The sequence below is a fragment of the Pleurodeles waltl genome, chromosome 12, assembly GCF_031143425.1.
Source record: "Pleurodeles waltl isolate 20211129_DDA chromosome 12, aPleWal1.hap1.20221129, whole genome shotgun sequence".
Classification (NCBI taxonomy): domain Eukaryota; kingdom Metazoa; phylum Chordata; class Amphibia; order Caudata; family Salamandridae; genus Pleurodeles; species Pleurodeles waltl.
In genome coordinates, this window is record NC_090451.1 from 344,809,153 (window position 1) to 345,097,510 (window position 288,358).

Sequence of the window (288,358 nt, forward strand, 5' to 3'; positions counted from 1 at the left end):
CTGAACAGGGGCCCGCCGTGACAAGAACCGCTCCGCTGTGCCCTTCCTGTCAAGCACCGCTCCGCTGGGCCCTTCCTGTCAAGCACCGCTCCGCTGGGCCATTCATCTCAAGCACCGCTCCGCTGGGCCCTTCCTGTCAAGCACCGCTCCGCTGGGCCCTTCATCTCAAGCACCGCTCCGCTGGGCCCTTCCTGTCAAGCACCGCTCCGCTGGGCCCTTCATCTCAAGCACCGCTCCGCTGGGCCCTTCCTGTCAAGCACCGCTCCGCTGGGCCCTTCATCTCAAGCACCGCTCCGCTGGGCCCTTCCTGTCAAGCACCGCTCCGCTGGGCCCTTCATCTCAAGCACCGCTCCGCTGGGCCCTTCATCTCAAGCACCGCTCCGCTCGGCCCTTCATCTCAAGCACCGCTCTGCTGGGCCCTTCCTGTCAAGCACCGCTCCGCTGGGCCCTTCATCTCAAGCACCGCTCCGCTGGGCCCTTCATCTTAAGCACCGCTCCGCTGGGCCCTTCATCTCAAGCACCGCTCCACTGGCCACCGCCGTCTCAAGCACCGCTCCGCTGGGCCCTTCCTGTCAAGCACCGCTCCGCTGGGCCCTTCATCTCAAGCACCGCTCCGCTGGGCCCTGCCTGTCAAGCACCGCTCCGCTGGGCCCTTCCTGTCAAGCACCGCTCCGCTGGGCCCTTCATCTCAAGCACCGCTCCGCTGGGCCCTTCCTGTCAAGCACCGCTCTGCTGGGCCCTTCATCTCAAGCACCGCTCCGCTGGGCCCTTCCTGTCAAGCACCGCTCCGCTGGGCCCTTCATCTCAAGCACCGCTCCGCTGGGCCCTTCATCTCAAGCACCGCTCCGCTGGGCCCTTCCTGTCAAGCACCGCTCCGCTGGGCAACGCCGTCTCAAGCACCGCTGGCCCATTGACAGTGCCGGTTCTGTGTCGAGCAGGGCTTCACGAAGCACTCTGGGCACCATGCTTCCTCCATTAACAGTGGAGTTGGTAATCCATCTGATGGACTGTGGCTTGCCACTTCCCAGGATGGAACAGTGGGCAAGCCACCCACTGGAGAGACTTGAGAGACTGTGGCTTTGCACTCCCCAGGATGGCACAGTGGGCAAGCCACCCACTGTAGAGACTTGAGAGACTGTGGCTTTACACTCCCCAGGATGGCACAGTGGGAAAGCCACCCACTGTAGGGACTTGTGAGACTGTGGCTTTGCACTCCCTAGGATCGCAGAGTGGGCAAGCCACCCACTGTAGAGACTTGTGAGACTGTGGCTTTGCACTCCCCAGGATGGGACAGTGGGCATGGAGGCCCCTCGTGGATCTGGCGTCGTGGACTCATGTGGCTGAGGTGCCCCCCCTTCCCTTCCCCCTGAGGTGCCTGTAGTTTTATCATCTGATGCCCCAGCAGTGTTCTCTCCAATGGTATCTGGTCTCCTGTGTGGGCTTTGCGCATGTGTTTGTGCACATTGGCCCACGGACTATGGAACTTTGACAGAATGGGCAGGACTTATTGCCTATGTATATATTTTTAACTATGTTCATTCCTTATTTTATATCTTTCATATTGCATATTTCCCATAACTTCAATGGAGCTATATTATACATATATTTTAAAGCTCATTTTAATTGTGTCTTTGCATTATTCCGATGGGTTTGGGGGGTGTCACTCTGACTTGTTGCTCTGCATTGGGGTGTAGGTATTTGGGGTGGGGGGGTGGGTGTATAGCTTATGTGTGTGCCCGTAAGCTTTCCTCCTCCCCCCTCCCCTGTGTCGTAGGTGCAGTACTCACCGTTGTCGTCTGCGCCGGCGTTCGTACTCCTGGTAGATGAGCAGGTAGACAATAGCTGGTAGGATGTTTATTTCGGGTTCCATGCTGTCCAGATTCCTCGTGGAGTGTGTAGAGGTGAGCGTTTTCCCGTTCGTAGTCTGTTTCTGCCGTGTTTTTATCGGCGGGGCTCCCGCCCCGGAAAAGGTGGCGGATTGGTGAGTTGTGATAGGGTGGGCGGTACATTGTCTGCCGCCTGCCTGTTGGCGGTGACCGCAGCGCTGTTTGTCTGTCCCGCCGTGGCGGTCGGAGTGTTAAAGTGGCAGCCTGTGTTGGCGGTTCCCGCCAGGGTCAGAATTCCATTTTTTTGACCGCCTGCCTGTTGGCGGGTTGGCCGCCGCTTTAACACCGACCGCCAGGGTTGGAATGACCCCCAGAGTGTTTGGTGCAGCACAGACCCTGGGAAAAGCCAGTCTGCAGACTCTTCAACAACTCAGTTTTTCTCTACTCATTGCATTTCTGTTTCTACCACTGCTTTCATCTTGGTGTTCACATTAGCAACAGTAGGGGTAAAGAGAAGCAGGAGTTGGATCTGCATTGTAAGGATACCTTCTCTATTTATGGGTACGTAGCTCTAGTCAAGGCACATGTACAGTGTGTTGGGGGTGTGAGGAAGATACCTCATATTTTTTCATGTTTGAGTTGTCGAGAAGGATGAACTCATTGAGGAGGGTCTTGTGGGCATGTTGAATGGACAGGGTGGTGAGGAAGTGTAAGAATAAATAAAGTGCTTGTTCTGTCTGGGAGGCCTGTATGTGAGGTTGAAATTGAGAGACACAATTAGGAAGATGGGATGAAGCATGTCAGGGATATGGTACCAGAATATTGTGCTCTAAATATTGTCTGACAAAAATAGTATGTTCTAAATATCGTTTACAGCACATCGCCACATTTGACTTCATTATAGAAAATCTACAACCTATGAAATTATATTTTTGTAAATCATATCTTTGTCATGATATGTATGTCAAACACCTTTGGTATAGATATTCTGACATACAACCATGTGAGGAATCCGTTTATGTGGAGTGCCACGTACATACCAGCAAGACTTGGAGGACTTATGAATGACAGCATGGTTTCCCTCTTTCTTTTGTGTGTGGTTCCCACGTTAGATTCTGTATGCTGTGAGACAGGAATGTCTTGGATGTACGAGGATGGGGGGGTAAGCCACAACTCTGCAATGATGAGTGGTCCAAGTTTACGATGATGAGGTCCATGCTGTCCTGAGCATAAAGTACAGATAAGCATAAATTAATGAACATGGGTTGGAGTGTGTGTCAAGTAGTTTCAGGATTTTTGGTGATTAATGGGATGTGAATAAGGTTGATTCATGTGTTGTAAAAATGTGGTGTTCGTGTTTGTGTGTTCTAGGTTTGGTTCTGACTTTACAGATGGATAGTGAGGGGTTCTAGACCTTGCACATAGTTAAATCTCACTAAATGGGTGCTTGTTGAGTTTGCACTGAAGCAGAGCTTCAGGCCCAATGCCCTATCTGGGCCTGAATGGCCCAAATATTGTCTTTGTCTGTCCAAAAGGTATGCACTGTTTGGCCTGATTGGGTAATGTCCTTCTTTGTGTCGACCTCGAATACAGGACATACAGGCTGTGGAAAACCCTGAAGAGTTGACTGAAGTAGGTAAAGAGGGAACAGGTTTTGAGTAGGAATGAGTGATGCTTCTTCTTGGAAAAAGATGCTGGAAAATGCAGCAATGTCACATTTTGTAGAGATGAATGCTGTGAAGTGATATTGCATTGACAAAGATTTTGGCTTGTTAGTATCAGTATAACACCTGAATGCAACAATCAGAAGCTGAAAGTTGACCAGTTAACATTTTCAGCAGAGTGCCTGCCACTTTCTTGTGCATCTAGTGGTAGGTTTTAAGTAACCTATGAACCATTTAAGCTAGAAGCATATTTTGTATTAGCTTAACTCTGAACTTTATGTGGAAAATGATGTAATATATGTCAAGTACACTAGGCTCATAATAATGGAGAAAATGCCACTCCATCATAATGATGAATTTTCAGTCACACTCCTCATAGGTTAGTCGTTTTTACAATACAGTTGCAAGTCAGAATAATGGTGCCAAAACTATAAACCTAGAAAAAAATCGACTGCAGAATATTAAATAGAACCATATTGTCAGAGAGCATATACAGACATGTAAATGTGTACTATTCTTGTCTCTGTATCTACATAGCTTGACGCTACATGTATTGTCATGGTACATAGATCTGGAGTTACAAATAGGGGACATATTTACAAAGAGTTCAATCTACGCAGCACAGCAAGTAAAGTGGCTCCACTCCATTGTGTGTAAAGGAGAAAGCAGAACTTCACCATATTTCCTTAGAAGTGGTGCAGTTCTAATCTCCCCTTCCACCCAGCACACTTGTGGCTGCCATTTACGAAGGCAGGCACCCATACTCTACAGTGCAAAGGTGCCAAGAATGTACTCAGCATAGTTATGTGCAAGAAGGGGTCCTTCCTGCACAGAAACAATGCTTTAATGCATTTTCCTGTTTGTAGGTATGGTGCTGGATACAGCACACATGCATAGATGAAGCAACAAGGAGAACTGAAATAATTTCTCCTCATTTTAAAAGTATAATATTCTAAGTTAAAAGTTTTATTTTGAACTGGATTCAAAATGTTTTATTTTATTTTTTTATAAACCCCACAACAACCCCTCCCACCCCTGTTTGCATATACATCACAGACAACAACGTGCCCCCCACCCTTTGTACCTAGCAGAGTTGCTATCATCTTGTGCCACCCAGTCCTGGATCCTGAGGTGCAACAATCCTGGCACTGAGGGTCCAGGATCCAGTTGAAGAGTGCATCCTGTGCCAAGGCACAGGCTTGTTGGGGTAGGTTCTGTGAGAGGGATGCTGTGGGCCACCAGAGTGAGGCCACTGGTGCCACTCACAACAAGGATACCATCAGCCAAGTCTTAGGGGTCAATCAGGAGTCCAAAGGCGTGATGGGCCATGTGCTGACCAAACTCTGAGAAAGCAAGCAGCTGCAGGGGGACATAAACCAAAATATTAAGGACAATAATTTTAACATGGCCACCCTAGCAGGGGTGCTGAGGGACAGCTTTATAACCCTGAGCAGGACCTTTCCCCCAATCTACTCCTTCCTGTGGGCAAACTATATCATGCCCAAGTATGTCTGAGGCAGAGACAGGAAGGGAGACCCTGCCAGAGGACCAACCACCCTCAGACACCCCTGCCTCTATAGCAGCTGAATCCCCCCCACCTTCACAAGCTTGGAAGTCCATGTAAAAATCCAGGAGGTGCGCATGGCAAGATGCCCACCTCTGCCAGCAAGAAACCTCATCCTAAATGTCCTCCTTTGTGTGTCACATATTCTCTAAGTGGACTGATTCTGAACCCCATTCCACATCTGATGGACTTCCGATGGTTTGGCATCTACTCCTATGATTTCATTTACCATGACTGACCCCTTCACTTTTCATTTATGTTACTTTTTGCCACACCTTTGTTTTCACCCTTAGCACTGTAATAAATCCACCAGTCACAAACTCACAGTCTGCTGTCTTAAATTTCACATTTAGCAATGCAGAGCACAGACATTGGAAATGTACAGATTTGACAAGCAGACAACCTGCACGTTGTTCGAATGGAAGTGCTTCCTGTTGCAATAGACTTGTTAGCTGGCATGCAGTGGCACCAATGCAAAATGGGTGCCATCAATGGCTCCTATAACATGTAGGAGGCACCCAAATCCATACAAGTCAACTTTCACAGTGACTAAATCCTCACTTCTGGGGAACCTGATGTAGATGTCCATGTGTTTCATCACTGCTGATAGCACGTCTTTAAAAACACCACTGAACATAGATTGTGACATACCACCTGATATAGCCACTGTATATTGAAATGACCCCGTGACCTGGAGTTTAATGCTGTCATGAGTTTTACAATGGGTGGCACACAGTTTGGATTATTGTTTTGAGGCATGAGATCTGGCTCCAACTGACATAGATCTTGGATTGTTTGCCTATTCAGATGGAACTGCTTTATTATGTCACGGTCTTCCAAGGTCCGAAGGTCTGGAAATGGATAGCAGACTGGAGGTTGTCTCATCCTCCCTCTCCCAGGGACCGGCTCCACCTCATCGTCTTCTCAGTCGACCTCCAATGGACACTCCTAGTGGTAGTGGATCACTCTGGGCCTACACCTGCTCCATCATTATCCACCATTCCGAGTTCCATCTCCACCCTTCCTGTTGCTCCCTACCCAGTTGGCTGGGCCTGCACCACAAGAGGGTAGCCATCTCCTTTGCGCCTGGTACCTCACCCTCTGTCCCTGTTACCTTTGCTGACCTGAGTGAGGAGGCTATTGACCTCCTGAGGAGCATCTCTGTGGGTAAGACTGCCATTCTGAATGCCATCCAGGTACACGGCACCTAGCTACAACAGATAGTTGCGTACCTGGAAGGCATTCACAGTGTTATGTTTGGCCTACTCAGATATTTTCAGATTCTGGCCTTCCCTCTCATGGCAGACTTCCAACCCCCACAGCCCTCCCCCACCACCTTCCTCTTCTCCATCCAATTTCCTTGTTCCCATACTTGTCAAAAGCATACTCACACATACGCATGCAGGCACACACCTCAAAAGCCATAAGCAGCACACATAAACAAAAATACCACAACACACACAAGCACTCAACAGTCACTCATCCCACTCACAACGACCACCACTTCCACCATATCCCCTGATATCACCCCAGCACCCACAGACACAGCCACCACATCCACCATACTCCCAGACACCATCTCATCACCCACAGACACAGACACCACTCACACCATGCCTCCAAAAACCACCCCCACCCACACAGACACATCCACCACTCCCACCTTACCCATCACATCCACATCACAGCCCACCAAGAGATACAAACACCCACACTCTCACATGCAGCAGACACCCAGAAAACACTAGCATACTTCAGACACACACACCAGCACCAACAGCACCCAAATCTACAGCTGACACAAGCACGTCATCAACCTCCTAACCCCTAATCCCTCATGTTCATCCTTCCTATTTTCCCAAAGAAACTTTCCTATTTGGCCCTGCCCTTACCCCTGTGAAATCCCTCCCAAAGAAAAAAGGACCCCACCCACACCCCAACCTGTCCTTTCCATGTCCAAGTCCACCCCTGTGACACCGGCCTTCCCCGGACCAAACCATACCCCACCCAAACCCAAAAAGAAGCCCACCCCACCTAAAGTGAAGCCACCCCTCCCAAAATCAAACCCACCCACTCAAAACCCATTCCCACCCCACCCATGGGTGATCATTGAGATGCCTGGAATGCCCACTACATGCCCCTTCCTGTGGAGGTTCCTGTGTCAGTGATTTGTGAGGCAACACTTTTTGCCAAAGACTGGCCATTGGCCTTTACTCCATTTTTGGAGAGTTGTAAATAAATGTTTAGTTGTTGGCTTTGGTACACATTGGTCCTGCCGTTACCTTTCTACATTTTAGCAGTTCATGAATAATTTCTGATGTGTGACTACAGTTGAGTTTTTTTCACCCTGATTGACAAGCCATTTGATGTGGCTACTACGATCTGCCTTTGGAACCAATGCTGGAGTCACCCAGGACATAGGGAAATGCTTGATGGATGGATGGATGGGATATATTCCAATTAAGTTGGTATTGCATTGGGAGTTGTTTCATATGGTAAGTATTTCTTATTTTCTTGGCAAATTTCAACAAATACTGGGATACATTCTTCCCCCTGATGTAGATTGAACATGTGTTTAATGTATGCAAGCTTGAGGTTCGTTTGTCCAAACATGGGGGTGTTAAATTGTGTTATCATCACATACATTTGAATGGGCATGTGCCCATTTTAATGTGTGTACATCACACCTACTTTTTCTAAATGTGTGACCCGTGCTGTTTCTGGTGTATTTGCTTTCTAGATTTGCAACTATGCATTTGCTACATGTGCATGGCAAGAAACAATTGACATGCCTCTGCTAGAAGGGAGACAGCTGCATAACAGCCAATGTCACACACCTTATTGTCTGATCCTACACAAAAAAAGCTCAGCAGTGCTACCAATACCCTTTTTCAGTTTGGGGAGGCCAACTCTTAGCGTTCATCTTGTCAAGCTTTAAAATGGGCGATCCAAAGTGGATCCCACTGGGTTCACATTCACACACTTGCATTCAACAAGGATTCTCATGACCCATCACCATATATACTACTTCTGCACCAACCACTTACTCAGTTATGTCAGTGTAAGCCTGGCCTGACTACTAATCCAGAAAATGGTATGCTGCCACTACCTCTCCAGGATTATGTCCCAGGACATAAATAGCAGTGTCCTAGGAAGGCATTCTTGCATGCTCCACCAGAGACCACAGACTCGCACATTGGGTTGGAAAAACTTTCACATGGCTTGGGCCGCTGCACATGTGCATGATTGTTGCACCTATTGGACAGAATAAAATCAGTATACCTGTAAAAAGTACAGTTGAGTAACTCAGGGCAGGGGGTGCACATCTTTAAAAGCATGCAGGTACATTAACTTTTTAACAATGTCACATCGAAGAGCACTGTAGTATTGAGAACAGCACATTGGAGTCATGAACAGCAATGAAAAGATCTGTCCATAAATTCCTCCAAACTGCATCCCCCACAGTCTACATGGACATCATTTATGAGGCAGGGGGAACGGGATGCACTAAACGTGACTATATACAACCTTAAGTCTTGCAGCATTATACCTCTACCTCATACCCTTTACCCCATAACCTGGGACCAGACTAGTGGAAACAAAGTCAAAATATTAAAGTGCAGTAGTTGCAAGTGTGAGCGCTGAAATTATTACTAATAAAATATTTCATGTATTATGCATCTTCAATTTGCATAGAAAATGAATTAACATAGAAAATAATGTGGAGCTCTCAAATGTGCCCACTTGAATGGCCGTCACTTACTATGTAATGTTTAGTTAAAAGCATATTAATCTTTATTGAGGACTTATACGAATGTGAAATCTGCAGTATTAGGCTATACTTATGATTAAATTATATGTATTTGCTTAAATTAACTGTAGGCCTCAGGTGGCGCGGTCTAGGCCTTAGTATTACACAGCATCATATTGAAAAATGCAATCTCAGAATAAAATATGATCTCATGCTTGCTGAATAATAAGGATGCATTGTTCTAAAATTGTTTTCTCGTGAGGAAATATGTGTAGAACCTGAATGTTCTAAACTGTTACAAATGTTAACTCTAAATGTGTGAGAAAGCAATGCTCCCAGGGACTAACAATGGATGCACTGAGGGAAGGATGGAAGAATATTAAAATTGCTTCTCGACGAGTCAAACAATGTGCGCAGACGTAGAGGAGCCAATCAACAACGTGTGAAAGACTGTTTAGTTATATCTTAGATCTGAAATAATAATATTATTGGTCTAATGGCTATCGCATGATTCTTTGACCAATGACAATGTGGGACAATTTTAACTTAAACGCCCTGCACTAAAAGTTCTTGTCTCAGTCAGCAGAGATCCTCTCTACTACTTGCTTCATTTCTTTCGTGCTGCATGTGTAAATGCTGGTGCTTACTTTTGCACTCAATGCTCAGACCTTGTAGCGCTTTTGCTGCCCATGCAAGACATTCCTTTCTAATGGTTTGGAGAGCTTAGAGTCCTCAATTCTGAACAATTACCCCTTTTCATGTCCCGTTGCTGATGCTGCTTGAACTGATTTCTGCCTGACGAAGATTATCGCAGCTTGCTGATCCATAAGGAAAGGTATACAAAATTGCTAATGTCTTTACTGTTGATTTGTCTTTTGTTTCTAGGTAGCAACTGCTGCTTTTTTGATAGAGCCATAGTTAGATGTTTTCCAAATTTATGTTGACTAAATTCATTTGCATGAAGCCCAACCTGCTGATGCAAATCTGAAGTTAGAGAGATTTCCTATCTCCACTCAAGTAAATTGTTATTTGATGTTACTCAATTGCTGAATTCAAATGTATGTTATTTCCATTGCACAATTACTCTTATTGTTGATGTGTACCTTGGCTTTAGAAAGGATTAGTTATTAACGCATTAATTAAGTTGAGATTCTTTAGAAGATTTGGTCAACGAGTGTTGTTTTTATATCATGTGGTTTTGACACAAATTTACGTGACACTAGCATTGTTAATCTAGGGAAATACATTTTCTAACTGTTACTAAAGGTGTGGTTATTTGTGACCTGATGGGTCACGGTATGTGAAAATTACTGACTTCAAAGAATTCTTATTGGTTGTTTTTCATGATATTTATGATATGTAGGGACTAAGGGTGTGAACATCTTAAACAAGTCAAAAGGTTCATCAACCCTTGAACACGTCCCCTTATCAACTAACATAAATAAATCAATAAGGTTAGACGCGCTCACACTGGTAGTGGAGAAACCTACTGATCCTTCATGAAAAGTATGTCCAATGACACCTGGTAACAGTGACCCCCTTTGTTGTTTTTAATGAATGTATATGTTCATGATCATTAGAATGATGGCTATAAGAATATTAGTTGTAAATATCAGAGCAAATGTTTGTCTACAAGTGTTGATGATCATGTCAGGCTCACTCATTGTTAGGGCTGCCCATATCTATTGGTGAACGTTTTTGTGTACATATTGAATGTAAGAGGATGAATGGATATGGCTCAACCAAAAATAACAAGGCAGTCTATGAGTGAGCCCCCCTTTTTTTCTCCGAGATTGTCGGGTGGGAAACACAGTTCACTATCAAACCATCATAAGTGTTGGACTAGGCCCTCTCTGCAGGTCATCCAACCCTTTTTGCCTTCACTTTCCAGTTTTCTGAATATGTTTCTGTTGGCCTTTAGGACTCTATGCACTTTACTACTACCAACTAGTGCTAAAGTGCTTGTGCTCTCTCTTCTAAACATGGTGAAAGTAGCATATACCCAATTGGCATATTTAATTTACTTGTAAGCCGCTAGTAAAGAGGTAATACATGTACATAGGGCCTGTAAATTAAATTCTGCTAGTGGGCTTTCAGAATTAATTGTACAACTTTAAACATGTCTGAGGCCTATCATTGCAGTCTGGGTGTGTGGATTTAAGCTGCTGTTTTGGACTGGCAAAATAAACTTTTTACTAGGCGTAAATCTTCCTTTTTAATACATATACATCACCCTTTCTATAGGCCCTAATTAGCCCACAAGGATGTGTGCAATGAGGCACACTTGAGGGCCAGCTTAATTTTTTTGACGCTCAGGAGGCCTTTTCACCGCACCATATTTACAAAGTGGCACAATGCATGCATTGCACCACTTTGTAACCCTTTGGTTCACATTATGCCTGTGCCATGCATAATGTATGCAAGGGGGCGTTCTGGCGCTAGAAGGCCAACAAAAATGGCGCATTGAAATTTAACCTATAGGCCTCCTTGCACTTTGCTACACTAGTGTCAGGATTTCTGACGCTAGTGTAACGAAGCGCCACAATAGCATAAAAAATGTTGACACTATTGTGCTAACGACTGCCATAGTGTGCCATATCATAAATACAGCGCAACCATGGTGCTGTTAGGTGCGGGTAGGGGTGCGCAGAAGAAGTGGCGCATCAGCTGTGATGCAACACATTTTTCATAAATATGGGACAATGTATTTAAAAAGTAAGACATGTACTTTTAAGTTATACAGGTCCTGACAGTGAACAACTCTTAAAATCATTTCTCACTACCTCTCCCATAGGATAACATTGGGGTTTACCTTAATACATTTAATAAGAGTTACTTCCAATTAATAGCAGATCGACAGGTCAAGTTTGGTGTATACAGAATTGTAATTAAAAGCCCTCTCTAATGGTGAAGTAAGATTTTTAATCACAATTCTGACAATGCCACTTTAAAAATGTTAGCATTTTCTTGTCCTTACTATTTGGTGCTTGCAGCCTGATCCTGGGTCACATGACTAGGTGTAGCTGGCAGTTGGTCTATGTGTATTGCTCCTAGACAGTGAGACAAAGGGAACATATGTGTTGCCAGGATGGGTCAATCTGAGTTAATAAGGACGAGGAGCTGTCACCTACCACATCTGCAGATTAAGGCATTGCCTGGTCACTCTCACAAAAGGGATTTGTCACTAGTCTTGTGTGACCCCAGAGAAGCTGGGGCCAGGAGAAGGAGGAAACGGATGCTTGACACCTCAAGGGGGAGGAAATCTCTAGAAGCTTCCTCAAATTCAAAGTAGGCATCAGGTATAAATATTGGACCTCAGATACACATTCTTCAGAAGACTTCTCGACCTGTGGAAGACTCTGCCTAGGAAGAAGGACTGCTGTGCTTCTGAAAGTTCTGCAGGACTGCTGCCCTCACGTACTGCTGCACTGCTGTGCTGACCTGCTATCTGTCTGCCCCCTTGACTGGGTGAGAAGAACTGGACCTGCAACCAGCACCCAGGACCACCAGAGTGACTTCAAAGACTAGTCCCTTGTAACCAGCACCTGGACTCTGCAACTGTGAGTCCTACCCTGCCAAGTGGTGTCACCATAGTCCTGAATGCGTGGAAGTGGGCATGAAGGTGCCTTGCCAGCTCATCTGTAGACCCAGCAATACCAATGCATCTCCTCTGCTGTGCAACGCAACCCAGAGTAGGACTGACACATCGCCTCTGCTGTGAGGGCTTTCCCAGAGCAAGGACTTCACATCGCCCTTACAGTCCCATCAGAACAGCCACTGGGTGACACATACCTGACACAGACCCTTGCATTGCAATCCCTTTATTGATTGCATCCTTGGTGAAAATGCAGGACTTTCCACTGCAAGCCCTGCAGCCTCTTCGGAGCCAGCTGATGTGCGATGTATCCTTGATGCAGGACTTAACAGAGCACATGCCTTGACCAAGATGCAGGACCTCGCATCGCAGCCGCACAGCTCCCAGGAACCCATGCTGTGTCAAACATCTCCGATCAGGAACTTGCAGTTTTGGCCACTCCGGGCTACTCATGTAACGTGGACTTTTGGGTAAATTCGGCCTGATCCCCATGTGGCGGTATTTGTTCCCACTTGCGTCTCGCCAACTGTAAGTTGGTGAGTAAGAATTGCTATCAGCTAGTGTGATTTTTGGGCGCTAGGAGAGCACCCGGTGAGATTTTCCCAAAGCGAGTAGTGGGTGGCTGCAACCATTTGCATTAAGAAAGCTGCAGCTTCAGTAGAAAATCGACTCGAGCAGAAGCAAATCCAACTTGAGCAGCAGTGCGCTCTGGCACATCACTTGGTGTCATTTGCACTGATTTTTCAGCACAGAACAAGCTCCTGGCACTAAAAATATCAGTGCAGGCACCACTATGTGTCTATTTCTGCCCACTCGTAGAACTCCATGGAATCGCACAGAGTTTACATGTAACCATGGAATTTCGTGGAGTAAAACTCCATGATTTCCATCTACCCCTTCTCGCAATACTCTGCAACAACGACTTAAGGCACTCTTGTCCTGAAGGCCTAACTGCGTCCCTGTAGCAGGCTGATGCTCCATCTCGGTTGGCCTGAATTTATGACTTTGTCTTGGTTCGGTGCAACCAGAAACCACACTTGGCGCTTTATGCCTTCCACCAATATATTCAATGAAATCTTTTAAATTGCATTTCTTAGTTTCTATTGATTGGATTTTTGTCATTTTGGTGTTTTATTTATAAAACTTACTATATTTTTCTAATTTGTTATGGCATTCTTCTTGTGTTGTATCTTCACTTTATTACTGTTTGAAGTACCTCATAGATACTTTACACATTGCCTCTAAGATAAGCCTGATTGCTCCTTGCCAAGCTACCAGAGGGTTAACCACAGGTTAATTTGGGGTTTGCTTGTAACTTCATCTGGACAGGGATTGAGGTTACTGCTTGAGGAGGGTTATACTTCCTACTTCCCTTAACCAATAACCCAATTTCTTACAATAGTCATTGGGTTATCCTTTGTGTGGGGCAAATTTCCAAAAATGCAAGACATGGATGCTGACAGCTGAATAAGTCTACATACATTTGCCCAGCAGAACCTGCACCATCTAGGAAACTCAAAACCTTCTGTCAGACTGGCCAGGGTTTGACTATAATACCGTAGTCATAATGGGCAGTGAGCTGCTTCCCAAGTATCATTAACTGGATATATCAACTGGGTCCATACTGTAGTCTGTTCAAGAGCTGCATAATCACACATTTCCCAGGACCCTGTTGAGTTCCTTCCTGAACAAGAGAGCTGAGGAATGTTTTATGTTTCAAACCCAGGTCTATTTCTGAACAATGGTATTTTTTGTTGTTGTGTCCTGCTGCTTCTTTACCTAAATTGAGACCATACTCTGCATAGAATCAGTAGATAGTAGACCAGGGCACCTAGAACTACTTGTTGCCACTTGCTAAAGCTGGTAGGAGGACTGGCACATAAGACAACCTGCAATATGTTTTAGTCTCCTGGAGCAGTGTCCTGCTTAGCTAACACCACTGCTGCATCACCATTGCTTCAGTTTTCAACCTTAAACCTCAGTCATGCATTTAGTGAGCAGAAGCCCATCACCAACATCTTGTCTGGAGTGCTGTAGAAAGGCCAGCATGCCAAACCTGAGCATTGTCTGACCCTCCTATGCAGAGGACCTGCTCTTCACTGACTTGCTTTTTTTTTCAATAACATGACCACATATCCCTTTCTTTCTGCATAGTCAGATTTTCGTTTTTGATTTGCTGATTAAACTTTAGTTAATCAATATCCTTTAATGTTAGTTCTACAAACAGACCTATTTATTACCTCGTTGTTGGCTTGGGCAGTACTTTGATTTATTTTTCTAAACATTTAGACCAGCTCTAAAATGTAGAATACCTTGTTATTTCATAGTAAGTTTATTTGTTTCTCCAATATACGTGCATTGTTCTAAATCATTTAAAATAGTCATAGTTTACCAGTCCCTATTATTAACTTTGTTGCATACTCTATCATATTTTAAAACACCTCTGTATTCCTCTTTACATTTGTCTTAGTTTTCTGCTACTTTGTTTAACATCATCTTTCTCACAAATCTCTGAAGGTTACTTTTTATTCTGCTTTGTCACTTTTTGTGGATGAGCAGAAGTTTAAGCCTTTCTTTAGTATACTCTCTCCCAGTGCCAGTGACCGAAGGCCTGCTCAGAAGCCAGCGGCTGGTGAAATTAAATATTGGTGCACCGAACACAAAGGATGGTAGTCTTAAATGTATCTCATGCCTCTCTAATACTCTACCAGACACTCCCTGTCCTTTTATCCATCTTTTTTGGGTTCCTGCCTTCTCCCTTTTTGACAGAGTTCTTCCTCTTCCTCCGTCTTTCCAATCTGTGTATTTTGTCCTCTGTTGACTTCAGTAAATGTCTGATTTAGGAAAATAAGTATTGATCCCTAAAACTAGGTTCTGATGCCCCTGACTAGAAACCACTGGCTCATAGTTAACACTGCTCTCCCATACTTTAGGCAGTTCTCCACTGCCTCCTCATCCACCAACGAGCACTCTTAAAACTCCTCACGCACACATACGAAGCCTTACACAACATTGGCCCCACATATGCCAACAACCTCATAAACTTCCACAAACCTACCAGACACCTCTGCTCAGCCAGACACCCATGTGCACACTTTACTGCATACACTGAGACTGATCTGTCTGTCATACCTTCTCCTACCTCACTTCTACGGACTAGAACATCCCACCCCTGTGCATCAGAACTCCCCCTAAGTTCAGCTCAATTCTGCAAGAAACTGAAGACCCCCTTATTTTTCCCTTTTTGTCAAATTTTTCTCTTCCTTGACATTGTTCAGTCTATTTTGGGGTTTTCTCGGTCTTCTCATCAGTTTCTATGCAATGTAGAGGAGACCCATTTTCTTTAAAAACATAACGTTTCCACTTTTCTCTGGGTGTCCTTCCTCTGCTGAGTCAATTTCAGAACTACTTTTTGATTCCAGAATAATTTGCAGTTTATGAAAGTTACCCCTTCATTTCATTGTATTAAATCATTTTGCAAACGTTTATATTCTCTCATAAGTATAATCATTTTAGTCCCTTATGAATTTTTGTTACTTCTTTTCAATGGCTGATTGTTCATATTTCTCTAGTCTCACTTCCATATATTTTACGTGCACGTCGTCTTACTCATGACCTTTATTTTACCCTCAATTTCCAGTATTTTATTTTTCGTGTCTTCCAGGTGTAGTTTGGTATATTTAAGAATGAACTTCAGTTTCCTTTCTGAGCAGAGAATGTCATCCTCCCTCACCTCTTGAAGCATAGCAGTTGATGTCCCATAATCAACATTAAAAATATGTGAAGTCTCCTAGGTACCCTTTCTACTTCAATATATGTTTATGGAGAGGTAATGTTTCACCATTATTCATTTACTTTTTCCTTAATCTTTCCAGTTAGCTGATTCAATATTTTACATTTACATTTTCTTCTGTGGCATATTTTCGGCTTGTAATGTTGAGTACATATCTTACATTGATTCTTTAAATGTTCCCTCTGCTGCTTTATCATTTCTCTTTTTGCGTGCCTCCTTTGAATTTTAACATTTGCTTTTTACTACTTCTTTTCCTGCCATAATTATATCGAGCAAGTCAGTTTTGCTGACAATCACCATTAATATAAACATCTATCTATCTATCTATCTATCTATCTATCTATCTATCTATCTATCTATCTATCTATCTATCTATCTATCCACTGAAAAAACAAAGATTACAGGTATGTTAAAATAAGGCTCACATTTTAAATGTATAAAACGATAGAAATTCATCAGTTATAGTCAGAGTTATTTAAAGCAACTTTAACTCATGCCCTAAGGTAACCATACCTCATGTACAGTTATCTCATCAATAATTTCACTCCAAATGTTAGACTGATATTATCAATGATGTTATAGTAGATGTAATATCAGATGCGCGGGTTATAGTTACCTTAGGGCACAGAATGGTTTATGTTCTTAGCCCCAGGGAGGTGGCAGTCCCCTGGGCCCAAGGGTGTCTGCAAGAACCCTTCCTATATTTATTTAGTAGCTTGCCCAAGGGAGGTGGTGGTCCCCAGGGAGTAGGGGGGCCACGTGGCCCACCCAAATAATTTATCTACTTAGCCCTGTGGAGGTGGCATCCCTGAGGCTTTAGTAAACCCTAGAAGGGGGGGTCTCATGTGCCCCCTTCTTTAATATGATTTAAATAATATATCCATGGGACCTGGGGCAAAAATAAAAGCAAGTGCAGGAGACTGGGCTTGCTTCTTTTAAATAAGGGCAAAAATTATGACTATTTGCAATTTTTGCTGTGAATTTTTAAAGAAAATGCTTTTCAGCCCTGGGGTACCCCTGGACAAAGGATAGGTGTTTAGGGCAATGGTACCTTGCCCCCTCTTTCTTTAGAGTCTCAAAATGACTGCCAACACTTCCTGGTTATAGTGTTCGCAGTCAATCGGATTTCTGCATGAGATCTGCAGTATTCGCGAATTTGTTGCAATGCTATATAGAGAAATTTGAATTTCCTTTCATTTATCCTAAACTACTGAACAGATTTACACCAAATTAAAAAAGGGCCATCTGCAGACAAAAAGCTACCTATCTGACAAATTTGGTGTAATTCCATCCAAAGCGCCAGCTGCAGGCATGTCTAAAAACACACTTGTTTGACCTTCCCTTTTTTTCGGCCCCCGCTTGATGAATCATCCCAAAACTTTCCATGCATAACATGGTCCTAGAGAACACTTTTTTGAAAAATGTTGTGAAGCTTCGTCAAACGTTGCCAAGACAAGACAAAAAACACTTTTTCTATGGCAACTAGGTCCTAATTAGGAATAGGTCCTAATTATAAATAATTAGTAATAACAAATATTACCTACTGCCAATAGGTTATATATATTTCCACATCTTCAAGGCCAAAGCCGATGCCTACAGCCACTCCACAGTATTCACCTTCTGCACTCCACAACACAAAATGCTCTGACACAGCTGGGAAGGAATGCACAACTTTTACTGAAAACAAGCCCTAAAATTACAAGGCATGGCCAACGCATTTTGGCTTTCACCTTCAACTGGGCGAAACATTTTGTGAAGATTCGTCAAGTGGAGCAGTGGAGCAACCCTTGCCTAAGGGGTCACCCCCATATATAAAATAATAACGTAAACAAAAAAACATATATATATATTCCTGGTGTCCAGGGGTTTCTGACCCCTGTGGTAAATAATTTAAAATACCTCTGAATTTGCCTTGTAAGTTAAATAAATAATTAAAAAAAAGGAAAGAGACGGGGTCCGAGATGTAGAGAATAATCGGGATTTATTTAATAACTCGAGTTAAGGGAGAGCTCCTTCACCAAGCGGGTTAGGGAGTAGTCTGTCTTACTTCGCGCAGCATAGAGCTTTTATACATTTTTCTACTACATGCAAACAAATGGCAGAGGTTCAATCATTTTCCACTAGTTAGGTATAAAAACATTTGTATGCCTCAGGGGAGAGGAGTGGGAGATTGCTTACAAACAAAAATGTGCAAACAGCTGAAGCGTATAATAGTGTGTAGTAAATGGCAGGTATGACCTTGTTCCAATTGCAGGTTATTCCGTGGAAATTAGTTTTTCTCAAAATTGGCTTAACCACAGGTATGTGGCCATTCTGGTATTCAGCCTTAGGCATATTGCACGATGTAGCTGCTTTCAAGCTGCATCTTTATCTGCCTATTTCCTCTGCGACGGGGTGTTTAAAACACTCACAAAATGAATGCCATATTCAATATGGTTGTCCTGATATCAAATGAACAGTGGTTGCACGAAGGGTGAGAAACTATTTTTCCACATTCCCTCCTTGCACCAGAGTGCAACCATTGTCCTTTATTTCGATGGCCATAAGATCATCAATATGATCTTGGAGCATAATCTTAACATTTTCTTTTTTTTGGATGTGTGGTTTAGGAATGCACATGGTAGCACACAATCCACAGAGTGGCGGGCCGCACTGGATGCATAGGCAGCATCCCATTAATGTAAACAATGCTATGCCAATAGCAGAAATCAATTTCCAGCCCCATGTGGAGACTAGTCCCCAACACCATCCTGACCAGGTCCAGTTGCCAGGATCCTGGTGTAAGCTGGACGCAATTTTGTGCAATCTAGAAATAGCCTCATAGACAGAGGGGCCATTATCAGGTATGAAAACCCAGCAGCTCGACCCAATAATTTTACATGCTCCGCCCCTCTCTGCTAGTATGACATCAAGAACAAGACGATTTTGAAGCGCTACCATTCTGATAGCGGATTGTTCCTGTGTCAAATTTCCCAGAGCAGCTATAGTCTGATTTACAACTGCTTCTACTGTTCGAGTAAGCCTACGGATAAGCTTACTATTCTGAATTGGTCCAATAAAAAAGAAGAAACCTCTATTGAAGTCTGTCTACTGTTCCAGGGTAGTCTCTGTTTGATCTATCCCCGAAGTATCTATATATCTCTTATGCCTCTCATTAGGGAGTAGGCGATCCTTATGATACATCGGCGGGGCAAGGAAAACGGGAGGCAATAGGAAAGATATAAAGCATCTTCCTCCCCATCCGAGGGGAAGACTTATATAGGCTATCTCTCCACAGATAAAATATGTATGTCTAGACGCTGGAAACGTTGATTGGCCTTTGTCCTCGAAACTCACAGTAATATTACATTCACTGTGTCCTACCTGGATTATACCAGTCTTCTGGACACACAGCTGTCCTTTCATTTTGGAAACAGATATGGAGGTTGGTCCGCCTTTCTTTTTAGGCTTGGTATTTACTAATTTGGAAGACCAATACTCCTGTTTATACTTTTCACTTTCGAATATAGTCCCCTTAGCCTGTGGTATTCCATTATCGTCGGGATAACAGACTTGATTAAGGACGGTATTCATATCTCCCCATGGCCACCCATTCTTACATATCCGAACATCTCCTTCAGGGCATGCGGAATTGGAGGTATTGTACGCTGTTATTAAGGCAAACCAAGCCTCACAGGTACCATTATATGAAAATGGAAAAGGTACCAGTGGCATCCCTCCGTCATTCTGATGAGGGGGAATCTGTCCGCATATCCAGCAATCAGTAGTATTGGCAACCTGGTGAGTATAGTGCAACATCCGTACAAAGGAGTTATTTTGCTTAGCTAATCTGTGGGCCCGTTCATGAGGTGTAAGATCATAATAGGTATGTTCTTGTGTGCTGTTGGGTGAGAATATAGGGAATTGGCTAGATGGAAAAATTAAATGTAAAACCCAACCTAAACACATTGCTGCTGCCAAAAACAACATTAACATCATTATACAAAAATGTCTTTTCGCACACATTTTCTTTCTGGATTTGTCTCTCAACATCTTCTGCTTCACTGTCTCCGTCGTCATTTTTGTCAGGTATACTTCTCAGAGCGGATAATTGACACAAAAAGGTACACTGTTCCTAACTCTAGGGGGACAATTAAAGTTTCAGGAGCAAGAGCCCTCACACACTCAAATGAGTGTCATGCTTCATCATCGGGAAGCTCCTCGTCAGACCGGCTGGTGCAATATCTGACGGGCTCCCCTTTCGGGGGCTCTTTGCCGGAGATCTTTTTAAATGTCACAGGTGGCTGCCGTTAAGTTCACAGAGGTCAGACACTCATTATGGCAGGAGAGTGAAAGAATTTAAGATTGATTAGAAACCCCTAAACAAATCTTAGTTTACTGGTTAAACGAAAAAGGGGTAACGATCAAGATTAAAAATATACAAAAGTGGAAATGTGTTTATTTTTTTTCCTTTACCCAATCGACAGGCCCTGCTCAATGCTATCAACTCGGCAGCTTGTGCTGAGAGAATAGGTATCTGTTTGCTTTCTAAAATTTGAGTATTTGTGGTAACAGCATAGGCAGCCCTTATCTCCCCCTTTTCTGTTCTTTTACAAGAACCATCCACGTAAATATTTCCTTCTGCATCTGGTAATCTGTTTGTGGTTTTGTCACTTGTTCAATCACTTCCATACAATCATGTACCTCATCTATGTTCTCGTGAATGGGTAAAAGTGTGGCAGGGTTCAGGGTATTGCATCTTAAGATCTGTATGTGAGGTTGAAAAAGTGTCAGTTCATACCCTGACAGTCTTGCTATTGTTAGATGTTGTGTCTGTGTTCTGTTAAGTAATAGTTCTACTGCATGGGGAACTCGTACTATCAAAGGGTGTCCCAATACTATAGCATCGCTTTGTCTAATAGCTTGAGCTGTTGCTGCTACAGCCTTCAGGCATGCGGGAAGAGCTTGTGCTACTGGATCTAAGGTGGATGAAAAATATCCACATGGTCTTTGTTTTCCAGCTTGCTCTTGTGTCAGAACCGATAGAGCGGTCCCATTCTTTTCAGTGACGAATAGTGTAAAATCTTTATGATAATCAGGGGTGGCCAACACCGGGGCCTGACACATCGCCTCTTTCAATGTTTTGAAAGCGAGCGTGTGTTCCTCTGTCCAGAGAAGCTGGGGAGACATGCTGGCTTCTAATGTCGTCAATTTTACAAGTGGTTTTGATATTAGTGCAAATTGGGGTATCCATTGTCTGCAGTAGGATGTTAGTCCTATGAATTCGCGTACCTGTCTCTGTGTTTTTGGCTGTGGTATATTTTGTATCAATTGTATTCTCTCCTTTGTTAGCTGCCTTCCCTCCTTTGACAGTAAGTGCCCTAAGTAGGTCACTTGCTGTTGACAGAACTGCAATTTCTTTGGTGACACTTTGTGGCCATTTTCAGCCAAGAATGTTAATACCAATAATGAAGCTTCGACACATGACTGTTCAGATCTGGCCGTAATGAGTATATCATCGACATACTGCAGAAGGGCTGTCTGATCAGGCATTTGTATGGTGTCTAGCTGTCTTTTTAGTGCTTGGCTATAGATGCTCGGGCTGTCAGTAAATCCTTGAGGAGCTCGGGTAAACCGGAAACTCCTTCCGGACAATGAGAACCCAAACAAATATTGACTGTCTTCATGTATTGGTACACTGAAAAACGCGTTTTTGAGATCGATAACGGTAAAATGTGTGGCTTCACAATCAATTGTTGTTAAAAGAGTAGATATGTCTGGTACGACAGGATGTTGTGCCACAACACATTTATTTAATTCCCGTAAGTCTACCACAAGTCTATAGTTGGTATTTTCTCCTTGTTGTACTTTCTTTGCCACAGGTAATACGGGTGAATTCACGGTATTTGATGGTACTTCGATCACCACTCCACTAGTGATGAGGTCCTCTATAATGGAAATAAGGTCTTTCTCAGCTTGTGGAGGCATTTTATATTGACGGAGTCTTGGTAGTATGGCTCCCTCCTTTAAAATGATCTTGTGGGGCGTAATGACCATCCGCCCGACCGATGTGGGACTGGTGGCCCACAACTCGGCTGGGAGGTGGGCCAATCGAATATCTAAATCTCTGACTGTATAATGGCCCTTGAAGTCTCGAAGGAACAGACGCACATCCTGGGGGGAGCACACTATTATGGCTCCTAATTCTTTCAATTGTTTTATTCCTAATAGATTCTCGGGGCAAGCATCAGTCAAGAGAAGATCTGTCGTAGTGGTAAGGGGGCCAATTTGTAAGGGTAGTGGCTCTGATGTATTACTTGTAATGGGTTGACCAGAGAAACCCAGTGAAATATTTTTATTCCCAGAGAGTGGAGCTTGCGGGAGCACGTTATGATCTATCGTTGTCTTACTTGCCCCTGTATCCAATAGGAATTTCTTGTCTTGTCCCAGGAGGTGAACGTCTACATATGGACCAGTTTGGTCCACAGGTATAGGAATAAGGGGAAATTTATCCTCAACCCCCCCTGGGCAGCCTCTTAAAAAACTGGGAAAATCAGCATATCCAGTATTTTCATCAGATATCTACATTTGCGTTGTGTTTGGTATTCCCTGATTCTGTTCTTGGAGCGTTCCTTCTTGAGGTCTGTACTGATCTCGAGGAACATGTATTCTGGGTGCAGTTTTCCCAGTGGCCACATTATGTTTTAGAACTGGGCACGTAACGTTCCCTTGTAAATCTTTAACATAATGTCCTGGTTTTTTACAATAGTTACAAACACCTTTAGAATTATTACCCTTTCTTTGTACCTGAGGTTGTGGCCCTGATTTGGGCATCACTGTTTGTGCCACTAGTGCTCTTAACTTAGTCTCCTTTACCCTAACCTTTTCGCTTTCTTCTTCCCCCCTTATCCTGTTTTGGTGGTATTGTAATATTCGTAGGACTTGGGAGGGACTTTGTGCTTGCCAGGAGCTTTCTACCTTCTGAACTCTTTCCCTTAACTTCGGGAGGCTGTTTTCCACCAATTTGGATACAAAAAGATGTGCATATGAATCACTTTCTAATTTAAGACCACTATTGGCAGTGAAACATTTCTCTAATCTCGTATAATAATCCCCTATATCTTCACCTGGCTTTTGTTTACAGGCGGAGATAGCATCCCAATCCTCTTTCCTTGTGGTAAGAAGTTGGGGCAACACTTTAAGAATGAGGGTCGGTGCTAATTTCACATCATCTGGTATGTCGGCTCCAGCTGCCCTGGCGTTGTCATTTGTCTCTAAGGCGGCCCAATTCAAATTAGCGTTCTCCACTAACCAGTCTTGTCCCCTTAATTTCTCATATATACCTGGGGGCAGCAAATTTTTTAGTATAATTGTTAGATCTGTTAAGGTATATATTCCCATAGTAAGGACGTCTGTGAACCCAACAGGATCCTTAGAATGCGGTGGTACCATTTCTTTCATTTTCATTATTTCTAATTTAGTAAGAGGTGTATACACAAAAACTAACTGCAATTCATTTGCGGCGTTTACTCTAGGATGGACCTCTCTGAGAGGGTATTGTCGATACATTTCTTTCTCCCCATAATCAGTACGGTGGGCCCGAAGGAGTGTCCTAGCCACTTTATCATGATATTCCTGTTGTGCATCTAAAAATATGTTAAGGAAGTGTGCAGGATCTTGCAAGAAGGCCAAGGAGGTACATTTGGATAACAAGTTTTCAAGGGCTGATTGATGGGATCTGAAAACTCTATTCAGTGTCATCAAGTGTTGTGTCATGTACAGACTTGCTAACCTACGCTGGGTGAGGGGTAAACTAGAATATAACTGGGCTATAATGTCCGAATTATAAATCTTCGGTTGTGAAGTCCATAGGGTAGCAGTACGGACCAGTTCTTGTTCCTCGGCTGTCAATGGCGGTTCTTGTTCAAAGAACCAGTCTAGAGCTTCCTCAGTTTCCTCATATAATTCTTCGCTACTGGGAGGTTCTGGGAACGCGAGTAGGGGAGCAAACCTATCCCCTAGGGGTGGTACGCATCGTACAGGGTGCTGTTTACTGATTTTCCTCTCGGGAGTTACCATTCCTTCTTTAAATTTATGTCTATGTTCCCTCATGAGATCTAATAATTTGTTTAATTTGGAATCCACTCCTTCTCCCTTATCCCCCCCTTCCTCTTCCTCTGCCACCTCCTCAATTAAATCTTCTAATTTCGCCGGATTTCTTAATCTCTTAAATTGGAAGTATCGAGCAAATAGATATAACATGAAGGTATATATATACATTTGTTGTTTTCTGTTTCTTCCTTTCAGAACATCTTGATAGGGAGTAGAGTCGCCCCCTCTTAACATGAATTCTAGCATACCATTGATATTATTTTGTACAGCGGGGATCTTTTCTATTTTTTTCCAAATGGCAACTAATCTTTTCCCCTCTTCCCCTAAAGCGGGGTATATCGTGGATGAGGGATAGTGTGGACACTGTCCTTCTGGTTCTCCCCCCCCCGCTTCGTCCTTCTTATCCTTTTCTGCTATAGAGAGAAATCTCGCGGCTTCGGAGAGATCCTCAACAGTTTCAGGAGAAACCGATGGTGGTAGATTATGTACAGGTAAGAGTGGTCGTGTATTGGTAGAATATGGGGGTGGCACATCTAATAAGTCTATAAGCGCCGAATCATCAGGGTTTTAGGTGCACTGGGAAGGAGAGGATTCTTTTTTGATTTATCGGGGCAGGAATTTTCACAACTTGGCAGTACGGGGTATAAACCTGTAATATTTCCTTGACTTTCTCTTATCATCCGCTCGAGAACTACCTCTTTTCCTTTCTCTTGTAGTTCCTCCTGTCTATTTTTTCCTGACATTCTCTGGGCTTTCTCAACTTTTCCTTGCGCTTTCTCTTGCCTCCGTTGGGCTTCTTTCCTCCACCATTCTATGGCCTCTAACTGGCCCTGTCTTGCTTTTCTCCTGAACAACTGTTCCTCTACTTTGAGGACATTTTCTATATCAAAAGTCCCCATACTCGGCCATTTGAATCGTTCCGCTAATTGACTAGTATATTCTACCCATAGGTCCAAAAATACAATGGCGGGCATACCATGTTTGTTATACATGAACCTGGCTGGAGTGTCCTTGGGTGGGAGTGCAATCGCCCTCTCTAACAATTTTTTCTCTTTTGCCCGATACTTGAATTTAGTAAATAATGACATTCTTAATGTATATCTGTACCGTTTCTGTTTAAACAGAAAACGTCTTGATACTTTTCAGCAGTACTCACCGAGAAGCAAACTCTTTATTCTTCGATCGAATCCAGACGCTGCGCGTTTTGAGGGGTCTCGGACGTCTCGGACTCCTCTTCTCCTCACTGTTGCACTTGGGTATGGACTTTCCGCGTCTCTCACCGCCTCATGTGTATGCCGGGCGCTGGTCCGCCCCCAGGTCTCCGAGGGAGTTCGGCGGGAAATCCCCACCGGGTGCACCTAAAGTCCGTCGCGAGAGAGTAGGGGAAAAACCCGCAACCGGCAAAACCGGCGTGTGCAGAGAAGGGAAAGTCCCTGTTCGGGCGCCAAAATGTGGTAAATAATTTAAAATACCTCTGAATTTGCCTTGTAAGTTAAATAAATAATAAAAAAAAAGGAAAGAGACGGGGTCCGAGATGTAGAGAATAATCGGGATTTATTCAATAACTCGAGTTAAGGGAGAGCTCCTTCACCAAGCGGGTTAGGGAGTAGTCTGTCTTACTTCGCGCAGCATAGAGCTTTTATACATTTTTCTACTACATGCAAACAAATGGCAGAGGTTCAATCATTTTCCACTAGTTAGGTATAAAAACATTTGTATGCCTCAGGGGAGAGGAGTGGGAGATTGCTTACAAACAAAAATGTGCAAACAGCTGAAGCGTATAATAGTGTGTAGTAAATGGCAGGTATGACCTTGTTCCAATTGCAGGTTATTCAGTGGAAATTAGTTTTTCTCAAAATTGGCTTAACCACAGGTATGTGGCCAGTCTGGTATTCAGCCTTAGGCATATTGCACGATGTAGCTGCTTTCAAGCTGCATCTTTTTCTGCCTATTTCCTCTGCAACGGGGTGTTTAAAACACTCACAAAATGGATGCCATATTCAAAATGGTTGTCCTGATATCAAATGAACAGTGGTTGCACGAAGGGTGAGAAACTATTTTTCCACACCCCCCTGGGGGCAGATCGGTCTAATTACAATAGGCCGATCTGCCCCCAAGGGGGGCAGAAATGGCCTACAACAAATTCCACCCCCACGGAGAGCGACCCTTGCCTAAGGGGTCGCTCCCCTTACGTGAAACTTACAAAAAGAAAACCCTGGTGTCTAGTGGTTTCTACCCCCTTGGGGCAGATTGGCCTAATAAAAATAGGTTGATCTTCCCCCAAGGGGGGCAGAAATGGCCTAAAAACAATTTGCCCCAGGGGAGCGACCCTTGCCTAAGGAGTTGCTCCCCTCCTGCAAAAGAAAATAATAGATAATCCCTGGCGTCTAGAGGTTTCTGCCCCACCTGGGGGCAGATCGGCCTAATAACAATAGGCTGCCCAGGGTGGGCAGAAAAGTCCTTAAAAATAATTGACCTCTAGGGAGCGACCCTTGCCCAAGGGCCGCTCCCCTTACTGAAATATCATCAGACGCCCCTTCAAGGTGGAAGGGGAAACGATTCCCCTTCCATCTCATCCCTGGGGGGGTGGGTGGGAGGCTCATGGGGGAGCCCTAGTGCTCCCCCCGTGGGCCCAGTGCTGGAAGGGCTGGTCTCGTCCCTGTCACACAGGAACCATGTGCGAAGACGAGACCAGCTTGTACCGGGCACCGTACGGGTTAAGAAGGAAATCAAGAAGGAAATCCTAGGCTAGTGCTATTATCACTAAACTGAAAGATGGACAAGGCATGACCCATGTTGACACTGATTCCATCACGCACTTTCTTGACGTTCTATACAAACCTGTACCAATCAAAGACAAACCGAGATCCTGCTTCGATAAGAGGCTTATTGGATTCTGTCCTGCTTCTGTGGTTGGATAACTGCCACTGGTAATACCATGATATCCCTATCTCACTAGACAAGAGCGTACAGGTCATTCAGAGCACGCTGGGTGATAGAGTTCCCAGGTTAGAAGGCCAAATTTGTACTACTCCACTCATTGAACCCTGTGGTGAGAGCTTCTGTTCTCTTCCTTGACGCTAATAAAGCATTTTGTTCTCTGGAGTGGAAGTATCTATTCATGTTGCTGTGGCAGATAGGCTTCAGTACTCAGTTTATTTTTTGAATTCTATTGCTATACACAACCTTTCTAACACACTTGTGTATCAATGGCATTGTGACACTTCTATGTCCAATTGCTAGAGACACCAGGCAGGAATGCTGAAAATTTCTCCTGAACTGTTTACCATGGCTGTGGAGCAAATGTACACCAGACTACAGCAGCACTATTCAATCTTAGCTTAAAGTATACTACCTATAAGCTTTTTATATTGATGTATGCAAACAATATGATGTTAAACATTAGTGACCCTGATCACCAGTAATTGGATCAAAATCTATCATATTCCCGCTCACCCCTTCTACAAGTGAATGCATTATGGCGTTCCAGCTGAAGTGGTCCAAGGAGGCTATTGAGTACTTGAATATCTGGATCAGCCGGGATGGGAAAAAATCTGGCAAGAGATCTATGACAGGGTGATTGATTGGCTGGAGGAGAGGGTACTGGCATGGGAGTAGTTCCCTATATCAATGTTGGGAATAATTGCTACTGCCAAGATGATAATTCTGGCTAAAAGTATATACTGTTTTGTTATTTTACTGCTTCTGTTGACCAGATGCTCCTTTAATCTACTTAGAAGCAAACTTAGTGATCCGGCCTGGGTGCATGTGCAGCCGATGGTGGCACTGGAGATCCTCACACTACAAATGGAGCAGGATGGGATCTGTGCTCCAAAGCTAGATCTGTACTATTACTGCACACAGATCCATTTTGTGCATTATTGGCACCACCCCACACTATTCCAACCACACACTGCTGTTGAGACCTATAACACCACACCTTGGGCTCTAGACACTGCTTCCAGACCTGCCTCTCACGGCTTATGTCTTTATCTTATTCATATGCATCTGCTCCCTTTTAGAGACTTATACCCTGACAGCCAGGTTTTGCCTTTGTGTGCCATTAATAGGGATGCCTTGCGTACACCTCTGGACATTTCCCTCTATTATCACCTTCAAGAGCAGTGTTGAGAGATAAACTGCACCTTTCTGTCTGCCCCCCTTTATCGCATGCTCTTGATGGGATGTTTCACCTTCTTCCTCCTGCAAGCTTATTTCTCAACTGTATCTTACCATGCAACATATATCTCCTGTATGTTTCCCACATGCGGTGTCCTGCTGGAAGACTTGACCTGGACTCCTTCCTTACCGCGGATCAATGGAGCCACTGGTGCTCCCAATTGGGAGTGCTATCCTCTAACTTTTGTTTTTGACTGTTTCATGTTGTGTGTACGCCTGTTTCCTTACACAGAATGGGCATAGTTAGCTGCCTTAATTGCATGTGCAGTGGTGACCAAAATGTAGACTTTTTAGATATGGTTTGGGGATGTCCTTCTTTTACCAGATTCTAGTTATCTGTTTTTGACACCATTGATTCTGCCATTGATTTCTTCCCGCTGCATGGGTCACCGCTAGTGGCCTTGCTAGGTTCAATGAAGGATGTCCCTTTCTTGGGTCAGAGGTCTCACAGCTTTCCAGCTTCTACTGGCCAAGTGGAGGGTGGCAATGAATCAGGCCGGTGTCCCTCTCCTGTACCTCGTTGTTGGCTTCTGGATGTCATTTATTGTGAAAAACAACAGGCGAGGTAGTTATATTATGCCATAAAGATATTTTGGGCCCACTCATAGTTTATTTAGCACTTTTGACAAACTTGGGTCCACAGATCCTGGATCGAAAGTTTGGAGATCACGATCCTCTAGCCACACCTGGACTATCAGGAATGTAACACAATAACTTAGTTGATAATTTGTACAGTCCATGCTGGTGTACCATGAGCATTCCTACCATAGGTCACTGCAGTACGTGTTTGTTCGCACTATTGCATAACCTATCTCAGTAAAAGTCCATGATACTTTGGATATATGTGCACTTGGACCGTTATGTGCTACATTGCTGCCTTGTGTACTGTTTATTTGTTTATTACAGCGAGTATTCGCTCAGTGTGTACTGTGAATTGTTAGCTTTTGTGTGCAAAACTATAGTAAATAACGATAAAATGATAGGAAAGATGCTTACAGTTTTAATCAATAAGATCTCCGCTTTCTTTAAAGGTTTTCAAGCACAGCTGGAAGTCCGCATGCTTCGAATAAGAAGGTCCACATCTGCCTATGTTGCTCCTGAGTGGGACTTGCTATTGAAGGCTGTGGGCGTCCTGTCACTAAAACCTGTGAGTGTCCTGACACTGACGCCTGTGAGCGTCCTGTCACTAGCCCACAATATTGAAACTTAACCAATAAAAATATGAGTAAACTACAAATGAGCTGTGTAATTTTCAATAAAACTCCTGAGTCATGCACTGAGCCCAACCCTTCTTGGGTGACTTACCCACTCAGAGAAGGAGTACATAAGAAGTCACCTCATTTACACATAAAAAATGTAAAATATCGAGGAAGAAGGTAAAGAAAGGTAATGCAAATGGCATTGACACCAACAAAGGGGAACATCTAACAAAGATATTGAAGGAGTAATAGAAAAGGAGCAAATGATTTGCTTCTGTTTACCTGGTTGCCAATTGCACAATAGAGCAATTTCACAGGGAGTATTTGAAGGGTGCTTTATTTTAACGTCTCCAACCATAGGAGCGGTACTTTCCGTATCATAGTGCAGTTTGCTTGCTTCATGGGTGTTTCCAGTTTTTGTTCCTCTAAAAACGTGTCCATTATGTATTTTTCTGCTTCTAGATATCCAGACTCACCTTCTACAAAATGTCAACATTTCATGTGATTCATCTACGCTAGATGCAAATAGGTAACATTTCGTTTTTGTTGATCACTGCAAGCCTCTGTTGCCCAAGAAGGAGGTAAAGCATCTTGGTTATTTCTGCAATAATAGTTCCACAATAAAGCCATAAAAAATGTATTAGAGACATAAAATGAAAGCCTTCCAAATTATCTGAGACCTAGATGTGCAGCAAAGAGTCTGGAGAGCAGGTTGATCATCGTCCTCCATCCAGCATAAAATCTTGCAGGGAAATAGTCAAATTGTGATTAGTGGCTTTGAACCTTCAACCGCAGTATAATTATCAGGGGGGGTCTTGATAGAATCTCCATAAGACAGATGAGCTATTGCCTTTCGAAAATGTTTTTAAAACACTAGTTAAGGATAAATGATGAGTTTGCTATAGGGATATCGATTCCAAAACGGTCTTAAATTCGACAGAGTGCTGCCCCAGACTTGCTACTGATAGTAAACACAAGGAAATTAAACTGGTGCTGCCAGGTTTTAGGCTGCCAATTGCTACTGACAATAAATGAATTGTGAATCCGATAGCTTTCAGACTTTATTGTGTATTATAGCTGTGAGCTTGGAGGCCATTTTAGTAGACTTGGGTTTTCACGAAAATGTCTTTAGACAGTCGTTGAATTCAAAGACGACTCCGATATGTTACATTTGGACAGAGACCCTACTTAAAGATGCATTACATGCCAGACCAGCTGAGAATTAAACCCACTCTAATGACCCTACACTTCAAAACAATTGCGGCGCTTGAAATTTGAAGATCCCGATGCATTTATTTAACTGTGATAACCTCAGAACCTTCAAAAAAAAATCTGCTTCTTAATATGGAACTACCTTCTGTGCAGATAATCGTGGAATTCAGAAATCAGAAGCGAATCATGTATTGTTCATTTAGCCTTCTGGGTTTGATTTCAGTCTTGCAATCCCAGGTCCAAAACAAATATTGTTTTTATTAATGCCCTTCAGTAAATTTCACTTTTTATTCGTCTTGTTCAGATTGGAATCAAGCACGACCTTCGTAAAGACATAAATGTTGCTGAGCTCCTTCATTTTACTTTTCAACCCATTATGTTATGTTCTGATCTTTTCAATGCTGACATTTTTAAGTCTCAGCTACAGAACTTTGTGGGTATAATTTTAGCATTCTGCAAAGGATGAAAAAAGTCATTCTCTCTCTCCCCTCAACTCTCTATCCTATTCCATAAATAAATGAAGGCAGTCAGTGTACACTCATGATTGGCACCATGTTCACAAGTATTTTGGGGTAGAATGGCACATGTACCTTTTGAAACAGCTCTCAAAAGAGTCGCTTGTGGTCTAGTGGATTAAGTCTTCCAGTCTGACGCTACAGGCTGTTTTCTGATGTCTAATTTGCTGTATGTCTACTCGAATGCCTAGTTCAGTTCGAAAAATCAAGGAATTTAGTAACAGGTTACATTAATCTTTATTGATGGGCAAATATCATTATTGTCACTGTATCTGAAAATATCTGCTTTTAAGTATAACATGCCCCAAAGTTTGAAAACGTTTCATTCTCTCTCTCTCTCTCCTCCTCCTCTCCACCCAAATCTTTAATTAGTCACTGTGCACTCACGTATTACACCATACTGACGTGTATTTTCGGATCGAATGTCATAGTTATGTTTTAATCCAAGCTAGCAACACTTACTTACAGCCTAGTGGTTAAATACGTAACTTCTTAATCGGAAGGTTAACGGATTGATAAATGCATGTATCATCTCCCTTACAAAGAGTCCGGGAGTTAATTAAATTGAAGATAAAGCACATATTTATTCATTGGCGAATATTATTATTCTTTGCATTCTGAATGAAAATATCTTTTTTAAGTATCACATTGGCCGAATATTGAACAAATGTCTTTCTTTCTTTCTCTCCCCACCTTCTGTCCTCAACTTCTCCGTCTATTCTACTCTGAAAATGATACAGCTATGAGAGTACACCCACCTACTGCACCATATTATCTTATATTTTGTGGTGAATATCATAATTATTATATTTTGGTTGAACATAGCAAAAAGTAACCTGTGGCCTAATGGTTTTGGACTTACACTGTACATCCAAAGCTTAAAAGTTTGACCCCTGGTTTATTCATGTGTCTATACTAAGATCTGGTCCATTACAAAGAGTTCCAATGTCCACAGAATAAAGCGAAAAGGTCATATTTGTTTTCATTGATGTGAAAAAAATATTCTTGCCCTCTGCTGAAAATACCGCCTTTTGGTTGACAACAAATTCATTTTCTCTTTTTACCCTCTTCTCTCCATCATATTCTACAGATGATGGCAGTCAATGTACACTCAACTCTTTCAACATATTGACTTTTATTTTAGTCGTATGTCATAGTTATGTTTTGATCCAACATAGCAAATAATTGATTGTGACCGAGTCACTGAGATCTTAAATTCTTAAGCTAAAAGTTAAGGGTTATTTTCATGGTGTCTGCAGGGTCATGTGTGTTGTGAGAAACTGGGGCTGATTGCAGAGGCCCCCTAACTTTTTGCCCCCATTTTCCACTTTATGCTGGTGTTTTCCTGACTCTGCTGGTGCCCTGGGTACTGCTAACCAGTCCCAGGGCCTGTGCTCTGTGTAAAATGGATATGCAAATTAGGCTAATTATAATTGGCTAAGTTAACCTACCTATAAGTCCCTAGTATATGGTAGGGCATGTAGGTTTAGGGACCACAGCATAGGTGGTGCACACCTAGGTGCATTGCTGAGGTGCCCAGTGTCATTTTAAAAGCAAGCCTGCCTTGCTGGCTGCTTTTAAATTAAAGTTATATGCAAATTCGACTTTGGAATTAAAGGTACTTCCAAAGTTTTAAACTACCTTATTTTTACATATAAGTCACCCCTAAGGTGTGCCCTATGTGCCCCTAGGGCTGGGTGCCATGTAACTATAAGCAGGGACTTTATAAAAATAGATTTATAAGCCCTGGTGAGGTAAAAACAGCCAAATTCGTTTTTCCCTCATTGAAGTAAATGGCCTTCATAGGCTAGAATGGGCAGACTTTATTTAAAATTTTAAAGTCTCCTTAAATGTTACATACCAAGAATTTGGTATCAAATTGATTGTTATAATAAATCCCACAACTTCCAGTTGTTGGATTTAATATAACTAGTGCAGGTAAAAAGTTTAGACTTTACCTAAAAAGTTGCCAATTTCAGCTCTGCATTGTTTTTGCTGCTGTGCTCTGATTGGCCAGCCTGCAGCAGCTTCTGCCAGGCTACTTTAATGAGGTGTGAAGTGGCCTGACTTCACACAAAGGAATGTGCTTGGGGGAGAGAATCTCCCCTCAGCAGATGGGGAAGCAGGAAGGGGAGGGCTGCCAAACTGGTCTTCAAAGGCAGAGAAGGACATCTGGAGCACCCAGCAACACCCCCACATCCTGCAACCCCAGACAGCTAGGTGCCCCCTTGATTAGATTAGGAGAGGGCAGGAGAGGGGTGTGTTTATGATTTTTAGCCACACCAGTGGGTGGGCTCAGCCAGATCTCTCCTCTAAAAATCAGATTCATCCATTTTGGATTTTTAGAGACTGTTGCCTTCTGGGATGGATTTTTGCCACACTTCCCAGGAAGTGGTCATCACAGGGGGACGACCCTGTCCCTGATTGGAGGACCAGGGCCCCCCTGCTTTTCACCCAGGAGCAAGGATAAAACTGGCAGACCTGCACCCACGCCTCAGATCCCCACCAAATTTCAAGAAGAAAGAACTACAAGGAGAAGAAGGACTGCCCTGCTGGACCCCTGGCCTGCACCTGGACCCTGCACTCAGAAAGACTGCACCAGCTGCACACTTGGGCTTCACCACAAGAAGGACTTTGCCTGGCTTCCACTGGTTCAAGGAGGGACTCCCTGTTTGCTACAGGTGAAAAATTGCTAACCAGAGTCCCCTGCACCAACTCCTGAAAAAGTGACCAGCTGACCACTGCCCAGTGGCCAAAAAGGAGTTTGCGCCAGGTGCACTCTGGGAGTTGAAGTCCGCACTTCCCAAGGACCATCACAGAACTTCTGGACCCTTGGGGTGAGCTGTGGACCCCAAAAGAACCTTAAAAGAACATCTGGGTGAAGCCCCAGAAGTTTGGAAAAGATTGGAGAAATTTTAGAAAAAAGCTCCATAAAGTGACCGACTCGACGCGGAAATTCTAGCCGGCTTGCCTCAACCGCGACCCGGCCTGACTTCGTGGTTCGTCCCGGTCAAGAAAAACATCCGAAAAAAAGACTAAGTCCGAACGTAAAAAGTTGACCGGGACCTTCCAGCCATCGTATCCGAGAAGGGCTCCACGGACGTCGGATCAAGATCCAGGTTTACCCCGGTCGAAGGATTTTCATCTCGAAAAAACGACTAAGTCCGAAGGTAGAAATCACCACCGAGGAAACCGACTTCGCGTATCCGGACAAGGGCTCCAGGAGGTCGGATCCAACTGGCAGGTTCGTCCCGGTGAAGAAAAACATCGAAAAAGAGACTAAGTCAGAAGGTAACTTTTTAACCGAGGCCTCCCGCGACCTGTAGCCGAGCAGGGCTCCATCGCGGTCGGCCTGAAAGTTTGACTTTGTCCCGGTCCTGGTGCAACCAGATGACCCGATTGGCGCTTTTCGTTTCTGGGCGCTAGAAAATAATAATACTTTAAAAATTCATATCTCCGGTTCCCCTGAACCGATTTTAATCGTTTTTGTGTCATTTTAAAGATAAAAATATAAGCTATTTTTATAAATTGGTTTTGGATTTTTAAACTGTTTCCTGTGTTTTATTTAATTACTGTTTTGTGATATTTGAATGCTTTACACTTTGTCTCCTAAGTTAAGCCTTGACGCTCGATGCCAAGCTACCAAGGGTAGAGCTGGGATTAATTTACTGAGACCTAACTGTACTTTTGTGGAGGTTTGTGGCTTGTTGCTAGGTGTAGGTACCTACCTGCCCTACCAATAACCCATTTTCCAACATGTGTGCTTTGACGTCTATTACTAAGAGTAACAATTGTCAAGGAATAAAGTAAATGGTGCCACAACATAAATTCCTATGGTCTGACTCCATCTTATGTAGGCCCCACCTCCATCTTTGTTCATGGAGACCGCCATCTTTCCTTACCTAAACATTAGAAGTCATCATATTCCTTGATTTATGCAGAATCATTGTCATGCCTGCATTTTAATGCAGATGTTGACAGGCCTTATCTTCCTAGTAACTGTGATATGCCAAGTTCTTCGATCAACAACATTGATACAACATCTAAGGCAACATTCGTCTGTACTAAATGGTCTCCTCCTCACCATTTCAAGGCTAGAAAGAATACAAACAGACATATAATCAGAGTAATGTTGTCTGAATTTACATCCTTTTGCCTTATATGTTCATCTGATATGCATACCTTGATACCATAAACTGTGTCAAAGATTACCAAACTTATGATAACATTTAAAATATGATACTGACGCTTGACAACTTGTCAAGAGAGGTCCTTTGCCCAGATTATCACCCAAAATTCTGCTGGAGATGCTCTCATCTGCTGCCAGCACACTTCACACTGTGCAGATGATGCATCACACCCAAAGACCGAAGCTGATAAAGCCATGTCCCGGAGGAAAACCAATTGACTGCTACTGCAGTGGGTGCTTTCCCATTTATTGAGAACACTGTCTTCACACCTTCGCTGGTAAAGACAGCCTTTGCTGTCAACACGGTCTGCAGTGCGTCCCTTCTCCCTAAGAAACTTTAGAATGCAAGTGGCTCTTTGTTAGAAATGGGGTTTCTAGTTGGCTATGGTAGGCACCAGTGACTTAACAAAGGCACATGCAGCCCCCACGGTGTTGGAGGCCCCCGCGCTCCAGGGGGCCCCCTCAGAACAGTACACTATTCATGGACGGCATGTCCCTGTGTGGGTTCAGGGGAAGGGGGCCCCCTAGAGGTACTTTTTAGGGGCCCCCCTTAAGTTTCATTACACCACTGGTAGGCATTTAAGCCCGCTGAACCCATCACTCTAGTCAAAGTGAGGGAGCTAAACACCCAAGTAGAGCCCTGCTCACCCCCTTGGTACCTTGGCCAGAGCAGTCAGGCTTATCACATAGGCAATGTGTAAAGCATTTTTGCAACACACACACATCAGTGACACAATAAATACACCATGAAAGTGACTCCACACATTATTATTATATGTAACTAAACTGCATTACATATATATTCCATGAACCAATAATTACTTTGCCAACTAGGCAATTGTCTAAGCATCATAGTGCAAAATAAAATAAATATTTCCACATTGCACATGCCAATATACACCCTCACAATGCATACAAGGCAGGTAATGAGATACATTTGTTATCCTGACAGAATAAAAACAACATATAACATCAGGTCATGAAAAGCAGTATAAACACTAAGGGCAGAAAACATCATGGTGAAATATGGAACATCAAGCAATCATCCCACAACACCTTCTGCCCGAAGGTCACATCACATCTGCATGTTATTTATAGGTTATAGGAGAAATCACAACTCACCAGGCCCGGCCCGGCCTAGGAGCTCCGACCACCGTAATTGCAGTAATGAAAAGTTCAGAAGGATAGGGACCTCCGTTGAGAAAGCCTTCCTGTCTTTCAAGCCATGTCAGAGGATGCTCCACCCAACAGGTATGTCACCAGTATGAGCGGAGGACACACACATCTCCCTCGTTGGTGGGGAGACCTCACTAGGTCCCCCAAGTGCATTTCATCAAAGGTAGCCACCTGCATCCGTGCGGTATAGCTGTCAACTTCCACAGCCTCCCCACAAGCCGCCCTTTAAAAGCAGCACATCCAGACCCCTATGCCCATTGCTCTGGCCACCACAGGGCTGTCTTCCTGCAGTGCAGGGAGCAGAGGTGAATCTCCAGGATGCCTGAAGGCAGACCTCTTCACAACAGGCACTGTTGTGGAATTTAGACATGATGGGCAGTCGCCCATGAACACTCGTTGTAGCTGGTGCTATGCTTCTTCTCTCAATGCATTTGTCTCAGCACCACAGCACTTCAGGGCCAAAGTGACAGGCACTTCTGGCTGTGGCTGATGGCTAAGTGCTAAAGCCTGGAAAGCATGGAGCGACCTCTCCATCGAGCCCAGAGCACGCCTACTGTATACCAGGATGTGAAGCTCCTTACAACTCCTACCATGCACTGATTGACTGATTGAGCTTAAGACAAGGGGGGAGATCAACGCTTCCCCGCCCCACACTTCGGGCACAGCACCTCACATGTCCTGGTGTTGCTGAAAACAGAAAGGGGGACACACCAAGAAGCCCTTAGAGAACAACTGGTGGGCACAGAGCTGCAGGAAACTAGCAGCTGGCCAACTCATCAGGGTCCTTGGGCAGAGTGGCAATCCATCGAGTAGCCTAGTGGGCCACAGGTCAACACAACAAGCAAGTAATTCCAATGACTGTTCCTCTTGGCAGCATAATAGTTATTTTTGGCAGTGTGCAGTCTGTAGAACCAGCAGCGTCTGGCTACAAGTCCACATAGTGTCTAAAAACATGGGATGCAACCCCCGTACTTACACTCAAAAGGTTTTTGATCTAGGGGGCACTTTAAAAGAACTTTAAAAATACACAACACACTCTTTCAATCCCAACCCTGGCTCCAGACATCCGTAGTGGGTAACATCCCCTTTGTGTGAGGGCAGGACACAGTCTATACAAACGTAAGTGCACCCCGCCTCCCTCTCTTCCAGCCCAGGAAGACCATTCAGTTTGCAGATGTAATCCTGTTACACCTCCACTGTCCCTGTTTGATGGCTGTCTGGAAAGTATGCACAAAGCCCAGGTGTCACTCTAACCTAGATGTGGATTGGAGTCAGGCTGCAAAGCACAAGAGTCATAAACACAGTGAAATGCTCACTTTCTAAAAGTGGCATATCTGAAATAGTATTGTAAAATCTACCTATACCAATCAGTAAGCAAGATTTCTCACTACCATTCCAAACATACCAAACATGCCAACGCTACTCCTCACAGATCAGAAATGACCACTTAGACATATGTAAGGGAATTCCAAATGCAAACCTAAGTTTGTCACTGCTAGGAAATGTAGCACATAAAAATGTATGCCCCACCTTTTACATACACAGCACCTTGCCCATAGGGCTATCTAGGTCCTACCTTTGGGGTGACTTAGGTGTAGTAAAGAGGGAGTTTAGGCATTGTAAGTAGTTTGACTTGCCAAATCAGCGTTACATTAAACTGCCTGAGAAAGGTTTGAAAGGCTACTTCTGTGGATGGCACAGTCAGCGCTGCCGGCACACTAGTAGCATTTAATTTACATGCCCTGGGTATATGGTATACCACTTTACAAGGGACTTACAGGTAAAAAAAAAAAAGCTAAACATGTGTATACCAATCATACCAAATTTTAGAGGAGAGAAAGCACATGCACTTAAGCACTGAATCGAAGTGGTAAAGGGCCCAGAGTCTGAAAGCCAACAAAAAAGAGGATCAGAAAAATAGGAGGAGGAAGGCAAAATGTTTAGGCATAACCCTGCAAAAAGGGCCAGGTTCAACAATCTTTGTTAGGTTATATAATAATATAATGTTAAATAGGAAGCACTGGCCTTTTCTTGTCGTACCCAGTGGGAGCGATGCTTTGAGAAGTAATCCGCCAATGCCCAACTGTACTATCCCTGGTGAGTATTCAAACAACCCACCAAGAGGAATCCCCAAGGGGAAAAGGGGGAAGAAAACATGGTAAGTAGGTGAAGAGAAACTGCTCAAGTTTCTGTTCTGATCTGACTGTGTCTGCCCCCAATGTGTCTTTTTCCTAGGAAACACCATGTCATTCCCAGGTGTGTGGACTGGCATTCTGGAGTCACTGGATTCCTAGAAAAGTCAATATTGGTTTAATCTGCTCCTAGTTATGCTTGCAATAAGGATTCTTACTAATGGTTCTAAGTACCTGGTGCTGTGAAACAATTGCTGTGTACAGTGCTATGTTCTTGAGATTCATGGAGTACAAGGGCAGAGTATTGTGGACCAACCAACTCAATTGGTGGGATATGGATAGGTAGTGGTTGGAAGCTCTTACTTCAGAGCTGAAAGTCTGGGTTCATTAATGTTTCTCATTCACACCTCATTCACTCTATGGGCAATCTCATTCACATTAGTCACTTATAGATGGATGCTGAGGCCCACCACAGTCAAACTGATACACTCAGTATTGCGTGGCTTGGGCTTGGATTATACCCTCATGCCTTAGAGGGAACAACCCTTGTAAACAGCCTTGTTGCCAGTATTCAAATGGCCCCAAAATGGGCTGTAATTACAATTCCATCAAGTTCTATATTTAGGCTTGTAGTTTCGCATCTGTGCCAAGTAGCAATGCCTGCAGTCTTTATCTGTGCCAAGTAGCAATGCTTGCAGTCCTTTATCTGTGCCTTTTCACTTTCCTCTCTACATTCTTCGATTACCTAAACTTGCATGGACGTGCTTGTTTAATTTGCGCATAGCTCCCTCTTCTTTCTCCTTTTAGAGTAATCGCTTTGTTGTGTAGCCATTTTAGTTATAGCTCCATGCACGTTATCTAAGTACACTAGGCCTGCCACTGTGCACTCTAACCTAGATATATTTTATCAAAGATTAATTTTATTATTCTTACAATAGCCACTTTTTGCAGTCTTGTTTTATTTCTCTCTATCTAGCTGTTTTTGCTTAGGCCTGCACTATGTTCTCAAACAAGACATTCTTGCTCACTCTGTGCTTCTTTCAAGGCTGCAGTAAGATAGGTTGCCGGTGAACGTGGTTCAAGTTTTGTCTCTGACATTCACAGAAAAACACACATCCTTACGTTGGGACATTTTCTTAGAACATCAGCTGTTTTATTATAAAAACACTGTCCTGTCCCTTACACGTTAGAGGGAGATTCCAGCCAGAGAACCACGACTATGCTGACTGCTGAATGCTTCGCTACAGCTGCCTATGCAGACTTCAGGCCTTCGCTCAGTTATGGGGGATGATGTCTTCCAAGGGGAACCTGAAGGGCAGAATTAGAGCTTAACACGCTGTGCTCTATTATAGCCTAGGTAGGAATTAGTCTATTGACTCTAGTGACAATATCGCAGCGTTATTTCTATGCTTTACTCTCCTTGTCACAATCTAAATCTTGTCATGCTGTATCGTCCTTGTTATTGTAGCACATGCTTTGCTATCTAAGATGAAGTTGCTTCATTAAAATCTTATTGAAACATAAAGTGCCTCTGTTTGTCATTGTGTATGTGAGACTAATGTACCTGAGAGAAACGGATGGGACCTGAGTGAGCACGGTTTCCCTGAGAAATCAATTATGTCACGCGCTCGGCTGCCCAATGATCCCTGCCCTTGGGTAGAGATGAGGCACTGCTAGTTAGCCGGAGTAAAACCTGTATTGGGCCGACAGTTGCCACCTGTAGTGGGTAAGACTCAGTCTCCCACACCACAAGCGATTCTGCCGCTCAAAATCCAGTAGTCTCATTAGAATAATTGGAGCCTAAGCAACAGCTTCAGGGTCCCGAGGTTACCATTGCTGGAACTGGAGGAGTGATTCCGGTGGTCCGCAGGACCTGGATTGCCGAAGCAGGTAAGTCAGGAGACTGTGGAGGTCTTGCTGCTGCGGAGCTGGGTAGCCAAGCAGGGCATGGTCCAAGCTCTGGCCCTATGGCCTCGCCATCCAAGATGGCTGCCAATACGCCCAAACCTCACATGACTTTTAAACCATCTATCGGGTGGCTCCTACTCAGGGACTTGGAGGGGTGAAAGCATGAGACCGTAGTGTGAGTGGGCCTGTCTGCAGTGTGTGTGGACATGTCTGCAATGTGAGTGGGCATGCTGCAATGTGAGTGGGAATTTCTGGGGTGTGATTAGATGAGTTTGGGCTGTGCATGTTTCTGGGCATGTTTGTATTCGGGTGCAAATGTAATGAATGTGTGTTTTTGAGCATGTATAATGAATGTGTGTTTCTCCCTCCTGGCCCCTACCAATCTGGTCCATAGTAGGCCATAGATGACAGAATTCACTACAGGGGCCTGGTGGGTCCTGACTCTCTGCCTTTCATGCTCTCATAGTAAAGAGCATAGAAGTAGGCATCATGATGTTAGGCTTTAGAACAGATTACATTTTAAATGGCATTTTATTAACGCTGCAAATGTTCATTTTGTTCTCATTATTTTAAACATGTTTCTTGCCATTTTTATCAAATTCTGTGTAGTTGTCTTAAATGTATTGAGAAACAGTTTATTCCTGTAGTAATACATATTATTATCCTAAAAGTGTTCATTCTTCTTAGTACGGTGTGTGTGATACTGTGAATAACGAAATAAGATTGGTTAATGTTTCCACGGTGACCCTTAATCCATTTGTGGGATTGTTAGTAAACCAAAAGCAACACTTCAATGTCAATTATGGAGTAATTTGCTAAATAAAATGTGTATACGCACTATATATACATTGTATCAATTCATGGGAACCTGCCTTTTGGATAAAGACAGCAGTTGTACAATTATGAGTGGGTGGTTTTAATGGCAGAACAATTTGTTGTATAGTCTGTTTACTATGTTCATGGCCTGACCACATTTCGTAAGGGGAAATGGGAGTGTGTTCACTGTTATGCTTTGGTTATGAAAAAGACGGAAGTTGAAACGTATCAGCCATTTGAATAAAAACCTTTTGAATCTTCATACCTGGGAGTGTGTGCTTTGCTATGTGGATTAAAGACACAGGGGGTTATTCTAACTGTGGAGGAGTGTTAATCCGTCCCAAAAGTGACGGTAAAGTGACGGATATACCACCAGCCGTATTACGAGTTCCATAGGATATAATGGACTTGTAATACGGCTGGTGGTAAATCCGTCACTTTTCCGTCACTTTTGGGACGGATTAACACCTCCTCCAAAGTTAGAATAACCCCCACAGTGTCTGTTGCCAAATAGTTGAGTGGGTCTTGCCCCCACTGCTCTGCACACACCCCAACAGGTGGATGCCATTGGAGTCTTGCAGGAACAGTAGTTTAATTTATGTCAATTACATATTGAAGTGTCTTGCGGGGCTACAATAACTTGTCCTTCACAGTAATCTCTAATGCATTAAACCAATTTTGCCCATGTAACCCATAGGTGGGAAAGCACAGCTTGTAGAGTTACTCCAAAGTCATAACTTAATGCAACACACCCATATTGATTTATTGACTAATAGCACTTCTGGCACTCTTTCCAAAAATGTCTGTTTTTAAGAACATCGCATTCCAAAGATTCCTTATTCCATCCTGTTCTGTAAATTATGTAGCTATCATTGTACACTCATCTAGTTCACCATATTGACTTTTATTTGCAGGGCAAATGTCATAGATATATTTTGATCGAACACAGGAAAAAGTCACGGGTGGCCTAGTTGTTTATGTCTTAGGGCATGATTGAGAGTCTTGAGACTGCCAAACTCGAGGTAGCGGACAGACCACTGTACTCTTGGTGGTCTGAACTCCAGATTATAATCCTGGCAGCATGACCATGAGGAGACCACCGCCATTGCCAGGATCAGGGATCCCGACAAGTTAGTGGCAGTCAAAGTCATGGTCAGCCATGGTGGCACCAAGTACAGAACCACTGTGTTGATCACGACTGTGCTTTCTGCCATGAATTTCATGGTGGGTCCTAGTTTGAAGGCAACCGCTTCCCCGCGGCTTTGGCGGTCTCATGGTCGGACTGCCAAAGTCGTAATCAGGTCCCATGACTGTCAATGTGAAGGCTAAATGCTTGACTCTTGTTGTCTTCATGGTCATGTATTTCATCCATTGCAAAGAATTCCAATGCTCAATGAATTAAGTAAAAGATGATGCTCTTTTTTTATTGATGGGCAATTATTCTTGTCCCTCTCTCTGAAAATATCTCTTTTTAAATGTACCATGCCCCAAATGTTGAAACCTACCTAATTCTCTCTCCCTTTCTCCTTTCAGACCATTCTATAAATGATGGCAGCCAGTATAAACATACCTATGGCACTATTCAACTTATATTTTTTGGGCTGAATGTCAGGAAAAAGTATATTTTGCCCTAGTTGTTAAAGTCATTGATTCTCTATTTAAAAGGTATGTGTTTGGCCATTGGTATTTACATTCTCTTGTGTCTAGTCCATTAAAAGAGTTCCAATGTTCAATCAATAAAGTAAAATGTGTCTGTCATTTTTATTGTTTGACAAATACTACTCTTGGTACCCTGTCTGAACATAAAGATATTGCAGGAAGTATACAGTCACACAACACACCATATTGATGTGATATTTTTAGGTTAAGTGCCATAAATACATTTTGGCCCAGATTATTAAGAATTACTTGTCTCTTAGTAGTTAATGTTTCAGGCTCTTAAGGTTTGATACACAAAAGCAAACATACACATTTGTGTAAGTTTACTATTTGTGTCATAGTCACAGAGTCTGAATAAATAGTAAGTTTATGACTGCAGAGGCTTTGCAGTCGGGGGAGAGAATTCAGCACATAAAAAGATAGGATGGTTCTCTCTTTTTATGTGCAGAGTTCTCCGCCCTGACTACAGAGTCTCCACAGTCATAAACCTACTTTCAACTCGGAGCTGATGAATATGAAGACATAGTAAATTTACACAAACGTGTATGTTTACCTTTATGAATCAGGCCCTAACTCTTAGGGTAAATAATTTGATTCTTGGTGTCTACTGGTCAAGTGTTTGCTGTAAGGTCTAGTTCATTACACAGGGCTCATGAGTTTAATGAATAAAGTAAAAGGTAAAGGCACTTATTTTTATTGATGGGAAAATATTTTTCTTAGTAAATAGCTATGTGTGGGCTAGTGGATAAGGTCTTAGAATTTCAATTTGAAGGCTACGGATTTGACTCTTGCATACAATGTCATGTGTATCCTCTTCAGTCTGGTCCACTATAAAGCATTTCAGCCGTCAGTGCAAAAAAGTATTGTGGGGCCTGTGTGTGCAGTTTTACACTGCCATGTCAATCAGGCCAAATAACCCTTTTGCCAGGCTCAAACCTTCCCACACCTTCCCTTTTCATGCATATTAGTCACCCTTAAGGTATGTCCGGACAACCCAGAGGGCATGGTGTAGTGCATTTAAAAGGCAGGACATGCACTTTTAAGTTTTACATGTACAGATAAGAAATAACTTCCAAAGTTGTTTTTCACTACAGCAAGGCCTGTCTCACCCAAAGGATAACATTGGGATTACCTTATTACATCTTCTAAGTGTAATTCACAATCTGAAAGAGATAAGGTTGTCGAGTTAGGTGTCTCTGGCCTCGCACTTTAAAATCACAATTTTTGATAAAGTCAGATTATAAATTGCAGTTCTGAAAATACAACTTTTAGAAAGTTGGTATTGTCTTACTTCAGCCAATTGATGTCTACTGCCTGTCTCCAATAAACCCTTAGGGTTGGTTGACAGCTGGGCTTTTGCATTCCCTCTGGTCAACCACACACAAAGGGAGCTTAGGTGTGTCTGATGGGCCAGTCATAGCCTGATGGGCCATTCTAGGCAGGATTGGAGGGAGAGGCTGGCACTCATACCTGAATAGGCACTGTACTGTCCCCCCACACAAGGCTGCATGTCCCCCCCCTGTAATATGTTTAGAGCCATGGCAGGAAGGGATGACATCTGTGCACTTCAAAGACATTTCTTTGAAGTCTCCCCAACTTCAAAGGCACAACTGGGTATAAGTACTGGACCTCTGACACCACCAAGTCAGTACACTTCTGGACCTGTGGATACTCTGTCAAAAGATGGAGTGCTGTGCTGCTACAAGGACCTCCATTCTCTGAGCTGCTACTCTGCTGCTTTGTTGTGCTGACCTGCTGACAGCTGCCCTCTTTTTCCAAGAGTGAAAAGGCCTGGCCTGCCTCTCTACAACCAAGAACCCAGAGTGACTCCAAGGGCCAGCTGACAGCTGACTGGTGTCCTATTTTCTGAAATATGAGGGACACAGAAGTCTTCAGCCCACCCTGCTAGAGCACCTGGACCTGGCTTGCCGCATGTCTTGCTGTGATAAGTGATGCTAAGCCAGTCCTGGGCCCTTCTGTGGTGTTTTCACAGTTTTACTGCTTTAATTGTTGCACTAATAGTTCACACATTGCCTCCTTAGTTAAGCCTGTCCGCTCAGTGCCAAGCTGCCAGATGGTGAGCACATGTTAATTAATGGTGTGTATCTGACTTACCCTGACTAGGGTTGTGGTTTCTACTTGGACAGGGTGCATACCTATGGCAACTAGAGACCCAATTGCTAACACACACACACACACACACACATGCACACACATATATATATACACACATATATATACACACATATATTTGTATATATATATATATGTATATACAGTATATGTATATTGTATATATATATATATATATATATATATATATATATATATATATATATATATATATAGTGCACTAAGGCCTTCTAATCAGACTCCTGTGCCAGTGCTCTCTCCCTTTAATTGTAACTGTGATTGGTAAACCCAATTAGCAAGGACTTTACCACCCCTGTAAGGCCTTAGTAAATGATACCAGTGGTATCCACGGCAGGGATGGTAAAGGGGTCACCAGCGCTGCAGCACTGATTCTGCCACCCTGAGTGACCCAAGTAAAAATAAAGCCTGCAGGGTTGCCATGTCAGCCTGCACAAGCAGCTTGACAGCTCAAGTTTGACTCTGCCCACATTGGGTGCAGGAAGAGTCCCCTCACAGTTAGTCATCTCTAAGGTAGACCCTCTATAGCCCAGGATGCATTGTGTTGTAAGTGTAGACATATATGTGTAAGCACATATGGCCCTGTGGTGGCAATTAAACCTTATTGCTACAGCAAGGATCGTGTCCATAGAATGACATGTGCTGGAACCCGGGATGATCCCAGATGTCCAGCTCCATGATGAACCGACCAAATTCCTTCATGGTTGGTGCTTTGTACCCCAGAAATAATTCTCATGCCCAAGTTTACCTAGCATGTACCCAGCTGGTGTCCTCAGAGGATGACTACCAAGTTCTGAGATTGGCCTGCCTTGGCAGGCTTTCCTGAGTGTTTGCCACCAAGACAGAGTTCTGACCACATGCTGTGAAGTGTGCGCCACTCCCAGAGGTCAGGACACACCTCTGCCTTGCCAGGATAGTTGGTGATTAGACCCATCACGGCGGTGAGCTTCAAAGGCTACACCACCCACTTGAGGACAAAGCCTATCTTTTCCCCAGGCTACTTTTGAGTCAGGTAAGTGGGAAAATTAGCTAGTCAGGAGGTGGACACTCCCCTAAGGCTGACCACACCTCTAGGGTGGGGCAGCTGGAGTGTCCCGTGGCAGGCGGCCTGTTCCATCTTGCAAAGGCTTAGGAACAGTGGGTTCTGGGTAGTTTAGTGGCCCACTCCCACCAGATGTGGTCACTTCACAGGTGGATTAGCTACAGGACTAGATGCCCATTGGCCACTGGTCCCCACACCCCTTAACACCCCTAAGTCTGAGATTTGAGGGACACCCCTGACAGCAGAACCTCAAATCTGCTGTGAAACAAGAAGCGACCCGACAAGCAGGCAGGATTCCACAAAGAAGAGGTGCACTATCTGTACCTGTAGTAGCCACTCTGCACGCCGCTGGACTTCAACTCACCCTGGACCAGAGATTGGTTCCAAATGGAAGGTGAACCCATCTTCAACCAGACCCCTGCACCAGAACTCCCTAGGAATAGAGGGACTAGTCCCCTGATGATGGAAGGACCAGACCGCTTTTCCCCTCACATCGAAGGACTGTTCACTGGGTCTCAAAGTAACAAGTCAGGATCCTTCAGAGAACTGAAGACCAGACCCTTACTGAGGCTCATCTTTCTGCATTGTTCCCCTGTTCCTCTGAAAGAAGATTACTCAAACCACTGTGTTTGTCAGCACCAAGGCTTTTTACTGGTCAGCTCAACTGCTACCTGTTTTACTCGACGCTCTAGGCCCAAGGAGCCTTTATCACTGTGCAACAACCCACCTCAATGGCTCTGTTGCCCAGTCTTTGCATCTCCTTTCAGCCTGCATTTGCATGCCTGGTAAAGTCAGCACCTGTGGATCCTGTTCAACACTATGGACAGCCAGGAGCACCGCTGCACCTAAGTGTTGATGAGCAGTTCTGACAGGTGATTCCTGGTCTTAGGCAAGTCCCAACTAAGAACCAAGGACTTTGCTGAACTGGACCTGCAAAGTACCCTTTGCTAAGACGCCCACTCCAAGACTGTGAGTCCAACTCAACACCAAGGACTGCCAGCACCACTCTGCATCCTGGCCTCTCGAGCCAGGTAAAATTGCACTGATTGTTGTTGCTTGGTCTGTGGGCCCACAAGACCTTAAACCCCAGGTGTGTTCCACGTAATGCGCCCCATAAGTGGCTGACTGCATACTGTTTTTTCTCTCATTGACTGCAATGATAGAGTTTGACAACTCTGCAAAGTAATGATTTGTTTAATGCTCTAAAAGGGATAACTCTGGTTATCTGCAAAACATCATTTTGGTATCTAAATTAATATTAAAATGTGCTTTATTTGTATAAATTAGTGTTGGATTTCTTTTGATACCTGTCAATTACTTATTGTCCATGTTGGTGTTGTGAAAAGCTTAACACGTGTTCCTCTAAGTAGCCTGGCTACTCTTTCCACCTCTACCAGGAGAGAGCTAAATTTTACTGGTGTGAATCCAAGGTCCAATTTTGGGTTATTGTATTAGTATTTTATGGTGAAACCCCCCCAGTCACACCACCTGATACTGCCACCTTGCTACAAATCCTATATGTTGTTTGTGACATATATGTACACATAATTTTTAGTGATATTGTAACTTATTTTTAAAAAAATTACATGTCTGATATTTTCTAAAGCATAAAACATTTTAAATATATTATTTACACATTATTTTTTATTTATTTTAAATTCTATAGTATAAAATAAACTGTGTCACTATCAAATATAAACACAGTAATGGAATACATTATACTGTGTCAAATTTATCCAAAAACAGTACTGTGCCCATTGTGCATTGGTAAACAAACTAGCCACCATTTTGAGTGGTAGTGACACAATTAACATTCAAAAATATACTGGTTCCTATCCTAAAATGGTGGCTGCCTAATGTTGCCGTTGCTGTCAAAACATTTGGAATCTGACAGCCATCAGCGGAAGTTGACTGCTTAGTAGGTGTAACACTCCACCACGGGCACAGCCATAGGCTAACTTGTGTGATGGAAACACATAAAAGCCAATGCCTATGTCCGTCTCCATTGACAAGCACGTACATGTATTCTGTGTTACAAAAAAAAAGCTCTCTTCCCTCCTAACACTGCAACCAACAACACCTCCTCCACTTTTGCTGCTGTTATTGACCTCTGGGAACCACAGCGCTGGGCAAAGCATGTGACAGGGCCTCCTAATTTTTCAGCTGAGGAACTACAATTGCTGACCACAAGGTCCTGTCCCTATACAGCCTGCTGTATGGGAACCCAGTGGAACAGGTACATGTTTGAATGGAGAATGTATTTCGAAGTAACATTTTTTTTTAACCACAGGCCAATTCAACCCTTTGAGTTCCTGAGTGAAGTGTTGAGATTGGAATTTAATAAACTCAATAATATGGCTGGGAACAAAATGATGCTTAACAATGTTTTTAAATGTCTGTAAATTGAAAGGTGAAGCCACTTGAATGAATAAGGTGACTTTTCATTTTAGTTTACTCACAAATCCAGATTTTCCATTTACAAACTGCAAGCCCCTTACTTCCTATGGCCAGTGCAATCTAACATAAGTTTAAGTGAAAAATACAGCCATGTGTCAAAATGAGAAAAATGCAAATTGCAAGAAAACAACTTTGAAGTAATCGTCTTTTCTGAATATTTTTTTATCACTTTAAAAGTATCTTGTTTTCTGACAAATCAGTATCTGTATGTATTATCCATGTGATGGTGTCAAATATGGGGAAAGGTATATCCTGTGCTGAAAGTACATATGACATGGGCTTTCAATCACCCATACAAATATGTCACATTCCTACACACATTTGTTCATACATCACCACAAATGTGCTCTCATTGACACACATGGCAGCCTTTCCATACTGCCCTTAATAATTGTATGTGGTTCAATCCGTAGTATCTGGCTTTCAAAAAATTAGGCATTGAGGTAATGAAGCTGTGAGCTAGAGTGTGTGTAAGAATATACAAGTTGTTTAGCCTTTGGTATCTCACAATGATTTGTACTGATCAGAAGTAGCTCTCACTATAGGAAATGTTTCAGACCCCTGGCCTAGATGATGCTTGTCACCTGAATTTAAAAATGAGGTCATTTAAAGTGATGAGGGTACTTAACAGGTCACTACAATGTTGTGTTTGCTAGGGGAAAAAGGTAAATAATCTGTACTTCATTTTTATAAATGGTTGTGAGAGATTTTCCAAATTGTGTCATGGAAATACAGACAAACAAAACCTCACAAAACATAGTTTTCTTTCCATTTTCTTATCCATACAGGTCAACGCCTATTAAAAGAAGGCCATGTGGAAGGCCATTGCCAAGAATATGCAGACCATGGGGGTCTACAAGTGGTGCAGTATACGTTGCCGAAAAAGGTGGATGGACCTACTACGCTGGACTAGAAAGTCATCTGAAGTCCTACTCGGCCAGTCCTCCCAACGTTGGAAGCATGTGCGCCACACACTGATCCCCCTAATGACCCACATGCATGTGGTGGCCTATCTGGTCCTTGGTGAAAAGTTGAGAGCCCAGCAGCAGCATCAAGGGAGTAAGTTAGTGTTTTGAGTTCCTATTGTTAGTCAACTATTTTTTGTTACATCAATGATTTATGGCATCAACATAAAGATTGACACAAATCCAAAGCAGAGGATTTCTGGAAGGTGTACATGTTGCACAATGTGTTCGACGATGTGTTTGTGTGTGTGTGTGTTAAATGTTGTCACTAGATTCCTTATCACAACCCAAGAACTGTTATGAGCAAACACATGCTTGCTTAAGAAAAAAGGTACCTGGATTTTGTCTATTTTATGAGTGGCATTTGTACCAAACGGGTCCCAGTTGAGGATTCTGTCTGGTGTGATGCTCCATCACAATGTAAGGAGGTAATGTTTGCCCTAATACAGGTGAGATAGCACTCAATACACTTATGATACAGTGGATGTTTCTGACTTAACATGGGTGAGTTTGCATAATAACCAAACAATATTGAGAACCTGGTTCAAAATGACTAGGAACATAAGTACAATGGCAACACTTCATAGCAAAAACATTTGATAAGTATCTTTTCACTGCAAGATTCAAGTCAGTTCATGTTGACAGTAGCAGATTGGCATGAAACCTTACTTCTTCACAAGTGTGCATGTAAACCAGTCTGTTTCAACAAATATGAATGTAGTAGGCAACCTTTATTAATTGAAACAGATGGGAATATGTACACATAGGTGACAGAGTTACACATATCCCAAACAACATTTTTTTGTATCCTTTGTTACATTCAGATGATAAATCAATGTTGAAGCACAGGAGTAATTGAAAGTCCCCAGTGGTGGCGGACCCAATAGGACCTCTTCCATCTGCATCCTTAGCCACCTCCCAGATTCCCATCTCCACCCTCCCTCTTGCCTCCCCCAGTTGGCCAAACCTGCCCCCCCTAAAAGGGCTGGTGTCTTCTTTGCTGCAGGCCCCACCTCCTGCCTCCCAGCTGCACTCAGTCAAGAGGCTATTGACCTCTTATGCAGCATCTCTGTAAGCCAGACAGTGATTGTGAATGGCACTTAGGGGCATAGTTGGCAAATGCAACAGATGGTAGCATTCCTGGATTCCATTCATTGTTCAATGCATGGCATGCAGAGATTGCTTGCGAATATAGTCTCTGCACTGACTGCAGCCTTCCAACCAGCCCAACCTTGTGTCCCCACTCTTGTCCTTTCCTCATCCCAAATCCCACCCCAAACCTAAGTACACTCACTTCCTTGAATGCACCCATTCCAACAGACAAAAGCAGCACATCACACCCACACATAAACACAAATACACCAAGAGACACAAACATACACCCATTCAACAGACACACTACTGACACTACACCCACAGGCACCACAACAACCGCCACAACCACCACACTCACCACCACAACCCACAACCAAGACCACCACATCCACAACAACAACATCCACTGCCACTGATGCATGCACCACCACACCCACAAACACCACAACCATAACATCCACCTCAACATCACACTCATCTAAGCACACATAGCCACACACACACCCCTTCATGTAAAACAACACCCATCAAACCAATATGCCCACAATCACCTGAATCCAAAACACCTACAAAAGCACTCTCATTCAAACAGATGCACCTTCAAAGAAACACATACACAAAAATACAGCGCATACAGCAGACCTACATGCACTTGCAAAACAAACACACACACAAAATCCACTTCAGTTCCCTCTACCTCCCAAACCCCATTATCTCCCACCTCTTCTACCCCTTCTGCCCCACCCGCTTTTACTCCCTACCTGTTTCTGACTCCTAAGAAACCTAATCCCACCCTCCCAAGAAACATCATTGAGGTGCCTACTCTGCCCAATAAATGCCCTTTACTGAGGAGGTTGTCCTTGGCAGTGTAATTAAGAGGCGAGTTCTTGGCCTGAAGTCCAATTATGGACTTTCACCTGGAGAACCCACAAGACCACGACTCCTCCTCCCTCCTAGACAACCTAGCCAACCTAGGACTTAAACAACTGGTCACATCACCCACCCACTCAGCAAGACACCCACTTGACGCAATTTTTACCTCAAGCCAACACATAACCTACACCCACACCTCCGAATTCCACTGGACGGACCACCACTGCGTCCACTTCTCCTTCACCAAACCCCCCACTCACCACCACCAACACACCACATCATGTTGCATGTGGGACAAGATCCCCGCAGAACACCTGAACTCCCAACTGTCGCACGACCCCCCACCACACCGACGACCCCAACACCGCGGCCGACAACCTCTCAAAATGGATCACTACCTGTGCAGACACACTAGCCACCTCAGAAAAAACATCACCGCCCACAACATCAAGAACGCCCCATAGTTCACCACTGAACTCCGATCGCAAATGCCGCCAAGCGGAGAAAGCCTGGCGACAAGAACCCTCATCAACCAACTTCTCCACCCTCAAAAAATCCATTCGCACCCACCACCAACTCATACGCACTGCCAAACGAGCACACTATAAGGAACGCTTTAACAACAACTCCCAAAACAGCAAAGAACTCTTCACCATCATTAAAGAGCTATCCAAACCCAAAGCCAGCAACATAGACCCCACACAAACCCTCTGTGACTCCCTCTCCAACCATTTCCACCACAAAATCCTGGACATACACAACAGCTTCACACCACACACGCCTCTCACCCACCCAACTCTGACCCCCCTCATTCCCCCCAAACCTACTCACCACCTGGGCCCCAACCACTGACGAAGAAACTGAAAAAAACAGGAACTCCATCCACTCTGGATCCCCCTCTGCCCCCTGCCCCCGTTGCATCTTCAACAAAGCCAGCCCTACCATCACCCCCAAGCTTCGCGGCATAATCAACACCTCATTCGACACCGCCACCTTTCCAGACCCCTGGAAGCACGCAGAAATCACCACTCTCCTCAAAAAGCCCAAAGCCGACCCGGACAACCGTTCCAACTACCGCCCCATCTATCTCCTCCCTTTCCCCCGCCAATGTTGCAAAGAAAATAGTCAACACCTGCCTATCCCACTTCCTTGAAGAAAATAACTCACTGGACCCCTCACAATCTGGTTTCCGCAAAAACCACAGCACGGAAACCGCCCTCATTGCATGTACCGATGACATCAGAACCAGAGTCGACAAGGGCGAGACCGTCACACTCATCCTCCTTGACCTCTCCGCGGCCTTTGACACTGTCTGCCACCACACACTTCGCACATGCATCCACAACACAGGAATTTGACACAAAGCCCTAGACTGGCTCACCTCATTCCTCACCGATGGAACCCAAAAAGTCCGCCTCCCTCCCTTTCACTCCTCAGCTACCAAAATCATCTGCGGAGTCCCCCAAGGGTCCTCCCACTCTCTTCAACATTTACCTGACCCCTCTCACCAACATCCTCCGCCCACACAGAAGCACCATCCTCTCCTATGCAGATGACACCCAACTCATCATCTCCCTCACCCGCAACCCACCACCGCCAAAACCAACCTCCACCCTGCTCTCCTTGACACTGCCACCTGGATGACGACAAACCACCTCAAGCTCAACTCCAGCAAAACAGAAATCATCACCTTCAGCCCCAACAAAACCATATGGGATGACTCCTGGTGGCCCACCGCCCTAGACCCCGCCCCACCCCCGCAAACCACGCACGCAACCTCGGCATCATCCTAGACCCCTTCCTCTCCATGACCCAGCAAATCAACGCAGTCACCTCATCCTGTTTCCACACACTCTGCACGCTGAAAAAAACCTTCAAATGGATTCCCACAGAGACCAGGAAGACCGTCACACACGCACTCATCATCAGCAAGCTAGACTACGGTAACGCCCTCTACGCCGGCACCACACTCAAACTCAAATGCAAACTCCAAAGAATCCAGAACACAGCTGCACGCCTCATCCTGGACCTCCCCCGCCACGAACACATCACACCACACCTCAAATCCCTTCACTGGCTCCCCATAGACAAAAGGATCACCTTCAAGATCCTCATCCACGCACACAAAGCCCTCCACAACACCGGCCCAACCTACCTCGATGAAAGAGTGAACTTCCACACTCCCACACGCCACCTCCGATCTGCCAACCTCGCTCTAGCCACAATCTTCTGCATCCAACGCATCACCTCTGGAGGCAAGTCTTTCTCCTACCTCGCCCCCAAAACCTGGAACTCCCTCCCCACCAACCTCTGCAAAACCCATGACCTCCTGCTTTTCAGAAAAAACCTCAAGACATGGCTGTTCGAACAGTAACCGCCCCCTACCCCCCACCTTATCCCCCCCCAGTGCCTTGAGACCCTCACGGGTAAGTAGCGCACACTATACTTTTTTGATTGATTGATTGATTGATTGATGGATTGGAAACAAATCTATGAACAATTATTATTTTTTTATTTAAAAATCTGATCCTGAGAGAAGTATCTCATTTTTTGAATAAATTGTCATTTATTTTAAAAAGTTTGTCCTGGCATTATTGTTACATTAATAGTAATTGATTGACGACAATGCTAACAATGCAAATCTGAGTAACATGAAGTTTATTTCATTTATGACAGTAACAAACACAGGTTTTACTTTTTCCATATTTCTATAATGCATACGTTTGTGATGAACATTTGTGACAGACTTGTTAATTTTGGTGCAAGCATTCATCATGATACTGGACACTTACACCAAAATTAAGCATGCTCATAATTTTGTAACTTGTAAATGCAGGTATGCAGTGTTGATAATAAACACATGTGTATTACACATGAATAAAACACTTTTGAGTTAAATAAAAACTAATGATTTAAGGAAAATGCACAAGATGAGGAAATGTGATGTTAATATATAAAGCCATGTTTTAAGTTTAGAGATGACATTGACTGTACATTTCTTGTTGATCCCACTTGTTGCATGTGTAGTGCAATTAGTACATTTTAATAGGTTTATATGGTCACAGTAATGAATAATGTGCATGTATCTGATTTGGTAGTTCAGAGAAAATGTTTGTGCACACCTATATGGACCTATTTTGACTTGGGGATGAATGTGACTTTTTGTGTAAGTGTCCATTACCATAAAGGCAGTTTGGACCAAATTGGTTAATGTAAATAGAATATAGAAATGTGTTTCTTTAAATTTCCAAAACTACCACATTACACACATATGCATTGGACATTATTGTACTATTGCTTGCAAGTATTTGTTTTTAAAAAGCAGGAGTCCAGTGCTAATGTACACAGACAATTCCAATTGTCACAGGTAAAGCAGTCACTTACCTTCGGTTCTGGCTATGCTGGGGCTGATTTTCATTGTGGTGAGGATACAGCAGCAACAGTAGGACTTGTACAATCGGATTCATGGTGCCAAGGAAAGAGAAAAGTAGAAAAAAGTCAAGTTTTGACCTTATATGCCTTCGATTCTGCTAACTCAGTTGTAGAAATTTAGCTGCCACAGTTACATTGGCAGGAAGGCACATAGTAATTGGTCCAGGGGTAAAAACTAGCAGTTGTCCCTCTGCCAGCTGCTTTTGCCTATGGTGCCATCGACATGGGTGGAAAATTCTGGTGGTGACAGCGGTTCTCCAATGGACTTTCATCTATGGGCCTGCAGCATCTAATTAGAGAGGGCCCACCAACTAGTCGGCGGATGGATTATCTGACGGACAAAAAGACAGTAGAACTAAATCTACCAAGATTTAAATCAAGCTCTAAGTTTAGTATGGAGGGAAAGATAGGAATTGGTAGCTGCACTTTGCACTCTGTCTGGAAATAGCTGTTTTTAAATATATCATGCCACAAAGAAAAAAAATACGAATACTCTCCTTCAGTTTGTAACTCTGTCTTTCTCTCATCCACTCCCCCTATTTTGTAAAACACATAGCAAGGTAAAAACATTTTTCCTGTTTCTTGTAACACTGCTGGAAAATATCCAACACAACACACCAAATAAAAAAAAATCTCTCTCTAGTTCTCTTTCTGTGCTGTTCCTTCTCTCTGTGTCTCTCCCTCTCTTTCTCTCTCTCCTTCTCTGTCTGTCTGTGTCTATTGATCTATCTAAAGTAGGTAGGTAGTTATAGTTAGGACCATGTTTCCATAGAAAAAGCAGTTTTTGACTTTCCTATATTTTTAGCACCATTTAACAAATCTTCACAAAATGTTCAGAAAATGTGTAGTGGTGATTCTTGTTGTGCATGACAAGTTTCAGGTTGATCCGTGAAGTGGGGGCAGAGAAACATGGGGGTGGGAGGGTGAAAAAAGTTGTGTTTCACATGTTAATTCACATAGGATCTTTAGACACGTCTACAGCCCGAACCACTGGAAGGAATTACAACAAATTTGGTATGCAGATTGATCATTTGCTTATTTGGTGTAAATCTGTTTAGTAGTTTGGGAGACATTTAAGGGCAAATACATTTTTATACTTCTGGTTGCAAATAATTTGTGAAATTTATGAATTTTCGTGAATACATGTGTGAAAAAGTAGTGTTGCAATTGGCTGACAGCAACATGACTAGAAAGTTACGACTGCCATTTTATTTTAAGGGACAAGGTCCCTGGGGGGGTGAAAATTCAAATTGAAAGTGATATAAGGGGTCAAGATGAAGATACCCTGACCCCTGAGGTGTGATATGGGGTGTTTTAGGGGCAAATTATAGTTTTAATATAATTTTGCATTGCAGCGCGCAATATTCATGAAAATTCACAATTTTTTCAAATTACTATGAATTATTCACAAAATATTTGTGATTATTTAAAATTTCAAAGAAACACCACAGATTCCTTCATACACTAATTAATTTACTCATATATGTACTCAGATGCTCAGGCGCCCACTCACACACCCACTCAGACACTCATGCTCCCACTCAGACATCCTCTGACAGAGACAGGTCCTGTGGCCATCCTGCGCTGCACATGGCTAAAGACCATGTGTGCCGTGGGATTGGGTGGTTATAAGGGATTGGCTGCAAGGCCTGTATGCAAGGCTAGGCCTTGCGACCAACCTCCGCCATGCATGGCCTTTGGCTGTGCATGGTGGGGGTTGGAGTAAAGTATAGTAGTTAAAATTACTTTATGTTACAAAAACATAGAAATTCACTGGAAAAAAAACAAAGGTTACAGGGACGTTACAGTTAGGTTCTGAATTTACACGTACAAAACCATAGAAATTCAGAAGTTATAGTTAGAGTTCTTTCAAGTTACTATAACTTGCACACTCAGGTAACCATAACTCGCGCCTTCGCCATGCACAGCTGATTACTCCACATATTATGTCATTGAAGAGATCTTATATGCCATTTACAATAATATTATTGATAAGAAAACTGTGCATGGCCAGGGACTGGTATGAGTTCATAATGTCTTGTAGGGATTGTAAACCTGATGTGTGCTGTGGCCTCTAGAGAATTTATGCTTGTCTCAGCTGCTGTGTAATTCTGGTGTAATTTTATGCTTAAATTATACCGCCCATGTGTACTTTTCATGGGGACAGCCAGCAAAGTGATGTTGGGTAAAAGCAGAATTTTCACAAAATGTATGCACATCAAGTGAGGAAAACATTTTGACATTTTCCTAATTTTACTTTCTATCACTCTTCTAGTCTTTGGTGCTGGAGTCACTGCTTGTCTTCCTTTGTGTGGACACGAACAAACACAACTTTATAGCATTGCTAGCTCAAAGGTTTGAGGAAGTAGTTTGTATAAATTATGAAAACAATGGATGTAACATTAATAATGGGCAGTATTTGGAATTAACATGTAGGCCTCATAAGAAAAGCAAGTGCTTTAAGCTGCAAAAGAGAAAATCTGACACAAAACAGCCACAGTTCATGTATTTCGTTTGAATACATGAAGCAGCATTTTTATTTTTTACTGACAAATGACCTAGTTCAAGCATGTGAAATGTAATGGTTCCTCACATTCACAAAGGCATATGTTTCAATAAAATGTATTAACTTGAGTAAGTTGCTGACATGGAACCTTGCAAACATTTCTAAACAATAAATATTGTACACTCTTGAATAAGTATAATATTAGTGAGACTATGTAGAAGCTTAAATATGAAATGCAATCTCCTGAAGCAAATTAATAGTGAGAACTAGATGCAAAGGTTTGCAGTGTATTGGAAAAAAAGGTGCACCTTCCTAACAGACAATAACTGATGTTGATAAAATGAGCAAGAGTAGATTAGATGTGAGTGTTCTCATAGGCAAAATTGATTTTCTGAATAAAAGATGAATCATGCAACATGAAAAAGAAGATAATAAGAGATGACTGAGGTAGCTTAGTGTTTCCATTTGTGGTATTGTATCCTGGAGAAGAGATGAAGGAGTGTTGCATTCTCAAGAAAACCTGTAAGCTGATTAGATAACTGAAGACTGAAGAAGAAATATGTTGAAAAAGCATAAGACTGTGCTTTGTGTTTCAAAGTTGGTTATTGGTAAGGGCAGGTAGGTACCTACAAATAGAAATAGGCCACAGTCCCCCACTAGGTCCAGTCAAGGTCTCAGCAAATTAATCTTTGCTCAACCCTCGGTAGCTTGGCCCAGGAGCAGTTAGGCTTTACTTAGGAGACAGGTGTGTAAAGCATGCAATATCAACAAAACAGTAAAGAAGTAAAACACAATACACAAAAGGACATATTTTTGTCTTTAAAATGATACCAAAATGACAAAAATCCAAAGCAGGGAACCAGAGATATGATTTTTTAAAGATTAAATATAAAAAAATGTTTTCTAGTGCCTAAGAACCATAAGTGCCGACCCGAGACATCTTGCTGTGCTTGACCAGGGCAAAGTTAAAAGATGAGGCTGACCCTGATGGAGCCCGGCTGGGGTACACTGAGTGGAGGCTCCAATCAAAATTTTACATTACGACTTGGTCACTTTTTTTGAGCTTTTTCTCTCATCGTTGGGCGAGGCTTCTCTTCAGGTTGGGTTGCAATACGATGGTGGCGACTTGACTAAGCGTGAGGTCCCAGTCAACTCCTGGAAGTCTCGTTGATGTGGAAAAGCTTCAGCAGGATGAACCTGAAATTCAGGCTGAGTTGCAGTACGACATCGCTGGCTTGACTCTCATCGATGAGTTGGTCACCTTATGGAGCTCTTTTTCAAAGCGGCTCCAAACTTCTCCGAACTTCTGGATCTTCTTCCAGAAGCACTTATTTAGTCCTTGAAGTGTCCACAAATTTGATCCAAGATTCCAGAAGCTCTGAGTTGCTCCTTGGAAGTTGGGACTACAGTTCCCAGAATGCACCTACTCAGAATCCTCAAATGGCCACTTGACGCTACTCAACTGGGGAACCTCTGGCCAATAGAGTACAGGGACTCACCCTATGGGGTGACACTTCCTGGGAAGTGTGGCAAAAATCAATCCCAGAAAGCAACATTCCTTAAAAATCATGGAGAAATTATCTCCTTGGATGTTACACCTGGCTGAGCCCACCCAATGGTGTGGTCAAGTTTCCCCAGCACACCTAATTAGTGAGACTCCCTTTTTAATGGGTAACAGGAAATGGGGGATGTCCAGTTTCTGTTCCAGGTGGCTTTCCCTCTTTTGAAAAACAGTTTGGCACCCTTTGTTTCAGCCCAGTTCACTTCCCACCTCATTAAGGCAGCTTGGCTCAGGCTGCCTGAGGCTGTCCAATCAGGAAAGGGCACCACAGGGCTGAGTTTGGTAACTTTCAGAAAGAGTTCTGAAACTGTTTCTCTGTACCAGTTATAATACATCTAACCTTGGCAAGTTATTGGATTTATTATAACTTGCAATTTGATACCAAACTTGATTGTTGTAGCTCTTTTTTAGGGAAAATGAGACTTTATTAATTTTACATAAAGTCTCCCCATGTTAGATTATGGGGCCGATTCACTACAATGTGGAAAATGACTTTGGCTGTTTTCCCTCACCTGGGCTTATAAAACATTTTTATAAAGTCCCTGCATATATTTACACTGCACCCAACCCAACCCTTGGAGAACTTAGGACAGACCCTAGTGGTGACTTATATGTACAATAAGGTAGTTTAAGACTTTGGAACTACTTTTAATTCCAAAGTCGAATTTGCATGTAACTATAAAAGCAGCCATCAAGGCAGGCCCGCCTTTAAAATGACCCTGGGCTCCTCAGCAGTGCACCTATGGGTACATTACCTATGCTGGGGTCCCTAAACCTACATGCCCTACCATATACTAGGGATTTATAGGTAGGTTGTCAGAGCCAATTATAATAAGGCCTAACTTATATACTCACATTATACAGAACACAGGCCCTAGGACTGGATAGCAGTACTCAGAGCACCATCAGAGTCAGGAAAACACTAGCAAAAAGTGAAAAATGGGGGCAAAAGGTTAGGGGGCATCTGCAATCAGCCCTGTTTTCTCAACTGTGTTAAAAAGCAGTAACTGTACAGATGAGGCTAAAAATGCAAAAACAGTTTTGGGGTTGCTTATGCACTAATAAACAGATGGAGTTCACTCAGCATTTTGGGCTGGTGTGTCACTATTTGGGAAGGGCCCAGAGTGATTTGGATGTTTTCTGTCACTATTTGTAGTGGCACATTGAGCCAAAACGTAATGGCCTGTAACGCAGGCCAGAGACATTACTAGGCATCTTAACAGATGCAGAAACCAAAAACTTTGCTTAGGCCTTGGATAATGTAGGAGGAGGTAATGGAAAGATCTCGAACTGATGACTGGAAGAGACCTTCTGTCCTGGGACTGGAACAGATCTTCTGTCCTGGAGCTGTTGTTGTCCCATGGCACAGGCAGATCCTTGCAGTTTAACTGGGCTATGAAGTTCACTGACAGACTGGCACTTCTCAGGAAAACAGAGTTCACTGTCTTCTCCTCAGGCATCAATATCTCCTTTCACAGGCAATCACAGCAGTGGTTCCTCATGACCCTTTTGGTGTTTTAGCCTTGAAATGTAGTATTCTCTGCTACCTCTGTGGTGCAGCTCTACCTTGGATGTCAAGAAATGCCTGAGACAACATACTGGTGAAGGGACTCCATATTTATGGTCAGGCAGAGGAATGAGCTCTCAAGCTACCTTTGAATTCTGTGGGGCTTTTCCAGTCCATGAGGGCATGGGCACAGCACAGTCACACAATCAGTGCATGCAGGGTTATGAACAATTATTGTTTCTACATGTCCAGTTTTAACTGATCCAGGTAGAAAGCATATCAGTGCCAGAAAACAGACTGAATGGTTCAGGTATTCAGATCAGGATTGGGACAGGATCACAAGCTGAAGCAGGACCATGAAGCTCTCTGGCAGAGGCACTGCAGGTACTTCACAGGGTTCGGTTGGCCAACACTCCCACCAAAGGAACCATTCTATTAGAGAGTCAGTGGAGGGAGGTCTTGAACAGGAACTTATTGGCTCACAGGACAGTGGTAGACCCATGGTCGCCTTTCTTAAAGCTAACCACCATGTTCAATATGACAAACAACAGACTCCACTCAGTCAGAGATGCAGACCAAACTTACAGTCATGCACAGAAATGTTCATTGAGCCTTAATGCATACATTGCACAATATGGTAGTGATGGATCCCAATTAAGGGAGACTGGATGGGCCATTCACACAGTGGTAGCCAGTAGTGATCTTCTAACAGAATTTTGCAGGTAGAAAAACCTGTCTCTTCACTACCTATATATTCTCAGCATCACTGAGTCTCTCAGAGCCCTAAAAGAGAGGGCAGCAGCCATTCTCTGAAAATAAATAGGGACTTTTCTTTCCTCTTGGAACTCAGAGCATACCCCTAGGATCACAAGAGAGTTTACTGCGCGAACCCATAGTGGACTTAAATTAGTATTGAGCTCATGGAGGGAAAATCCTGAAGCAAAGGGAAATTACAGAAGGCAAAGGGAGTACATTTCTAGAAAGCCACAGAAACACAGTCCAAACACAGAAATTGCATTATCCCATTTATTTCATGGCTGAAATTAGCGTCAAATCTCAGCTGAAATCTTTCAGTGTACTCTTGTGGTTTTTTTGTGTCATTTTGCCAAATAAACCTTAAAATGTGACTGTTGTAACATAGACTGAGGGAACCAGTGCATTTGAATTGTCATCAGGTATCCTTATCCTACCTGCCTATGGCCCCCACTCATCTTCTTCCCCGGGTCTGTTCTTCAGTTCCAGTAAGCTGTACTTACAGAGTATCTGACTAAGAAATGGAATTCACCAGTAGTCAACACAGTCCCTCCTGCAATCACTGGCATGCTCATGCATTAACATCTCATTTTCATTGGTTTCTAATTTGCTCCTTGATTTCCCGGATCTCACTAAATAGTATTTTCCATTCACATACATTTAATGCAAGGGTGTAATCATTTCACACTTCACAAATTGCACTCCAGCCCACACTCATTAAACTAATTTAATGTATTTTGTGCTGAATGTAACTTTCTACTTAGCTGTCATTCTCCACCATCATGCACCTGCTGTAAAGGAGGTAATGACTGAAGTAATTAAAACAGGGTAGTGTAGGATATACTACATTGGTCACCTGAAAAGAATGAGGAGTAAAGAAGACCGATTTGAAGTGTTTGATACCCCACTTGAGTGACTACTGGGGAGAATGTGAGGTTGTTAGGAAGTTTCTGGCTAGAAGTATTCTTGATTCAAAACTGTAACTTGTGATGATGCAAGGCAATTAAAAAAATGAAAGGGCCCCCATTTTGGAATCACACTCTTAGATGAGAAGTGAGCTTGCCTGTATGAAGTGAGTATAATGTGAGTTATCACTGCTGTAACAGTGGTGCTATCAACATGAAAACAAATTTCTTCTGTGACAGAACATCTATAACTACTTGATATTGAAAATTCTGAAAACATTGTGGGCATGTTGAGCCTAGTATGGAAGACTTGAAAATTGGGCCCAATGTTTGAGTTATTATCACAAGTAGAGTCTAAATCTACTTTATTAGGAATTTTCGTTCGCACAAGATTTGTCAGGATCTGGAGTTTTCAAATTTGGAGTTCTGAGATGCAGTTGTCTATAATGCCGTAGGTGAAGTGGCACAGTGGCCGAAGGGCGTGAGAGACTAAGGAGACCCCAGGTGGTCTTTAGATACCTAACTAGAGGGAGGAGGGCATTTTTCTTGCCTGCAATCAGGTCAATTGCACTCTTGGTATGCCACTGTGGTTGCTTCGTGCAGTTGGCTCTACAAGGTTCTCAGATGTTGTTTCTTTTTAACATCTGTGGTTAATAAGCCACAAAGCCACAGTTGACAGTCAGGGCATTTGAGATGGTTCTAAGTGTTTTGCTTACACCACTAGTCTGTTTTTTTTAAAAATCGGCAGTGGTTACAGGTTGACCATCAAACACCCTTAGAAGGAAATGAAAGAACACACATGAAGCAGGGTACAAGAATATCCGAAAGGCAGTTTTGCTTTTACACAAACCATTCTGTCAATTACATGGATTTTAGTCAATTTATATCCACTGCTACCTTAAAAAATAAGTCCACAATGTTAACTACAACCAATCCACACAAAGCATGATGCAAGCTCCGACCAGAAGCATGGAGAAAACTCCAGGAACAATAATTTGCAATAAACTTACGAACAATGTTGGAAGCAACCATGGCCAGACTGGCTACAGATGTTTTGTTTAAAAACCTGCAGCAGTTATCTCAAATCAAGATGCAGAGCAAAATTGTGCACATACCACATTCTTAGCAGCATTGGTTGTATCAGAATCTCCACCATTCCAGTACCAGTATTTACAAGTCAGTGAACTTCCAAACGAACAACAGAAATTAGACTCAGCTTTTAAAATGATTAAGGCCCTCATTATGAACTCAGCAGGAAATCCCGCAGAGTTCGGTGGTGGTGGTCGAAACAACGACCACCAGCACGTTGAAGACCCCACCGCTCCAATTAACAACATTCTGCTGGGCTGGCGGGCAGAAACAGTGTTTCCGCCAGCTGCCCACCACAATGCTGGGCCTGTACGTTGCCAACGGCTCCACATGGAGCCATCGACAATGTAGCTGTGCGGCGGGTGCAGCAGCACCGGTCGGGCATATCACTGCCCGTAAATCAGGCAGTGACATGCACGACGGGGCTGTGCACGGGATCCCCTGCACTGCCCATGCCAAGTGAATGTGCAGTGCGTGGGCCCCCAGGGGGGCCCCGGGTCACACATTCCACCAGCCTTTCCCTGGCAGACTAAACTGCCAGGGAAAGGCTGGGGGAAAACAGGTTCATTATCCGGCGGGCAGCGCTGCTTACAGCGCTGCCCTGTCGGATAAGGAACTCCACCATCTCCAGGCTGCCTGGGTTGGAAGCCTGGCATTGATGGAGTTCCGCCTGTGGTGGTCTCCCCATGTGTATTATATGGTGGTCCAGAACGCCATGCTGGTGACAGTAATTTCCGCCACCGCCGGCATGGCGGTCCGGACTGCCATGTTCATAATAAGGGCCTAAGACCCAGGCCATTACTTTTTCACTATAACAAATGGAGCCCAGAATGCACAAGTCCACTGGGTTAATCTTAATCTATTTTAGGAGAGTGCCTGATTGCAGCATTGCTCAAACAAACAAATGGGAGCTTACCTAATAAACAAACTGTGTAACTATACTATTAGTGCATGCCTCTGCAACTCAGCAACAATCCAGACTCCCAGTCAACATTTTCTCCTGCTACCAACACAAAGCTCAAAATAATGCCTTCACTATAGTTGTAACGGTTCATCACCAAAGTTTAACAGATGAAATGAATGTTTCCAATCAAAACATCAATATTTCAGAGTAGATGAAGTTTCCTATAGCTTTTAAACACAGGCCACTTGTATTCCCAGCTGCCATGGACTGTGATACTCCAATATGTTTAGGTCTTGCAAACCAAGAATTGATTTATTTATCCCATCTTTCAATGCCAGAAATTCAGTTGCTTCTGTCACCCTTGGTATCCCACCAAAAAACTAGAGCAAGTGGGGCCGCAAGCAAATCTGTTGTGATGGCACTTCCTAAGAATATTCTAACAGAAGAACAATGCTTAAATGTTTCACAGGAAAACTTAGTGAATGCATTAGATCAAAAGATGGAAAGTCTGGATCGTAATCTAGAAAATATGGACTAGACATTAGGATCTTTATCAAATAATTTGTGTTAACTGCAGCAGCGAATTTCATATGTAACAGACTGAACTGTGTGAATTAATGTTCAACTTGTACCATGTTCCTGAGACCTGTTGGCAATCAAAGACATACAAGAACATCTTGAGAACTGGTCAAGATGGGAATACTAGAGCATAACGAGGAAAGAGAGGACAACTGTAATGTCATTATCAAGTACAAATATTGATTTCTGGTCATGTTCTGGTGGGTCCTATTTGGCACTAATGAACTTCTGGATGCCCATTACCTGGCCACATCTGGACTATTAATTCTTTCTATGCACTTCCAGGAAATACAGCTAAAACTTACCTTTTCTCCCATTTGGATTCTAACAACCATCTGGCCTACAAGTTTAGCCTTGAAAAAGTCACTGTGTGACGAAACACGTGTTGGCTGTCTCACTTCACTGTGCCGATTGACCCACAGACGTTTGACACAAATAAACATCCCTCTGAAAAACGAAGAGGATTACTGTACCATCAATCGACCGTGCTCTTCACTCACCAAAGTTGTTTACTTTTATTCTATTACTTTTTATGCTTATTGTGTGCTGTGGTCATATCCTTCTATGTTCTTGTGGGTTTAAAGTTGATTTAAACATCACACAACCAAACAGAGTGCCTGCCTCTGAGGCCTCCGATGTCTAATTCCTAGTTCTGAATAATTTTAGGTAACTTTTCTGATTTTAGTTTAGAAGAAAATGTTCTTTCTGTGGCAATGGAAAAAAGTGCTTGAAATTGAAAATGAAGTGAATTTTGAGACTTTCAAGATATGATGGGAATTAAATCAACCTATTCCAGAGCTTAAATCACTTAGGCCCTCATTACGAATTTGGCAGAAGGCAGAGGTTGCCCACCAAACTCGTACTGCCATCAGGCTGCCTGTCCAGCCAGAACACCGCTGGCCCTGTTAGGAGTTCACTGCGGGCCTTAACATTGACGCCAGCTTGTAATCAAACCAGCACCAACGTGGCAGTATGGCGGGTGCAGCAGCACCCATCATGCTTTCCATTGACCGTAATTCGGGCAGTGGAAAGTGAGACGGGGCTGACCATGGGGGCCCCTGCACTGCCCATGCCAAGTGCATGGCAGTGCAGGGGCCCCCAGGGGGGGCCCCTGCCCCTTTCTGCCAGCCTTCGCATGGCGGGTCTACCGCCATGCAAAGGCTGGCAGAAAGGGGACTCATTGCTGCACTGATGGATTACAACCGCCGAAACCGCCAGACTGCTGACTGGCAGCAACCTAGTGGTTCAGGCAGTCCAAATGTGGCTCTTTTGCCACGGTCGTAATATTGCGGTCAGACTGCCACTTTGGCGGCAGGCCGACTGCGACCCTGACCCTGGCAGACTGGTGACCGCCAGGGTCATAATGAGGCCCTTAGGGTTTAAGCCAAGCTTATTGAACAGGCAAGCTCAAGGTTCTTCATTGAAGGAGAGGCCACATATTTGGTGATTCACCAGACACAATCGAATTCCTGCAAGGAATTAAATATGATTTTAGAACTACCTTATATTAAAATAGGTAGGAGAAGCAGGTTGGTATATGTAATTGGGACCTAAGTTGTTACATTATCACAATAAGAAAAAAAATATCAAAACAGAAATGTGTAGGATCTACCAATGCTTGGCTGATGATATTTTAATAAAGTTACATCATTCTGTAAATGAGCTTTTCCTCATCCCTGTGAATGAGACAGCATGCCTCGTCCTCTCTAGGTGAAATTATACCTCAGAATTTGTGTTGAGATTAGTCAGGGACTGCCTTGAATCAAGGGAGGTGTTTTCCAATGGGTGAAAACACAAAGGAGGGATTGAGAAGTTACCATGCTTTTTTAAGTTAGAGGCACACAAACATTTAGGGGTTTTAGAATCCAGGGCTTCGTCATTTAAAAATTATTAGATTTAATGTGAATGGGTTCGTATGTCAGAAGGAACATAAGGCAGTGATAGTATATTTAAAATCTATAGGTCGTTTTGTAAGCTTTGTGCAGGAAACACATCTTCAAATAGAAAAAAACATTTCATGAAATGTAACTAGATTAGGGAAAAGGTTTTTCTCTTCTGCTTTCACCTTTCAGTAAGAAGAGGCAATTATATTCAACTGTGCTTTTCACGGCTAAAAGATCAAATAAGTTCAACAATTTAAGGAAGTCTTCTGGGTGCTGTTGAACTGTTGCACTTGATCTACATGTTTGCTGCTAATTGGCTATTATGGTCCAATTGATGATGATGTAATGGCTTGTCAGTACCTTTCTAAGCACATCTCCAATAGCTCAATAGATTTTTACAAGATGTCAGCTTAGACTCATCTGAAAACAAACATACTGGAAATAAATCTTGTATCACATAAATCATTAAAAGTATTCCATGAAGAGTTAGGGATCTTGGAGTGTTGGCACCGCCATTGTCAATAAGATGGTATACTTGTATCTCTGCAAATTATAAATGTGCATGTCACCTTGGTTATTTCTTAATCACTCACAGTTGACATGGGTGTATCAATATTCATTGATTCGTTGTTGTCAGGTAAGTTGTCAACTATTCTGTTGGTTTAGGTGTATGCATGAAAAAGATCAATATGTAAACTGAGAATTAGACTTTTTTTTATTCAAACAGAATTTTGTAATCAGTTCTATGTTGTAAAATGTCGATTATCCCTGCTTTTAGTTATTCTTTTGTTCAGGCTCTGGATTTTTTACCCTTAGATTTTTTTTTTTGAAAAGTTGGAATGGACTTGTCAGTTTTTTTTTGAGAGCTAATTCACTGTGGTTGAGTCCAAGAGGGCAAAAACAAATGCCTACTTCGGAGAGAAGTCTTTCAGGGGTGGCTTCTCCACAACGGCGGAGAAGCGTTGCCCTCACCAGCAGTAGCAGCTGCAAACCTTTCACTATAAAACAACAATAAACTATTTTATTATTGTTTTATAGTGAAAGGGGTGGGGCCATGGAGCTGTGATGGGAGCAGCACTCCCCCTCAGTGCTCATGTATGTTTGATCGGCAGCCTCAGGCCAGCCAAACACACATGCGCACTGGACCCTTTCCAACCCAGCAACACAGGCACTGCATTGCAGGATTGGGGACAACACCCAGCCACAGAGCACCCTGGCTGGATGATCCCTCCAATCCTAACACTGCTTTCATGCTGCCAGCAGCATGATAGCAGACCTAGGATTGGATGCAGGGCAGGTTGGGAGCCTGTGCCTGCAGTCCAGTCTAGGAGAGGATGGGAGTGGCAAGGTGCAGAGCAAAAAGGTACGTTTTTTTCCCGAAATATATATTTCTTTATGTTGTCCTCCCACCCACCCCGCCCTTCTCGCCACACGCCGCCCCAACCCTTTTTCCTCCCATGAGCTGCTACTGCTCTCCTTTAGTATAGTTTGCACATTGTGAAACTTATGAAGTTGTTCTCTGTATCCCTGAAACCAAAATCATTTCTATTTAAACATTTTGTGAATAGAGTGAAAGAGTGCATTTGTTTACATTATAGTATTTCCATAATGCATGCAGAATCTGTTTGAAGACTGTGTGACTTTTAACAATTTTGGTATAGCATCTCTTAATATATGGAAAGCAATTGACTAATAAATTAGGCAAACTCTTTGGTTTAAATCATTTGTTATCTTTTGCTCATGTGTAGACCATAGCAAACGTAGGTTCAATATGGTACCTGTTCTCCTTTTGCCAATTAAGAGATGCATTGCAATCTTTGTCGCCTCTGTAATCTAGGCCTCTATTTATGTGGTTACATTTCTGTTTAGAAGTGAGTCAAAAGTGCTAGGTCTGGGAGACTTGTATTCCTGGAATAGGATCAAACTTTGCTGGCAGAATTGTCTGAATAAGTGTTCCAATGAATGTGGCCGTCAGATTTCTTTTGTAATTGGCGGAGATTACGTAGTTTCAATAACACAAGCATCCGTGTTTGAAGTTTGTGCAGGATGTCATTGTATACTACGAGGATGCTTATACTTTATCACACCCACGTATTTTCAAATGAAGTCAATCCTTGTGTACGCAATTCATGTCCTAGTTGTGCGACACTCAAGCTGGAAATGGGATTTTTATGTTTTGGTCTTGCAGTCAGTTATTGAGTTATTGGAAAATCTTTCTCACTGTATTCACCTTTTTATTCCAGAGGATTATGCAGCCTTTTCACCTAAAATCCCAATTTTATATATTAAAGGAGGAGCTCAGGGCTTTTGCATCAACTGGAGTACAAGGGTTTGTGGTTATTGGAACGTTGCTAATGTGAACCGTCATAACCACAAATTGAATGTCAAATTAACCACCAGAATTGCTAGCGTAGCAAAGAAAATAAGAAAGAATGGGGTTCCTAGAAATTAGGTGTGTGTGAAATTTGAATTACTTTGGCATAATTTGTGCACTTCTCGAAATTAATCCATTGCAATAATTTACATAATTCCACGCCACTCACAATAAAAATGTATGGTAAATAGTGTGCGCACAACATGCAACTTGCCCCCTTCCAGAAAAGATTTATGACAACTTAAAGTATGTTGATTGCCCATGCATAGTACTTTAATTCCAGTAATACATATTAAAACATCATATAGCATATGACACTTGTAATCAATCAACCTAAAGACCCCCACAAGGGACAGCAAAATTCAACAGACAAATACTTAAGGCATTAAATATATGAAAGAAATAGCTTCAAGCATTTTCAAATTGTTCACAAGGACAGCAACCAGCTGATTGGTTACAGGGCACCTGGAGACAGTCTCTTGCTACTAGGGTCACAGTGCTCACTGTGCCAGCAGGCCCCAACACCCTCCACCACCCGGGCTTTTAAGTCAGGCAGCAGAGGACATTACCATAATGACATTGGCACAACAATTTTTGCATCCCTCCAATCCAGAAGGGTGCTTCAGCAAATCCCAGGGCACGCATAGCATGGGATAGTACATCAGCACTGCTGGGGAACCTGAACACAGGCGTAACCCCCAAAGTTCCAACTAGGCATTCAGGGCAGGGCAAGATAGTCCAGGGCCATCGGCAGGACAGCCCCCTCCCCTTTACAGCCCAGTACCCACACAATCACACCCTGCTCAGGGGTCAGTTCAGACAGGAGTCCATATTCGGAGGATTCCCTGCTATTTCCAGCCCTGGCCCCTTCCCCCAACAGAATGAGGAGCTACCTGGCGAACTTGCCCTCCCCCCAACAGGACCAGGCAAGACCGACTATGGTCCCCAAAATGGTATGAATGAACATCTCTTGGCCCCTGATGGACAACTGCACCCCCTCCAGTGAAATAACTCAGGCCTGACTACCTTGATCAAGTTGTGCCGCACCGGGCCCACAGATGAACCTGTCATGATTTTTTCAATCGAATGGTTCAACTTCCTCACTGAGTCATTAATTGCCCTGGTGGTCACCTCTCCAGACCACTCCAATCATGGGATAATATCTGACCACAGCAAGGCTATTTTGGTATCTGATTCCGCACTTTAGATAGGGTGGAGAAGAGATCCTCCCTAAAACCCCACTTACCTAGGAACACCATGTTGTTGCCCCCCGCATGGATGACAATGATGTCAGGGGGAGGGACCACACCTTTGTTCCAAAGCCTTTGCAAGATGCTGAAATAAATCTCTTAGCTTGAGGCCTCCGATACCCAACCAATGATGCTGGAAACCTGCATACTGCTGGGCCCACTCCAGGCCAGAGTCAGTAAAATATTGAGCCATTCTTCGAATGAAGGAGTGTCCACACCAACAAACATGAATTGTACTGCACCCAGCAACTGGAGCAGAGGGAAAAGGAATCAAGGTCATAGACAGATAAGCCTAAACCAAATGTGGGCACACATAGCGTTCATAGCATTTCGATTTCCACCTACCAAGCTTCCTGATGGCATCCCCAAATAGGCCCGGAAGGGCCACTGTAGAGGATACGCCAATGCGAAAAGAGTGGGAAGTAAGCCCGGAAGCCTCCTCACCCATAGGAGCCAAGGTGTGTTTACATACCTGTGTAAATTGGAAGTGGGTGAGCGGGTGTGAGGGGACCCATCCTTGTGTATCAACAACTTGGAACAACCACCCTCAGGTCGCACCCAGAGGAACTCCCTGGCCAGAGACAATAGGGGGCCCCAGGGGCCGGACTTGGACACACCCTTGCACCTTTTCCCAATGGGTCCATCTTCGATCTCCGTGCCTTCACCCGAAGACAACTATTGGTCAGGTTTATGTCCGCTCCCTCAATCCCAGACCTGTGCCCACCCTTGGAGGATGCTACCAGCTCAAAGATCCTGAATGCACCAAAAAGGCAAGTGATTAGGTGACATGGAACAGACTGTTCATAGGCAGATCGGCATATCCTTTGAAATACCTCCACAGTGAATGCTAGCTTTGCTGTGTTGATGGGCCTCCTGGTGTCTTCCTTAGGGAGGTCATGCTTTCCCAACTCGTGATAGCCATCCTCACCTTTTAGCCCAGCGAAGAAGGAAATTGCTGAAAGCTGCCTCCATATTAGGTGCAAGGACTTGCCTCCCTCTCTTTGTTTCCCCAGGAACTTTAAGACACCAGTGGTAAGAAAGCGCTCTGCCCTGACAGAGGTGTCAAAAGAAGGCATGGTATTTCTGCCAAGCCAATTCATACATATGTTTGGTCTTAGGCACCAAGGATGCGGCAATCAGGTCAGGCGCAATGGGGCACCAGATTCCATAACTCCTGAGGGAAGGCTGACAGCCACAGTGCACTGAACTCTGTCAACTTGGAATGAGACATGGCGCCTGTCACTGCATTATAAGCCCCCGGGACATGCTTTACAGAGAAGAACACGCTATGTGCTAATCAACTGCGAACAAGGACCTTAAGCAAGCGTAGCATAAATGGGCACTTCACACCCTGATTATTTATTGCCATGACTGCTGACATGCTGTCTGACCAGAACACTATACAGCTGATGGGCAAGGTGTCTCCCCAGATCTGCAGCGCTACAATAATGGGGAACATCTCTAAGAAGATAATGTTTCAGGTGAGCCCAGAGGTCACCCATTTTTCTGGCCAATGCTGTATGCACCATCTACTGCCAAAGATTGCCCCAAAACCCAGCGTCTGTGAATAGAGCAAGCTCAGTGCTGGACCGTGGCAGCTATTGCCATAAGAGAGTGCCATTGAAGTTATCCAAAAAACCCTTCCAGGTCATCAAGTCCTCCCTGACCTCAGAGGACAGTCTGGTGTGGTGATGCTTGGCCTGAAGGCCCGCTATAGCCCTGGCATTATTCCATGAAAGGCCCTCCCCATAGGAATCACCCATAAAGCAAAATGTAACTGCCCAACCAACACTTGCAACTGACACAATGTGACCTTCCTGCCCGCCAGCCAAATCTCAATGGCTGCCTTGAACATCATAGCCTTATCCTCAGGGAGCCTGCACACACTGGCCACAGAGACAATACCCAGGAATGTTATCCATGTAGAAGGGCCATCTGTCTTGTCAGCTGCCAATGGCACCCCCAGGGCTCGGGCCAACTGTTGGAAGTCCAGCATTCCCTTCACGCAGTCTGTGGAGCCTGAGGGTCCCATAAATAGGAAATGATCCACATAATGAACTACCCCATCTGTTGCTATCACATCTTTCACTGCTCCTTCTAGGAACCTGCTAAAAGTCTAAAAAAACAAGCATGCAATGGAGCACCCTATGCACATGCAAAGATCTGTGAAAAACTGCCCTTCAAATGTAAACCCCAATAGGCGAGTGTCTTCCAAACGCACTGGTAGAAGACAGAAAGCAGATTCAATGTCCTTCTGCCAAATTTCAGCAATTATTTTCAGGGCCTCATCAAAAAAAGTGTACCGTACTTTGCAAAGGTCTTGGGCTAAATCATCATTGACCGATGCGCTTGCTGGGAAGGAAAGATACTGGATTGAGCAAAATTTACCTGCCACTCTCTTTGGGACCTGACAAAGTGGAGTACAGAAAAAGTCCCCGGAGGGAGGTGACGGAAAGGGACCAGCCACCCTCCCTGCCTGCATTTCCTTCATGATCTTTTCATATTCCATCTTTGGTTGTCACAGGACTGACAGCTGAATCATAGGTGGGACTTGGGTAGGGGAGGCACTAGAAGGTATGTGGAATCCGTTTCTAAACCCATGGTATAGGACATGGGCGTCTTTAGCATTATTGTACCTACCAAGAAGATGAGCCATAACATGGAGACTTATGGGCGTAGGAAGCTTGTTGGGATGTTTGTTATTACCTGCTTTTGGTGGGCTGAAACTCTCTTGGTTTTCCATGCTTCTTGAAGCACTTGCTTTCAGGGTGTCCTTGAGTCCCATATATTTGCAGGCGGGCCCGGTACTGCATTCCTTTTTGGTATATTACCAGCAGGTGAGTTTTTTGTTCCCAGAGTTTTTATCAGACCGAAAGAGTTGCCCAGCTTTGGACCCATAGGGGGACATGATGAATTCAGAGTGCCATACGTTAATCTCCCTATGACCCCATGCCATTTCTAGTCCGACCGCCTTCATCTGTCTAAACCTAACATTGTATTGGAGCGAAGTAGGGCCCAAGCAGAGCCCTGAAACTCTGAAGCCACTCTATGAATTAGAGAGAAGTATGCGAACAGCTGGGGGGGCCAACACTGGAAGTTTTTCTGTCATGATTGCTGCATAATTTGAAAATCCTGTCATCCAATTCTTCAGGGACTACTCCACCCAAACCTTCTGTGGCCTGACTTCCCCTCTTTCCATGGTCTGGGCTTCCCCGAGACCACAACTGCGTTAATCAAATCAAACACATCATCATATTCTCCCCTATAAATCTTTTCTTTGGTCTCTGCCAGTATGTGCCAGGCAATTGCCCCAGGAGGAGCCAGGGTGGGTGCTGTGGAGACAAAGAACAATGGACTGGTCGATTGTGGGGCTTGCACTGGGATGGTTGGGATAGGGGGAGGTACCGCCGGTGGCTGCGCCCATACTTGTGCTGCAATGCCAGCTTGGCCAGCCACGTAATTTGTCTGTGTAGTGGCCTGTCCATTTCCCACTTTCTCAACCATCTGCACCAGGGATGGCCTGGAGGAAACCACAGGTGCAGTCTGAGCCGCTGGAGGGATGTGATCAGAATCTGGCCTCCCCTGGGGTTGTGCTGACATGGGAGCCAAACCCACTGCAGAAGCAGCATCATTCTGGGGCCAGGGAGAATGGAAATTTATCTGACACTTTGCCCCCAAGCTGGTGTCACCCACTGGGCCACCTGGGGGCTGACCTCAGGGGGCATATGAATGAGACTGCACCATAGACTCACCCTGAACAACCTCTGCAGCCATTGGTTGCATGCTAGTTGTACCTCTAAGGCCTGGGGAGAAATCCCTATAGTGTGCTGGGTTCGTCCTCTGCCGCTTCAGTAGTGGGGCAGCTGCCACCAGTTGAGGATTTATTTCTGGACCTTTTGTCAGCTTCTGGAGGGCCCAGTCTTTACCATGGGTCTTGGTGATATTCCAGAGCTCGATGACGGAACAAAAGTCTGCCTGCGACATGGGGGCATTCTATGTCGTTCATACGCAATTGGGGGCCATGATGAACGGAACTTGGAGCAAAGCAGCAACTTAACTATCCCGCTCAAAAGTGCCTTATCTATGCTAAAATGAGAAAAAGGATTCATTAGACACGCATAAATAAACAACCAAATACCCATACTCCTCTATCCACAGGACATCAGTGACTTGTTCTAAGGCTCCTGAAGAGTTTAACGGTTTTCTAACCTATTCACTCTGACTTAATGCATGTGAAATTGCGCAAAAGGGTTAGCTGCCACAAGAATCACGTCCATACATACATTACACCAGTAAAGGTGATGAATGAGACAAATAAGCAGGACCCATAATACTTCCTTCAGGTTTGCTGAACCACACAGTTAATGAGAAGAAAGAAAATTCATAACTCAATATGATTCTTTAAAGACGTCAGCTTCATTGCTATGATTTGCCAAGATTTACAGTTCAGAAATGAAACACAGTAGCCAACGTTGAAAGGACGAACACTACCACTTTGCTACGTTAGTTGTTGCTGTCAGGGCACCAAAACGAGGTTGGTATTGTGTCTCTTAGACTCTAAAGAGTGAACCCAACAACATGAGCTACGCCCAGGTGCCCCCTTTTCCCCATACCCGCCACCTTGACTCCACACCAACCTGGTCCATGCAGAATGAAGACTCCGTTGTCATGAAGAATTCTGACGTCTGTTTTGGTGGGCACAAGGATGACCATTACACTTCTGTCGATCAGGGGGCAAGGAGGCCAAGGCGAGGGTCGAGACCGTTTAAGTATCTTCCCTGCTCCGGGTCCCACTGTGCCTCTTGATGACTCACTTCCTGTCCAATGCTGTCCTTTCATCGCTCCCGGTGCCTCCAACCAGACCTGACCTGGGGGGAAGGGTTCCTGCCCGTGGTGCAACTAAGGACGCCCCCTTCCACAGGCACTGGGGGGGGCACCTAGGTATATTTGCTGTGAATGCGTGGGAACAACCTAATGTGAATGGCGGTTGTTCTTTGTGCTTTTGTTTAAAAGTGTCCTTGTGGAAATATCACACAAGGACACATTTCACAATAATATATAGGACAAAATGACAAGTTTGCATTTCGTGTAACTATGTGCAATTTTGCATAATTTTGCAGCAATTTACATGAAAAAAATTACTTGAAATTTGCACAAATCTTTTCTTATGAGTGTAGTCTTTGAGCTAAGTGCATCACAAAAAATTGTTACAAATAATTCTCGATTTAACTTGTAGGGGTTTTGCAATTTGTGTTACATTTGAAGATTAAATTATTTGTATATTGGCTTTAAAAATATAAATGCCCAGAAGGGACATGGAAAACATGAACGTGTTTAATGGGGCATTAATTGACAAGCATTTCACCAATAAAAAAATGTAACAAATTGAGGTTTAGTTGAAAGAATCTTTTTCCTCCTGCAGCCGAAACAATCATGTAGATGGTCTTTCAAATGAAAGCAGTGGATCCATGTTGCATACCAAGTAGGACAAGCCGTCACTGGGATAACCGATCAACTGCATTTACTGCAATCTTTGTAAGAAGCATAGGTAATGCCAATCAGTCTCACTTCATGATGGAGTTTAGTGGGGTGGATGGGAGTGAAGAGAAGTGTTATGAAGTAGCTGAAAGTGTTGTGAAATGTTGTGGAGGGAGTATAGTATTGTAGAGTGGAGTATAGTATTAGAATTTAGTATAGTGCAGTGGGGTGGCATGTTTTATAGTGTTGTAAAGTAGAGTAGTAGTGTAGAGGCTGTTGTGTACAGTGTTGTAGACTGCAGTGGTGTAAAGCAGATTATATTGTTATAGATTATAGGAGTATAGTGTTATAGAGTATACTTGAGTAAAGTGGTATATAGTGTGTAGATAGAGTTGCAAAGAGTGTTGTATAGTGGATTAGAGCGGAGAAGTGTTGTAGAATGGTAGTGAAGTATAGTGCTGTAGAGTAGAGTGGAGTGGTATATAGTGGATTAGAGTGTTACTGGAGTATAGTTTAATGAAGAATTGTATTATGGAGTTTAGAATTGTAGAGTGTAGTGTTGTGTAGTGTAATGTAGTAGAGCCTAGCAGTCTTACTTAGAATTAAGTGGCTTAAAGTACACTGGTGCAAAGTCCATTGGCATAGAGTGTAGTGCTGTAGAGAGCATTTATTTTGAGTAAAGTGGTGAAGAGTGTATTGTTGTTTTGTGTAGAGAGATAGAATAGTATAGAGTGCTGGGGTATTGAATATAGTGGTGTAGACGCGCTGACTGGAGCAAGGCGGCAGGGGCGGGACACGAGCCCCCTTTAAAACCGGACTCGTGCCCGCTTCCGCGGGATGCGCTGCCTGGAGCACAGCGGTAGGGGCGGGACAGGAGCCCCCTTTATAACCGAACACGCGCCCGCTTCCACGGGACGCGCGCGGGTCGCGCCCGGGCAGAGCCCGGACCAAGGGCGAGCCATCCTGCGCCCGTCCTGCGCCTGTCAGCGACTGGAGGAGGCCGGGCTGGGCCATACCTCTTTATTTCTTCATCTTTGTGCCCTGCATCGCTAACCTTGACTGACAATAGCGGGGTCTGAGGAGTTTTAAGTTCACTCCAGGTGAGGGGTTCCATTGTAGTGTGCCAGTAGGGCCACAGCCGGTGGGATTATAGGGGCCAACCGCATTTTTACCAAGTGTCTGAGTGAGGAGTTTGTAGAAAAGTATGTAGTTGGTCTGAAATAAGAGGAAAAGCTGGGCAGACGGAAGGGGGCGGGAGCTCAAGAAAATCATGGGAACAACAAAACCCTAGATGGATTTCTTCAAAAGGCCGTTGGAGCACTAGAAAAAGAGATAGAAATGGTCCAGCGTTGCGTATCTGCCCCCACACCCTCAGCCCCTAGCTGTCAAGCCCTACAGCCACTTCAGTCATCAAATTCACAGTCTGCACTGACCACCGCTCCCACTATACCCTTCAGAAACCTTCAGGAGCACCCAGTTGAAACTCCGGATGACTTCACTCCTCTTTCTGTATCGATCCTGCCAATCCGGGGCCCTTCTAAAGGTGGGTCCCAAATTATTGTCGATTCCAATAACAAAGGGAAAAGGAAACAAAGGGAGTCTATTATAAGGAATAAACGAAGCCGTATTTCAAGCTCCCCTAATCCGGGCCTGGTTTCTGGTAATGATGATATTATAATTCCCCAAGAAAGTGTTAATGGACGACCGGAAATCGATTATATAATGGAATCCATAAAAGAAGAGTTTACCAAGATGCTTCACCCTATAGTAGCCCGTCTCCAAGCGATTGAGGAGAAATTGGAAGGGCTTATTAAGACCCAGTTGCCGGCAACTCCTCCACCTGCAGAATTTCAATTTTAATCTCACCCCTCCCACTTGAGTCAACCTTGCGTCAGTGATGGCAGACTTTCTGCATTAACGAGCAAGGGTCTTATCCTTTCCAAGAACCACGAGGAGGACTTACTTGACAGAGCGGTTATCATCTCAAAGGATAAGCATCCTAAGGTCTCCGCCCCGCTTTCAAAAGGAATTGGAGGACCTGCTTTTTGTAACGACACAGCAACAAATGTTTGTGCAGCTAATTCCATTTATGAGCATTTTCAATCAGGTCCCTCGAAGACGGTGCAGATTAACAGCGGGATTAGATCAAGAGCCTTATATCTTCCACCGGATTCATGCCCATAGGTTCTTGTTATCACTAATGTCCCTGAACTCAAAACCAACACCCCGGAATCTTTCACCGAACTGAAAAACAAGGTCATACATTGGCTACATGTAAATGCTAGGTTTGCATTTCATATGATACCTTCGATACTGATGGTGAGGAGGGTGGGGTGGGTGTGATCGTTGGAGAAGCTCGGCATAGGGGACTGTATTGTTATTAATTTTAATTCACCCGCTCTTGTCCAGCAGCTCTCTTTAAATGTCCACAGACCCTATCCTTCAGCAGGGGAAGTTTCCCTGTGTAGACTGCAAGTATTCTATCCCCCAGCAGTCACAGCTGCTAATAGTGAGCCGCTAATGGCGCACAGAGTCTACCCCGGCACCCAGCCACAGTCTGCCCCTGAGTTAGGTCGTAGACCTTCCTCAGCTTCTCTCTCCGAGGTAGATTGACTCAGTGATGGACTACAGGGAGCAGGAACGAGTTGCTATGAGATTGAGCATATTGTCTACCCAGTTCCTAGTGGACTTTCTTCATTCATACCATCTACTCTGACAGATCCCTGTAATCCGGGAATTAGTGAGAATATCGTCTTTGGAGCTAGTGAGGAGGGGGATCCTTCGCGACAAGCACACCCTGCAATCCTGGGTTTATTTCTCCTGTCAAGTTATTGGACATGAATATGATTGGCTCTGTACCTAGCGGGGTGAGTAATCTATAGGGTAAGAAAGAAAAGGGTCATGTTATGATCATGGGGGACACCAAGCTTTCTAGCTGTATTTCCCCTATCAGACAGCAATTCCCAGGTGAAGCTTGGCAAGGAAAAACAGACGCATTTGATACTGTTCTTAGTTGGAACATAGCAGGGCTGGAGAGCAAAATGCAAATTCCAGGGTGGGGCCAATTTATAGACGAACATCAGATATGTCTATTGCAAGAAACATGGGCATTGGGGCCCAAATATAGATCAGGCTTTAAAAGCTACTGGGTTGCAGCGCGTAAGGCGTCTTCTGGGAGACCATTGGACGGGCTACTTATATGGCTAAGCTGTTCTCTCAAGTGTCAGGTTGAAGTTGTAGATATGGGCTGCCCTTATTTACAGGCCTTGCTAGTATCGACCCTCAAGGAGAGACCTTTACTAATAATCAATATCTATAACAGGAGTGTGGGCAGTAATTATGATTCTGACGCTCTGACCATACTGGACAGCTTCCTTCATAGCAACATTTCATCCTATTTCATCTTAATTGTAGGGGACTTTAACATTACGTTCGAGCCCTACCCTCTGGTCCAAGAGTTATATAATGAAGAGGATGCCTATTGGGGCATCCCCCAGTTAGTGTCAAGTAAAAGACCCAGAATGAATAGAATAGCGCACCAAGTTGCTGTCATTACACTAACACATGGTCTCCGAGCTTGCAATGGTCGCTCCCGTTCAGATGCCAACTCTCACTTCACTTTTAGGCGTGGAGCTCATAGGAGTAAGATCGATTATATTTTACTTGACATCCAACTGTGGGGCCATATGTCTGACATGAGGGTACAAGAACATGAAGAGAGTGACCTCGATCCACTGATCTTATCGACGAGGGGTCTGCTGCCTTCGCTTGAAGTTCCCCACCCTAAGGCATATGCACAACAGCTCGCTCTGACAAATAATAGACGTAATGTCAAATGGGAGTCTGTTAATACCTCCTCTGGTTCCCTTTCATCAACATACAATTTATTAGCAGACCAAATGGAGCACATGCTTTTGCACCTAGAGGACGGTGATGGGCTTTTAGCAGCTCACACTGAACTGTTCAACTCTTTAAAGTACCTTCTCACAAAAGAGATCATTAGTAAACCTAGGAAAAAGTGCAGTGCAAGGTGGTTTAGCAACACATGCAGGGAAGCCCAGCATAAGCTATTGAGAACACTGAAAGGGGGTCATGTAGGGTATATAAGACAAGCAAGGAAGGACTACAAACAGGACTGTCGTAGGGCGCGCAGGAGCTGGGAGGAGGCCAGATGGGTAGCTATCCTGGAGAATGCAAAAGTAAACGATATTTCCAGGTTCTGGAAATTGATAGCAGATGACAGTAGAGATTCATCCCCCCGCCTGGTACCTCAATCCTCTCCGCAGTGTGAGCTGAGCATTTTGGTCGACTATATAAAGGGTCATCCGAAGCTACCTTTAGGAACCTTGACGATAGCTCGACTTCCGTGGCCACCCCGTTCAAATTCACTCTAGCTGAAATCAGAGCTGCAATAATTTCACTGAATTGGGGAAAGGCCCAGGGTCCTGATAAGATCCCTGGCGACCTATATAAGACAAGACCTGATATATGGGCCCCTTACTTAAATTTAGTCTGTAATGCAGTTGCGGCAGGAGCACCCGTCCCACCCTCTTGGAAAGGGGCTGAGATAGTTCCCATCTTCATAAGAGGCAGTCCCAGTGATACTGCCAACTACCGTCCGATATGTCTACTTGACAACTCCCAAAACATTTTTGCGAAGCTAGTTTTGTTCCATCTTGACGAATGGATTTCAGAGTCCAAAGATATATCTGATCTACAGGCAGGGTTCAGACCCGCAGTTAGCACCATAGATCAAGCCCTGAGGTTCCTGGCAATCAAATGGAAGAATGTGGACCCGGGGGGGGAATCTGTATGTGGTTTTCATTGACCTCAGAGCTGCATTTGATTTGGTCCCCAGGAACTTGTTATGGCTGACACTATCCAACATGGGTGTTCCAAAAGGCCTCCTGAAACTCATTGTTCAATTGCACGAGAATACCTACGCACAAATTAGGTGTGGTAAGGACAGCGAACTGACAGACCCTGTAGCTATCAAAAGAGGAGTCAGACAAGGTTGTGTTCTAGCCCCTACCCTCTTTCTCCTATGCACAAATAATTGTATTCAATATTTAGAGAATTGCACCAACGATTTGCCCAAGCTGGCTGGGAAGAAAATACCGTGGCTGCTATATGTGGACGACACTCTCCTGCTAGCCAAATCACTGATGGGAATTCAAAATTTGGTTAATCAATTTTGTGTCTTCTGTAGAGACTACGGGCTGGATGTTAATGTTAAGAAAACAAAACGTCTGATATGTAGTGCCTCAAGAAAAAGAATACGTGCAAGAATAGTAATGAATTCAATTCCGCTGGAAAGAGTTTCAGAGTTCGATTATTTGGGCATTAGGCTAACGGACTCTGCTATTGGTAAAGAGGCACTCATTATAAGCCAAAGAGGTGGGGCATTAGTACGCAAGGCTAGAACTGCAGTGAGGACCCCCTTGAATCCAATCTCTGAAATTTATATCCGTGCTGCGGCCCTGTACGGAGTGGAACCCTTGGGTTCCCACAGAAAATTTGATATTTTACAAACCAAAGAAAATCACTTCCTTAGACACGTATTCAGGTTAGGGAAGGGAACACCAATGACCCCTCTCAGACTCGATTTAGGATTAAACAGCATCAAAGCCACAGCGGGTCTGAGACCGCTTTTATACTGTATCCGTTTATGGAAAACAGACGAACTTGAACCATTTAGGGTGGCGATAAGAGAACTTATAATATCCTCACAAGGATGGGAAAAAATCCTTTGGCTGAAGGAGATGAAATCTGCCTGGGATAAGCTAGGTTTCCCTCACAATTGGAAGTACCCCGAGTTGATCCCTACTAACGCTAGACAACTTGTCAAAGGGAGATATTGGGAGAAAACCAACGAAGAGCTTTTCCACAGTAATGGGGTGGGCTGGTTCACAGCAGACTTTTTGCAAGTCAAACAAGAACCCCGGCCTGAGAATCTCATGGACCTCCCTATACCTGCACGTGCCCGCGTGTTATTTCTCCAGCTAAGATACGGCACTTTACCCGTTAATAGCTTTACGCCCGTTGGTCGACAAGTAATCCCACGACTAACAGATGTATATTTTGTCACCAATGCAAGGAAACAACTGAGCATGTGCTGTTCTTCTGTCCCCTATACAAGAGCCCCAGAGGGAGGTGGATCATTCCTCTGTGTAAAGTCTTACTACTGCAGGACCGAGGTAATGCTTTTAGAATATGCAAATATGATACATCCACACTGGTAGTAAGCTCAGTTACCAAATATCTGTCTGTAGCTTGGTCCATTCGCCATAGGTTCACCTTAGCCCTGCGGCTCCAAGCCGGCTAGGTATTCTTTTGTCTATGGATGGGGACTTTAATTAGATATATTTATTTTCTCTTTTTAACACTTAGATGTGTCATGTATCTTAACTCTGAATTTCACTTAATCATTGTGTGGATTTTAGAAGTTTTCGGATCACTAGGTCTCTTTTGTGAGAAGTTAAGGTCTTATTAGTCCATATAGATTAATTTTTAGTCCAATTGGCATGGCATCTTATAAATTATATTGATATGATAAGAAATGTACCAGTCCACATATCGATCATATTACCGGTTTCAGTTTCATGGAACGTATTAACTGTATTTACTTGAACGATGGACACAAGTTTTCACTATTGCCATGTATGATTGTTTTAGTGTATCCACAAATTGATTAAGTTACCGGTTTTAGTTTCAAGGAACGCACTAACGGTATTTATTTGAATGTTGGCCACAAGTTTTTATCATTGCTATGTATGATTGTCTTATTGTATTTTAATGGTCTAAATTTCAGACCGAATAAATAAAATAAATAGTGGTGTACAGTATATTGCAGCTCTATATAGTGGAATGGTGTAGAGTGGACTGTGGTAGAGTGGAGTATAGTTTTATGGAGTGGAATGGTGCAGGGTACAGTGGAGTAGGGTAGGGCTGAATGTAGTGGCATGGAGTGTAGTGCCATGGAGTGCAGTGAAGTGGAGAGTTGTTGAGTGCAGTAATATAGAATGTAATGGTATAAAGTGTACTTACGTAGAATAGAGCATTAGAGTGCAGGTTTGTATAGTGTTGTGTTGTAGAGTTGTGTAAAGTATAGTGGTGCAGAGAGAAGTGAGGTAGAGTACTGTAGCGCGGAGTAGAATATAGTGGTAAGTAGTGCAGTTTTTTCAATGTAGTGATATATAGTGTAATGGTGTAGAGTGATGTAGAAAGCAGTGGTGTAGAGTGCTGTGGTATAGAGTAGAATGTAATTGTTATAGTTGTATAAAATGCAGTGGGGCAAAGTAGTTGCTGTAGGTGTAGTGACATGGGGTATATTCCTTTTGAATAAAGTGGTGTTAAGTGTATTGGTATAGAATGCAGTTTTAGACTACAGTGGCATAGCGTAGTCTGCAGTGGTGTAGAGAGACATTGCATATAGCAAAGTGGTATAGAGTTGTATTTTATGTAGTGGTACAGAGTGTAGTAATGTATAGTAGATTGTTTTAGAGTATAGTGAAGTGGTGTAGGGTATATTGATGTAGAGTGCTTTGCTGTATAGTGATGTAGGTTGCAGTAGCATATAGAAGAATGTTATGTATGTTAGTGTTAGTGTAGTATGGCAAAGTAGTTGGCATACCTATAGTGGGACAGAGTCCATTTGTGTTGAGTAAAGTAGTGTAGAGCGAAGTGTTGTTGAGTTTAGTGGTTTTGAGTAGAGTGGCATAACATAGATCGCACTGGTGTAGAGTGGAGTCTTGTAGAGTAGAGGAGAGTGGTATAGAGTGTAGAGGTGTATAATGTGTGGTGTGGAGTGGTGGTGAGTACAGTAGTTTATAGTGTTGCAATGTTAGAGTGCAGTTGTATACAATGGAGTGGGTAATAGTGAAATGGCATTTAGGGGGTCATTCTGACCCTGGCGGTCGGTGATAAAGCGGCGGCCAACCCGCAAACAGGCCGGCGGTCAAAAAAATGGAATTCTAACCCTGGCGGGAACCGCCAACACAGGCCGTCACTTTAACACTCTGACCGCCACGGCGGGACCGACAAACAGCGTGGCGGTCACCGCCAACAGGCAGGCGGCAGACAATGTACCGCCCACCCTATCACAACTCACCAATCCGCCACCTTTTCCGGGGCGGGAGCCCCGCCGATAAAAACACGGCGGAAACAGACTACGAACGGGAAAACGCTCACCTATACACACTCCACGAGGAAGGAGGACAGCATGGAGCCCGAATTACACATCCTACCAGCTATTGTCTACCTGCTCATCTACCAGGAGTACGAACGCCGGCGCAGACGACAACGGTGAGTACTGCACCTACGACACAGGCGAGGGGGAAGGAGGAAAGCTTACGGGCACACACATGCGCCATACACCCACCCCCCCACCACAAATACCTATACCCCAATGCCGAGCAACAAGTCAGAGTGACACCACACAAACCCCCCGGAATAATGCAAAGACACAATTTAAATGATCTATAAAATATATGTATAAATAGCTCCATTGAAGGAATGACAAATATGCCATATAAAAGATACAAAAATAAGGAATGAACATAGTCAACAATATATCCATAGGCAAAAAGTCCTGCACATTCCGTCAAAGTTCCATAGTCCGTGGGCCAATGTGCACAAACACATGGGCAAAGCCCACACAGGAGACCAGATACCATTGTAGAGAACACTGCAGGGGCATCAGATGATAAAACTACAGGCACCTCAGGGGGAAGGGAAGGGGGGGCACCTCAGCCACATGAGTCCACGACGCCAGATCTACGAGGGGCCTCCATGCCCACTGTCCCATCCTGGGGAGTGCAAAGCCACAGTCTCACAAGTCCCTACAGTGGGTGGCTTGCCCACTGTACCATCCTGGGGAGTGCAAAGCCACAGTCTCTCAAGTCTCTACAGTGGGTGGCTTGCCCACAGGACCATCCTGGGAAGTGCCAAGCCACAGTCCATCAGATGGATTACCGACTCCACTGTTATTGGAGGAGGCATGGTGACCAGAGTGCTTCCTGAAGCCCTGCTCGACACAGAACCGGCACTGACAATGGGCCAGCGGTGCTTGAGATGAAGGGCCCAGCGGAGCGGTGCTTGAGATGAAGGGCCCAGCGGAGCGGTGCTTGAGACGGCGGGGCCCAGCGGAGCGGTGCTTGAGATGAAGGGCCCAGCGGTGCGGTGCTTGAGATGAAGGGCCCAGCGGAGCGGTGCTTGACAGGAAGGGCCCAGCGGAGCGGTGCTTGAGACGGCGGGGCCCAGCGGAGCGGTGATTGAGATGAAAGGCCTAGCGGTGCAGTGCTTGAGATGAAGGGCCCAGCGGAGCGGTGCTTGAGACGGCGGGGCCCAGCGGAGCGGTGCTTGAGATGAAGGGCCCAGCGGTGTGGTGCTTGAGATGAAGGGCTCAGCGGAGCGGTGCTTGACACGGCGGGGCCCAGTGGAGCGGTGCTTGAGATGAAGGGCCCAGCGGAGCGGTGCTTGACAGGAAGGGCCCAGCGGAGCAGTGCTTGAGACGGCGGGGCCCAGCAGAGCGGTGCTTGAGATGAAGGGCCCAGCGGAGCGGTGCTTGACAGGAAGGGCCCAGCGGAGCGGTGCTTGAGACGGCGGGGCCCAGCGGAGCGGTGCTTGAGATGAAGGGCCCAGCGGAGCGATGCTTGAGATGAAGGGCCCAGCGGAGCGGTGCTTGAGACGGCGGGGCCCAGCGGAGCGGTGCTTGAGATGAAGGGCCCAGCGGTGAGGTGCTTGAGATGAAGGGCCCAGCGGAGCGGTGCTTGAGATGAAGGGCCCAGCGGTGCGGTGCTTGAGATGAAGGGCCCAGCGGAGCGGTGCTTGAGACGGCGGGGCCCAGCGGAGCGGTGCTTGAGATGAAGGGCCCAGCGGAGCGGTGCTTGACAGGAAGGGCCCAGCGGAGCGGTGCTTGACACGGCGGGGCCCAGCGGAGCGGTGCTTGAGATGAAGGGCCCAGCGGAGCGGTGCTTGACAGGAAGGGCCCAGCGGAGCGGTGCTTGAGACGGCGGGGCCCAGCGGAACGGTGCTTAAGATGAAGGGCCCAGCGGAGCGGTGCTTGAGATGAAGGGCCCAGCGGAGCGGTTCTTGTCCCGGTGGGGCTCTGTTCAGCGGTTCTTGTCCCGGCGGGGCCCTGTTCAGCGGTGCTCCTCCCGGCGGGGCCCGTTCAGCGGTTCTTGTCCCGGCTGGGCCCTGTTCAGCGGTTCTTGTCCCGGCGGGGCCCTGTTCAGCGGTGCTCCTCCCGGCGGGGCCCGTTCAGCGGTTCTTGTCCCGGCGGGGCCTTGTTCAGCGGTTCTTGTCCCGGCGGGACCCTGTTCAGAGGTGCTCCTCCCGGCGGGGCCCGTTCAGCGGTTCTTGTCCCGGCGGGGCCCTGTTCAGCAGTTCTTGTCCCGGCGGGACCCTGTTCAGCGGTGCTCCTCCCGGCGGAGCCCTGTTCAGCGGTGCTCCTCCCGGCGGGGCCCTGTTCAGCGGTGCTCCTCCCGGCGGGGCCCTGTTCAGCGGTTCTTGTACCGGCGGGGCCCTGTTCAGCGGTGCTTGTCCTGTGTGTCTAGGGAGCCAGACCTGGGCAAGACTTCCCGCTCATTCACCATCCGAACTTGCGGTCGCGGCGCCCTCCTGTGATGGAGTCCTGGGCCCGTGGGTGTCGTCCGTCACACCTGGAATGGGGCTGGTGGGGCCCTCCTGGGCAGCTCGCCTGCTGCCTGACTTCTCCGCCCTGCTGCCCTTGCCCTCCTTCGCTGAAGCTCTGTGGCCCTTGCCTCCCTTGGATGATGTGGCAGGTGACGGGGCAAGGCTACTGTCCTTGGTGGCAGCCGTCTCAGGCTTGTCGCGCCGGGCCTTTTTCTTTTTTGTCCTCTTCCCAGGGGGGGGGCTGGCTGTCCCCTTTCTGCTGGCCGATGTTCCTGCCCTAGGATCTGGTGGACTCCAATAGCCCTGCACTATGGTCGCAGTAGATGCAGGGCTGGTGGTGGCTGAGGTGCTTTTTTTACTCTTACCAGATGGAGGGGGTGGGTCAGTGATTGGAATGATCTCAAGGTTGGAAAGGAAAAGGACTTTGGAAGGACAGGGACGGGTAGGTGTAGTGGGTTTGGGAGTGGAGGAAGAGGATGTGGTTGTAGGAGAGTCAAGTGTGCTGTCTTTGGGTGCAGGTGCTTGTGACGGAGGCTGTCGTGAGGTGGATGGCTGTTGGGTGGGTGGCTGCCTGCGTTTGTGTGCTTTGGAAGAGGGGGTGACAGACACACTGGGAGAGGACACAGGGGACGTGTAAATGGCAGTGGGGGTGGTGACTGCACGTGTGCGGACTGTAATGGAGGGTGTGCTGGTGATGGAAGTACTGGCTGATGGTGGTGTGCATGCAGGTGTGAGTGGAGACGTCACAGGGAGGGAGGAGGGAGATGAGGAGGTGGGGGACACAGAGGTGGTAGTGACTGTTGGCATGTCTGCATCTGGATGTTGCTTGGGTGAATGCTTGTGGGATCTGTGGTGCTTATGTCTGGATGAGCTGCCCTTGGGTGTAGAGGTGTGTGCAGGCTGGTCTGATGGTGTGGATGGGATAGGCAGAGGAACAGGAGACTGGGACTGGGTGGAGGGAGTCAGAAGAGGGAGGCTGGAGACAGGGACAATGGCTGCCGTCAGTGCTGAGGCCAGAGCGTTGAACGATCGCTGATGGGCAGTCTGACCCGAATGAATGCCCTCCAGGTATGCATTGCTCCGATGCACCTCCCTTTCTACACCCTGGATGGCATTCAAAAGGGTAGACTGCCCAACAATGAGTGTCCTGAGGATGTCAATGACCTCCTCACTGAGGGCAGCAGGGGTAACTGGGGCAGGGCCTGAGGTGCCTGGGGCGAAGGAGATGCCCGCCTTCCTGGGCGAGCGGGGACGGAGCGAAGGCTGAGGGGCTGCTGGGAGGGCGGGGCTGGTGCGCTGGGTGGCGGCTGTACCTGTTGTGGCGGTGGGCACGGATGTTGCCGCCACCGCTAGGGAGCTCCCTTCCGAGGACGTGTCGGTGTCGCTGACGTCTCCACGGGTCCCCGTTGTGGAGCTCCACTCGCCCTCCGTCTCACTGGTGTACTCGGAGTCTGTTGTATGGCCCTCCGGGGCCATGTGAGATGCAGCTCCCTCGTGCGCCAATGCCACTTCTCCTCTGCCTGATGATGCTAATGCACACATGAACAGGAAGACAAAGAAAATGGGGGGGGGGAGAAATGAAGACAGGTTGAGTGCATGCATTGGCAACACCGTTGTCGGAGAGGACAGACACAGAAGCCCCCTGAACTAGGCCGCGCAATGGGGGTACACTACTCAGTTATTGTGACTAGGCCTACGGGTCTATGGACGACAAATGCACACATGGGTGAGGCCGGACCATGGATAGCTGTACTTGGCATCCTACAGAGGTGGGTGGCGGGGGCACAGGGCCGTGTCTAACGGAGGGGCCTAGCCTACAGAATGCGCCCTGGCCTGGAGATAGCCACAGCCCTCCTCGCCCACCCAGACACCTTCACTGCGCGCAAAGATAGCAGAATGTGCTGATACTCACCCCCTTGTGTCTGCTGTGATGTCCTCACGCGCCCATCCAAATCGGGCTAGGCCACCGCCAGGATCCGGGACATCAGGGGGGTCAATTGGCGGCTGGCACCCCTCCTACGTTGGGAGGCCATCCCCAGCAGAGACTCGGCGGTCTTTCTGGTCCCGCGGCGGATGTCCTCCCACCTCTTTCGGCAGTGGGTGCCCCGTCTGTTGTGGACCCCCAGGGCCCGGACGTCCTTGGCGATGGCTCACCAAATGTCGATCTTCTGATGGCCGCTGACCTATGTGACATGTACAGGGTGGTAAAGGAAATCGCATCAGTTTTCTGCCTGGACAATGTGAGTGCCCCCCCCCTCCCCAACCTTGCCATGTGGCACATGCTCTCATCTTTCGTGCGTGGCACTCCTCATTCGCTCCCCTCCCCACCATCTTACATACACCCCACTCAACACAGGCATAGCCCATTCAACGTGCACCCTGTGTACTAACCTGTTGGTCTGGAGGACCGTAGAGTAGCGCATACTGGGGGAGGACCCCATCAACAAGTTTCTCCAATTCTTCGGCAGTGAAGGCAGGGGCCCTTTCCCCAGTCGCAGCAGCCATTGTATCTCCCAGACCGAGGTCACAGCAGCACTTGCAGTATAGGTCCTCTCCTGTGGATGTTCAGGTCTCGAGTGATTAATCAGATAGAAAATGGCGGCCACGCCCGCGCGGTGCGTACCACGACCGCAGGCGCACATTGTCATTGGCTCCTGAGACCCATAGGGTTCAATGTTAACCAATGCTGCTTTGCGCCGCGGTCTTCGACCGCCTACCGCCACGGTGTGCCACACCAGCGCAGTGACCTCACATCCCACTGTCACACTTCACAGGTCAGGCAGCTGCCATTTCAAGGGCCCACATGGAATGATTTCTACTGCGTCACACAGGCCTAGGCCTTGCATTGCCACTCATACATGCCATTCAATGCATAGCGAATCGTGTACTGTGCAAGCTGTGGTTACGTGCCTGTGGGTTGCTTGACTCTGTGCTCCATGTTGTCCTTCCTAGGCACCGTCCGCTGGGACTTGCGAGGAGAAGGATGAATCCTCCCGTGTACCGACCGCTGGTGGACCTGTCGACAATGGAAGAACGACATATCATACTTACATACCGGCTTGACAGAGCAACTATACATGAACTATGTGCCCAGCTGGAGCCAGACCTGATGTCCCCCATCCGCCAACCCACAGGGATTCCCCCTCTGGTGCAGGTTCTGTCAGTACTCCATTTTTTGGCAAGTGGGTCTTTTCAGACAACAGTGGCCATATCATCTGGGATGTCTCAGCCTATGTTTTCTAAGGTTTTGTCCAGAGTGTTGTCTGCCCTGATGAAATACATGCGGAGCTACATTATTTTCCCTGAGGTGGGCGAATTGGCTACAGTGAAGGGTGATTTCTATGCCCTTGGACATATCCCCAACATCATTGGTGCCATTGATGGGACCAATGTGGCTTTGGTTCCCCCCAAAGAAAGTGAGCAGGTGTACAGAAACAGAAAAAGTTATAATTCGATGAATGTCCAGGTGGTCTGTTTGGCTGACCAGTACATCTCCCATGTAAATGCCAAGTTCCCTGGGTCAGTGCATGACGCATATGTCATGCGAAATAGCAGCATCCCTTATGTGATGGAACAGCTACAGAGACACCGTGTGTGGCTAATTGGTGACTCTGGTTACCCCAACCTGTCGTGGCTACTGACCCCAGTGAGGAATCCCCGGACCAGGGCAGAGGAACGGTACAATGAGGCCCATGGGCGATCTAGGAGGATCATAGAAAGGACCTTCGGGGTCCTGAAGGCCAGGTTTAGGTGCCTGCATATGACAGGGGGATCCCTCATGTACTCACCAAAGAAGGTGTGCCAGATCATCGTGGCCTGCTGTATGCTTCACAATCTTGCATTGCGACGTCAGGTGCCTTTTCTGCAGGAGGATGGTCCAGATGGTGGTGTTGTTGCAGCTGTGGAGCCTGTGGAGAGTGAAGAGGAGGAAGACGACGGGGACGACACGGACAACAGGGATACAGTCATACAACAATACTTTCAGTAGCACACAGGTAAGAAACAGCCACCCCAATTTACATTTACTTAAGGCCTCATGCGTCTCCACTGTCTGTGTTTCCCCCCAGTTCCTGTTAACTGATTTGTGACTTTCCCTTCCCTTTTCAGAGCTGTATGACCCACTGCCTGACTTCAGCTTTATTTGCCCATGGACTAAAGCTTATTGAAATTGGTATGTTGTCATCACAAAGTAACTGGACATTATTGCACCGTTATGTGTAATACATTTGTTAAGAATACAAGCAGACTCCTGTTTTTTTAAGTGGAATAAGTGATTTATTTTAAGTGCTACATGTAAATGATTGGGAAGCGGGGATGGGTGGGGGTGGAGTAATGTCCATGGCAGAGTCCAGTTCTCAGTCGCACAGGTGCATTGTCCATATGCCTGGGGAAGGATGGAGCAGGGGCAGTTCAAGGTTGGACAGGGTGACAATGTGGGACAGTGGGATGACATCAGGGGGTATCTTGGGCTGGCGGTGGTCTTGCAATCCTACTCTGTCTTCTTGTGAGATCTCAGGTTCCGCTTGCGGGGTGGTTCTTCTTCTGCAGGAGGTGGGGTTCTGGTGGCCTGTCGTTGTGTGGGGGCCTCCTGTCCACTAGCGCCGGCGGAGGTGGTAGGCTGTTCCTGGCCTGGGCTAGTGACAGGGGCCCTTTGGGGTGCCACATGGTCCCGCAATGTGGTGACGATCTGGGTAAGGGCCAGGACGATGATCCCCATTGCGGAACCGATGTTCCTCAGTTCCTCCCTGAACCCCATGTACCGTTCCTCCTGCAGTTCCTGGATCTCCTGGAACCGGGCCAGTACCGTCGCCATCGTCTCCTGGGAGCGGTGGTATGCTCCCATGATGGAGGAGAGGGCCTCTTGGAGAGTCGGTTCCCCGGGCCTGTCCCCCCCCCTGTCGCACAGCAGCCCTCCCAGTTCCCCTGTGTTCCTGGGCCTCTGTCCCCTGGACGGTGTGCCCACTACCACTGCCCCCAGGTCCCTGTTGTTGTTGGGGTGGTGGGTCAACCTGGGTGCCCTGTAGTGGTGGACACACCGCTGATTTACGTGTCCTGGAGACAGAGGCATGGGCCCGCTGGGTGGGAGCTGTGCTGGTGTTCCCAGAGGGGGTTGGGTCTGGTGTAGCCTGTGGCTGTCTGTGGGGAACCGACTGTCCAGAGGTCCCCGATGGGCCGGGCTGGTCGTCTGGCTCCAGGGAGACAGAGCTGCTGTCATCGCTGGGGGCCTCTTCTGGGGGTGGGATGGACATCTCTGGACCCTCTGTGGCGGTGTGGTGACGTTCGGGTCCTACAGGGGTATAAAGGTATGGTTATTGCTTCTGTGTGTGGCATTTCGTGTGATGGGTGGGTGTCCGTGTACCCATGTGCAGGCATTTCCTTGTGGGGGCATTTGTGAGGGTGGCTTGTGGGGGTGATGTGTGTGTGCAGTGGGCATGCTTTGGTGATGGGTGTCCATGCTTTGTGGTCGCATGCAGGGCTTGGTGTTGGGATGGGTGGGTTGTGATGGTGGGCCTTTTGCTAGGGGTTGGTGTGATGGGGGAGGGGGTGAGGGTGGGGGTATGATTTGGCATGCAGGTGGGGTGGGGGTGGGAAGCAGTAGTGAAGATTTGCCTTACCAGAGTCCATTCCTCCGCCTACTCCTGCGAGGCCCTCAGGATGCAGGATGTGCAAGACTTCCTCCTCCCACGCGGTAAATTCTGGGGGAGTAGGTGGGGGTCCGCCGCCAGTCTTCTGCACCGCAATGTTGTGCCTTGATACCATGGAACGCACCTTCCCCCGTAGGTCGTTCCATCTCTTCCTGATGTCCTCCAGATTGCGTGGATGCTGTCCCACCGCGTTAACCCTGTCCACTATCCTTTGCCATAGCTCCATCTTCCTGGCAATTGTGGTGTGCTGCACCTGTGCCCCGAAGAGCTGGGGCTCTACACGGACTATTTCCTCCACCATGACCCTGAGTTCGGCGTCACTGAACCTGGGGTGTCTTTGGGGTGCCATGGGGTGGTGTGGTTGAGGTGTGGGGTGGCGTTTGTGGTGATGTGTGTGGTGCGTGTGGTGGTGTGTGGTGTTTGGTGCGTGGATTCTGTGTGGGTGATGGTGTTGTGTGCCTCTGTGTTGTGGGATTGTCTATTCTGTGCTCTCTCTCTAGCCTTCGTCAATGATTTCGGGTCGTAGGGGCTTGTGGGTGATGTGGGTGTGTGTTTTATATTGTGTTGGGTGTGTGGGAGTGGTGTTAGTATGTGTATCAGGTGTGTGTATTTCGAACTGACCAATGTGGCTGAGTTTTCTATGTGTGTGTGTATTTTGACAGCGGCGGTGTGTACCGCCAATGGAATACCGCGTTTGAAAGACCACCGCGTGGATTTGTGGGTCGGAATGGTATGGGTGTATTTCTGTTGGCGTGACGGTGGAGGTTTGGTCATCGCCAATTTTTCGCTGACCTTTGGTGTGGCGGATTTTTGTGGATGTCGGGTTTTTGGCGGTTTGCCAGTTGCGGGTCAGAATGACCGTGGCGGTTTACCGCGGCCGCGGCGGTGTTATGGCGGCCTTCTGGCCGGCGGTAAGCGACTTTTACCGCCGAGGTCAGAATGACCCCCTTAGTGTTGAGTGGTACATAATAAAGTAGCGGTGTGCGAAGTGTTAAAGTTAAGTATAAAAGTGCAGTGGCGATTGTAGATTTGAGTGCTATAAGTATATTGGAACATAGTGGCATAGAGTTTTTATATAGTAGAGTGAAGTGGCCCAAAGTATAGTGGCATAGAGCAGTTTTGTATATATTCTATTGACATGTAGTAGTGCTGTGCACTGTTTACTGGTCTCTTTTGGGGCACTTTCACTTCACTGCTTTCTTTCACTGTGTAGAGAGTATGACCTTTAGGCCCTGAATAATGTTACTGTAATGTACTTCTAAGTGATCGGAAATGTTGGGGCAGCACATCTTGTATAGAAAGAGGGACCAGGAAGAGCACTTAAGACAAGTGGGCAGAATTTTCCAACTAGTCAACAAATCTCCACAAACTATTGGCACACCTAAACTGCACAAAAATATAAACATCCACACACAGCTGTGGAACAGGACACTTAGATCGCCTCGAAGCTATATTGTAACTTATTGTTTAACTGAATGTAGGAGGCTGGTCTGGTTGGTAGTGGGTACCTATGGTACTTACACCTTATACCAGGTCCAGTTATCCCTTATTAGTGAAATGTAGTCAGTGTCTAGAAGCTGGGCTGACTAGAGGTAGCTGCGGATGAGCAGCCAAGGGTTATCTAAGAGACATGCAAAGCTCAGCAATGCCACTGTGGTCACACGTGCTCACACACATGAAAGAAAATACTCAGTGATACTAAAGTTAAAAGGAACTTTATTTTGGTGACACAAATACCAAAAATACCATAGAAACTATACTTCCTGAGGAGGTAAATAATACACAAATTATACACACTAGTATGCAGAAATAGGCATAAAAACAGTTGGAAACAGTGCAATTAGTAAAAATCACAATAGTTAGAAATGGGCCTAGAGGGAGCACAAACATATACTTAGAAAATGGAATGCGAAGGTTGGTCTCCCACCTAGGCAAGTGTATTGTGTAGAGGGGAGCTGGGAGTACTAAAAAAGCCCAAAGGTAAGTACTAGAACCCACCCCAGTGACCAGGAAAGCAGGATTAAAGCACAGTAACTTTCCCAGAACACACACAGAAATGACAAGAAGAATTATGCAAGACCCAGAAGAGACTGCAAGACTCCAACAGTGTATTCCTAGACAAGAAGACCTGTGGAAGTAGGGGACCAAGTCCAAGAAGCACAGAAGAGTCCAAGAAGAACAGGAGCCCCTGCTAACCCAGATGAAGGTGCAAATGAAGAACTACTGGTGAAGAAGATAAATTCAGTATTGCACCCAAGAAGACAAAGTTGGGTTCCAGGTTGGTGCAAGTGATGTCCGATGCCAGATGGAGGATTGCAGTCTGGTTTTCGTTGCTGGAGTCTACCAACAAGCCTTGGCACACGCAAAGCTCGCGGTTAGCAGAAAATGGGGCTGCCTGGGACCAGAAAGGACCAGGTGGACTCTACCCAGGAGGGGGAGTTGGAGGGGGCTCTCAGTTGTTTGACAGCTCTCTCTTGCAGAAACCAGACTTTGTTTGCTTTTGCTCGGTGGGAGCTATCAGCTTCCTGGGACATAGCAGGTGCTAGTCCTGAGAAGTAGCAGTCCACTGGGCTATCAGTGGCTCCTCGTGGGGGGCAATGTGGTCCCCTCCCACGAAAACAGCCCAGGGAGGTGGTGGTCACCGGGGCTGTGGGGGTCTGAAACGGATCCCCTTTCTATTTTGTAACATTTTCCCTGGGGAGGTGGTAGTCCCTACAGCTGCAGGGGGGCACACGGCACCCTGTGCACAATTTCCTAAGTGTCCCAGGGAGGTGGTGGTCCCCTGGGCTGTGGGGAAGCCGTGCAGCCCCAGCATACAATTAGACAAATACCCCGGGGAGGTGGTGGTCCCCAGGGCTGCGGGGAAGGGGTTGGGTAGCCCCCGCACTCCAATTACAATTGTGCCTAAGGGAGGTGGTGGTCCTCAGGGCTGCGGAGGGCTGGGTGGCCCCTGCACACATAGGGGGTCATTCCGACCCTGGTGGTAAAACCCGCCAGGGCCGTGAACGACGGAAAGCACCGCCAACAGGCTGGCGGTGCTTTCCTGCCCATTCTAACCGCGGCGGTAAAGCCGCGGTCAGAAAAGGGGATCCGGTGGTTTCCCGCCGGATTTCCCCTGGCTGGGCTGAACCTCCATGGCGGCGCTGCAAGCAGCGCCGCCATGGGGATTCCGACCCCCTTCCCGCCAGCCTGTTTCTGGCGGTTTTTACCGCCAGGAATAGGATGGCGGGAACGGGTGTCGTGGGGCCCCTGGGGACCCCTGCGCTGCCCATGCCACTGGCATGGGCAGTGCAGGGGCCCCCTAACAGGGCCCCAGCATGATTTTCACTGTCTGCATAGCAGACAGTGAAAACCGCGACGGGTGCAACTGCACCCGTCGCACCCCTGCAACACCGCCGGCTCCATTCGGAGCCGGCTTCTGTGTTGCAGGGCCTTTCCCGCTGGGCCGGCGGGCGCTCCCTTGGCGGGCACCCGCCGGCCCAGCGGGAAAGTCTGAATGGCCCCTGCGGTATTTTGACTGCGGAGCGGCCAAGTGGCAGCGTAAGTTTGGCGGGCGGCAACCGCCGCCCGCCAAACTTGGAATGACCACCCTAATGTTTTTAGCCTCTGGGAGATCGTGGTCTTTGGGGCCTTAGGTATAAGAAGCATGGGAGCCTGCACTTTATTTTTTCTTTATTTTTGCCACGGATTCATGACCCTGTCATAAATTTGTGGCAAAAACATTTTTAAAAAGTGCTTTTTAGCCCAGGGGGGGTTCCTCAAGGACCCCATCACCAGAGCTAAAGGGTCAGTGTGTCACTAACCTGGCCCCTTTTTTTCTTTTTTACCTTCTTTATGGGACTCAGGTGAAGCTGAGTCCCAGCACGGCTGCCAACACCTACTTGTTGAAGCGTAGGCAGTCAATCAGATCTCAGCACGAATTTGGAATTTCTTTAATTTCTTTAAAACTACTGAACAGATATACATTAAATCACAAAAAGATCGCTTTCTAGACCAGGACCTAGATTTCTGCCAAATCTGTGTAATTCCGTCCAGTGGTTTTAGAGCTAGTGCTGTTCAAAATAAAATCCCTATGAAAAAATGAATGGGAAAAAGTGTTTTGGGACCCCTCTTTTTCTCACCCCCTGCTTGACGGTTCACCCTGAAACTTTCCAGACAGCAGCTCACATGAGCGTCAATTTTTTTGGGAAAATTCCATGAAGATTCGTCAACCAGCGCTAAAGATATAGGCACATACAAAATGCTGTTCTATAGAAACTAGGTCCTAAGTCTATCTATTTATCTATCTATCTATCTATCTATCTATCTATCTATCTATCTATCTATCTATCTATCTATCTATCTATCTATATATATAGAGAGAAAGGATCTACTTACCATAGGAAAGGCATTTTTTTGTTTTGCCTATATCTTTGGCTCTATTTGAACAATCTTCACAGAATTTTCAAAACTAGTTTTCCACTCACATCAGCTGTGTCTTGAAAGTTTTGGGATGATTCGTCAAGTGGGGCCAAGGAAAAGAGGGATCCCAAAATGCATTTTCCGAATGCAATTTCCCATAGGGATTTTTAATACAACTACAGGCTGAACTGCTGAATGGAATTCCACCAAATATTTCAGAAAGCCAGATCTTGGCCCAGAAAGAGTGCCTTTTGTAATATGGTGTAAATCCTTTCAGTAGTTTTGAAATTAATAAGGAAAAAAGATTTATAAATTTATATATAGGGACGCAGATGGTCCACGAATCCAGCACATCTCATGGAGAGATGTGATTGGGTTAAAGAGAAAAAAAATCTCACTTGACTTGTATTCCTTCCATGTTACATGCTGTTTTTTTATATGCCTATTGGTGTACAGACAGTTTATAAATAATGATATTATAAATCAATAAAATTATGAAAAAAAGTATTTCTGCTATTTATACTTTTGGATAAAATAATTGAGTGAATAAATTAATTTTCGTTAATTGATTGGTTTAACATATTTGTGCTTAAGGGGGGGATCAGAACCAATAGCAATTTTTGAAACATAGTGGAAGTTATACAGGTGAAGTGGGACTTTTTTCCCTTTCAGTGCTTGTTTTTTTCCCCTTGGTCCCATACCTATATTCATTAAAGGGAAGGGAGGTCTTAGCTCATATGTGAGATTTGTTGGCTGTCAGAACTTCAACCAGGAAGTACTGGCAGCCATCTTGGGACTCAGGCTTCAGCCTGAGTCCCAAAAAATGCAAAAAAAGGAGGGGACAGGGTAGTAATACCCTGAAACCCTACGCTTGGTGCTTGAGTCCCACATGGACCCCACGGGCTAATTTTTTTATTTTTCAATAGTCCCTTAAATTTGCAGAGGATCTGTGGGAAAATTTGAAAAAAACAACACACAGGTTTCCCATGTTTTATGGTTTATGTTATTAGCCCCCTGGGTGGGCCACGCCTTGGGGGAAATTGTTTTTAATTTTAATTGGGGGGGCTCACATTCCCCTCCCCGGACACTTTCAGCCCCAGGAACTGTCATCCAAGGGACATGGTAAAAGGGACGGAATTAAAAGGTGGGGGGGGGTCATGCAACTTCCCTTCCTGGGCCAAATCCAGCCCTGGGAGCACAACCCCCAGGGTCCAGCCTGTGGTAATATTGGGAGGGGGCCTGCAGCACCCCCCCTCATGGGCTTATTTTGGCTCTGGGGAACTCCACCTCCCAGGGCCCAGCCAAAACAATGATGGGGAGGAGGCATGCTGCCACCCTCCTGGATGGATTTTGGCCCTAGGGTCCTGGCCATGAAGTGGAAGAAGGGCCATGAAACCCACTCTCTGGGCAGTATTTTGGCCCCAGGGATAAAAACGCCTAAGGCTCAACCATGCAAACAAATGGGAGGGGGTGTGCGGCCCTCCTCCCGTAGCCAATATTGGCCTTGGGGACCCCAGCCCCCGCATCTGGCTCCAGCTATGTCTCCGGGTTCCCACCCCAGGACATAGCAATTTACCTGGCCCAAAGGGCCAAATTAGAGGGGGTGCATGCGGGGATTTAGGTGCAGGGCCTGGCTGCAGGCCTAATCCTGAGGCCAACCCCCTGCCATACACTGCCAAGCATGGCAGTGGCTGGATTACCGTATGTAATAAGTATTACTTTATGGTAAAAAAAGAAAAACTTTGAAGTTTACTAAAGAAACCAAACATTACAGAAACATATTTAGGTTCACATTTTACACACACAAAACCAGAGAAATTCAGCAGTTATAGTTACACTTGTAGTTATACTTATGTGAAGAAATTCATAGTGTAAAGACATTTTAGGCCACAAGTTATAGTTTCGTAACATAAGTGTAACTATAATTGCTGAATTTCTATGGTTTTGTATGTGTAAAATGTAAACCTAACTATAACAATCCCATATTTATATATTAGAAGAAAAAAAAAAATACACACATATATATATATATATATATATATATATATATATATATATATATATATATACATACATATATATATCTTAGTATTTATATGTATACATGCATATATGTGTGTGTCTCTGGATATATGTGTGTGTGTGTTTACGGCATGTATTCTTTGAAGGTGGTATCGTCTGTAGTGAGTGGGAAACAGTGGATCCATATAATTTTGCATTGCCAGTCCACCGAGGGGAGGAGCCATCAAGGTTCATGTCAGATAGCCAGGCATGGATTTACGTTTCTTTAAAGCTGCTGGTAAAAAGGTGGATTTTCATATTAGTAGATTTCAATTTTGAGGTAGAGTTGTGTTGTTGGCATATTGTGGATTGTGACATTGTTATTGCTTCATAAAGTTCAAGGGGCATATTTACTAATGTCTCACGCAATGCAGGGTAGCAAGCAAAGTTGCTGCGCTGTGTGACATGAAAGGAGAAGAGAAATTTACCATATCTACTAAGGTGTGGTTCGCTTCTGCTCCCTCCAGGAACTGGTGCAAACAAATGCATCATTGTGCATGCGTGCCTCCCTTCCGGGCAGGATTGTTGTTGTGTAGGAAGGAATATCTTCTTGCATAAAACAATCCAAAGAGTCATTTTCCTCTTTCTTTGAGTGAAACAGAATGCATCACATATAGAAAAAGGAAATAACGAGGGGAAAAAAATATTTTTCTGCACGTTACTCCATCCTCTGGGAGGAGTACTGATCTGATGCAAAACCAGCGTACAAACATTTGTAAATCTAGAATTGCATCACATCCATGGGTGGATACATATGAATGCTCAAGCTCCACCGATGGAACACCTCCCATCTTGAAATGTAATGCAGCGCAAGCTTCTGCGTTACCTTACATTTCTTCACAAAGCCACTCAAGGTGGTGCAAATCGGCCCTTGAATGGCTTTGTTAAGCTTACTGAAGCCTATGTGTTGTCCTCATGTCACCATGCGCAACTCAAGGACAACACAAAAGCTTAGCAAGCTTAGTAAAGGTTTAATAAGTAGGCTTAGTAAAGGTTTAGTAAGTCTGAGCCCAAGTGCTTCCACATATGTTGAAATTAAATAAGATGGGAGAGAGGATAGATCCCCTTGGGACTCTATAGGAGCCAGAATGTTTGAGGTCCTTGTGATCCTGTCCAAGCTTTCGCTGTTGATGAGGTAGGAGGCACACCATTGTTAAACTCTGTGAGAGACACCTGTGCATAATTCTGAGGTGTGCTATGTCAAGGGAAACCAAAGTTGTGAGCAAAATGAAGAGTTTGGGGTTGTTTCTGCTGCTGGTGATGAAACCATTGTTGATTACCTCAAGGTACAGCACATATGTGGAGTAGTAGAGATATATATATAGAAATATATTTACCTTCACGATATCCTGTTGTTGATATTCTGATCACAATATTTTTTCAATTCAATATTTTAAACTTGATATTTTGAGGGATATATATCTGCTATGGTGAGTACGGATTTCCTTACTCAGTATTTAATCTGGTTTAAAGAGGGTGGGGGTTGGAGATAAATAAAGTATGACAGTCCACCCTTACGTTTGACTGAGATATAGTGTTGCTGTAGGGCAGACAGACATTTAGTACCAAATGCTAGCTTTATGCTAGTGTGTGCAGATGGAAACACCAACACGGCAGGAAGCAAATAACCCTAATAAGAAAGGAGTCCAATGCATTGTACTCACTGTTATGTACTCTTACCATTGGTTTTACCCGGTACTTCTTTGCCTCTTTTCTTTTATGAAAACAGAATGGAGTAATTTCTGTAGAAAAAAATCATTGGGACACCACACAATTGTTATTGTGAAGTTTAAGATGAGATAATACAAGTGTTAAATGCTAGATAGATATATTTCAGAACTGGGAATTACCCCTACTAGGGGACTCCAAGTGAAGATCTCAAGAACTTGTCCGGGCTGAAAATGCAAAAAAATAAGGAGTATGTGAAGGGTTACTTGGGAGGCAATAATTATGTCTCTATATAATATAGCCTCTGCCTATTTTACTTTGAATAGACTCTCATTCGTCATACTTGTTGAGCGACATAAGGTTGTAGCGAAATCAATATGATCTTCAGAGTAACATTGACTCTTTACATTTCATATCTTACAATAGTGATCTATAATTTCAATCTTTGTAGTGATGATGATGGAGGTATGCCATAGAGTAAATCTGGAAATCTATTTGATGAATAGGGTACATTCGAGATTCCTCGTAAAAGTGTTAGCGTTGTCTTCCTCATGTTCACAGGAGGTATGTGACATCTGCCTAGTCTAAGGTATGAGCATGGCTGACCCTCTTAGGCCTTTCTACATATTGTAAAAACTGTGTTGATCAAATTTATATGAGAACAGTTATTTTCATGTTTTTAATCCGATTATCCAGGGGTGGGACCTACCACTAATATCTCTGTTTACACTGCTTACCCAAAAATCGTGAGCATCGTGTTTCCCTTCTGTTAGCTTCGGTTGACATCTCTTGATACACTTTAATATCGAAGGTGTCTATGGGTGTAAACGTCGCCTTTCTAAACAATCTATACCCATATTTAGCGTTCGCATAGTTTTGAACGTTTTTTTCCCCAGTCATATTCAAATAATTTAGGTTTGCTTCAATTGCACTGAACATTTTTTATACTAACCTTAATTGTACATGAAAGCACATGAGTAGCAAAGTTCCAGAACAATATCCTTGAGTTGAAAGTTACCGTACGTTCTGAACTGGCCAATGTCTGACCGTAAGAGGTACCTAAATATTTACCTGCACATAGTTATCCACATTCACGTAACTGATACATTATGAAGTGTTGAGAAGACTAGGCTGCACCAGTAGAGCTGTGTCCTACTATGTTTGATATATATTTAATTAGCAATGCGATTTCTCTCAACTGGATTACTTACGTCACGTTTATTCGTTTCCATCTTTATATTTTGTTATTCTCTGTTAAATTAAATTATCTTCAATTAAATGTGCACTTTTTTGTAAATAAAAACGTGCATTGCCTTAGGGTCGATATCTTGCGTTGGCCAGACACAGAGCTGCATCTTTAGAAGAGAAGGTGATATTATCTGTAAGAAATAGAGCAATGTGCGTCACTTATTGTCTGCTGTTACGATATAATTGTTAAAAATCTGTGTGAGGTATTGAACCATAATGAGAGTTAATGTTGCCATTTACTAAAATTGTGGTGTGCTGTTGATATAAAAAGGCGTTCAGTGTCCAAAGACAATTGCTAATATAACTGAGACAGAACATCATTTAGTACTTACTTGTGCTGATGAATTATAAACAGTCTGATGATTAATACACCAGCCCAACACTTAGGGTAGACTGGTGCACACAATTCATTATACTGGTGAAGCGTTCCTCATATATTATATATGAATGCTTGGTTCAACCTGCACAATATTGCATGTTATTATGCTTCCACGTTAATGGATTCTGCTCTTGCAAACCAATGGAAAATGTCAGTACATTTCTTCTACTTTCAGACAAATTCCACTAAGAATAATGATCGGCCTTTATTATAATATTTGCACCTGTTTAAATTAAGCAGTAACAAATAAATCAGAGACAGATATTAAAAAACAAAGCTGCTGTTTTGCAAGATTCTCCAATGAACCTCTTTACTGCATTACTAAGCAATTCTCCACAATGAGACCAATTGTGCAAGTCGCTGCACTTCCAGTCATAAGAGATTGCACTATGGTCTATCTGTTCATTTTTAGCTGTGTAGGCCCCCTCTTTCTATTTGGGAACCCCCCAGAAACTGACAAAATGCTCATACAAACCCCCACATCGCTTTCCTCTTCTGCCTGACCATGTCTCACCTCAAATTATTCATTTATGGTTGTGTGCACCTTTATTCTGTTGTTACTCAGTGTAACGCGGTAATTGTTATTCTAGCTGATACCAGGGCCACTTAAAGTACTGTTAAAATCATTAACATTCCTTTTTCATTCGTTTTATGCTAAAGATAAGACTGGCATATGGTTAATGTGTTGGCATTTCTAGTTACAATTTGCTATTGATGTGATGTGTCATCGCAGCACTGTCATTTTGATGCATCCCATGATAAATTTGTTCTTGAACCATTGCAATGTATGAATAGTTTAACATTGTGTTGTCAGAATCACATTAATGGGGCATGGATATATTCTGTATTTCATACTCCCGAATTTCTTATTTTTTTCAGTATTCAATGAGTTTTACATAGTGGATTATGTTACGCACACATTCGGTAGTCTGTCTTCTATGTTCACTGAGTGATCACACTGATCTCGGGGTCTCACTCATAAACAACGTGGCTCATTTAAAAGGCAGTTGTCACTACTACTACATTTATGGTGCACATCCTAGGTGGCACCTTTGAGTGTGAACATTGTTTCATTGAGAAAGGTAATCCTTCGACTCATCACCTCGCATTTCACAGGGCAGCAAATTTGAATTTGCTTGGTATTTAGCGCAACTTTCCTTGTTTTTAGATCCAAACCGCACTTGCGGTAGTGCAGCAGTTTTTAGAACTCTAACATTCCGGGAACACATGTTGTTTACAGCACTTCAGAGCACTGGGCAAGGGGGCACAGAAACATGACACCGCTGCTGAGTGTGGAAAAGGCCGCTTTATTGGAAACAGGTGCACTTACAAATAACAAACCTTGGCCTTCGCCTTACAAAACTAAAACCTCACTAAATATTAACATCACCTATCCAAAGTCCTCCCCCCTCCCCTACCCTGCCCTTCCCCCACTCCCCTTTCCTTTTCTCCTTGCCCAGATGTATTTGTCCGTTCCTGCTTTATTTGTCAAACCTGTTTGTTGACCTTATCCATTTTTTAATGCAACCTGACAATCGTCCCTGCCCAGTGTCATAACTGTTAATGTCAGCCTACCTTCCTGCCCGTCTAGTCCGTCTGTTGTCCCCCCTTTCAATAACTCAATGTGAGAGAACAGGGCTGATTGCTGAGGCCCCCTAACTTTTTTGCCCCCATTTTCCACTTTTTGCTGGTGTTTTCCTGACTCTGATGGTGCCCTGGGTACTGCTAACCAGTCCCAGGGCCTGTGCTCTGTGTAAAATCAGTATGCAAATTAGGCTAATTATAATTGGATAAGTCAACCTACCTATAAGTCCCTAGTATATGTTGGGCATGGAGGTTTGGGCACCCCAGCATAGGTAGTGCCCCCATAGGTGCACTGCCGAGGTGCCCAGTGTAATTTTAAAGGCAGGCCTGCCTTCCTGACTGCTTTTAAGTTAAAGTTACATGCAAATTCGACTTTGGAATTTAAAGTAGTTCCAAAGTCTTAAACTACCTTATTTTTACATATAAGTCACCCCTAAGGTGTTCCCTATGTGCCACTAGGGCTGGGTGCCATGTAACTATAAGCAGGGACCTTATAAAATAGTTTTATAAGCCCTGGTGAGGTAAAAACACCCACATTTGGTTTTCCCTCATTGTAGTGAATGGCTTCCATAGGCTAGAATGGGGAGACTATATTTTAATTTTAAAAGTTCCCTTAAGTAACAGATACCAGAAGTTTGGTATCGAATTAATTGTTATAATAAATCCCAAAACTTCCAGTTGTTGGATTTAATATAACTTGTTCAGGTAAAGAGTTTTAAACTTTACCTGAAAAGTTGCCAACTTCAGCCCTGCAGTGTTTTTGCTGCTTTTCTCTGATTGGCCACCCTCTGGCAGCCTCATCAAAAACGCCTTGATGAGGTGTGAAGTGGCCTGGCTCCACACAAAGAGATGTGCCTGGGGGAGGAGATCTCCCCTCAGCAGATGGTGAAGCAGGAAGGGGGAGGGCTGCCAAACTGGTCTTCAAAGGCAGAGAAGGACATTTGGAGAACCCAGCAACACCCTCACATCCTGCAAACCCAGACAATTAAGTGCCCCTTAATTAGATTAGGAGTGGGCAGGAGAGGGGTGTGTTTAGGATTTTTAGCCACACCAGTGGGTGGGCTCAGCCAGATGTAACCTCCAAAAATCACTTTCAGCCATGATGGATTTTTGAGGAATGTTGCTCCCTGGGATTGATTTTTGCCACACTTCCCAGGAAGTGGTCATCACAGGGGGAAGGACCCTGCACCTGATTGGAGAACCAGGACCCCCCTGTTTTTCATCCAGGAGCAGGGATAAAACTGGCAGACCTGCACCCACACCTCAGATCCCTATCAGATTACAACAAGGAAGTACTACAGGAGAAGAAGGACTGCCCTGCTGGACCCCTGACCTGCACCTGGACACTGCACTCTGGAGGACTGCACCAGCTGCACACTTGGGCTTCACAACTAAAAGTACTTTACCTGTCTTCCACTGCTTTAAGAAGGGACTCCCTGTTTGCTACAGGTAGAAAGGAGCTGCCCAGAGTCCCCTGCATCATGTCCTGCAAGTAGAGCCCAGCTGACCAGCGTCCCATGGCCATTTGTGGATTCTGACCAGGTGCATTCTGGGAATTGTAGTCCCAACTCCCAAGGAGCAACTCAGAGCTTCTGGAACCTTGGATCAAGTTGTGGACACTTCAAGGACACAAAAAGGACCTCTGGAAGAAGATCCAGAAGTTTGGAGACAGTTGGAGCAACTCCATAAGTTGAAGAGGTGCATTGTGGGAGTTATAGTCCCAAACCCCAAGAGGCACACCAGAGCGTCTGAACCCTTGGCTGGTGCTGTGGACCACTTTCCTTAATCAAACACTTCTGAAAGTAAGTGTGACAGTGTTACCTCGTGGGTGGCCTGAACTCTGGACTTTGTTCCTTTCCAGTGTGACCTTTTTTATCCCTTTGAGCGCCAGTTGCTTTTATGCGCTAGAAAGCATTAATTCTTTGAAAATTCATATCTCCAGTTCCCCTTATCCGATTTTATTAGTTTTGGTGTCATTTTAAAGATAAAAATATAATCTATTTTTTATAAATTGGTTTTGAATTTTTAAACTGTTTCCTGTGTTTTATTTAATTACTGTTTTGTGATATTTGAATGCTTTACGCTTTGTCTCCTAAGTTAAGCCTTGTCGCTCGTTGCCAAGCTACCAAGTGTTGAGCTGGGTTTAACTTACTGAGACCTAACTGGACCTAAGTGGAGGTTAGTGGCCTATTGCTAAGTGTAGGTACTTACCTGCCCTTACCAATGACCCATTTTCCAACACTCAATAACTGCTAGGGTCCTGTCAGATTCGCCATCCGTACGTATTTCATTTTGTCATGTAAGACTCACTGCCGCCACCAGAAAAGCCAGCTAGCCTGGCTTTTCAGCCCCCCCCGAGCGCCTCATTAAATTTCACAAAGCATCGTTTTCAACGTCTCCTTTATATGCAGTAAGTAAAGTTCATCCCCACGAAAGACATATGCACTCTGTCACCCCTGAAGAATTCTACGTCCTCGAACCGTAAATCTTTGTGCTCCATGAAAGTGATACCCCAATCCGCACAGAAACTCCTCGTCTCTTTATTGAACTTTCTCCTTGACCTCTCAATGGCACTGGTCTTCTTAACCCCCGCCACACCCGACGCAGTACGAAACCTGTAAGAACCACATGGCACCCCGCCACCTACCACAAATCTCCTCTAAGTCCCTCTTCATGCTTTTTATTAAATCCAGTCCCATTGTTTCAACCAAATTGTTCCCCGTCCTGTCCCAACATGGCTAAACCCTTCCTCATAGCTGCTAAAAGCTAGTATGCTGTGACTACCTTGCCATCGTCATGGTGAAAAACTGCTCCTTCCCGGAACGTAGTGTGTTGACGCCACTGCTTAACCAGTGCTCAAGGGCAAATGGCAGCCACTGGGTACCAACGCAACCTGACATCTAGTCCTCTCCCTACTTGATCTGTTTTGGAAGACTGCAACCTAATCGTGACATCTGCCTTATTTAAGGAAACATTCCCCCATGAAAAGCCAGCTTTCTGACCCATACCCAGCAATTCAGAAACACGAAGGGCCCCAAAGAACATCCATGACATGAGTGTCTTAAACAACGAAGACTCCCGCTCGCGCACACCACACTCATGCTCCTCAACAAACCCTTCAACAAACTAACCGACAGAGGCTGTCTAACTCTCTCTCTCTTACCTCCCTCTCTTGCCCAACTTTCAAGAATTCTCTTCCCCGATTCCCCCGCCGATTGGTGATATCCCCAGAAGAGCTTACCCATAAACCCCAGCGCCGCCAGCTTACAGGCTATAGTCACCCTGGACTGTCCCCGAGCAATTAAATCCATTATGAACTGAACCACATCCTCCACCCTGTCAGCATGCACAACCCTCCTCCGAGCTCCCGATCTCAAAAACAACTGCCATGCGCCCATGTATATACGTTGCGTGGATGGCGCTAATGAATTCAGCACCAATCAAAGCATCCTGTCGTTCCTATGCTCCACATCCTGTCCAGCATTGTTGTTCGGTTCAGGGACATGCCCAAGACTAACCCATGGAATCTCTCCCACTGTGAACAAGACAAAGCGTCCGCAATGTCATTGTCCACACCAGGTACATGTCGCTCCCTAAACAGAATATCCTGTTGCAAACACTGCAAAACAAACACTCGAAGCAGCTGTAAAACCTGAACTTCCCTGGCCGAATGCCTGTTAACCATCTGCGCCACTGCTAGATTATCCACCCGAAACAGTACCCATTTGTGCTGTAGCAGATCCCCCCACAAACATACTGCCACCACCAGCGGAAACAACTCGAGAAACGCTATACTGCGCCCTTCATTCATCCAAGCTGCTGGCCAATTTTACGCTCACCAAAGTTCTTGCCAATACAGTCCAAAGCCAGTACCAAGAGAATCATCAACAAGGAGGGTGGCGGTTGACTTATAATGCCTCTGGAAGTCTTTGCAGTATTTGACATGGAAAAAACACTTTTTACGAGGGAAGCAGCCTAGAACACCATTCAAACTTCATTAAGACCAGGGAAGACAAAACTAATAATTAATGGCAAACACTTCAACACTAAGTACATGCTTATTTTCAAATTGTTTCTCACTTTGTCTCAACCTCAAGAATGATAATAACAAAAAACAACCACTTGGCCTGCTTTTACTTCAACCAACTGCACACATTGATTGTTTTCTCCATCAGTACAACCCAGCCCCACAATTAAGGGCTTCCTTCCACTACACATTAAAAGGGCCATACCCAGGTACTACACTATCCCACTAGTCCAGTTAAGAAAGTACTAAATGTTACAGCCACCTTTATCAAAAGATGTACCAGAGTTATTACCCAACTATAAGCAACCACTGTAATTCTCACACACAGCTTGCATCTATTATAGAACCTGCTGTGTTATCTACAAGTCTGTTGACTCAAATAGGCTGTATTATCAAGCAAATTAACTACATATCTTGGAAGGAAGCCATGCAATGCTCAGCACCACCAAAGCATAGACCTTAAATTAAAAAGAGACCCATAAAGAACTGTTAGAAATCGGGTCACTAGTAGGCAGAGGTATATACCCTTGTCCAAGTAGGGACCACAATCCTAGTAAGGGCAAGTCACAACACATCTAAATTATCCTGTGCCCACCCTCTGGTAGCTTGGCACTGAGCAGTCAGGCTTAACCTAGAAGGCAATGTGTAAAGTATTTGTTCAATAACACATTCAGTAACACAGTGAAAACACCACAAAAATACACCACACAGGTTTAGAAAAATAGCTGATATTTATCTGAATGAAATAAGGTCAAGACAACATAGATCCAATACACACAAGTTGAAATATCACTTTTAAAATGTTTAAAGAGTCTCAATCCTTAGTAATCAATAGTTGTTTCTTTGTAACACACAGTACCTGGGATGAGTCAAAAATAACGACGCACAGAGACCGCAGAGGAGGAGATGCATGAAAACATAAGGTGTTGCATCGGATTTTGCAGTGCAGGACAGACGATGCATTGTTTCTTTCCACGCTGCAAGGGTTGCATTGTTTTTCAGGTGCACAGTCTTGGTTCCTTACTGCGATGCGGGGATATTTTGACACAGAGGGACGATGTGTTGAAAATCCTTGATGAGCTGGTAGAACGAGCATGTGCTGCGTCAATCCGGTAGGCGATGCGTTGAATTTTCCATTGCAAGGAAGGCACGTCATCAAATTTTCCGTTGGGAAGTCGATGCTGTGTCGTTCCGGTCGGCGGTGTGGCGATTTCTCAGCCGCCTTGCAGGCTCTGCATCAGTTTCTGCAGGCGTTCCAACTATTTTTGATGCACAAGGATTTTCTTGAAAAGGTGAAGTCTGTGTTGGCCCTGAAACTTCAGAAACATGAGGAAAGCTCAATCCAAGCCCTTGAAGAGCTCTTCCGGTGTAAGGCAGAGTCCTTCCAGCAAAGTAAAAGCCCAGCAAGACAGCAGGACAACAAGTTGGGCAGCAGTCCTTCTCAGCAAAGCAGTCAAGATGAGTCATTTGGGCAACCAGGCAGTTTCTCTGACAGAGTGCAGGTGTAGGTCCATAAGTGTCTGATTTGGTGGGGTCAGAGACCCAGTTTATATACCAAAAATGCCTTTAAAGTGGGGGAAACTTCAAAGAGTGGTTTTGAAGTGCACAAGTTCCCCTTTCAGCCCAGTCATGTCTGCCGGGGTCTCTGTGGGGGGTTATTAGTCCTTTGTGTGAGGGCAGGCCACTGGCCTTTGAAATGTAAGTGTGAGCCCTTTCACCCTACCTACCCAGGAAGACCCATTCAGTATGCAGATGAATGCAGATGTGACAGAGTGTCCTGTGTTTGTCTAGGTGGAATGCACAAGGGGACTTGTCAACCAGCATAGACCAGGCGATGATTGGAGACAGGCTGAAAGGCACAGATGCAGTAAGTGCAGAGAAATGCCCACTTTCTAAAGGTGGCATTTCTACAATAGTAATATTAAATCCAACTTCACCAGTAAGCAGGACTTTGTTTTACCATTCTGGCAATACTAAATATGACAGGGCTACTCCTGCCAGATCAGAACCTACGACTTAAAGGTAGGTGAGGGCAGTTCTAATGCTAGTCTATGAGAGGAGCAGGCCTCACAGTAGTGGAAAATGAATTGATGAGTTTTTCACTAACAGGACATGTATAACACATAAGTACACGTCCTGCCTTTACCTATATAGCATCCTGCCCTATGGGTTACCTAGGGCCTACTTTAGGGGTGACTTATGTGTAGAAAGGGTGAGTTTAACGGCTGGCAAGTAATTTTAAATGCCAAGTTGAAGTTCGAAGTGGCAGTGAAACTGTACACAAAGGCCTTGCAATGGCAGGTCTGAGACATGGTCAAAGGGCTACTTGTGTGGGTAGCACAATCAGTGCTGCAGGCCCATCAGTAGCATTTATTTTACAGGCCCTGGGTACATGTAGTGCACTTTACTAGGGACATACAGGTAAATGAAATATGCCAATTGGGTAGGAACCAATGTTACCATGTTTAGGGAGAGAGCATATGCACTTTAGCACCGGACGGCAGGGGTAAAGTGCGCAGAGTCCTAAAACCAGCCAAAACAGGGTCAGAAAAATAGAGGAAGGCAGGCAAAAAGTTGGGGGATGACCACCCTAAGGCTTTCAGGTCGAACAAGAAAATATTGTAAACAGGCATTCTTATTAGGTGTCCCAACACTTTTCCGTTTGAACAATCACATAAGACTTGCTCCAGCCTTACAGTGCTCCAGGAAGGATCTCACAACTCACCTCTTTACAGTCCCCCATAAGCCATAGAACTGATCACCCTTTTGTTTTCTTGACCTTCTCAGCATTGTCTCTCTTATTCGATGGCATCACTTTGTATATTTTCCCACATGCTGCTGTTATCATGCATGTGAAACACACATTTTCTTTTACTATATACAATGCATTGCTGCATTCTATGGGCTAGGATGTGCTTTTATAAATATTTACAATAAAAAATCATCATTAGTGCACTAAAATGCAGACAACACCCAAGTGAATATCATTAAGCAATATTAGCTCATCTCTGTATGACAGAGACAACATCCGAAATCTCAGGATTTTGCAAACAGTTTTGATCAGGGATTGCTCAAGGCACATATTACCATTTAAAAAAAAGGCTTGCTGCCTGTAAACAATGAAAGTCATGTAGATATAGGGCAAGATTCATCAATATTTCACGGAACACAGCACAGCAAGACAATGTGCTGTGCTATGTTCTGTGAAAGTAAGAGAGCAGAAAGGTACCATATTCACCGATATATTGCACATTACTTCTCTTTGCCTGCACTGGCACAAAATCTGCTGCTTTGCACCAACACAGGCACCCTTGCACCATGGTGCAAGGGTGCCTGTGTTGCAGGCAGGATTGTTTTCCACTCTGGCACAAAAAAAGAGTGCAGCAAATTTGGAAATAGGAAAAAGAAGAAATTAAGATATTTCTCCTTATTTGCCTCCCTGGGAAAGCAAAGCATTTTAATGCACTCCCAGGTTCACCAGTGTTTTTAATTCTAAGAATATGGGAATGAGATAAAATCCATGGGTGGATGCATGGGAACACTCACCCTCTACCCATGCAGAGCCTTTCCATATTATGAGTACTGCAGGGTGGCCTTGCATTGCTTGGTAAATGTGACATGTATTGTGTTGCCTTTGTGACACTGTGCATGAGACATGGGCAAGGCAATACAGTGATACATCTGACCTATAATGTCTATTACATTCAGAAGGAAGGATTTGCTGTTTGTGAATAAGGACCTAATGTCTGTCAAGGGGGAAGTACATGTAGACAGCATGCAGATTTACTTTATTCGAATGAGTGACATCCCCTCTGTTCTGAAATGTATACTGACTAGTGTTAAAAAACAGATATTAGTTGAGTTTAATTACAAAAAATATATAATTGCTCTGACATTTTGTTTAATATGCTGTCTGTATTGGTACATTTCTGTCTTTTACACACCAGTAATAACATCTGTTGTACCTGATGATGTTCTGGGCTCATATTCCTGCTTCTCTTCTTCCGAAATACCTTTTTTTTGGGATACTAGAGGGGTGAAGGGGAGTTGAACAAACCCTTTGAATCAATTAACAATGTAACCTATTTGGTCACACATTAATTCCAAGCCAAACTGATGTAAATGAATCACAAAAACATTCTATATAAGTACAACATCTTCAGAGGGGAAATAAACAATCAAATGAGGTTAAATCGTTTAAGCATAAGGCATATGGGAATTTCAGTTGAAGCAATGCAAAACATGAAAAACAGAATTTGATGATCTGTATATAAGTTGCAACATTCTTGTTTCATCATTGGAGAATCTAATTTAATTTAAGTGCCTAAACTAAGCTAAAAGGAAAACCTCATTAAGTCTCGGGATTATAGGATAATTTAGCATAGCAGGAACCTCATTAGACATTCTGATAGAAAGGTGGTGTATTGCATAAAGCCACACAAAGGAATAGTGAGTAGAGAGGTTTGTACCCCTCCAAGCCTCAAGGGAATTTGTCCTCTTCTAACTAGGTGAATACCAATAAAACCTACAAAGCCTTTGAGAAAGTAATGTCAACCATGTCAGCAGTTTTCCACCTTCCATGCACAGTTGAAACTGACAACTTCCATCAAACCTCACATCCCACGAATTGAACATCAGGACAGCCTTGAATGTCTCTTGGTGTCTGGTACACAAAAAGGAGTCTTTTCTTCTCAATTCATTAGCACTCCTTCGTCCTTGTCAAAGTAGACTCCTGTACCCCACTATCTTCAATATACACAACATGCCTTTCATTAGCTGTAGACCTCACAAACACACCTGCAAAGTAAGACTATTGCACCACAAGTAAAACTCCATGTTGAAGGTTAGACATAAAAAATCAAATGTTTTAGGCCTTTGGTTATGCTTACTAAATAAGGCATTAATGCACATTCAAAATACATGGTTATAAGTACATCTTGCATTTTTAAAATGGAAAACAAGAGCTATAAATAAAACATGATTATATGCAGTTTCACCATAATACCATAATCACAGGGCACGGTTATATGCCTGGATAAGCACTACATTCAGCATGGTAAAATCAAACATTAGAACACACATTTATGTGAATTTCTAATTGTCTGTTGTGAATGTAACTTCAATATTACACTTTAGAGGCTCCACTTTACATTACAAATGTTAAGACACACAATATATGCATTGTCAATAACATTATTATGTCACTCTGTAACACATAATGATGCAGCCAAAAGTATGCGTTCCCACCCCTTGCAATAGCAGATGTTGGCCGCGGCCTTAAAGGTATTCATTGGGCTAATATGTTTTTGTGCCTTTGAACAGTATATAGGGACGGAACTTTATTTAGGAAATATATATCAAGCCAGTAGCATAACAAATTAAACTACTAAACCATCTTCAGATATCTGTGTTTAAGCTAAAAGTCAGTAATCTAAATTATGACAATTTGACACACCTTATCATACAAGATTGGTGAATAAAAACTACAAAGTATGCTGATTGGCATTCATTATGTCACAAACATTTTGAGCACACTGGCTCACTTCTTTACGTATTTAAAAAGACAATTTCCCTTTAATTCACTAATAAACTTTCCACTGATAATCTATGGAACGCAGGAATTCAACTGTTCATAAAATGTGGTCCTCTAAAACGACTTGTACATGTTTCAACTTTATTGCCACAAACCATCACAACCACTTCTACTTCTTCCTTACTATTAGTATACATCATAACTTGTGATCATCCACTCACTGATGGCACCTTATCCTCCATCAGCTGTCCCACCAGTCATGTTTGCCTAGCTCTTTTTTAATCTCCTAATAATCCAGTAACCCAGCAAAGATTACCTCTTTCATAACTCCATCAATCGTCAGCAAGTTTGACGACTCCAAACTCTGCCCTTTAACTCCTATCCCCTGTCAACGCACACATGCTGCAACATCCTCCGATCCCCTCGTCCCCTTCTTACTTTTTTTTCAGAACTAAGCACCCTGGTTCTCAATTTGAGAAAGAACCCTTTTGAAATTCTTAACTAGAGTGGTGTTCTCCATGAATAACTTGTCTTCACTCACTACACTTCCAGTGGCGACTTTTGAAAGTGGTGGGGTGTGAATGTTGTTGATGAGGGTGAAGGACAAGTGAGTGCAGCATGTAAGGGTAACTGCAAATACATGGTTCAGATGGGCTTAACCAGAGAAAAATTGAAACACATAGAACAAAATGCTGCACTTTACAGCAGATTTTGTCAATACAATGGATTTTTATGAAACATGCTGAAAAGCAAATCTGAATGGAAAATCTTTAAATATTTTAAAACTTGAAACAGCAGTGACAGGGTAGGTGTAAATAGAAAACATCAAAGATATTGTAAGGTCATCATCTTGTAAAAATACACCCAACAAAGGATGCTGATTGCACAGTTTTAAAATCAAGATATGGTGAGTGCTCATATCTCTGCTCGAAGGAAAGTAACGTGAAGCAAACTCAACAGAGCTGCTTGTACCTTATTCCATAATGTAATGCCATTCGATACTGGTAATGATTAAAAACACACAATCATCCATGTGGTCAGCTGGCATTTTGATGAGGCAGCAGATTGAGCACAGTGCAGACTGTTGTGCCAGGCAATTAAAGTGTTCTCTGCCAGTGAGACTGTCACGGAAACCAGGCACATCACAGTGTGGCTGTAAAATAAAGCTTCACAGTGATTGGCTGTGTTTTATTCCTCCTGTGCCCGGGATGTGTGATCCAAAATAGCCACAAATACATGTAATACTTGCCACTGATGCTGAAAATAATTCTGAGCAACTTCAATAAAAACTTTTAGTGGGATTTAAAAGCACCTTTTTTACCTTGGAGACAGAGCTACCCAGCCAGCAGACATTGAGAGGCCTTGCATGCCCGCCATGTCTTGTCCTGCTGCACTTTCCATGGCAGAGATAAGGTACAATGTGATATCTAGGAGTTGGTAGGACTGTGTCAGTGAATGCCAGAAAGCCTAAAGGGGGCACATTTCAAAAACAATTCTTTCGCTCAGATGCGCAGAGATGCTACTATCCTCTGCCATGTCCAATATCACACGTTTGAAACATTGTGTCTTTCGCCTCCTTTGAATGACATAGTGCTTCAACTAATCTAAACCTCCACAATATGGTTCTCACTGGCTAGTTACAACTAGAGAACTGAGGTGAAAGACAACTGTTAGTGCCGGATGAAGGTGAAAGAAGCATCCCAGCATGACTCTGTGTAGTAGTTGTATATGAAAGCAGCTTGACTTCGTCTGCTAATAGACCTTCCAAAATTAATCTGAAAATGACTGGGACCGCTATGAAACATGTAGCTGATTCTGCATTCACTGCCACAGAACGATCAGGTTACCAGAAGCAGAGATTGGCATTCTGGGGGGTCTCGGAGACGCTTGTCCAGGTGCTGCCCGAGGGGTGTTTGCACTGCGCACCCTGTTACACAGAGGGACCACCTGCTCCTTTAGTTCTCAGGGGCATGCTCTTGATTACATTGACCCTTGTTCCTGAGGGGCCGGAGGGCAGAATGGTTTATTCTGTCATTCATGAGTCACAAGGATGGTTCTGAGGATGAAGTCACGGGACCTACTAACTTAACCAATTCAAACACTGCATTCATGCTGTTTATAGTAGTAATCAACATGAAAGCAGCGCCAGGATTGGTTGGAGCAGGCTAAACCAATGCTCCATAGGAAACTGGGAGCCTGTGTGTGCCTTTCTTCCGGTTGTCCAACATGGCACATTTGAAGGAGCCTAAAGTGTGCATGTCAGGCTCGCCAGTGAAAGAAAGCTGTCCATTCTGACATGAGCACTTCAAACTTTTAGCCATTCTCGTCACTACTGCCAGTCACTAAGGATGGCCCTGCCCTCAAAGACACTCGGGCTGGATGTACACCGCATGGGATTTTATTAAAGTTTACTTAATTCATTTTTAAGTTGTACGTGGTGGCTCACCTCAGGGGAGCGACACTCTTATGCCCTAATAGAGGAACTTTCTCTGTACACTTCGCAAGTCATCTCTCTTTACACAATCGTACTCTCTTCTACTTTTCAACCACAAGACCCCATGACAATCACCACTCCAGTTTTTATCATCCTCAGTGTTGCCATCTCTTCACTAGTTTTCGCTCAGACTTATCTAAGAGCAATTAATGAACAGCTTTGAACTATACCTGGATAATAACTGTTCTGACCCTTATTACTTGCAGCCTGTTAAGTCTTATGACCCTGATAAATGGAGTAATCAGCCCCACCCTAAATGTAGGTTTAGCAGGAGATCTGTAGGTGCGAGTCATTCTACCAGCAAATTTCACCATGTTGCAAGCATCCACAGCTTCTGCATGTGATACCAGGAAGAATATGGCGTAATCACAAAAGTACATCAGTAATTGTTTGTTCCCACATCCTATTCTCCAATAATATATAAGCCCTGTTATCCCCCACCCCTAAAAATTACCTGGCAACTGGTAATGTTAATTAGGGGCGGGGGAGTTGCTAGGAGTATAATGGGGCACTTGTACTGATGTAGTCTGAAGAGAAATTCCCGTTATCACTTACTGCACTACCTTTGAACCACTCTCAATTCCACACTTCTACCATATACCCCATGCACCCAAGACGTAAGTGTTATACAGTACTGTGTTGTTACTTCATCATGTCCCATTCATTTTCAACACGTTCTGAGTACTATTCTGAATATTGTACTATGTGCCCATATGATGTTATATATCATAACGTAGAGCCGTACTGCATTAAGTAAGATATTTTTATGGAGAAATCCTTATAAACCATCATTTAATTACAAATGAATTGAAGTTAGAAGCACTTAATATAGCAATTGCAGTGTTGAGAAATGTTGCCATGTGCTCATTGTATTTCTTTTGAATATCGATACTGGCTTACACCAAAACAGTTAAAATGTTACATTTAGCTTATCGCGGAGATCATGTGTGTGCTGTAGCTCTTGGAACATTTTCACCAGTTCTGGATCATTAGTTGACAAGTCCTAGAATGTCCTACAGCAAAATATTTATTTGTGATAGGATGCTACAGTGTAGGTAACCCAAAGAGGGACTGTGTTAAGACTAAGAAATAAACACTGGCCCATACTCATGAATACTACATGCAACGCAATGCTGCAAGCCACCTTGCTGCGCTGCACAGCATGAGAGAGAGAAGGCAGGTGTGCCCCATATGTAACATTATATGGTGCATTCCTGCGCTCTGCCTGCGCTGGTGCACTGATGCCTAGTGCAAATGCAGGCACCCTTGCACCATGGTGCAAGGATACCTGCATTGTAGACAGAATTGTTTTTTTGCAGAAAGGTATACCTTCCTGCACAAAAACAATCCTCAGATGCATTTTCCTCTTTCTGTGTGAGCTGCACAATGCAGCACACTTAGGAAGAGGAAACAACGATGAGAAAAGAAGATGTTTCTCCTTGTTGAGCCTCTGGTGGGGAGGAATACAATTCTGAAACATTCTCAGGTGTACCACTGTTGGTAAATTTGGGATTTTGTCAGAATGCATGGATGGAGGTGTGGGAACACCAGTGCTCCACCCATGGCATGCCTCCCTGCCACAGAGTATCGCAAGGCAGTAATTTGAACCTCCTTGCCATACTTTAGATTGAGGAAGCCGCACAGGGTCAAGCAAGGTAGCCTTGCATGGCTTGGTAAATCTCATTTAGGTTTATGTCACCCTTGCATCTGCTTGCGTAGCACAAGCGCAAAGCCTTGATAAATATGAGCCATGGTTTCAGATTGCACTTGTACCTACCTGACTGTTTTGCACTGCTACCAGCCTACGGGTCACTAGTTGTACATATTGAATTTTAGATTCCTTTTTTAGTGTATTGAGTGTTTTGTTTTCATTTCTGTTAATTAAAAAAAGCACAAAAAACAATTTGGACTGACGCTTTATGTGATACTGAGCTCAAGGGACTGTCCTCCTTGAGGTTCTAAAGTGATGATTATTGAGATGAGGGTAATCCGCATTCTACAACTGTTCTTTTTGTGGGTTTAAATTTATGAGGTGAAGTCAGGCAGGTCTCGTCCTCGACCTTGTGCAGGGTAAAGCAGGAGGTGTCAGACGTCAAGTGTGTTACAACAGTTTCTCTATTAAATTTCACTTTGGGGAGCACAGAATGCCTTATATACAATAATGAAGTCTATTGTTAAATATATTGATTCTAGGCTGTTTCCTGACTTAATTAACTTAAGTTTGGCAAGCAGAAAGGGCATTTTGAGCTGCTTTTTATTGACTTCCTGCATCCTGTCCTCGTTCACTAATGAAGCCAGGTGCAGAAAAAAACGTATCATTATTATAGTAGTGTTGCCTCTTTGTGTTCAGCACTCTGAGGTCATAAGACATGACTCGCCTTTTATTACTGTATTTCAAGCAAAGAGGGCCACAGACTTGAGATTCAAAGACTGTGATTCAAAGGTGTTGGAAATGGCCTGCTTGGCAGGGTCGTCCCCAAACTGTTTGCCTTTTTTCCCTCCAATTTTTTATGAATTTGTTCTTGTTGGCCTTAGGACTCAGCACACTTTAACACTGTTAGCCAGTGGGAAAGTGCATGTACTCACTCCACTAAAACATGGCAACATTGGTCAATCCACAATTGGCATCAAGTGCACTATATATGCCCAGGGCCACTAAATTAAATGCTACTAGTGGGATGGCTACACCAATTGTACCACCCACTTAAGTATCCCTTTAAATAAGTCTGAGGCCTGCCACTGCAGAGCCTGTATGTGCAATTTCATTGCCTTCTCGATGTGGCATTTAAAACCCCTTACCAAGCCTCTTACCCTCCCCCCTTTCATTACACATTAGACACCCCTAAGGAGGGCCCTAAGTAGCCCATACGGCAGGGTGCGGTCTAAGTAAAAGGCAGGCCTTATATATTTTTTAGTGTTACATATCCTTTTAGTGAAAAACTCCCAAATTCAATTTTTTACTACTGTGAAGCCTGCCTCTGAGGATAAAATTGGGTATTCCTTAATACATTTATTATGTGTAATTCCTGATTGAGAAGGAGTAGGACTGTTGTGTTTGGTACCTATGGACTTGTAATAATAAATCCTCCTTAATGGTAAAGTTGGATTTATGATTACAAGCCACTTTTAGTGAGTTTGCATTTTTTCTGCTCTTAAGCCCTGTGTGCCTGTCTCCAATACACGTCTGGGTTGGGTGACAGCTGGGCTTTGTGTCCTCTGCTTCTCACATCAGAACTTCGACATAGACGCGACCCTCCACAATAAGGTACTCTTTTTAGTGTGACTCAGTTGGTCCCTGTAGCCAGCCCAGCTCCATTGTGGTTGGCCTGAGCTTTGGATTTACCCCAGTTTAGCGTGACCAGATAGCCCCCCCCATTTGGCACTTTAAGCTTTTAAGCACTACAATTGCAGATATTCTTTAAAACTTCAAATCTCAACTTCTACTTATTGGATTATTGTAGTTTTGGTCTTGTTTTGTTCATTAAATTAAGATCTATTTGTCTAACTTGGTGTGGATTATTTTTGTGTTGTGCTTTCACTGTTTACTGTTTTAAGTATTGCGCAAATACTTTACACATTGCCCCTCAAGGTAATCCTGACTGCTTTGTGCCAAGCTACCAGAGGGTGAGCACAGTTGAAATTCGGTTGTGTATTTGACGTACCCTGACTAGGATTCTGGTTCCTGCTTGGACAGGGCGCATACCTCTTCCAACCAGAAACCTAATTTCACAAAAGGACTATGAGAACAAGTACATTTAAGAACTTGGTGAAGGACTAACCTTCAACTTGTGGTGCCATAAAATGGGCATTTTTTATTGGTACACCTGTGGTACAGTGAAATATAATTCTGTTTTTGGTGCCACATGATCTAGGGGGTCAGGGTACCTGCCTTCTGTATCTTATTTTTATCTTTTTACAGGACACATGTACTCAGTCCTCAAGTCCGAAAATGGCTGCTAAAAAGCTTTGTTGATGTGAGGTAGCCAATGAAAACAAATCTTTTGATCTCCTGGACCCATGGTGCTACAGCGTCTCCATATATACATACAATTTAAACCTTCATTTCTCAAAAACTACTGAATGAATTCACATGAAATCACTTATTATCACTGGTTTAGAGATTGACAGACAGGAAACACCTTCACAAATGTGACAGATATCCCATTCACTGTATTATGATCTCCAAAAGCCACAATGGAATCGTAATACAGTGAATGGTATATCCGTCATGCTTGTGATGAAGTAACGCAATCCGCCAAACTGTAAATCAGGCCCGACTTGGAAAGATCTAGCTTTCAGTCAAATCTGGTGTAATCCATGTGAGCTGACTTTGCTGTATAACCGCTCAATTTTCCTATGGGAAATTACTTGGAAAAAACACATCTTGGGACTCCCACAAGAGACTTTCCAGGAAGGAGCTGAATTGGCTGAACCTTTATTGTGGAAAGTTTTCGAGATTCATCAGATGGTGCCATAGCAAACCAAAACGTCAGTGGGAACCGCCACAGGGTAATACACAACTATGCGGAAGAGCCTAGTGGGACTGGACCAAAATTTTACAGCAGAATAACTGAAGATTAGAAATGATATTACATAGAATCTTAATTTGATTTAAACAAGTAGAGCTGGCTTGGTTGATTTGGGGAGTATGAATGTGGGAGACAGTTTTCTGAAATGAGACTGAGCATGAGTGTTTATCATCAAGCCTGATGATAATATGGGTGTCATCAGCTTAGGTCACGGGATAAATGCTGAATGAATAGATAAGATTATCTGGACGAGGGACATAGATGATAAAGTAGATGGGACTAAAAGAAGATTGCTGAGGAATGCCACATGTTAAAGTTTTGAATGAAGAGTTGAAGGGAGGAAGCTAAATGCATGCAAGCATTGGTACCTAAAGAAATGTATCCATGCTACATTGGCAAAAGACAGAATTATTGTGTCCCATTCTCCCCTGCAGAATGTGATGAGGGGCCCTCCAGACTCCCATAGATAGGAAAAGGCTTCAGGCTGAATGGGGCCCTTTGAAGGATGAGGGTCTCACTGTTGTGTAGAGGCTGCAGGGGCTTTTGTTATGAACCTGCCAAGCTATGGCCTTTAAGCATACTCTATATAATGACAGGTGGTTGAGCAAAATGAAGTGTGAGATGATCTCAAAGGTGGTCAGAAACCTAACAGTACCAGTGAGGCCATGCAGTCTTGATCCAGTTTCATTTTGTTCTAATCTATAGCAGTCACATGGATTGACTTGGTCCTGCAAAGGGGCTGCAGGAGTTGACTGAAATGAAGGAAGGGTGAAAATGTGTTATTTATCTCCTTGTCATAAACCTTCACTGGTAGAAGAAGAGAAGTGCTGTGAAACATTACTGAGAATATCATGATCAGCTGTTTTGAGAGGTTGCATTGCTAAGAGCTAAAACTTATTTCCATTATAGGGTAACATCAGCCAATGAAGCCGAAAGATTATGTAAGTGCAGGGTACACTATAAACTGGTGCATTATAAGGATGTTGGGGCCCCTTGAACAAACCAAACGTATGTTCGGTCCCCTGTTAGGAGCAGCTGTGAATGTATGATCACATTCCAGTTCTTTCATGCCCTCTTTGGCCAGGTCACTGACAGTGCACCAACACACTCGTCCAAATTCTAAATGTGTTTATATCTAATATGCAGAGACAGTGGTGTGTGTTTTCAATATTGTCACCCAGCAGAAGCTCACTAATATTACTGCAAATAATCTCTGTGACCCCCACCCCATTTCTTGTAAGTGAGGTCCTGCTTTGATGTAAAAGAAACTCTTTTAGGGATGTTGCATGGAACATAAACGCCACATTTCTCTGCCAAATTTATATAATAGACTAACATATTCTACATTTAAAATATATTAAAGAAAAGCGGTATTTAAAACAATTTGCTTAAGGATTATTGCAGGTCATGAGGGAAAGACTGCAGAACAGAGCTGACTCTATTGGGGGGGGGCTGAAAGACTGAGGCCCTGGGCCAGAACCCACCTAGCCCATGCCTTAAAACGTCTCTGACTATATGCATACTGATGTAAATAATTGCGGAACAGTTAAGATCGTTTAAATGGAGCAAAATCATATTATGTGGAATGGCCCCAGCTTCAGTTCTTCTAGGACACTAACTTCAATGATTAATCACATGAAAAGATTCCCTCTCCCCCTTGACTCTGTCACTCAGCATTTGAATATCTTTTTCACCTTAGCTGCAAACCAACTGCTATCTGGGAAAATGTTAAATAGTATTTTCACATGACACTTTTTAGAATGTTATCCATTCTAACTGTCTGACCTCTTGTGCAAATCACAAACGAGTGTTAATTTCAGCGTTCTCGGACACTGACATGTGCAAATTGATTCTTATTATGTTTTGAAATGAAAGGTAGTGAGTTCAGCTCTTTGTACACAAATACAGGGGCTTCGGGAGCATTAAGTGGCCCTTGGCTACATTTCTTTTCGGCAGTCTGTGACAACTTACAACTGTGTTTTAAAATGGCATTTCATTAGAGCAGTTTCTTCTGCAAGCACAAAACAAAGGAGAGTTCTTAGGGTTTTTTTTTTCAGAAAATAAATAAATGGTTTTGCCTCGCATTTACTCGATTAATGTTCTCTTGGAGATGTGCAAATGTAAACAAAGACGCTCTCTCCATTTGTAGTGAGTAAATACGTGTTAACTAACTAGAGTGACAGCGGACGATTCCTATCTTTCCTCTCCGTGTCTTCCTGTAGGGAACAATTATTTATCGTACCTTTTATCTAAACTGTTCACTGTAAGGAATCCTGGTCTGTAGGAAATGTCACTGATTGTATGAAACACTGCTGCGAAGAGGAGGAACGGTTCGCTGAGCAGGTTCACTGCTTTTGTGATGGATAACCGATATGACGAGCTCTCAGGTTGTGCAAGCATCGCGTGTTGTGCGTCATCACCATCCGAAACGCTAAATGCTGCATACACCGTTTTTTTTTTGTTTCGGTGAGAAACAGTAAGGTGCCAAGATGGTTCTTGCCTGGTTGGCTAAATAACTTTTACTGTTAAAGGGGCCGCTGGGGTGTCATTATTTATTATTAGGTGCTTGCTTGAACCTGTGAATGATTGGTGGCCCACCTGTTCACATTAGAAGTATTTTGAATATTGGGTTGCCTCTTAAGCACCCAAGCTAGCTGCTACATCCTGGCGGAAGGCCACCGGTAGCAACCCCTCTGGACCACCCGCCCCTCCCCCCACCCCCTTTCATCCCTCTGCATCCTGTAAGATGTCTTGATTCTCTTCAATTGTTCCAGTTGAGCTAGCAAATCTGAAATTCCTAACAAAAAACGTACACAAAGGCAAACACAAATGCACCAATGCATGCGCAAGCGCGCGCACACCGCTCCCTCCCTCCACCTACTCACTCTCCCCACTCTATTTCACTTCCCGAGCGATTCAGACTTGGCTTAACAACAGAAGAAGATTTTGTGCATGCCACACGTCTGGAGCAGAAAGCTCGCACCGCAACAGTGCCAAATTGGGCAGTAAATGAAAACGAACTCCCTCACAAATGGAAACTGTCAGTGCAAACCAGTAAAAGCAATTTCTTCATGATAGCTCTGTTGCTGACACCCTTTGGGTACAGACTTTCTTCAGTACTCATGAAAATGTAATTCATATTAGACTGTCATGTTCTTTGCGCTGGGATTAAAGAGCGTGGGATGTCAAGGATCGGTGTAATACAAGCCGAGATTTGATTAGTAAAGGAGATCCGTGCGCTGCAATTTTACTGTCTGGGTTCCTTGCTCTTAAGAGCAGTTTTCTACACGGGACTGATATGTGACGGCTCTCTGACAGAGGAGATAGGACGAGAGTCTAAAGAGCCCAATATTTAGAAGTCACGTGTCTAGAGAACCACTGAAGTGATTAGAAATCAGCTCAATCAGGCTGCTAAAAATCACAGTATGTTTCCTGACAAAACATAGCACCTATAATTGAAGACTTTAGTGTGTGCAATTACTGTTCCCTTAGCCACCAGAATGTGCAGTGAAATAGTTTTAGCTTCACACTGATGACAAAGATACAGGATATTTAACACTAGCAGAAAGCAGCTGTAGCATCGCTATTTTAGAGGAAAAAGTCAGACAACATTGAATGATTCTTGTTTGAGTGAGGAAAAGAAATATGTTTTTAATATTCCACACAAGTCTGGATATGCATCATCGAATATTTCCCAGAATATTTCCACGAGTTCCATTTCTGCTCAATGTTGTTTACTATGCGCGCCAGTTAAAAAAAAAACGACGTCTAAAAATCAGTGATTAATCGCAGCTCATTACATTATATTGCAGACACAGCTGTACTTCATTGAACATGTAAATCTTTCTAAGAATAGATCTTCTAACAGCCATAAGACGTAGGCCTCCATTCCGTGTTCCTGTTAATTCTGTGGAAGATGAGGAGAACAATGAATGATTCTGGTCAGCAGCACCCTGTGCTAACGGGATCACGAGTTAGACTTCCCAGAATGTTTATTAATTAACCTGTAGAACTGGAATTACTCGATCCTTTGAGGCAGACATTCCTTGATTCTGTGGAGTTTAATGCTGATATTTACCACCTGCCCTGAAGAGTTTGTAGATATCTATCTACAAAGGGGCCTGTGCGGGCCAGGGGAGTAAGACAGGGATGGGGAGAGCTTCTGGGGAAGAGGAGTGTGAGCGCGCCCTTGGCTTGTCTATTTTGTTATAATAATAGTAAGAGGAGGCATCCCTAAGGTTGATGGACCTTTCAACTCGTTTGAATTTATAATGGAGTTAGTTATAAAACACAACAGTATCAAACAATGCAAATCATTAGAGAGTCAGTAAAAACGCACCATGACCCATTTGACCACTGTTAGACTTTTCATCCTTGGCGTGGTCGCCCTTAACTTTTTGCCTCCGTTTACCAGGTTGTTGATGTGTGCTGGACTCTGATTTTGCTGTTTTTGTTACTCTGGGCACTTTACCACTGCTAACCAGTGCTAAAGTGCAAGTGCTCCTTAACAAAATGTGTATGTAATTGGCTTATCCATTATTGGCATATTGATTTACTAGTAAGTCCCTAGTACAGTGCACTAGAGGTGCTGAGGGCCTGTAAATCAAATGCTACTAGTGGGCCTGCAGCACTGGTTGTGTCACCAACATACGTACCTCTGTAATCATTTCTCAGACCTGCCACTACAGTGTCTGTGTGTGCAGTTTTAACTGTAAATTCGACACTTGCCAGGCCTAAACCTTCCCTTTTCTTACATATAAGCCACCCCTAAGGTAGGCCCTAGGTAGCCCCAAGGGCAGGGTACAGTGTATGGTTAAGGTAGGACATATAGTAATGTATTTTATATGTCCTGACAGTGAAATATTGCTAAATTCGTTTTTCACTGTTGCAAGTCCTGTCCCTCTCATAGGTTAACATGGGGGCTACCTTTAAATCTGATTAAAGTGTAGATTCCCTTTGGGAGCGGATGGACATGTGGAGTTTGGGGTCTCTGAGCTCACAATTTATAAATACATCTTTTAGTAAAGTTGATTTTGAGATTGTGTGTTTGAAAATGCCACTTTTAGAAAGTGGGCATTTTCTTGCTTTTACCATTTCTGTGACTCTGCCTGTTTGTGGATTCCCTGTCTAGGTCAGTTTGACAGTAGGGCTGGTTGCACCTTACACTAGACAGTGACACAAAGGGAGCTGGGGTATAGCCTGCATATCCTGATGAGCCATCTGTGCTAGGAGGGAGGAGAGGAGTGGTCACTCACACTTGAAAGGGCTGTGCCTACCCTCACACAATGCAATCTCCAACCCCCTGGTGAGTGTCTGGGGCCTGGCCTGGGCAAGGCAGGATTTCACATTCAAAAGAGACTTTACTTTGAAGTAGGCCTACTTCAAATGAGAAATTGGGTATAAGAAGGGCACCTAAAACCACAGACTTTAGAAAAGCTGAAGAGCTGAGGAAGAAGAGCTGCCCTGCCTTTGACTGTGCTTTGTGGAGCTATCCTACAATTGCTGCATCTGCCAGAGTAAGAGGGCAAAGACTGGACTTTGTGTGCCATCCATCTTAAGAAGAAATCTCCAAGGGCTTGATTTAGAGCTTGCCTCCTGTTGTTTGAAGTCTCAGGACAGCAAAGACTTCTCTCTGCCTGCACCTGGAGTCTCTGGAGAGACTCCTACTCTGCCCTGTGGTGCCCATCTAGTTCCTGGGACCCTGAAAGGAGAAGCTGGCAGCCTAAAGACAAGGAATTCCACGCACAGAGCGCTGTGCGGGGAAAAGATCGACGCAACTCTGATTTGCGGCTGAAGAAACGACGTGCTGCCAGCTCTGCAGCTGAGAAGCAATGCTTGCAGGAAACGCGACCGAAGAATCGATGCACGAGAAATAACGTGCAGCATTTCGTTTTCGGATCATCGTGCAGCGGGATTTCTGACTCAAGTACTGCTGGGCGTGGAAAAAAAAGCAAGGCCTACCCGGACCCGAGAGTGCTGACTGGATCGACACATCGCTCTCCTGAGGATAGAAGAAACGACGTGCCCTGACCCGGTGAAAGGAGGAACGACGCAAGGTCCCGCTCATGAGTGGAATCAATGCATCGCAAGCCCTGTTTGACGCGCACTCACTCGTGCAGGGTTATTTTTGACGCGGCCAAGATACTTTTTCATGCTGACAGCGTTAGTGTGTGTTTGATTCTGCTTAAAGACTCTTTTTGATTTTTTATTGATGACTTGACTTGTGTAATGTGGATTTTTGTTGTTTTGGTCTTGTTTTTTTTAGATAAATAGCTCCTATTTTTCTAAACTGGTGTTGTGTCATTTTGTAGTGTTTTCATTAAGTTACTATGTGTGTTGGTACAAATACTTTACACCTAGCACTCTGAGGGTAAGTCTACTGCTCTGCCAAGCTACCAAGGGGGTAAGCAGGGGTTAGTTGAGGGTGATTCTCTTTTACCCTAACTAGAGTGAAGTCCTTGCTTGAACAGGGGGTAACCTGACTGTCAACCAAAGACCCCATTTCTAACAACCACCAATAACCAATTGATTTTAGTATCAACTACAATGTTTATTTCCCTATATTAACAATGCTAAGGTCACGAAAACTAGTCTCAATACCAAATTGTACAAGTAGAGAAACATCACAGGTTGACCAAACCTTCTAAAGAATCTCAATTTAAACGAATCAAGAAGAACGATAATTTCAATAGCGAAAACAGCAATATTTGAGAACGAGAAATAACATACATTTGTTCAGCAATAAAATGACATCAGATCACAGGTATAGAGAAAGCACCTTACTAACTTCAGATTAGCATTAGCATGTTGGGCTTCATGCTAAAGTTTTAATAACACTAATTTAGAAAACGTCTAGCTATGGTGCTATCAAAACAGCAGCAGTATCAAAACAGTAGGAGTTGGTTCCTGAAAAGCAAAAGACAAACAACAATGCACAGAACATTCATATTACCTGTCCCTATGGAATCAGCAAAACAGCTTCAGTTTCATTGGGGGGTCAGCAGCATCAGGACAGGAGTAGGGAAAGGGGGATGGTTTAGAATTTGGACTATAAGATCACTAAACCATCAGATCCTGAGTTCAGCATTGAACAGGCAAAGTAAACTCTGAAAGCAATAAAGTACCAGAACGTCAGTAGACTAATTGGCAAGGCATGAAGTGTTCAAAGTGACAGATCATCAAAGGTGACTGGTAAAGTATGAATGAAGAATGGCCTCGTAAGAAGAATGTCAAAGAATGGATAACAACCCTCCATGCCTAACTTTTAAATTAAATTCATCACACAGTTCCTATTGGTCAGAAACATCAGGTGAAGAAAGAACATCCAATTACAAAAACATTAGATATTGCAATGGATTAGAAAAGTTACAATAAAGCGTTCAAAGGACACAGATTGGTCTCTTCTCCTTTCACGTAGTTCTAAACTATACTAAATGTATCATCCCACTCTTCCTTCCGTCCACGTTCAATAGACTCTTTAGTTTGGCATGTCCCAAATACGCTGCTAGACAGTAGTTACAGAAAGTAAAGGATTTGCATCACATCCTTGGAAGCAAAACATGAGTTAGAAACATTACTTCAGACAAATATGCAATTCAATCAATGGAACCTGTTATACAGTGGACGTGAGTTCACACAAATGTTGCAGTAGCTAGAACATTGGCAGTTAAATAACTTCTCGCTGTGGCCTTGTATGCTTGAGGCCCAGCAAAAAACAAGGAATACTCATATTATTTCAGCTATTAATTTTGACAGAGAAATGCTTTTAAAGAAACATGAATCTCAATACAACCTTAGTACATTACTTATAAAAGTGTATATGCAGGCCTTGCACTCGATGGTGGGCAATAAAAATGGCACATTATGTGTCACGCGTTAATTTCAATGTTAGAACATGTCATATATTATTAAAACATAAGTTTGACTACATAAAAGATAATTATTAATGTTAATTTCAGCTCTCACAATCCCTCTTCTGATGAATTTATTACATCTTCAAATACATTTATTTATTTAATTATACAGATTTTCTAAAAGTTTGTTTCCCGCACATTTTTATAGTTTTTCTTCCTTTTGAATTTTTCCGATATAATCTTTTTAACTGAAATTCTACCCTCCTCTGTTTCTTTTTCAATTTTCTTTTTTTGATCACATTATAGAATTTACACATACCCCATATTCCAATTAGACAAATCACAATAATCGAAACCCCTTGTATTATTTTCATTAACATTCCTTTTCCTGGGTTGCCAAGCCAATTTCCTACAGAAGTCATCGATTCGCCAGCTTTTTCCCAAACAGTGAGCTCAGTTAGTTCTTTGAAATCAGTTTCATGTTTTGTTAAATTGTTAATCAAGCCTCTAACTGCTTTACTGTGGTCCAGAATATATGAACAACAATGACGCTGACCTAGCAATCTACAAGCTACGCCCTCCTTGGCTAAGAGGATGTCTAATACAAGGCAGTTCTGAAGAGTCATAGCTCTTACCGCAGCCATCTTGGTATCCAAAAGGATAATGGCTCCTGAATAACCTGTCAGCATGTTATCCACAACTGTACACAACCGTCACATTTTAATAGAATTCAGAACAACTCCCACTGAAGGAATTATTGCTCCAAATATGTCTTCAACAAAAATAGAAACAAATTCTTGCTTTTGTCTCTTTGTTTGTAATTCAGTCATTTTAGGAAATGTATTAGGAAATGTACTCAAGTCATTAAGTTGGTACGTTTTCAGGAAGACTATCCCTAAATATCATGTGCCACACCATCCTCTAGGAAGAAGGTAATATGCATTTTTCCCACAGATGTAATAGATATCAGGCACTGGTGGGTCTTGACCATTCAACATAAATGTCCACTCTACTCATACTCAAACAAAAACACATGTCTGCATTCACTCGTTCCCACAAATATTTTATCAGCGCTAGATTGTGGCCTAGATGTAAAAAGCTTTCCTACATGTTGTGCATCTAAAGTTAGTCTCTCTTGTTTATTAATGTCATTAAATGCATAGTCATTCCCAGGTTTACCTGATAATAATCCCTTATCTACTTTAGCCTTCATTGCCCTTCACCTGTCTTCTGTGTAATCTAAAAAGCTCTTTTCTAAAGGCAAGAGTAATCAGGTAAGATTAATACAGTGCACAAATGCTGTCCCAAACGTTAATGTAAGAAATCCCACATTTTTACTATATCAATGTCCTTAGCTATTTTATTAAGATCTCTAACTATAGGAACAAAAGAAAACACATGATCAAAATTAGATTAGAAATACTGGATAAACTACTGGTTATAAAATCTTGTTAGTAAAAGACTACAACTTATGCCGTACGTTAATGGCAAACTGTGATAGGCTATTCCCTCCTCAACAGACGCTGGAGTCTTTGTGCACACAAAAGAATCTCTTGCATCCATTGTATCAACATACTCATGCAATAAGCAACAGAAAACATTAGAAGAAAGTTCTCCCTGTGTATGCAAATATTTCTCATCTATTTTACATCTATCTATTGATGAAAGTGTAGGTGCTAATTCTGAAAATGTTGTTTCTACAGCTATGGTATGGTTGGCTCCATTCTTATCAAAACAATCACACCCTCAATCAATATAACAAACATACAACTTCACAAACAATCACCAAACCAATACCCATATATTTACAGCATCTATTTTTAGTGTGCTGCTGGTTGTGGTTATCAATGGTCTGTAAAGAATCAGGAAGTAAAAGCTAATACATTTATATCTATGCAGCAAAAATCAAAAAACTGAAAAAAACAAAAATAACATTTTTACAAGACTTCAATCTTCAATGCCTCCTTATTTTTGTCAAAAGTATTCACAGCTTCATTCACACAGGATCCTTCTTTGTCAAAAATTGCTAAAGTTGTCAAATTCAATTTAGGAGCTTGTCAAAATCAGGTTATCTAAGTCTTTAAAAAATATTTTCAACAGTGTCTCTTTCATTTAGTTTTCAAATTCACAATTTTCTCAACAAATGTCATCAATTTTTTCTTCATGTGCCCAAATACAGACCAGGAATATCTCTATCAAACCTAAAATTCAAAAATCCTTCTTGCCATTCATTGGTAGTTACATATGCCCAATCAGGACCTGAGTATGTTTGATTGGCAACTCTCTTTTTTTAAAATCTTCAAACCATCACTTCATTCACCATCACTCAGATCTTCTCTTCTGGTGGTATCGACTTCTTCCTGAATAGCTGGCACCAAATTTGTCTTCTTTGTCTTTGATCTTGTTTCTGCCCAGTTGTCACCTTTCAGAGGTTTTCTTGTTAAATCTCTTTTCTGTATTGGACACAAATTATTCTCCCTTGATGTTCCCACAGCCAGTTTAGGAGGAGTCAAATCCTTTTGGCATAGATCTGCCTCATCTCCTTTTCCGCTGGGGGCAGTCACTTGTTCAGTCTGGATTCTCAGACCTTTTGCTTCTGATGACATCGCCCACTGAACATGTTCTCTCTGGACAGGTTCTCTCTCCTGTTCTCTCTGGACTGGTTCTTTTACTGTTTCATTTGAGGACGTTGAGGACGTCTCATCCTCATCTTCCAGGATTCCTTCCACTTCGCCTGTCACAGGAGTGGACAAGTCAACTGAAGTATTTTCAGGCTCTGTCTCCAGCTCGCTTCTTCTTCTGTCTTGCCCTGAAAAACATCTAAGTGGTGGTAATCTCAACAGCTCCTCTTCTTGTTCTGTTGGACTATTCACCTTCCATGTGTGGCTTGCATGGATCCAGTTCGGAAGTCCTGCACATTTCACAGCTGCGGTAGTTATCAATACCACACTGGTAAACCTTTCACCGAGGCTCCAAACACGATTTTCTCACATGCTTTCACATCACAACCCAATTACCTGCTTTCAGGTTGTGTCCTTGACCCTGGGACGATTGCAGTGTGGTAGCTTCCACCTGATGAGAGAAAGGATGAACCACAACAGTAAGACCTTTGCAGTAATCCAATACCATATCATCTAATGTTCACAAGAGCATTTGTAGGTACAGCTGCCAATCTCATGGCTCTTCCCATGAGGATTTCATGGGGCAACAATTCTGTTTTCTTGTCGGGGTGCTTCTCATTGACATTAGAACCAATGGCAAAGCATCTGCCCAATTAGGATTTGTGGATGCACACATTTTTGCCAATCTCGATTTCAAAATTCATCTGTTTTACAAGTCCTGAGGCTTCTGCGTGGTAACTACAATGAAGTTTCTGCTCAATTTTTAAAGCTGAACATAGCAACTTATCACTTAATTGTTGAAGTGGCTTCCTCTATCTGATTCTAAAGAGACCTGAAAACCGAAACATGCTATTAACTCCCTAGGCAGTAACTTTACTACTGTGAGACTGTCATTTCTCCATGTAGGGTGAGCCTCAATCCAATGACTAAAAACGCACACAATCACCAACACATATTTCAAACCAACACACGCAGGAATCTCAATAAAATCCATTTGCATTCTGCTGAATGGTCCTCCAGCCATGCTAATATGTCCCATATTGACCATTGTTCCTTTACCCATGTTCATCTGCTGGCAGATGGCGCATCTGTGGCAAACTGCTTCAGCAACCTGTCTAAATTTTGGATTGAACCAATGTTGCTTGAACAAACTGACTATGGCATTCCTCCCATGGGTGCCTGACCATGAAATGATCTGGCCATCTAAGTCAGTAGACAGTTGGGCAGTACTACCTTCCCTTCTGCGGAAACCAACACATTGTCGTCCCTTTGGACGCATTTCCTTTTAACCAGTCCCTGTGTTCATCCTTTAAGACATTATCTTGAAGAGTTTTCAACTCCTCCAAAGTGTCAATAACATACATTTCATAATTTGTATAGATCTCATCATTTTTGGGCAACAATTCCCATTGTCCTTTGTAGGATATGCCGTTCAAAGGCACAACACTTTGCGACTTTATCCACATATGCATTTCCCAATGACACATAGGGGGTCATTCTGACCCTGGCGGACGGTGACCGCCAGGGTCACCGACCACGGGAGCACCGCCAACAGGCTGGCGGTGCTCCCAAGGGCATTCTGACCGCGGCGGTTCAGCCGTGGCCAGAAAGGGTAAACCGGCGGTTTCCCGCCGGTTTACCACTGCCCTACAGAATCCTCCATGGCGGCGGAGCGCGCTCCGCCGCCATGGGGATTCTGACACCCCCTACCGCCATCCTGTTCCTGGCGGGTCTCCCGCCAGGAACAGGATGGCGGTAGGGGGTGCCGCGGGGCCCCTGGGGGCCCCTGCAGTGCCCATGCCAATGGCATGGGCACTGCAGGGGCCCCCGTAAGAGGGCCCCACAAAGTATTTCAGTGTCTGCAATGCAGACACTGAAATACGCGACGGGTGCCACTGCACCCGTCACACCCCTGCAACTCCGCCGGCTCCATTCGGAGCCGGCATCCTCGTTGCAGGGGCATTTCCGCTGGGCCGGCGGGCGCTCTTTTGGAGAGCGCCCGCCGGCCCAGCGGAAATGTAAGAATGGCCGCCGCGGTCTTTTGACCGCGGTGCGGTCATTTGTCGGCGGGACTTTGGCGGGCAGGCCCATAATCCTGTGATCTCTGATGTGCACTGCATTTCACCACAGCAATCTTTTCAGGCATTTGAATCGCTTGTAACAACTCATGTATACTTTCACCATTTCTTATTGCTGAGGCAGAAGAAGTTAGGAAACCTCTCTGTGACCACAATTGGCCAAAGTCGTGCACACTGCCGAATCCATATTAACTGTCTGTGTAAATAGTGACTTTGAGTTGAGTTGCAATGTGACAGGCTCTAGTAAGAGCCACTAATTCCGCCGCTAGTTCAGAAACCACTCCTTGATGCCATGAACCTTCCAGTATGTCTGTACATACTTCATATCCTGCTCTTAATGTGCCCACATTATCTCTCAGGCAGGAACCATCAACAAAAATTGTTTGGTCATTCTCTTCCAGGCAAGGATACCTAATATCAGCTCTGGGATTTGTGCTTAATTCTGTAATTTCCATACAGTCATTTTCAGTGTCATCTATTTTATCAATATCTGCATTCTCATTTGAAAGTAAAGTTGCTGGGTTATGCGCTGTACATCTCCTCATAGTTACATTTGGAGACCCCGGAATTGTGGTCTCATAGCTGGTCTGCCTATAGCTGGTCCGTTACTGGGTTTTAGACCTAGCAAGCAAAATCTCAATTGAATGAGGAACCATTACACTAAGGGGATAACCCATTACTATATTCTCACTCTGAGCGGGGCTCTGCTCAACTGCTGCAACGGATCTCAAACAACCTGGTAAAGCTGCTCCGACTGGACTCAAAGTGGCTGAAAAATATGGCACCGGGCGAATCACACCGCCATGAGTTTGAGTCAAAACAGACAAAGACCATTCATCACGTTCATGACAAAACAACAGAAAAGGCTTTGTGTTATCAGGCATTCCCAAAGCTGGAGCTTGCCACAAACTCTCTTTCAAATGAGTAAATGCTTCCATACATGCTTCATCCAGCACTATTAGATCAGAAACATCCCTATGAGTCAGCTTCTATAAGGACTTTGAAAGAACTGAAAAATTTGGGATCCATAGACAGCAGTAACCAAACTTTCCCAAAAACATTCTCACATCTTTCTGGCTGGCTTTTGCAAAATAGTTGCAACTCTCTCTGGAAATTTCCTAGTTCCTTTTTCAATCAAAAGATCCAACTATTTCACTTTTTTCTGACAATATTGCAATTTAGCTGGGTACACTTTATGACCATTGTCTTCCACAAAGTTCAACAATGCAATCGTATAATATTTGTACCCTTCTCTAGTCCTGGACGCGATCAGCAGGTCATCAATGTATTGCACCAATGTTGACTGATAAGGCATTACTAATGATTCCAAATTCTTTTTCAAGATCTGATTGAAAATAGATAGGGACTCTTAAAACCCTTGTGGAATTCTACACTAACAGTAAACCCTGTTTAAGAATTTAAAACAAAAGAGATATCTACTGTCCTCATAAAGAGGCACAAAAAGTATGTTTGACATAGGTCCACCACAGTGAACCATTCAGCATCACATGGGATCTGAAACATAATCACAGCTGGATTTGGCACTACTGGGCAACACTTGACCACTATGGCCCTCATTATGACATTGGCGGTAAAAGCCGCTTACCACTGTGCAGAAGACCGCCACCACACCGCTGCGGCGGCAGAATTCCGCCAGAGCTATTATGACCCACAGTTCGGAATACGCCAAAATTCAGACACCCACAAAAGTACGCCACACCAAAGGTCAGTGATAAACTGGCAAAAACAAAACCTTCACCGTCACGCCAACAGAAACACGCCCACACTATCACGACCCACGAATCCACGTGGCGATCTTTCAACAGCTTTATTCCATTGGCGGAACACACCGCCGCGCTCTAAATACAGACACTCTTACAAAACACTACCACATTGGACAATTCAAAATACACACACCTGATACACAAACACACACCACTCCCACACACTCAATACAATATAAAACACACACCCACATCACCCACAAACCCTTACGACCACAAATCAAGAATGAAAGCCAGAGAGAGACACCGCCATCAACAACACTAGCATCCACAGGCACACAACACCCCACTACATATCAGCACACTTATCACCACACACCCCACCCCACACATCACCTACACCACCCCATGGCACGGCAAAGACACCCCAGGTTCTCGGAGGAGGAGCTCAGGGTCATGGTGGAGGAAATCGTACCGGTAGAGCCACAGCTATTCGGAGCACAGGTGCAGCACACCTCCATTGCAAGGAAGATGGAGCTATGGTGAAGAATAGTGGACAGGGTAAACGCAGTGGGACAACACCCAAGAAATCGGGAGGACATCAGGAAGAGGTGGAACAACCTACGGGGGAAGGTGCATTCCGTGGTCTCCAGACACCACCTGGCGGTTCAGAGGACTAGCGGCGGACCCCCACCTCCTCCCCCACAACTAACAACATGGGAGGAGCAGGTCTTGGCGATTCTGCATCCTGAGGGCCTTGCAGGAGTAGGTGGAGGAATGGACTCTGGTAAGTCATAGCTTTACTATTACATCCCCCACCCTACCTGCATGCCAGCACATACCCCCACCCTCGCCCTCAACCCCATCACTTCTACTCCTCACAAGTGTCCCACTATCACAAACCACCCATCCCAACACCAAGCCCTACATGCAACACCAAAGCATGGACACCCATCACTAAAGCATGGCCACTGCACATACCCATACAGCCCCCTAAAACATCATCACACAAGGTCCCACACAGGAATGCTAGCACTGGGGTACACGGTCACCCACCCATTGCACACCTTGACACACACAGATGCAATAATCATGCTTTTATACCCCTGCAGGACCCCTACCCAACGTCGCCGGATAGGAGGGTCCACACATGTCCACACCACCAACAGAAGTGGCTCACAGTGATGACAGCACCTCTGTCCAACTGGATCTAGATGACCAGCCCGGCCCATCGGGGACCTCGGGACAGTCAGTTCCCCACACCCAGTCACAGGCCACTACAGAGCTTCCCCCCTCTGGAAAACTCAGCACAGCACCCACCCAGCAGGCCCATACCTCCGTCCCCAGGACACGTCAATCAGCAGTGTGTCCACCACTACAGGGAACCCAGGCTAACCCACCACCCTAACAACAACAGAGACCTGGGGCAGTGGTAGTGGGCACACGGTCCAGGGTACGGAGGCCCAGGAACACAGGGGAACTGGGAGGGCTGCTGTGCGACAGAGGGAGGACAGGCCAAGGGAACCCACTCTCCACGAGGCCCTCTCCTCCATCATGGGAGCCTACCACCACTCCCAGGAGACGATGGCAACGGTACTGGCCAATTTTCAGGAGACCCAGCGCCAGCAGGAAGAACAGTATATGGGCTTCAGGGAGGAACTCCGAACCATCAATTCCACCCTGGGCACCATCGTAGGGGTGCTGAAGGAAGTACTCAACACCAGGAGGGACACTGTGGCACTACAAGGTGCCCCTGACACTAGCCTGGATGATGAACTGCCCACCACCTCCGCCGGCGCTAGTGGACAGGAGGCACCGCCACAGGACCACCACACCAGCACCCCACCCCCTGCAGACGGAGAACCACCTCGCAAACGGTCCCTGAGATCCAGGACAAAGAGAGAGAACGATGCCAAGACCCCCGCAAAGAAATGAGACCACCCTGATAGTCATCCTACAGTCACCAACTTTGCCACCCTGTCCATCCTCAAACAGCCCTAGCTCCACTTCCTATGCCCATTTGGGCAATGCACCTGTGAGACTAATAGACTGGACTCTGCCATGGACATTCCTCCGCCATCACCCCTCACCATTTTACAACCCCCTCCAATATTGAACACTTAAATAAACACCCTTAAAGCACAAAAAAATCTGGAGTCTGTCTGTGATTTCGGAATACTGTATTAGCAATAACTGTGGCAAACAGCTTTTTCATTGGTAATGGCAACATACCTATGTCACACAGCTCTAGTCCATGAGGAATCAAAGCAGATGTCACACAGTGGGACCCACATCTGTGAAATCGTAAGGGAAAGTGACAACTCAGTGACCATACACTGGGTGAAAACGACAGACAGTAGAGAGGTAGTAGTGTTTAAGTACATGTAGTAGGCAGGTTTGTATTCTTACCTGTGTCTTACTGGAAATATTGCCCATGGGCCTCATTGTAGCGTTCCTCTGCCCTTGTCCTGGGATTCATCACTGGGGTCAGTAGCCATGACAGGTTGGGGTAACCAGAGTCACCTGCAAATGGCGAGGGACAACTGTTAGACACACAATAACCTGGAGGGATATCCCCAGAACCAGACAACCATTCCCACTGACTAGCTTCCAGGTGCTCACCTAATAGACACACACGGTGCCTCTGGAGTTGACCCATCACATAAGGGATGCTGCTATTCCGCAGGACGTAAGCGTCATGCACTGAGCCAGGGAACATGGCATTCACATGGGAGTGATTGAACAGATAGAAAATGGCGGTCACGTCCGCGGCGGTGCGTACCGTCACCGCCGGCGTACATCGTCATTGGCTCCTGGGACCCATACAGTCCAATGTTAACCAATGCAGCATTGCGCCGCGGTCTTCGACTGCCTACCGCAACGGTGTACAACGCCAGCGCAGTTACCTCACATCCCATTGTCCCACTTTACAGGTCACCGCCAGCACAAGCCCAGCTGCCCAGGAGGCCACCGCCAGCACAAGCCCAGCTGCCCAGGAGGCCACTGCTAGCACAAGCCCAGCTGCCCAGGTGGCCACCGCCAGCACAAGCCCAGCTGGGCCATGAAGGACCGCCAGCAAAAGCCCCACTGGGCCATGAAGGACCGCCAGCAAAAGCCCCGCTGGGCCATGAAGGACCACCAGCACAAGCCCCGCTGGGCCATGAAGGTCCGCCAGCAGCCGAGTCCCTGCAATGGAGACCGCCGTCTCAAGCACCGCTGAACAGTGCACCGCCATCTCAAGCACCGCTGAACAGGGCACCGCCCTCTCAAGCACCGCTGAACAGGGCACCGCCGTCTCACTCACAGCTGAACAGGGCACCGCTGTCTCAAGCACCGCTGAACAGGGCACCGCCGCCTCAAGCACCGCTGAACAGGGCACCGCCGCCTCAAGCACCGCTGAACAGGGCACCGCCGTCTCAAGCACCGCTGAACAGGGCACTGCCGTCTCAAGCACCGCTGAACAAGACACCGCCATCTCACTCACCGCTCAACAGGGCACCGCCGCCTCAAGCACCGCTGGCCCATGAGCGCCAAGGGCACTGACGCTACTGAGTCCGTCACGGGCAGAATGAAGCACTCTGGGCACCATGCCCCCTCCAGAACCAGTGGAGAGATCCATCCACTACCTCTGTCCTTAGCAGGAGGAAGCACTCTGGGCACCATGCCCCCTCCAGAACCAGTGGCGATTGTTATCCACTTGAGAGACTGTGGCTTTGCACTCCCCAGGATGAAACAGTGGGCAAGCCACCCACTGTAGAGACTTCAGAGACTGTGGCTTTGCACTCCCCAGGATGGAACAGTGGGCAACCCACCTACTGTAGAGACTTGAGAGACTGTGGCTTTGCACTCCCCAGGATGAAACAGTGGCAACCCACCCACTGTAGAGTCTTGAGAGACTGTGGCTTTGCACTCCCCTGGATTGAACATTGGGCCTGTGGCCCCCTCGTGGATTTGGCGTCGTGCACTCAACCGGCTGAGGTGCCCCCCTTTCCCTCCCCCGAGGTGCCTGTTTAGTTGCTCTCTGATGCCACTGCAGTGTTCTCTCCATCATGGTCGGGGATCTTGTGTGGGCCTCGCCCATACCATGTGGGCACAGTGTTCCACTGACTTAATTGGAGCACTACCTGGACTACTATGCTTGGTAAATATTTTGTAAATGGTGTATATTTATATATTTGCCTACTTGATTTTAATATATTACAATGGTTACACTCATTTTCTATTGTCTTTGCATTCTTCCGGGGGGGTGGAGGGTGTAACTGTGATGTATTAATATGCATTAGTGTGTGTGTTGTAGTGGATGAGGGTGGGGGTGTTGTGTGTGTGTGTCCCTGTTTTTTCCCTCTCCCCTCCCCTGTGTCGTAGGTGCAGTGCTCACCGTGGTCTTCGCCGCCGGCATTCGTGCTCCTGGTAGAGGAGCAGGAAGCCTATCGCATGTAGAATTTGGAGTTCCGGGTCCATGGTGTCCTCGTTCCTCGTGGGGTGTGTAGAGGTGAGCATTTTCCCTTCGGAATTCCTGTTTCTGCCGTGTTTTTATCCGCAGTGAATCCGCCCTGGAAAAGGTGGCGGATTGGTGGGTTGTAAAAGTGTGGGCAGTACATTGCCTCCCGCCTGTCTGTTGGCGGTGACCACCGCGCTGTTTGTTTGTACTGCTGTGGCAGTCGGAGTGTTAAAGTGGCTGTCTTTGTTGGCGGTTTCCGCCACGGTCGTAATTGCAATTATTTTACCGCCGGCCTGTTGGCGGTCTTACCACCGCTTTAACACCGTCCGCCAGGGTTGTAATGACCACCTATGTAATTTATTTTTCTCAAATCTTGCACAAGTCGAATTTTCCCACAGGGCTTACGAAGTCCCATTATTGGTGAACTACAAGGGCTGCTCAACACTTCTTTTAAAATTTGTTTCTCCACAAATTCTCCTATTAACAGTTTAGCAACCTCAATCACATCTTTTGCCATTGGGTATTGTGGAGTCTGGGGGAAAACTCGAGTGGGCTTAACTGCATCTCTAACTGGCTCACTTCTTTTAACAATCCAATGTGCTTTCCTAAAAGAGCCCAAACCTTAGACATGACACTTTTCTGTAAATCAGCAGGAAGATCTTTCACTGCAAAAACTGGGGAAAAAACTAATCAAAGGAGGTTCCTCATGCACTGGCTCATCGAAACTGATCTAAGGAAGTTCTTTGGTCACTGACTCATTTTTAACAGTAAGTATCGGGTCTTCTTCAGCATCACTGTTTGTTTGAATTTCAGTGCCCTCATCTGAACAGGTAATTGAGCACCTTGTCTTGCACAATAAATCCCTTCCCAGTTAGGACACGGGACTTGAATTGCAAACCACAAATTTGGCAAAACCATTAAAATTGCCAATTTTAACCAAGACTGGTTCTGTAATTGGATTAATCAAATATTGATTAGCAACTCCTACAATCTGAACTGTCTTCCCTGATAAGGGAAGATCTGGAACTTCTGCAGATCTCCCGGTCGAGCGTGTAGCTCCAGTGTCAACCAAATATAAGACTTTGTGACCATTCACCTTTCCTTTAACATAAGGACCTTTCTGATCTACTTCTAAAGAAGCAGTCATCACACATTCTTCCTCATTCAAACTTTCAGACATCCAAACATCATTTATTTCATTTTGACTCTGTAGTGGAAATTGTTGTACATTATTATTACTCTGATTCACTCTTTGACCTGTGACCCTCTGAGAAAGCATCACCTGCTACTGATCCATAGGGGCTTGAGGTATCTTAATTTGCTGTCTAGGCATTTGAATTTGCTGTCCATGCACCATTTGCACCTGCAGCTGCATCTGCTGTAACTGGGGCATTTGTACTTTTAACGACTGTACAGTTTGCATGGGCTGTAAAGGTTGGAAACCCTGAATCAGATTTACATTATTCTGAAAATTTAGATTTTGACCTCCCATTCTCAGTCCTTTCACATTCTGAAAAGAATTGACATTGTTCAGTTGCAAAAGAACACCTCCCAGATTTACCATTGGACACTCCTGTTTCCAATTCCTCATGCCCCCACAAGCGTGACAAGGAAACATTATCCTTCTCTGTGGCTCTCCTTGTATCATTACTGTAATCAAATCCAGACCACGATTAACACTTCCTATTCCACCACGACCTCTACCTCTGCCTACATTCTGAAACAGCTTTTTTTCCTGCTGCTGCTGAGGCTCAAAACTTCCCTGAATCCTCGTCTGTACAGCTTTGATCTGCATCACTATCGTTTTTTCTTTCAACTTTTTCTGTTTTAATTTAATCTCATCGCTACAGTATTTCACATACTCCAACACCTCATCAACCGACTTGGCTTGTCAAGCCAACAAATCAAATGACTCTTAATCATCTGGCTAATTTCTGGTCTGAGTCCTTCAACAAGTCTGAGCACATAGTGAATAATATCTTTCGGCTCAATTGTTTCTATACCACTGTAATGTTTAAATGCTTTCAACAATCTCCCATAGTATGCATGAATTAATTATTTTGCTTCCTGAGCTGTTTTTTCTATGCGCTGCCAACCAATATTTTTGGTTGAAATTATCGTTTTCAGAAATTCAATCACTTTGTAGTAAGATTTCATTACTTCAGGGGGCGGTGCACCTGTTGCTGGATTTCTTGGCAGCTCACTTGTTGGCCAATCTACACTCCTTTTACATTCAGTCTATAAATATGCTGGAACAATTATCTCTAAGAGAGTATTCAAATCCTCCCAGAGGCATTTTGGAGGCTACACAAACTTGTCTGTTTGCTGATACCATTCTACTGATTTCTCCCTCAGCCTGGGATAATCATTCGTCAATGACAAAATGTCACTTCTACTCCAGAAGACATGTACAAAATTCCCTTCTGGAATCTCTCTCATTGATAAAACTTTCACTGTTTCCCTATTCCGCGTTGCTTCTGCAAGAGAAGTATGAGGACCTTTTTTCAGCCAATATCTTTTCTTCACCCATCTGCCTTACCATTTGTCTAATGCTCTCCATATCTGGATGCCTTCAAGCAACTCTCTAAGGTGCGTTTTTAGTCCTGCAGATCTCATGTGTTCGAAGTCTTTTGTCTCAAAATCTAACTTGTAACTTCTTTTCAAATGTTTCATTTTTGAAATATCTATCCCATATTTATCTGCTATCTCTGCTAGCCTTTGGTGTACCTCATACGCTTCCTTTGTAATTCTCGAGCACAAATATCGCAATTCTGCTTCAGTGTAAGACTCTAGTCAATTTACACCCATAATTCCCTCAACAAGTTCACCCGCTTCCATTGAAAGCCTAGTGCAGTTGACATAATTCCCTCCACTAGAAGCATCTTGTGAAGTATTCAGCTTTTCCAACCATTTGGTTAGTTGCTGAGCTGTCAAACCCTGTAGTGAGATGTTATGAGGCTGAGTACTAGGTGGCAGTTGTACAGTTCAACTCGGAGGTTGGGGAGTCAGTAATTTCATGTTGGTGCAATGTCTGACCCTGTTTCAGTATTTGAAGGAGCTCTGAAGGGACTCAGGTCTATCAATGATATTGTTCCACCAAAAGTCTGTCCCACAGGTGAGACTATCCTGGTATTTTCACTGATTCCTCCTCCCACCAAACTCTGATTTAGGATTCCCAGACCATTTGTGCTAACGTTACCCTGGGCAAATAACGGTATGATTGGACCAATAGTGACAGGTACCGACACAGCATCTGGATTTGGCCGAGCAGTTACGTTCTGGGACTGCATTACACCTGTGTTCTGGCTCATTAATACAGACATGTCTGTCTGCATGCCTGTTATAGGAATGTATTTTGGAGTCATTTGTGGCTGTATTCGAGGCAGTGATATTGGAGTTGGCTCTGTCTGAACCAACATTGGTTTCTGAAAAACCTGTCCTGTTGCCACTATTATATTGGCTGCGGCATCTACAATAGGCACATCTGGATAAATCCTAGGAACACTAGGTTGTGGCAACTGACTCTGTACTGGAGACGCAGTCGGCAGACTGAACCTGCTCTGCATTGCTACTTGCAGTAGAGGACTAGTCTATACTGAGCTCTGAGACATGCTAGGATTAATCTGTACGGAACTCTCAGTTATGTTAGGGTTGCTCTGTATTGGACTCTGTGACACAATAACCGGTGCTGGTGCAGAGGGGCTCACACTAGTACTTGGACCACTGTAAAATAAACTTGTCATCGTCCGAGTCCTCATCAGGAGTTAAAGATTCCTTAGCCTCTTTCAATTTTTACTCTTCATCCAAAGATGAACTCCCTTTCGATTTCCTAGAAACTTGCTTCGCTTCTTTCTCACTGCCTTGTGAAATCGCAGGAACTATTTTAATACAGTGTAAGGTATCTAATCTCCATTGTCTCTGGTCATTATCCCATCTGGCTTCCGGTAGTGTCTTCTCTGCTCTTTAAATTTTTTTTTCTCAAAGCTCAATGCATGTTGTTATCCAGCTACTAGCTCCCAGATTGCTAATGCTTTGAACTGAGCTGGTCTTGGTGGAGGTTTTAAATCATACATTACTTGTCTCAAAGTCTCTAAAATTCTCAAAGGTTCCATTCTCAGGAAACGCTAAACTTCCTTCCTTTCCTGTAATTTTGCACCAATGCTTTAACCTAAAGAATGCTCTGGTACCTTTCTCTTCAAATACGATATATGCTAGAGCACTTTCTGCCGGACAAATTTCTCCTACCCTAGCTGGAATATATTCATCTCCCCTAAGAGCACTTTTTAAAGCCTTGAAAAACGTAATTTTCTCATTTTTCTGTACAAAATCAATAATCATGAAGTGACTTTAATCCCACAATCCTCTTCGTCTACTTTCGCAACCAATTGTGCTTCACCACCAATCTGTGCGCAACCCTTCTCTAATCAACCATTACCAGCGTAGCTGAAAAGACATCACACTTACACACACTCAAAACACTCAAAACTGATGCAAAATTATTGTGAGCATCTCAACAAAACCCCCCAAAAAACAATTTGTCTGTTTATTACAGGTAGGGTAATACAATCACTTCAGGAACCTTACTGATTTTCCACTAACTGCTTTCGCTCTAGCAGCTATTCTTCCTTTCTCAGTTCCCCAGATTCACAAGCAAAATTTGACCTGTAAATTTTATTCTCAACTGATCAATGGGTCTGTCCTGGACTCACCAAATCTCAGTCGAAAAGACCGTACACTCGACTTAACACACAAACTCGACTTGCCAACCACGAGCGATTGGCCTACTTATCAGACAAATTACAACAAAAAACAAGTATCTCAATATACTTTTAATGTACCCCGCAGTCATAGACCTCGCAGGGCACGTATACCAACAACCACCTGGACAAGATTTGAGCATCAAGAGCCACACACATGTGAGGTTCGCCGACTTCCCTACTCTCACACTTCAGAGTATGCAAACCCCTTCTACAAAATCATTTAGAGTATGCAATCTCCCTAAACCCTCTCAAACAACACAATTCACCTGCATATTAGCTAAAGCTGTGCAAGCGCATAGTCTACTTCATTCAACCCATCAATAGAACCCTGAGAACACACCCTACCAACATAGGCAAACTCAAAGGACTGGTAAAAGCCACCTTGGGCATTTAGGGACACACCTTCTCCATATTCTGCATCAATAAATTCAACAAATCTCCAACAAAAACAACTGGTCACAATAAAATGTAAAGAGACACAACCATTAAGCTCTGCCACCAAAACTGTGAGCTCACCCTTGGCTTATCTATTATGTTATAATAATAGTAAGTGGACACATCCCTAAGGTTGAAGGACCGTTTGACTTGTTTCAATTTATAAATGAGTAAGTTATAAAACACAACAGTATCAAACAATACAAATCATGAGAGAGTCAGTAAAGAACGCACAATGACACATTTGCCCACCAATAACCACACCTTTTAGTATCAAGTAAAATGTTTATTTCCCTATATTAACAATGCTAAGGTCACGAAAATTAGTCTCAACACCAAAGGGTACAAGTAGAGAAGCATCACAGGTTAACCAAACCTTCTAAAGAATCTCAGATTAAACAAATCAAGAAGAACGATAATTTCAATAGCAAAAACACTCTTCAATAGCAGCAATATTTGAGAAAGAGAAATAACATACATTTGTTCAGCAATAAAATAACATCATTTCATAGGTATAGAGAAAACACCTCACTAACTTCAGAATAGCATTAGCATGTTGGGCTTCATGCTAAAGATTTAGTAACACTAATTTAGAAAACATCTAGCTATGGCACTATCAAAACAGCAGCAGCATCAAAACTGTAGCAGTTGGTACCTGAAAAGCAAAAGACAAACAACAATGCACAGAACCTTCATATTACCTATTCCTAGGGAATCAGCAAAACAGCTTCAGTTTCATCAGGGGGTTAGCCGCATCAGCATCAGGACAGGAGCAGTGAAAGGGAGATGGTTTAGAATTCGGACTATAAGACCCCTAAACCATCAGATCATTAGTTCAGCATTGAACAGGCAAAGTAAACTTTGGAAATAATGAAGTACCAGAATGTCAGTAGACTAACTGGCAAGGCATGAAGTGTCAAAGTGACAGATCACCAAAAGTGACTGGTAAAGTATGAACGAAGAATGGCCTTGTAAGAAGAATGTCAAGGAATGGCTAACAATTCTCCGTACCTAACTGTTAAATTAAAATGATCACACATTTGCTATTGGTCAGAAACATTAGGCGAAGGAAGAACATTCAATTACAAAAACATTAGATATCATCAATGCATTAGGAAAGTTACCCTAAAGCGTTCACAGGACACCGATTGGTTTATTCTCCTTTCATGTAGTTCTAAATTATACAAAATGTATCATCCCGCTCTTCCTTCCATCCAGTTAATAGACTCTTTTGTTTGGCATGTCCCAAATATGCTACTTACTAGACAGTGGTTACAGAGAGTAGAGGATTTGCATCACATCCTCTGAAGAAAAACATGAGCTAGAACATACTTCAGACAAGTATGCATTTCAATCAATGGAACCTGTTATATTGTGGACGTGAGTTTACACAAATGTTACAGTAGCTAAAACTTTGGCACTTAGATAACTTCTCGCTGTGGCCTTGTCTGCTTGAGGCCCAGCAGAAAACAAGAAATATATATATTATTCCAGTTATTAATTTTGACAGAGAAAAGCTTTAAAAGAAACATGATTCTCAACACAGCATTAGTACATGACTTATAAAAGTGTATGTGCAGGCCTTGCACTCGATGTTGTCCAATAAAGAAGGCACAATATGTGTCACACGTTAATTTCAACGTTAAAACATTTGACATATTAAAACACAAGTGTGATCAAGTAAAAGATCATTATTAATGTTAATTTCAGGGCTCACAGGACTCTGCGTCCTCTCTGGGATGGGGAGTATTGTCTGTTCCCTCTGTCATGCTGGAGGGTTCAGGGCACAGGCTTGGTCTCTACCCTCATCTTCTGCCCCTGTCTCAGCTATGTTTTTTAATATAGGTCCAGATCTGCCCCATTAAATCCAACTCTGGTGTGTCTGGACCTGGCAATTTTGAGTCTAGAAACACCAGACTACCTGCCTGGAGTATACATTGTGGGAATACTGCTACAGGTAATTCACAATGGGGGTTATAAGGTGCGATTTAGACCCTGATAGGTGTTGTAACTGATTTTTGGATCAGCAGACCACTCACCATATTGAAAGATCCCCATCTTTCTACTGTAAATCACATTTCTGAAGGTTTATCCATCAGTACAGCCCCTGTGGGCGTCCTGCCAACCTCTAGTTTTTCTGCATTATTTAGAGGTAGGTGAAACGCTGATTGACCATCTTATTTGGAGCAGTCCTCACTGTGCATACCTTTCCTGCACAGTTCTGCCAAATGCAGGGAAAACAGACAATGGCCTCAGTGTGCAGAGAGAAAACTCCCTGTGTGTCGTGCCCATTATATTTTTTGCTTTCTCAGAAACAATGTCCCACTTTGAGGTGGGTCTGCAGGAGAAGACAATTCAATGGTAAACAGGCCAAAAACAACACCGCTCACTGCTAATTATTCCTCTTTGCAGAAAGTGCATCTGAAAGAGATGCATGCCTGGCAGTTGGAGGTCTCTCAACAATGAGGCAGCATAGCAGCGCCTTAGTGACCCTAAAATTGAATCTTTTTGTTGGTTTACAATGCCACTTTATGATTGAAGCTCTTATGAGTGAAGGGAAACCATTTTATGAGCTTCATTGATTTGCGCTTTTTAGTCTGCATCTAACATAGCATATGTGCTAAGCCACTATGGGGGTCATTCTGACCCTGGCGGTCATTGACCGCCAGGGCCAACGACCACGGAAGCACCGCCAACAGGCTGGCGGTGCTTCCTGGCCAATTCTGACCGCGGCAGTAAAGCCGCGGTCAGAAAAGGGAAACCAGCGGTTTCCCGCCGGTTTTCCCCTGGCCAAAGGAATCCTCCATGGCGGCGCTGCAATCAGCGCCGCCATGGGGATTCCGACCCCCTTCAAGCCAGCCTGTTCCTGGCGGTTTACACCGCCAGGAAGAGGCTGGCGGGAACGGGTGTCGTGGGGCCCCTGGGGGCCCCTGCACTGCCCATGCCACTGGCATGGGCAGTGCAGGGGCCCCCTAACAGGGCCCCAGTAAGATTTTCAGTGTCTGCTTGGCAGACACTGAAAATCGCGACGGGTTCCATTGCACCCGTCGCACCCCAGCAACTCCGCCGGCTCCATTCAGAGCCTGCTTCATCGTTGCTGGGTCTTTCCCGCTGGGCCGGCAGGCGGCCTTTTGGTGGTCTCCGCCCGGCGGGCGGCGCCTGATGCCCGCCGGGGTCGGAATGACCCCCAATGTCTCAACAGAAGGTGCCATGTCCTGTACTTGCTTGTGTTGGACTCAATGAAAATTTCCCTGGGCATATACTCGTGCTCACTGGATTCTCTGTACCAAACTATTGAAAACAATCTGAGTTTCTCTGCATTTGGAATATAAGCAATCAGCAATAACATCCAATAACATGCATTGTTTCAGACTTAGGGCCAGACTGCGAGTCTGGCGGTCTCAAGATTGCCAGACTTGCGGTGGCGCTCGAACTGCCATGTTACAAGTCTGGCAGTCTGACTGCCAGAAGACCGCCATCTCCCCCAGGATCTCTGATCTTGATGGGCTGATAGCAGTCTTGGTTATGATCAGCCAGGGCAGCGCTGAAATCAGCGTTGCCCTGCTGATTACAACCATTTTCTCCAACAGCTTTTTCATGGCAGTTCAACCGCCACAAAAAGGCTAGCAGAGAACAAGTGCTGGGGACCACAGGTGGGGGCCTGCACTGCCTGGGCAGTGCAGAGGCGGCCCTCACTATGACCATCAGAATGCACACTGTCTGTCTGCTCAGAAAACAGTGTGCATTCCAAGTGCACTAGGGAGACCCCCGTGTGACAGCATTGGACTCAACTACATGTCGGCCCAGTGGAAAACTCCTACTAGCGCAGGTGGGGAGACCACCAGCTCCACAGCGTTCTTCTCACCACAGGCCTGCCGGTCAGCTTTTCCAACTACCAAACTCATAATCAGCCCCTAAATCTCCAGAAATTAAAATTGCATCATATCAATGCAGTTAATAAATAATGTTACACCACTCCAAATTCTAAGGAATGACCAGCAGTAACATGCAGTGGCAACTTATTTCCAAATGCTAAGATAACTCTACTTATTTTTATGTCTTGTTCCAACCTTAGGACTGCTACAAAACTAAAATGAGTCTCAAATGAGTTTTGCATTAGGTTTTAATGCTGCATCTATTTATCATTTGTTCTCTCTCCTGAAAATCTGTATTGACCCACTGTGTGTCAACCCAGGGTACATATTCACTGGTAGCATGATAAGCTACCAACCATGAATTTCTCAAATTGATATTTATAAGGACATATGATAGGCCTGGGCAGAGTGAGCCTGGGCCTCACTCCATGAGTAAAGTGAACTGCCCACATCGCCGGGCCCTTTTTTCACCACTTTTGACAACAGTAGAGTCGACGAGGCTAATCTAGCCTCCTGGATAGACCACATCCTCCTCAAGTTCAGTGCTCCCATACCCCCCCAATGCACGTGCACCACCACCAGACCAGACCATTTACACTGGAACAATATTACTAACAAGGGTTAGAACACTGCTCTCAACAACAACTGACCCGAACACAGCAACATCCTCAACAAGCCACCAAGAATTACAACAAATGAATCACCTACTGAGCTGACTCCCTGGATTCTCCTCAAGCACAGCAATACAATAATATCTAAACCCCAGGCCAGTTGGTACGCATAAGAACCCAGACTCTAGAAACACCATTGCAAATAACTGGAACTCAAATGGCGAATTTGCCAGGACAATACCAACAGGAGCACACTTAAATCTACCCTGAGATGCTTTCATAAACTTTTGCGGGCCATCAAACCTGCTACTCTAGTTGTCCGCTTTCAAACCAGCAGGAACAGAAGCAAAGTAATTTTCAACGTTGTGAAGGATTTCACCTCAACGGCAGCCACCTCTAACCTGATCACCCCTTTGCAGGACCTCTGCAACAATCTTTCTCAATTCTTCAGCAACAAAATGACCATCATTTACACCAAAGTCAACCCATGAGCAGACCCAACAGGTCTCAACCAATAGCTCCTGATCTTATCCAAGAAACAATGCTAACAACATGGCCTGTTATTAGCCCAGGAGAAAGTACCAAAACAATGAAGTCCATTCACTCAAGGGCCCCACTGGACCTCTTCCCCCACCATTTCTTCTCCAGAGGACTCCAACCAATTAATACCATTCTCACACCCATTCTTAATGCCTCCACCTGTTCCGTAACCTCCCGAGATACTGGGAGACAGGCAACTGTTCTACCATTGCTGTAGAAACCCTTGTCCGATCCTTCAACATTTGCAAACTACAGACCAACCTTCCTGCTACTATTCCCAGCCAATGTCTTAGAGAAAATCATCAACAGACACCTCACCACACACCTCAATGACCACTAACTGGTTGACACCACTGAATCAGACCACAGAAACTGTGGTCATCGCAACCGTGGAAGTCACCTGCATGACTATGGACTGAGGAGACACAGTGACCCTGAACCTCCTCGACCTCTCTGCAGAATGTGGCATAGTCTTTGCAGAAAAGTAGCCTCTTTTTAGCATGGTTACCCCCACTTTTTGCCTGTTTGTCAGTATGTTTGACTGTGTTCACGGGGATCCTGCTAACCAGGACTCCAGTGATTATGCTCTCTTCCTTCAAAACGTGGTTACTTGAACTACTTACACCCCAGATTTGGCATACTGGTGCTCCCATGTAAGTCTGTAGTATATGGTACACAGGTACCTAGGGCATTGGGATACCAGGGGATCCCCATGGGCAGCAGCATGTATTATGCCACCCTTGGGGAGCTCATGCAAAGTGTATCTGCAGGTCTGGCATTGCAGCCTACATGAAAGGGTACATGCACCCTTCCTACCACAGGTCACTGCACCAGCTCACTATAAGTCTTCCCTATGGCAGGCACTCCTAGCCCAGAGGGCAGGGTGCAAGTACATGCATGTGAGGGCACCTCTGCACTAGCAGAGATGCCCCCACAAACTCCAGCTCCATTTTCCTGGACTTTGTGAGTGTGGGGATGCCATTTTATGCGTGTACTGGACATAGGTCACTACCTATGTCCAGCTACATAATGGTAACTCTGAATCTAGGCATATTTAGTATCAGACATGTCTGAATCATGCCCGAATACTGTTGCAAGTATTGGAAGTATGATTCCATCCACTCTGAGAGCTCCTTAGAGGACCGACAGCATTGCTCTTACCAGCCTTCTTGGGTTTTCAAGGCAGCTCAAGCTGCTCCCACCCACCAGACAGGTTTCTGCCCTCCTGCTGCTTGAACAGCTCAAGCCCAGAAAGGCAGAACAAAGGAATTTCTTTGGGAGAGGGGGGTAACACCCTCTCCCTTTTAAAATAGGTGTTACATGTCCTGGGAGGGGTAGCCTCCCCAAGCCACTGGTATGCTTTGAAGGGCACATTTGGTGCCCTCCATGCATAAACCAGTCCTCACCAGTTCAAGGACTCCCAGTCCCTGCTCTGGCATGAAATTGGATAATGGAAAGGGGAGTGACCACCCCCCTGACCATCACCACCACAAGGGTGGTGCCCAGAGTTCCTCCAGGAGGTTCCTGGGTTCTGCCGTCTTGAATCCAAGGTGGGCAGGGACCTCTGGGAGCATCTGAGTGGCCAGGTCAGGCAGGTGACGTCAGAGCCCCCTTTCAGGGTTTTTTAGGGTCTCTCTATTTGGTGGGTCCTCAGATTTGGCTTACAAGATTCCAGCAGGACTCCTCTGCAACCTCTACTTTGACTTCTAACCACTGGAACCACGACTGGTCCCTTCAGGAACTGACAATCTGCATCCACAACGAAGACTCTCCTTGCAACATTGTTTCCATGGCTCCTTCTAGCTTCTGCAACATTGCCCTGGCTGTGCATCCTCTGAGGGTGGCAAGTCTTCAATCTGTATGAGAAGGAAGAAGGAAACTTCCTTGGAGTGAAGGAGTCACTGCCCTGCATCTGCATGCACCAACTGCAATGACGACAGGCTGTGCGGATCTCCTCTCGTCCTGAGCTGCATGGATCCTGCATCACCAGTTGTGGTCTGGAGTAGTCTTCTTGGTTCTCTTTGCCAGCTGTCCAAATTTGGTGTAGGTATGCCCTTGCCTTCTCAATCAGGACAGTACCCCTGTGCACAGCATCTCTTGCAGCTATCAAGGCTTGTTGACATGTCCTCCAAGGGATCTTCAGGCTCCCTATAGCCCCAGACACCTGCACTCTTCCCAGTGATGCACCGCCCTTTGTGTGTGTCTCCTTCAGCGTGGGTCCCTTCTCCAATTGTGCAACGTGGGCTCCTCTGCCACTCCCTTCTAGTGGGTCTCTTGTGCGGGCTGCCTTTTTATCTGACTCTGGACTTTCTGCTTAGCTGAGGGCCCCCCTAAGCCTCCCCCAATGGGTTGACTCCTCCTGGGCCTCGCTGGTTCTCCGCAGCTCCACTTATGCTTGACAGTGACTTCTGCCTTTTCCAAGGCTTTTTGGAGGCCTGTCCATGCCACTGACTGGCTTCAATCTTCCATCCGGCCTGGGACGTTGACTGCATCCTCAGGAACTCTTCACCTGCTCCAGGGCTGCATTCCTGCCATTCTTCGTCCAACCGTCGACCAACTCCTGCAACCACAGCTGGGTGGGTAGTGTCTCCTGCTCCCACTTGACTCTTCTTTGATTTCTGGACTTGGTCCCCTTCTTCCACAGGTCTTCGTCTTCAGGAATCTACTGCTGGCTTCTTGTAGTCATGTCTGGGTGTTGCATTTTCTTCTTTTTCTTCCTTTTTGGTTGTTTGGGGGAAAATCCAGTAACTTACTTCTTGCTTCCTGGTCACTGGGGGGCACAGTGGTACTTATCTTTGGGTTTTCCTAGTTTCCTGAGCTCCCCTCTACATACTCATCTTACCTAGGTGGGGGTCCTGCATTTGCATTCCATTTTTTTAGTATGTGGTTTGGGCTCCCCCTAGGGTCAATATTGTCTATTGTTAATTTTGCTGTTTTTGATTACTTTCTATGCCTATTTCTGATTACTAGTGTACATATCCAGTGTGTTACTTACCTCCTATTGGAGAGTTGCCTCTCTAGTACTTCTTGGTAATTGTGTCACTAAAATAAAGTACCATTATTTTTTTAAAGCTGAGTGTTTTCTTTCATGTGTGTAAGTGCTGCTTGACTACAGAGGTATTGCATGAGCTTTGCATGTCACCTAGATAAGCTTTGGCTGCTCATCCACAGATACCTCTGGAGAGCCTATCTTCTAGACACTTCCGACACTACATTAATAGGGATACCTGGACCTGATATATATGGTGTAAGTACCTGAGGTACCCACCACACACCAGGCCAGCTCCCTACAGTATCCCATCCCCATCCAAAGCCTACACAGCATTGAAATCCAAGGACACACACTACAATGGACCTACTCCTTCCTGACAGGAAGGACCCAGTCAGTCAGCCTGGCACCATACACCTCGGACACCCTCAACCTCATCTGCTGAGTTCTGTAAGGATCATGCCTGAGTCCGACTCTCTTCATCGCATACATGATCCCTATAGCCAGCATCAGCCACTCTCATTACATCAATATCCTCTCCTACACTGAGAACACACAACTCAGCCTCTCCTTCACGGCAAGACTCTCAGTATTTGGACCAGGTTTAATGACTGAAACCCACTGGATGAAGACCAGCTGCCTAAAATTGAACGCAAGCAAGAACAAAATCATTATCTTTAGGGAGAGCACTTCACTGGTATCCAACAGAGCTAGAACTAACACCAACCTCCAACATCCACGTCAGGATCATCCTCAACAGCAAACTTTATATAACCACACAAATCAACACCGTCACTGCCTCATGCTTCTATACCCTCAAGATGCTGATAAAGATTTTCAAATGGCTTCAAAGCAGCACTCGGAAAACCAACACACATGCCCTGGTGACAAGCAAGCTAGACTTTGGTCCCTCTATGCTGGGATCAAAAGAAAACTCACAAGAAGGCGGCAGACCATTCAGAACCCAGCTGCTAGAATCACTCTGAACCTAACACGCCACACTGACATTACACCACACCTGAAGGAGATCCATTGGCTCCCCATATGCAAACAAGTACAATTTAAATTCCTAAATCCACACTTTCAAGGCACTGCATAACACTGACCCAGCACACCTCAATAATTGCATCTGCTTTGACAAACCTACCAGAGTTCTCCACTCGTCCGGACTTCTACTTCCACACTTCCCACACATAAGAAAAATCAGATCATGTAGTCGAGCACTGTTGTACAACACTCCTAAAGTATGGGACAACCTGCCACTAAACATAAGAGCCTTTTCCTCACTTCTTGAATTCCCAAGAAGCTGAAGAACTGACTTTTTGAGTAGTCATACCAAGCCCTAGGTTCAGCTAGGCTCACACCTGCTCACTGCCAAGATACCCTTCTGGGTGATAGTGCACTCTACAAATCTGCATAACATAACACAACATATGTTTTCAACACTACCCCAAAACATAGATATAAAGATATACCTTTTAACTGGACTGAAAAATGTGTCAAAAACAGGGGCAAAGATTGAACAAAGAAAGGCCTCCCATACAAGAGAGTCTCACTCATAGCAGCGTAAGGAGCATTTGTCTCCTGGACCATTGTATTTTAGCTGAAGAATTGTAAGAAAACAGTAAGACAGTGGAGAGTTCCTAGCCTGAAAAAAACTATGTATAGCACAGGACGTTTTGAAAAGAATATGCTGTTTAACCCCTTCCCCGCCAGGGACGTAATGGTTACGTCCATGGCAGCGCCCGTGTGGCGCCATGGACGTAACCATTACGTCCTGGGACTGGCAGTCGGGGGAAGCGCTAGCGCTTCCCCCGAGGGCCGCCCCCCAACAACCCCAGGCCAGGGCTGAAAGGGGAATCCCTTCCCCTTTCACGCCCCCCCCCGCCCTCCCCTCATGACGTCAGCGCGCGATCGCGCGCTGATTTCATGGAAAGGGGGAAAGACGCGCTGGAAGCCATTTGCTTCCAGCGCGTCTAAGGGAGAAGGTGAGTTTTTGACCTTCGTGCGGGGTGGGGGTGCTCTGAGAGAGGCATCGAGGGAAAGGAAAGGGTTTTCCTTTCCCTCGATGTCTCTTTGAGCATTCCTGCTGCCCAATCGCGATGCGATCGGGCAGCAGGAATGCCCACTAGACACCAGGGATTTCTCTTTTGAGTGCTTACTAGTGTAGGGGAGCGACCCCTTGGGCAAGGGTCGCTCCCCTTTGGGGGCAAATGTATTTTACGTCGTTTCTGCCCCCCCTGGGGGCAGATTGGCCCTATTTTTAGGCCGATCTGCCCCCAAGGGGGGCAGAAAGCCACTAGACACCAGGGATTTTATTGTTGATTTGTATTTTTTGTGTTGGGGGGCGGCCCCTTGGGCAAGGGTCGCTCCCCTTTGGGGGCAAATGTATTTTATGTCGTTGGACCTATTTTTAGGCCGATCTGCCCCCAAGGGGGTCAGAAAGCCACTAGACACCAGGGATTTTATTGTTGATTTTTATTTTTTGTGTTGGGGGGCGGCCCCTTGGGCAAGGGTCGCCCCCAGGGGCCCTCATGTATTTTTGGGCAGTTCTGCCCCCCTTGGGGGCAGAGAGGCCTATTTTTTTTTTAGGCCTTCCCAATAGCGCCAGAAATAGTATGTATGTATGTGTGCTTTGTGTTGGGGGGTGGCCCCTTGGGCAAGGGTCGCTCCCCCCGGGGGCGCAATGTATTTATTATCGTTTCTGCCCCCCTTGGGGGCAGATTGGCCCTATTTTTAGGCCGATCTGCCCCCAAAGGGGGCAGAAAGCCACTAGACACCAGGGATTTTATTGTTGGTTTTTATTTTTTGTGTTGGGGGGTGGCCCCTTGGGCAAGGGTCGCCCCCAGGGGCCCACATGTATTTTTGGGCAGTTCTGCCCCCCTTGGGGGCAGAGAGGCCTATTTTTTTTAGGCCTTTCTGCCCCCAAGGGGGGCAGAATCCCAATAGCGCCAGAAAGATATGTTTGTATGTGTGCTTTGTGTTGGGGGGTGGCCCCTTGGGCAAGGGTCGCTCCCCCCGGGGGCGCAATGTATTTATCGTCGTTTCTGCCCCCCTTGGGGGCAGATTGACCCTATTTTTACGCCGATCTGCCCCCAAGCAGAAAGCCACTAGACACCAGGGATTTTATTGTTGGTTTTTATTTTTTGTGTTGGGGGGCGGCCCCTTGGGCAAGGGTTGCCCCCAGGGGCCCACATGTATTTTTGGGCAGTTCTGCCCCCCTTGGGGGCAGATATGCCTATTTTTTAGGCCTTTCTGTCCCCAAGGGGGGCAGAATCCCCATAGCGCCAGGGATACTATATGTGTGTGTGTGTGTGCTTTGTGTGGGGGTGTGGCCCCTTGGGCAAGGGTCGCCCCCCCCAAAGGGTGCAATGTAATCTGGGCGATTTCTGCCCCCTCCCCTTGGGGGTAGATTGGCCTATTTTTTTTTAGGCCCATCTTCCCCCAAGCAGAGAAGACTAGACACAAGGGAAAATGAAAAAATGGTTAGTGGCGGAGTGTTTGTCAACTGGCGAAGTATTTGCTTTTATGATAATAACAGTTTTTCTCCTTTTTGTTCTAGTTCAAAGCTTTTGCTGACTTTGCTGTGGCTTGTTGCAGTTTTGGCAGTAGTTGTCCTGCGGTTTGCGTAGTTGCATGTTTTAGGTAAGTAAATAAATTTACTCCAAGTGAGTATTGTTGCAATGCATGAATGACATGTTTGTAGGTGGTGTACTGAATGCAGGATTGTGTGTGAAATTGTCCTTAGAGTTATGCACAATGATTATTGTGTTGTCTTATGTCTAATTTGCTTTTTTTTTTCTCTTTTTAGTGGGATATCGTTGGTGATTGCTGTGGCTGTGCAGAGTAGTTGCTGGTGAGTCAAGCTTTTTCAGGCAAGTGAGCAGTATAGTTTTTGAGTTTATAATTCTTAGTGATAAACCTATACTTTGTTACTTATCTTACACAGTGCTGGTTGTTGGTGGTGTATTTGTCCAGTTAATTTTTGTAGGAAGGATCATGGCCAGCCGTAGGATGACCGCTCAGCAGGTTGTTAGTGTGCTTTTTGAGTCATCTTCTGACCATTAATATGAGACTGACTCTGCATCTGAGGCAGAGGAGGAAGTGCCGGATTCTGGAAGTGAATTTTCTGTCAGAGATGAATCATCTGATGATGAAGCCACTCTCAGTGCTGATGAAGGGCCTGTTTTAGAGGAGGACAGTGATGTGCCAATGCTGCAGGAGCCAGCGGCTGAAAGGCTTCCCATTGGAAGACCTGACGCATGGGTTGCACCAAACATGGAGCAGCCACAGTTGCCTGCGTTTACTGGTTTTCCAGGGTGTCGAGTTAATACGGAAAACTTTTTGCCCGTCAACTTTTTTGAGTTGTTTATGGACGATATATTTTTGGAAGAGATTGTTGAGCAGACTAATTTGTATGCAGAGCAGTTTTTGAGGGACAACGCTGCCAGACTTAGGCCACACTCTAGAGCTAGCCGGTGGATTCCCACAAATCTGGAAGAGTTGAAAAAGTTCTTGGGTTTAACTTTTTTGATGGGGCTGATAAGGAAGCCGTTGCTGTCTTCATATTGGTCTACTAGTCCCTTGATGGCAACTGCTATATTTCCTGCCATCATGAGTCGTAACCGGTATGAGCTTCTTCTTCGGATGTTGCATTTTGTAGATAATGCTTTAGCCTTGCCACGAGATCATCCTGATTCTGACCGTCTTTTTAAGAATAGACCTGTCCTTGATCATTTGGTAGATCGGTTTTCAGAGATCTATGTTCCAGGGAAAGAAATATCTGTAGATGAGTCTTTGGTCCTGTTCAAGGGTCGTTTGGTTTTTAGGCAGTACATTCCTAGCAAAAGGGCACGGTATGGAATTAAATTGTATATGCTGTCAGAAAGTAGTACAGGATATGTTTATAATTTCCGGGTCTACACTGGTAGGGATTCCAATATTGACCCCCCTGGTTGTCCTCCCACTTTTGGAGTTAGTGAGAAAATTGTGTGGGAACTTGGTAGACGACTGTTTAACAAAGGTCACCATTTATATGTAGATAACTTCTACACTGGAGTTCGGTTGTTCAAGGAGTTGTTCAGAGTGGACACTGTTGCTTGTGGCACAATCCGCTCTAATCGGAAAGGCTATCCAAAAGAGCTTGTCTGTAAAAAACTTGAGAAGGGACCGTGCAGTGCCTTGCGGAATGATGAGCTGCTAGCTCTGAAATTTGTAGACAAGAGGGATGTATACATGCTAAGCACCATCCATGATGAGAGTACTTCACCTGTGGCTGTTTGGGGTCAGGTTGCCGAAGTGCGCAAACCTGTGTGCATCTTAGACTATAATAAGCACATGGGTGGTGTTGATAGAGTAGATCAGAGGTTAGAACCTTACACTGCTGCTCGTAAGTCTTATGTGTGGTATAAGAAATTAGCGCTTCACTTGTTCCACTTGGCAACTTTTAATGCTTTTGTTGTGTTTAAGGATAGTTCTCCAGAGTCAAGGATGACATTTGTGAAATTTCAGGAGTCTATCATAGCTAGCCTTGTTGTGCTGGAACAGGCAAGAGTTCCTAGAGAAGCAGTGGTGGAGGATGTGGCTAGATTGAAAGATCGTCACTTTGCTGAGCACATTCCTCCCACGGCCAAAAAAAACGTTCCTGCTAAGAGATGTAGAGTCTGTGCTCGAAGAGGTATCAGGAAGGAGACTAGGATGTACTGCCCTGATTGTCCTTCAAAGCCTGGGCTGTGTGTGGGTGGCTGTTTCAGGAGCTACCACACACAGAAGAAATATTGGGAAATTCTGTGAGCGTAAACTGGTGTTTTATATTTTTATATGTTCGGTTTCACGGTTGGCATTAGTCATGTATTCAGTTAGAGCTTTTGTGTTTGTAGTTTTGTACTAATTTATGATTAGTGGTTTCTTTGTTGTTTAAAAACAAAAAAAAGGGGATGGCATGTGTAGAGTGGCGCTTGGCTGGCGGCGTGGGTGGGGTGGCGCTTGGCTGGCGGTGTGTGTGGGGTGGCGCTTGGCTGGCGGTGTGTGTGGGGTGGCGCTTGGCTGGCGGTGTGTGTGGGGTGGCGCTGGGCTGGCGGTGTGTGTGGGGTGGCGCTTGGCTGGTGGTGTGGGTGGGGTGGCGCTTGGCTGGCAGTGCCGGCCAAACGCCAGTCCACACACTCATCAGCTGGTGTGATTGCTGTATCAGGCATGTGGGCGTATGAAAGTGATGGGCCCTTGACTGGCGCTGTCTGTGTATGCGAGTCTTGTAATGTGCTGGGCCTGTGGCTGGCGGCGTGAATGGTCTAGTGCATGTCATGTATGAAAGGTGTGTGAATGGACTGTAAAGCGGTTGGTGCCTTGTCGTGGCTTTACAGCTCACGAGCTGTGAGTCATTGGTTCAGTTTTTTGGGCTTTCAGTTATTACCAGTGCATTTCACTTTTGTGAAATCTCTTGTTAATAAAATTTGATCTACTGAACCATCACTCACCCTCGTGCCAAATCCAACCAGTATGTGTGGTACAAATGACAAAACCTGCTCCGCTGTAATCAGGCGTCGCAGCACACTTGAGACACGCTAGGTGCCTCGGGTGGGACCCCGATGATGAAGCATGCCACCAACTTGGTTGGTGGGTGAGGGGTCTTCTTCACATAACCTAAGTGTGTTTCTTTTCACAATTTTAGTGTTTGGCACGTCATGGACGTATGTGCACACATCAAAGTGATATATTCCAAAAATACCTGTGTTTGGGGGGGAGGGCCCACCTATGTTTTTGGTCCTGGGTGCGGCCGTCATGTAGGGAAACCTACAAAACCCAGAAACTTTTTAAAACTAGGCACCCCAAGGAGTCTAGGGAGGTGTGGCTTGTGTGGCTCCCCCAACATTTTCTTACCCAGACTCCTCTGTAAACCTCAAAATTTGCATAAAAAAGCATATTTTCCTGATTTTTCTTAGTAGGATCACCGCTCCAGCACAAAATTCCTACTCCCCAGTTTTCCCCTCAGTCTCCCAAGTAAAATGACACCTCACTTATGTGGGTCCCCAAAGCAGAGTCCGTCTAAAGATGTATAAAAGAATATGCCCTTATAAACTTGCTGTGCTATCCCTTCTATCCCTTCAGGTTTTGGGCCTTATTCTGTTGCAGGCACCTGGCCCACCCACACAAGTGAGGTATCATTTTTATCGGGAGACTTGGGGGAACGCTGGGTGGAAGGAAATTTGTGGCTCCTATCAGATTCCAGAACTTTCTGCCACAGAAATGTGAGGAACATGTGTTTTTTTAGCCAAATTTTGAGGTTTGCCAAGGATTCTGGGTAACAGAACCTGGTCCGAGCCCCGCAAGTCACCCCTCCTTGGATTCCCCTAGGTCTCTAGTTTTCAGAAATGCACAGGTTTGGTAGGTTTCCCTAGGCACCAAGTGAGCTACAGGCCAAAATCCACAGGTAGGCACTGTTTTCTCCCAAAATTTTGGATGTGTCCACGTTGCGCTTTGGGGTGTTTCCTGACGCAGGCGCTAGGCCTACCCACGCAAGTGAGGTATCATTTTTATCGGGAGACTTGGGGGAACGCTGGGTGGAAGGAGATTTGTAGGTCCTCTCAGATTCCAGAACTTTCTGCCACAGAAATGTGAGGAACATGTGTTTTTTTAACCAAATTTTGAGGTTTGCAAAGGATTCTGGGTAACAGAATCTGGTCCGAGCCCCGCAAGTCACCCCTCCTTGGATTCCCCTAGGTCTCTAGTTTTCAGAATTGCACAGGTTTGGTAGGTTTCCCTAGGTGCCGGCTGAGCTACAGGCCAAAATCTACAGGTAGGCACTTCGCAAAAAACACCTCTGTTTTTTTCAAAAATTTAGGATGTGTCAACGTTGCGCTTTGGGGTGTTTCCTGTCGCCGGCGCTAGGCCTACCCACGCAAGTGAGGTATCATTTTTATCGGGAGACTTGGGGGAACGCTGGGTGGAAGGAGATTTGTAGCTCCTCTCAGATTCCAGAACTTTCTGCCACAGAAATGTGAGGAACATGTGTTTTTTTAGACAAATTTTGAGGTTTGCAAAGGATTCTGGGTAACAGAATCTGGTCCGAGCCCCGCAAGTCACCCCTCCTTGGATTCCCCTAGGTCTCTAGTTTTCAGAATTGCACAGGTTTGGTAGATTTCCCTAGGTGCCGGCTGAGCTACAGGCCAAAATCTACAGGAAGGCACTTCGCAAAAAACACCTCTGTTTTTTTCAAAAATTTAGGATGTGTCCACGTTGCGCTTTGGGGTGTTTCCTGTCGCCGGCGCTAGGCCTACCCACGCAAGTGAGGTATCATTTTTATCGGGAGACTTGGGGGAACGCTGGGTGGAAGGAAAGTTGTAGCTCCTCTCAGATTCCAGAACTTTCTGCCACAGAAATGTGAGGAACATGTGTTTTTTTAGCCAAATTTTGAGGTTTGCAAAGGATTCTGGGTAACAGAACCTGGTCCGAGCCCCGCAAGTCACCCCTCCTTGGATTCCCCTAGGTCTCTAGTTTTCAGAAATGCACAGGTTTGGTAGGTTTCCCTAGGTGCCGGCTGAGCTAGAGGCCAAAATCTACAGGTAGGCACTTCGCAAAAAACACCTCTGTTTTTTTCCAAAATTTAGGATGTGTCCACATTGCGCTTTGGGGTGTTTCCTGTCGCCGGCGCTAGGCCTACCCACGCAAGTGAGGTATCATTTTTATCGGGAGACTTGGGGGAACGCTGGGTGGAAGGAAATTTGTAGCTCCTCTCAGATTCCAGAACTTTCTGCCACAGAAATGTGAGGAACATGTGTTTTTTTAGCCAAATTTTGAGGTTTGCAAAGGATTCTGGGTAAGAGAACCTGGTCCGAGCCCCGCAAGTCACCCCTCCTTGGATTCCCCTAGGTCTCTAGTTTTCAGAAATGCACAGGTTTGGTAGGTTTCCCTAGGTGCCGGCTGAGCTAGAGGCCAAAATCTACAGGTAGGCACTTCGCAAAAAACACCTCTGTTTTTTTCCAAAATTTAGGATGTGTCCACGTTGCGCTTCGGGGTGTTTCCTGTCGCCGGCGCTAGGCCTACCCACGCAAGTGAGGTATCATTTTTATCGGGATACTTGGGGGAACGCTGGGTGGAAGGAAATTTGTAGCTCCTCTCAGATTCCAGAACTTTCTGCCACAGAAATGTGAGAGATATGTGTTTTTTTAGCCAAAGTTTGAGGTTTGCAAAGGATTCTGGGTAACAGAACCTGGTCCGAGCCCCGCAAGTCACCCCTCCTTGGATTCCCCTAGGTCTCTAGTTTTCAGAAATGCACAGGTTTGGTAGGTTTCCCTAGGTGCCGGCTGAGCTAGAGGCCAAAATCTACAGGTAGGCACTTCGCAAAAAACACCTCTGTTTTTTTCCAAAATTTAGGATGTGTTCACGTTGCGCTTTGGGGTGTTTCCTGTCGCCGGCGCTAGGCCTACCCACGCAAGTGAGGTATCATTTTTATCGGGATACTTGGGGGAACGCTGGGTGGAAGGAAATTTGTAGCTCCTCTCAGATTCCAGAACTTTCTGCCACAGAAATGTGAGGGATATGTGTTTTTTTAGCCAAAGTTTGAGGTTTGCAAAGGATTCTGGGTAACAGAACCTGGTCCGAGCCCCGCAAGTCACCCCTCCTTGGATTCCCCTAGGTCTCTAGTTTTCAGAAATGCACAGGTTTGGTAGGTTTCCCTAGGTGCCGGCTGAGCTAGAGGCCAAAATCTACAGGTAGGCACTTCGCAAAAAACACCTCTGTTTTTTCCCAAAATTTAGGATGTGTCCACGTTGCGCTTTGGGGTGTTTCCTGTCGCCGGTGCTAGGCCTACCCACGCAAGTGAGGTATCATTTTTATCGGGAGACTTGGGGGAATGCTGGGTGGAAGGAAATTTGTAGCTCCTCTCAGATTCCAGAACTTTCTGCCACAGAAATGTGAGGAACATGTGTTTTTTTAGCCAAATTTTGAGGTTTGCAAAGGATTCTGGGTAACAGAACCTGGTCCGAGCCCCGCAAGTCACCCCTCCTTGGATTCCCCTAGGTCTCTAGTATTCAGAAATGCACAGGTTTGGTAGGTTTCCCTAGGTGCCGGCTGAGCTAGAGGCCAAAATCTACAGGTAGGCACTTCGCAAAAAACACCTCTGTTTTTTTCCAAAATTTAGGATGTGTCCACGTTGCGCTTTGGGGTGTTTCCTGTCGCCGGCGCTAGGCCTACCCACGCAAGTGAGGTATCATTTTTATCGGGAGACTTGGGGGAACGCTGGGTGGAAGGTAATTTGTAGCTCCTCTCAGATTCCAGAACTTTCTGCCACAGAAATGTGAGGAACATGTGTTTTTTTAGCCAAATATTGAGGTTTGCAAAGGATTCTGGGTAACAGAACCTGGTCCGAGCCCCGCAAGTCACCCCTCCTTGGATTCCCCTAGGTCTCTAGTTTTCAGAAATGCACAGGTTTGGTAGGTTTCCCTAGGTGCCGGCTGAGCTACAGGCCAAAATCTACAGGTAGGCACTTCGCAAAAAACACCTCTGTTTTTTTCCAAAATTTAGGATGTGTCCACGTTGCGCTTTGGGGTGTTTCCTGTCGCCGGCGCTAGGCCTACCCACGGAAGTGAGGTATCATTTTTATCGGGAGACTTGGGGGAACGCTGGGTGGAAGGAAATTTGTAGCTCCTCTCAGATTCCAGAACTTTCTGTCACAGAAATGTGAGGAACATGTGTTTTTTTAGCCAAATTTTGAGGTTTGCAAAGGATTCTGGGTAACAGAACCTGGTCGGAGCCCCGCAAGTCACCCCTCCTTGGATTCCCCTAGGTCTCTAGTTTTCAGAAATGCACAGGTTTGGTAGGTTTCCCTAGGTGCCGGCTGAGCTAGAGGCCAAAATCTACAGGTAGGCACTTCGCAAAAAACACCTCTGTTTTTTTCCAAAATTTAGGATGTGTCCACGTTGCGCTTTGGGGTGTTTCCTGTCGCCGGCGCTAGGCCTACCCACGCAAGTGAGGTATAATTTTTATCGGGAGACTTGGGGGAACGCTGGGTGGAAGGAAATTTGTAGCTCCTCTGAGATTCCGGAACTTTCTGCCACAGAAATATGAGGAACATGTGTTTTTTTAGCCAAATTTTGAGGTTTGCAAAGGATTCTGGGTAACAGAACCTGGTCCGAGCCCCGCAAGTCACCCCTCCTTGGATTCCCCAAGGTCTCTAGTTTTCAGAAATGCACAGGGTTGGTAGGTTTCCCTAGGTTCCGGCTGAGCTAGAGGCCAAAATCTACAGGTAGGCACTTCGCAAAAAACACCTCTGTTTTTTTCCAAAATTTAGGATGTGTCCACGTTGCGCTTTGGGGTGTTTCCTGTCGCCGGCGCTAGGCCTACCCACGCAAGTGGGGTATCATTTTTATCGGTAGACTTGGGGGAACATAGATTAGCAAAACAAGTGCTATTGCCCCTTGTCTTTCTCTATATTTTTTCCTTCCAAATATAGGAGAGTGTGTAAAAAAGACATCTATTTGAGAAATTCCCTATAATTCACATGCTTGTATGGTCACCCCGGAATTCAGAGATGTGCAAATAACCACTGCTCCTCAGCACCTTATCCTGTGCCCTTTTTGGAAATGCAAAGGTTTTCTTGATAGCAATTTTTTACTCTTTATTTTTCAGCAAATGAATTGCTGTATACCCGGTATAGAATGAAAACGCACTGCAGGGTGCAGCTCATTTATTGGCTCTGGGTTCCTCGGGTTCTTGATGAACCTATAAGCCCTATATATCCCCGCAACCAGAGGAGTCCACCAGACGTAACGGTATATTGCTTTCCATAATCTGACATTGCAGGGAAAAGTTACAGAGTAAAACGTAGAGAAAAATTGATGTTTTTTTCACCTCAATTTCAATATTTTTCTCTTTCAGCTGTTATTTTCTGTAGGAAACCCTTGTAGGATCTACACAAATGACCCCTTGCTGAATTCAGAATTTTCTGTACTTTCCAGAAATGTTTAGGTTTCTGGGATCCAGCATTGGTTTCATGCCCATTCCTGTCACTGACTGGAAGGAGGCTGAAAGCACAAAAAATTGCAAAAATGGGGTATGCCGCAGTAAAATGCCAAAATTGTGTTGAAAAATTGGGTTTTCTGATTCAAGTCTGCCTGTTCCTGAAAGCTAGGAAGCTGCTGAGTTTAGCACTACAAACCCTTTGTTGATGCCATTTTCAGGGAGAAATCCACAAGCCTTCTTCTGCAGCCACTTTTTCCATTTTTTTTTTTAAAACGAAATTTTCACTGTATTTTGGCCAATTTCTTGGCCTCCTTCAAGGGAACCCACAAAGTCTGGGTACCTCTAGAATCCCTAGGATGTTGGAAAAAAAGGACGCAAATTTGGCTTGGTTAGCTTATGTGGACAAAAAGTTATGAGGGCCTAAGCGCGAACTGCCCCAAATAGGCAAAAAAAGGCCTGGCACAGGAGGGGGAAAAGGCCTGGCAGCGAAGGGGTTAATATGTAGCCTGGTTGTGGGACTGTGACACATGATTATTTTTACAAGACTTATAGGATACCTGCACCACCAAGTTAAAAAAACATTGTAAATTAGGAGAAGTGCAGCAAGCCCAGGTAGAGATATCACAGGAATGTAGTCTCGACGAAACGAAAGCTACAACCACTTGAGCATTGCAAGGAAGAAACTATATTGAAAGTTTTAATAAGTAAAAATAGGAAAGAGAAGGTGAAAGGTCCTTAATAAACCAAACTCCCAAAGATTTTACTTCAAATGCCACGTGCTGAGGAGAGGCTAGAAAGTGGAGTCACACTGAAAAATTCCGTTGATTGGTGTAGCTCCTACAAAAGATTATCCCTGATGTATTACCTATCAGCTTTAGAGGGTTTCACAACAGCAGTCTTGAACACAAAACGACTGGTTGCCAGACTGACAGAATAAAGACAGAGCCCATTGGCTGAACATCCTAAGGGCTGGATCACAGAGATCATAGACAGAGTATAGACATTAGAAAGTGTACATGAAAGTGATGAACACAATGGGGCCCCACAAGACACAGTAAAAGGCAAAGTGGCAGTTTCTCATTTTGTGAAATGTAAGCAGCTTTAAGTTGGATGAACAAAATGTTCATAAGAAATGCATTTTTTGCTAAATTTCAAGACAAACAGGATGGTTTATTGGGCATGGCTATTTTGACATTGAGAACATATTTATAGTTGTTACAGTGTACTATCAGGCAAGATGGGGAACAACAGCTGGAGAATGGTATACTAGACACGGAAGTTGGAGATAAGATCCAAAATCAAAGGCAAGAAGTAGGCTTCATCTCAACATGTTTAAAATTATGCATATTGTTTGTGAAGGTTAAAAGAAATATTTATCTAGATCTAACAGGAGAATCGTATATTGTAGGTGTCCGCTGATTTATCCATTCCTGTGAAAGAGTACTTTCCACTTTGTTATTCTGTGTGGTATTGTTTTTGTGGTTTATTTCCTTTCCATTTATCAGAACCTTTCTTTGTAAGTATAACAGGAGAAACCATGAAATTAATAGGCACCAAGGATCCTGGGTGACTGATATCTACCTGGTCAGAAGAGATTACCTTTTAGTTATTTCGAGGTTCATCTGATGCTATTTTCACATCCTGAGAACCTGCAGTCAGTGAGTTTGAAAGAAAACTATTAGAGAGCCATTTACATTAGGCTCAGTGGGCCCAAGCAACATAAGATGAGCGGCCCATTTTTTCCACAGTGTTATCAAGCAGGAACACATTTCTATCTATTAATAATTAGCAAATTAAGTATGATCATTGAGATATCTAAGAAGTGGTCCTTTGTAGTAAGCTGTTTGTCTAATACAAAGTATCAGTATTTCATTTAAATAATTGGACAATACAAACACCACATGGGCAATACAAAGCATACGGCCCTGGCTTTACTATGCATAAATACACCATACCAAAAAAGTTGACTGTCCTACAGCTCACTTACACGAACTTCAATGCCACTCTTAAAGGTCTTGGCAATCCCACATTTCTTACAATTTACTACAGCAAAAAATACTTGTGAGAACTCCTTCTATGCCCTTCTTAAAACAGTTAGCATGTCACTCACATGAGGCTAATATGTTTTAGCAAGTTAAGCAAATCACCACCCAGGATTACACAAAGCTGCAACAAATTACTGGTAAGCCTACCATAAATCAAAATGAATGGTCCAAATCTTCACGCCACAAAAGTGTTTGAAATAACACGTTGAGCCAAGTCAGTAATTCCAGTAGAGATTTATTGTGAAACACTTAGAGAGGAACAACAGCCGACATGTGTTTCGCCCTCTGGTGGTATGTATACCTGGGGCTTTCTCAAGGCTATTCATATGTTCTCAAAAATATATCCCTTTTTAAAATTCCTTAACATATGTAGTTGATCAGAAAGGTATATCAATACAACACGAAATTGGGAAAACAAGCTTATGTTTGTCACAGTTTGAATACCTGCCCTCAAACGGATTGAACTGCGAGCCCAGGATTAGGCTACCTAAACCATCTGACAAAGAACCTGCTCAGCAACAACTTAGCAACTTGCAACAGGAACCCTGGTGGACACTAATCCATGAGCCACCTATGTATTACTTGAGGATGCTGCATTCTGAGCAGCGATCAGTCCTTTGAGACTTATAGGATTATTTCTTGTTAACAAGCTTTAACACTTTTGTCATTATGAATGGAGACACTCAAGAATCCACACAATGGATGTATTTTAAAATGTATTAAAATCAATGTCCTTCTTTAGTGCAGATAATGTCTATAGATGTAACAATGAAAGCAAAAAAAAAATATTGGCAATAAATGCACTCAATAGGAGGAATATTCATAATAATTTCAACATTGTGGCTGTATTACTTAAGTTAATTTAATTGAATGGGATCAGTATTTGTTTATCTAACCCCTTCCGTTGTAGCCTCCAGCTAAGCTGTCTTAGCATCAGAGATGCATGTCTGACTTTCTTAAGGCCTCCTCCATCCCACATCCTGAGCCAAACAACAGGCACTATTGTTCTGTACTTTAAGAAGGTTGCTTTCTGTTTCTGATTTTAATTGTGGTGTTCCCAAGCACGTTGATGAGGCCTGACGTCTCCAAAAAGCCTATGGCCTTTGCTGAATATGTTTACAGCTATAACTTGTACGAGCCAAGAGTCCCAATAAGTCGAACATTCCCCCATGTTTAATGCATGCCTGTAGTGAGCTTAAATACAACTTTCTTATTATTTTGCAAAAGGTAGGCCCCTTGCTAAAGTTCCAGAATTAACATATTAATCTTTTTGCATATTTACTGCATTTTGTCATGTGTTATATACCATATAAATATATATCTATGAATAATTGATGTGCTATCAATATATTATAGAGCTCGCATTATACATAATACTAAATACAGCAAGCACTTGTTTATAAATGCAAATGTGCACTGAACTACATGAAAATATAAATATATGAAATTCATTCGGGATAAAGAAGCAGAAAATCATTTAGGCCACTTTGCTGACAAACCTAAAACCAAAGGAAAAAAAAACATTCAACTACATAATATTGAACTTGCCGGTTTGCAAAACAAAGTGTCCCATTAACCTTTACTTAGAACCTCAAAAAGGAAACATTTGCCTTTCTACTGCAGTAACAGATCAACACCATATATTTTTGTTCATGCTTATCAACATTGCGTCAGGTCATAGAGCAGACCAGAAATAACATCTTGCCAAAGTTTAGGATAATGTCATACCCATCACAGAGAACAGTGACCTCTGCCTCCTTGCAATCCTCATTCTGTCAATTTTCATAAACAACATCATGCATTAAGCAGTGAAAAACGGTTTGCCAACATGAATGGATTTCAATGAAATGCTCCACATTAGCCCACCTATTACCTTCCCAGGAATTCTCGGAACATTCAAATGAAATCTCTAGATAACAATGGATACAAATGGCATGCAGAGTACCCCAAGGATCCATAGTTTCCGCCATTATCTTCAACTTATATTTTGAGCATCTTGCAGTATGACTGGCTGACCACAGCTTCAAAAGGTGAGATTATACCGACAACTCTCAAATCTAAAAATAAAATCTGACAAACATTTTGTTTAGCCCCCTCTCACCCTTCAGAACCTGAATGTTGAGTGCCTCTATGTTAGTAGATCACACCAAGGGCCATATTTATACTTTTTGACGCACAACTGCGCCAACGCAGTTGTGCGTCAAAAATGTTAACGCCGGCTAACGCCATTCCAAAGCGCCATGTGGGCGCCTTATTTATGGAATGACGTTAGCCGGCGGAGCTGACTGGTGTGCGTCCAAAAAAAAAAATGACCCACACCAGGCAGCGCCGGCATAGGGAAAAATGGAGCTTGGGCGTCAAAAAATGGGGCAAGTCGGTCTGAGGCAAAAAATCTGCCTCAGCCCGATTAGCGCCATTTTTTTTTACTCCCACCCTCCATTGACATGACTCCTGTCTTAGCAAAGACAGGAGTCATGCCCCCTTGCCCAATGGCCATGCCCAGGGGACTTATGTCCCCTGGGCATGGTCATTGGGCATAGTGGCATGTAGTGGGGCACAAATCAGGCCCCCCTATGCCACAAAATTTTTTAAAAAAAATTACTTACCTGAACTTACCTTAAGTTCCCTGGGATGGGTCCCTCCATCCTTGGGTGTCCTCCTGGGGTGGGCAAGGGTGGCAGGGGGTGTCCCTGGGGGCAGGGGAGGGCACCTCTGGGCTCCTTCCAAGGCCGCAGGTCCTTTAACGCCTGCCCTTACCAGGCGCTAAAAAATTACGCAAAAGCGGCTGGACGTCATTTTTTTTGACCCGCCCACTCCTGTGCGTTATTTTTGCACGGGAGTTTAAATAAGGCGCACATGCCTTGGAGTCATTTTTTAGACGGGAACGCCTACCTTGCATATCATTAACGCAAGGTAGGTGTCCACGCTAAAAAATGACGCTAACTCCAAGATCTTTGGCGCTAGACGGGTCTAACGCCAAAGTATAAATATGTAGTTAGCTTTGCGTCGGATTTGTGTAAAAAAAACGACACAATTCCGGCGCAAACAGAGTATAAATATGCCCCCAAGAGTTCATTCTCATCACCAATATCATCAAACCTAAGGCAAGGCAGCTACATAAAACCATGACATATAGAAAACTACAAGTCAAAGAAAAAACACTGGTATTGATTATCAGCTTCATGGCGTGCTCAGAGAGCATGATATTAGCTACAACTGCTCCCCAAAATATTAAATATATATTCTCTATGTCAATGTCAGAGCCATTAGAAAAACTCTAGTCCCCTCCCATCTGCATGGTGACAATGACCTGCTTGCCCAGTTCTCCTCCACAGAAGAGTGTCCAGTCCAACACATAAAAGGTCTGAAGAGATATGGACACATCTCCTCGAAACACAATACTGTCAAAAGTATGCTGGATCTGCAGCTTAAGTTGTAAAAGAAAGATTGCTGGTGCCCAAAGCTCTGCTCAGATGCCGACTCCCAATCTAATTAAAAATTGGCACACCATATAGCAAGACTGTTAGTCTTAAACCACCTCACTCCTCTTTAGTCCACTACCAGACACACTTGCCCGTCCTTGCTTTTTCCCTTTGTGATGGTTTAGTATCTCTTTCACGTCATCCATCTTTCCAATTTGTGTGTGTTGTTCTTTGCTTGTTCTCTGTAAATAGCTAATGTGAAAAAAATAAGCATTGGTTCCCAAAAATAAATGTTGGCGGAGCCCTCCTTCAACCACGTGTCAAATTATGTAATAACAGGCTCCTTTTACAGACCTACATGCCATCTACTACAAGCACAAAGTAGGTAGCTTCTGGTGTATCTCAGATGACCAAAAGAGCACAAAAATGTATGATTATTCTAGACTGAAAATCAATAAGAGCAAAAAAGTAAGAAAATAAAAGAAGCCATCCCAACCTATACAGGAAAGCTCCTCTTTCTCCCCTCTGCTCCGGAAAAAAATCACTTTGCTAGAGCATATTCCCCTTTGCAGGATATATGCTAGGACAAGGTCTATGGATCTTTTCACCCAATATGTAAAGGTGTGGAGACAACTGGCATAAAACTTCAACAAATCAATTTCAATTTACTTTATGACCCTTTGAGCAACATGAATGACACTCCAAGCTTAAACAACGTAAAGGGTTTTATTACAAATTAATGTTCAGAGTTACATAAACGATCCTCAAAACAAGACTAAAGAGATACAGACTCATATAGGCTGTATAAATCTCTTAAAGAAGATCAGACAAACTAACATTAAGAATACTAAACACTCATTGATGACAAATAGAGCATTACAAAAATCTGAAAAGGATGAAACTGCCTAATCCTATAACTCATTTAGTCCCAGATTTAAGAAAAGTGATGCTTCACATTGTGAAGCGCCACCTTTCTTGCGCCCCCCTGCGCACCACTAACGCCACCATGGGTGTGCACTCTGGCATTATTAGCAAAAATAGCGTCAACATTCTTGACGCTATTGTGGAGCTTTGCTCCACTAGCCTAAAAAATTCTGACACTAGTGGAGAAAAGTTCAAGGGGGCCCATTGATTCCAATGGGCGCATCTATTTCATTCCTGCTTTCAGCAAACGTTAAAAATGATGCCAAAAATGGTGCAATTAAATCATGTTGATTTCATTGTGCCATTTTTGCGGGCCTCCTTGTGATGCAATACCCCCTTTGCATAAATTATGCATGGCGCATGCATAATGTGGCGCAAAAGGCTGCAAAGTGGTGCAATGCATGCTTTGCGTCACTTGAAAATATGGCTTGGTGAATTTGGCCTTGTTGGGCCACATTATGCTAATGTGGCGCAAAGAGGTGCTACTCCCTCTTAAATCTGGGTCTTAGTTTGTTCTAAGCTTGAATTCTTTAGTAACCTTGACAAAGGAAAACCTACGAATTAGAAAAATCCAGGTAGCATGTGCTGGGGCAAGCACATGTGGCTAAAGAGGCAAAAAGCACAAAAAAGGCAAAAATAATTTGGAAAAAGGCAATCTGGGGAATCCAGAGACTAAGGTTGACAAAAAGTATGAAAATTGGGAAGGTGTCAGCATGTCAGATACTCGGTCAACAGTCTTCTTCTTTGGGTCAAGTGAAAAATCTTTCTAAGTCTCAGAAAGGTATTTCAAAGGGGCAAAGGGTAGAGAGTCTTAAACCTCTCAAAGTCGAAGGGGTTGATCAGATGGTGATGAGTCGAAAAGTCTGACCAAAGTCCAGCTGGTGAATGGCATACTCAAGTCTATAGGGCAAGATGATTTGTCTATCCATCATTTCATATGACACAAAAGGCCAATGACAAACAGTCATACAATTTAGACTGCAACATTAGTGAGAATTCTCAGGATCTTCGTGTGAACAGCTTCCATCTGTACTCATCTATGAACATTTGAAACATTGTGTATGCATATTTATTTCACACTTCCTGAATGAACAGGTCTCAAGGTTTATCTCATAAGCTTGATATGCATAACACAATAGAATATCAATTTTCAAGCTACCTTTCTCATGAAAACGATATCTGAAAGAAAGTTCACGTAAAGAATGACAAAATATTTTCTGCACTGTTGTAAAGAAGGACCTAGCAGGCCTTACTTAGAGTTATCTGAGTGAATTAAAACAGCACATTAATTTATGCATTTAATATACATTTAGCATCTCTAGACCTTACCTTCATTATTAATGAGCTACTAGATTTTCTCATGTTACAATACATTTCAAACGAAAAGATCCTGTTAGCCATTTCATGTAAATATAGTGTATTTATGCATTCTCTGCATTTGATGCTACTTTTAGAATACTTTTTGCCATTAAATCTAATATAATTTTAATACAAACTATTAGTTACCATCATGAATTATAGCACTGAAGCAAATTAATTCTCCAAGCATCAAATTAAAACACTAACCCATTTGGATTTCATCTACTGACCTACCGTTAAATGTTTTTTCAGTGCGCCACTTTACAACTAAACTATAAATACTTTGGTTAACATGGGCATGAACTGGCATATATAGATAATCATTGTGACTTGAGGGACACTACTAATATTTCTGCTAAATCAACTTCAAGAAACAACTTGTCTACCGTCGTCGTTGCAACACTACTCCAACTCGTTATTTCCCACTTGCTGCACACAATGAGACCCCACTATGTTTATATTGGTGAATAATCATCCCCCTGCTATGTACGGCACTCTGTTTCTTACACAATAGAATTTCATTTGGTAATGTTACTATTGTTTGTTGTGTTGGGCTATGCCATGCAGTTTTGTGTAGTGCAATTTTCACTAAATGTTTGCCTTTTTATGTTCTTGTGAGGGTGATCCATGAAGGTTAATGGACAAACTATCTTCCCTGGCAGATGTAAAGAAAGTTTGATGTGTATAATTATGTACAATTCTGCAAACCGTGAATAGGGGAACACATTGCCAGATGTACGCCTGGAAACCTGTGCCTGGAGCAATTTTTCCACTCCGACTAAAAGGATTGTTGATGAATAGGAAAATAGCATAAAGTACATTCAACCAGAGATGTAAATCTCCACCTGCACGTTTATGTTTTGTTTCATGCATTGACCATATCATTGTTTTAAGCTCATCCTTTTCTTGAAACGTTGGACATATTGTTTGTGTTGTCTTTAAAACATTACTCAAAGTAGTGGTACCCCACAGTTCTTTCTTGCAATGTTATGTTGTGCGGCCTGTGTATAGGTTAGTCTAGGAGGCATTTTGAATTGTAAGAAGTCATCTAACTGAGGGCAATCAGTTCTTGCATTCTACGTGTGATTTACAGATGAGCTTCAATGGGGAATCCAGAGTGCAACCATTCCAATGCAAGAAAAAAGTCTTCAAGCCAGTTGTCTGTCAAAACGTAACATCGAAGAAAGGACACTTCTCTTTGTTTGAGGTGTCCCATGCTGAATAAAGTCTTGCTGCTGCCAGCATACATAAACATAGTAACCGATCCATCACCTGCAGGGACTCTGAGAGTTCACTGAAACCAAGTACTGGTGATTGGAATATTATGTGATGTCCTACTCAGTCAAAAAAGACGTCTGCATCCTTTGCAAGAGGGAAAAACCCGTATGTTTAAAAGATATTTCAGTGCAGTCTACTGCGGGGCTTTATAAATAGGATATCAGTGTACAAACTGAAGCCGGCTTCACACCTTCTGCTGCATGATAAAAGAACCGACTTCGTAGAGCATGTGTTGGCTTTGATTGAGGCTAGCAGTACGTGTTCTAAAAGAAAAGTGACAAAGTGACTTTTCTGTTGATATTTATAGTCCTCTGTTTTTCGCATAAGAGTCTTCCAAACCCTATTTCACCTTGATACATACAGACAGTTTTGTGGTAGAATAAATGTTGGAATATGCAAATGCTTTGCCTTTAAATGCTGGAAGTTACAGACAGCCGGTGTAAATCTGTAATATATGCCTCCTCTCAAGTAATAAACACCACATGCGTTCAAGGGAGAACAGACGTTGCTTTCGTCTACTGCTATCAGTTATGTCATGTTGTATTATATATTTTCTTATGTTATGTTATCTTACTTTTAACTAAGTTACAGAGCTCTACTTTGGTTTCTAATCACTCGCTTTATTGCTTTTGCCACAACCATTGCATAAAACGAACTTTTGGGTGATTGGAAAGAACCTGGCAATTACTGAGTAGTAATGCGGCCCCTGTTTAGTATGCGACAAATAGCATGGAGTTATAGCACTCTAAAGCTCTCATTAGGAAGCAGGCAGCACAGTATTCATGGGCGGGTTATCAATACACCTGGTCACAACTAGAGGCGGGTGAAGAATTCTGCTCTGCCGGCGGAGTTCGTGGAGTTTTCCCCACTACACACGGGTTGCGGTGTTCCGAAAAACTGTGATGCAGACGGGAGTTTTTTTCTCTCGCTCATGTTCACCACTATTTAGAGCACAAGTGAGAGAAATCACTAAGTTGGCGAGCGCAAGCAAGATTTCTGAACGCAATCGGTTACGATAGGCCACGACTGCTTGCGATGAGAAAGCTGCCACTCGCGTTGAGAAAGCTGCTGATCAAGTAGAAAATCTACTAGAGGGACTTCTGCGTAATGCAGTTTACGCTGATTTTACAGCATGAGAGAAACTCCTGGTGCTGAAAATCAGCCTGAACAGCACAACTTACCCAAACTCTGCCACTCGGGGAACTCCACGTAGTGTGGCCGAGTTTTTGCAGCAGTTCACGGAGTTCCGCATAGCAGAACTCTGCAAACTCTGCCCAGGCCTAACTACAACTTGCCCAGATCAGGTGGTAAACTGGGACGAAATTATCCTCAGAATGGGAAATCCACATTCATTAAATGGCAGGGTAATTCTGGGTTCTACTGGTATTCACCATACAAGGAGCAATTATTCAGGCTGGGGGTCTAGGTGTGGTAATACTGGCCAGCAAATTTAATTCTGCCACCAAATGTACATACATCTGCCTAATTGGTAAACAGTCCCAAATTGTAGTGCTTAATTTGTAAATAAAAACATGCCGGTGCCCAAAGCTCTCCTCTAAAACACACAGCCGCTGCAAATAAATGTGCGAGCAAAGAATACTGAGGCAGGGAAACCTAAAACCATTTTAGGCCTCCTTAATCCATTTACAGCCACTTTCTGTCCCTTAAGGTCACTTTTGCCACTTACTGCTTTCTCCCTTAGTGGTGCTTTTCCATCTTTCTGTCTTTTCCACATGTGTCTTTTGCTCGCAGTAATTGCCTGATGCAGAAAAATAAGCACCGACCCTCAAAAATAAGTGCTGGTGCTCCCCACCAACTCAAAATAAGCACTGATTGTATGGAATGATTAAAGGTGGACATGTACGTTTGTTTGTTTCTAAGTGATTCTGGCCCCAGGACCCACATGATCTACTCTAATGTATTTTTTTGTAAACAATTGAGTCATTTATTAATTCTTTTCTTTATTCAGTTTTTAATTGAAGCCATAAAATACAACAGTAGAAAATAGAATACAATGCATCTATACAATTCACAAACATATACACGCCATCCAACATACAGACAAGCATGTCAAAGTTAAATATAACAATGGAGCTAAAATCAGAATACAAAAAATAATTTGGAAAGAAACAAAGACAACCTTCATTCCTATGATATGAATGAACTAATAAATGAGAAGAAACTGTTAAAATACAAAATAAGAAAACAAATCTATTGTGTGAGGGCCATCTTGTTCCTTAATTTAACAGCACCAGATTAAAAAAACAGACATTGAAAAAACAAGTGCACTGTTTAAGGATTAACTGTAACAACAAATGGATCACCACCTGTGCAGACTCTCTTGCGCCTCTCAGAAAAAACATCACCACCCGCAACATCAAGAACGCCCCATGGTTCACCACTGAACTCCAAGAGTCCAAACGCAAATGCCGCAAAGCAGAGAAAACTTGGAGGCAAGAACCCTCCACCACAAACTTCTCCGCCCTCAAAACCACCACACGCAACCACCACCAACTCATACGCACCACCAACTCATACGCACCACCAAAAGAGCACACTACAAGGAACGTACTGACAACAACTCCCAAAACAGCAAAGAACTCTTTGCCATCATCAAAGAGCTCTCCAAACCCAAAGCCAGCAACCTAGACCCCACACACACACAAACCCTCTGTAACTCCCTCTCAAATAATTTTCACCGTAAAATCCAGGACATACACAACAGCTTCATACCACACACACCCTCCACACGCAACCTCCACCCTCCCAACACAATCCCACCACACACACCCCCCAACCGAAGAGACTGAAAAGACAATGAACTCCATTCACTTTGGCTCCCCCTCCGACCCCTGCCCCCATCGAATATATAACAAAGCCAGCCCCACCATCGACCCCAAACTCCGTGCCATAATCAACAGCTCATTTGAAACCGCCACCTTCCCAGACCCCTGGAAACACGCGGAAATCATTGCTCTCCTAAAAAAGCCCAAAGCCGACCCAGACGACCTCTCCAACTACCGCCCCATCTCCCTCCTCCCTTTCCCAGCCAAGGTCACGGAAAAACTAGTCAACTCCCGCCTATCCCACTTCCTCGAGGCTAACCACACACTCGACCCCGCCCAATCTGGGTTCCGCAAGAACCACAGCACGGAAATCGCTCTCATCGCATGCACCAACGAAATCAGATCCAGAGTCGACATGGGCGAGACCGTTGCACTCATACTCCTGGACCTCTCTGCAGCCTTTGACACTGTCTGCCACCACACACTCCGCACACGCCGTCACAACGCTGGGATCCCCCACAAAGCCCTTGACTGGCTGACCTCCTTCCTCACCGACAGAACCCAAAAAGTCTGTGTCCCACCCTTCCAATCCTCTGCCACCAAAATCACCTGCGGAGTCCCCCCTCAGCCCCACACTCTTCAACATTTACATGGCCCCACTAGCCAACATCCTCAAACCTCACGGTATCACCATCCTCTCATACACTGATGACACACAACTCATCTTCTCCCTCACCAGCAACGCCACCACCGCCAAAACAACCTACACGCTGCAATCCTTGACACCGCTGCCTGGATGACAGCCAACCACCTCAAACTCAACTCCAACAAAACCGAGATAATCATTTTTGTCCCACACAAAAACGCTTGGGACTTCTCCTGGTGGCCCACCACATTAGGCCCCGCACCCACCCCTGCAAACCACACACGCAACCTCGGCATCATCCTGGATCCCTCCCTCTCAATGAGCCAACAAATCAACACCATCACCTCATCATGTTTTAGCACACTCCGCACACTGAAAAAAACATTCAAATGGATCCCCACAGAGACCAGGAAGACAGTCACCCACGCACTCATCAGCAGCAGGCTAGACTACGGCAACGCACTCTACGCCGGCACCACACTCAAACTCAAGCGCAAACTACAGCGAATCCAGAACGCAGCAGCACGACTCATCCTCGACCTCCCCCGCCATGAACACATCTCACCACACCTCAAATCCCTCCACTGGCTCCCCATAGACAAAAGGACCACCTTTAAGATCCTCATCCACGCACACAAATCCCTCCACAACACCGGCCCATCCTACCTTAAAGAAAGAGTGACCTTCCACACCCCCACACGCCACCTCCACTCCGCTCCGCCAACCTCTCTCTCGCCACAGTCCTCCGCATCAAACACACCACCACTGGAGGCAGATCTTTCTCCTATCTGGCCCCCAAAGCCTGGAACTCCCTCCCCACCCACCTCCGCAAGACCCAAGACCTCCTACTCTTCAGGAAAGGCCTTAAAACCTGGCTTTTCGAACAGTGATCACCCCCCAGCGCCTTGAGACCCTCACGGGTGAGTAGCGCGCTTTATAAGTCTCTTTGATTGGTTGATTAATTGATTGATTGAACTGTAAGTGCAACAAAGCTGTTTTTTTCTGAGTATTTCCCTGAGAAATGAGGAATACTATATTTTTCTACAAACTCTTGTAGAATGAACAAACAAATATAAAATGCAGAGTATTCTGTTTCGAAACAGATTCACTGCTACAAGGAGCTTATGAAAAGTCCTATTGCCAAACGCTAGGAAAAGCAAGTAAGTGATGGACCATACTAAGTCTAAACCTGGTTAGCATTAAGCAATAGTTCATAGAAGTGACTAACGTTAAGTAAGTTTCTGGGCAAAGTTTTCAGCATTGCCTAGGATCTGAATGAGAGTTTAGTCAATTCCAAAGACTCTTGCTTGCTCCTTGAAAAGTCCATAAATGTATTTTTAGTCCAAGCCCAATCGACTTTCACAATCATTCCTGGATTTTCAAAGATCTCGGGATACCCCAGCTCTATTAAAGGATTGTTAACAACGGAGAATTGTGGAATTCTATTAACCCCAGGTTAAAGAGCCCTTAATTGACAAGCTATTTAATTTGGTCAACAAACAGGCAGAACTATTGGTAAGGGATAACAGCCTCCTCAGAAATGTATTCTTAACAGTAGATTTTGGTGCTGCCTCAGATTTACATTTTCTTATAAATCTAGGGCAGCATCAAAAGCAATGGGTGTTGCAGTGGAACAACCATTGCAACACCCATTGCACACCCCTCTGATGCAGAAAACTGCATCAGAGTGACCCATACTTACAAGGAGGTGTAAAGCCATAAAAAGTGGCATTACACATCATTGTAAATATGGAGAAGGGGTCAGTGCCTCAGGAGCTTCGCAAAAAGTGATGCTCCGGTGGTGCTAGGGCCTTGTAAATCGGGCCTATGTGTTTTAGATGTCAGCAATGATGCCCAGAATTTAGAAGAATCAAATAAGAGACCCAGGTAGGAAAAAGAATCAACCTTGCTAATTGTGCTGACCTTTACTTTAAACAGTCAGGATTTAGTTGATCAAGGCACTATTACCATTACGTGTTTTTTTTTTTACTTGGTACTGAGGTCCAAAGATTCCATAAAGGTCACAAAGGAATCAAACAGGTTTTTTAAACTTTACACTGTTCTTGCAAGTAGAACTGTGTCATCTGCATAGAATAATGCTGGAAATGGATGACTTTAAACATCCACATTTTTATCCACCCAAAACAAGGGTACTTTCCAGTTGATTTATGTTCAAGGTGCACCCCTTTTGAACTCCTTGTTTTAACTTTAAGGAGGCAGATTATTACCCTCCTGAGCCGTACCAAACTGAAGCTGAGAGATTCATCTGGAGATGATGCTAATATTTGTTATTTTCTAAAGGACTGCCTAAAGAAAGCATAATGATTCACAATTTATCTCTATGCACCCCTTCAAAGAGGAGGTAAGGTTCATAGAAGCTACGTGTAAAGAACTTCCTTGGGCACTGGATATTTGTTAATTATTAAATAAATATTTAAGTACTGGTCAAGCATCCCCAGTCTGGGCCTAAATCCATGCTAAATGTCAGAAAGTATGCAATTTTCACGAGCAAAGGCCTGTACCACCAGAGATCATCCATATTTCCTTTTTCAAAAACAGGCACGATTATGGACTTTGACAATGACTTAGAATGGGCCTGGCTAACAGCATTGCTGATAGTGACTGTAAGTAAAGGGGCTTAGAGTATGACATCTGAACAATATAGGTCAGCAGGTTCCTAATTTTGTTTCTATTATTCCTTGCACTGTGGATATTTCGAGGGAGGAGTTTGGGTCTATGATTGTCTCCTCAGAAAATGTTTCTGGAGCTCCTTTTTTTGACCAGAACACAGCTCCATCCCTTGCTTGGGGCTCCCATATATTATTTAGCACAGGTTGGACTTAATGAGGCTGTAGCATAGGGGGCGGGGTTCAGATTTTAGAACATTTCCAATCACTGCGTTACATGTTAAATTCACCCCCCTTGTCTTGATTTCGGCTAATGTCCCAAAGCAGAAAGGAGGGTGTAAGGAAACACCTCCCTCGCACCATCCACAGTGCATGGAAGAAGAGAAAGAGAATGAGGAACCAGGAAAAGGCCTGGCAGGAGCATTGTTTCAAGGGGGAAGGTGTTAATGAAACAGAATCCGTGACCAGCATGAGAGAGCTGACATGCATCCAATTAGCTTTAAGTGAGTTCACAATCATAAAACAGCTCTCAAAGGACATTTTCAACAAAGTTTCAATTTTATTATAGAATCAGTCAAGCCAAGAGTTCAAATGGTTGAACAGCAAGCAGGAGATAGATTCCAACTCCTATCTGGTTCGCTTACCAGGTCCCTTGTTTACTGGTTCATCAGTAGTCCTATTTTTCCTTACAGCTAAGGTATGAACATCAATGTTAACTGTCAGTGAGTTTCTACCCTCTGTCGAAATGGGGACAATGTTGCAAACCTTGGCTCTATACAATGATACTTGGGTATAGTTGCCCTTGTAGACCTTAGGTATTTCCTCTTGGGCATTCAACCCCAATTCCACTTCCACTAGGGAAATTTCATCTCTGAGTGACCTGACGGCTTAAGTGAGGCAGGCCATTATGGAGGATTGATTACACAGCCACTTTAAACCATTATTAATACCAGAACTAGAGAGCAGAATTTTGCACTTATTAATTACTGGTTTAGTTAGAAACCCCAAGAGGGATTTCCCGTTCTGGTCTTAGTTGGGCATGGGGAGCTTGCTCTGGGCCTGGCCTTTGCTCAGGCATGATCCTAGCCTTATGCCTGCAGTCTTGAGGTGCTCTTTGATGCCTCCACTCCCCACATCAGAGTCCTATAGAAGTATGGGCCTTCTGGTCCTGGTCCTTGCAAAGCAAGTAGCAGCTGAAGAAATCTAGCACATCCCGTGGAGTGGGTTTGAGGTATTCTGTTGTGCCTCCTTTCCCCTCCTTGAAGTCCTGCTGAATTATGGACCTAGTGGTCCTGGCCCCAGCACAGCAGGTGGCAGCTGAAGAAAATAAGTGTGTGAAAGTGTCTTACTACTGGAGAATTTAATGTTGCCAGGTTGCTTCCAGTGATGCAAGGTGATGAACTAGTAGTGAGACACAGGAACTTCTTATAATGCTTAGGTTGGACTTTACTTATTGCAACACTATGCAGACTCAAACCCACTTACCTTCCTCTTGACCTTTCCCTTTCTTTTTTTCTCTATTACTGCCACATGAGTAGCAGTTTGTCAGGTAACTTATATTTCTAGACTCTCAGACTACTTCTAGCATGCTTTCTCTCATCTTGTGACATTTCTGTCATGTGACCATGCTCCCTTTCTCAACAATTGCGGTATTGATTGATACATTGCTAGATTGTGGATAAGGACCCATTCCCATGTATTGAATTGTGATTCAATCCATAATCCTCAATCCACAGGTGGCGGTATAGGCCAAGGATGTTGTGAAGCACCATGATATTTCGTGAGCCACATAATGCATTGCTACAGTACATTGTAGGGCACACGCAGGAGACCATGGCCAAAGTGGAGGGCCCCAAACAAGATTTTCAAAATGTTTGCAATATTTTCAACCATAACATACTATCAAGCAACATAATATTCCCTTTTACAGATACAGTTAAAACAAATAATATCAGTCAATAAATCAGTGAACATGGTTGTTAGTATAAGATATGTGTAGTGTATTTTTATTCCCAATAGTTCTCTGTGCTTAATGGGATCCCAGCTGAATTCTTTAAAAGATATGATGGTATATTGGGACCCCCATCTCCTTCATTGATTCCGAGACACGATAAACAGAGGAACACTAATCTTTGGTGTGCTACCGTAACTGTGATGCATAAGTAGGGCAAAACTAAAAGCCTAAAACTAGCTGTGGGTCATATCGCCCAATCTCACTCACTCACTCCAATATTGAAGATAAGGTACTGGCTGACATTCTGGCTGCCAGGATGCTTATGCTTGTGGTGCCGCTGATACATAGAGATCAGTCAGGATTCATGCCGGGTAGGTTCACCAGACGTTTTGGCAGAACTGGTCCGTTGACGTTTTCCTTTGGATAATCCGTCTGCTGACTTGGCAGTCTGCCCGCTCTATTTAGATGCTGGTCTGCCATTGTTCTCATGTTCCTAGTCATTTTGGATCAGATTATCAATATTGTTTGGCTATTAAACCAACTCCTCAGTATCATAAGGTCATTTTATGCTATGTCACCTGAAATAGGGCCAAAAGAATGTCCTCACAATTGCGATGGGACATACACCTGACTGAATCATCAATTGTGGCTTCTTTGGTACATCTGTCCCTCATAAGTTAGACAGATTCTAGGTACATCTTTTTCTTCAGACATGTGTCTGCTTAAAGCAGTCCTTTGGTATTGATAATGACTCCAGTACCATGCTTTAACACAAATCTATACACAAAACACATCATCATACACGTTGTGCCAAACTTACATCTTCCAGACCTATTCTTGTGCCTTGGATGTGTGTCAACCTTTATTTTGATGTCAGAAATTATTGCTGTAACACAAAAGAGTGAACAATTAAAACTTAAAAAGTAACTTACCCCCTTGATGTTGCTGTAGGGCTCTCAACGGCCCATACAAGTCTGGATAGGCCATAATGAGGGTGCGTTTGCAGCACAAGTGCTTCCAACGTTGGGAGGACTGGATGTCAGATGACTTGCATGTTCAGTGTTGTAGGTCCTCCCACCTTTTCCACCAACGTATACTGTGCCACTTTGTAGACCCCCAAGACTTGCACCTTCCTGGTGATGGCCTTCCATATCACCTTCTTCTGTTGACCTGTATAGATAGGAAAAAAGAAAGAAAATATGTTTTGTGAAGTTTTGTTTACCTGTTTTGACGTGACATCATTTTGTAAAATCTCTCAAGCATTTCTAAAAAGTTAATACAGATTATTTACCATGGTTTTCTTTTTCCTAAGAAATGCTAATTTCTAATGACCTGTTGAGTATCCTAATCACTTTTAATGTCCTCATTTTACAAATCCAGGCCACAAACATCATCTAGGCCAGGGGTCTGAAACATTTCCTGTAGTGAGAGCTACTTGTGATCAGTATAAATCATTGTGAGCTACAGAAGGCTAAACAGCTTGTACATTGTTAGCACACACCCTCACGCACAGCTTCATAGGTTTATGGCCTAATGTTTTTAGAGCTAGTTACTACGGTTATCATCACATACAATGACTAAAGGCTGCCATGTGTGTCAGTGACAGTTCGGTTTTCAGTGAAATATGAGCAAGTGTGTGTGCGTTTGTGTAGGAATGGGGCATATTTCTATGGGTGTGTGACAGGTAAGCAATATCTACCGGTTAGCCGGGCTCTTAGGTGTTTCTTTCCATACATGACTACACGCAACTGTATGTGAAACACCAGATACTAGTTTGTTTATACTTTCTCAATAGAGGTATCCAATTTAAATAGTCTGTTTTACTCCCTTTCCCCCAGTAAGTCTCTAATGTTTTTATGGTTTCCTCTTGAGTATTTTATTTCTTCTTCTTTTTCTCATTCTCGCTGGTCATCCTTTATTCCTTGTTTTAGGCTTTCTTATTTTCCTCTTCTTTGCAGGTAAGGTGTAGTGGCTCACCGGGGTGTTCCCATGAAGTCCGAGTTTGAGAGAGAGAGAGAGAGGGAGAGAGAGATAGAGAGAGAAGGAAAAACATATACAAGACCTATATTAGGTAGGTATTGAGTTTGTATAGTTCTTTATCCTTTATTTGTTCTCTAAATCTTTTATACGCTTAAAGGTGTTTCATCTTCTTGTGCGGTAAATCTTTGTCACCTTTTGTTTGTGCTTGAAGTGCAGTAGTTGTTAGTACATTTAAGACCTGACGTTTTGTATAAGTCTCTCCTTGCTAAGGGCAGTAAAGACTGTGAGTGGGAGGTATGTTTTCCAGTTAGTGTGAAGTGCCTTTCCTTTAGCTCTGCCTAGAAAGTCCTGTCCTGTCATACACGGTTACCATTGTGGAGGGTGAATGAGTTTGACATGCATTTCATGGACAAAAAAAAAAGTTCCAGTGCAACAAACGGGAAAATTAAACAAAAGCCCAAAGCTGACGGCCGTAGCGTCTTTGGTTTCCTTTTCTGCCATATTTCACTTGTACACCCTCTTTCTCATTTATCTCACCATTCCCTTTTCCCTGTGTACCATTCCCGTTTCTTCCCACCCTCCCAATTAATGTTATTTATGTATTGCCTACACATTGCCGTACCTGTGAAAGCCACGCTCCTCCTGGAACATGGCTGGCCTTCCAGCTCGTCCTCCTTCTCTCTCACCCGGCCGGTCTCGTCGTCTCGGTAATCTGGGTCCATCGTTTTCTCGGTTACACATCCTCTTCTCTGCTCCTTCAGCCCGTCAAATTTCAGCTGCGTATGTTCCCCGAATTCTTTTTCATAGTCCTCTGTTGCCGATTCTGCCTCTCTCTTCCCCTTCTCCGCGGCCAGCACTTCCGTGTTTACCTCCTCCTTACCGTCGTCCTTGGGCCTTACGTCAATGCGCACAGGTGTGTCAAGAGGACGGAGACTCCTGCGGGTGCCCACAGGATACTCTGCATTCTGTCCCCAGCACTCGCCCCTGCTGCTCCCCATCACAGTGTGATTAAGAGTCTCTGTTATATGTACTTGCAGCACAGGATATACCTTTCCCCATATGTGGTACTATTACATGGATAATACATATAGATACTAATTTATCAGAAAATGGGAGAAATGTAAAGTGTTAAAAAATATTCAGACAAGTCCATAACATGATCTTTTTTTTCCGTGCACTTTACATTTCACTCATTTCAATATATGCTTGTGTTTTTTACTTGTACTTATGGTGCAGTGTCTACTGTCCACTGGAAGTAAGGGGTATGCAGTTTGTAAATGGAAAATTTTGATTTGTGAGTAAATTGAAATAAAGTCACCTTGTTAATTCAGATGACTTTACATTTCCATTTACAGACACTTAAAAAACATTGTTTAACATAATTTTGTTACCAGTCAAATTAGCCTGTGTTAAAAAAAACAAGTTACTTCGAAATACATTTTCGAATCAAACATGTACCTGTTCCTATGGTTTCCATGAATCTGGTTGTACAGGGACAGGACCTCAATGGCCAGCAGTTCTAATTCCTCAGTTGAGTAGTTAGGGGCCCAGCATTGTGGCTGCCAGAGGTCAACAACAGGTGCAAAAGTGGAGGAGGTATTGTTGGCTGAAGAGTTAGAAGCCAAATGAGCTTTATTCATAATGCTGGGTATTTGTACATGATGTATGTAATCATCAAAGGAGACTGACACAGCCATTGACTTTGTTGCGTTGCTGTCACAGTGTTAGCCTATGGCTGTGTCCATCGTAGAGTGTCAACTTCCGCCGACGCCCGTCAGATTGCAAATGTCCTCACAGCAAGGTCAGGCAGCTGCCATTTTAGGATATGAACCAGTGTATTTTTAAATGTTAAATGCATTACTGCCATTCAAAATGGTGGCTTGCTTATTTACCAATGCAAAATGTGTACATTACTGTTTCTTTTATTAAATTTGACACAGTATGATGTAATGTGTTAGTGTATTTAAATGTGATAGAGACACAGCTTATTTAATACTTCCATTGACGGAAATACAAAAAAAAAACAAAGAAAAATTATGTGTAAACAATACATTTAAAATGTATTATTTACACATTATTTAAAAAAAGATATCAGACATGTAAAAATTGTTATTCTAAATTAAGACATCCCTAAATAATAATATGTGCATACATGTCACAAGAATATATGTATTTTAACAAAGACACGACATTTGTATTGATAATCCAAGTATGTTTGCCCATTTAAAGTGATATTCTCATTTTGGCTTAAATGCAGATATATTAACCCAGGAAGAGTTAGAAGACAAACGTTTCAAGTGTTTAGACCATTCCCAAACCTTGACACCATAGAAGAAAGAAATGTTAGAAAAAAAATCAGATTAAGTAGGCAAACAATTCTAGCTTTATGTCATCAGCTGGAGCCAGATCTTATGCCTCACAACAGGAATCCCATATCAATAACACCAATAGTGAAAATTATGATAGTACTGAATTTTGTGGCCACAAGATCCTTCCAATACTCTGTGTCAGTTTCTGAAGGAATGTCACAGCCAGCTTTCAATGGTGTGCTACAAGAAGTCCTTTCTTCAATTATTAGACACATCAACAGCTTTATCCAGTTTCTGCAACATGAGGATTTTATAATTGTGAAGAGAGATGTTTATGCTTTGGGTGGCGTAACCCATGTGGTTTGAGAAATTTGATGCCACACTTATTACCTTAGTGCCACCCCACACCAGGGAACAAGTCTACCGCAATCAGAAGAACTTCCATTCAATCAATGTGCAAGTTGTCTGCTTACCGGATTTGTACATTTCAAGCATGTGTGTCTATTCCCCAGGGACAACACATAAATTCCTTTGTACTAGCAGAACAGCAGCATACCCCTGCAAATGTCATAATGTGGATCTGAGAGAGCTTGGCTTATTGGTAAGTATAGTATAACAGCATGATTATTTGTGTAATTTCTAGTCTAAGAATGTACAATGGGATGAGATATTTTTGCTCAATATAATTTTTCATTTCATATAGGAGACTCAGTTTAAAAGTCTTCCATTTTCCAGATTAGGCCAGGCATTTTGGATTGCTGAGTAGCAGATTGCTCTTTAAATGTTCCTACATCAAGCTCCAAATGTTCGGCCCCTTTTTCCACAGAAGTGATCTGTCCCCAATCTATGTGCAAGTTTTATTGACCTTTCTAAAGGCTCCTTTTATTTTCTTAGGGGCAGATTTTTTTTTACACTAATATAGCCTAACAAGGCCAAAATCGCTGAGCCAAATTTACAAGGTGGGGCAATGCATGCATTGCACCACTATGTAACCCTTTACGCTACAATATGCCTGCTTCAGGAATAATGTAAGTAAAGGGTGCGTTCCCCCATTAGGGGAACCGAAAAAATGGCACAAAGAAATCTAAGAGATTTCTTTGCATCATTTTTTTGCACTTTTAATGCCTGCTCAGAGCAGGCATAAAAGGAGGAACACCATTGTTTAAAATGGGCTTCAATGGCCTTTGCAGGATGAGCATCAACATTTTGTATGCTAATCCTGCAAAGCTCCGAACTGGCATAACAACTTTTGATGTGAGTTTCCTAACTACTGCATTTGTGTTCTGTATCTTAGATGCAGCTAATACATGGTAGAGTTAGGGGGTGCTAAGGGAAGCAGGAAAATTGGCACTGCACTGGGTGCAGTGCCACTTTTCTTAAATCTGGCCCTTACTGTCCAACTGAGCCAGAAGGCTCAAATTATGAATTTCATCTTGTAACTGTCTTATGGAGCTACATATCAAACCAAGGAAGGGCTCCCCTCTAAGAGAAGGGGGTCAATTGACTACTCTCACCTATATTTAACATAGGTTGAGAAGTGGAGTCCTCTGGATCAACTTGTCACATTGCAGAGTAGTTCCACTTCAAAGCCTAGGCACCGGGGTCCTTCCTTGTGCCTCAGTATTTTTTTATGACTCCCCTCATGAATTTCACCTATGTTTCACCTGCTTAACAGTGTTGGTCTTCAAATGTAGTACTTACGCGTGCCCCAAACTCCCAGAAGTGCCTGATGAAGAGGACTGAAGCTCATTATATGAGTTGCTAGCACTTGATCTTACACTTGTTTTGGAGGCTCCGACTCATTCGCAAGAGACAGAAAATTGTCTCCATGCTCTGGAAAGTCCACCCTGCTATGTAAAGTAACTGAATCCTTCTCACAGAGGTCTGGTACTTTCTGTACAAAATAAATTTTAACACTGTCTGCAGGAGGCTCCCGGTTGAACATGCTCATACTGTCTCTGCAGGAATCAGATTTTAATGACTTTATAGCGGTAGTCTTTACCAGAGTAATAGCTCCAAATGACTGCTGTTCACTGAGTGCCCTCCTTAAATTGCTGTCTGAGTTGACCAGTAGCTCACATCCCTCAGTCAAAACAAAGTTTGTGTCACTAGTCAGAGAGGCTACCAAGAACTCCTCAGCTTGTGAAGCAGTAGTTACAAGTTTGCTAGGCAGCCCTGTGACATCCTATCCATATGTAGCTGTTCCTTTCTTTCTGAAATCTAGGGGCTGCTCTGTCCACGTGCCAATTTCCACAGTGGCTGGTGAAAAATATGCAGCAATGGAGTCTGTAGTTGCATCAAGAGCTCTTGCTGACCTTGTTGTGAGTCTGTGTGATTCCAATCCCGGTAAAAGGCTTTCTTCGTTCGCAGTGCTTGAAGAAGAGAGTCTCCATCTTTGCAAGTATTTGTCTCAGGTTTCTGTACCTCTGAGCGGCTCTTTTCCATTTTTGAGTGCATTTGCCCAGAAGTCCACTGCAGAACTGACTTCTCTATCTTCTCCAGGGGCCTTAGACTTTTGAATGGCATACTCCACCCCCACAAATAACGAGACAAGATGCTGCAGCTAGGCCAAGCTGTTTGCTGTGTGGACTGCACGACAACTGCTGCGGCAGCTAGCAGAGTCTGAAGCTCAGTCTCTCAGATATGATGTAAAACCCAGGATGACCGCAGGTAGAGGAAGGACCACCGTTCTGAATAGCAGATCATCTCCTAAGGTCACAGCTGGCTTTACCAGGCTCTCCCCTCTCCACCATAGAGCACCAGGAGTCGAAGGGAGAGCAGGAAGCTGGTGTGCTACAAGATTGTCATCTTCACTCCTCACAGAATAACCTGAGATTTTTAAGCCTGGCAGAGGGAGTAGAAGACAGTGACACTAGGGCCCTTATGGTGAACCTCTTGAAGGGGGCCTTTACCGATCTTGCAGCATGGGACTGGGACATGGAAGTTCAACATGCTCATAGATTCCCATTAACAGTCAAAACAATGGGATAATCAACTTGATAGACCAAGAGCTACTTTAGTTTATTTTGGCAGCTTTTTGCTCCAGCAGGCAATTTTTGAAAAGGCCTGTCCAGACGTGAGCGGAGTTTCAATGGACACTCCTTTTTTGCTAGACCAGATCTCTGTCACAGCACAGTGGAGAGGTGGTGGCGGCTTAGGCAAACTATTAAGCCATTTCCGGATGTCGGAAGTGAAGCATGTGTTTTAAATCTAGCCTGGCGGAAGTTTGTCTGTAATGGTAAAACTCAAACATTCTCCTCTTTAAGGCTGCAGATTTTTCTGAAGGACATTTCTCCTGGGGGTCAGCATTTCGCACAATCAGGATGCCAAGTTTGTTACTTTGGAATACATAGATGACATAAAACACGGGGGTTTGGTCATTTATTCTGAGTAGTTACCTTCTAGAAAATCTTATGGTTTTGAGAATTGATTCCCTAGCTTGGCTGTTTGTCTAATCAGGGGGGGTACCACGTTTTTGAATTTCCATAATAGAAGAACAGCACAATGGAATAATAGAATAATAAGGCAAAAAAAGAGAAAGTTTGGCTCACTTAAGGTTAAGTAGATTTGTAAAGTGCACTGTTACCTGTTGGTGTCCTGATGCTAGCACCATCGAAACAGGAAATGGAAAAAAGAGGCCTAATTGCTAAATAAAAAAGTTTTCTGTCTTTTTCTGAATGAGAGCTGGTCACAGTCTGTGGTGGCAAGTGATATGAGCACAATCAATCTATGTAGTATTTCTTTCACAATGTTATGTTTATGTGCCAGGGATCGGGGGAGAGCACAAGGAGGGTGACTCTGACAGTCATCAGTTAGGCCATGGGTGGTCTGACTGTCTCAAGGTGGTGGAGGAAGGTGGGGGGTAGGTGTGGAGGGCTTACCAAGGAAGAGTTGGACTTAAGTAGGTGAGGTTCAGAGGGTGAGGTGTAGGGACAACACAAGAGGAGAAATAAAGAAACAGGCTGGCTTACATAAGTTGATGGGTGGAGAACAGGTATATGAACGTGCACCAGGAGTCTCAGGGCAGCTGTATCTTTTTTTAGAATGGTGACACGTATATTATCAAAAGCAGTGGTGAACATATGTGGATTGAATGACAGTTATAAAATGAAAAAAGTGTCCCAGGACCTAAGGTGTTACAGGCAGATGTCCATCTGGCTGCAAGTGACTCATTATGAAGGGGGCAAAAAGCACCTACCTGAGTCATTGGGATTTATCTTGGTAGGCTATACAACACAGGGTGCCAAGACATGGGAAGTGGCCATTATGGTACACAAAAACACCTCTAAGTTCAATCATACTATGGCAGACAGGTCTGAAAGATGGGTGATCACTGAGTGTCAATATACAAATGGTATTTTTACTCTGGTTTCAGTCTATGGTTCAGCTTTGGAAGGCTCAGGGATCGTTAAATGGTTACATATCAAACTTGCACTTTGGCCAATCCCAATTGTAATCTGTGTGGACTTCAATATCAGTATAAAGAGAGGGTAACTAGAGGGAGGAATGAAGTTGTACTCAGGGTGAAAGCCAAATGGTTTAAGATCCTTGGTCTAATTAGTTTCTAATCATGGGCTTGCAGATGTTTGGTCTTAGTTAAAATCTCCAGATCCCGGATTCACATATTACAATCCCCACTTCGATCACTCGTTCAGTTGGACTACTTTTTAATTTCTCTTAGCTTAGTAAATGGATTTGAGATCTAAACGTTTCCCAGGACAATGTCTGATCACAACCTGCTTGAATTAGAGATAACCACGACTAGCCTGGTATGGAATATACAAGATTGGACTGTTGAGCAAGCCGCCTCATAGATAAGGCATATGCCAACATATGAAGGTTTGCACTGCTGAATTTATGGAGATCAATAGAGGGAGCATGCAAGTTGGGGAGAGAATCAGATGCTTTTAAGGCAGGGGTGCGTGGGGAGAAACTCAGTTTTACTTTAAATCATCAAAAGAAAGAAAAGCTTCAGATTAAAGAGCTATAAAGTGCCTAGAAGAGACAGAGCTACAGTTAACCTTAGCGGCTTTGGGAGGACAACACATTGATAAAGCTCAATATAAGGCTGCATTAGCCAAGGCGGAGATTAATAATATCTCAGGAAAGAAGGCAGCGGAAAAATATATACCATGGAATAAGGAGTGTTACGAGTATAGCAAATGGGTGGGAAATCTTCTGGATCTGCGGATTAGGCATAAAACTGTTCAGACTGAGATAAGGAGGGTAAAAGGCTCTCGAAGGGTCTTGGTCTCTGACCCTAACGGAATTCAAGAAGTGTTGTGGGAGTATTACGAGAGGTTCTATAGAGAAGCAATAGCAGAGAATCCAGTAGAGGGAAATTTAATACAATTTTTAGAGTCAGACCCTTTTGAAAGTTTAAGTTTGGAAGATCACAATTTTCTTGATACCCCTTTCTCTTAGGAGGAATTGAAAACCACGATTAGAAAACTGCCCTATGGGAAAGTTGTTGGGGTACATAAAATTCCCAAGAGAATTTTATAAGATTTTTTCCTCACAGTTAAAGGAGGACTTGGTGTCTACCTTTTTGCAAATTCAGAAGGGGCAGTTGGCTCCTCATTCGGGCTTATGGCAAATATAGTTGTATTCCCAAAAAAAGGCAAACCACTTCAAGAACCAGTGTCTTCCGGCCAGTAACTTTAATCAATATGCCAAAGTGCTCACTACACGTTTCAGTTCTGTTACTGGAAAGATTGTGTCTCCAAGGCAACATGGGTTTATACCTGGTAGGGGAACCAGAGACCACACTTGTTGTGTTATCACTTTGTTTGATGCAGCGTCAGTAGATGGTAGTCCTATGGCCTTCATTTTATTAGATGCCAAAATGGCATTCAATAGGGTCTCCTGGAAATACCTAAGGACAGTGATGGGCCAGTTTGGAATAGTATCAGGATACAGCAATGCAATAAGGTCACTATATCATAGACCCACTGCCAGACTCCAAATGATAGGCTCTCAATCTGGGGAACTATAAATACAAAGAGGCACCAGGCAGGAGTGCCATGTTCCTACCTGCTTTTTGCCTTGTATAATAACGCATTCATATCGAAATTAGACTTAAACACACTGATAGTACCTGATCACTGTCACACTGCAGATACTAAAGTATTGGCCTATGCTGATGAAGTGGCCATAGTCACATCTAGCCCTGTGTATCACAGAGATTGCAATGGAGATCCTGGATTTAGGGAGCTTTTCTCTGTATCTACTGAGTTGTAGCAAAGCACAGGTGGTCCTAGTTGGCATGTTTTGTATGAGGACGAAGGAGTAGCTGAGAAGGTAGAGTATTACTATGGTGACCAATTTGGATTTATTGGTTGAAAGTAATCTAGCCCCTGCCATTGATAAAGCAAGTAGAGATCTGCATAGATAGATAACTTACACTTATCTGTAGTGGGACGTAGTAAACTTATTAAGATGGTTGTCCTGACAAAAATGTTACAGTAATGTCATGCTATTTCTCTAGAATTTAACAATCATTGGTTTAAGGCTACAAAACACTATGCTCACATGCTGTATCTGGGGGTACTCAAGAGCCAGGAGAGTGGTAAAATATCTGACTTTCCCCAGTGATAGGGGAGGATGGGCAGTGCCAGACTTTAGAGACTAGTATTAGACTGCAGTTGTAAATATATGTGCATGCTATTTAGAGGGCAAAGGGGGCATGGGGGTATTGGGGAAGAGGAGATCACTACTATCTTTGAATTACTTCTGAGGAAAAAAAGTCCCCAACTGTTTTCTGTGACAGGTAGACTGTGACTCTGCAAGGACCCTTCAAAGTAAGGCTATCATTCTGAAAACAGATAGGACTAGGATGGGTTGACCACTGTACGTTGGTCTACAGAAACCTGTCACTTACATATATCATTAGGGTTCCCCCTTTACAGAATTGGGTAGATCAAGGGCTGAAGAGAATTGGCGATTTCTTTTACTTCTGAAGAGATAGTCTCTTTTGTTTACATTCTACTTTTGCGATCTCCCATGGAGACTTTTGTAAGTATCTCCAAGTCCACAATTTTCTAGTTAAGAAGACAGGGTCATTGGGATTTGAGAAAATAGATGTGCTATAACGATTTGCAGAAGCTAATTTTGTACCATAAATCAGTTATATAAATATTTAAATAAGTAATCAGGAGATGATATGAAAAGGCGAGCCGAGAGGTGCAGACTAGGCTGGGGTCCTCAGATGGCTTTTTCTGGGATTTGCTTCAATTAGCTCAAACTACACTAGTTTTGGCTAATCTGCAGGCCTATCACTATACAACCATCTATGACCTGTACTACACACCAGAGAAAATTGCCAAATGGAGGGGGGTAGTTGATATTACATAGCCACGGTGTCAATATCCAAGTGCAGACATGATTCATATATTTTGTGATTGCACTAAATTAGAATCCACCAGGAATTAAATCACAAAGATTTTTGTATTCTGATTAAGAATACCCCCAGCTTGTTTTGATAATAAAAGGGAGACATCCAAGGCATTTAACATACATAGCGCCTTATGACAGGGAGGACAGAATGTTTATAGAAAACACATGTTGAAATCTGGTTTGCATTATAATTATTTTTTAGACAGTTTCTCTGCACTATTTGCACTCTATTCTGATGAGTGGGATTGTAAATTATGAATTTATATTTGTTAAGAAGAGACATTGTAGGTGGCCAAAAAAGCGAGCACATGTTACTTTGGATAATCTTTTCATATTTATTGTTGTAAAGTTTACAACAGCTTCTTCCTCCTGTATTGTCCTGTTTTGGGTTTTCTATCAAAATGCAATAAAAAACAATAATAAAGGAGACAGCTTATCCTAACCGACCATGGTTGTTTGCACTGCTGGGAAACCCAACAACGCAAGGGGAAGTCTGCTTCAATGAGGCCAATGGAATAACGTGGAGGCCAGTGGAGTGGGCTTTTGAGCCCCTCCAGGCCAGATTTCACTGTGTGGATAAAACTGGTGGAGCCCTCCTCCACTCACCCAATAAGGTGTGCAAAATCATCATGTCCTGCAGTATGTTGTGCAGCATTGCCCTGCAACGGACTATCCAATACATTGCAGAGGATAGAGATTATGATGATCCACTGGTTGAGGATGTCAAAATGTCAAATAAAGATGATAGTGGTGAAGAGGAAGAAATTGATGTACGTCAAGCTGTCATTGACAACTTCTTCACACAAGCGTAAGTATATCTTTACTTAACGTTATACTGAATGTCCAAAGAACATTTTATGTATCAGGATATGAAATAAAGGTGATTAAAAGATAAAGCAATAGAGCATGTAAAACTGAGCGTAATACTACCTAAACAGATAAAAGTCAGAACCTGAAAAAAAAATCTAAGAGGATTAGATTGGTTACCAACTTTAACCCAAGATCGAACAAAGTTTACAATATTGTGCGCAAACATTGGCACTCATTGCTCAAAGATAAGGACCTACAGCCTTTTCTTTTGACTCGCCTCAGCATCCCATACCACAAGGGCAAAACAATATGGAATTATGTAAGTCCGAGGTATCCCTTTACCAACAAACACAAGACATGGCTTACAAAATATTTGAATGGATCTTTTAAATGTGGACACTACAGTATGTGCAATTGGTCCCCGGATGGAATCACCAAATTAACATATCATGGTTTGTGTGAATATACCATACGCACCTGCAATGACTGTAATACCTGGTATGTTGTTTATTTACTAGTATGGAAAGGTGAAAAGATATGTGTAGGGACTACAATCAGGCAATTTAGGGAACGTATGATGGAACATTTTAGGGCACTAAAACAGCTGAATGCGAGATACCCAATAGTAGTACATGCCAAAGAATGCCAAGCTCAAGGGTTACAGTATACTGTCAGAAGTCATGGTATTGCTGTTGTAAATTGTGAAGTTAGGGGGACAACTGCAAATTAAAAATTAGACAATGTGAAGTATGGTGGATAATGTGCCTCCACTCAGTGGAATATGGTTTAAACATTGATCAAGAAATGCAGTAATTTCTGGTGTCATGATCAATGATGTGCACAGCTTGACATGTTTATATCCTATTGTTTACAATAAATGCACAACTACAACACCATTGAATACCATTAGAGCAAGATGTTGTCCATTAACTGAGAGTCCAAACATTTAACATATGTCAGATAACAAGGGCTTGCTCTGGTTTCATACTTTCACTTTGACAACTGTACATATGTGCATTTATGCTTTATAATTGGTTAATTATATTTTTATGTTTGTATTTACTTATGTGGCCACAATAGTCTTATAATATATTGACTTAACATTATCTTTACCTAATCTACCTTTCTCAGATTTGCACTAATGAGGTTTTCTCTTTGCAATGGGACGTTCTCTGTGTTCATTATATTAACTTCTTTCTTTTCTCTCAACTTCTATGTGTCTACTTTGGGTAGCTGGGTATTCTTACTGGTACATATTTCTCATATTCGGCTATCCACAACTACAACACACTAAGGATACTGTAGTTTTTTTCCAGCACCTCCCAACACGAGATGCAGTTCATTTAAAATCTATATGGAATATAGTTGAGCAGTAGGCACACCTGTGTAGTGGATATTGAGTTTGGCATATGAATAAATGGTATTTTAGTGTTTTGTCTCAATTAGTTTCTTATTTTGGATTGCACTGGTTTTATATTTAAGGTACTATATTTGCTCTTAAAAGGGAACCTAGTCCTAGACACAAGATGGCTGCCGTCATTTCTACCTGTATTCAGGCTATTACTAATCAATATGAAGGTCACAAAAAGATCGGTCTGTTATTTGTTTTAGCAACTCAAGGTGGCTGCCGTAATTTTTACCTGCATTCGGGCTATTACTCTTCAATACGAAGGTCACAACAAGATCAGTCTGGTATTTTAGTAACCAGCGAATTACGGCACCTCTGATTTATGGACACAAAGGGGACTATTAAAATGGCATCCACAGTACACACCAGCCAACAGGATTTTACTACGACTAGACTCAAGATGGCCACTGTGACTTCTACCTTTACTTGGGCAATCAGTATACCGCACCTAGTCCTCGATATGATTAGTCTGTTGCTTGTTTCAGCTACCAACGGATTGTGGTACTTCTGGTTTATGGGTACAATGGGGTAATTAAGATGGCATCCATAATACATGCCACGTACCCACGACATATCACGATACTCCCAGATGCTATCTGGAAGACATTACACTGCAGTGTGTGACTACCATTCACTCTGTGGATTAGATTCTGGACACATTTACCTTTTAGATGCCAGTTGTATTTTGTACATTGGACTTCAAACAATTTTGCCTCTGAAATAATAGTTTCATCCCCCATGATGTACTCCTTTTTTTTGGTTTTCCATTTTGTTATTTAGTTATCATTCTGTATCAGTTTATTTGTATTTGTAAAATAACTTCTAAAAACACAAAGTCCAGGACTGCTGTTTTATTTCTTGTTGTTCCAAATCTTCCGTCATTACTTCTTAAAATGCAAATAATGAAAATATTTTTTAGCCAAAAAAATGTTATATTGAGGTAATATTTCTACCACGTTCAAAAGAGTTACATATAACAAACAGCAAAAATCTTAATGTATTATTTTCATTCATTAGTAAGTAAGAATATTGTGTCAAATGTAAGAATAAAAAACACATACATAAGCAAAATTGTCTGTGTCATTTGTTTTTTATACAGTTTCCTACCTTGACACCATGGTAGAATGGGAGATAATCATATAAAACAGATTGAATAGGCAAACTATTATTGATTCATGTCATCAGCTGGAGTCAGACCTCCTGCCTCACAATAGGAATCCCAAATCAATAACACCAATCGTCAAAATTATGGTAGTGCACAACTTTATGACCTCAGGATCCTTCCATTACACAGTGGCAGTAACTGGTGGCATGTCACAACCAACTTTAAATGGTATGCTATAAAAAGTCCTTTCTACAATGATGAGGCACATCAACAACTACATACACTTAGCACAAAATGAGGATGTTGCAATTGTGAAGGGAGATGAGTATGCTATGGGTTGACTTACACATGGTCAGAGCAAGTTAAGAAGCACATATTGCCTTGGTGACAACAGTCAATAGAAAACAAGTCTGGGGCAAACGCATAAACTTCCATTTAATCACTGTACAAGTTGTCTTATTACAAGATATGTACATTCAAAGTGTGTGTGTTTTTCACAGGATCAAGCCATGTTCCCTTTGTACTATGCAACAGCAGCATATAACATGAAATGTCCAAATGAAAATGGCATGGTGAAGGATCCTAAAATAGAATAACAGAAAAATGTATGAATTGACATGACAAAATAGACACATTACAAATGACGAATAATGAGGACACATTTACTTAGCCATAGTACAATGTTGAGCGGGTCCAGACACGGACTCCAGCAGTCAGAAATTCACCACCAGAACAATGACAGCAAGGATGTGAAATCTAAATATGCTCAGCGCAATCTTGCCTCCCTGACAGTGACAGAGTACTGTTAGCCAGCATTGGAATCTGCCGTGTTGGCAGTGGTAAACCACCTATGCCGTGAAATCCACTCTGTCAATGCAGACAGAGGTTCAGCCAGCAGACATCTAAATACAGCAGTTGGATCTCCATCAGCTTGATGTAGTACTTGGAACCGCCGTCTTGGCGGGATGACGGAACTCCTGTCAAAATCTAAATCAGGCCCTTAATTTTCAGAGACTGCACAACTGGTTGACAGAAATACGAAACAGTGAGAAACCCCATGCCTTTTTTTTGCTTGACATGGAGATCGCATTTGATGCAATAAACAGCCTCTTTATCCTGCAAACACCAGTGAAATTTGTATTTGGTCCTAGGTATTGGCAGTGGGTAGCATTGTTGTACCAAGCCCCAACCATGGCAGCGAGGGTTAATGGTGTCCCTCTCATTGGCATTAACGATAGAGAGGGGGACTCAGCAGGGATGTCCCCTGTCGCCCCCTCTTGTTCACCCTTGCAATAGAGCCTTTGGCATGTGTGGTGAATGCCCACCCTGATATACGGGGCTTCCATGTCTCTGATTATAGTCGAGTGAAGGAGAACATTTCACTTTATGCTGATGGCATTCTTTCCTGTGTAGCTGTCCCCATAGCCACAATCCCAGTCATTTTCCAGACCTTGGAGATGCTTGGCAGTTCCTCGGGTTACAAGACAAACTGGGCAAAGTTGTACTGTTTCAACTACATGGCCCCTTGAACCTCACCTCCCTACCGGGTAGATTAAGGGTGGGGACAGTAGGCTTCAAATACCTGGGAATATAGATGATGCCCAATAGGGGGCTATGTCTAGCTGCCAACCTCAGGAGGGTGCTCAGTAGTTTTCAGGGTGACACAGAGTGCTGACAGTGGCTGCCCCTGACCATCTTGGGGAGGGCTGCCATTTTCAAGATGTTCCCACTTCCTAAATTGCAAAACAGCCCACAGAACACTTACTATAAAGTCCCAGAGGAAATATTCACTAAAATAAACAGGGAGTTGAGAATGCAGACACTACAGTGAAACTCCTACAAAGGAGGGATTGCTCTCCGGATTGTGAGGGCCTACTATTGGGCCACACATTTGATATTCACAAATTGCTGGCTGTTTGCACCCCCAGACCCCTCGACCTATGCATTAGAGAGGGCCCAGTTTCTACTATATTACCATCTGCACTATGTATATTGGGGATTTGGGCAGGCAGATTGCTGCTGGTGACGCAGGTGATGCTGGAGGCCAGGATGAAGGCCACTCAATTTATGTGTTGGGCAACTAAAGTGACCAGATAAACTCCCTAATGGGAAGGTGACATGATGTGGGAACTGGGGAAGCTGCAAGGTTTTGAAGCATGGGATTTGACAAGCATCTTCAAAATAGGGGAATTTCTGGAGGATGGAGATTTAATGCACTTCCCCTCTCTTAGGAGGGAATACCACCTCCATCAGAACCAGTACATAAAGTAAGCGCAACTGTGTCGTGCATGAATAGCAGAGGGGCTGGGAACTGCAGTCAGACCTGAATATGTCCTACTTCAAGGTAGGCTACTTGCAGGTGAACTTGTAAAAAGGGTGGTCACTCACACAAATAAAATGCTAAATAATAATGTGCCTTACATATTGTGAAGACTGCAAGACAGATGGGTGGTAGATGCAGGAGAGATGGTCGACATAGACTGGGTCGCAGCCCTGATGCACTCACGCAATAGCCATAAAGCATAGGCTGTGGCTAATACAGTTTAAATTACTCCACTAGGGATATTATGATCAAGCCAGGCTTCATAAGATGGGAAGGACAATGACCCAAGACTGTGTGAGATGCACCAGAACTAGGAGCGATTTTCCAAACACTCTTTGGGGATATCCCATTGTACAAATCTACTGGGCAAAGTGCTATGGGAGCTCCTGGCTATCTTGGGGGTCGGAATTCCGATTGAACCAAAATATATACTTCTTGGGGTTCTGACTGAGGGGGACATCTGAGGAGTAAACTTCTATATTGTAACCTGGGTTTGGATGCGGCGAAAAGGGACATGGCCAAGTACAGGGGAGCGCCAGAAGTCCCAACACTATGCAAATGGAGGACTGGAATACACATGGATATGGCTGCGGAGAAAGTTACCTACAAAAGCAGAGGGGGTCCACACAAATTTTATAAAGTCTGGTGGTATTGAAAAAAACACTATAACTTGGGGCCTGTGGAAGGTGAGATTGAAATCATGGGGCAACTAGTTCAACGTGATGTGTAGGATGTAATCATGCATTGTGTGTGTGTACTCTAAATAATGTGTTAGATAATGCAATATTTTCCTTACTGTTGGTCATTCTGTACTGCGACCACCTGCGGACTGCTGTTTTTATGGAACTCCTTTTGACATTCATGATGCCTTTGATGTTCTTGCCATTACATGACTGTATTTATACGGGTGCCCGATTGTGCTGTTTCCTTTAAAAAAACAAATGAATATTTTAAAAATGGCGATAGATATAATGATACTTAAGTAATGCATCAATGCACTGCATGAGCTAACATTGGTGCACCAGAACCGTTTTTTGCAGATTTCTTCAACGTGTATGTGGTACCATGGCCCCATATCAGACAGTGAGGTAGAATGGATCCACAGATTAAGGGAAAGGCACATTGCGATAGATTAATGAGGCTTGGGCCAGTAGGTACATTATAAGACCACAAATACTTCCAATGTCATGAAATATGCCCTTTGTTTGCATACTACTACATCTAGAGTGAATTACTAAATTCCAGGTGTGCTTCATGTAAAATTTTCCAGGTCCGAAATCATGAACACAAAAATGTGATATTATTGTGACACAATAGTGCTTTTGCACAAGTACGTTTTTTTTTTCTTTATGGGAAAAATATTGTTTCATTTGGAGAAACTCTGTTTCCCTTCCTCACCATTAAATGTTTTCTGCCAGTGTCCATCAGCAATTTGAGCGGGTTGGGTGGGTCACACAGGCCCACAAATACTCACACTCACCCATCTACATCTACTCTCACTCATAACCAGGCATTCTCAATTGAGCACACATACACCACCCATTCAAAAGCTTATAAACACACACATATGCATGCACACAATGTGCTCACAAATATGCATACATTCATGCACACATGCACCAAACTTTTTAAAAAACCTTACCTGCTGCAGAGGTGATGTTGGGTGGTGGGAGGGAGGCCTCGGGGGTTCCTGTGGTATTGGGACTACCCCCTATTCTCATTAGCTGACCTTGTTGTGGATCAACCATTGAGAAGAGGTAGGAGGCTCTTTCTCATCACAGAGTGGGATGGGATCACTGAGACTTGCTGACCTCACTCTACTCTGTGATGCTGTCACTGATCGACAATCAGCCCTATGCACTTCAGGGCTTCAAACGGAAGCTCCCAGGCTCAAGTCTATCTGTGACACACACCCTAATCATGAAAGTGAGTACCTCAGAGTGCTTTGCTGGGATGAGGTTTTCACGCCCAAAGGGTTATGAAATCTTTGGCCCTGCAAAGTTCAGCTCAGGCAGCCAGTTGCCTGTGCATATACAGCACCTGCCTGCCTAACCTGAACATGAAAAATACCTGTCAGACTGATCTTTGCTCAGCCTGATAGCCACTCTTCACGTTTGCAAACCTCCACCATCCCCACAAATACAATTACTTTCTCTCTGAGAGGAACCCATGATGCATTTTAGGGTGGAAAGCTTTCAGCTTGGGGTATGTGAATTATCCTTTGCTTGTGTTTGAAGTATTTACAGGCTGCCCCTCCCCACCACGGGAACATACAGAAATGTTGCCAGTCTTCACACTTGTCAATGCTGTAATTCGCCACATCGTCATAGACCTACCTTCTAAGGATGCCGTATTATGTACCAGTATTCCAGGTAATAGTAATTTCTATAATTTTCAACACTTAGAAGTGCTGTTCAAAACAAATTATGAAGATGGTGATGATTAGGGAGCAAATTTCACAAAATCATTGGAGTGTTTTGTGAATGCATACTTTGTGCACATACATTGAACAGAGGTGTGCGGAATGTTTCCTGCATCAATTCGAACCCTGCCAGAAACACTAGAACTGTAGAAGTGTTTACTGCCCAGAAATAATTTATAGAATTTCTGGCACAGCATTTCTCTCTGGTTTCATGTGATTTCCTGTAATTCTTTGTATCAGTGAAAAACTCTCTAAATAATTTTAAATGTAATGTGATTTTCATCTCACTTGGTTTTGTTCACTTGTAATTGTGTAGCATCAACCTTAACGGTTGTTTATTAATTATGCCATTTTCTCTGAATGTTTTTGCCAGATAATGCACAGTAACAATTCAAATGTTGTTTGCCTGTTTTAGCAAATGCGTATTGTTTTAGAAGATATTGTTATCACTGAATAGGACATTTTGTGAAAGTCAAAATGATTAATTGTTGTTTTTATCACTGTGTTTCAAATCTAAAAGCGCATAAAAATGTTTTTATCTGTGATGTAAATTAGAAAAATGTTTTTCTACAACCTACAGAAACAATAGAGAAATAGATTAAGTAACATTAACTTTATAGACAGAACCATAATGCGGTCGAAACGTTAACTAGTGTAACAGGAGCCATGTATTGTGGAGGACTGCAGGTAAAATGTGACAAAGGACTGCCGAATCAAAGGTGTAAATCACAACCAACCTAGAAAGGTATCAAGTTATTTCATTAATATTTAACATATGTCTGAGGGTTTTGGCCAGCGCAGGAATGGAGGAGCCCCGTATGATTAACGGTCCTCCATAAACCCTGCATTTAAAGCTTTTTGGGGCAGATGCATCAATTTTAGGAATAGCGACTACCTAATTGCGATTTTCTGTGATCGTAATTAGGTAATCCATATTCCTAATGTATGAAACTCATTGAGTTCATTTAGCGATTCCTAGTGGGTCGCAAATTGACCTACCACATTAATATTAATGCGGTAGGTCGCAATTGTGACCCATTGGGAAACACAAAAGCACAAGAATGGTGGCTGGCTGGGGTCAGCAGACCACCATGTCTGTGATTGCTTTTCAATAAAGCAATCTTTTTTTTTTTAAATGCAGCCCATTTTCCTTAAAGGTGAATGGAATGAGTTTAAAAAACAAAAATTAAAAGTTTTCTTTTCATTTTTTAAGAGAAGGCAGCGGTCCATGGGACCAGTGCTTGCTCTTAAAAAATGTTTTTACAAACAATCACGAAGGGAAAGTGGTCCCTTGGGGACCCCTTCCCTTTTGCAAATGGGTGACCACCTACTTGAAGTAGGTGGTAAATTGCAAATGTTTTGTGACCACATTTCGGTTGCAAAACATTCCTACATATTGCTGCGATTCGGAATTAGGACGGGACGCCCTAAGCATGTCCCTTCGTAATACCGAATCGATATGTCTTTGCAATTCCAAATTATGATTCGGTAACATGTTAAGAATCAAAATTTGGAATGTATACATGCCAAAATGCATTTTTGTAGTCGCAAACACCCCAATTCTCGAATTGGTCCATTTGCGACCACTAACATGCTTGATACATCTGGCCCTCAGAGTATTTCATGACTCCTTGACTCATGGTTTGGACCTATATGGTTTAAATAAAGTACAGACAGAGCACTTTAAAACCCAGCTGGATCCCAACACTTCCATGAGTTAGGCTGCAAAGCCGGACAGTTACCACATTGGTGCTGGCAGGCAGGTTGCTGGCAGTCAGAAGTTCCCACCTTGGAGTAGTTAGGTTGAGGACTGAAAGCAGGTGCTGCCACAAACACTGGTCAAGCAGGGAAATGCAGCTCTTGACTCACTGGAGAACTGATGGGTAGTTCATAGTGGTGACAGCAGAAGGAAGGATTGACCGCCACACTGAAGTGCAGAGTTCAGACCCCTAAGGTAGGGGCCAGAAGATACACATGTTCTCTGACTCTGGTGTGGTAAGTTCAAGGCAGGAAAGGCTGACACATGCTGTTACAATGTGCTACGCACCAGCCTTTTTAACAGAGAAGAGAACGTAATCAAGTGCACTGGTGAGGCTAATTGATCTCCCTCATGTTTGAGTAGAGGGAAGCTCGACACTCTAAAATAATGAGCTTTTTGGTCCCTACACCAAACATGCATTACGATCATGCCTAAAGGCTGTTGGAGTCAGACCCCTACTGGGTTAGGCTTTGTTGACCTGAGGATGCAACTCACCGGTGCAGCTTCCCAATACAGAAAACTGTAGTGCTATAGAACTGAGCATCTGCCTCAAAGACTCAACGCTCCCTGAGACCAGAGATTTCTCTAAGACATTTAGTCACCCAAGAGTAGCTTGGTTGAGCTCAGGCACAATCAGAACTATGGTGAAGGATGTGCAAGTCCAGGAATCAAACAAAATAGACAAGGATCCTCAAACAACAGCCTCACTTGATTATTCACTAGTTAAACAGTAACCTCCACTGAAAAAGTGGACATTACTAGGGAATTCATATAACAATTCCAAAATACCATTGAGAGTGAAACATGAGCAAAAAAGCTGCTTTCAAGACATACTTCAAAGAACGAAGGGAGCAACACCAAATGTAGGGTGTTATTGAGGACCTGAGAGATCAGAATATTGAAATGCCACACAAAGTTGGAAACCTAGTGAACAGATCCCATTGTAGTAACGTTTGCATTAGAGGTTTTCCTACACTGATTGAGAGAGAGGGCATACCGAACTTCGGGCCAGATGTAGGAAAATCAAATTTTGCGACTTGCAAATTGTGAGTCTGACTGACTCGCAATTTGTAAGTCGCAAAATTGGATGCAGAATGGTGTCTCAGACACCTTCTGTGACTCGCTATTGGGTAGCAAAAACCTACCTCATCAATATTCATGAGGTGGGTCGCATTTTGCGACCCCATAACGGGTCCCTGCACTCACAGGGATGGTGGCCTGCTGTAGTCAGCAGACCTCCATGTCTGTGACTGCTTTATAAATAAAGCAGCTTTTTTTTTCATTTTGCAGCCCGTTTTTGTTAAAGGAAAACGGGTTGCAAAATGAAAAGTAAACCGAAACCATTTGGTTTTGTTATTTTCAGAGTAGGCAGTGGTCCATAGGACCACTCTGCTCTGAAAAAACATTTTTGTCGACATTCACAAAGGGGAAGGGGTCCCATGGGGACCCCTTCCCTTTTGCGAATGACTTACCACCAGTGTGACACTGGTGGTAACTGCGAGTTGGTTTGCGACCGCATTCGCGGTCACAAAGCAACTCTGAATTGCGATGCGATCACAAATAGGAAGGGAACACCCCTTCCTATTTGCGAGTCGCATTCCCAAATTGCGAGTCGGTACCGACTCGCAATTTGGGAATGAGCATTGCGTTCGGCCGTTTGCATGCCGCAAACTGCGATTTTTGCAGTTTGCGACATGCAAACGGCTTACTACATCTGGCCCTTCATACCAGACCAATTGCACTTCATCAGAGATAAGCTTGAGTACTTGTACTTGATGCACTGTGTGAATACTTGAGTGACTGGAAGAAATGCACCCCCTACATTCTTAAGATAATGCAATTTTTTTAGATAAAAAGGTTAATGATGCTGATTCAAAACAGGGAGGAAGATCTGCTTTTCCTCAGCCTTAAAGTACAACTGTACCAAGATCTGGCAGTCTTAACGTTGAAGATTTCACATTCCAGCCCCATCACAGATCTCCTGTGAATGCAAAAGTTGCTCTATCAATGGTTGCAGGCATTCTCTTTGATTTGTACATGGCAAGGGAAAAGATCAATGTAAGATCATTCAGAGAGGCAAGCAGGCTTTTGGGTATAACTGACAATACAATGACTGACCCACCTGAAAAACCTCACAACAAAGACCCTCCAGTACGACATCCACTATGCCAAAGAATGAGAAGATGTTGAAAGAAGGAGAACCCTTACCCAGAAGACATGGCAGCAGAAGAGCAAATATTCTTCGACACTTGATGGTGATTAGTTGTCATAAGAACTATCCCCAAGACACGGCACAGTCAGCCTCGGACTTGCATGGTGAAGAAACACACCTGAAGAATAATTGATGTGCAGTATTTGTCTCACATACACAGAGCATAACTTAAGTGCAAGAAATACCAAGGACACAATGGTGAGGTGGCAAAGATATAGATATGGCTTTGGACATCTATTAGACACACCCCTAGAGTAAACAACAATACAAGAGAAACTAACACCCGCTCAAATATCATAGTTAGCACATCACATCATATAATTGTGAGGAAAATGATCTCTACCATTGAGAAGCTTAAAATTGACAAAACCACAGTCGCAGGTAGCTCCCACACCCTATGCTATAAAACTTTCTGCGGGCTGCTCACTCAGATGCTGAGAAGATCGCTCAACCCCTTCTTTAAACCTTTCTCAGTAACTTATTCTATAAGAAAGGTAGTGATCCACAAACAAAAGAAGCACCAGGCTTTATCTAGATCCTCAACCTTGGAGCATACATTTTCTTAAGTATCTTATCAGCTAGACTGGAGCCCGTAATTCCCGACTCATTGATCTACAGTAACCCGGTTTTATTTACAGAAGAGTTTACCTCAAAAACAACATATTTTAATTAATAAAGAATAGAATACGCAAACAGGCAGTACTCAGACTTCATGGTGGCTCCTTCAGAGGTAGATACATCTCACTGGCTGTGTGTGCAGCTACACAGATTATCACTTCTCTGCAGTGAAGGACTAAGATCCCCGAAGTCAGACACAAGTTGACCGTCTTTTCAAGTTCCTAGGTATGGAAACATTTACTGTGACCACAGAGATGAAACTTTATGCTTTTAAGCCAAATTAGTACTATTCTTGAAATAAGTAGCCCCCGAATTATGAGAGCTCACTTGCTCGGTCTATCGTTTAGTTCTAATAATAGTTCTAGCTGCGGGCTCACAACATGCCAGAGAGAGAAGCTGGTACTTTTGATTGCTTACAGCGTTATCTCTGTTTGTGATAGAATATATGCACTAATTAGAGGACTGTTTATGTCACTATCAGTGTAGGAGACAGGATGGGAGGCTCTTGAAGTGATTTCTCTTTCCCATTATTTTTCTTAGAGCACTGCTGCTAGGCAACTGAAACTTTGATTGTGTAACCTACGCAGCTAAGGATTACAAATGATATATATTCTCATTGTTGTGTTAACGTACACAGTTAATAAATACCAATGTGTGATCCTAACATATATCCAAACTAGTATGGAAGGACCTGTATATGTTATCCAGGTTCTCATTAGTAATATTGGAAGGCTCATAGAAAGAACTGGGTACATACTTAATCAAAATCACAAAACTATTGTTGATGTTTTGCTACAGTACAAATTATAACAGACATCATATCATACTCTTTAGTTATGCAGTAATTCATGATCCTGAATAATAGGTCTATGTTTCGGCATGCATTTTCACTTGTGTCTGCCTTCTTCAGTACAGATCATGTAGACTGAGGAGGAAAGAAGGGAAATAAATCGCAACCTCCAAATAGACTAAAACATAGATGAATATCAAAGCTGTTGTTCTGGAAATTAAAGACATATTCCAAAAACGTATTATGTAGCGGTATCTCTTCTATATACAATATACACCTTTGTTTGCATGTGACCGAAATATTGAAAAAGTCCAGTTTAAACGCTGCCAATATAATATGGCTCACGCTTGTTTCAAAGAAAGGTACAACACGAAGTCTTTACTATGCCACGTCCATAATGTCAATCAGACACCAATGAGGCGTAATAAGCAATTTATCAAATAAGCATCTCATATTATATGAATTTGCTTTATTCAGTAAAACTGTCAATGCACAGAAAAATTGTAACAACCTACCTCTATGAAAAAGTGTAAAAGCATTTTTAAACCAACTCTCCTCCTTGTCCTCATTACAGAACAATATAAACATGTAAATTGTCTGACCATGCAAATTTAAAACATACACGTTGTTGGACTCACGTGTAAATTTAACAATATTTCATTAATTCGTTTTGAGGTAAGTAGTAGGAAGGGATACCTTTAATCACCATATTAAAAGTGACAGTTATCCCGCCCCGGATATGACGTCATATCCGGTGGCTGGGACTTCCGTTGTCCCTGAAAGCCCTCCCCGGAAGTGACGTGTGTGTATGGGGTTGTCAATTGGGCTGGGCCCTCATGTTGTCACGTGTTAGCCCTGTGTCTGGGTCCTAGCCCCTGGGTTTTGGCCTATGAGATATGTAAAAAGTATGACTTAGTGATGTGCACGTGGTTTCAGAGCTTGAGAGGGACAGGTCTGGACATGTCAGACATTCATGCCCAAGTGCCAGTTAGGGGCCCTCATGGTGTCACGTGTTAGCCCCCCCTTTTTTTGAAATGTTGCATATAAGGAGCTGGTTAGAACCGGCTGTCAAACCGTGAACCAGGGTTGAAACAGTTTGGCAAGGTGCCATGAAGAGATACAATCCGATCGCAAGAAAAGCAGCCTCCTCAGGGGCCCTGAACACTATTGGTAGATATTACCGGACCCTCGCCCCTCTTACGATGGATGAGAATGCACAACAGGGTGTCCCGGCCACCCAAGATACCGATGTTACCGGTTTTGAAGAGGAACTTTGCTACCGGCTTGAAAAGCTCAACCTCAAGGCTGTGTCGACCCAGATATCCCCTATTAAGGGGCCCGACAGCGACAGCAATGCCTCGAAAGATGAATTAAGTGTTGCATCTAACTTCATAGACATTGAAGATGTTGAAGAATGTGTAGCACCACCGAATTCGCCCATCTATGAAGACATGGGCGACCAGGAGGCCACCGAGTCAGAGGCCGTTATTGTACAGCCATCAGGTGTAAGCTCCGGCGCTGTTTCTGCCCCAATGGACCTCTGCGACTCCCAGGATTTCAGAGGAGCCTCTGAGTGTGATGCGAATATGGAGGTTGGTAATGACAGTTTTGTTATTTTTTTTTTTATGTCTGTATACTCTAATGTCATACATTTAACTAATAATATGTCTTGTGCTTTCTGTTTGAACCCTAGAACGTAGCTGAAGAAAGTGAGCCTCTAGAAGGGTCAACTCCAAAGGTTAACGCCGTAAATTTTTACTGCTTATGCTGTTCCAGACAGTCTGGAAGTGTTACAAGCCAGAACAAAGAGCCTCGTAAGAAATGTGTCTGCACCTACACTAGCCGCGATTTTGAAAAGGAAGCTCCGGGCGTACCCTGGGCCACCATATGGCCAGTTAAAGGTTTTGCAGCGGCCGCTGTGAACGCCTGTGTTAAACAGGATTATTATGATCTTTGTTACGGGCATAAAATTAATGCGCCTCAACAGGATGCTCATGAATGTTTATACGATGCATACACACCAAGAATAATTCGCCACATTTGTAGTCGGATAGACCCTCACCGGGTATATAGGTTGTTAAGGGTTGTGTATGGGCTGTCGGCTGTGAAGAAAGGTGTCCACAGTGATATGGTTAAGGTCTTGGCTGCGGCTGTCAATGAGATCCGATACGCTGCTGAGCCCTGCTCAAAACTCGACCGCATGCATGGTATGTGTCCCCACTTTGACATAAGTATGTTAGAACGGGTTATAAAAAGGCGAATGTGTGACATTTATCATAAAAACAGAAGAATGAAGTCTCTAGCCCCACGAAAGCTGTTTTAGAAAAATAAAATAAATTAATTAATAAAAAAAAAAAAGTAGACCATGAATGTGTTACTTAACGCTCCATACTTACTCACTTTTAGGCGGGGAATCCGGGTATCGAGATGCAAGATGCCTATGAGTTACAACCGGGCTACATCTGTATCGGGAGATTGATTTTTGTGCTGGTTAAAGAAAGAATAGCTGAAATACATCCTATGACTCTGCGGTATCTGAACATTTCGGAACCTTCAGCCTTGTTGCAATGTAGCAGTCATTTGTGTATCGCCAAGTGGTGTATCAATGGGCGGCTAAACGCATCTGTTGAATGCCAGACCTCGGACAAAGAACACATTCGAGAGTTAAGACTTTCACCTGAGACGGGGATACACGAGGCGTTGGTGAACATGACTGAAGATTATGTCACAAATAAAGGTTCGGAATAGTCCTGGTTAGAACTGTATAAACTGTTGAATTTTGTCAGTATCCTGAGTGTTCAGAGTTATAGGCGTGGGGAGTGGGAAGTCCTGTCTAGAGCTATTGAGAGTATAGCTATAAAAATATCAAAGTTTGTGACGCTTAGCGTTTGTGAAAGGCCATACTCTGAGTAACATGTGTAGTGGGGGTTGTACTATGTATACGTTTGTAAAAAGACCACAGCGGTCCAGCGTTATGACATCTATAAACTCTGTAGCACAAAATGTCAAATACACGTTGGTTGTGTAGCCCAGCACCATTTTTTATGTTTTTCATGTTTAATAAAATGACCTTACACAAAACAAGCGTCTTTCATTTCGTGGTGTTGGTGGGAGACAACATGACGGATGCGGATTTAAGGAAGCTTTATTACGATAAACATGGGGTTGGAAGTTTCGGAGGTTCCGAAGCTCTATTTAGAAGGGCTCGAGCTAAAAATGAATCTGTAAAACGTGCCAGTGTGAAGACTTGGTTAGCTGGGGAAGAGGCTTATTCGCTGCACAAACCTGCCAGGAGGCGCTTTAAGAGGCGGGCCACCGTTGTTAACGCACAGCTCGATTATCAGTGGCAGGCCGACATAATCAGTCTTCAAGATCTAGCAAAACATAACGATGGCGCCATGTATATATTAACCGTCATAGATGTCTTGTCCAAATACGCCTATGCAGAGGCATTAAACGATAAAAGTGGTACCAGCGTTACAGCTGCTTTTAAAGACATCTTCGCTAGCGGGCGTGTGCCCCAGAAACTACAAACAGACGCCGGAAAGGAATTTTTAAACAAACATTTCCAAAAATTATTAGACCTGCACGCTGTTCAACATTTTGTAACGCACACAGAGGTAAAGGCTGCTGTTGTAGAGCGTTTTAACCGTACTTTAAAGTCGAAGATGTGGCGATATTTCACCGCCAACAACACCTACAGATACGTGGATGTTCTAAAGGCTTTTATAGATGTTTATAACGCCACCTACCACAGGACAATCAAAATGGCCCCTGTTAAGGTAACAAGGGATAATTCGTTAACGGTGTGGAGATCGGTGTACGGCGGGCGTCTCACGCCGAAGGTCAAGAAACCGAATTTAAAAGAAGGGGATCATGTCAGGGTTTCAAAGTTGAAGGGGGTCTTCACCAAAGGCTACCAGCAAACATTCAGCGATGAGATATTCATAGTGGAAAGTGTGCAGCTTAAAGAAGGGATATATATTTACAGGTTAAAAGACTACGCTGGGGAAGAGGTATCGGGTGTCTTTTACACCGAAGAGTTGCAAAAGGTGCCCTACGATCCGAACAGGGTGTACAGGGTTGAAAAGGTTCTGAAAAGGAAAGGGAGCGGTGTCCGGAGACAGGCGTTGGTCAAATGGCGTGGGTGGCCCGAGAAATTTAACAGTTGGGTCCTGGCCAGCTCATTGCACGTTGTGTGAGGTCAAGCTGTAAGCGCCATGATGGAGAACTCCCCTTTTTATATCACGCTGCCATCCAATGCTTCGAAGGACATGTTCCCAGACAATCAGATTTCGAGTTATACGGTGAAACTTGCAAAACCAGTGGATTTGAAAGGTCCGTGGGAGGTGGCACTAACGGAAATACAGTACCCTAGAACTTGGAATACCTTTACAAAGGCCGATGTTAAATTTCATACAAAGCGCCCTCAGGATACCCTGACCTATCACCTGTCTTTCCCACACGGCTATTACCCCACTGTAGCGGCGGTAGTCGAGGCCATCAACAAAACTATAGGCAGCATCGAGACGTATGCGAATATATATCTGGTGTTGGATTACGTTAGAAGAAAAGTGTTTCTTAAAGCCCCTGAGCTCAGTACTGTGTTTAAATGTAGTGGTAAATTACAGCGGGTTTTAGGGACAGTACAACATCAACAGATGCAGGTGGATCCGGACCCTACATGTCCCGATATTAACGGAGGCTTTTATACACTCTACGTTTATAGCGATATTGTAGAGCCGCAGAGGGTCGGGGACAGTTATTCACCTTTGTTGAGGTGGGTCCCTGTGCAGGGCGAAAATAACACAATGGTTAATATACAACATCACAAACTCGACTATGTTGCAATTTCTAAAAAACAATTTGACACTATAACCATCATGGTGTACAACGATCAGTCGGAGACGGTTGCCTTTAAATACGGGAAAGTTATTGTCAAGCTTCATTTAAGGCCACGGCGCGAAGGTGACTATTAGACAGCTGCAATGGTCATCATGAAAACCTACGGGGATCCCTCTATGTACAGGGACTATTATAGAGTTCAGGCGGGGTATGGAGGCCCCCAGCCCTACTTTCAAGGGGCTCCGGTTATGTATGGGGCGGGATTGGGTGGTTTCTTCCGGAGCATGTTTAGGAGAGCCATGCCCTTTTTGAGAAGAGGGTTCGAAATTGCAAAACCTCATGTTAAAGCGGCTGCTACAAACATCGCCCAGGATGTCGTGGGTCGTGTAACGTCTGCGGTAGCTGAACGCATGAATAGACAGCCCCAAGAAGGAGCGGGGTTGCTGTATAAAGCGCATGGTGGTGTTAAAAGGAAGCGCAGGGCTTCGAGGCGTCGGGGTCCACCAAGGCCCTATAAGAAGCGCCGGACTACTTCAAAAGGCCCTCACAAAAGAAGAGCCGTAAGACGGAAGAGATCGACCAGGAAGAAGAGAACTCGTTCTAGTGCGAATATTTTTTAAAACATCGATCATGGCCTTCGTACACTGTGCATCGGGTGAATGCGCCAAATCTGAGTTAGATCTGTTTTCTCTCAAACCCACACAGACTAGCATTGAAAACAGTTTTTTCATGGAAGTGTCGCCGATGGCCGCTCTGACACCCCTTGCACCGATAGAGTTTTATGTGTCGGGGTCCACGGATATGTACCTTGATCTCAACAACACTCTCCTGCACCTCGTCTGGAAAATAACCAAAGCGAACGGTGACAACATCGAGGATGATGCTAGAGTGGCCCCGATAGCCTATCCCATCGCAACAATGTTTAATCAAGTGGACATTAACCTAGGCGATCGCCTTGTCACACAGAGTGATAACATGTATGCCTACAGGGCATACATAGAGAGTATTCTAAATTATAGTCGTGATGCGCTGGACACACATCTTTCAGCGGGGCTCTTCTACCGAGATACCGAAGCGCATTTGGAGAACACGGCTTTGGACGGTGACAATGAGGGATTTAAAAAAAGAGCCAGCTTCGTCGCCGGCAGTAGGCATTTTGACCTCCTGGGACGCGTACATTCAGACCTTTTCTTCCAAGACAAACTGTTAGTCAACGGTATCGATCTTAAGATCAAACTCAATCGTAACAAAGACGCTTTCTGTCTCATCAGCGGTGATGCAGAGCAGTATAAACTGGTTATATTGTCAGCGAGCCTGTTTGTAAAGAGAGTGAAAGTGTCCCCAAGTGTCAGACTGGCCCATGCTGAAGCTTTACAATTATCGAACGCCAAGTATGACATTGAAAGAGTTGCTCTGAAGATATTCAGCATCCCCGCCGGAACCCGATTAACGCAGCAGCAGAATCTATTTCTGGGGCAGTTACCGAAACTCATCATCATAGGGTTTGTGGACAATACCGCTTTTAGTGGCGCCTACAACTCAAACCCTTTCAACTTCAAACACTATGATATCAACTATGCTGCTCTGGTTCACGAGGGCGCCGTGATCCCCGCAAAACCTTTCACACCGAATTTTGGAGCATCACATTTTGTCCGGGAATATCTAGGACTGGTCTCGATAACGGGGAAACAGCTGAGGGACTCTGGAGTAGTTGTTTCAAGAGAAGGGTATGCTGCCGGCTACACTCTGTTTGCGTTCGACCTGACGCCGGACATGGAAGACGGCGACCATTACAACCTGATCAAAAACGGAAATCTAAAAGCGGAAATACGTTTTACACAGGCGCTGGCGGCCAATGTGAACATGGTTGTGTTCTCGGTATTCGACAGCGTTATCCAGGTCAACCACGCCCGTCAGCTTATGTTTGACTACCATTGAAAGAGTGTAAAATAAAAAAAATAATTTTTTTTTTTTTTTTTAAATATATAAAATGGACACTACGGAGATACGGGACTTCTTAAGTAGACATAAACATGCTAAGAAATACTTTCTAGGGGTATACCCTAGCGATGGACTACCTGAAAAGATAGGTCCAGAAAGGCCCCGCACCCTCGTCTTTAACACCGATCCCCATTACAGGGGTGGTGCACATTGGGCGGCTCTGTTTCTGGATGTGGACAAGGTTATAGTGTTTGATAGTTTAGCCGAATTCCCTGAGCATAGTATTTATACAAAGCCGATATTCAAATATGTAAAAAAAGCATCACCCACTGTTGTGTATAATAAACTTCGGGTACAGGATCCTATGGCCATCACATGTGGGGAACATTGTATATACTTTATTAGTAAAATGTCTGAAGGTATAACGTTTAGAATTTTTTAAAATCTGTACTCAGACGATCTAGTAAACAACGATGATGTTGTTATGAAATATGTGAATGAAAACTCTAGGACAATGTCGCACGTTGTTAAAGCAGAATATGGTCTTTGTCAAAAGTGTAAGGTACTGTAAAGCTGTTATTTGTACTTATGTGTGCCTAAAATAAAAAAAAAAATCTTAAACATACTTTCATCCGTGGCATTTTTTTTTTAAGACACACTGCGCACATTTTCAAAGCATTTATAAACAAAAAGATGGCAGACTCCTGATGAAAATTTAAAAGTGTTTATTACAAGCATGTTTCAACACTAACATTTACAAGGTTAAACATATATAATGAAGCATAATTTTTCGAACCGTAAAAACTTTTAACAAAAACTGTACAAGTGTGCAAAATTAGAGCGGTAGCCAGGTGTTCATTTTGAATAGGCTCTTTTTAGGCTCCATAGGAAGAGCAGCACGGTTCCGAACGGGTGTTAGTTGTGGAAAGAAAGGTGGTGTCGATATAGCGGGGCTCCTTGTAAAAACAGCTGGGGCCGGATCTTTTAATCTTTCAAGCTTACGGCGATTCTCTGCATTACCGATAATCGTGGAGGGAATGTTGAGTTCCGCAGCTGCACTTAGGAACTGCTCCCAGCCTCTAGGAGCGTCTTGTGTCGATAGGGTTTTACCATGTGTGAGACCCCGGACCAGATCATACATATGGGAACCAGCAATCGGCTGCCCTTTGTAAACGAATTCGCCCCGGTCGTTCCAGGTGGTCAAATCTTTTGTAGTAGTCATTTTACTGAGCAACATTTGAGCAGCCCCTCTATATTTCTGACTGATATTTTTTAAAAGGTCTAAGACAAAGGCATCCGTTGTGGTTGTGTGGCCTGTGTCTTGAGACACCATAGAGGGTCCTGGCTGCTGTTCAGCATCTGGGGTATACAGCGTCAGTTTGTTTTTTTCAGAGGTTAGCTGCTTGTAGTATTGTAGAAAGTTTTGAAGGGCTCCTGAGTAAAGCCCTGCTTTGTCGTGGGGTTTTAAATCAGTTCGGTTCAAAATGGCTTTGATTTCAGCATCGAGACGCTGCGTTTCGTTTTTGCGTATGTCCCAGACATCCGTGGTAGAAGGGCCCAGATGTTCCAGTTGTTGCCGGGGTACGAGGTACATTTTGTGGGCGTGCTCCATCAGGACCTCGACAGTAGCCCTGTGATTAGGGGTATAGCTATACCTAGCAGCGACCCTATAAAACCGCCAGACTGTTTGACCAGTTTTCTTTTGGAAAGGAGCGATGCCCTCTTATTGCTGAGCTTCTTAATAATGTGGCGCTTCTTCTTCAGAACGCGGAACTGGCTCGTTGATATCGGGACATTACCTTTTAGGGTGTTTAGGGCTATTTCTGAAATGGCGGCCACTAGATCATCCGAGGCAGCGCAAAGGATTGCTTTTCTTTTAGAGGGGCTGGCTGTGATCAACATTTTTAGAAGGCCTAAATTACGCCGCAACCTCGCAGACATTGTGGTGTCCTTATATTACAAGGTTTAGAGTGTAAATGTTATAAGCATCTTTTTACTTGTTCTTTTTATAGGTTTTGGGCATTGTTTTAGGCGTGTAGGCGACTGGGAAGTCAGGTGGTAGTATGCCGGCTCGTAGTCTGTAGTCTTCAAGAGTGTTGGGTTTCAAATCCACCAGTAAGTAACCATGGGGTTTTGCTGTAGCATCGTTAAAGGCCTCCATGAAAAACGGGGTGTTTCCGGGGTACATTTGTTTAGCTATAATGGAGATCTGAAGTTTGTCTCTGGGGTTTTTAAATAAGACCAGGTATGAGGCGTTGAGAGTTATGGATCGGCTGCTCTTGCCCTTGTAAAACAGGTTCTGCACTATATAACATATGCTCAGATTACGGTGGTGTGAATATTGCGTAAAAGCCCGCTCAATCTCGGGGTGGTCCCCGCCTTCACGCATGAGGTCATCCACCACGACCATGTTTACAAGTTGTTTTGGTAGCAAATCATCGTCGTTGAGATTATCGGGGATACCCTCTATAAACCGAATGTGGGGGAACTTTAGGGTGAGCTCCGTGTAAAGATCCTGCCAGCATGAATAAAGCCACACAATGTTGTTTGGGGTCTGAGATAAAACACCGGGAGCATTTTCTAGCAGTTTCTTTATAAAAAAACTTTTACCGCTGTTGGAGGGACCTGCTAAAATGCAGGAGAATGGGTGTTGTAGTCTAGTGTCCATGTCAGGGTGGGGTTCGCGCCTCTAATGTCATTTAGTAACCGTAAGGCAGTGTTTTGTATTCAGATGTGAGGACCCGTTTGTCAAACACTACTCTTAAGGTTTTATACATCGGTTGGGTTGTAATTTCCCATTTTTTCTTGGACCTGACAATGCTCGGCTGGTTTACAACAATGGCTTTGCTATTTTTGTGATCGCTCGAGGCGGAGTATTGGTGCACCAGACCCTTCAGACTGTCAAAGTTTATTTTAATCGTATTGTTGACGTTTAAAGTGATACCTTTGACTTTCATGCAAACCTTGTTGTTTGAGGTCTTATAACTGTACGTCTTAGGGCCTGATGAGGTAAATTCCTGTATATACTCCCCCTTTTCGAGCTCGCTGGTCAAATCCCCTAGATAATCACCCAGCGGAGGATCTTCATCACCCTTTTTACTCACAAAGATAACCGAGTCAGTGTCATGGTACAAACACCGTTCCTGAAGCTTGTCCAGCAACCTGTAAAGCTCTAGCCTGGCGTGAGCGGTTGTGAAGCAGGCTATAAAGATGTTTATATTGTTACACGTTGTGGGGTACTCTTTGGCGTATTTCCAGCATAGAACGGCCGTCTCGTCGTCAATAAATTCACAACTGGATATGTCATAAACAGGTGTGAATATGTACTTAAAAAGCTCATCTGGATCTGTGACGATGGAAGTGTTTGACAAATTGGTACGTTGTGCGAACTTTCCCCACAAGGAATTGAGACAGAGCTTAGCTAGCTGACGGCGGGCGGGGTTAACTTTAATGAACGCCGGTCTCAGTTTAATACCCTCGCGAGCTTTGTAATCAGCGATATACTTTTTCTTTGAGGGCTCATCGACACACCATTCTGGATACCCCGAGGCCTCCTGCTTGTCTCTGAGAAACAAGTTGATGTACTCAGAAAAGAGCTGGGTTGTTGTGTTTGGAAAGTGCCAGACTTCCAGGATTTTACCTAGGCGATACCCTTTCTCTAGGGCCGTCTGCACCTCGATGGTGCACCATGTCCCCTCCAGCACCCTCTGCTCATCACTATGCCGACACTCGCTAAGCTGTTTACTTTCAACGCAGGTACGGCATAGGGGGAACATTAGCTTACCCTCGACTCTATAAGGGAGCACCGGAAAGTAAAGTTTCCGCGGTGGGTGAATCTGACACTTAATGATTCCAAAGTACTCTTTGAGAGGTTTAAAGTTCTGGTATATGATTGTAGGATGGCCCATAGGGTACAACTTCACCTTGTTCACAAACGGATACAGACTTGTGAAGTCGTAGTAATGTATTTTCTCACCAGGGCCAGCTACACGGTACAATTGAATGGCGTTTGTACGCCCGCCGAATAAGGCGTCACGGGGTTCCAGCGGTGAAGGTAACTGCTGGCTCTTAATAAAAGTGCTCAGTTCACCATCTTTCGGTAGCTCAGTTACCCAATCATGTTCCCATGGAGTTCTCAAAACAAACCCACAACTCTCAATATACTGCGCCTTCGCCATAGTCCTGCGGTGCAGATGTTCAAACGAGGTTCCCTGCAGTCTATTAAACTCATGGGGCTTGTAACACTGAGGGCAGCCATGGTAAAAACACCCGTTGAACTCAAAGGCCGTTGGTACGCCGTTAATTAATGCATACCCGTCTAGATAGTAGCGACCCAGCCGGTATTCGCCACCCTGCAGAGCGTGCTGAATGAAGATGCTCTCACGCGCAGAGACGTACATGAGCCACTGAATAGAGGGGGTGGAGTAACGTTTCTGCTTGCCGTTATAGAGGTCGGGTGGTACTAAGGCGATAGTTTCAGGCAATAAAAACATGTGTTTATAAATAGACATGCACATTGAAGCCAGAGTAATGTTTTGAAATGGGTCCAGGTATACAGTTATTTTTTTTTTACTCTTGAGTGATTCGGTTTCAACAAACAGGACCCGCTTTGTCATCGCCACAACAACATCTCTGAAAAGGTTGCATGCTTTTCGCAATATCATAACATCCGCCTGACAGTATGCTTTCAATTCAGTTTGAAAATGAAACCATTTTTCACGGTTTTCATCGTACCACTGTAGAAAACTCTCTTTTTCAGAGGGCATCATGTACTCGCAACCATAACTGTCGGGCGGAGGCATAGGGCCGCTGTAATTCTGATTAGCCCAGGTGTTAAAAAAGTGAGGGAAATAACCTTTACAGCCTTCAAACCCAAAGGCTTTTGGCAGTTTGCTCAACTTCATGGGCAGAAAATTCAAGGTGTCTATGAACCTAATGTCAAAAGGTACAACCTTAAGCAGCATTAGTTTGGAACCTTGGGTTATGAGACTAATGGGCAACTTTTTATGTATCAGGTCACGGATAATGAAGAATGAGTCATATGCTTTGGAGTTGTGAGCCAGAAATGTAAAATCCTGGTATCGAGGTTGCATGAACGTGATGAGGAAATCATTCACGCAGGACCGTCCTTCAAACTCCCAGCTCTCATCACCTGTTAGATGGTGGGCGTAAATATAGTTTGGCTGGTGCACACCCGTCTCTTGCGTACACTCTATATCAAAGACGATATAGTCTTCTGTTTTTTTTGGGTAGTGACTTCTGAGCATGTAACACTCATGTGTTGTTCCGGCTATAAAAGCAACGGTACACCTAGGGCATTCCATGCCTTTACATTCATGGTCGACAGGTTTATAGCGACCGCACGCCCCACAGTCGGCTTTAAGAACACATTGGGCTAGGCCGATGTGCGTGATTAAGCAGTCTTGCGACCGACAAAACAGCTTACACTTTGTGCAGTTCACTTTCTGAGCACTGTCATTGACACAACCGTCCCTCTGACACATTTTACAGTGAAATTCACACTGGTGTTTGGTCCGATTGTTGTATATATGATCGCAATGCTCGCACACATACTTGGCCCCTAGAAAACCCTTCAGGTTCAAGACACCGTAAAAGTGGTTTTCATGATGCAACACATACACGGTCTTGTTTTTCACACTTTCATTGGTAGTGAAGTACTTCCAAGAACCGGCATGGTATAGAACTTTAACCGTCACGGCAAAGTGGTTCTCAAAAAGGCCCAGATCCCCAAAACCGACCATTTTGTCAGTCGGTATCTGAAGTGCCTCATGTGCCGCTACAGCCATCGACATAATGACGGCGTCTGGGGTAGAGCGGTCCATCAATAAGCCCGCAATGCTTGCGGCCAGACACATGTTGGTAGCTCCGGTATTAAAATCGAGCAACCACCGAGATTTCTTGCCAATGATTTTACTGTACATAACGCTCTTTAAGGCTCTGGAAGCACCACCCTCGCGAACCCTAACAACGAGGGCGATGATTCTAAAGGACCCGTACGCCAATAATTCAGCCTTGCTCTGTAAAAGTTTAGATAGGTTTTCTAAAAACGTTACAGCGTCAAACACATCCCGAGATGACCGTCTGGTAAACAGGGGACTATTGAGACCCTGTCCCTGAAAACGCATCTGAAAGAAATCATTAGGACCCACATCGTGTAACAATCGTTCGATTAGCGCTTGCACAGCCTGATGTATAGCTATAATGCCATGATCTGAGGAGTGTAGGCGATCTAGGTTAACAAACCTAAACTCCTCATAGTGCTCTGTAGCGTTAAACCGCTCTACAACTCGACTATACCGTCTCACACTTTCCATAAATACTGGTTCTGAAGCCTCAGTTTGAGAATTACTGGTTGTTGGAGAGCTCACAGGGGTATGGTTAGATGTAGATGTGTTTTTAGACCTTCTGGTAACGCAGAGTCTGGCTTTCTTTAACTTTTTTATTACAGCCTTGCGTTTTCTAGAGCTACCAAGCCACTTTGGCTTCTTATGGGCCCATCTGGTTTTTGGTAACTGTCCCCCGCCGATCTGAACAATATTTGTGTTGTTTACAAATGGTGACACTGACCCTACACCTACTTCGGATGGGGCTCCTCCAGACTGCTTAAGGCTGAGACGGCTCGGACCGCCACCCCCAGAGGACCTGTAAAGACCAACAGCACCTCCTAACTCTATATTTTGAGGTCTTATGGGTGCTGGTTTTGGGGGTTGACATGACCTCTGACTATTGAGCGCTCGTAAAACTCTTAGAGCTCTACTAAGTAGGTGCTGTGGCTTCTTTTCATATTTAGACCTATGGCCCATTGTACTGGTAAAGGTACCTCTAACATTCCCCGTGTATGTACGCGCGCCTAGTCATGATGGTATGTTACCCATGGCTATAACTGTTGAAGCGCAAGTTTGGGCCATTGTGTTTCTACACCGAGCCATCAGCTGTCTTAAAGCCTTTATGCTAGCTCTGGATGTCGCTATATTACCGTCGTTCTTACACAGTTTTAACGTTTTTAGACGGAGCTGGCATTTTAATTGTCTGAACGACTGATGGATTTCTTTAATGTAGCTGTCTAGAACTCTAGCACGGTTTGAAAGGTTGGTTTCAAGGCCCGTACTTATGACATAAGAGGTATGATTGCCAACTCCCTGAGCCACCCCGGTTATAGGACAATGGTTGGAGTTATTACCACCACTCACTGTTGCTGGACCAGGGCGGGACGTAAAAACAGGGTTCCAGTGTGAACACCCAGGAGTTTGAGAGTCCTGATCATCGCTCGAGGGTGTTCCAAAACTCTGATTTTGCGTTCCGCTACACCCTATACTGCTGTCGGGGTATATTGATGAGGATGGTGAAGACCACTGCGCACGGGCACTTGGCGCAGGACTGGTGGGGTCGTATGCCCCCGGGGGTGTATCGGGGGACATCAGACATGGGGATGCCGGGGCTTCAGAACTTTGGGTAGTACCAGCTAGAGCCTTAAGAAGCTCTATACAGTGGGAGTAGGGATCCTCTGCAGGGTGATCATTTTCCAAGGAGGGGTCATATAACACAGAGGGGATAGTTGTACACCCTGTAGGGGTTGGGGTGTGGCCAGACACCCCGGTATTAGAACTCTGGGCCCTAGGGGGAGCCGGTTGTACCTTAACAACATTTTTAAAAGACAGGTCTAAAGGTCCAGATTGCAGCTCTGGGGTCTGGAACTTCTTCCTACGACTCTTTAAGGACAACCGATTTATTTTAGGACTGCTGCACTGTTTTGGGGCCCCTCCAGAGACCTCACACGGTACAAACAGTTGGGCGTTTGGTGTTGTACGATTGATACTGTCCGTTTGTCCATGCCCCATCCCCGGGATAGCTGTTGCAGAAGTGTTCGCTGTACTAGGCATTCCCTTTATGACGGTTGGTGTGGGGCCGTTAAGAGTTGTACCTGGACCATGATCGGTGGCTGTAGAGAGGTTGCAGGGTGGGTCTTGATGTTCGGGTTGGTTCACGTGTACCGATGACGCGGTGGGGTTTTGAGCAGTCCCAGTGCAGACCTTTAAAGACGACAGCCGCTGCTTAGGCTGAGGGCCGACGTCTCCGGAGCTCTGGGGTGATGATTCTAGGATGTAAAGATAGCAAAATACATATTAGGGTTAGTTATAGCTGGTATACCGGTGGGTGTGAAAGACGTTTAGACACACTAAGGACAGTATACATCAGCCTCTACATTTTCTAAAAAATCACCTTTGGTTTTTCGGCTTGAGGGGCCCTTCTTAATGGACGGGCCGTCCTTAGAACCATGGGACTTCCTTTTGCGGGGCTGGCTTTTAAGCTTTGCATCCAAATTCCGGATCGCTTCATCCACAGGGACCCCTCGGGATAAAAAACATAAAAAATAATGTTACACATACAAGATAATACATAGACTATACGAACTCACTATGATGACCAAATATAGGTCTGATTGTAGGGCTTGTTAGGTTTTCAGAGAGGGTTACAAAAAGAACCCTAATATTTACCTGCAGTAATGTTAGCCTGTGACAAGGTGTTTGACCCATCTTGAACATGAAGGATTTGTTGGAGAGAGGCAAGCGCACACCTGAGTTCAGCATCATAACCTATGCAAGCACAAGGGTTCCCATTAGCAGTAAAATAAAAATAACATTCCTGACAACGTCGTTCAGAACGACCAAGGGCCTGTAACTCACCTTGCTGCACGGCCTCCATTTGCACAGGGGGTTCCCCAGACTCTTGACAGTCCTGTGTACAAGAGAGACAGATTTACCTTTAAGCACCCCACAATTCATCTTCTAGGGCAGAACCCTTCATAAAAGCACACCGAGTGTTGACATTTTTTTTAAAATTTGAGAAAAAAAAAAAGAAAAAAAATTAATAATTAATTTTTTTTATATATATATACATATATATATCAAGATTCAAATTGTTGAATCCCTATGTTCTGTAAGTATAAATACATATTGACAACTGTAAAACTTTTCTCAAAAACTATACACGGTTTAATAAACAAATTCCACATGGTGGCGCTCTTGCATAATACGAGCTCAAAGATTGTCTCTATAAGACATAGCCAGGAAACTGGATCCTAGGAGCCATGCCTGGTTTTCACCTTAGCTGAACAAGGCTGTGAACCATGTGTGGGGGCGGAGCTCAGTCTAAACTCCTAGCTGAGCCAATTCCAACACCACACAGTCTTTGTTTTAAAAAAAAAGAAAATGGCCGGATGTGGATGCAACATGTGTGAGGTCCTGGGTTTTTTCAAGGCAACAAAATCAGATCCAATGCCATCCTGAACTAAGGTGAGTGGGCTGGGGTACTTGAGGGGTCTGAAAAGCTTTTAGCAGGGATAGTTATTTTTTAATCATTATTATTTTAATTTATTTCAATATTTTTTTTTATTTATATGCTTTAAAAAAACGACCTTGTAGGCCCCTAAACCCCTGGTCACACTTGCTATATATATATATATATATATATATATATATATATATATATATATATATATATATATATTTTTTTTTAAGGCTGCCACATGGCGGCCTGGGGGTCTCTGAGCCCTGTGCTCAGGGCCCTCATATTTGTATTTGTATTTTTTTTTTTAAATGCTGCCCTATGGGGCCTTGGGGGCCCCAATCCCAAGGCCCCCAAAACGCTATTTATTTTTTATTTTTTATATTTGTATGGGCCCTAGGGCCCTAGCGCGCGAGGTCAGGGCCCCACAGACCCGGGCCTCGCGCCATTACTATATATATTTTTTTTTTTAAACAAGCAAATGCCGCACTCTGGCGGCAAGCGATCGGATCCCCGAGACCTTGGGAACCCCACGAGGTCTTGGGGATCCGATCGGATGGTTTAATTAGAGAGAATGCCGCGCTGAAACACGCACGGCATTCTCTCTAATTAAACTTTCAACGCGGCTCTCAGAAGCCGCAGGGGTGTTCCCCAGCGGCTTCTGAGAGCCGCGTTGTTAATAATCCCATTTTTTTAAAAAAAACTGCCGGTAGAGGTCTCCGAGGCTGTAAACGCTCGGAGACCTCGTTATCAAGTTAGGAGATCTCTTCACGGAGGCAGCGCGACCTCCGAGAAGAGATCTCCTAACTTGATAACGCTGTCTCCGGGCGTTTACAGCCTCTGGAGACACGCGTTATTAACTTAACCAGAGCTGCTTTCAGAGACAGCCCGGTCTCTGGGAGCAGTTTTGTTAAGTTAATAACGCGGGTCCCCAGAGCCCAGGACGGCTTTGGGGACCCGCGTTATTAACTTAACAAAGCGGCTTTCAGAGACCTGCAGGTCTCTGGGAGCAGTTTTGTTAAGTTAATAACGCGGGTCCCCAGAGCCCAGGACGGCTTTGGGGACCCGCGTTATTAACTTAACAAAGCGGCTTTCAGAGACCTGCAGGTCTCCGGGAGCAGTTTTGTTAAGTTAATAACGCGGGTCCCCAGAGCCCAGGACGGCTTTGGGGACCCGCGTTATTAGCCTAGCACAGCTGCTTTCAGAGATCAGCAGGTCTCTGAAAGTAGTTTTGCTAGGTTAATAACACCGGTCCCCAGAGCACAGACCGGCTCTGGGGACCACGAGTTATTAACCTAGCAAAGCTGCTTTCAGAGACCTGCAGAGACCTGCAGGTCTCTGGGAGCAGTTTTGCTGAGTTAATTACTCGGGCCCCAGAGCGCAGTATGGCTCTGGGAACCTAGTGATTAACTTAACAAAGCAGCTTTCAGAGACCTAGTGGCCTCTGAGACCAGTTTTGCTAAGTTAATCACAAGGGCCCCAGAGCTCAGGCCTGCTCTGGGGGGCCCTTGCTATGAACATTTTGGCGGTGCTCTCAAGAGGCCTCGCGGTCTCTTGAGAGCCACGCCGCAAAAGTTCATAACCTGGGCACCCCAGAGCTATGGTTGACCCCTTGGAGCGTAGTTATTAATTTTAGAGCTCTGCACCCCGGAACTCATTGCGCTGAGCTCTAAAATTAACAACTAGGCCACCCCCAAAAGCTCACCACTTAAACACACTATTGCGGCCATATAATACTGGCCCATACCATAAAATACACATAAAAAAATACATAAAGAGCCCCATAACATTTCCTGTACAAATTAAATACAGCCCCACCACTAATACCATTAGCTACACAACCCCTGAACCATGACGTACACAATAAGCCCACCATACTGCCATCAAAATAAGTGCAACCCCACAAAAATACAGGCCCCTACATAGTCCCAGAACCAATATGTACATATTAAGCAGTCCAAATACACCCCACATCGTAAGTGCACTCGCCCTGAAATACATGCCTATACATTGCACATTAACCCACAAGTACCAATTAAACAACCCCGCCCCACAAAACAAGTGCAGACTTTAAAAAATACCGGCAGATACACAGCCCCAGAATCAGCAAGTACACATTAAAAGAACACCATCCCACAAAATGAGTGCAGATTTTCAAAAATACATGCCCATACACAGGTCCAGAACCAGCAGGTACAAGTTAAGGAGTACCAATACAATCCCCAAAATAATTGCGCCCCCATAAAAATACAGACAAATACATAGCACAAGACCCTACTAGTACCATTTAAACAAAATCACCCCACAAAGTAATTACAGTATCTCAAAAATACACTAATAGCTTTTACATTTTTATTTTTTATTTATTTTTTAAAAGCAGGCATTTTACATCTCTATGTATAGTTAAACAGGTTGGTGCTAATGTCATTGTTAAACTTTAGTAAAACACATACACACACCACACTGTTACAGACCTTAAGTAGAAGATGTTCAGCATCACCAGTCTGAGCTCTGCCCTTCGTGTTTCCAGCCATGATGTCCTGATACAGCCCTGCTTGCCACAAATGTCAGTATGTAGTTCAGAAAAAAGAGGTCAGTGAAGGTGGGGGGCTCTTATACCATGCTCACTGGGGTAATTATGCCTGGGCTCTATGATTGGTGGGACCTGGAAATAGACATCTGTTATAGGTTAGCAATAGTTGGCCTTTGTTGTGTTTCAACTTTTAATTACTGGGTCTGTTTTCTAATTTAACCCCACCTCTGTCACCCCTGGAAAGAATGTAAGCCCATCTCTGTTTTAGATTAGCCATGCCACAACAACCTCTGTTGTGTTTCAAACTTTTAATTACAGGGTCAGTTTCTAATTTAACCCCACATCTGTCACCCCTGGAAAGAATGTAGGCCCATCTCTGTTTTAGATCAGCCATGCCCCTCAACCTCTGTTGTGTTTCAAACTTTTAATTACCGTGTCAGTTTCTAATTTAACCCCACCTCTGTCACCCCTGGAAAGAATGCAGGCACATCTCTGTTTTAGATTAGCCATGTCACAACAACCTCTGGGGTGTTTCAAACTTTTAATTACTGGGTCAGTTCTGGGACCCCCTGAAAGAATGCAGGCACATCTCTGTTTTAGATTAGCCATGTCACAACAAACTCTGGGGTGTTTCAAACTTTTAATTACATGGTCAGTTTTCTAATTTAAACCATCTGTGACCCCCCTGAAAGAATGCAGGCATATCTCTGTTTTAGATTAGCCATGCCACAACAACCTCTGGGGTGTTTCAAACTTTTAATTACAGGGTCAGTTTCTAATTTAAACCATCTGGGACCCCATGAAAGAATGCAGGCCCACCTCTGTTTTAGATTTACCTCTCTACATTGATAGGCTGGCTCTAACATAAGCAGCATTTGACCATTCCCACTTTATTTATTTTTTGGATTAGCCAACAGTGTGGAGGTTTGACCAGACCCGCCCACTTTGCAGCCCTGTGCAGAGGCCCCCTAACTGGCACTTGGGCATGAATGTCTGACATGTCCAGACCTGTCCCTCTCAAGCTCTGAAACCACGTGCACATCACTAAGTCATACTTTTTACATATCTCATAGGCCAAAACCCAGGGGCTAGGACCCAGACACAGGGCTAACACGTGACAACATGAGGGCCCAGCCCAATTGACAACCCCATACACACACGTCACTTCCGGGGAGGGCTTTCAGGGACAACGGAAGTCCCAGCCACCGGATATGACGTCATATCCGGGGCGGGATAACTGTCACTTTTAATATGGTGATTAAAGGTATCCCTTCCTACTACTGAGGTATTACAGACAATGGACAAACTGTGTAATAAACTGATCCAGTTCTTGAAATGAAACGCTGGGTAAGGTTCATTCCAGACCAAACAGAAGAATGCTTAGATCAATAAAGGTTATAGATACGGAGGAGCTTTACAGTACAGATCCTTACTCAGAGGTATTATTATTTTCTATTGGGGAGGATTTCTTTTGGGTAACCACTGTAGCCTGCCATGGTCTGACTTTATGTGCTGAAACCCTCCATCTGTAAGAGACATCAGACATAGGTCATTGCACTAGAGGGTTGGTAATTTTCTACACATTTTCCTACATCACTTTCTAAATCACTTACCCCTGCACCAGATTTGCAGTGGTAAGGCCTGCTTTTCTTCTTGAAAGATTGGGCCTGGACAGAACAAATTCAATTAATTAAATCACAATTCTTTATAATTGTAAGAGGAAAAGACTGCAGTAACCTGTAATTCCAGCATACGCTCAATACCACCACCAAGTATTTCTTCACCCAGGCAAGGCCTCAACCTGAATTGAACGTAGAGACGTAGACTATCTCGCATACATGTGTTTTCGTTTTATTCACCGGGCTCTCTTGTTGCTTTGCACCAAAAGATTTGAGTGCCCACAGATCAGCCATTCGATCTCAGATTTGACCAAATAGCCATAAAATGAGAGTTAGTAATATGGTATTTCCCGTTTCCTTAATGCATGTCAGACGTTTTAACTAATACCATGTCTATTTCCTAGCATCATTTAGAACTGATTTCACCAACTGTAAGTTGGTCGTACAATGGCTCTTTTACAGCCTCTTTAAATAGGCTACAAATAAACTGAGTAACAATAGGAGTTTCTTGCTTTGTTTTTATATGACAGATGACAGAATAAGTAAGCATTGTAATAGATAGATGTGTCTACTTTATTTCATTGTGATCGAAGACGTTGGTGGACGTCAGAACAAAGCAGATGTTCTTTCTTCAAGGCACAAAGAATCAGAAAGGAGGAGATCCACTGTCTACATTTTGGAAGATGCACCAAACCTGCCTGAAGGCCCGAGCACATATACTGAGGGGACCCAAAGTAGATGCAAGATGAATAGAATATTATCTGCTCAGGGGAGGACAAGATGGAAAACATAAAGGGCAAAGGGGCAAGGGGAAGAAAGGCATAAGAGTTACTATTCTTTTATTAATCCATAGAAACTCTTGTTCTCCATACTCCTCTCTCAATACCTGAGTGTTATGTGACCACACTAAAGGGATGCTAGAAGAGACAGTAGTTATTGTCTTGATCTTTCTAAAACCAGCCTAAAGGTTGTCTTCACCTCATGGTTATTATATGGGGTGTGCAAAATTCACATAATTTGCTTTTCCATAATTAATTATGGGAAATGTTGGCAATATTTTGCAAAGTTACACGCAATTACATGAAACACTAATCCACCGTTTAGTGATATAGTGCGAAATAGATCCTTTCATCAATCTTCAATGCAAGGAAGCATTTTGCCCAAAAAAAGTTTTTTAAAAAGCACAGTGAACAACAGCTTCTCATTTTCTGTTGATCCTGTGTATGCGCTTTTGCCGTTTGCTGCACATTTCTATCTGTGAATGGTGTGAAATTGCACAACATGGCGTAACAGCATAATTATGGTTATTCCTTGTAAAAAGCATAATGCAAAAATTCAAAAAACATGTGAATTGCACAAGCGTAATTTAAATTTCACCTGTGCATCTCATCATGCTTCTGGTAGTACTCCTCCCAAACATTATCCTGACAAATTCTTACATAGACGTGACAGGGCCACTAATATACCACCACACAACAACCTGACCTCCAGAAAATGTATTGCATCCTTACCACCACAAACTACATTTCTACACCTTTCATACTCTTTTTATTGTGCAACCCCTCACTCTATGTTCCCTAACTTCTTGCAATTTGTTTTCAGCCAACCACTGCCCTAACTTCTCTCCATCCTCATGTACTAATAAACCAAATGCTGCCAATTACAAGTCAACTTCCTCCATTCCCAGCAGTGCATTAGGTGCAGACAGTCTGCCTTTTTGTAGCACTAGAAAGAACTGTAACAGAAACCTTTTTCCCTTAGCCTTACAACAATCTGACAATCTGTGGAGAGGCTCACACTGACCCTTATGCTTGAAAATATCTAATAATTATTTCTGGTCTTTGTATTTTACAAATGCAGACCGCAAAGGAAAAACTTGAAATGATGTTTGGGTCAACAACTTTCCAGAGGCTCCTGTTCCACTACAGAATAATTATTTTCTGTTTCTGTGTGAGCCTTTGAGGTAAAAGCCATACCTCTCTCCTTCATATCCAGTGCTTGAGCCAAATGTTGCTCAATCCTTAGGCACTGGGATGTGGAGTTACAATAGTGTGACTCATAACATGAAATACCAAGCTTACCCTTTCTAGATCTTCTTGAAAGCTCTCCTCCCTTGCTCTGTCAAATCATAATTGCATCCCTCCTTTGACAACATCATTTCGGGATTTAAATTTTTGGCAAAATCATGCACAACCTTAGAATAGCATCCTTTTATCTCTAAAATATCCATAATTGTTTCTTGTCAAAATGCTCAAACGCTTTCCTCACACACACACCAGATCAACATATGACTCAACACATCTTTGGATATAAAGTGCCTGAGATAACTAACCATGCCATCTCTCAAATGGCATTTACCTTTCTAAGGATAAAACGTTTTCCTCTAATACTACTCTAATACTTCTAACAATATTTTCTTATGATCACTCACCTCCTCACCATGTAACAGACAAAATAGCATGTCCATAATCATCATACAAACTTTTAGCATACCATGCAGAAAAATCTTCCTTTTATGATAGCAACCCAAAGGACAACCAAAAAAGTAGTAATCGATAATGAAAATTACAAATGCAGCCACCAATGGGTACCATAACTGTTGGGTGGCAACTTGAATTGGGGCAAATTTGCATGATAACCAGCTGAGGAGAAATTGATGCCTATGAATACCATTTCTTCACGTACCACACTCAACATCTTTGCTGCTTTCTGCAATGTGGGGTGACCCATCCAAACATTATACTTCTGGTTGTTCGTATCTTCATAGAATAGGAGGCCACCAATGCTTTTGCTGGTGGTAACTCGTCCCTTTATGATATTTTATTACACATCAGGACTCGTTTTAGGCCAATGAATCTTTTGACCCAGTTGAGAGACACCTTAGGACGAGATAGCTAATCAATATATTAATCAATACATCAATAATGTCATCAATATTTATGACGACAATGCATTTCACTTTAGTCAAAGTCATTAATCAATTCAAACCTCTACCATGACCTTGCAGCCATGAATAACCACACCAGTTTAGTAGAATTTTATGAGTTTTATTCCCTATTGCTTACAATTCTAATATCAGATACGTCAATCTCAAAACCAAGAAACATAATAGCATAGTCACGATATGGCAACTTTGATAAGATTTCATTAAAGCGAGAATCACAAACATCAGAACTTAACACGGCGTGAACATAGATCAAGTTTAGCAGAGTGTCAATATTGCATCAGTTCAACAAAGCATAGTTTTCGGTTGTTTGTCTATTTGCATCAGTTTCAGTGAACACCTGTCCTAACCACTGATTAGCATTAGCATGTTGGGCTTCATGCAAAACAATTTGGAACACAAATTTGGAGCACATCTAACTAAGGTCTCTGTCAAAAGTAAGCAGCTGGTACCTAGAAAGGAAAAGCAAACAGGACATCAGTCAATTCGCCATCAGTCAGGATTTCGCTCCAGAGCAAAAGGGCACTTCCCTCATAAGGAGGTAAAGTGTAAAAATTGGATAATCTAAGGGCAAGGATGATTTTAGTAAAGTATCAAGTCACCAAACAGAGTGACAGAGTTTCTGGATAAAATCAATAGCATTCCCTAACCCACCGAAATGACTCCCCGTGACATGGGCTTTTATCCCTTTTCCATTGTACATTCCCCCAAAATTCTATTGGACACTAGTTATACCCCACTATCTTTAACCTATCAGAAAGTACATTAGGTAACCTAACTCTTCACCCCCATATTATTTTACAAGTCTTTGATTGGTCTTCGTAATTGACGTCTTCAGAGGTGACATGTCCGGTATGATTCATCTTTCTGTAATTCTTTGCACATCTTTTGGTCAGCAGTTCCATTGTCTTCACCGGTTTGAATTACCTTGTACATAACGTTAATCTACACTGTTTCAATTTACTTTTAACATTTATTCTGCAAACGAGAAAAACTGTGAGAATGGATCTAACATGGTTACATTAGTCTTCTAATTTGAAGAAAAAGAACAAGCAGGGTCATGTCCCTTTGTGAGTCAGCATACTGAAAAATAGAAAAATGCCTTTAATATGAGAGCCCAGGCAGCTAAGCTTCGGCTCATGCTAACTTAAGGCCTATGAGGATTTCAGTACAGATTAAATAATGCAATCATTAGTATGAACTTATTTAAACATAATATAAACATTTTGGTCATTATGATTAGTCTACGTATACATTGGTGGCCACACCCCGTGGTCACAATTCAAGTGCACGTCTAAGCAAAATTACTATCATTATAGTTTCTATGCAGCATTATCACACATTGATTCATAAACATTTCATGTTAATATATATATATTATAAAGCTACGCTCTCTCACTGGCAGAACCTCAGTGGCAAACTACCCAGATGGTCTGGTACTCACAGTAATGATACATTTTACAATCCACCATCTACTTCATAATGAGTCCAATAATAAAATGAAAAACCTAGTTAACGTTATGCACCACCAGAACTGAACCTTCAGCAATGTCTTGTTCTTTAACCCCTTTAATGAGAAAAACAATCTGTAAACCCCTTTAATGCCCCTTTATTGCCCTCCCCCTGATTAAAAACATGAAATCCTTGTCACTGGATTGAAGCATGCATCCCATTTCGTTATGTATCCTACATTCTACAAAGGTGATCACTGCTTTGTCCCATTAAAGTTTCCAAATGAGGAGCTTTAATTATTTGAAATCATAATGACACCATCCATCGAAATCTAGGGGATCCTATTTCTAACCATCAAGCCTCATTTCAGACTCACCTTTCTCTGCAAACTTGACTACAAAGTTCTTTCTATCAAGCAGAGTACACAGAGATCTTAGGTCACCTTGTATGGTCACCGCACTCTAACCTAATACATTTTTGAAACAGGGCATCTGTAGCACTGCTTTGACCTTTTCAGCTTCCACCTAAAATATCACTTTTTCAGCACTTCACCAAGGTTTTTCACTGATTGTATATACTTTCCTAACATTTCCATGAATTCCCTAATCAACTTACCTCTGTGTCGTCACTGCTAACACAAAACACTCCAGGCAAAATATGCAGAACTGTCATCCACTTACTCATGATTTTCACAATGCTTTTTATTTTTTTGGTTTTGAAATGATGAACATACATTATTAATAGAAATTAATACTATATAAAAAAAATCCATTTTAAATAAAAATTTACAGATTGCAATATCTGTTCAGTGGATGATAAACATGTCAAGGGGTGTCATTGGTCACTCTGAACACATTATTTTGTTGCCTTTAAAAGTGCTCCCCAAATACCTTCATATTTCTCCACTTCACACAGTCTCTCCTAATAAACTCTTGTGATCCATTTTATTTGTTCGTACCATGCAGTTGATGAGGTAGTTTCTGTTGAGCAATACTTCTGAGCCAACAATGAGCCTGATAGCCAATTGGCAAAATGCCCCAATAGAAATGAGATTACAACACTTAGGAGATCAAAGCAGGGGCTTGAATGATATTAGTTTTACATCTTTTTTCTAATTTCTGACAAAACGGTGCAGCAAAGTGCACTATCTATGGCAAGGACCACAGCTTTTCTATTACAAGGTCACAACGCAACATTCAGATATTTTTATCTGAGGTCTTTTTGGTAATTTGATCTCACTGTTCCTCAGTATCATTTCCTAACTTTGACCCTTTTTTCAGCTGACCAAACGTAACAAGATTACTAAGCTACACATAGACCTTTGAGAAATGCCCTCAGCATAATGCCCCCTTAAAGTGATTTCATACACATGCAATAGTGTAACCTCATTGAATCTGGTCAGAAAAATTCCTCATTGGAGATACTTGTAAAAATGACCCGGAGAGGGGTGAAAAAGTGACCCGTTTTACCCTGATTAAATGCCCTACTAATGAGAGAGCATATGTCCATCTCAAAAAATCTTGTTTAATGTAATCCAATAAGGAGGCGTAATTTAATAATTTAATTCAACCAGTTCTTCAGTTGTTTAAACCTTTATACTCAGTTATCAAATCAGGTTTAAACTGATCCTATCCCCAGATTCTAATGCAAGAGTTTCTGCTGATGACTAGGGTAGCAATGTCTCTGTTTGTTAGTTTCATAGCGAGATATAGTTGACAAGCGTCTAATTAACCTGAAAAACTTATCAATATTTAGCATCATATTAGTTAAAAGCAGAGCAGGTCTTTGGCATACAAATATATCTTTGAATCGCTTTGAACATTCCCAGCAGACGTGACTATTGTGTTTAATATTTCAAATTTGTGTAGGGATCTAGAAATATGGAAAACAGCAGAGGGGAAGGGGGCATCTCTGCCAGGTCCCCACTCAAGCAGAACAGATTCCATGCATGCACTGTTTACTAGTGGGAGAGTTACATCTTGAAGGGGGCATGATAGATTTCCCCAAGGAAGGTAGAATTTGGTGTCCTTATTTTTTTAGAGATATCTGCTCAGGCATTTCTGGTGCCGCCAGAGCACCACAATTTTGGGGTTTGCCTAAACAAGTGAGTCAACAGCCTTTTGGGGCATATATTATTTGGAGATTTTTCCTTCCTTGGTGAGCTGTTTTGATGCCCTGGGAGTCTCATCATCCCTGACCCAAAGAAGGAAACATTTGGAGTTCATATTTTGCCTTCTGCCTGGGGCTTAACAGACACCCGCATCCCTGAGCAGCAATGTGTCATTGATGAGTTTTTGTTCCATTCACATTTTACTTCCACCCAGTGCAGCCTAACAATCGATGAAACTGATGAGCCCATGCCAGCTACTGCTCAGTTAATCAGACATTCACATTTTCTTATGCCATGTCATTTGAGGGGGCTGTGGTCTGACACATTGCATATGCTGTAGAAGGCAGAAGTAAAACAGGAATAGCTGAATGAGTGATCAGTGGCTGAAGTGGGCTCACCCATTGCCCTGTGATGTATGTTGTGATTAGTTAAGGAGATATAAAATGGACTTCAAGTTTTCCCTTTCTTGTGGTGGGGGCATTTGCGCTCCCTTGGAGGCCCACCCATTGCCCTGTAGGGATGAGAAAATCTCCAAATAATGTATGCCCCACTGTGGTGTCAACCATCCATGGGTAGCATAGAAAATGAGGTATTAGTTTAGGGGTAAGTACCCACCTCAAGTAACAAACACATTCCTTGTCAGGGTTAATGATTAAAGTCGCTAAATAAACCTGAGCTCAAACCACTGGTAGCTGTGGTGCAAAGTAGATAGGCTTAAATTAGAGGCAATGTAAAACGTATTTATGCAGTGATAAAAAAGTAATAAAGTTAGAAGGCAAAGCAATAAAAAATCCTAAATGAATTAGAAAAAAGAGTACAATTTATTGAACAAAATCACAAAAATCCAATATAAGGAATTGCAAACAAGAATTTTTAAAGTGTTAAGTTAAAGTAGCGCCACAAAGCACAAATACCAATGACAGTCACTTGTTGGCGTGGACTAGTACCTAGGTGCAATTTGTTGCTGCAGGTGATGGATCATGTGGCACATACACTAACCAGATTTGTCCATTTAAAGAGTTTTTTATCATCAGACTTTAGTCCTTTAAGTCCCAATCCACCCCAGGAGTAAACCTTTAAAGCCCCCAGGACCTCTGGGGAGATTCTTAGAGAATGAAAGGGTGGAAGTCTGAGTCATAGTTCCACTGATCAGCTTGACATTTGCAGGAAGGGCCTCCTGTACCTTGTTGTATCCCAGTAGCTTGAACAGGAGGTCGGCCTTATGATCCCTTGAGTCCCCTTCTTTGTTCTGGGAAAAAGAGAGAGAGCAGATCCAGTTCTTCAAAGGTCTTCTCAAGTTGCAAACAGTACGTTTAGTCTTATTCTGATTTTCCTCTTTCAGGATTGTTCTGAACTGGGTGCCTGGAGATACCACATTTATGCCTGGCACAGCTTGTGGGTGGGAATGGCCCCGGGGGACACCTTAACTAATGGGGCAAGGCCCACAGGGATAAGCCCACCCACGTTTAGCATTTTCAAGATGGCCAACATCTTCAGCAACATACAACTTTGGCTCTGAGGGCTGAAGGTTTGTCTGAAGTGCACTATGGTAATCCTAGTGTCTATCCATATCTCACACTAAAATCCAGTTTTAGGCAATCCTTTTACCCACAACAACCTGGTGTAACAAAGCTAATCTTTCAGAACCAGATAGGGGATATACACAATTTATTTTGAGATTCTGTTTCCCTCTTTTGAAGTGTGTCACAAATGTTATATGTAAACCCAGAAGACCTGTCAAACAGGCTGTGACAATGTAACGTCAAAAGAGACCCACTGTGGTTGGGGCCTGACTATCTAACACACTACAGAAGGGCCCTACCCGAGTATCAAGTAACATTTTACTGTGACAAGGAAGGCCTTCTTGAAGTACGTCCCAAGTGGCATATGAAAAGCCCCAGCAGACCAGTGAAGCAGGATGTGAAATTCAAGCAAGACTCAAAAATTTAATGGCAACAGGGATCTTCTCAATCCCCTTTGCATGTGCTCTCAGGTTCAGAGGGGTCACCCCTACCCATTTAGTTCAGCCTATTGTTTTTCCTCTGGGGGCAAGTTTGCACCTCATTCATGCCTATTCAAATGGTAACTACTGGCTGGCAGAAGTGGGAGGACAAAATGCAGATCTTGCTCCCAGAGACTTCAGCATGGAAAAGATAATTTTGTAAAAGGTACTTTTCCATCATGTTTAGTATAACTGCAACTTTATCATTGAATTGGATTTTTTAAGAACTACTAAAAATAGTTGTTTAATTATTTTTCTAGCTTATCCCACTCCTGAGTTACAAGATTGGTATTTCATGTTGCAGCCCAGTGTCTTCATACGAAACAGCCAAAATTGCTAGAGGTAAAATTTCTTTGAGGACATTTTCACAGTAATGATGTATTTAACTTTAAATTTTTGCATGTCCTACATTTAAATGCCATGCGTCATGCCTAAATGGTAAATAAGGGCTTTAAAGATGTAAAAGGAAGTTTTAGGCCTGTCAAAAAGGGGTTAATTTGACAGGTCAAATTTTAGGTTAAATCTACACAGCCAGGATACAATTGTAGGCCTTGGCAGAGGTTTTAAGGTACTCCTTCAGTGGGTAGCAGTAGAAGCCTAATGGTAACATTTAATTTACTGACCATGAGAACACTTGGTACTATATACTAGGTGTTAGAAATGGGGTCTTTGGTTGACAGTCAGGTTACCCCCTGTTCAAGCAAGGACCCTCACTCTAGTCAGGGTAAAAGAGAATCACCCTCAGCTAACCCCTGCTTACCCCCTTGGTAGATTGGCAGAGCAGTAGGCTAAGATTTTCAGCCGCAGAGCCGACGGCGCGTCATTTCTTCAGCCGTAGATTGGATTTGCGTAGATCTTTTTCCCACACAGCACTCTCTGCATGGATTTCCTCCTCTTAGGCTGCCAGCTTCTCCTTCCAGGGTCCCAGGAAATGGATGGGCACTACAGGGCAGAGTAGGAGTCTCTCCAGAAACTCCAGGTGCTGGCAGAGAGAAGTCTTTACTGTCCCTGAGACTTCAAACAACAGGAGGAAAGCTCTTAACAAGCCCTTGGAGATTTCTTCTCAAGATTGAAGGCACACAATGTCCAGTCTTTGCCCTTTTACTCTGGCAGAAGCAACAACTGCGGGATAGCTCCACAAAGCACAGTCACAGGCAGGGCAGCTCTTCTTCCTCTGCTCTTTAGCTCTTCTCCAGGCAGAGTTTCTTCTTGTTTCCAGAAGTGTTCTAAAGTCTGTGGTTTTGGGTGCCTTTCTTATACCCAATTTCTCCTTTGAAGTAGGCCTACTTCAAAGTAAAGTCTCTTTTGAATGTGAAATCCTGCCTTGCCCAGGCCAGGCCCCAGACACTCACCAGGGGGTTGGAGACTGCATTGTGTGAGGACAGGTACAGCCCTTTCAGGTGTGAGTGACCACTCCTCCCCTCCCTCCTAGCACAGATGGCTCATCAGGATATGCAGGCTACACCCCAGCTCCCTTTGTGTCACCCTCTAGTGTGAGGTGAACCCAGCCCAACTGTGAAAACTGACCTAGACAGGGAATCCACAAACAGGCAGAGTCACAGAAATAGTATAAGCAAGAAAATGCTTACTTTCTAAAAGAGGCATTTTCAAATACACATCTTAAAATCAACTTTACTAAAAGATGTATTTTTAAATTGTGAGCTCAGAGATGCCAAACTCCACATTCCCATCCGCTCCCAAGGGGAATCTACACTTTAATCAGATTTAAAGGTAGTCCTTTTGTTAACCTATGAGAGGGACAGGCCTTTCAACAGTGAAAAACAAATTTAGCCATATTTCACTGTCAGGACATATAAAACACATTATTATATGTCCTACCTTAACCATATACTGCACCCTGCCCTTGAGGATACCTAGGGCCTACTTTAGGGGTGTTTGGCATGTAAGAAAAGGGAAGGTTTAGGCCTGGCAAGTGGGTGCACTTGCCAAGTCGAAATTTACAGTTATAACTGCACACACAGACACTGCAGTGACAGATCTGAGACATGATTACAGAGCTACTTATGTGGGTGGAACAACCAGTGCTGCAGGCCCACTAGTAGTATTTGATTTACAGGCCCTGCCTTGCACCTCTAGTGCACTTTACTTGGGACTTACTAGTAAACCAAATATGCCAATCATGGATAAGCCAATTACATACACATTTTGTATAGGAGCACTTGCACTTAAGCACTGGTTAGCAGTGGTAAAGTGCCCAGAGTAGCAAAAACAGCTAAATCAGAGTCCAGCACACATCAACAACCTGGGGAAGAGAGGCAAAAAGTTAAGGGAGACCACACCAAGGATGCACAGTCTAACAGTACTATACTGTAAACACTGAAAGTATTGGAATATCTGCATTTGAACAGCATTAATGTACAATGAATGTCAATTATTGTGTAAAATGATTATCTGATCCATATTTCTGATGTTTGTATAGATGGAAAAATCAATAAAATTCTGTTTACACAAAAAAGTAGCAATGTCATATTGGAGATAGTTGCCATCTACAGGCATATCTTGAAAGCAGGTCTATGCAGCTATTCTATCCCCACTGATGTCTAGATGTTGTGCCTATCACACCTGTTGTTCTCTGGCAGTTACCAGGTGTGCTTGTTGTAGCAAGAGGAGTGTCTCAAAGTGTTCTTTCACTTTGCTTCTTTGCTAGAGACCGTGCTGATCTACATTTACCACCATCTTTTACCTACCGAGGAATTTCCAGCAAATGCATAGCACCAAATTACAATTTTGACATGATGGCAAATTTCCCCGATGTCATAGGGTGTTTAGATGGGACTCATGTGCCCATATGTCCCACATCCCATCTAGAATAGATATTCAGAAACCAGAAAAATACATATTGCCTCAACAATCAGGTGGTCTGCAATGTCCACAATATCATAACTGATAATGGGGTGCAATATCCAGGAACCACTCATGATTAATTCATGTTTAGACACAGTGGAATATACAGACAACTGGAAAGAGGAGAGTTTGATGATGGGTATCTATTAGGTACAGATTAGCAAATTACAAGCAGATAGATGTTTCATGTCACCTAGTCAATCTGTCACGTAGCTTTACAACTATGTCTGTTTTGCGTATGCCCTATGTCCAGGTATTCTCACACCATATCTTGCTCCCAACTCCCAAAATGAGCCCCAATATAGCAGTGCACATCGTCGCAGCAGGAGTGTGATTGAGCGGACATTTGACCTACTGAAGGGTTTCCAGTGCCTGCCCAAAAATGCACCTGAAAATACTTAAAAAATAGTAGCATTGTAAAATAGTAGCAATGTGTGCCATCCTACACTATATTGCCACCAGAAGAGTCCTATACATTGAGGTGCAAGCATCAGATTCAGAGAATAAAGATCCTGAGCCACCAGTTCACCAGCCAACAGATGAGAGCAGAGCACTGGAGGGGAGAAGACGCAGGGACCACATTGCCACATAAATTCTTTGGGAGGTAAGTCAACAATAAAAAGGCATTATGGGGGTCATTATGACCCCGGCGGATGGCGTTAATATGGAGGAAAGTACTGCCAACAGTCTGGTGGTACTTTTCTCAATATTAAGACATTCGCGGTTTGGCTAAAGCCAAGCTGCCAATGTACCACCCCGCCCACCATGGCGGTAATGACCGCCGGGCTGGAGACTTCAGTCTCCAGCCCGGAGGCCGTCACTTGCCCACCAGCAGGATTATGACCCCGCCTACCACCATGGTTTTCGTGGCAACCTTACCGCCACACAAACCATGGCGGTAGGCACTATCAGTGACAGGGAATCCCTTTCCTGTCACTGATAGGGGTCTTCCCCGCCCCCCTCACAATCCCCAGGTTCGCCCTCACCCCTCCTTCCTCTCCAGCCCCCTTCATACACCCACCTTCACGCACACATGCACACAAGCATTCACACACTCATTCCCAAATCCATCCACGCATGCATACATCCATGCACACACACATATACACACAACTACATACATACAAGCTCATATGCATTCACACAACTCAACAAAGATGCACTCACAAATCCATACATGCACACACACACTACACACAACACGCAACACACACCCGCATTCACACACGCACAGACATACATACACACCCCCACACACACACACAACACCCTCCACCCCCCTCCCCTGTCGGAGCACCCGACTTACCTGTTGTGAGGGGGTCCTCCGGCAGGATACGGGATGGGGTGCTGCTGCCAGCAGCAGCGTCTGCCAGCAGAACACCGCCAGGCTGTATCATGGGTCATGATACGGTCTGCGGTGGTCTACTGGTGTGGCACTGCTGATGGCAGCAGCGCCACCTTACCACCATCCGCTGGCTGACAATAGCCAGATTTCCGCCATCCTTCTCGTGGAAATGCAGCTGTGGTCATATTAGGGCGGACGGCTGGTAGCCGCGGCGACGGTCTTTTGGTGGCCCTCACCGCGGCGAGAGGCGGTTTTTCCCACCAGGGTCTAAATGACCCCCTATGTATGTTAAACGAACACAAGAATATGTAGAAGCTTGTAAACAAAATATCCTTTAACGTTAGGTATGTAGTCTGGAGTGAAACACAACACACATTTGTGAAAGAAAGTACCACTTTGCTGGTTATGTCACCAGATCTGAGTGAACTGCTTAATCTAAAGCAAATCATCAAAGTCAGCTCATCGTTTCTTGCCCCTACGGGCAGACGGACTCCTTTCACATTGTGTCACAGCATGTGCTTGGCTGCATCTCAGGGAATCTGAAGTGGACACACTTCTGATGATCGATCGATCCTCACTATCCAGATCTTAGATCTTCTCTGCTTATGGCACCTGCAATGCGGCCAGTCTGCACAGCCTCGACAGCAGATGTAATCTGTTGCAAGTCCCTTCATACATTGTCACTAAAGTGGCCCAATTCAACCTGTGCATTAACAGTCCCTCAGCATAGGGTTGCTGTTGCATGTGCCAGTCAACCAATAGACTGCCTTAGGGTGTCCGTCATTACTGTACTGTGTCTATCCCTCCGTGTTTGACCGGATTCAGTGTATGCAAATTGGAGACACAACTTCTCAAGTGCAGCTGACATGTTGTCCATCTTGTGGTCCATTTGGGTTTGGCTGTTAGCCATCTGTCTAGCAACATTTTAGAATCACAATGATATGCTTTCTCTTTCATGCATGCTCTGTAACATCTGTTTCAAAATCTTCATTTGTTTATTTTCCATGCATTGAATGTGTAACCTGGACTTTTCCAGCGCTCCAAACACCTTTGTATCCTCTCCTGAATGTGCGATTGACAGAAGTGTTTGTGGCACAGGTCTTACACTATATCTCTTGTGACCATGTCCCAACAGACACAGCTGACGTGGTCTCACTACGGGAGTTATTGCAAGACTCAGCTGAGGATGGCCCTCATCCTTCTCTTGTGATACTGATGTTGTGGCTATGTGATGTGAAGGCTACACTGAAGTTGGTAATTGGCTCTTCCTCCTCATCCATGTGAATTACTTCCCCTACCTGTGACTCTTCCTCTTTTGTGTGCTGTGCAGATACACCTGTGGTACAGAAAAAGTGTAAATTACTTTGTTGTCTATATTTGTGATCCACCTAACATTCCTTTGTGGTTTAGTTACAATAAAGTTTTTAAAAATGTAATAATGCACTTCTATGTCTACAGTGAGAGTTAACTTAATATGTTTCTGTGGATATGCAAATGAGATTAAACAGTACAATGTACTTGCTGCACTTGCTTGGGGTGGGTATTGGAGGTGAAGCATCTAATTGGCTGAGTCCAGAAACTGACTCTGGCACACGTGTGCCTTCCACCAGTATTGTGAGTCGCTAATTCTTCGGCTCAAGCCTACGTACATGCCTAATTGTGATTACCTATTTGCGTATCACAAAATTTTAAAAATACGTCATTGTAGTTTCTCACATATGTACTTATATCAACTCTGTCATAGACATTAAGCTGAGGAATGATGGGAGGATTCAGCACTCCCAAAATGACTATGCTGGAGTTCAGAAGGGGAATGAGCAATAAAGAGGCCTTTAAATTTTGCTTTCATGTTGTCAAGTTTGCTTCACAGATAGAAGCCAAATCCCTATAACTTCTGACAAATTATTGCTTATTCTTTTACTTTTCATGGAGATTTGTGTTTACTTTTCTTTCTCTGACTGCTAAATTGGAGGCCTTTATAAAGTATAATATCGGACAGTCTTGGTTCAGGGAGAGTGAAGGCAAATGCTACCCGATGCTATTTGTTACTAACACACAACCACATTTAAGTAACTTTAAATAAATTGTACACATACTTCACAATATCCCAGCAGTTAGAAAAACCCAAATGAAGCACATTTGGTAATCATAAAGTGTGACTGAACCCAAAAAAATTATTAGGATCACATCATCAAAACTACTTGGTGATGAGAAAATGATAAATGTTTGCTGTAAAACTATGTCAGTTCTAATTTTGTGGTCATTTCAATGGAAATTTCGCTCTCTGTAAATGACAACGAGCTACCAGACTATGCTTTAATAATATATTTACAACAGTGTGGTGCAAATGCATCACCAGCTAAATATCACATCCCTACCAATCTCCTGCTGAACCTTTAGGTGTGGCTCATTCGCTGTACTTGTTCTTTGTGTCGCTCTAGGAACTTAACCAATCCAGATGATTTCAGTAATGTAACATTGATTGCTGCACCACCACTATGAAAATAGTTCTAACATCACTGCACGCTGCATAGTTGTTTTTCAAGGAAATGGCTGATTTTGAAAGTAATAGAGACTGCATGCATTTGTGCTTGCTGCAGGTAAAGTTTAGAATAATATCAGGGATATCAACAGGAAAAAGGGCCCAGTAGATCATAAAGAGCCCACAAACAGTCAAAAAAACGCCTGCGCACTGACTTGCCAGGCCAGCCCTTCTGGCACTACCAGATTCACCTATAGGCCAATCCTACCCTGGTAACACTTCACTGTACCGTCAGAGCAAGCAAAACAGGTATGTAATGTTGGGATGTTTTTGTGGAAAAGATTTAATGAAAAATGTTTGAAAATGGCATTAACGTATGGAGGTAAAATACACTTTTATGAGAGTACAAAGCAGTTAGAGTCTGGACCCTGGAGCCCAAGACGTACTTTACTGCTGTCAGAGTTTGATCTTTCATTAATACCTTGTTTCATGGCCGATTAGTATAATAGAAATTGGTGAGAGATTAACTAAAAAATACAATGCTTTAGCAGTTCCTGGCTCGAATGGGGTTATGTATAGTTTGATATTGAAGTCTGATGAGGACTAGTAAAATTGAATATACTATACCGCCATCTAGTGGTTTCTGAATTTTTTTTTGCGCGCGCATAGCAGAGCTAATGTAATTTCCTTCTTCTGTTCACGAAATGAGCTCTGGGCATATGAGAATGCCTGGCCTCAGATGCCAGTAAATTATCTAAAGGGCACTGGTGAGCTATTTCTTATTTACCGTCAGATCATTCTCCAGAAAAGAATGAAGGAAATTTCCACTGCAGTGAACATGCAGCCTGAAGCTTCTGCTCAGCTAGAAATGTAGGATACTATTATTATTTATATAAACATATTATTGAAGCAGTGTGCTGTGCAAAGACACACATATGAAAGAAAAACAAATTACTAATTTGCTACCTTGTTTGGCAATTTAAACCATACTCGGGGTGTGAATTTCGATTTTATGGAATGAATACATACACAATTAGGTGAGGTTTTATTTGGGTGATCACTGAAAACACATTTTTACCAATTTGTGGATTTTATGGATCTGATTAATATTTTTAGGAGTAGCAGGGGGAGGAAAGACACATAAAAACAATTTCTATCAATTTACATTGTAACCAATTTGGCTACACATTCAGTTTGGGAGTGAAAGTTAAGTTCAAAAGATGTATTACACATTCTAAGCCTGACTCATATAAGTGGGTCTCAGAAGCATACTATATCAGAACAGAAAACCAAAGGCGAATAAGAACATCTAATCAGATTAAATCATACAAGCATAAGGTATACCAATATTTCAGAGGCAGTAAAACACAGAATGAGAAAAAGCATTTGATGGAGGAAGTCCAGATTGTGATTCTCCTGCCTAACCATTGAATCTAAATAATCTGTTCTCATAGAGCTAAGAGAGCCCACTTAAAAGTCTCCAAATTAAGGAAATAGGAAATTAATCAAAGTGTCACCTTCACAGCAACCTCAGTAGGACTTCGCAAGAGGGATGTGCACAGCTTAAACCATTTCAGCTAAAGAAGTAAGTTCTGTACCTCTGGAAGGGTCCACTTTAGCAAAATGGCAAAAAGAATCTGAATCACTTAAGTTAATAAACACCACTTTACACTTTGCAGAACATTCAAGAGCTGACATCATTATCACCAGCAACTTTCTCCCTTACACAAACAAACTGTAATCTAGAACTCCCATTGTGCTTCAATCTCACAAACAGAACATCAGGACGACTTTGGACACCTTCTATGCCCAGGAGCTCAAGGGAGTTCATCTTCACATTCTTCTTGTTAGTGCTTCCTTTCCTTGGCAACACATCCTCCCATACTCCTTTATTTACTATTAACAATGAGCTCTTCATTAACTGAAGGCTTGTACAGACACACCTGCAAATAAAAAAAAATGCAGCAAGAGCAAAACTCCATGTTGAAGGTTAAACACAGAAAAACATTTCAGGCCTTAACTCCAGCCAATTCAACACAGGACTCAATGCACATTTGAACACATGGTTATATGTGCATTCCTCATAAGCATAATAAATGAAGAATAGCTATGAAAATATCATTTAACTAAATTATCATAGTACCAATACATTTGAATAGAGTTGCATACATGTGACTTTCACATGACTTTTCTACATTTCTACTTATAAGTGCACTTTGACTATATGGCTTTCAGTACATGAATACAATTTGAACACACAATATATATTGTTGTGATTACAGTTTCATTGACATTTCTGGAATGCATAATGGCCCAGCCAAGTTATGCTCTCTCACCCCCTGGCATGAAGGCAAAATTAGGGCAGTATTGGTAAAGAATGAGGACCAAGGGCAAAATTTCAAGACAAAAGGGCACTTTTATTGACTCATCTGTGAAAGTGAAGTAATAATATAAAAGTAAGTACTTAGATGAGTGACACAATTAGAGGTCAAAATGGCTTATGTTCCTGGTTTGTATAATACATAGCAGTATTCAACTAATGTTCACTGCCCATGACCACAGTGCTGTGAGGTGAACGAAGTTGCCAGCTGGACACTGTGGGCAGGAGCATTAAAGTAAGGGTGTTTACTCTCATCTTTAGCTGGCAGGGGCATAGCTTGGTCAGGAAGACTGGGGGGGAGGGTGTAAGCTTCAGATTTTCTGACAATCAGGCGGGCATATAGGGGGTGATTCTAACCCTGGCGGTCGGTGTTAAAGCGGCGGCCAACCCGCCAACAGGCTGGCGGTAAAAAATATGGAATTCTGACCCTGGCGGGAACCGCCAACACAGACAGCCACTTTAACACTCCGCCCGCCACGGCGGTACAAACAAACAGCGCGGCGGTCACCGCCAACAGCCAGGTGGCAGACAATGTACCGCCCACACTATCACAACTCACCAATCCGCCACCTTTTCCGGGGCGGGAGCACCGCCGATAAAAACACGGCGGAAACAGACTACGAACGGGAAAACGCTCACCACTACGCACTCCAGGAGGAAGGAGGACAGCATGGAACCCGAATTAAACATCCTACCTGCTCTCGTCTACCTTCTCATCTACCACGAGTATGAAGTCCGGCGCAGACGACAACGGTGAGTACTGCACCTACGACACACGGGAGGGGGGAGGACGAAAGGTTACGGGCACACACATATGCGACCCCCCCCACCCAACTATGTACACACCAATGCAGAGCAACAAGTCACAGTGACACCACCCAAACACCCCTGAAAAATGCTAGGACATAATCAAATTTGGAATAAATATTTATGTACCAAAAAGCTCCTGAAAATTATCGTACAACCATGAAAGATATTCACAAGAAAACAAATGACATACACATCAGTGTATAACTGAAGTAACAAGTCCTGCACATCCTACGAATTCATCATGTCCGTGGGCCAAAGTTTTGAGAAACAAGGGCAAAGCCCACACAGGAGACCTGAGTCCTTTGGAGAGAACACTGCAGGGGCATCAGATGTAAAAACTACAGGCACCTCAGGGGGAAGGGAAGGGGGGGCACCACAGCCACATGAGTCCACGACGCCAGATCCACGAGGAGCCACCATGCCCACTGTACCATTCTGGGGAGTGCAAAGCCACAGTCTCTCAATGTCACTACAGTGGGTGGGCTGCCCACTGTACCATCCTGGGGAGTGCAAAGCCACAGTCTCTCAATGTCACTACAGTGGGTGGGCTGCCCACTGTACCATCCTGGGGAGTGCAAAGCCACAGTCTCTCAATGTCACTACAGTGCGTGGGCTGCCCAGGTGGATGACAGTCTCCACTGGTCAAGGAGGAGGCATGGTGGGCACAGTGAACCATAAACAGTGATTGAGACGGCGGTGCCCACCGGAGCGGTGCTTGAGAAGAAGGGCCCAGCGGAGCGGTGCTTGAGACGGCGGTGCCCAGCGGAGCGGTGCTTGAGACGGCGGGCCCAGCGGAGCGGTACTTGAGAAGAAGGACCCAGCGGAGCGGTGCTTGAGACGGCGGGGCCCAGCGGAGCGGTGCTTGAGAAGAAGGGCCCAGCGGAGTGGTGCTTGAGACGGCGGGGCCCAGCGGAGCGGTGCTTGAGAAGAAGGGCCCAGCGGAGCGGTGCTTGAGACGGCGGGGCCCAGCGGAGCGGTGTTTGAGAAGAAGGGCCCAGCGGAGCGGTGCTTGAGATGAAGGGCCCAGCGGAGCGGTGCTTGAGATGAAGGGCCCAGCGGAGCGGTGCTTGAGATGAAGGGCCCAGCGGAGCGGTGCTTGAGAAGAAGGGCCCAGCGGAGCGGTGCTTGAGAAGAAGGGCCCAGCGGAGCGGTGCTTGAGACGGCGGGGCCCAGCGGAGCGGTGCTTGAGAAGAAGGGCCCAGCGGAGCGGTGCTTGAGACGGCGGGGCCCAGCGGAGCGGTGTTTGAGAAGAAGGGCCCAGCGGAGCGGTGCTTGAGACGGCGGGGCCCAGCGGAGCGGTGTTTGAGAAGAAGGGCCCAGCGGAGCGGTGCTTGAGATGAAGGGCCCAGCGGAGCGGTGCTTGAGATGAAGGGCCCAGCGGAGCGGTGCTTGAGATGAAGGGCCCAGTGGAGCGGTGCTTGAGAAGAAGGGCCCAGCGGAGCAGTGCTTGAGAAGAAGGGCCCAGCGGAGCGGTGCTTGAGATGAAGGGCCCAGCGGAGCAGTGCTTGAGACGGCGGGGCCCAGCGGAGCGGTGCTTGAGAAGAAGGGCCCAGCGGTACTCATCCAGCAGGTCAAGGGAGCCAGACCTGGCCTGGACTCCCTGCTCAGTCGCCCTCGGACCGTGACGTTTCTGGACCCTTCGGGGACGGACTCCTGGCCTCCTTAGTGTCCTCCTTCCCAGCTGGGATGTGACATGTGGGGTCCACCTTCTCCGCGCTCCTGCTGCCCTTCCGCTCCTTTGATGGGGCTCTCGGGCCCTTGCCTCCCCTAGATGGTGTGGGTGGTGAAGTGGCCGCACATTGCTCCTTGGGGGCAGCCCTGTCGGTCCTCGCACGGCGGCCCTTGTTTTTGCGGGTCCTCTTGCCGGGGGGGCTGGACGTGTCCTTGCTGCTGATCGATGTGTCACTGCGGGCAAAGGGTGGGCTCCAGAACCCATGCAGAACAGTGACACCCGAAGCTGGGCTGGTGGTGGCTGCGGTGCTCTTGGGACTCTTTGAAGATGGAGGGGGGAGCTCATCGGAGGGAAAGAGGTCAAGGTTAGCTAGGAAAAGTTTTTTAGGGCCAAGGTAAAGGGTAGGAGAAGTGGAGATGGGAGTGGAGGAAGAGGAGGTGGTTGTAGGAGAGTCAGGTGTGCTGTCATTGGGCGAAGGTGCAGGTGCTGTAGGCTGTCGTGAGGTGGATGGCTGTTGGGTGGGTGGCTGCCTGCGTTTGTGTGTCTTGGAAGAGGGGGTGACAGACACAGTGGGAGAGGACACAGGGGACGTGTAAATGGCAGTGGGGGTGGTGACTGCACGAGTGTGGACTGTACTGGAGGGTGAGGTGGTGATGGAAGCACTGGCTGATGTTGGGGTGCATGCAGGTGTGAGTGTAGACGTCACAGGGAGGGAGGAGGGAGACGAGGAGGAGGGGGACACAGGGGTGGCAGTGGCTGTTGGCATGTCTGCATCTGGGTGTTGCTTGTGTGAGTGTTTGTGGGATCTGTGGTGCTTGTGTTTGGATGAGCTGCCCTTGGGTGTTGAGGTGTGTGCAGGCTGGTCTGATGGTGTGGATGGGATAGGCTGAGGAACAGGAGACAGAGAAAGGCTGGAGGCAGTAAGAAGAGGGAGGCTGGAAACAGGGACAATGGCTGCCGTCAGTGCTGAGGCCAGAGCAGTGAACGCTCGTTGATGGGCAGCCTGACCCGAATGAATGCCCTCCAGGTATGCATTGCTCTGTTACACCTCCCTTTGCACACCCTGGATGGCATTCAAAAGGGTCGTCTGCCCAACAATGAGCGTCCTTACCAGGTCAATGAGCTCCGCACTGAGGGCAGCTGGGGCAACAGGGGGAGGGGCTGAGGTGCCTGGGGCGAAGGAGACGCGCGCCTTCCTGGGCGAACGGGCACGGAGCGAAGACTGAGGGGCTGCTGGGAGGGCGGGGCTGGTGCGCTGGGTGGTGGCTGTACCTGTAGAGGCGGGGGGCACGGATGTTGCCGCCACCGCTAGGGAGCTCCCATTTGAGGACGTGTCGCTGTCGCTGCTCTCACCAGCGGTCCCCGTCGTGGTGCTCCCCTCGCCCTCCGGATCACTGGTGCCCTTGGTGTCTGTTCCTGGGCCCACCGGGGCCTTGTGTCCTGCAGCTCCCTCGTGCTCCGATGCCAAATCTCCTCCGCCTGATGATGCTAATGCACACATGCACAAGAAGATGAAGAGAAAGGGTGGGGGGAGAAAAAAGAAGACCAGGTTGAGTGCATGCAATGTCAACACCGTTGGCGGAGAGGACAGACACAGGAGCCTAATGCACTAAGCCGCGCATTCGGGGTACACTACTCAGTACTACTGACTAGGACAACAGGCCAAGAGACGTCAAACGCGCACATGGGAGATGCTGGACCTTCAATGGCTGTACTTGTCACCCTACAGAGGTGGGGGCCGGGGGCACAGGGCCATGCCTAAGGGAGAGGACTACACTACAGAAAGCGCCCTGGCCTAATGTCACCCACAGCCCTCCTCCCCCACCCAGACGCTTCCACTGCGCAGAAAGATAGGAGAATGTGCTGATACTTACCCCCTTGTGTCTGCTGTGATGTCTTAAAGCGCCCATCCAATTCAGGGTAGGCCACCGCCAGGATCCGGGACATCAGGGGGGTCATGGTGCGACTGGCACCCCTCCTAGGTTGGGAGGCCATCCCCAGCAGTGTTTCTGCGGTCTTCCTTGTTCCGCGTCGGATGTCCTCCCACCTCTTGCGGCAGTGGGTGCCCCGTCTGTTGTGGACCCCCAAGTTCCGGACTTCCTTGGCGATGGCACGCCAAATCTCGATCTTCTGATGGGCGCTGACCTATTTGACATGTACAGGGTGGAAAGGAGGAAATCATCAATGACCTGCATGTTAGATGTGATTGGCCCCCCCCACCAACTTTGCCATATGGCACATGCTCTCATCTGTCGGGCGTTGCACTCCTCATTCGCCCCCCACCCCACCAACTTACATCCACCCCAATCCACACAGGCATAGCCCATTCCATGTGCACCCGGTGTACTCACTTGTTGGTCTGGAGGACCGTAGAGTAGCACATACTGGGGGAGGACCCCATCCACCAGCTTCTCCAACTCTTCAGACGTGAAGGCAGGGGCCCTTTCCCCAGTCGCAGCAGCCATTGTATCTTTCAGACCGAGGTCACAGCAGCACTTGCAGTATAGGTCCTCTCCTGTGGATGATCAGGTCTCGAGTGATTAATCAGATAGAAAATGGCGGTCACGCCCGCGGCGGTGCGTACCGCGGCGGTGCGTACCGCGACCGCCGGCGCACATCGTCATTGGCTCCTGAAACCCATAGGCTTCAGTGTTAACCAATGCGGCTTTGCGCAGCGGTCTTCGACCGCCTACCGCCACGGTGTGCCCCGCCAGCGCATTGACCTCACATCCCATTGTCCCACTTCACAGGTCAGGCAGCCGCCATTTCAAGGGCCTACATGGCTTAATTTTGACTGCAACACACAGGCCTTGCATTGCCACACATACACGCCTTTCAACCCATTGCCATTCTTTAACTGTGCAAGCTGTCTGTACGTACCTGTGGTTTGCCTGACTCTGTGCTCCATGTTGTCCTTCCTAGGCACCGTCCGCTGGGACTTGCGATGAGAAGGAGGAATCCTCGCGTGTACCGACCGCTGGTGGACCTGTCGACAATGGAAGAACGCCATATAATACTTCGATACAGACTTGACCGTGCCACTATCCATGAACTGTGTGCCCAGCTGGAGCCAGCCCTGATGTCCCCCATCCGCCAACCCACAGGGATTCCCCCTCTGGTGCAGGTTTTGTCAGTCCTCCATTTTTTGGCAACTGGGTCATTCCAGACCACAGTGGCCATGTCATCTGGAATGTCTCAGCCTATGTTTTCAAAGATTTTGAGCAGAGTGTTGTCTGCCCTGATGAAACTCATGCGGAGCTACATCATTTTCCCAGAGGAGGGTGACTTGCCTACAGTGAAGGGTGATTTCTATGCCCTTGGACATATCCCCAACATCATTGGTGCCATTGATGGGACCCATGTGGCTTTGGTACCCCCAAAAGACGATGAGCAGGTGTACCGAAACAGAAAAAGTTATCATTCGATGAATGTCCAGGTGGTCTGTTTGGCTGACCAGTACATCTCCCATGTAAATGCCAAGTTCCCAGGGTCAGTGCATGACGCGTATGTGATGCGAAATAGCAGCATCCCCTATGTGATGGAGCAGCTACAGAGACAACGTGTGTGGCTAATAGGTGACTCTGGTTACCCCAACCTGCCTTGGCTACTGACCCCAGTAAGGAATCCCCGGACCAGGGCAGAGGAACGGTACAATGAGGCCCATGGGCGAACTAGGAGGATCATCGAAAGGACCTTTGGCCTCCTGAAGGCCAGGTTTAGGTGCCTGCATATGACTGGGGGATCCCTGATGTACTCACCAAAGAAGGTGTGCCACATCATCGTGGCCTGCTGTATGCTTCACAATCTGGCATTGCGACGTCAGGTTCCTTTCCTGCAGGAGGATGGTGCAGATGGTGGTGTTGAAGCAGCTGTGGAACCTGCGGAGAGTGAAGAGGAGGAAGACTCAGAGGACGACACAGACAACAGGGACAGAGTAATAGAACAGTATTTCCAGTAGCACACAGGTAATAATCACCCATGCCATTTTACATTTCCTGAAAGCCTCCTGCATCTCAACTTTGTCGATTTCCCCCCAGACCTATGAACATGATGTTTGATTTTCCCTTCCCTTTTCTGTGCTGTATGAGCCACTGCGTGACCTCGGCTTGGTTGGCCCATGGACTAATGCTAAGTTACCTCGGTATGTGTAATTCACAATGTTAATAATACGTAATTGATATGTAATGTGCCATACATTTGTAAATAAGACAGGCTGAGTCCTGATTGATTTCAGTGCAATGTGTGATTTATTATTAGTGCATAGATATTGGTACATGATAGTGAAACAGTGATGGGTGGGGGTGGAGTAATGTCCATGGCGGAGTCCAGTTCTCAGTCTCACAGGTGCATTGTCCATATGCCTGTGGCAGGATGGAGCAGGGGCAGTTCAAGGTTTGACATGGTGGCAATGTGGGACAGTGGGAGGACTTCAGGGGGTATGTGATGCTGGCGGGGGACTTGACATCCTACTCTGTCGGTTTTTTTGATCTCAGGCTCCTTTTGCGGGGCGGTTGTTGTTCAGCAGGAGGTGGGGTTCTGGTGGGCTGTCGTTGTGGTGGGGCCTCCTGTCCACTAGCGCCGGCGGAGGTGGTAGGCTGTTCCTGTTCCTGGCTAGTGACAGGGGCCCTGTGTGATGCCACATGGTCCCGAAACTTGTCCTCTATACGGTTTAGGGCCTGGACTATGCTCCCCATGGCGGTTGAGATGTTGCTGAGTTGGTCGCTGAACCCCATGTAGCGTTGCTCCTGCTGTGCCTGGATCTCCTGGAACCTGGCCAGTACCGTCGCCATCGTCTCTTGTGAGTGGTGGTAGGCTGCCATGATGGTGGTGAGGGCCTCTTGGAGAGTGGGTTCCCTGGGCCTCTCCTCCCCCCCCTGTCGCACAGCAGCCCTCCGAGTTGCCCTGTTTCCCTGGGCCTCTGTCCCCTGGACGGTGTGCCCACTCCCACTGCCCCCAGGTCCCTGTTGTTGTTGGGTTGGTGGGTTACCCTGGGGGCCCTGTAGTGGTAGACACACCGCTGCTTGACCTGTCCTAGAGACAGAGGCATGGGCCCGCTGGGTGGGAGCTGTGCTGTTGTTCCCAGAGGGGGTTGGCTCTGCAGTGGCCTGTGTCTGGGTGAGGGGAACCGACTGCCCAGAGGTCCCCGATGGTCCGGGCTGGTCGTCAGGTTCCAGGTCGACAGAGCTGCTGTCATCACTAGGGGCCTGTTCCGGGGGTGGGATGGACATTTCTGGTCCCTCCTGACCGGTTTGTTGTCGTTCGGGTCCTGCATGGGGTAAGAGGGTATGGTTATTGTTTCTGTGTGTGCATTAGCTTGCGTTTTATGGGTGCCCTTGTCCCCCAGTGCTGGCATTCCCTTGGGGGAGGTGTTGTGAGGGTGTTTTGTGGGGGGGGGGTGATGGGTATGTGCAGTGGTCATGCTTAGGTGATGGGTGTCCATAGTTTGGGGGTGGCATGCAGGGGTTGGTGTTGGGTGGGTTGTGCTGGGGAGACATTCTCAGGGAGGATGTGTGCTGGGGGGTTGGGGGTGAGGGTGGGGGTTAGCATGCTGGGGGGGGGGTGAAGTGGTTGGCCTTGTACTTACCAGAGTCCATTCCTCCGTGTACTCCAGCGAGGCCATCAGGATGCAGGATGTTGAGTACTTCTTGCTCCCATGTTGTGAATTCGGGTGGAGTGGGTGGGGGTCCCCCGCCAGTCTTCTGCACTGCGATGTTGTGTCGCGAGACCATCGAGCGCACCTTCCCCCGTAGGTCGTTCCATCGTTTGCGGATGTCCTCTCGATTTCTGGGATGCTGTCCCACCGCGTTGACCCTGTCCACGATCCACTGCCAGAGCTCCGCCTTCCTTGCTATGGTGGTGTGCTGGACCTGTGAGCCGAAGAGCTGGGGTTCCACTCTTATGATCTCCTCCACCATGACCCGGAGTTCTTGGTCCGAAAAGCGTGGGTGCCTTTGTGGTGCCATGGGGTGGTGTGTATGAGGTGTGGGGTGGTGTATGTGATGATGTGTGTGTTGGTGTGTGGTGCTTTGTGCTTCTATGTGGTGTGTGTGATGTTGCGATGTGCCTCTGTGTGTCTGGCTCTCTATTCTCTGATGTGTCTCTCTCTCTCCTTCGTCTCTGGTTTTTGTTGGTAGGGGTTTGTGGGTGATGTGGGTGTGTGTTTTATATGGTATTGGATGTGTGGGAGTGGTGTGTGTATGTGTTTCAGGTGTGTGCCTTTCAAATTGTCCAATGTGGTAGGGGTTTGTAAAGGTGTGTGTATTTTGATCGCGGCGGTGTGTACCGCCAATGGAATACCGCGGTTGAATGACCGCCGCGTGGATTTGGGGGTCATAATGGGATGGGCGTATTTCTGTTGGCGTGGCGGTGGAGGTTTGGTCTTCTCCAGTTTACCGCTGGCCGCTGATGTGGCGGACTGCAGTGGAGGGCGGATTTTCGGAGGTTTTGCAGTTGTGGGTCAGAATGTCCATGGCGGCTGACCGCGGCCGCGGCGGTATTGTGGCGGCCTTCTGACCGGCGGTAAGCGGCTTTTACCGCCGAGGTCAGAATGACCCCCATAATGTTTAAATATATTATACGACAAGAAGGGTGCATGGGAGAGGCCTGAAGGGCAGTGGAAAGAGAGAAGAATGCAGATTAGCAGGTGTACTAAGTGAGGGAAAACACATATTTTCTAAAATTACCAATATTTTTGACAACTTTAAGAACTGAGAGGGAGAGAGTGTGTGTGTGTTTTTGTCTGAATGTATGCATGAATTCCTGGTGAAAGTTGTCAGACATCTCATCATACCTGACTGAAAGCATCTGTACCCAACTATTTATCAGAAAATTAATTTATTAGGTGCAGTATAGCACCCCACACACACTTGCAGCTACAGCCCTGCATGTGGCACTCTGCATGAACCCTCTCCATGGCCGGGATAGGTCACTGTTGAAGGTGAAAGATAAAGTGCACACTCTTGCTGTTTACTGGTGACCTGTCTGTATGTTAGGTTAGGGAGATTAAATGGCCCCTCACCCAATGCAGTGCTGCAGTGACTGACTTTTCTGTCCTGTAGAATATGCTAAACTGAGGGTGTACTCCATGTATTGTTGGCAAGTGTGGAGGGATTTGGAGGAAGTTCACTCTTAAAGCACTGTAGTGAGTTATGCCACACTGAGAGAGTTTTAAAAAGTGAAATACAAGTGCCTAAATGCATGTGCGTGTTGTTGGCTTTAAAACAGTGAAGTGGAAGGGATCACAAATTATGTGGCTTTTCGAGTCTTTTTTAAGGCACCTTTGGGCATTGTGACACCTTTCCTGCATTGCAGCATAAAAGTGCAGATTTACAAAAAACTGGCGCAGCACAGTGCTGCACCGTAATCAGCAGCGCCACACTGCGCCAATTAAAATGCAGTAATGTGCCATAATTATAAGTATACGGCACACCCCTGCATTGCCCCCTGTGATGGTGCTAAATTAAGCAGCATGTGCCATCACAGACATCCTTGCACCATAGTGCACCAGTCGCGTTGAGGGGTGTGTTTGTTTATGTGGAGGAAGGTGTCCATTCCTGCACATAAACAATCATCAATGGCATTTTGCTCCTTCTATGTGTGCTGCGGAATGCAGCACACATGTAAAAAGCAAAAAACGAGGAGGAATAAAAGTATTCCTCCTTGTTGTACCACACTAACACCTTTCCTGGGGTGGCATTAACTTTTGGCACTGCCACAGATTTACACCTTCTTGCAAATCTGGGGCAGCATCAAAAGCAATGGGTGTTCGGGCGGATCGCCCACTGCAACACCCATTGCACACCCCTCTGACGCTGAAAACTGCATAGGAGGGGCCCATATTTACAAGGAGACATAAAGCTGCAAAAAGTGTTGTTACACCTCCTTGTAAATATGGAGAAGTGATTAGCGCCACCGGAGCGTCACAAAAAGTGATGCTCCAGTGGTGGTAGGGCCTTGTGAATCTGGCCCATAGTTTCCAATTTAGATGAAGGGGCAGAATGTCATTGTGCAGTTAAAGAGACAAAAATAGCCTTGTAGGCATTATGGGACAGATTTAAAAGGCCCTAGTGCCAGTAGAGCATGATTTATGTAATGCTCCAGTGGCGCTAACGACTTCTCCATATTTGTAAGTAGGTGGAATGATATTGCTAGCTAGCTCCAATCAGAAGTTAGACTTTACTAAGTTTAATAAAGCCTTCCCATGCTACCCTATGGTGCTAACAACACTACACAAAAAAAGAATGCACAGTTCCACAGGAAATGCGGACACTCACTGCCAATTAGGGGAGAAGTCAGCCGGTCCCTGTAAGCATTATGTACTCAAAACAAGAGCCCTCACTCACCTTCTGGTGACATGCTTCATCATTGTCCTATGCACCTCGTCAGACCAGCAATGCAATACCTGATGGTCCCCTCAAGGGGCTCTTTGCTAAAGATCCTTTTGAAATCCTTGCCAGTGGTGTGTGCAAGAATGTGGGATTGGTGGAAAAGCTATTAAAATTGACTAGGGGGATCCAGAGCACCGACCTTTATTATGAAGTTAGGATCCCTGTCAAAGTTAAAAACAAAGAAGGTGAGGGAAGCTAGGTACAGTGACCCAATTCCCCTCCAAGTAGATCTAGTAATGTGTCATGTATCGCTAATCTAGGGACTAACATTAGAGGTCAAGTGTTGGAAGTTCCTACACTGCCTGTCAAAAACTGGTCAACATGTTTCTCGCTATGGTAGTCTTCAGGATTTATTCGCAATTCCAATAGGAGAACAACCTAATCCTCACTGTCATGTAGACACCATATGATTAATTGTTGATGTCAAAAACAGCTTTGGCTGTTGTTCCTTGCCAAGGCATATAAAACATATTTTACATTGTCCCTCTTCTTATAACACAGCACAATACAGTGGGAGCACCAGGGGCAGACCTTAAGGGTAAGGCATAAAAATGTAGTTTTGCCCTTTGGGAATACTTTGAATACCAAATACAAATGTTGACATAGTTCTATTTTAGAGCCAGCCTGGAAGGCAAGTCTGGCTTTAAAATGACACCAGACACCACAGCAGTGAACAATGTGTTCATTACATCCACTGGGATCTTTAAACCCACATACCATTCCACATACTAGGAACTTACAGGTAGGTCTTCTTGGCCAATTTCAATACTATCAACTATCATATATCTTTAGAGGACAGAGCACTGGCCCTGGGCCTGGTTATCAGAGCCCTGTGAACTTTCAATCAGTAATAACCAGCATCAGTAAAACTATTGGAGGGATCAAGGCAAAAACAATGATTTTCCTAGATGTGTTTTCTGAAGTTCGCTGTTATGAGATAAACAGAGCACCACATTGCACATGGAAGCTCAGGCTGTCACGAAGTGCAGTATCATTGTTAAGAACAGCAAAGGTCTCTTCCCTAATGGGAACCAGAACAGTCCTTTAAGTAGGCATTGTTCCTCTTTGTCTGAGTCCTGATAGTAATTAAAAAAGACCATTGTAACAGACCCTTTAATTATATTCATATCTGTAAATTCACTGGCAAAAATCATTGATCAATTTCTGAACAATTAATGCAAAAACCATTAAGCTGATCCATATTAGCAATTTAGTTCCTGTTTACATTTCACATGTTTTTTTTTCCATGTATCATATTACTGCTGTTTAGTGAATACTTTGAATTGAGGTGCCTGTCCGTGTTTATTTCTATCCACAACTGAGAGCTAAGGAGTTGAGACTGGAGGCAGTCAAGTTTCTGACAGTGCCCATCAGTGAGTCGAAAACATATTCAGAATACATGTAAACATGGTCATTAAATTCTTGGCCTTAGTTCCCTAACTACCGCCATGGTGCACACACATGGTGGTGTTGGGGGCGAGCTAAGGGATGCAAGAGAAGTGGTCCTGCACTCGGTGAAGGGCAACGTTTCTTAAATCATGCCCTCAATATTTGCTGACACACCACTCAGTTTTTAATCTCACTATATCCCTCTAGCATGAAGAGGACCCTGGCCATAGGTTCAGTAGAAGTGGGTCATTGGTTGTAGAGGATGTCAGAAGTAGCCTGTACTCTCTAATTAGGCAGCAGCTTATGGCTTGGCAAGGGTGGTGACATTCAGGGCTAAAGGGTGCTGCAATCAATCACAGAACAACAGGAGAAAGGAAGAGGTATTGTTTTTTCAGTGTACAATTATATTTGAAAATATGATCTGCAGATAGCATTGGCTCTGCTGTTTCACTTTTCAGAAAACCACCACCTTTGTGCTTCGCTCCCTGAAACCCCTGGGATGTGCCTATGTCATCTCATACATTTTCTTACATGGTCTCCTTTCTAATACTGTTGCAGCAGATTTGTGCTTTGGTACAAGCTCAAATACAAGCTGCATTCAAGCAGATGGATCTTTTGCCCATTTGGCCCCACAACATCAGCAATCACTACATGAATGCATTTTTCAGTATTAGTCGAAGCAGTTTGAAATCACAAATAATTAATTAGTTAAACTACATTTGAAGGAGTCAGGCAGAGGGTCTCAGAAGGTAAAGCCTCTCAAGGCAGATTCAATTGAAGATTCCTTCAGGTAAGTAGAAATGTAATCTACCCAGAATCTGGGCAGACGTCTAACTCTTTCATGCTAATTGAAGAGTGTAAGAAAATCATCTCTTTCTAAGGTGAAGTGGAAAGAGCATCTGAACTAACTCAGCACTGCATGGTTTAATTACTACTAAGGAAAGATACAATTCTCTATGATTCCCATGAATGGTACCAATAAGGATCAAATATATTGGGGTAGCGAAGATTTGGTTCTTTTTCCACAGTTCCATGGTTAACACACAGTCTCTGCTGAGCGGCCTTCAGTTTGATATCTTGTAGTTGAATGATGCAGATATGAATAACAGGAGGTGTGAAATCCTCATTTAAATCAAGAGCTCTATTCCTTAGGACTAATGGTTACTGACAATCACACAAAGCGTTCTTTGGCCAGATTTTAAATCAAAATCTTAGATATATGCACTAAACTCCTTCAAGAGCTGTTATTTTTGCACACTGGTGTGTTAGACTTAAATGTCTCACACAAAGGCACATGATTTAAGTCTACAGGGAGTGAAATATTATAGATAAAAAACATGAATTTAAATGCACTGAACTTTGCCTGGATGACTACGCATCCCAGACTGCTCATGGCCACTGGAGGTGGCCATCTTACTTGCCCAGCTGCTCACACTTACACCAACGATGAGTGCTGTAAAGAGCTACGAAGATCACCATTGCTTGGGATGCTCACAGACCATGCCGGGCAAAGCATGGGCCAAGGGCGGGCCCATCCACACTCATCAGAGCACAAAGGAGGATGGGCTGGGCCACCCCTCTAACATTTTGGCTTCAATTTGCCTCATCAAATCAGCCTTATAGGCTGCAGCTGTAGCTGTTGTATTTTGGCAGAAGGTTTACTGATCTAGCAGGCCTGGCTGGGGCCTATCTACTTATTATTATTAACAAGTGATACTGCATATGGGTAAAAGAAAGGCAGCAGAGGGAGGGGCTAGGACAGTGCAGAACAAAAAACTTTAAAAAATGTAAAAATCAGAAGCATGCAGCAGATAACTGTGTGATAACAAGGACTGATAATCTTCTAGTTGAATGTGAAGAAATATTGACCTACCCCCAGTTAATTCCCCCGAAAACGCTCAGGGTGGGTGTCCTTCCATTAATTTGGGGGTTAAATTCAAGAAAATCTGTGACATGTTTAAAGTACGAGACCTGGAGAGGTGTGAGCCCGAAGGGAAAGGGGGGTGGATCATGCCACTCACACTACACCAACGCGGTTTGATGACAGTAATGTCCTGCTTCACAGTAATCATTTCAGTCCCCAAAGAGATATTTTAGACAGACATGACAATCCGGTCACCAAAATTATAGCAGGTGAGACCATAGTCACAACTGTCACCCACAACATGGCTGAGTCCCAACATTTCTCTCATTTACAAGATGTAAAGGATACAGTGGTTAAGCTCAAATCTGTGGTATCAACATTAATCTCTAAGGTTAGGCAGATGACTCCATCAGCTGTGATGACTCCCTTGATTGGTGCCAATGGCCTTGCGTCTAGTTCTCCCGGTCCATTATCTGTGTTACCTAATTTTCCTTTGCCAGTCGCTAGCAAGAGTCTTATCCCCTTGCCTGGCTCTGCTAGTGCCAGTTTGGCTCCCTGTATCAGTAAATGGCCAGTAGGCGGGAGGCTAGGGAATGTTTGCCAGCCTTCCAATTGTAGTGACACAGGCATGGCCAAGGAACCAAGAGACTACTGTCAATCCTTTGGGCCTGTCGACAAAGGTATCTCTAATTGTTTGGGAGATTCTGTTTTTGACAGGCCCAAATCCACAAATACTGTTTTGATGGTCAATGTACCCAAGATACACCCTGCTGCATCTAGCGAGAGCGGAGAAACCACTAAAAACAAGGCAATTCATTGGATACGTTATGTGAGAGGTTGTCGATCTGTGATCCATGAGGCCATAACTAGGGCAGTTAGGAGACCAGATCCTGCTACACCTTTTGATGTGATCGAGCTGACACTCAGGGACAAAGGTATGGTAGATGATCTGGTGGCCTGAGATGCCAGAACATGTCCACAAAGGAATACCCATATAGGCTCTGTTCGTACTATACTGTTCATTCAGGGGGTAGTTCATCAGGTTTAAATGACAATGACTGACTCAGTACTTCATCTGAGATTGCTCCAGCCCATTCACCATTGGTTCCTGCTTTGTATAAGATAGCCGGTCCTGGCATTGGTGCTCTCCCTGCTTCTGCCCCTGAGTTTGTTAGTTCTTCTATCTTTGACAGTTCTTGCCATACATTGCAAAACTAGTTGGTTAATTGCCCAGCCAATGATGATATCACATCTATGTTGCACCCGGCATCTCATAATGATGGAGTACATCTTGTTTCCTGGAATGTGGCAGGTTTAAGTTCTACTACCTCCTCGCCAGCTTTTGACCAATTTATTGAGAATTGCAATATCTACCTTTTCCAGGAAACAATGGCAGTGGATCCGTTCTTTCGGTCTAGGTTTCTGAATTTTTATATTCCAGCACTTCCTAGCAAGAGGGGTAGACCCTCTGGTGGTCTGACCACATGGGTTAGAGCAACATTAAACTGTTGTATATTACAGTTAACCCATTGACTCTCTTGACATATTAGGTATTCAGTTATCATTTTAGTCAAGTCCAGAGTAATTATTATTAATATCTATGCAAGAGAGGTTGCGAGGGCTTGTCCTCCAGTACGCTCCTCATGCTGGAAGTGTGTCTTAGGCCATGCCCCTGGTATTTTAAAATCATTGTAGCAGGTGACTTCAATGTCACTTTTGAGCCTTTAGACTGGTATGATCTCGGCTCCACGCACGAGGAAGATTGGATGTGGTGTGTTCCATCCTTAGACATCCCTCCCATCAATAAGTGGTCACAAGCAGCTGTGCAGTTAGAAGCCTTGACTACGGAATTTGGGCTTAGAGCACTTAATGCAGAATTAAATCAGATGCTGAGGGTTTTCACACTAACGATGCAAGCAGAATTAAACAAACAACTGATCAAAGATAACAAAAGGGAGGATATAGCCTCTATCCATATAGCCAGATGAGAAATGCTGGGCTGCACTGAATGAAGCTGCATCTGATAAGGATTGTATAAGATTTTGGTCCTTGCCGTGCAAGACCCTGATAAAGGTGTGTTGCCCTGTGGAGACTAAAATTGCTCCATCATAGTGCGTTAACCATTTCAGTCAACTATACTTCAAGGATTGTTCTAGTGTGGTGCATGAGCAGAACTCAGTTGTTCCCGCCACTATTAATCAACCACCGAACTCTCCACCTCCACATTTGTTCACTCTTTCTGATGTTGTGCATTCATTAGGCACCCTCAAGTGCGGTAGGGCAGCTGGCCAGGATGGTGTCCCTGCAGACTTATTTTTGACTGACATAGATGCCTGGTCTGGATACATTCTTATTATATCTATGCATGCAATAAGGGCAGGGGTACCAATCCCTGATTCGTGGAAGGGTGCAGTTGTTGTACCCATCCATAAAAAGAGCAATAGATCCTTGCCCTATAACTATAGGCATATCAGCTCATTAGACTGTGTGCAAAAAATGTTCTGCCACTGCCTTTTGAGGAAGATCCAGGATTGGAAATCTGAACATGACATTCTCAGCCCTCTGCAAGTTGGGTTTCGCACAGAAATGTCCACTGTTGACCAAATTTTTAGATTCCTGCCTCTGTATTTGAAAACTGCCTTAATTGGCAAAGGAAATCTTCATGTTGCTTTCATGGATTTAAACTCTGCATTTGATGAAGTACCTCGCAACAAGCTATGGGAAGTTCTTTTTGATTTGACAATGCCTCCCCACCTCCTTTCTTATTAGTATGTCTCCATGAGGACAACTATGCACGCGTTAGGTGGGGTTACCAGGAGTTACTAGGGGCAGCTTACTGACAAACTCCCAGGACTAAGGGGAGTACTACAAGGATGTGTCCTTGCTCCAACTTTATTTTCATTGTATATCAATGATATTGTGCCCTTTTTAGCTACAGTGGAGGCAGATGAACCATGTATAGGTGCACATAATGTTCCGGTATTGTTGTTTGCAGATGACACTCTCCTAATCTCCAAGTGGTCTACAGAAACTCCTAAAGTGATTTGTGGAGTTCTGTCTCTCTCGGGGACTGGAGATCAATACCTACAAAACTAAACCGATGACCTTTAACCCCCATAAGCCATACAAAGGAAAGGTAGTTCTTGGAGGCACATCCCTTGAAAAGGTGAAATCTTTTAGTTACTTTGGTTTAACAATATCTGAAAACCTGTCTTGGATATCCCATTTCACCAAGGTAGCATTGAAGCAAAAACAGTACACTGGGGTTCTAGTCGGGGACTTTAGCACCTCATATACCAAACCGATCCGCCCGGCACTACAGATCTATGAGACCAAGGCTGTTAGTTCCACTTTATATGGTGCAGAGCTATGGGGCTATGCTAAAGCTCAAGAAATATCTGTAGTCGAAAATACCTTTTTAAGGAAACTTGTTACTCTACCATTGAGTACCCCGTTGTTCCTTATCTTTAAGGATTTCGCCATTAAGGGAATAGGCCATAAAGCCCGTTTGCATCTTCTCCTGCATTGGAGACAGCTCTGGACTACTCAGGAGCTTGCCTCATGTAGTGAAGCCCTCCAGGCTGTAGTTGAAGCTGATCGCTCTCTTAGTGTCTCCTGGCTGAGGTATGTTAAGGCTTCAATGTATTCGCTTGGATGGTGTGAGCTCTGGGATCTCCCAACTACTGCTGCCTTTCCCTCGAAGCTTGACTTTAAAAATAAGTATTGGAGGATGGTAGATTTTGAAGAACTGCATGTAGCAATTCATTCTAAGCTGTCCCATGCTTTTGCTGATCTGAAGGATACGTGCAGCTATGAGGCATTTTGGGACATAATTTTGACTCCTAAGGACAGGAAGCTGTACTTCTAGGTTTGTGTAGGAACCCTACCATTAAGATCATTCACTAGTATTTGGACATCTGACGGAACTGCTGTCTGCCCAGCTTGTAATGCTCCTATTGAAAATTAGTCCCATGTACTTTTTGTCTACCCTGCTTATGTAATCCCTCGCAGGCAGTGGCTTTCACCTGTCTGCAGGCTGCTGGGGGTCCGCAGAACTGCTATAGCTATACGAATTCTTAAATCAGATACTGATCATGTTTTAGTTACTGCTGTTGCTAAATTTATTGGAGCTATGTGGATCAATAGAGCAAAGATTTTATCTTCTTAATGTGAAATTGCCTTGTATGTATAGTCTTACATAATTACAGGTTGTCTTTCCATTGACGGAAACGGTTCAGCACACTTTTGTGAAATGAATTGTTAATTTGTGTGTGTATCCATAACACTAATGCGCTTTTGGGCCAGAGAAGCTGTGTAGTGACTATGATGGATCTGTGGCCTAAAATCGTGAAATCTTACAATCAACTTTGCAAACCATCTAGGAAAGTGATTTTTCTCTTAGTACTGTGGCTGGTGTTGATCACTGAACAAAATCTTGTATGTTACACTGATTTATAACTTTTTTTATTTTTTTTATCTATATGGTGCCAGAGTACTCTGTGTGCAAATTTTATGTTTTAAGTCCTGGGCACAGTGGGATTTATTATTTTATTGTTTTTATCTTTGTCTTAACTTATTTTTAATGTATATGAAATGTTATGTTTTTTTCTGTGTATGTTTTGTGCTTTTATAGTGCTAGCTACTGAAATAAAGCTTATTTGAAGTGAAGTTTAAAATCCATCCATGTTTATTTGAAACAATAACAGTGGTGACAATTGTAATCCTATGGGATGTTTAATCATGAACTTCCCCTACTTGATATACAATCTCACTTGATACAAAATGACCATCCCGACATTCTGAATGCATTTTGTTCTCTCAGAGAAAAAATCGCAGAGCTGAGCCAGTAGCTTTCAAGACAATAGGGTTCTTGCTTTGAAGGAACGGCTCTGTTTACCTTTCTACCCCCTTACACCAAAGATATCTTTGTGCTGGTCTTAGAACCAACATGGCTTTGCTGGAGCCTGTAGGAAAAGCACATTGATCACATGGTTACTTATTATTACTTACTATAGGTAATGGCACATCCTGGGCACGTTAAAGGTGTGAAATTTGGCTGTGCCTTTTCCGTTTGGTCCATTTAGTTATGGGGACCTCAACCCAAGAAAAGACAGGACTTTATGTGCTACAGCGTCAAAAATGTAAGTTATATTGATACCTATTGTAAACACAGAATTTGAAAATAGGATATTTCCAAATTAATTTCAACACTAGACGGTTCATAAGAAATCATAGCAAGCCTTTCGTTTTTTAGTGGTTTTGGAAACTTATGAGAGTTTATATGAAACATGTTAATTATAGTTTTGCAGATATAACATGTATATCCCACGTGAAGTATAAATATTACAGGATACATTCTTTTGAGTTCCTTGCCATTATCTGTTAAAAATTTACAAGGCTATTAGGCCCCTAGGACTTTTGGGGAAATTAACAGCTGCAAACACTTTGGTAAGATCAGTTAAAACTATACACGATTTAAAAACAACTTTCATTGGTGATTGTCTACATTGCCAGGCAAAATAGATATTGCCAGTACCCACATACACAATTGCAATATTTTAAAATCCTCATGTCCTAAAGACAGTCAATATCACCACTTGCCACATGCCCAATTTCATTACCATTGCTGTATATCCAGACTAGTTAGAGCTACAAAAAAGTCCAATAAATGAATATTACCGCTTAAAGTGATTGTGCTGTTCTTCTGCCGCAGACAGACAGGGTTTGAAAAATGTGTGTGACAAGTAAATTTGCAAAAATATATAGTGCACCTGATTGTGGCCAGCTGTTTGGTGAGATACTGAAGAAGAAAGCCCCTAAGGACACTCATTGTGACACAGGTGGACTCTAACACACCATGCAAGTTGAGGACTAGCCTGTCAGAACAGCCTGGCAAAGCACTTCCTCTTCCCATGCAGCTGAGTCCCACTAGCTGACTTAGGCTCCCATGTCAATACTTCCAGATGTCAAGCAAAGAATGTTTGGATGTACTCCAGGGATGAACTAGGAACCCAAAACAGCCCGGGCAATTTTGTCAGGCCAGCCCCCTCACATAGGCTGTAAACGAGAGTAAATGGACCATGCTGGATCGCTCTTTTTGTTACTGGGGGCCGGTATTGCAGCGCCACTGCAAAACCGGCCCCTAGTAAAAAAAAAAAAAAAAACGGGGCACCCCCCCCCCCCAGCCTCTGGGGGATATGCCATATGCCCGCTAATGCCAGTCCAGTGCTGATTCACTCTGCACCCCATGGTTCATTTTGGAGACTTGCACCTTGTGGGCTGGGAAACAAGGGGTCCTTGCCTTTGTTAAACCCACTGAAGTTGCCATATCTCATCTGGGAAATGTACCTTATCTAGACTGCAGCCCTGAGGTTATCTCCCTGCTCTGTACAACATGCTAAAGTGGTGTCTGCCATATTGGAAGTGAAAAATGGCCACCCTTTATTATGAATGTCTCTCTGTCTTCCTCACAGTGAATACAAAGTTTGATTTAAATCGATACTTAATATAGATGCTGCACATGGCAGGGAACTAGGAATAAGAATGCCGGTGACTCCATGGTGACTGGCATTTCTGCAGGGGGAAGCAACAGGGTACGGGCCTCATTATGAGTCTGTCAGTCCAAGGACCACCAGACTCATGATGGCAGTTGGATTGTCGCATTCCAGACGGTTTGACCACCACATTATGACCTTGGCTGTTGGAACACCAGGGATACGCAGTCACGGGCAGTAAGGTGGTTCCCCATGAGCTGATGGCGATCGGACTCTTGGTCAGCAATGGTAGTGCTAAACTCAGTGCCCCCAAGATGATCATGACTCCTATTTTCACCAGCCTTTCCACAGCAGGACCCCACCACAGAAAGGCTGGAAAAAACACATTGCAGGGGGCCACAGGGGCGCCCCTGCACTGCCCAGCACCCTCAGATTACGCATTGTCTGCTGTGCAGACCATGTGCATTCCAAGGGTGCTGTTGTGCTATTGTATTGGAGGGAGCTGAGACCAATCCCGTAGCACTGTTCTCACCATAATGGAATGTTCTCACCAGTCAGCCCAACAGGAACACTGTAATACGATGGAGGGGACACCGCCGACATGACAGCAGCATCCTCCCCATGGCTTTGGCGGTCCCTTGGTGGGACCGCCAAAGTTGAAATGTGCCCCTATATAACTAGAAGATCTGGATCTTACAATTTGATATTTGTCCCTGGAACTAGAAAACAAATTGCCTATCTTGTTTGAATGCAACTTGCAACTTAAAACCGTATGCTCAGACACTGTAATGCAATGAAACCAAATGCTTATAACTTGTAACTGTTTACTATGTTGCCCTTTAAATAAACAATTTAATTATTACCGCTTAAGTTCTTAAATATGTGTAATTTTCGAAGAAATGTGACAACTTCTTTGATTTTTGGGAGATTTGAGGAGGTATTTAATACATCAGTTTTGTGTGACAAATAAGATAAAAATATTACAGATTATATCATTTTCGAACATCTAGTGTGAACGAAGTCTTTCTTATGTAGAGGGTTGTTCCACACATTCTGTGTTTATCGTGCTTTATTAAAGTACTAATAAATAAATTACAACTTTCGGTCTACACACGACTTCTAATAACTTGTTTTTCTAACAGCCAGAAAACATTTATTCTAAAACCTAAACACTGATCATCTGCAAGGTGGCTCTTGTAGTGTAAAGATCACACAACATGTCAAACATATGTATCGGTGAACATTTTATTTGATTTATTATAGCTATCTCAGGTATATGTACCATATTAAATCCATTTCATTCACTACACTCTTAGATATCTAGTCCTACATTTGTATTGTGACAAACTTACAGCTACCAGAATGAAACAATGCACTCAAAACTGGATGAGCAATTTCACATAAATGTATTAAATTAGTAAGTCTGTAAAGATGCATAAATCAAAACAACAACATCCATTCAACACTTTTGCATTTCCACTTTATGCTGATCTTGAACAGGCATGACCATTAAGGCCAGTTGAGCACTCACACCCATATAGTGTTCTGAATCACATCCAGTTCCTCTGTAAAATCTGAGGAAATGAACCAAATGGATACTGAAAATAAATTTGGGAAAGCTTTACCTGTCAGTCTATTATAATTGAGTCAACTATTTGTCCACACGGTTACTGAGGAGGTTGGAAACAAGTCAAGAGAAACATTTGTTCCACGACGGCACTTGCAAATACGATTTTCTCATATCCTGATTGACTTCCAACGTAGAAGCCTTCTCATCAACAGAGGTGCTGCGGGGCATAAATTGAAACATGGTGTTAGACCTGACATCCTTGGGTGGTCTTCTTCCAAACCCTTTGCCTTCACCCCTCCTGTTTTCTGAAATTCGGTTTTTTTTGGCGCTAGTACTTTGTGCACTTTACCAGTGCTATCCTGTACTAAAATACTTCTTCTCTCTCCCTAAGACATGGTACAATTGGTCTAAACCTGATTGGCACAAGTAATTTACTTATAAGTTCCTAGTATACGGGACTACATGTACTCACGGGCTGTAAATTAAATGTTGCCAGTGGACCTTTAGCAGTCATTGTGCCACACACTAATGTAGCACTTTAATACATGTCTCAGGTCTGCCATTACAGCCTGTAGTCCAGTTTTAAACTGCCAGTTTGCTCTGAGAAAATAAACCTTTTGCCGGAGCTAAACCATTTTTTTATAGAATCATTTCATTTGAATGTTAGTGGAAGACTGTACAAACAGTTGCTCATTTGAAACACAGAGTGTTTACATCATGCATCTTAGTACCCCCTTCCCTCCCAATCTCATCCATCGATTAACCAGTATCACACTGTACCCCATCAATGTCTCTGATATGACCACCATTTCCACCAGACCTTTTCAGATTTAAAAGGGCATCCCCTGTCATTATATAATGCCACTTCCATTTTGGAGCAACAGTCCATGCCCTTCGTCCATGCCATTATCAAGGAGCCGCAGGGGAGTTCCACTGACCGGCTATATCTCCATCATGCCAAAACCGAGACAGTGTTCTATCTCCTTGTTGTCCCCTCCAGATCTTCTAGTATGCCCAACAGGCCAACCCTTTGGTGTGCCTCAACATGCAATCCCACTATGTGGCCAGAGTAAATACAATAGTGTTCCAATACACTTAGATAACTGAGCATGAGCATACCATGTAGTAGAAGTGGCATTTGCTATGTGTAAGGAACGAAGAGTTCCGAACTTCCACAGCTGGATGGGAATGAGGTATGACTGATAAAGAAACTTATATTGTATGAGTTGTAGTCGCACTGAGATGGCAAGCATGTGGCTGCCATATACGCATCCTGCCAGGAGTCCTGATCCAAGGCCCACACCCATCCCTACCATTTCTCCCGTTAACAGGCCCAGTAGGTCAAAGGAATGCAAGACCAGGGTCTTAGAAATCTGTGAGATTGAACTCTTTCCTATAGGACCCATAAGCATGCAGGCCTTGAGTAGACTATATTCTGAGACATCCTCCAACTCTCCCTTGTATTCCAGTGGTGCATGCGAAAGCTGTAAATAACCAAAGAACTGGGAGGTGGGGATTTTGAAACCTGTACAGAGGTCTTAAAGGAATTAATATGGTCCCAATCCCATACATCTCCCAATCGAGATATTCCTGTGCAATCCCATCCCCAGAAGCACTCCAGGGGCCTTCCCGCAAAAAGGGTTTTAAGCATGAATTTGTGGTCCCAGCGTACCCATTTCAGCACTGCCCTCCACACTCGAAAGACCACCTGAGTCAAGTCTGGAAGGGGCGCCGGAACTGGAACCTTTCTTTTTAAAACATATGTCAGCCCTAAGGTAGAAAGCCCCCAGGGTAGGGTGCATTTTATTTAAAAAGTAGGACATGTGTTTTAAAGTTTTATGTGTCCTGGTAGTGAAAAACTCTAAAATTCATTTTTCACTACTACAAAACCTACCTCTCCCATAGGATAACATTGTGTAATCTCAGTACATTTAATAAATGCTAACTTTTGATTCTTTTAATTGGCAGCAGGTATAAATGTTATGTTTGAACTCAAATTCATTGTAATTTAAAATCCTCTTTAATGTTAAAATAGGATTTTAGATTTAAATTTTGAAAAAGCCACTTTTAGAAAAGTAAACAAAGAACAAAACTCCAGCAATGCCACAAATTAAGGAATGTATTATTCGCACTAAGTGAGGGTCCAAATGAACTGCCAGTCTCACAAATTACTTATACACATGTCAACAAATGTTCATCAAATACATATAATAAACTGTCACACACAGAAAGACAAAAAGTATATACAATGACTTCACGTGTTCGGTCAGCACTGCATTGGCTGAATTGAAAAATTATCATTCCATAGTAATAAAACAGGTGGACAAAGGGGGTGCTATTGTCATTTGGTCTGTAGATGAATACAAAAGGGAGGACTACAGACAAGTAGACAATCCTGATTTTCATCCCAAGTTCCAAAAAGACCCTACAAAAGAACTACTGGGTGCGGTTGATGCTAAAGTAAAAGAGCTGTTTGAAGTAGGTTGGATTGGACCAAATTAATGTGAATTCCTGGTGAACAGGATCCCTCAAGGTCAAATGTTGTAGCTCCTAACTAAACTACACAAGAACAAAAATAAACCCCCTGTCCGCCAATTGCGTTGGGCAGCAATTAGGGGCCAGATGTACAAAGTGTTTTGCGTGGCGCCAAGCTGCGAAATTCACAGTTTGCGCCATGCAAAAAGTGCATCGTGATGAACATTCCCATTTTGCGAGTCGGTACCGACTTGCAAAATGGGAATGCAACTCGCAAATAGGAAGGGGTGTTCCCTTCCTATTTGCGTTTCGCACCACGATACAGAAGTGCTTTGTGACCGCGAACGCAGTCGCAAAGCAATTCGCAGTTAGCGCCCATGTCAAGTGGGTGCTAAGTCATTCGCAAAAGGGAAGGGGTCCCCATGGGACCCCCTTCCCCTTTGTGAATGTCACCCCAAATATTTTTTCATAGCAGGCAGTGGTCTAATGGACCACTGCCTACTCTGAAAAAATGAAACCAAATGGTTTAATTTTTTCTTTTGTATTGCAACTCATTTTCCTTTAAGGAAAACGGGCTGCAATACAAAAAAAACTGCTTTATTAAAAAAGCAGTCACAGACATGGAGGTCTGATGTCTCCAGCAGGCCACCATCCCTGTGAGTGCAGGGAATCGCAAGGGGGTCGCAAATTGCGATCCACCTCATTAATATTAATGAGGTGGGTCTTTGCGAACCCCTTGCGATTCGCAGATGGTATCATGGACACCATTCTGCATATGATTTTGCAAATCGCAAATTGTGAGTCACTCCGACTCGCAATTTCCGAGTCGCAAAATCATATATTCCTACATCTGGCACTAGGTTTTGGAGCCTATTCCCAAACATGAGGATGTATTTTTGAAGCCTTTCATGCTCCATGTTCCTTCACATCTAAGGGACACCACTAATTTTATCAATGAGATTGAAGATTTGGATTTCAATCCTGAGCACCAAATTCTGGCAACATTTGATGAGGTTTTTCTTGTACACAGAGATTCCCCAAAAAGGTGATCCAAACACAATTGAAGAGTTTCTAGAGAACAGGCCGAGGCTCCATCGGGTTCCCACAGATTTCATAGTGAGTTTTTCCTGGTTTGCTTTGCAAAGAAACTATTTCAAATTTGATAATGAGTATTTTGTTCAAGTCAAAGTGACAGTGATGGGTTGTCCTTTTGCTCCAGAGTTAGCAGTTTTGGTCATGGCATTGTTCGAAGATGATTTGTTTATAACAACAACCCTTTTGTGGAAAATTTTGCTAAGTGGCTTTTTTGTATTTGGACATGTACAGCAGAATTATTGAACCAGTTTATAAGTTTGCTCAATCAGAGATCCCATTACATCAAATTCAGCACAACTAGTAGTTGCCAAACCATCACTTTCTTAGATGTGGAGGTATTTCCACAAGAGGGCAAATTAACAACTTCCCTTTACAATAACCCCACTGACCATGATAAGTATCTTCATTGTTCGAGCCATTACCCCCGAAGTGTGCATGATAATTTGCCCTATGGACAGTTCTTACTCATCAGACGCAATTGTACAGACAAAGATGCATTTTTGGAACATGCTGGGGAATTGTGTGACAAATTAAAAGAGGGAGGTTACCCAAGAAATTTGTAAAAACTTCAAGAAACGGGCATGGTGGACTCCACAAGAAACACTATTGATGAAACAAAATAAGACAAGTTGTGAGAGACTGGTTTCGGTATCAACCTTTTGACCGGAAACTAACAATTCAAAGAAAATAGTGCTGCAAAATTGGCATTTGATTGCCAAGCTAGACAAATCATTTGGGAAGCCCCTGTTCACTTTAAAAAAGAGAAAAGCATAGGCAGTCAAGTAGTTAGAGTGTGTACATCACCAGCCTCAGTCAAAAGAGATTTGTGCCAAGTGTGGAATCTGGCCCCAGTTGCGAGACATGTGTTTGTTGTAGTTCCACCATTAAGGGGAAGGAGTTCGCTTATAAGGGTATCCCACATAAGTCTCAAATCTGACAACGGGTCATGACAGCACCAGTGGTCAGCCATTTCATTGAGAACAGTCATTCAGAAAACAATGTTGAATTGACGGTTTTGGCAGTGGTGAATGTAGGTCAGAGGAGGCGATTTAGATGCACTCGTCATGAGGAAAGAAGCTCACTTGATTTTGAGATTCAATACTGCAGTAGATGGTCTCAATGAATTTAATGAGTTCCACAAGTTAACTGTAACTGGCCCTCAACTGGTCTTGATAGGGTCCATTCTTAGTGAGTTATTTTGGTATATGTTAGAATTGATGTCATTGGCATGGCCTCCCCTAACATTTTGCCCTCTTCTTCTCAGATTGTTTCTGTGTGCTGGACTCTGTTTTTGCTGTTTTTGTTACTCTGGGCACTTTACCACTGCTGACCAGTGCTAAAGTGCAAATGATCCCTGTGTGAGATTATATGTGTAATTTGCTTTTCCATGATTGGCATATTTGAGTTACTAATAAGTCCCATGTAAAGTGCACTAGAGGTGCCCAGGGCCTGTAAATCAAATGCTACCAGTGGGCCTGCAGCACTTGTTGTGCCAACCACGTGAGTAGACTTGCAAACGTTGCTCAGACCTGCCACTGCAGTGTCTGTGTGTGCAGTTTAAGCTGCCAGTTTGATTTGGCAAGTATACCCACTTGACAGGCCTAAACTGTCCCTTTTCATACATATAAGGCACTCCTAAGGTAGGCCCTAGGAAGCCAACTGGCAGGGTGCAGTGTATATTAAAGGTGGGTCATATATTGATGTGTTTTGCATGTCCTGACAGTGAAATACTGCCAAATTCGGTTTTCAGTGAGCAAGACCTATCCCTCTCATAGGTCAACATGGGGGCTGCCTTTAAATATTATTAAAGTGCAGATCCCATTTGAGAGCAGATAGAAATTTGGAGTTTGGGGTCTCTGAATTCACAATTTAAAAATACATCTTTTAGTGAAGTGGATTTTTGGATTGTTCGTTTGAAAATGCCCCTTTTAGAAAGTAGTTGTTTTCTTGCTTAAACCATTCTGTGACTCTGCCTGTTTGTGGATTCCCTGTCTGGGTCAGTTTGACAGTTGGGCTGTTTGTGAATCTCCTCTAGACAGTGGCACAAAAGGGTGCTGGAGTGTAGCCTGCATATTCTGATGAGCCATCTGTGCTAGAGTGGAGGGAGGAGTGGTCACTCACACCTGAAGGGGCTGTGCCTGCCCTCACACAATGCTGTCTCCAAACCCCTGGTGTGTGTCTAGGGCCTGATCTGGGCAAGGCAGGATCTTGTGAACAACAGAGACTTGTTTTTGAATTTGGTCAACTTCAAAGGCAGAAAGAGGTATAAGTACTGGACCCAAAATCCTTCAAGTATTCGAAAGGAACCTCTGCCTGGAGAAGAGCTGAGGAGACGGGCTGCCCTGGCCTGTGACTGTGCTTTGCTGGTCTATCCTGCTGTTGCAGATTCTGCCAGATTCTGGACTTTGTTGTGCATTCCTGCTTGAGAGTTATCTCCAAGTGTTTGGAGTAGAGCCTGTCTCCTATTTTAAAGCCTAAGGGGCAGCAGAGGCTTCACCATCCATTTCTGAGTCTGCGTGTTGTCGACTCTAGCTTGCCAGAGGTTGCCGTTCCAGTTCCTGGGCCCCTGAAAGCACATTTCAGGAGAAAACCTGTCTAACGATGCCAGATGACACCGTGTGACTTCGCTAAGGATGCCACTGCATGGAAACCGTGACGCTGCCTGCCCTGAAGCCCTGGACTTCTCATAAGCGCGATGACTCCGCAGGCCTCGCGTCACCGCAGCCTCTAACTCCACACGAATTCTCAGAGATCGGAGTGTCGTAAGTCCAACATCCACCCTGTGGCCCTGCGACATCATTGCAGTCCTGTAAGGTCTCCCTGCAATAAAGTGTTTTTGCCGGACTTTGCATCTGCCGGAACCAAGGGACGGACACCTCGCAACTGATGCCACCTCACCTTCACCGCTCTGCAGTAAGGACAAGACACCGCTGCGCAACGCCTCTGCTCCTCTGCCCCGTTTCACTGTAATCAATGCCACATTGGATCCAGGGATGCATCGCTCCTCGACTCCGTGCACTGGGCTGTTTTCTACTTGGTTTACAATTATACTGTACCTGGGGGGCTCGTACGACACCGTAAACGGTGTCCGTGGAGTCGTATTGTAGGAAACAAATCTGTCATGACTCCGCTTAATATCAATATATATTAGAGAGTGGTGGTCACATGATGAGAGGTCCGGTATTCAATAGTGCCATAGCATGAGGCCACATCCGTGGTCCCCGGTTTATCCGTTACTATGTTCGATCCATTGATAGTGACTCCGTGTCCCCTTTTTCTCTGCATTTTTTACAATTCTCATTTCCTGCTGATTTGACATTGTTCATAACAACACCCGATCAAACACCTTTTAGCATGGTCACTTCATGTTGTTTAGAATTTCTCTTAATGTGGGTTTTCATTGCATGAACTTGATTTGTTTTGAACTACATGTCCCATGACACTTTGCAGTTTGGGCATTGTTTGAAAACAACAAGGTGGAGCTATGACACTTTTCTATGTTACTGCCATTCAGTTTTGGATTAATTTTGGCATTGTTTTCAAGATCTGCCTGGTGAAAAAAGTGACATTAGCGCAATGGCAGAGCACCTAATTGCTGTGGTATTGTGGATTCATGACGTAAAAATCTACACGTCGTCTTATGGTGCCCAGATTTATTTAATTGGTAGTATACACCGAGGTGCCCTGTTTTGGTTGAGCGTTAGCGTTCGGCCTATTGTATACTAAAGTAAACAATAGAGTGAGTTCCAGCGTTTTGATTTGTTCGTTGCAGTGTCCTTCAAAAATCCTTGCTTGCTAGTGGTCAGTTCTGCCTCTTTGTCCTGCCTTTTTTCACTTTGGGAGCAGCACAAAGTACTGTGTAATTACGCTATGTCCTGTTTATCTCTTCTATAAGGGAGTTTTTGTTTGGCATTTACCTGTTTCACCTCAACAGTGTGGGTGCTTGTTCAGTCCCTCATCCCCACCAGCCCCCTCTGCAAACATAATAAAAACAGAGGGGGGCTTTTCCAGGGCCAGCTCGCTCATGCTCTCTTCCTCTTGTAATTTTTTGTCTGTCTGGCAATAAAAGTCCAGTCAGTAATTTACAATGCTAAGAGCTCTAACTCGAGCAAACATGACACCATTGCATTCCAAATGCTTATATTGTGCCCTCAGAGCCGAATAGTTTTTCCAACAGGAACTGTAAACACTACTCCTCCTTCCCCCCACACACCATGTTCCCACTACCACCCTTGCACCTGCCCCTGCACTTTAACCATTTTCTTACTAAGCGCTCATATTTTTTAGCTGGTCTCGCATTTGCTCGAGTTGGAGCTATTAGCTCTGTAAATTCCTAACCAGACTTTTCTTGCCACACAAATGAAAAAAAACAATGCAGTGCAATAGCGCTATGTACACCCCAGCGCGATTGCGCTGCATTTTTTTTTCTTTTCATTTGTGTCGCAGCGCGATCTCACTTGGCAGAGGTCGAGCGATTTCCATAACATCGGCCGTGTTACATAGATAATTGCACTTTTGCCGATTCCACCAAAGACATTTTTGAGCCAGCAGCACCGAGATCACAGGCTCTGGGCATTGCAATGGGCTTAGCGTATACTCCAGTTTTTTCACTATATTTTCCTCTCATGTTATTCATATCTTGCTTCATTTTTCTCGTGTTTTCTTTTATCTATCTGTTATTTCTTGTTCCTACTTACTTTCCTTTTCTTCGCCCACATTATCCCTCATTCTCTCTCTGCACATTGCATCCTTCTCAACCTACCCACTCCTATTTCACCAGCAGACTCAAACAGATAAATATCTCCATTACCTCTTATTCTGAGTGCACGGCACTGTTTGTTTCAGTTTCTTTCCTCCTTCTCTCAGCAGCTGTGAACTGCAATCCGCGGTGGGAGCGGTACCCATATTACAACACAGACGTCCACATCACACTTCAGCTCCCATTTTCCAAAGCCCCCTTCCTGCTCCTCTTTTCTGCCGCCGTCCCCCCATTCAGTACCCTACTCCTTCATTCTTCCCCTATCTACTCCGTCCCTCTTTTCCACAACTGCACCTCAAACCGCTATCTCTCTGTGTTCCACGTATGCCAGGGCCTGCACAGTACTACAGGAAATGCAAGGATAAAGCTGGAGACCATGTTGGATCGGTAGTACCAATAGCAGGTAGCGGGATATGGGTCAACTTGGTTTAAGTATCTGTCACTAAATATTTTTATAGAGTGCATACAAAAGGGGCAGTTTTAAAGCATTGATAATATGTCAATAAAAGTCCAGTCAGTAATTTACAATGCTAAGAGCTCTAACTCGAGCAAACACGACACCATTGCATTCCAAATGCTTGTTATTTTGTGCCCTCTCATCTGAACAGTTTTTACAAAAGGAACTGTAAACACTGCTCCTCCTTCCCGCCCCCTCACACACCACGTTCCAACTACCACCCTTGCCCCTGCGCTTTAACCATTTTCTTACTAAGCGCTCATATTTCTGAGCTGGTCTTGCATTTGCTCGAGTTAGAGGTATTAGCTCTGTAAACTCCTAACCGGACTTTTCTTGCCACACAAATCGGGAAATAATTCAGTGACAGCTGATTTAGTGTAAAAGGTCATTTATTAGGACAGGATTGCATAAGTAACATAACCATTAACTTTTAAACGTAACCGTAACTTTAATAAAGCCCTCCCATTAACATCTCCTCGCTCATCCTTCCCCTTTAAACCCTTATCTCGTTTCCATTCCCCTACGCACTCCCCTTTTCCTTTCATGCCCCATTTGGTTCGCGCGTAACCCCACTCAGAGCCTTCACCTGCTTGTTTATTCCCTGGAAGGGTGGCCAAGTCCGCATCTGACTCACCACCCTCCCCTATCTACTGCTCGCTCGCCCTTGCAACCTGCCCTAACTGACAATTACCCTCCCCCTTTGCTAATTGACTCTAACTTCCGTCCTTCCAATCGCTATTCTAATTGCTGGGTGGGTGGGAGGCCAAACTAAACCGTGCGATGGGAGCGCGGAAAGAGGCCGGTCCCTCCACCCCCAACCCCTTTTATTCCCTCCCCTTAAACCCACCCCCACTTACCTTTTCCCCAATCCCTGTCTCCTTCGCCGTCACTTCCTTCCCGAACTGTCCCGCGGGAAGACTAGAGCGTTGCTCTTGCTTCCCGCGGGCCCCTCCATGAAAAAAACAATGCAGCGAGATCTCGTTGCTTTTTTTCTTTTCACTTGTGTCGCAGCGCGATCTCACTTGGCAGAAGTCGAGTGCTTTCCATAACATCGACCCTGTTACATAGTTAATTGCACTTTTGCTGGTTCCACCAAAGACATTTTTGAGCCAGCAGCGCCGAGATCACAGGCTCTGGGCATTGCAATAGGCTTAGCATATACTCCAGCAGGGGAAACCACATTTCCGGTCATGCTACCTCACTCCGCAATGCGTTGAAAGACTTGTCCGTGTCTTCAGTGTGCTCAGCAGATTAAAACAAGCATTTTCAATGCAACTGGTCTCGCATTTGCTCGAGTTAGAGCTATTAGCTCTGTAAACTCCTAACTGGACTTTTCTTGCCACACAAATGGAAAGAAAAAAAATGCAGCGCCATCGCGTGTGGCAAGAAAAGTCCGGTTAGGAGTTTACAAAGCTAATAGCTCTAACTCGAGCAAATGCGAGACCAGTTGCATTGAAAATGCTTTTTTCCGCTGCAGTCATTCATGGAGGAAAGTGAATTGGCACCGGGAGCCTACAATTTAGTCATCTATAGGGTGACCACCCGTCCGTAAATTTCACGGACTGTCCGTAATTTCGCCCTGCTGTCCGTTGTCCGTGATGAAAGCTTTAACGGAAAGCATTTGTCCGTAATTTTAGCCTTTCACCTAAAGGGCAATGGAGGCAGGGCGAAATTACGGGCAGAGGTGTTTCCCCAGCTGGGCTGGAATGTAGGGGTTCTCCTGTGCTCTTGAGGGAGGGGGCAGACAGATAAGAAAAGGCCTTCTTGCCAGGGGGTCTCCTTCCCTAAAGACATGCAAATGTGGGCAACTGGCAAATACAAAGGGGCTTGAAAACCTGCATTGAATTTACTAAAAGGAGCCACTTGAAGTTTTCTGGTGGGAAAGATATTTCTTTCAGAGAGGTATTGTAATGGTTTTCCAAGGTGAGCTGTGGAGTGTGTGGTTTTAATGGAGTGTTATAACATTTTTTTAGCACTAGGTAGAAAGTGTATATTATTCAAATCTATATTTGAGAAGCGTTTTTTTTTTTTATTTAACCAAAATGTATTCGCACATTTTGTAGCAGCCTTTATTATGATGTAATTGTATTTTTTACAGTTCTTTCAGGTACCTCGGTACCTCATAGTACTAACAAACATTGGCAAAGCCAGTAGGTCTCATCTACGAAAGAGTTATTGGCTTTGCAAATGTATTTTAGCCATTAGCCATGTTATACACCAGAGTAGCTGCTGTTCAGCATGGCTTAAAGCTAGTGGCATAGTGGTGTGGTGTGGAGTAGAGTACCATAGGAGCAGTGGCATAGAGCCCAGTGGTGCAAAGTACAGAGCAGTGGGGTACAGTGCAGTTGTTTAGAGTGCGTTAGCGTAGAGTGCAGTGGTTTAGAGTGCAGTGGCATGGAGTGGCATGGAGTGGCATGGGACAGAGTAGAGTGGCATAGAGAGCAGTGGAGTGGAGTGGCATACAATAGAGTGAATGAGAGAGCAGTAGTGTAGAGTGGTGCAGTGGCATAGATTGCAGAGTAGACTCACATTGCAGGGAGTGCAGTGGTGTAGTGTACAGTGGTGCAGAGTAGGGCAAAGTGCTGTAGAGTGGAGTGATGCAGAGTAGAGTGGCATAGAGTGCAGTGGCATAGAATGCAGTAGTACATAGTACATTGGTGTATAGTACGGTGGTGGAGAGTGCAACACTGCAGAGTAGAGTGTCAGTGCAGGGATGTTTTGTGGAGTAGAGTGGCACAGAGCAGTGGCGTAGAGTACAGTGGTACAGAGTAGAGGGCAGTGGCGTGCAGTTGTTTAGAGTGCATTGGCGCAGAGTGCAGTGGTATAGAGTGGCATGGGGTAGAGTTACATAGAGTGCAGTGGAGTAGAGTGGCATACAATAGAGTAGTAAAGAGTGCAGTAATGCAGAGTGGTGCAGTGTCATAGAGTGCAGAGTAGAATCATGTGGCATAGAGTGTAGTGGTGCAGAGTGGAGTATTGTAGAGTGGTGTAGAGTAGAGTATAGTGCCTAGAGTGCAGTGGCATAGAGTAGAGTGGTGTAGAGTGCAGAGTTGCAGAGTAGAGTGTCAGTGCAGTGGTGTAGAGTGGTACAGAGAACAGTGGCATAGAGTACAGTGGTGCAGAGTAAAGGGCAGTGCTGTTGTTTAGAGTACACTGGTGTAGAGTGCAGTTGCATAGAGTGGCATTGGGCAGAGTAGAGTGGCATAGAATGCAGTGGAATAGAGTATATTGGTGCAAAATGCAGTAGTACAGAGCAGAGTGGTGTAGAGTATAGTGGCGGCCAGAGCAGTGTTGCAGAGTGTCAGCTTGCAGTAGTGTAGAGTGCATTGAACTAGATTGCAGTGATCAGAGTAGTATAGAGTACAGTGGCGTAGAATAGATTGTTTCAGAGTAGAGTGCAGTTGCATAGAGTGGAGATGTGCAGGGTAGAGTGCAGTGGCATAGAATGCAGTGGCATAAAGTAGATTATTTCACAGTAGAGTGAGGTGGCTTAGAGTGGAGAAGTGCAGGTTAGAGTGAAGTTGCATAAAGTGGCATAGAGTGTGATGGCATAGAGTAAAGTAGTGTAGAGTGCCGGGGCATAGAGTGCAGAGTAGATTAGAATGATGTACAGTGTATTGATGTAGAGTGCAGGGGCATAGAGTTGAGTGTTACAGAGTAAAGTGCATTAGAATAGAGTGTATTAGCTTAGAGTGCAGTGGCGTACAGTGCAGCATTGCAGAGTGGCAGAGAGTGGAGTTGTGCAGATTAGATTGGTGTTGCCTAGACTGGAGTGGTATGGCGTGCAGACGAGCAGAGCGCAGTGGTGTAGAGAGGCGTAAGGTGCAGTGGCTTAGAGTAGACTAGTACAGAGTAAAGTAGAGAGGCATAGTGTGAAGTAGCATAGAGAGCAGTGGCATAATGTGGAGTGGTTCCGAATGGAGAAGAGTGCATTGGCATTGAGTGGCGTAAAGTGGAGTGATACAGAGTAGGGTGCAGTGGTGTGGAGTGGTGCAGAGCAGAGTGGAGTGGAGCATGCATGGTGTGGTAACACACTGCCATTACAGACAACACATTTTTGATTGAAATGACCATTACATTTGCACAGATATACAGTTTTTCAAATCAAACTATATTGTGCAGAAACGATGATGTGTGGAAATTGCATCACCTAATGCAATGATTTGTTTTAATCATGTAAAGGTATTTGATTCCAGCACAGTTCAGAATTAACAAAAATGTGCTTGATTTGTACTTCAAATTCTGATATATTCTGAAGTCTATTTAAATGTTGTCATGTGATAGAAAAAACTCTTTCCTAACCCCAGTATCCAGCAAGATTCTTTCATAAATCCTCTCACTTTGAATTCAGAGAAAGGAAAGTAAACACTAAGTTCCCACCGAAGACCGAGCCTGACATTTGACTTTGTTCTTTGAATGCACAGCAAATATGATAAGATAAGAACAAGATTTACAGGCCTGTTTACAGAAAGGGGGCACTCAGCAGGATACTGTAAATAAGGTTTTGGAAAGGGAAGGGAGGAATTCAAGCTGCATAGCCTAAAACAAATAAAGCCAGCTAATTGAAAGCAACAAATTGTGAGTTAGAAACCACAAGGCCAATGACAAGCAACGGGCAGAATGCATTCACAAGGAAGCACAATGAATTTACTTAAAGTGACTGCTGTGGGATACTTTGTGGGGAAAGTCCAGTATTTTAGTCCATATCTTGCAGAGGTTTGGTACATCAATCACCCAGGCAGTATGACAAGAAGACCTGGAGTGGTTTCCATGTTGCAGGATAGGTCTGTACACCCATTCCATCAGTTTGCCACCATTTCCTATGGTACAGAGCTTCTGGCACACCTCTTGTAGGGTTAGTGCTAGGTAGCAGACATGAAATAGGGCATTTAATGATTATTTAAGGTGGTTGTAAGTAAGGAGTTGACCGGGTGAAGATGGTAGTCTGCCACAAGGGTTTGGAAATTTAGTAGCTCACTGTTCAGAAACTAAGTCCCCAATTTTAAGACACCTGCAACATGCCACTGATGGAGTTGCTCTGAGCACAGCCATCCTGTGCGAGTGGGAAGGCTTAGCAAAGGTAGTGCAGGAGCATAGGGTTTCTTCGTGTCAGGGAGTTTACAGGTTCTGGCAAGGCAAGAGAAAGCCATGCATGATAACCCCGGATGGTGATCCATAGAATGGTCAGTAGGAAACGATGAGCAGTGCATTAAGCCTTCCTTAAAAGTCTTTACTGGTAAACCCCATCTCATCCAGAGAGGTGGGCAGAAAGCCAGTGAGCCACCCATTGGACATCTGCAGCTGAATAAAAGCATTCTAAGTGCAGAAGATCTAATCCACCCGCAGTCACAGTTAGCTTTAGAGTGGAAAGAGCTCCCGATGGCGCCGCAGCGACCAAATCAGATGTGTGGCCTATCTGAAGAAGGAATGAAGGACGAGCAGGGGAAGGTTTGCAAAATAATACTATCATTGTGGTAGCACACCATCTTCGCTAGTGCCACATGGCCTCTACAGAAAGCAGAAGAGAAGACCAAAAAGCAAACTGGGCTTGGAGGGACCGTTCGCTCTGCCGAGATTTTCATCCTGGAAATCAGTGTAAGAATGGTAGATATTAATCATTAGGTATCGAAAGGTAACTGGTTCCCAGTTCAATCTGAGATCTAATTGTGTATGAAGGTGAAAACAGTGCCATATGTTAAAGAAACACTAATTAAATTTTAAAATTTGTAAATTTTGTTTGTGCAATTTACATCCCAAATATTTTGAAGATTCTATGTGTACTTGACACTTAGGGATAACCCAGATCTCTAGTTTGGCTTTTGCTCAATTTCAAAACCATATAAAGACATGGACTAAGTGGGAAATTGCCTTGCACAACCTTGCAAGGGGGTCTGGCCCCTGCTCTCCCTTCACAAGCACTAACAGCGAACCATTGCACCAGAAGAGTTTGCCAAGGTGGATAGGTGTTGATTGTTCAACCACTTGACAGTGCCCTTTCTGTTTTGCTCCTGTGTGCAGACAACTCCCCAGGTACCCAATACCTTCAAATAGTCTTGGTGGACCCATCTTGTCTGATTTTAGGAATTGTCCCACCTTGTTCTTCTCTTCTTTATTTATCCAGTTGTTCGCAACAACCCTTTGAATTACTTGCCGTGGATCTCCCATTTGATCTCGATTTCATCCTACTCTTTTATTATCTTTGATTGGTAGTCCGGGCTCCCATTTCTGAGATAAATGTAGAGTCCCAAACATACACTCTAGTGCAGTGAGATTACAGACAAGTTATGGGTACATCACATCCTGTCATTAGGTGTGAGACTGTCACCCACACCATCTGCCCTGCCTCTTTAAAAAAAAATTGGTTGAAAGTCCATGGGCGGTTGGGGTAAGCCAGGTGTTTTTGTTCAATTTGTTTAAACTAGCATAAGGTTAATTACCTTAATGTTTCCCAAACTGTTTGCCAGGGGTTTTGAAATGTTCAGAAACATAATCAAAATGTTGCTGTTATTTTCTCTTCAGGAAAGATCGGGTAGATTTGGGTAGGGGTGATGGCCTTGCCGTGAAGGACATTAATTTACTACTGAACAAGGACGTAATGTGACACCTGAATGCAGCACACCAGGAGGCAATCACAAAAGGTCCACAGTGAATTAATAGTGCTATGTTAAAAAAGAGTAAATAAATGCACTGACAACATAGTGAGGCATGGCCTCTCTTGCGTGTGTCTGTAAAACTGACGTTTGTTCTTGAATTTTTGTCCTGAATTTTGACCCTTTGTCCTGAATTTTTTACAGTCCTGTCCAGAATTTGCCTCAGTGCCAGGTGGTCATTCTAGTCGTCTACGGTCCGTATAAAGTTGGTGGTGTGTTTTGCATTCCCAATGAAAGTTTTTATATGTGTTTGCAAATGTTGTTAGAGTGCTATTGCTTTTTTTTACAGGAGTATTGTTTGAATAGTCCGTATGCCATTGCGATTCGGTGAAACAATGTGATCCATCCTCTCACTTCGCAAACTGTAACATTGGTTGTGCTCATTTATCCATGTGGGTTGGCGAGTAAGTGTTTCATCTCCCTATTCGGAGAAGTAAGAATTGTATTTATTTTCTTTCTCGCCACATGGCTGCTACAATGTTTTTATTTTTCAAATTTACACAGTGTGGTAGTATTGGGTCCCTGCAATTTTTGTTTGAATTTCCGTCTTTCTAGAAGCAAGAATTGTATTATTTTTCACCACATGGGTGCGACATTTTTTTTATTTGCCTAATTAACATAGCACAGTACCTTGGGGTCCCTGCACCTTTCGTTTATAGACAAGGAGTCACACAATGTCTCTTTAGTCTTTGAAGTTTAGGCTGTATATTGCCCATACTATTGGCCAGTTCGTGGTGCCATTTTCCCTGAAAGTACCAACGATTTCCTTTCATTGCCTATTCAATGTTCAGTGGCTGGGACCACTTATAGACACTTGGTCGATTGCCTAGCGGTGTGTCAGATTTGAAATAAGGTGGTATTATAGTTTTTTCAACCGCGCATTGTGATTTCTTTCAGAACATTGGCGCAACAAGTGCTGGCGAATCCATCTCACTAGGAAGCTCATTCCAGTTTCGGGCATTGTAAAAGGCTGATTTCACCATTAAGTAGGTAGTGGGCCCTCGTGCAATATTAGAAGTGTTGTGTACATAGTGTTTTTTGTGCGTTTTTCTTTTAGTGGTATCCATGCATTCTGTGTCCTGAGGAGAAACCTTAAGCTCTGTGGGTTCGAAATGCGTCGACACATTAGAGGACCTTGGGAGCGCTGTTGGAGATATACAGGCCTTCAGTGCGAATAAAAAAACTGGGCAACACATATTATCTCTGTTTTGGTAAAAGCAAAAACAGAGAACAAAACTGAGAACTCGTGCCTCCTTTTGTGGCATGGTTTAGACCCTGAATTGTTAACCTTTATCAATGTGCGTTGTTTCATGTATATGTTGTGTTCATTTTAAATGGATAATGCAGTGCTGACCCAACATTTGAAGTCATAGTATGTACTACTTGTCTTTTATGTGTATAACAGTTTATTGTATCTATTTGAAGAAAATGTGTTGACATATGTATAAGTAAATTGTGGGAGTGGAAATTCATTTGGACCCCCACTGAGTGTGAATAATACATTCTTTCATTCGTGACAGCGCTGGTATTTTGTTCTTGTTTATTTATATTGGCCTAACCTCGCTGTCTCATGGGCCAAACCCCTTTTCTTTTGCGAAAGGTCGTGAGCGAGTTTCCACTCGTGAGTGTGTATGGGCAAGTTAACTGCCCTTGATTAAAGTATTTTTTTAAGTCACATTTTGTCTGGCAGCTGGAGAGGGCGGGCGCACACAGTCCCACTTGCGGCTTCCCTCCAAAATAATGTCTGAACAAGACAATTTGTTGTACACAGAAGATTGCATACAGAGGCAACTAAGTGCCCCTACATACGCTCCAGTTGTGAATAGGATAAATGGACACTGGGGAGAATGGGATATGGGCAGTCAGACGGTGGAGGTAGCTCATTCCCGCGTATTGGCTTTAGATGAAGAGCTTGCTAGAGTGGCAGCCTTGGGTGGTGATTCTTCTTAGGCTGGTTAACACATTCGTAGGAAGCAATATAATTTCTCAGCTCAGAGTCAGTACCACTGGAAAGGTGGTGTAGCTGTATGGAAAGGTGGTGTAGCTGTATGGAAAGGTGGTGTAGCTGTATTTGTTGAGGACAAAGGGAGGGGACTGGGACAAGACCGGTATTACTCTTCAGTTGAAGGCGGGGTGAAGTGGCTGAGGCTACAGCCTTTCTTTCCTGGTTTTGTGGTGGGGATGTTCTTTCATTTTGGTCGTGAGAAATAAAGAGATGACACATCAACTAGTTACAAGTTGATGCGATGTAAGCCAGAGCCACGTAGATGAAGACTTGTGAGACCAGATTTGTTTTTCTTGATATGCTCGTAACAATGATTGGATGAGGGCCTTTTAAAAGCACAAAGTGTACTTTTTTGACAATAAATTGCTTTATTATAAATGCAACCTTAGGGATTGTAGCTAATTGATTCTGCACAGTTGCCTTGGAGATGAAAAAGCAAACTTACAGTGTCATCTAGACCTTGGCGGTGAAAGCAGGCAAAAAACCCTCTCTGTCGAAAATAACAAGTATGCAATGGCTCTCGTTTAGGATTATGTTCCTTTTAATGAATGAAAGTCGCTGCATATGTAAAGAGAGAAAAGCACTATGGTGATTTAAATTTATTTTTCAAAGTCGATTGTGCCCATGACCATCATGGGTAGTCATGAAAGGCACTGTGCTGGGTAATCATTTTAATTAATTAAAACATGAAGTGGGACACCTTCAACTGCAGCAGCTTTATTAATGTATGTAAGGTAACTAACATAGATGTGTCGTCAAATTTACCAATATTTTGATTATTTATCTTTGACATAGTTTAATTTTTGCATTTATTTAGCTTTACTATATTTGGTAATGTCACTTCTTGAGATGTCATTATGGTCAAAAATCACATTAGCACGTCATATCCTGCTGCCAGCTTCGAGCTTGTGTGATGTGTCTTCTTCTATAGAAATCACAGGTCAAGGAGTGCATGATGTTAATTCCACCGTGACTGCCATTTTAACACAAAGATAACACTACTTAAGATAATAGTGTTGAATACTGCTTTCTCCATCTCGAATTGGAATATTTTAGGTCACATATATTTTTCAATATGCAGTGGCAGTGGCGACCGAACTCTGACACAGAAACCTCCAATTTCTGAGCTGTATAGTGTACCAGAGACACAGTCAGGTTTCTAAACATCGAAACACCCATGTCTGAATATGCCTGTATGTTTTCCCCTGACACTCAGAGGAGAGGCTTAGAAACACCACCAAATATTCTACAACATTATTTATTATTTTAGCTCTAGTGCTCGAATACACTGAAAAAGTGATTTTGTGATTCTTGGTGTAGTTTCAGCAAACAGAGAGGTTAAATATGCTTATATGCCAGTAATAAATCATCATTATGTGGATCAGAGTCTATGGACATTGACACCCATGGAACTCAGACAGACTATACAATGGCGTTCATCGGCTGAGGCATCATTTGTCAACTCCCCGCAACAATTGGTGAGCATGAGGGAGCATTGAGGTGGCCATGTTGTCACTTCTGAGTTTGCTGAACATCTGGCAAGGCTTCTGAGAACACACTTTCACAAAATATTTGTGCACTGGAGTTAATATAGTAAATCATTAAGGGCCTCATGATGAGATTGACGGTCACACCATGGGACTGCCAAACTCACGGGGAGGATGGCACCGCCATAGTGGTTATTATCAGCCAGGCAGGGCTGAGTTCAGCGCTCCCCTGGCTGGTAACAAGCCTGAATCCCATCAGAACCCATGTTCCTGGTGGAGACAGCGGTCCCCTGGTGGATCCCCCTGCCAGGGTTATAATTGGGCAGTCGGACCGCCAAAGTTGCAGCAGTCTGACCGTTAACGCGAGTGTGGAAGTCCTCGGACCGTCACACTTGCAATTAGGCAATAAGTCCTAGAATATTTATGGAAGTATAGAAACATTTCTTGAAGGCAAAAACTGACTGCAGAACTGCAGTGGTTGCAATGCTGATTCTATAATAAGGCAATTCTAGGCCAAGGGAAATTGAATCAAACCTGATAAATGAACAAAGGATTGCACTTTAGAAATTACAGAGGGATGAAATAATAGTGATAAAGAGTGCAGGCAAAGAATTAAATAATAGTGGTTTGTAGGAAAGATCTGTGCCCAAATGAATGATACCACCAATTAAATGATACTTACTGTTGTCAAAAATGTTAAACTAAATCCAACATCAACAGTTAAAGACCAATCTGGCAAATACATTATTAAAATTAGAGGAAATTAGACATGTTAATGATGAAGAATTAAAAGATTTTAAGAGTAGAATATCCAATGCCCAATGCTCTATTTTCTACCAAAATTCTCTCTTTTTTTTTAGCAAACTGCTCTTTTTTGAGTTTTTCACATACTTTGCTTGGATCAGCATGCTTTATAAAAATCTATCATACAATTGCTTTCATTTTTTTAGGTGATTCTCGCATATTTAGAGCAATGTGTATAGCTTGTAGAACATTAACGGTATTTAACAATCAAACCATTACTTGTCTGCTTACTTGTTGTATCATACTTCCATGGGTTGACCCCCCCAACTCAATTCTTCCTGTGTGATTGAACCTATTAAGCTTTTAACCATATTTATTTGATTAATCCACGTATGAACCAGAATTGTGAGTATTGTTTTTATGGTTTTTGTAAATTTAACCTTACTGGGTCATGATATTGTGCTGTGTAGTTTTCAGAGTGGGGTCAATCATCACTTTTTGTTGCTGGTGTTATTTAGATGGTGTCCCAGCCATTGTGTGTTTATCGTCTGCCCCCACCATCTATGCTGGTTCATGATAGCTTCATTCTCAGAACTGGCCCATCTACTGAGGTTTGCAAGCCAAGTCTTATTAGGAGGTGCCCCTTTCACCTTCCAGTTTATTGCTATTCTTTTTTGCCAGGATAGGCAGTAGGATAATGCATTTATTGACTGCCTTTGCCCCTTTAGTGTGGTGTATATGGCCTAGTAGGCATGCTTTGTCCTTCAGGCGCCTGCTTGTCATTTCAGTGATGTAGGATATTACAGATTGCCAATATTGTTTAATGCCCCCACAATTTCATACCATTTAATAAAAATCCCCAAATGGCACATAACACTTAATACAGTTGCCAACCCCCACGTAACATTGTATTTATTTTGGGGTGGAATAAGTAGGACTAATTGAGAATATTAAATTGCAGGAACTCAAAACACAGATTTCTGGATACCTTTTTATGTACAGTCTGACATTTTTTAATTCAATATCTGAAAGTTCTCTTTAAAATTTGAATTCCCATTTATTCTCTAACATGTCAATTTCGGTGTGAAACGCAGGTGATATTGCTCTTTTTTCAATGCTGTTATTGCATGACTACTTTGGCATTATGTCACTACGGTATGCAGTGTTTCGTTTTTGGGTGGCTCATTCTTTTAAGCTCCCCAGCTCGGCTTTGCTACACTTGCCAATGCCCTTTAGGTCATGACTTAACTCACCCCAATTCTGTAGGCTTCTCTCACTGATTCAAATGTACTGATGCCACCACTTTCGAATCTATCTTGCACTGCCTTAGAGCCTATCTCTAGCCATGGGCTTTTATCTCTTGTATTTCCTACTTCTTGAAAATTTGGAAGGCACCATAGGGGGACATGTGGTGAGCCACTTTAAGCATGTCTGCCATCAGTATCTGGCTGTTTTTATTATCTCAGAGTTTATGTTCTTGGTCCTAGTTTCATGTAGATTATACTCGTCAATCTAACTCTGAGATCAATGTCTTCGTCATCTACCAGCCACTATATTGGCCACCGCAGTTCAGCAATAATGTAATGGGCCTCAAAGTTAGGGGTTCTCCAGTGCCCTTTTATTATTGCTTCTCTGGATTTCCCTACAACCTCCTTTTTTCAATTCGGGACCCATGTCAGGATCTATAGTAAAGTATACAGTTGTGAAAGCTGAATTAATTACTACTGAAAATTTGCATTGATTACAGGGTTAAGGATTACGTAAATTAGGCTCACATAGAGATTAGCGTGCGTGGAGAAAGTGCCCACTTGAGTGGCCACAATAACGCCTATGCCAACTAATAAAGAATTCCTACTTAAGGTTTAAATATTGTGCACATGTAGAATAAAATATATTAGTGGATCACTTTCATGTATTAATATTACGTATTTGTCTAGAATCTTTGAGCAATGATTAACCATAGGGGTTTTGGTCCTAGTCAACCTAGACTCTCATTAGGTTGCATGGCATAAATAAATGTTCATAAATGTTTTGTGAAAGCAGAGAATTAATGTTGACCATTGTTCACACAGTGCTGACCAAACGGCTTGTAAAATGCCTTACATTTTCTCATGAGAACTGTTTGCTCTAATGCTCTGTATTAGATGTTGATACATTGTAATTCTGATGCGTGAGAAGTAAAGGTTCCCAGGAGCTGACAATAGCCGCACTGACTTCAGCCGTGATGTGCATCAAAGGTTACCTGACGAAAATGGGTGACAGGAACGGGAGAAGATTGGCCAAACATCAGCGTGTGAAAGACTGTCTAGTTAAATTTTATATTTAAATCTTAGAGACCATTGGTC

The 288,358-nt window shown here is 44.2% G+C and overlaps 1 protein-coding gene across 1 annotated transcript; it reads left to right on the top strand.

Moving 5' to 3' along the window:
* The first annotated feature begins 207,399 nt into the window (after positions 1–207,399).
* LOC138267127 (uncharacterized) lies at positions 207,400–209,079 on the top strand. The gene is made up of 3 exons (XM_069215981.1): positions 207,400–207,923; positions 208,025–208,396; positions 208,927–209,079. Exons 1-3 carry the CDS (start codon positions 207,441–207,443, stop codon positions 209,077–209,079), a joined length of 1,008 nt encoding a protein of 335 aa, XP_069072082.1. The 5' UTR covers positions 207,400–207,440.
* The last annotated feature ends 79,279 nt before the right edge of the window (positions 209,080–288,358 follow it).

Coding starts and splice junctions, on each gene's coding strand:
- LOC138267127 (XM_069215981.1), top strand. CDS start 207,441: ATGAAGAGATACAATCCGATCGCAAGAAAAGCAGCCTCCTCAGGGGCC. Junction 207,924..208,024: donor AGTGTGATGCGAATATGGAG/GTTGGTAATGAC, acceptor TTTGAACCCTAG/AACGTAGCTGAAGAAAGTGA. Junction 208,397..208,926: donor GTCGGATAGACCCTCACCGG/GTATATAGGTTG, acceptor TGTATCGCCAAG/TGGTGTATCAATGGGCGGCT.